Source organism: Scardinius erythrophthalmus (genome assembly GCF_964197995.2).
Source record: "Scardinius erythrophthalmus genome assembly, chromosome: 9".
Taxonomy (NCBI): Eukaryota; Metazoa; Chordata; class Actinopteri; order Cypriniformes; family Leuciscidae; genus Scardinius; species Scardinius erythrophthalmus.
In genome coordinates, this window is record NC_138229.1 from 7423112 (window position 1) to 7677190 (window position 254079).

Genomic DNA, 254079 nt, shown 5'->3' on the forward strand with positions numbered 1-254079 from the left:
TGTACACATCACATGGATGAATGAATAAAGGAATTGTTATTTCTTAAATCAACAATTGTCACAGACACATTTTAGAGGGAGAGGGAGAGAAATTAAATGCAGTGCAATGTATTTGCAGTGGAATATAAGTGTGGAGGGAGTGTGTATCCAGACTCAAGGTAATATCATTACCTGCAGAAAGAAAGAGAGGAGAGAAAGGTGGTGGCCAGACTTGTGAGCCTATCAGTGTTAATCAATACAGGCTCAGCTACGCTAGACAGAATAAGACAAAGACACACACCCATACACACACTCTCTCCCTCTCTGTCTCACATTGCCTGGAGCTACAGACACAAATGGATCTGGATCACAAATCTTCTGGATTGGAATCCGATACTCATAAGCATTAAATATGTTGATATTGAACTGTGAAGAGCTTCAAAATCAGTTCATTTTGCTAATTAAAGAGGTAAAATGAGAGTTGGGACCTAATAAAATAACCACTAACTACTAAGCGCCAATAAAACCGTTGAAGCTACTGGGGCAACAAGTGCACCAAAAATGAACACAATAAAACCACATTGGTTATAGAAATAATAGTATATATATATAATAAAGGTACTGAAAGATTTAACTGTGTTCTCAGGTCTAAGGTGTTTATAAATGTCAGACAAGTATGTCAAATGTGTTTTAAATGTTGCATTTTATACAATGTATATTAATTACGATAGCTATTTCCGTTGGAAAAACGATTTGACATTTTTCTGTTATCTTTAACTGTATATTTTTGCTCTGTCATGAAGCATTATGTGTTTCATAGTTGTTTTAACTCTTTAAATTTAGCATAAAAGCCCATGATATTTAATAGTACCAGTTTACCTCATGAAAACTTGTTTTACACATCCGGTTCCATGACATCAATGGGTTTTTTGGATGGGTTTTAAAGCTCAAGATATTTTCACGTTTTATTCTACTACACAAAATACATCAATATACTCCACTCATGAATTTTTAAGCTTTTACATGTCTTGTAAAAGTTATTGCTAACAAGTGGCTTAACTACAGATGTCATCAAGATAAAGCATCTACTCACTAGTCCTTTATCCTTGTTGTGTTTATAATAGCACCTGCAAACTATAATTGGAACTTATCTTGTAGATTTTAAATAAACATTTAAGATTTTTCAGAAGCTTAGCGGTAGTGACGTTGAAGTTTTGTGACCGTGGTACAGTTTTTTTTTAGCTTTTTACTGATTGTATTTAAACTTTAAAATTCATAAAAGTTTTATTAATTTGTGAAAATTATCTTGATGAATATAATGTGTAGCCTAAGAATCTTTTGTTGGTCACAGAGCTTACTTTCTGCAGTATTTCTCTTTTTTGTAGCCAAAAGTTTTGTGTCTTTGCAAAAACTGACTTTTTCTTTTAATAAATAATTACATTTGTTTTGGACTTGCATCAACTTTTAGCAGACTTGCATGAACGAGGTGTATTTGTATGCGCAGTCTGTCACACGCAGGAAACCAAGGCATCCGAGTATTCATCACCACCCAGCTTGTCCCGGGATGTACAGTAACTGTTCCCCGCTGCGCGCACCCCGCTGAGTCACTAAACGGAACATCAGCAACGCAATTAGGGCGAACAAGAACTCGCAGCGCGCGGGGGGGGGAGGGCTGTCGCGCGCTGCGAGTTCTTGTCAACAGGAGCGCATTCAGCTTCTCTAGCTGGAGGAGTCGCGCGTGTCTGAATGCGTTCGGCGGCCCCAAAAACTGTTTGGACGCTCAAGTCACACTTAAAATCCTTTATTGCAAGTGACATGCAAACAAATGCTGCTACATGTTTTTATTTTAACTACCCATTTTTTTCAATGACGTTTGATTGTGTCAATGTTAGGCTAATGTATGGCTATATGAACTCCTCAGCCTCAGTTAACATAATTTCAACAATTACTTGGACTGATATGTTCAACATGTCCATAAATGTTTGGGTGCAATCTTCTCCGTGCCAAATTTAAGTTTTTCTCACATATAACTCAACATTGGTCATCGTCACTGCATTATAGCCAACATATGAATTCATTGAATTTGTATTTCCATGTAGGCTATAGCCTATAATTCTCAGAAAATCGTTTTCCTCAACAATCGGGTTATTGTTTTCAAACTTTTCCAAAAATACTTTGCTTAAAAAGTGGAAAGGTTGGGGGTTGGTACTTTCAAATTTAAAAAGTGGTTGGTGCCAAAATACATTTTCGGGACATGTAGGCCTATTAAATAGCGAATTAACAGCAATTCTGGCATTGTTATTGCACTAGGACGACAACTAGCCTACATTTTATTGTTCAGTATGTGTCTATTTTTTCTCGTTGGTACAGCTCTTGCTTTTTAGTCTCCTTTTAAATCTTATTAATGTAGACATAATGTGAGCTCATCTATGCAATAATTACATTTTCCAGAGGATACACATTCTGGAGAGATTAGGAACAACCTAAACATGCCGCGAGACTTGTTTACAACTGCAAACCCTGTGTTTAGACATAGGGTGGGATGTAAACACAGGTGAAATAATTTAAGACATACAAACCGTAGGCAGCGCAAACATTTACTCAAAACTCTCAGGGGATGCTTGATTAAATTACAATTAGGCCCCGCCCCTGGTGTCATATGATTGGGCGCTGAGATAAGGGGGCTGTCCTTTGTATAAATAGACACGCGCTCCACTATTTGACAGTCAAAACAAACGTAGTAGCCTACTGAACTGCACTTGATGTCAGCTTGTAGACACAGCATGTTATTCCACAGTGTTAAATATATTTTTTATTATTAGAATTAAGTAACCAGACGACCATTGCGCACATGCAAGCCCATCCTAGAAAGGAAGACATCCTAGAAGTGACCGAGGATGGATTCGCCTATGCAGGGTGCCTTCTGGATTCCCCTCGCGCTCTGCGCCCTGCTATTGTGGGGCTCCGTGTGTGCTCGTGAGCCGGTCTGTCAGGAGATATCTGTGCCATTGTGTAGAGGGATCGGCTATAACTACACCTACATGCCGAACCAATTCAACCACGACACCCAGGATGAAGCCGGACTTGAGGTGCACCAGTTCTGGCCCCTCGTGGAGATCCAGTGTTCCCCCGACCTGCGCTTCTTTCTTTGCAGTCTGTACACGCCCATTTGCCTTGAGGACTATAAGAAGCCTTTGCCGCCGTGCAGGAGTGTGTGCGAACGGGCGAAAGCGGGTTGCGCGCCGCTGATGAGGCAATACGGTTTCCCGTGGCCGGACCGTATGAGGTGCGATCTTCTACCCGTGCAGGGGGATTCAAACACTCTGTGCATGGACTACAACAGAACTGATGCTACAGCATCACCTGCTGCTGCAAAACCAACTAGTCGCCCGGGGAAGCCATACAAGCGGAAAAATAAAAGCAATCCTGGATCTTCTTCATGTGAACCGGAGTGTCACTGTCGCGCGCCTATGGTGACTGTGAGCAATGACCGCCATCCCTTGTATAACTGGGTCAAGACGGGCCAGATCCCCAATTGCGCCATGCCGTGCCACAACCCATATCTTTCTCAGGAGGAAAGGACCTTTGCCACATTTTGGATCGGGATTTGGTCGGTTTTGTGTTTCCTGTCAACGTTCGCCACCGTTGCCACTTTCCTTATTGACATTGAGAGGTTTAAATACCCCGAGCGCCCGATTATTTTCCTGTCCGCCTGCTATATGTTCGTGTCCGTGGGATACATCATCAGACTCATCGCGGGGCACGAAAGGGTCGCGTGCAACCAGGATCATGAGGTGGACCTTATCCACTATGAAACTAGGGGCCCCGCGCTTTGCACGCTTGTGTTTCTACTGATCTATTTTTTTGGGATGGCGAGCGCCATCTGGTGGGTGATTCTGACGTTTACATGGTTCCTCGCGGCAGGGATGAAATGGGGAAATGAAGCAATCGCGCGATTCTCGCCGTATTTTCATTTGGCCGCTTGGCTCATTCCGAGCGTGAAATCTATTGCCGTGCTCGCACTGAGTTCGGTGGACGGAGACTCGGTTGCGGGAATCTGCTACGTGGGCAACCAGAACTTGGATAATCTGCGAGGATTCGTGCTCGCGCCACTGGTGATTTATCTTTTTATCGGAACGATATTTTTATTCGCGGGCTTCGTGTCTATGTTTCGGATACGGAGCGTCATTAAACAAGGAGGAACGAAGACGGACAAACTCGAGAGATTGATGGTCCGTATCGGGGTGTTTACAGTGCTGTATACGGTCGTTGCCATGGTGATTGTGGCTTGTTACGTTTACGAACAGCACAACCGTGAAGCGTGGGAAAGAGCGTACGCGTGTAACTGCTCGTCGGAGAAAAAAGCCCTGAAACCTGACTACGCCGTGTTTATGCTCAAATACTTCATGTGCCTTGTGGTCGGGATCACGTCAGGCGCGTGGACGTGGTCCGGTAAAACTCTGGACTCTTGGCGAGTCCTGTGCACGCGCTGCTGCTGCAGTTGGGGTAGTAAAGGCACGAGCGGGTCAGTTTACAGTGACGCGAGCGCGGGACTGACATGGAGATCCGGCACAGCAAGTTCAGTTTTGTGCCCTCCAAAACAAATGCCACTGTCTCGAGTGTGATGATGACTACGGCATGGGAAATGCAGAACTTATCAAAAAGACTTTGCAAACTGACTGAGTGACTGTTGCTTTCCTGACAGATATGGAAGACGCATAATACCAGCGTTAGGTGAGACCAGGGCTAGTTGTCACTATTTAACACTAGTGTGAAAAGTTTTCACTGGACTGTTCTCTCTTCAATTAAACTAAATAGCCAACCAGTTATTAAAACTGTGTATCAGGTTATTACGAATGTGCCTTTAAAAGTGTTATACGGGTTTTTATATTTGTCTTATGTATTTATATTAAGATGTTATTGTTAAAACTGCACAGAATGTTTAACATTTATTTGAGATTGTGTCTATTTATCATTTACTTTTACAGAAAACTATTTTGACAATAAAACACTGTGTGAAATATTACTAAAGCATTTTTTTTTTATCATTATGTGTAATTCATGTTTACAGAGAGCTCTCTCACACTCACAAACACCTTGTAGGTCATGATGACCAGCACTACCAGTGGGCCATTGTGAGGTGTAGTCTAAACCATAAGGTCTAAACCCCACAGCTAGAAGGACACTGCCATTTATTGGTCATCATAAGAAATAACAGCTGGTGAATATTTGTTCAAAATATATCAAATTGCATTTATTTGAGAAATTATTTCTCAGTACAGGTACATGGCATAGATACAACTAAAATATTAAATAAAAATAAAAAAATATGCATTTTTTCATTATATTTGTATGAAATGGAGAATTTAAGGTACTTTTGATATTTGACGTTATTAATATGATTTATGAAAACATGCATGTGCTGATATAATTAATCTATAGGACTGTAATGAAAAAAAAAAAATCCAAATAGCCTATACAGATTAAAAATGCCACTTTTCAACTAGGTTCAACCCTTGGACTATAGTACAGATTTACTAATTAAAAAAGTAACTTTAACGTTTCTCATGCAGCTTCAAACTATGACAAAGTCCGAATTATTTCTTGAAGCTCTGTAACATTTATTTTGTCACTTATTTTTCAGTTTCACAAATGATCCCTGATTTTACAAAAACTCCTGGATAGAGCGGGTGAGTGAATGTGTTCTTGACCTTGTGGATGAGGGTCATTGTGTCAGAGATGCTGTAAAAGGACAGAATTCCTGCACTGTGATCCACATACACTCCTATTCTAGAAGATTTGGACCTTACATTGAAATTAGTCTTTTTGTAATTACTACAGAATAGATATTTGGAGCAAGAGCAGAACAATCTTCAGGACTGATCATTACATCCAAATTGATCACCCCGTCCCTTCCTGCTGATGCTATCACACTGATATATTCACCGCACCCTCACTCCACTCCACCTCCCAGTAACAGCGTCCACACACACTCTCTCTAAACAACACCTGAGGCCAAACATCAAATCTGTCCGGATAATCGGGATACGGCCGGACTGTGTGCTTCAGTTTCTCCTAGAAAGGCTGAGTTTTTTATTTGCTGTGTTTTGATCCTGAGTGGTCAAAAGATATAGCCTAATTCAAAAACAGCTCAAATTAATATAGGCTAGATTTAATTTTGTTCATATTTATTACAACATGTCACAGTGCAGGTACAGTGCCTGATATTTTGAGACAACTCAAAAATTCATAATAAATTAAATCTAGAGATTTATATTCAAAATTTTCATGTTTTTGATGTTTTTTATTATTATTATGTTTTGTCTAAGTGCAATGTAGGAAAATCATCTATCAATCGAAAAAGTGGCCTATATAATGAGAATGATTTAAAATCTTTCATAAAGCTATAAGGTGAAATGGACAATTTAAGTTACTTGTGATATATAATGTTAAAATAAAACCTCAAAATAATACAGCAGGTACTGATATAATGTTATTGTCATTATTTTTTTGCACTACAAATTAATATGTACACTACAATCAATGAACTGTTTTGATAAGACATAACTGTCATATGATTATGACATTTGTAAAAGCTCTTTATCATCTATACTTCTAGATGACACAGTTTCACTGATGATTCCTGATTTACGCCAAACCCCGGATAGAGCGGCTGAGTGAATGTGGTCTGGACTGTGTGGATGAGGGTCATTGTGTCAGAGACGCTGTAGAAGGACAGGATTCCTGCACTGTGATCCACATACACTCCTATTCTAGAGGAGCTGGAGGTTACAGGGAGTCCAGATTTTTTGTTATTGTGACTAAATATGCATCCAGAGCGAAAGCAAAATAATCTCCAGGACTGATTGTTACTTCCAAATTTACACTCATCACCCCGTCCCTTCCTGCTGATGCTCTTATATGACACTGATATTCCCACCGCACCCCCACTCCACTCCACCTCCCAGTAACAGCGTCCACACACACTCTCTCTACACAACACCTGAGGCCAAACATCAAATCTGTCCGGATGATCGGGATACAGTTGGATTGTGGCAGTGCAAGTAGCCATTCTGTTTTCCTCAGACAGATGGAGGCGTTTATGCACTGATTCAGAATCCAGAGTAAACTGATGCGAATCTGATGGAGATAAAACACAGATTGCATTTGTTGAAATACCTTCAAAGCATTAAGTGAAGCAACAATCAAAGATATAAATGTATGTAGGGACCCCTAAAATAAATATGCCTTTTGTTTGAAGTATTTTAATATATTCAAATTTGTGCTTTTCATTTTTTTGTTTTCAATATTATTTCAGTGTGATATAACTTTGAATGTAATTGAATGTATTGAATGTAAATGTACTGTTGCTGGCCAGTGATTGAGCATGATTACTTTGCGTCATAACGTGAGTTACGTGAAGGGGGAGGAGCATCGCACATGGCATGTGAAGACAGTAATTTGACTGCTGGTGAGAAGTGCGTCATTTTGGAGACTTAATATATTCTGTGTAATATAAGGCCCAAAGTGTAAAGAATCGACGGGTGGTTTATTATTTTTTTGGTTTTGCTAGTTGAAGTGTTTTGGTTTGTTTCTGTTATCTTCTTCGTGATCTTTGAGTTATAGTGCTGAGTCAAGACGTGCGTGACGAGGGCTTAACAGCTAGTGACATTCAAATTCATGGTCAATAACTGTGTCGAAGTTATTGGACGTTCGTGGTGGACTTCAAAACTCTTCCAGGACTGGAAAGATTGTGTAGCTTGTCGTCGTGGGACGTGGATCAACTGCATGAATCGGGTATCGGGACTACTCGTGTGAAACTGTTCGTATCGTGAGTGACTTCCCATTGCTTCTTTCGTCGGATGGACGTAAGTGAACTCTCATTTTCGGATCTGTTGAATGTGCAGGAGTACATTGAATTCTTCATTTGTGAATGTGCACCAACGAACTGGGCCCCAACGATAATGAACAACCGTATTTTTGACTGCGTCACTGACTCGTGTATTTTTTGACTGCGTCATTGACTCATAACTAATTTGCATACTGAAAAACCGTATGTTGTGAATCGTGGGTTTTTGTCAAGTGTTTAATTGTTTTGAAAGAAATTTGTTTTATTTTCCTTATTGCTCTGTTTCATGAGAAAAGTGTTTAGCTTATATCAAACAGGGTTTTGAATTTGTCAACTTTTAGGCTAGGCTGATTGAAGACGGTGTTTTAAACTAAAGTAGAAAAGGAAAAGGGAAAAAATGCAAGTGTAAAAAACAAACAAACATAAGAGAGACAAGGAACAGTTCTGAGACTGAACAGTTGATTTTGTATATTTTATTTACAAAAAGAATAAGTAATTTACATACCATTGGGTATAAGTGTTTATCTGTCTTCATATGAAAACAAAGGTGTTTCCTTGTTTTGTTGTGTTTTCCTTTTAAAGGGGGTTATTAGATTAATGTAAAATAAATAAATATTTGTTAGTTTTTTTCCCCTTAACATTTGCATTCTGGTATTTCTTTGGAGTTTGGAAAGTTAATTCATTTAAAAAGGTACTGATTTCTAGGAAACTATAAATAAGAATTGTTTAATTTATTATTTTAGTAAAAGTATTGTGTAATTGGTATAGGGAAAAATATACTTTACGTTAATTTCTTTTTATTTATTCAAAGGAAAATACCGGCCAAATTCACCATTCAACTGCCGGGAATCCAGGGTTTTCTTGTTTAGGAAATTTTAAATTAAATTGGTTGAAAAAAGGGTTACATGTAGAAACCAGATCACTGATGTATTCCACAAGTTTTCAAGTAAAATTATTTGATTAGAAGTTTAGTTAAAAAGTGTAAAGTGTAATTTTTTGGCCACAAGTGGAACAGAATTACAAAATAATGACTGCTTTCATAAACGCTCCCCTTGTCTGCCGTTGTTTGGAGTAGCTAATCTAAACCCCAAACTCAAGCAGCTATGACGGACCACTGCAATACTGTTTGGTGCTGATAGTGACAGAAATTACACTTCGCCTTTAGGTATATTGGTCTGTGTTTGCTTTATTTGTATTATTATTTATAACACTTACAGTGTAAGAAGTCCTCCCTTGTTCTGGGTTCAGTGATTTTGATGTATTTCGCTGCAGAAACAAACAGACATTTAAAGTGTGCAGATAAAAGTGTCCATAATATGTATTTATTTAATAAAAATAATGTATCAATTATTATTAACAATAATTTATTGTTATTAACAATTATTATTTTTATTGACATCCATGTACATTTTGTTGTACTCTGATTTATAAGGTGAGTCTGTTCTTTACCTCTACCAGATAACGTTTCTATCTCCTCTTTGCAGAAATTCTCAAATTTACTTCTTAACGCAGATACAGATCTTCTCGCATCATCATAAGTCAAGACAGAACGGACAGTGGTGCAGTCTGTAGGTGCAGGAGGGACGGAAACAGACTGGAATCTCTACATATACAAAAAGACAACAGACTTACAGGTAAATATGAATCACACAGTGTAAAGATTAAGTATTTTATTTGCTTACTTGCATGTCATGTGGCCATCAACAGACACAGAGAATCATATACATGTGATTATGCTGTTAAATTATTGAAATATTAGCTTAAATCTTTCAAGTCAATATTTTAGGTTACGGGGTTCAGCTGACAGAAAAATTTGGGAATACCCGATCTAATGCAATCTTGACAACATTCACACTGATCAGAACAACTGGCAGTTGTTCTCAGATTCATTAAATGAATGCAATTATTCATCTCAAATCAAATGTCAATGAAAGAGTCTGCTGTAATGAGCCGTAATAATAAAATCATTCTAAACCTGTAGGAAATGTATGTGATCATCTGTGTGTGAAAGCTGCTTCAGCTCAGCTTCTCTCCTCCTCAGATCATCAATCTCCTGCTCCAGTTGCTTCAAGAGTCCTTCAGCTCGACTCACTGCATCCTTTTCCTGATCTCTGATCATCTGTGTCACCTCAGATCGCATTTTCTTAATAGAGCGGATCAGTTCAGTGAAGATCCTCTTACTGTCCTCCACTGCAGCCTGTGCAGAGCGCTGTAAGGACACATACACACAGAGAACCACTAGAATCAGTCCATTCAATCTGACAGTTATTTTTCTCCTCTTTTCAATACTCACCTTGTGAGTCTGCACAGACTCTCTGAGCTCCTGGAGCTTTGTTTGCCTCTCTTGAATTCTCTTCTGTAATATTATTACTGTCTCTTCAACCCGTTTCTGTGAGGATGAGCAAATCATTGTAAACATTAGAAAACTTCAGTTTTCTCTCAACAGGACTTCAAAGATTTCATGTACTACATCTAGATATTTTTTTTACTGGAATTTATCTATTACATTCAATATTTTATGAAACAATTACATTTGTTCACCTTTCCATTGCTCTGATAAAGAAAAATAAACACACGGCAAATGACCCAGAGCCAGAACTAAAGTGCTAATAAAATACTATACTATGGCTACAGAGATGGAAACTCAAGTCTTTGACCTGATTCCCGATTTCTTTCTCTCTTCTTGACAGCATGAAACACCACACTTTACCATTCATTCATTCATTCCCTATCAATATGAGGTGCAGCAACACAAATTACAACAATTCATCTTTAATCACACCAAGCCAGCATTAGGTGCGTGTGTTAATCACCGTTTGGAAAAATGCTGTTATAAATGAATAATGGCAAGAACAGTATAGTCAAGTCTTAACAGTCTTAACATGTCATTTAATTTGAAAAGCAATCAATTAATCAATACAGAAGCTCTGGTTGCACATCTGTCAGAAACTTGCTGTCAATTTTCAGGAAGTACAAGTTTCAGTGTCCCTTTAATATTTCTTTTTACCTTTTCATGTTTTTTTTTTTCTTTTCTTTAATGTATTTGCTACCATATGCACAGAATATCCAAATTTACTATCTGGTCTATGTAATGGTAGAAGGCCAGAAAGAGCTTCCAGTTAGCGCTCCTGCCTCCCACGCCGGAGACCTCGGTTTGAATCCTGCTTGGAGCGGGGTGAGTAGGAGTGATTACTTTTGGTGCCGTGACCCTTGTGGGAGTGAGGTTTTGTGGGGTGAGTGTAACAGACATAGGCCAGTAAGAGCTGTGTGTGTAAACCTCACTCCCCTGGCCTCAAGAGGTGTGCTAGCGACTGCAGTCTTTAGCGTCCTTGTTAGTGGGAGTGGGTTGAGTAGGACCGGTTACACCTGTAATGGACAGACTCTTCCATACGCATCCCCCTGTCTGACTTATTACCACAGATCGGTTTGTTGGGTCGGGGTGTGTTATTATATTGACTTAACATAACACACAGATAGGAATGTTACTTTTTGTGTTGTTAACTCTGTGACGCTATACGCAGGGGTTTTGTTAGGCTAGTAGGCTACCCGTTGCTTGAGAACAACAGCAAGCGGCAAGGCGTTCCAAATGATGTGATGTCGATTTTAAGTAATAAGCTTCATAAATTTGAATAAATGAACAAGACCTTCTGTAGAAGTAATTAGTTTTAATATTTTGATACTTCAAAATTGATTTAGCCTCATACACTACTAATTATATATTTAGCTGAAAGAACTATTGCCTAAAATAGAACAAAAACTTGAGACTTTACAGGGACTTGTGAACATGTCTGGATACTAATAATAATTTACAATGATACAGTACTATACTGATATATAACGCAATTTAATGTATTAGGTTTAGCATAACAGCAAACAGAAGTTATATGCATTTTAAGTTCATACCTGTTTCTCTGTTCTCTCTGCTTCAGCTGAAACAGTATCGTGATTTTTGTGTTCATCCACCACACACATCAAACAAATAGATCGCTGGTCAGTACGACAGTAAATCTCCATCAGTCTGTCGTGTTTAGAGCAAATCATCTCCTGCAGTCGTACAGTGGCATCAGTCACTTTGTGTCGTTTCCTTGAACGAGATTCTTCATGACACTCAAAGTGACTTTGACAATATGATTCCAGACACATTAAACAGGACTTTACAGCTTTGCGTTTCCTTCCAGTACAGACGTCACACTCCACATCTCCAGGTCCAGGATAACTGAGAGCAGGACGAGCTGTTTGGACTTTTGTCTTCTTCAGTGTCTCCACCATTTCAGCCAGCATCACATTCTTGTTTAAAGCAGGTCTTGGAGTGAAGGTCTGTCTGCACTGAGGGCAGCTGTAAACTCTCTCCCGGTCCTCTTTATTCCAGCAGTCTGTAATGCAGCTCATACAGTAACTGTGTCCACAGGCGATGGTCACTGGATCCTTCAGTGGATCCAGACAGATTGAACAGCTGAACTGATCTTCTTCGGCCACTGAATTACTGGCTTCTGCCATTTCACTGCACGAACACAGGATACAGCCAGACAACGACTGAACAACACCTAAGTTTCAATTTCAATTTCTCTGAACTGAGCAGTGTTTCCTGTCTCGAGGCGTGTGCAAAAGAGGTGTGTTTTAATGGTGTGAATCACCTTTTGATCATGAAACATGGGAGTCTGACTGTTTTTCTCAGATCTTTAACTTGCGTTGCAATTAGCTTACGCCCGTTTCACACATACTCCGTTCGCAGTGCGTATGCGGTGCGTATTTTTTCCGTACCCATGTTAACAGGTTAGAGCTTTCACACTGCACGCGGTTGCAGTCCGTCGATAGTTGCGGTGCGTGTACACAGCACTGCAGAGATCGTTTCTGCACCGAGTCTATTTTTGCTGTGCTGCATGCAGTGAATTAAAGTGACAGCGCATGTTTCGTGGTCAAAATGAACACAGATTGACCTGACAATGTAGTAATTTCACCATAAATGCGATTAATTAAATAAAATGTACACTGTAAAAAGTTTAACTATTATTTACTCAATTTTATTGGTGAAACATTTTTACACTCAAAAAAATTGAGTAAATTTTAAAGCTGTGAAATCAATGAAATATACTGTATGAATTGAGTAAATGCAAGTAAAAAAAATAAGTAAATCTGAGTAACTGCATCTAGTACATTAACAAATAAAATTGAGTAGAAATAATTTAACATTTAAACATTAAAAAAACAATATTTATGAGTAATATTAACTGTTTTTATTAATGAGTAATATTAACTTTTTTATTTTCTCTAAACCTTTGTAAAATAGTACTCCAGACAACCACCATTATACATTACATTGGCCTTTATTTTCAATGAGTACAGCAATACAGCACATTTTAGACTGTTTTTTCATGTATACAATATTGCCTGCATTTAAACTGATTTAACAAGTAAAAATGAAATATTTAAACATTCAGGTAGCCTAATTCAAGTGTAATCAACCACTCTGTTATCCAATATCCACCGAATCTGCGCTGGTCCTCGTGCCGGAGACAGACTCGCGCTCTGCGGGTGAACTTTGAACTTCATACCGCCGTCCTGCGTTTCACTCACAGTCACTGTCTGAGGCACAGCCGAAATATACTGCGAGCGACTGACATAACCTGCCAATAAACAAAAAGTGATAGTTCTGAGGACATTTTATCATCCAAATGATAATAATTATATTCATTATCATTATGAAAGTCATATGTTTATGCAAAGCGTTTCAATCACGCAAAAAGACAAACGCGGCTCTCGTCTCGTTTAGGTGTCGAATTACGCCTCTGTATGTTGTTTTGCATTAAATATGATTTAAAGCACAGTAATGATTTTATAGATAAAATAAAACATACACCAACCTGAATTTCACAGTGAAAATGCACCAAATCTGCGACGCTGAGAAGAGAGCTGTTGTTCTGGAGACTGGAGAGTTCAAACCGCCACGCTCACTCCAACCGTCGAGTTTTCGTCACGTCAGAGGGTGGGGGAGGGGGAGGGGCATTGTTTTAATTGAGTAAACTTACTCAATTTTAAGAGCGTGTTAAATATATTAATAATATTGATTTGAATTAAGCAATTTTTTTGTTTCTTGAAACAGATCAGTTTAATTAAACATTCTCAAATATTTTGATAGAAATTTCACATATATATTAAGTATATTATAAAGAAATAATTGGTTAGTCAAATACTAAATTATTTTATTGAAAAAAACTTAAATATATCTGTAAATTTTAGCTAAAATTAACTGTTGGATTTTTACTCAATTATTTTGGTATGTTTAACTCAAACAATCAAGTAAACGATATACAGAGATTTTATTAAGTTAATAAAGTTAAAAATTTCTGTAATATTTACTAAGCCACAGAATAATTTTTTACAGTGTAGTAATCGCACCATAAATGTATTTAATTACTACTTTTTTCACTTTAAGACCGGGGTAAAGCCAGGAAAGCTACAATTTACCTCAACAAGGCGACATAATGAACAACTCATTCGTGGAGGTGGAAAAACAAGTTCTTTCTTTGTGACATGCAAGATTTATTGTAGCCTATTAAAATTATAAAGAAAAAGAAAATGCATGAGGGTCGGCTGTTTTGTCAATTTTAAGTTTTAATTTAAAATGTTTGCGATTTAATATAACTACATGGTTAAATATTTGACCACTTGCTTGAGCAACTTAATATAAGTAGAAGTAATGCATTGAATAATAGGCTGACGTAGGCTACGTTGTTTAAATTGTGTTTGAACGTGCATACGTCTAAAGAGTGTGTACAAAGAGAATCGCAATGCTGAGACGTTAAGACCGGGGTAAATCAAGGGAAAATACCATTTAGGGGAGACCGGGGACAGTTGTAACACGGGGTTAGTTGTAACACTACCAATTCCACCAATCAGGGATAAGATAGGAGTTATGTGGCAGTTTCAGTTTCCTCAGGCTTCCTTTACGATCGCACACGGAGGTTTTCAAGTCTGTGTTGCAATCTCTCCTGAAGCTACAGCAGAAAATCACATTTTTTGGTAAAAAGGTAAAAAAAAGTAAAAAACATAACAAAATAATATTTAGTTTAGTACTTCTACCGTTGTAGATAATGTTGTATGAGTTATATCAGGTCAAACTGTAGTTTCTATAGTAAAGAATGGTGTATCAACCTGGTCTATCAACATGGTGTAGCACCATGCTAATACAGTTAAACAATAGTGACAGTGGCGGGGTAGGTTGTAACACGTGTTTTGAAAGTGACCTTAATTTTTACTGGACCTTTTATGCAAACTCAATTTAATTTGTAAATGATAAATAACATATTTAAAATCAGGTCAAAGTTAAATAAATACCAACACATACACTGCAAAAAAAAAAATTCTTACTTAGTATTTTTGTCTTGTTTCCAGTCCAAATATAAAAAAATTCTTAAATCAAGATGCAGTTTGCCTATCAACTCGCGGTGGAATACAGCATCCACAAACCTGGGATGAGAAGAACACACACAATATGCACACACATTCCCCATATTCACACATATTTTATTGATTTAAAATAAAAATGTTGTTAATAAAAACCATTAGTTTTTGTGCATTTTGTCTGTTACAACTTACCCCAGTATGTGTTACAACCTACCCCAGTAGGGGTAGGTTGTAACAAAGGACCACCTTGTATTCATGATCATCTCACAAAGTCTGTGATATATTTGAAGAAATGTAAATTGTTGCCATTTGTAGTAGACAAATATGGGTACTTTGCCTAAAAGTTTCAGACGTGTAGCTAAAAAAAAGAGGTCGTTTTAGGTGCTGAAGAAAAAAGTGTTACAACCGTCCCCGGTCTCCCCCTACTTCAACAAGGCAAAATAATGAACAACACTCGTCTCATTTACTCTCACCGCCTTCAAACAACACGAGCGCTGTATTGCTCTCTCTCCCTCGCGCATATAGTAAAAGGTCGGAAGACCGGTTGTGTTTTATAGACAATTTTGCATATAAATGACTATTTATAGGGCTTGAATTACAACCTGAAACTGCATGCGCGGGTAAAACTGCTGGGGTGAAACTGTGGCTCTGCGGCTCTGCAGACAGATATTATTGGGACAGATGGGGAAAAATGGAAGCGTCAACAACGGCAAGTACAAGTAGGCCTACAGTTGTTTGTAGTCATTTGTGCTAGACAGTGCCAGTCTGTTGTTGGCGTAATAAAGACCCTATAAAGAACACTCCTCCTTTGTTCTCCCTCCATCTGATGCATCTCAGGCAATTATAGAGTAATTAAGAAAAAAAAATGTAACTAGTAATATAACTAGTAATATAACTAGTTACTTTCTCCAGGGAGTAATAAAGTAAAGTAAGGCATTACTATTTTTGAGAGTAATATGTAATATATTACTTTTTTGAGTAACTAGCCCCAACACTGGTTATAAACAGTGATGTAATAGTCTTGCATATAAGTTCACCCCAAAATGGGCCAGTATAGTATTTACACATTATCACTTAACTTTTGCTGCTTGACTTCACAGAAAAAAGGATCATTATAAAATTAATATTAGCCACAGAAGAGGTGCAGTTTTTGTAATTAATTCTGGCTTTTAATTATTTATTAATACTAAATAATTATGAATTTTGAGTGACTATTCCTTAGTCCATCCACATATGAAAATTGGACGACTATTCAAGGGATCACTGCAACAATGTCTTTACTGGGCGCAGGGCCATAGGCTACGCAGGGTTTTATAAAAACCGAGGTCCCAAAAATTATTTTGCTAGGGGGGTTCGGGGGCATGCCCCCTTGAGAAAATATAGATTTTCCTGATATCGACATGTGCATTTTAAGGTGTTTTGAAGGCCAAAATAAATGGACAACAGTAGCTTTAAAAGCATGTCAGTGGGCAGTAGCATGAAGTATTTTATCAGATATTTTTAAACATGAGAATCAGTTTAAATGTCGCAATGAATGATCCACACTACAAAATGGAAATGCAGAATGTTTATGCTTATTGTTGACAATACAAAATAACATATTCGAAACGGGAATGGCCTTAAATAAGAAATGGTTCAAGGATTATTTTGCAGATGTTACATTTCAAACAAACGCCAATGCAATGAGCAATTTATATGAGTATTAAAGATCAGTTTAAGCTACTTTTTCTTTCCTAAATTAATCAATGTTTTTGGACTAATATGTTCATTTAATCAATGGTTCAATTGCTCATTCATAAAGACAGTCACTTGTGCCACCTTCTGGCTTGATGCAAGTTGCGCAAACACGGACAAGCGGAGTGATACAAACAGTGAAAAGTCTAAGTGCTGATACTGGGGAAATATTCAAATACATTCGAGGTAACGTTATACATTGTATTTATAATAATAATGGCAATATATTTAATATGGTGCTTGTGTTGTTAAATTGAGCTTATAGTTTCCACTGTCTTTGATCAAACTGTTTATTTCTGTCGATCATTTAAAACTTCGATCGAAAAACAGCTGTTCAGTTTAGCTACTTGTATTATCGTTAACTCAAGCGTGAAGCGTCGCGTTGTGATTCGCGCTCGGCTCGCGCTTCTAACATAAATCCCGCTTTAAGTTTTAATTTAAAATGTAGGCTATGCGAAGTAGCCTACATGGTAAAATATTTTACCACTTGCTTGAGCAACTTAATATATAATAATTATATAGAAGTAGCCTAATGCATTTAATAATATGTTGTTTAAATTGTGTTTAAACGTGAATACGTCTATTAAATGTGTACAATGTGTACAAAGAGAATCACAATGCTGAAAAAAAAACTTTTTTTAAATAAAAGTTGCTGAAAACTTCTGGATTTGAAATACAAATAATGAGTATGTATTTGTGGTACAGCCTACAGCAGCGGATCAGTTACGCACTGCAAACGCAGCATATGTGAAAGCACTATTGCGCGTGCTGCTCCTGCACTGCATACGCACCGCATACGCACTGCACACGGAGTATGTGTGAAACGGGCGTTAGTATAAATATAGGCTACTTATGTAGCAACCTGAATTCAATACGAGAATCAGCAGATCCACAAACAACTTAAAATTTTCAGTGCAAGTATAAAGAATTATATAGCTTACAATAAGTCCTTATAGGTTTCTATCGATCTGATACCAAAGCGTTCTATCTATCTGATACCTTCTGCGTTTGAGAAATTGAAAGTAGCTCACCAGTTTGTGAAAATACACAGCCAAAAAAAGTGTTTTTTTAATGCCTGTACTAGTTGAGCCAGTATTTACATATGGATAAGAAATGTCATTATTTTAGTAATATAATATAAAATCATACAATAAAACAACAAAATTGTTTTAATTGTGATCCATTTAACTACTGTATGGTAAACACACACACACACACACACACACACACACACACACACACACACACACACACACACACACAACACACACACACACACACACACACACACACACACACACACACACACACACACACACACACAAAACATTTAACTAGGACAAAACATTTAACTAGTTTTTTTTTTGGCTACCTCATTTTCTTGAAAAAAACAAAACAAAACAAAAAAAAACAGTACAATAGTGTCATCAAATGTGTTGATATTTTTATTGCGTCATTTTGCAACATTTTGGTGCTAGTTTCTGATTGGCCAACTACAGCAACCCAGTCAATGACATTTATAAAATAACGTTTTAATGAAAAACAACGTCCTTGGTATCAAAGTAATTTTGCAATCTATTTTATCTTGTTGAAGCATTCTGTAAAATACTGTAATATTTTTAAGGTCTGTTGTCAGCAGTAGTTTAACTGTATTTAACAAATTCTAAAGACATCTGTGTAAATTGCAGATATTTAAAAAAAATAAGAGTTCAGTGATTTGAAGTATATACTGTAAGCAACAAAGTAATCCATTTATAATTCATTAATAAAAAAAATAAAAATAAATAAATGAAAAAAAAAACTCTTGGGGTGTCCAGTAGTTTGTAATGCAGCTCATTCAGTTATGGTGTCCACAGGGGACGGTCACTGTATCCCTCAATAGATCCATAGGGCAGTTTTTATTTATTGATTGAGCTTTTATACATTTTGTGGTAAATCAGTGTCTGGATTCAACCATCCCTTTTATCATGATTAAACCAGTAATATGACATAGAATCTCTTAAGATGACAGTTTCATCGTTGATCCTAAACTGATCCCAAACCCCGGATAGAGCGGCTGAGTGAATGTGGTCTGGATTCTGTGGATGAGGGTCATTGTGTCAGAGACGCTGTAGAAGGACAGAATTCCTGCTCTGTGATCCACATACACTCCTATTCTAGAAGAGCTGGAGATTACAGGGAGTTTAATTTCTTTCTGATTGTGTCTGAATGCACACCTGGAGTCAGAGCAAGACAATCTCCAGGACTGATCATTAAATCCAAAGACACAATCATCACCATCTCCCTTTCTACTGATGCTCTTATATGACACTGATATTCCCACCCCAGCCGTCCCACTCCACTCCACCTCCCAGTAACAGCGTCCACACACACTCTCTCTACACAACACCTGAGAAAAATAATGAAATCTGTCTGGATGAACAGGGTACAGCTGGTCAGTCCCAATAAAAGTAGCCACTTTGTTGCCTTCAGAAAGACAGAGGTATTTATGTGCAGTGTTCGAATCCAAGGTGAGTTGACGGCAATCTGAACGGGGCAAAACATTACACTAAAAAGTTGCACAAGTAATCAGACTTATTCAAATTCAGACTAACAACTGATTTATACTTCTTGAGAATTCATAAATGTCTGAAAGCATGTGTATTTTTATTAGTAACACTTACATTGCAAGAAGTCATCTCTGGACGTGGGTTCATTGGTGGTAACAATCTCAATGTATGTCACTAATGAAACCAAAAGACAGTGTAATTCGCACAATATTAATAACACAATATTAACTCAGTCCCATTAATAATGTTCTCTCAGTTTGTTTTTGTAGTTATTATGATACATCAATCATTTAAAGTGAACAAATTCTTAGTACTTTACCTCTACCAGATATATTAATTATGTCCTCATTGCAGAGGTCCTCAAGTCTCTCTTTTAGCATAGACACAGATTTTCCTATATCATCATAAGAGAGGAGAGAACTGACATTGATGCTCTTTGTGGATGCAGGAGGAACAGAGAGAGACTGGAAACTCTACAAAGGGACAAAAACATACCAGAATTGAATAAGTAAAGCTTTCCAGTGTTCAATGACTTTTTAAAAATGGTTTATATGAGAGGCTGACAGCTTCTCTGTTGAGAGAAATCAGTATATATTTAGGCCTGTCACGATAACAAATTTTGCTGGACGATAAATTGTCCAAGAAATTATCGCGATAAACGATAATATTGTCGTTCTGAGACCATTTTCATTTAATATAATTATAATGGCATAATAATGCAGGTACACCTTTTCAACGATCTATAAACTTTTATTTCTAAAGAATATTAAACATTGAAAACGGAAAACATTTTAAATATCCAAAAAAATGAACAAAACAACCAAAAACAATGAAAGCAATGGACTCTTAGTGTCTGTTAACAAAATAAATGTCTGTTAATATATACAGATCTGCTATGGAATCACATTTATACTTGCAAGACAACTAGGTTTTACAATCCAAGATGGCCGCCACCAGTTGAGTTCTTTTGTTTGTGTGCATGTGCTGAGTTACTCTTCATGTGTTTTTATGTTCCTGGCTTTTGTAATATCTAACCAAGGAAAGTAAATTTCTTCCGGGAAACTCAAGTTTATTGAGTGTCTTCTTATGGTATCGCATGGTGCCTTGTTGTACTTGGATCTGTCTTAGAAGGAGAGTGATTACTGCCACCGGCCTGCTGAAAATTTGATCTGCTGAAGATCCAGGGGAATTTGAAATCTACTCTGTCTTCTGGATGGTCTGGGCTCGGTTTGTTCCCCATGCCTGGATGGTAGTGATGTGAAAATAACAATAACTTGGATTTAGCGTGCCCATGCTCTTCCTGCAAGGATCACGGATGCTGTATGCTGGTTAACACATTGCATCTGTGAAGCGTCTCATGATGAATTAAACCATAACAAGTTTCACGGATCACCGAAAAGCTTGCGTGTTGGTCAAAATATTTGGACAAGCGAAAGTGTCTCAAGATTGTTCTACAAGACTTACAAAATTCTGCAGTGAGCCCTTGGAACCTTTTGTCTGCTCAGCCTGTTTTATGAAAGCAAAATGCATCTTTTACTATTTTTACTACTCACAGCATTTAATGATGGATTTAAGTCCCGGCCAACCTCATTTATTGATGAGCAAAATCGGGTGAGTACATTCCAAATATCTCACTCCTCAACTAAGGAGGCATGCCGTTATCACCAGTCTATCCATCCTGCACAACAACAAATACTTTATAATCATCTACTACAAATGAATCCCTCGTTACACTTGCTAATAATGAACTTTTTAAATAACTACTCTACTGTGCAACATGGACCTTCATCACACTTGTCAGCCAGTGATTGTGATGAAAAACATACAGTGAAATCTATTGTCTTACTACTTTTGCTGTTATCTGGGAACGTACAGCCAAATCCTGGGCCTGACTCACTACAAATTATATATTCCCCATGCGACTTCAAAAACAGATCCGGTCTTGGAATTATGCATTTTAATGTTAGAAGTCTTCTTCCAAAAATGGACATATTAAGACTGTGGGTTGATGCAACGGATATGGACATCATGGTCTTATCAGAAACTTGGTTAAAATCTACAGTAACAGATAATATGATTGCTATTGAGGGCTATAATATTTTCAGAGCAGATCGTCCAGGTAAGGGGGGCGGAGTTGCTATATACGTTAAATCAAAATTCTTAAGCTCAGTGACATTGTCAGTAAGTAGAGTCAAACAATTTGATTTACTGGCATTGAAAGTAAATTTATACAAGGATACATACCTCACTGTTGTTGGCTGCTACAGGCCACCCTCCGCCACAAAAGAAACTATTTTCTCTCTTCATGATGTATTACTCAACTTTAATGACTCTGAAGTAATTCTAATGGGTGACCTAAATTGGGATTGGCTTTCCCCTGCCTCTGAGAATATTAAAGACCTATTTGTCTCTTTGAATCTCACACAACTTATTGACACCCCAACTCGTATTAACCCGAGAGATCATAGCAAATCAACGCTGTTGGATGTCATTTTTACAAATATCATGCCATATAAATACACATCGACTGCTGTTTTTTGCAATGATGTCAGTGATCACTGTGCGATTGCTTGTATAAGAGACACAAAATTACCTAAACATAAATCTCGTTATGTTTTTAAAAGGTGTTTTAAACGTTTTAATGAACAGGCTTTTATTCAAGATCTGTACAACTGTAATTTGGAGACTGTCTGTTTGATACCTGATGTGGAACATGCTTGGGAATATTTTCATAATGCCTTTTCAGCTATTTGTAATAAGCATGCTCCTGTAAAGAAATTTAGGATTAGCGGGAGGAATAACCCATGGTTTACTGAAGAGTTAAGCTTTATGATCAGAGAAAGAAATGTTGCATGGGTTAAAGCTCAAGCCACAAATTCTACTGCTGACTGGACTGCTTTTAGAACTTTAAGAAATAAATGCACAAGCATGACCAGAAAAGCAAAATCAGATTACTATCTAAAAAATTTGTCTGAAAATCTTAATAACCCCTCTAAATTCTGGAAGCAAATTAAGTCTCTGTCTGGTTCCAATTCTTTTTCAGGTCTTCCACAACATATTTTTGTAAACTCAGTTGAAATTAAAAACAAAATTGACATAATTCGACATTTTAATAATCACTTTGTATCAGCTGGTTGTACTTCTAATGAGTCTAAATCAAGTTATCATTGCTCTGACTCTAGCACTGAAGCACTACCGGAAACTTTTGTTTTTAGACCTATTTTAAAAGAGGATGTCTGTATTGCTCTTAAAGCTATTGACTCAAAAAAATCAATAGGACCAGACAACCTAGAACCTTTCTTATTGAAGATTGCAGCTGAAATTATAGCTAAGCCTATAGCATACATTTTTAATTGTAGTCTGCAAACAAATTTAATTCCCAAATTATGGAAAGCAGCCTACGTAATTCCCTTGCTAAAGGGTGGCGACCCTTCAGATCTTCATAATTATAGACCAATTTCCAAACTTTCTATTCTTGCAAAAATTTTGGAAGCTCAAGTAAACTGTCAATTAAAAGAATATTTGGCAGAGCATGACATTTTAACTGATGTACAGTCAGGTTTTAGAGCAGGTCACAGCACTGTTACAGCAACTTTGTTGCTATTAAATGACATTATAAATGCCTTGGACAAAAAGCAACATTGCGCTGCCTTATTTGTGGATCTGTCCAAGGCATTTGACTCTGTTGACCATGAGTTATTGCTAAATAGATTACGTAATATTGGAATAGGAAACACAGCTATTAATTGGTTCAAAAATTATCTTATAGAACGAACGCAATGTGTTTCTATAGATGGTCTTAAATCAGACTTTTTAGAGATTTCCAAGGGTGTTCCTCAAGGTTCGATCTTAGCCCCTATTTTATTCTCTATATTTATAAATAATATTGGAAAGGATGTGCAAACTGCTAAACTGCACCTTTACGCAGATGATACTGTGATATATTCAGTCGCCCCTTCATTGAGCCAAGCCATAAATTACCTTCAATTAGCCTTTAAACAGCTCCAAGTCTCACTACATGGCCTTAAGTTAGTGCTAAATACTAAGAAAACCAAATTTATGACGTTTTCAAGGGCACATTCCCAATCCCCAGATAATATAACTATTAACACACTAAATGGGGACTTAATTGAAAATGTTACATCATACAAGTATTTAGGTTTTTGGCTGGACAACAAACTTTCTTTTAAAGTTCATGTTGAAAAGCTTGTAAAAAAACTGAAAGTAAGACTGGGGTTTTTTTTTAGGAATAAGGCTTGCTTTAACCTGTTAGATAGAAAAAAACTTGTGCAGGCTACTTTTTTGAGTGTTTTGGACTATGGTGATGTTGTCTACATGCATGCTGCCTCTAGTACTCTCCACTTTTTAGATTCTGTGTATCACAGTGCTCTGCGCTTTATAACTAACTCTGGTTCCCGTACTCATCATTGTACGTTGTATGAACTGATTGGTTGGCCATCACTAAGTCTACGTAGACAACTTCATTTGCATATTTTTCTATACAAGGCCATGTTAGGTAAATTGCCGACATATTTATGTAATCTTCTTAAGAAGAATTCCAGCAGTTTTCATCTCCGTTCCACCAGGTGGCTCTCTTACCAGGTTCCAAGGGTTTTTACTGAGCTGGGGAGGAAAGCCTTCTCTTACTTTGCGCCATGGTCTTGGAATAATCTGCAAAACTTGCTACATCTAAATGATTTAGTCCCATTAAATGAATTCAAGACCATGTTAAAATGCCATATAACTCAAAAATGTAACTGCCATTTGTGACCTGTTCCTTTTTATGTGATGCTTGTTTGGTTGTTTTGACTATGTTGTATTTGTATTTAAATTGTAACTGGTGTGCCGTCTTGGCCAGGTCTCCCTCGAAAAAGAGATTCTATCTCAAGGGACTTCCTGGTTAAATAAAGGTTAAATAAAAAATAAAATAAATAAAATAAAAAAATAAATATAAAATGAAACAAAATTGCACTTCAAAAAATATTAAACATTAGGCTTTAGACATTATTAAATGGTGATACATTCCATAACAGGCAAAACTGACAGTTAGGACCTTTGTAAACAAATAAAAAAAAGCCTCAACAAGCCATATCGCACAATTTTGCACTGTTACTTTGTCCTCCTGTTACTTTGTCAAGTGATTGTGTACTGTCGGGAAGACGGAGACGCACTTTATTGCGTGTGTATGCTACGCACTGAAAATACTTGGTTAGGATTAGGGGTGAGGAGTGCGTGCGTATTACACGCCATAAAGAGCGTATCATATGCACGCAAAAACTATTTTTGGCGTATAAATGGCACGAGAAATAACATTCGTGGTATAGATATGCATTTTCATGTGATCGGGCTCGCTGTCGCAACTCACAACTAGCGTCTTCTCTCTCTCCCGGCAGTAGCCGCAAACAGTCCCGCCTTTCCCACACAAAGACCATGTGACTGACAAGTGCCGCGCCGCCGCCTCCCCACACAAAGACCATGCAACTGACAACAAGAGGGTTCACTCCTCCTATACGCTAAAGAACCGAGAGTGGTCATCCAGTCTCTTTGGTAGAGAGAGAGAGAGACGAGGAAAACAAACAAGCATGCAAATGGAATTATCGCGGCCGGAAAAATTATCGAGCTCATTTTTTTTATCGTGCGATTAATCGACTTATCGACTATCGCGACAGGCCTATATATATTAAACATACATACACAACACACAACTTACCTCATTCATGACACCATTCCTGTCAAAATAACAACTGCTTACAACCTAATACTTCAGTTTAGGTTTTAAAGGTTATGCCATTTAGGGTCAATTAAAGGTTATGTTTTAATGACCTCCCTGTAGTAATATCATCCTAAAGTTCACATTTTTCATATCTCAGTTACCTGAAGGAAATGTATGTGATCATCTGTGTGTAAAAGTTGCTTCAGCTCAGCTTCTCTCCTCCTCAGATCATCAATCTCCAGCTCCAGTCGCTTCAAGAGTCCTTCAGCTCGACTCACTGCATCCTTTTCCTGATCTCTGATCATCCGTGTCACCTCAGATCGGCTTCTCTCAATGGAGCGGATCAGTTCAGTAAAGATCCTCTCACTGTCCTCCACTGCAGCCTGTGCAGAGCGCTGTTAGGACACACAGACAATCAGACCTTTCACTCATGTGCTTCAGTGGGACTGCAAGTGTCCCAACACTTGGCCTCGCAATGATGTAATGACTGAAATCCTTACTGCAACTGGAAACATTTCACATTAAAAATTAAAACTCACCCGATGTGTCTTCACAGCCTCTTTCAGCTCCTGAAGCTCCTTCTCTCTTTCCTGAATTCTCTGCTGGAACTTTCTTTGAATGTCACCTAAGGCTTTCTGTAACAGATAACAGTAAACATCAGCAATCCTCCTTAGAGGAATAGTTCATCCAAAATGAAAATTCTGCCATCATTTACTTCACAAATTGTTTTGTAAAATATCCTAGACATTATTTTCTGTATAATAAAAGTGAAAAGGACTAAATCCATGCTGATTTTTCTGCATCTTCTAATGTCATCCAATAACTTTGTGATTTTAGGTCATGATTCACTGATACTCTTCCTCTTCTCTAACACTCTGAAATGAACTAAATTGGTACAGGTCAGCATATAAAATTTAATGGCATTTAATAGCAAACAGCAATGGCTCTTGCATATCTGAAATTTTCATCCATTTCAGATTGTTGGAGAAGAGGAAGATTATCAGTGAAACAACTTATATTTTGGTATTTTCTACATACAAGCTATAGCTCAGTAAGATTGTAACATAGCACATATATATTCAAAAAACACAGAAGGTATCACTACGATGAAGTGTCTGGTTCCTCTTTATATGACGTGCATTTTTTGGTAAACTCTTAATGTATTGCATCATGAACATACATTTACACACCACATATACAGTAGCCTATGTGCTTCTCCTACCTGTTTCTCAGCCATCTCTGCTTTAATTGAAATAGTGAGGTGATTTTTGTGTTCATCCATCATACACATCAAACAAATACATCGCTGGTCAGTGCGACAGTAAACCTCCAGAAGTCTGTCATGTTGAGAGCAGATCATCTCCTGCAGTCGTCCAGTGGCATTAATCAAATTGTGTTTTTTATCTTTAAAGAAACTGTCATGTTGTTCAAGGTGACTTTGACAGTAAGAGTTCAAACACATCATACAGGACTTTACAGCTTTGCGTTTCCTTCCAGTACAGACGTCACACTCCACATCTCCAGGTCCAGGATAACTGAGAGCAGGACGAGCTGTTTGGACTTTTGTCTTCTTCAGTGTCTCCACCATTTCAGCAAACACCACATTCTTGTTTAAAACAGGTCTTGGAGTGAAGGTCTGTCTGCACTGAGGACAGCTGTAAACTCTCTTCTGATCATCTTTATTCCAGCAGTCTGTAATGCAGCTCATACAGTAACTGTGTCCACAGGGGATCGTCACTGGATCCTTCAGTAGATCCAGACAGATTGAACAGCTGAACTGATCCCGAGCCACTGAAATACGGGCTTCTGCCATTACACTACACGAACAAAGGATACAGCCAGACAACGACTGAACAACACTTAAGTTTCTTTTTCTCTCCACTGAGAAGTGTTTCCGGTCTTGAGACGTGTGCAAAACAGGTGTGTTTGTAAGGTGTGACTCACCTCTTGATAAGAACCAATCTGTCTTGCAATAAGCATAACAACTAGGCCTATTATGTAGCCTATTAAATAGCCTACAGTAGGCTATTCAGAAGATCCGCACAGACAGCTGCACAGACAACTTTCCACTGCATGTAGCTTACGCAAATGGTAATATACAAGAAGTCCTTAAATTGCTCTTCATCTTATACCGAAGCGTTTCATCGTTCTGCGTTGAGAAAGTGAGAAAGTGAAAGTAGTTTAAACTGTTACCATTTTGTGTAAATACACATCTAGACATCTGCCAATAGATGGCGCTCACAAACTGTTTTCTAATGCTTGTCAGTATTTTAGTAAAAAAAATTGGTAGCGATATAGATATAGGCTATATATATATATTTACGTTCAGATATATATGTTCTTATAAGACCTATCAAATGTGTTGATATTTTATTAAATAACAGTTCATTATTATTTTTTGTTATTGCTATACCAGGCCCTTATTAGGACTATGTTTCCCAGATTATTTTAATGCCGTATGCCCTTCTTTTTATGAACCACAAAAAGATAATTTTCTTTAAAAAAAATGGTAATGAATGAATAGCGACCAGCATCAAGCTTTTTAAAAAATTCGCAAAAGTATCACAGAATGATGCAACACGTGTCGTATATTCCAAGTGTTTTGGGGACAATGCTGGGTAAAGCCTGGAATACACTAGGCTACACGACTTTTGCTCAGGTTTTGAAAGTCGTGCAGTGCATTCCAGCCTTAAGTTAGGCTTAAAAGGTAATTAATTGCTTGCTACTAATTACATCTTCAACAGTGTAATAATTAGATTACTCTAACTACACTTTCTAAAAAGTATTGCATTAGGCTACTTATTAGGCTACTAATTACTTTTTAAATTCAATATCAACCTCGACCAGTGGAACAATATAGACATGAAACTGCTGTTTTAATTCATTCAAATAAACAATATAGCCTACAGTTGCAAAAATTATTCTTGAACTGACCAAAGTGTGTAAAGGGAGATGGTTACATTAAAAACATATATTTTAACATTACGTTTTGATGTTAAATCCATTATTCTGTTATATAGAATTGTTCTGTATTTTTAACAGAAGTAACTAATTCAATTAAGTATGAAGTATGTTTTGTTTTGTTTTGTTTTTTGAGGTCCCCTCGAAAACGAGATGTTACATCTCAAGGGGTTTTCCTCTTCACAATAAAATTTGAAATTACAGAAAAAATAAGAGCAATCTCTTACTTTTTCAAGGAAAAAAGTAATTAAATTAGGCTACAGTATCACTTAGTAATTAATTACACCCAACACTGTCTGATCCGCTCCATTTAGAGAAGGCTATACAGATGATCAGAGATAAGGAAAACTGGGTGAAGTGAGCCAAACTGAAAGATTAAAGATTAGCCAGAGCTGTGGAGGAGAGACTTAATGTGGCTTAAAGTCCTAAAACTACAACCAGGGACAACCAATTTCTCTTATCTATTGCAAAGATAACAACACCATGATACAAGTGGAAAGACAATATTCTTAAATGTTCTCCCCATAGAGAACAGTTTTATAAAAAATTAATTCCTGGCTTCAGCGAGAGACTGACACCTGTTCTTTATTATCTGAACTAAATTACAGGCGAGTCACACCAGATACTCCTACCTGTTTTGCATGTTCTTGCAATTTGGAAACTATTTCAGGGAAAACGAAACCTAGGCTAAGTGTAGAAAAGCTGCTGTATGTATCTGTCTATCAGTTCTACCGTACAGTGAAATGGCAGAAGCCCGTATTTCAGTGGCTCGGGATCAGTTCAGCTGTTCAATCTGTCTGGATCTACTGAAGGATCCAGTGACGATCCCCTGTGGACACAGTTACTGTATGAGCTGCATTACAGACTGCTGGAATAAAGAGGATCATAAGAGAGTTTACAGCTGTCCTCAGTGCAGACAGACCTTCACTCCAAGACCTGTTTTAAACAAGAATGTGGTGTTTGCTGAAGTGGTGGAGAAACTGAAGAAGAAAAGAGTCCAAACAGCTCGTCCTGCTCTCAGTTATCCTGGACCTGGAGATGTGGAGTGTGACGTCTGTACTGGAAGGAAACGCAAAGCTGTAAAGTCCTGTATGATGTGTCTGGAATCATATTGTCAAAGTCACTTTGAGTGTCATGAAGAATCTCGTTCAAGGAAACGACACAAAGTGACAGATGCCACTGGACGACTACAGGAGATGATCTGCCCGCAACACGACAGACTGATGGAGGTTTACTGTCGCACTGACCAGAAATGTATTTGTTTCAGGTGTGTGATGGAAGAACACAAAAATCACGATACTGTTTCAGCTGAAGCAGAGAGGACAGAGAAACAGGTATGAACTGAAAACACATAAACTGTGTTGATTCTTGAAGTTATGCCAATTAGGCAATTAATGATGACATTTTCACACAATAATCAAAATTGTAATATTAATAATTCATTCATTTGCACTGAGTCCATTGAGGAGGATTAGAGTTATTTTTCGTTCCTCAGAAAAAGGTTGGAGAGATACAAGATCATTTCCAGCACAGAATCCAAGAGAGACAGAAGAAGCTTCGGGAGCTCAGAGAGGCTATAAAGACTCACAAGGTGAGACTCAGGCTTAACAAGTACCCTACTTTCACCAGTCAGAGCTCAGTGTTAGACGAGTTTCCAGTTCTACTGTAACCCACTGTGTTTAATAGGCTGATGTTGAGTGAAAGTTCTGATTGTCTGTGTGTCCTAACAGCGCTCTGCACAGGCTGCAGAGGAGGTCAGTGAGAGGATCTTTACTGAACTGATCCGCTCCATTGAGAGAAGCCGATCTGAGGTGACACGGATGATCAGAGATCAGGAAAAGGATGCAGTGAGTCGAGCTGAAGGACTCTTGAAGCGACTGGAGCAGGAGATTGATGATCTGAGGAGGAGAGAAGCTGAGCTGAAGCAGCTTTTACACACTGATGATCACATACATTTCCTACAGGTAACAGAAATCTGATCAATAGAACAGTGCAGTGGTCATGCAGAAGTTTTTTCATTAGATACAGACTTATTTTCTCATTTTACTGTAACATAACTATGATTTGAGCCACTAAAATAACAATTAAAATGTTAGATCCTTTTGCTTTACCAGATCCCATCATGAGATGTTTTTGTGGCACCTAAAATCAAGTTTTGTCTAATACCCCAAAACAGTAAATCCTCAAATCTCTGTAACAATAATAATAAAAAAACAGCAGGCTAATACAAAAACAAGATTATAAACAAGCAAATAAAAAACATTTGAAGAATTGCTGAAGAATACAAATTGGAAAATACAATGGAAAATGACTGCTTAACAACATCATCATGATTCATGTGACACTAAAAACCTTGAGTTATGGACATTCCCTTATCTCTTAACTTATAAAGACATAAAGACAACATAGTACGCAATATTCATAACACCACCGGACAGAATTCCTGGCAATTGCATTCCAACCAACTTCAAAACAACCGTTGGTTGGAATGTTGTCAGGAATTCTGTTAGGTGTGGTTATATTGTGTTCTTACTATAATAATTTCATTAACTCTACCGACAGTTTTTTTGTAGATACACATGAAATTTCCCAATGCTAGATTTCAGTTTCGATACCACACCTAAAACTACTAGCCTAACTAATATAAAGTTCAGACATTATTAAAGATAAAACACTAGTAGTAAAATATGAACAACTGAACATATTATAAGTAATACAAAAATACAAATGAATTAAACAGTGCTTTAAGTTGTATATGCTAAGTATTCAGTTACAGAAATTGGATAGTCTTCAGTGTATAAATGAAATATAGATTAATCCTTTTAAAGTTATTCAGTCAAGAGCAGTGAGTGTTTTTCTGTTTGTCTTTTATTGTTTGATTAACATTAATGAAACAGACAGCAGCAGGAATATTAGGCTGCTGTCACTTTAAGAATTAATTCACTTAAGACAAGAACATAAACAGCATAAAAGGAAAACTCAATTCAGAGTTCTCCTGCTATCTGAGAGGTGGCTTTCTGTGCATGTGCTTCAGATGTGTGTGCACAGCAAGTAGCAAATTGAATGGTTTAAAGTTGCTTGAAAGTTGCTGGATGTACAGAATCACTACAGATTAATTTGGAAAAATAAGTGTGATACAAATCTTGGGGAGGATGCTGGTAAAACGTTTTTGTGTCTTTGTATCTTTAATGTTTCTGTTTATTTATTTTCTCTAGAGTTTCCAGACTCTCTCTGAACCTCTGGAATCTTCCGGCGTACCCAGAGTTACCAGCAGTTCTGTCCACCTTTATAATGATGTGAGAAAATCTGTCTCTGAACTGAAAGACAAACTGGAGAAGTTCTGTAAAGAGGAGATGGAGAAAATATGTGGTCAAGGTAAAGCGGCAGAAACATTTACTTAACAATTTAGAATACTGTTCCATCATTAATGAATAACTACACAGAAACAAATGAGTTACACATTCTAGTAACGACTACTAACTAACAAGAAATGAATAAGTAAGTAATAGCTTGTTGAATGTGGTAGTTCACTATTAGCTAATCAATAACTACTATTTTTTTTTTACCTATACCAGGGGACTACTACTGTATACAGGTTCATAATTAATGTGAATAATGCATAATGTATCATTAATTCTAAAGTAAAGATCATAGTAACCTAATACTTGAGGAAGGACTCAAGTATTACCAAATTCTTCAGAAGGAATCATTTAGATCAGTATTCTAAATTGAAACGCATGATAACTCTAGTAATGACTAAGTCATTGTAAGCTTTTGAGGTTTTTGTAAGGTTTTGGATAGTAATGACTCAGGTGTTACTACATTCTTCTAAATGAATTACTAATTTCTTGGATCAGTATTCTAAAGTGAAGATCATGGTAACCCAGTAGTAATTGCTATCAAAAACCTGAAAAGCTAGCAATTACTTCAGTCATTATTAGAGATTTATCATGCTTTTCACTTTAGAATACTGATACAAATAATTAGTAATTCCTTTAGAAGGATTTAGTAACACTTGAGTAATTACTAGTGGGTTACCATAATCTTCACTTTAGAATTATTTATACATTATGCATTATTCACATTAATTATGAAACTGTATAGTCCTCTGGGAGGTATGAATAAAATAGTAGTTATTCATTAGCAAATATTGAACTTCCGCATTCAACTAAGCTTGTTAATCAGAGTAGTTAAAGGTGGGATCAGTAATTTTGGAAAAACACTTTTGAAAACTGTCTCGGACCGACTACCAAAACACACTTGTAACCAATCAGAAGTAAGGGGCGTGTCTACTAATGATGGGAGGAGAGAGCACTCAGTGCACACAGCACAGACATTAGCCGAACGACTATAGAAAGAGAGAGATGGCAGCAGTGGCGGCTGGTGATAATTATTTTGGGGGGGGGGGGGGGGGGCGCATTTTTAAAATGCAATTGGGGGGGCAAAATACAAAGCAGAAACTAAAAAGCTATTTTGATCTCTTTTTATTTACATTTCAGACCAACAAAGTAGTAACAAAAAGCATGTTTCCTACTTGAACATAATGTTGCTCTCCTTTATACAGACCCTTTCCAAAAATTAGAATATCATGGAAAAGTTAAATTATTTTAGGAATTCTTCAATGTGAAACTAATTTTATAAAAAAAAAGGCTGATTGCTTGCAAAGTGAGATATTATAAGCATTGATTTGTTATAATTTTGATGATTATGGCTTACAGCTTATGGAACCCACGAAATCAAATTTTTGGAAAATTAGAATATTACATGAAATCACACTGTAGTAGTTACACAGTAATCCTATGGTCATTGAACCAGGTTTTGGTTATTTTGGCAGTGTGGGCAGGTGAAAATCCTGCTGAAAAATGAAAATCATCTTCATAAAGCTTTTCTGCTGAAGGAAGCCTGACGTGCTCTAAATGTCCTGGTAGACGGCTGCATTGACTCTGGACTTCCAGGACATTAGAGCACTTCATGCTTCCTTCAGCAGAAAAGCTTTATGAATTGCATGGCATCTACTTTGTATTCTTCATAAAGCAATGTTCTATGCATTTGTCCCTGTCAAATAAATATTAAATAAATAAAACTCATGCTAACTTAGTGTTTAGCTAACTTAGTGAAGATTATTAGTACCAGACAAAAAGACGACGTACGTTATATGTAAAAAAAACTGCACATTGAAACATATGTTTGCGATGTCTGCCATCATATTCCTGTCTCTCTTCAACGTCTCGTAAGTTAGCATGTGTTTGTTGTTGTAACGTGGCTGTTGTACAGTACTGCGAAGCCCACCGTGTCAGAGCTCATCTGCTGTCAGTCAATCCTGCATCACCATGGCGCACACACTTAACGTTACCATGCTTCGTCCTCTGTCACTTGCCTGCTGCTGGATGTGTAAATCTGGTTGTTCCGGTCCGAGATCCTTAATCTTTTTTTTTCTTCAAGCGAAAGTATTGAGAAAGGGTTTTTTTTGTAAATAAATAACAGAATTTGGATTAACTGCTGCCATTGCGTAATAAAAAGTGATCAGCGTAGACATTCTCTGGTAGTAGCAAGCAAGGTTGGTTATTTTCCGCCGGGAACAGTTGAATGACAGGTGACGAGAACCAATCAGATTGGATAAAATAACATGTATCCAATTATGATTGGCCAGGGACGCAACGACTTGCGCCCCGAGGAGGATCTTTAAGAAACCAATCAGAGACCAGCTTCAGGTCACATGCTGCCCGAGAATTTGTGTACTCACATAGACACCCATTTGTCCGGCGTCCCTCGCCCATGAAACGTATTGAAAAACATAGTAAATAGTTAATCGATTAAAGACAGTTTTTATTACATTCTGAGGCTCTTACTACCAGCCGGCACATGAGTAAACTATTATTATTTTTATTTTTTTTCATTTTAATATAATGTTTTTACACATGTTAATTTCTGAAATGTTGATGGGGGCGGCGCCCCAGCGCCCCCTATGGACAAGCCGCCACTGGATGGCAGATAAAAAACAAAAGAGGATAATGTCTGCTGAACTTCAAATTAAAAAGAAGGCTTACGATCAGGCAAGAGGTAGAAGTCGTGTTAATATCTGAGAAGCTTACTAGCGCAGGGGAGAACTTAAGGAGTGGGAAAGGCCTAACATCAGACGCTGAGTTTGCTTGAATTCTTGATAGAAACATTGTTTAGCTTTGTTTCAAATAACTAATACTGTATATGCTGGCCATTGCTTGAATATGCTCGTGTGTCATCTTTGCTTGTTTTTTCATTTGCGATATTATAGTCGTTCGATTCAGCTATGAAAAAGACACATTCATTTCCACACCATAAGCCTGGAGCGTCTGTTTCAAGCATCGGCTCCCAAAGTGTGTCTGAAAAGTAAGATAATATACTCCTAATATATGTTTGTTTCCTTTGGTTCCTCATTTAGTGATCGATATCACCCCCTAATCTTGTTATAGTTGTAAAATATTCGTTACAATGACTGTCGTGCTCATGCTATCGAGTTGATAATGATAACTTTGTGGGTGTTGAGCGTCGTCTTCCACTTGAAACGGAGCTGAACCATTGACGCATTAAAACCTATTTTTTACAGTCTATGGTTAAAACACACATTACTACTAAAACACGTTCGACATGGATTACCATAGTAACACATTGCTTAATAAGTTTCACTTATTGACCCTCGACCGGCAGGTACAGCAGTCGTTGCCTGGGTTAGGGTCGCGTACCCAAGTGTGGGGTGGAGCTATCAAATTAGGGGTGAGATCATTTTGGGGTGGGGCGTGTTTGTTTTGGCGATTTCAAATATCAACATTGGCCAAAAACTGCTGATCCCACCTTTAATAGAAGTTACTAGAATGTTAATATTTTGTTACTAATTTGTTCTGTGTAGTTATTCATTAATGACAGAACATTATTCTAAAATGCTATCTACTTTTTGTATAATTATTAGAATTGTTCTAATTAATTGTGTTATTTTCCTAGTAACATACATCAACATCATTCCCAATAATGAACCCAAGACTAGGGAGGAGTTCTTACAGTGTAAGTCACTAACACACACAGAATGTGATAATTGACATAAAAATTTATGATTTTTCAGAAACAGGTTATGAAACCAAGATATGTATTCACAATACTAACTTTAGAATAGGTTCTATATATAGTTTTATCAAAGTTAAGCATGACTGTTGGTTTTAGAAGGTTTTGTGTTAGGGATGTTGACTTGTTTTTGCACAGCCAAAGCAAAATGCTATAGTCCAGACATATAAGATATACAAGTAGGGCTGCAACAAACGATTATTTTGATAATCGACTAATCTAACGATTATTAGAACGATTAATCGACTATTCATCGATTATTTCGCTGACTAATCAGTACTTTTGGAACGATTATTCAGCCTTTTCAATTAGCTAAAACACTGAGTTATACATATTCTAACTATAATATATATATATAAATAAATCACTTCAGCTTTTGAAATGGTTGTTTTAATGAACTTTGAGCAACTAAACAGGTCATTCTATTTAAGTTTTCAGATTTCTGTCCAACTCAAATCACACACAAATGCTCTCTAAGCAACATTGGTTAAATATTCTGTTCACTTTAAATAGAAAAAAATAAACAAAAAAAATTATCAGCTGCATTACAGACACACTTAAACTGCAAACAATTATTATAAGAATTTTTTTTTTTTTTGATATGACAATTGAGCTGAGCTGACAGAGACATTCTCATTCACCTTTTAATTTACAGTATAAAAAAATAACTGACATGATATTCTTCATAACATCTCCTTTTGTAAGTCTTCATGAATATGTAACAAAATACAGGCAAGGGATAATACTGTAATAACGTTACCTAATAGAGCTACAATAATAAAAACAGCCCTGACTCCTAAGCTCGATCAAGCTTTATTCTATGCAAAAATAAATCATCACATTACTGTAATTATATTATTATTGTTAATATTATTGCTATTAGTAGTATTGCATTCTCTAAAAAGAGATTTACTGCTAGTTATTTAGCTTCAGCTGGAGAACATTCACCTCTCACTGGCTCGTCTTGTGCCGGTGTGTTTCCTCTTTAAGTGCTTTAACATGCATGTTGTGCTCCCGTGAAAAGCAAGTTACGCCTTGCATGTATTGCATACGATAGTTTTGTGAAACTTTACACACCTTGCTAGTTCGGATTCGTTTGCACTCCGTCATAATTCGCGCTGTGTTTTCTTCTACCGCAATAGCATTTGTAACGGCTGCATTACACTCTAGCGCTACAGCGCCGTAGCGGTCAAATCCCGATATTGCAGGCCCTTACATTAGGTCACGTGGGATCAAACGACTACTCGACAACAAAGATATTTGTCGACAATTTTTTATTGTCGACGTTGTCGACAATGTCGACTAATCGTTTCAGCCCTATATACAAGCTATAGAGCTCAACTTTCAGTCTTTTCAAAATTTGAGACTGTTTGTCATGGGGACTCATACATCTTAACAATATTCAAAACGATATGCAATATTTTGAATATTGAAAGTTTAAAACAAAATTCAGTTTTAGTAGACCACATTCTTTTGAGTGTGAAGACAACATACTTTTATGAAAAGGTTACATGACATGGTAATAATGTGGCATTTTATCAACAAATAAAGTAAATAAAAGAGAAAATAAATATAGATTTCATCTTTTTTTACTATACTGAACTGAATCTATTTTTAATGTTATAGCATTTTAATTTCACCACCCCTGGAAATAAACAAACTCAGACTCATACAATGCATGTATGTACAAACTGAGAAACAAATTGAAGTTAAATGATTATGTGTTTTCATCTTCATCAGATTCCCGTCAGCGCACTCTAGATCTAAACACAGTGAATAAACATGTCCATCTGTCTGAGGACAAAACAGTGGCTACTTACACTCAAACAGAGCAGCCGTATCCCGATCATCCGGACAGATTTGATGTTTGGCCTCAGGTGTTGTGTAGAGAGAGTGTGTGTGGACGCTGTTACTGGGAGGTGGAGTGGAGTGGTGAGGTGACTATATCAGTGTCACATAAGATCATCAGAAGGAAGGGAAAGGGTGGAGATTGTTGCTTTGGACTAAATGATCTGTCCTGGACATTGTCCTGCTCTAAATCCCGTTATTCATTCTGTCACAATAAGGTGAAGACTGAACTTCTTATATTCCCCAGCTCCTCTAGAATAGGAGTGTATGTGGATCACAGAGCAGGAATTCTGTCCTTCTACAGCGTCTCTGACACAATGACCCTCATCCACACAGTCCAGACCACATTCACTCAGCCGCTCTATCCGGGGTTCAGGGTAGGTCAGAACACAAAAGTGAAACTGTGTCATCAAGGGTAATAGGGATTTTACAAATAATGTTTTCATATTTGTCAAGAGTGAAATTATTTATTTTCTTACCATTTATTTAATTAAGTTCTTGCTGGTTGAATATTACTAGAAATGATTACAGGCTTCTTAATTACATTTTAATTTACATTGTTTAGCAAACTAATATAAGAATGTATGTAATGTAGCAACAATGACTGGGAGTCAATACTGGGAGTAATAAATATCAGTGCATGGTGTGTTTGTGAATCCTCTTAATATCAAATGTCACAATTTAAACTGCTGTCATATAGATTTTAGATATAGATTTCAAGTGCTTGTTTATGTATTTCCTGAGTTTAGTGGATTAATACTGTTCTTTCTGATTCCTTCATCGTACATATTTAATATACTCTTGCATGACAATGTATAATATCATTTTTACCTTTACCATTTTTATTTGCTCATGTAGACAATTATTTGTTCTGTTTTATTAAATATAACAATCATTTTCATAATATAACAACATGCTTTTTATACCATTTCCAGCTGTGTGAAATATTAATAAATTATTTGTTGGTTTAAATGTCCAATTTAAAACTTTTAAAATGCAGCAACCAAGCAACCAGACATCATTCACTTTAAACAAGATTTTTGTACCAACGTATCGCATGCAGCAGAGACAATTTGCAATCTGACCAAGTTAAGCAGGGCTATGCAAATGATGCAGCCAATGGGATTTTAACCCTATAGGTAAAGTCAAAGAAAAGTCAAATATTTTGGAAAGTGATTAGCGGGTTGCTAATATTTGTCTCTATTGTACTCATATTTACATTCTTACCTCAATTTTCCCCAGTAACACTTATTCACATCTTTTACATTTGCATCTTTCCCCATCAAATACCTTGTTAAAAACTCAAAAGATTCAAACAAACAACCAGTATCAACGACGGCAAACAATGAGATATATACTCTGAAAAGAAATAAAATGTCCACACACAGTGTGTGTATATATAGGCTATATATATATATAACGTTGCAACGTTTCGATCGATCAGGCACCTGGTGCCTAATTAAGATCTGATCTGTCAAAATGTTGCACTGTTCATAAATAAATATAGGTATGCTGTATATGGAGCTGTAACTTCAGTGAGTGGAGTGCAGACATTTTTGTTTTTTCCTGCACCTGAGTCTAATTTGGGTATAGGATGTGCACACCTTTTTGTAATTTTCGACTCTTTATTGTGTAATGGTTTAATATATGTCTGCTGAATGTAGTCCATCATCCAGTCCCGAGAGACTGACACCTAGTGGATGTTCTTTATTATCTGAACTAAACTACAGGTGAGTCACACCAGATACTCATACCTGTTTTGCATGTCTCTTAAACGCCAGGAAACTTTCAGTTCTTATTTTCAAAGATAACGAAACCTTAGTGTTGTTAACCCACTGTAGATTTCTTTCTATCTTTGTGTTCGTGCATTAAAATGGCAGAAGCCAGTATTTTGTGGGATCAGTTCAGCTGTTCAATCTGTTTGGATCTACTGAAGGATCCAGTGACCATCGCCTGAATAAACAGGATCGGAAGAGAGTTTACAGCTGCCCTCAGTGCAGACAGACTGTTGTTGTGCATCCATCGCCAGTAAATACCTCTTTGTTTGTTTACATTTTTGTCTTTTAAGAATACAATTGCATTTGTTCTCCAATTCAACAAATGTTAAAAGGTTGGCTCACCAGCAGGTGGTGCAAGCGCGATTAACGAAGACCAGAGCAACAGTTAGAGCAAGAAGTCATTCATTTTAAAAAAACTTTACCGAGCAAGCGGTAAGTATTTGTGACGATTATCAGGGCCAGTATACGTTCACCAATGAGCCAAAACATTATGACCTAATATGCGGTTGGCCATCCGTGTGCTCCCAAAACAGCTCTGACCTGCCGAAACATGGCCTCTACAAGACCCCTGAATCAGGCAATGGATCTCAAGATCCTGGAAATCCAAAGAATGTGTAGTAGGCCTACCTGGAGGATTACTTTTTCACACAAGTAATGCAAGTTACTTTGTTTTCCCATTTACTGACTGACAGCTCTCCTGTCCCCATGTTGACAGAAATCGGGAGTAAAGTGCAGAAGCATGGTGTGCGCTTGCCGCTTTGTAAACAATTATTGTAGTTCTAGACCTAATGCGAGCATTTACTCATTTCACTTGAACAGAAACAGATTCAGTATTCCTCCAAATGAATAAAAGCAATTAAATGCAAACTCAAAATACTGTATTGCGCAAACCTGCAATAAGTAAATGTTAAATAACACAAAATTTATATAACATATTAACCAATGTCTTTGCTGCTGATCTTCCGTGATACAAATCAACTGTACTAATCAGCAAAAATGACTTCAGATAATCATCACATTTGCTTATTTTATATATTGCTGAAGTAAGTGCTTTGAACTTTCTTATCCTGCTTCCTATCCAGAATGGCAGCACTAGGTTAGTAGGTTTGTTTGAGAGGCGCCCTCTGCTGTAGGCTACAGGTGTGAATTTGCATTTCCTTCAGCCTGAGGCTTATTCATTTCACTTTTGGTGTGAAAGGGCCTTTTTTTGTTTGTTTTGTTTTTTTGGCATAAAAACAAAAAAGCAAATCTAGACCAGGTGAGAAAAAGTAACGCAAAAGCAACGTAACGCATTACTTTCCATAAAAAAGTAACAAAATAACCGAATTAGTTACTTTTTTTAGAGTTTAACGCAATATTGTAATGCATTACGGTCACGTTAACTAAAGAAAACTAAGGGAGAGGACTCAAGTGCAGAAAGAATGATTTATTAAATAAAAGAAACATAAAATGAAACAAAAACCCACAAGGGGGAAAACATGATATCAAACAAAACAACAACTTCAAAACCAACACATACCGGGGTTTCACAGGAAAGCAGGAGACGTGAACAAGACAACGATCCGACAAAGACTGCAAACACAAAGGAGCTTATAAAAGGGACAAATCAGGCAGATAATGAGGGAACAACAGGTGGGACAAATGAAACCAATAATGAGATAACAAGGAGGGTGGGGTCAAAACAGAGACAGGAACACAAACACCAAATGTGCTACACGAGACAGGACAGACATGTGACAATTACTTTTAAAAGTAACTTTCCCCAACACTGCTCATAAGCAACAATCATAAAACAGTCATTGATCATTGAATAACTTTATACTAACATGTAAATTCTGTATCATTTTGTCTTGTGGACTGTATATAAATCAGTTATGTGAAATGTCTAATTCAGGACAGTGCTAAAAATATAAAAGGTAATTTTTATGATCCCTCTTATTTTTTTAATGTTAAACATCTTGGCGACCTAGCAAAATTCTGCTTGGTGGGTACTATCTTATGAGCACAACTATATATATATATAAGTGCACAAAATATATATACACAAATATATATATATTTGTGTGTAAGTTATGTTTGGAATAATAATTATTTAATTTCAATTCTTTTATCAGTTTTGAAAGCAGTGTGTTAGTGTTAGAAAAAATGTGCTGCAAATAGTGTCTTGCAAATGGTGAAGTATGACAAAAGTGTTCTTGGATTTTGGAAAATGTGGTCATTAAATGCATTTTGTGTGAAAGCAATGAACAATTATTCACAGTTTGGTCCTCAAAGACTTCTGTTTCGCTGAATGTGTGAAGAGTTTTGAAAATGTGGCTTCAGTATTGAATGGTGCTTGTTAGCAATTGAAAAAAAAAAAAACAGAGTAATGGGTATTAGCAATTGTAAAAACTGTGATTAATTTAAGCCACAATAAACTCACATTATTAATTTTGCTCAGTTTCATAAAAAGATTCACTGACTCATTTAGGCCATCAATACTGTTCCCATATACTTTCATAGAAAAATCTAACATCATAACAAGGATGTTATACAGCTTATATTACCAGTCTGTAGTAAGACGATGTTTGGTGTTCAATGTTCAAATGATGTTTTGGTGTTCAATGTTCAGAGATGTTTGTCAACTTTATTTGCATAGTGCACTACTCCCACACTGAAGTCTCTATAAACCACAAGCGCTCTATGCCCTGGAGTTAGGAATCATTTTTCTTTACTTTGAAAGCTGAAATTTTACGTTGTTTTTCACTTTTTAATTTCTGTATTTTTTTCCCCAACTATTTGTCTTAACTGACAGACGTGCAAACGTGCAATGGCTCAGTTTTTATCAACATGCTTCTTAATTTTGATATCAGCACAACTGGGGAGTATTTCTCCTTACATTAATGTAATCTCCTTACATTAATGCACTATATATATATATATATATATATATATATATATATATATATATATATGCATATGTGTGTATTTATATAGGCCTATACAAAATGATTATACGCAGAACACACATATATTATGTAAACACAAACTTTTATTTTGGATGTAATTAATCGTTGCTATATATTAATCTTGTAACTATTCTATATGTGCAGTGTTCTCATATTCACATCATATTATCTTTATAGGTCAAATCATCTGGTGTGTTTGAGTTAAAGGTTCACTCTTTCACATCCAACAGCAGCAGTGTGTGTAAACAGTCCAGAGAATGTAAGGGTTTTTGCCGTGTTTGCCTGAACCACACGCAGGGTGTCTTTTCATATAGGCTGGCATGTTCAGATGGCACTGGACTGACAGAACCATTCAGCACAGACCAGAGCTCCATTTCCACTAGTGCACCAATAACTGTGCCCTTTAACTTCAAGTGGCCGGTGAGTAGCTCAAAGTGAATGAACATTGAAAAATATAACAGATTTAATATCATGCTACAGTAGGCCTACATAGCATAGACTTTGCATAGGCATACACAACAAAAGTCATTAACTGACAGATAACACTCAAATAGATCCTGGAATAATCACATCTTTCTCACTAACGCTTAAAAGAAATGTGACTGCGGTCAGAGTCTTTGTTTATCCAATCAGAAGACTAGCCGCTTTCTGCCAGTAAATCATTTCACGGATTCAGCCCATGGGAATCAGGAAGCGGAGAAAGGCAGTTCTCAGATTGTCATGTGAGAACGCTATCGAACTTGCTACCATTGTGTTGATTTTGGATTTGAAAACTAAAATCAAAATTCCAGTATAAAGTAGATAATATATATAAAGCCTTGTGAAGCTCTGAAAAAGCTTTCCTTTAATCATGCAGGGAAGCATCGACAACAGTTCCATCTGCTGATTCGTAACATTTACAGTAGCCGTAAAGCCGATAATTAGGCAGGCGATTTGTTCCAAAACATTTTTTATTATGGAGGATGAAAGTCTCTTCACATCTCGCAATCACTAAGTTAAGCTTTGGAGCCACTCTGAAGAGAGGGTGTGATCTTATGCTTTCAAAGCTAGCTCACTATTGCTAGTCTCTCTGAAAACCGCCTACCCTACCTTTAATATGTAGGCTATGTGATTCTTCTTGTAGATGCCATTTCATATACATCAGAGTTTAGGCTACATCATAAACAAACAATAACATGCATTGGAGCCTTGGTGTCATATGTAACACAACTAATGTAAAGTTAAGTTCACTGTTCGTGTTTGCAGATATATATTTTTTTTATTCTTACCTGTGACACCCAACGCGACAACACGACAGCCTAAACTAACACTCCGTTCTATTTCTTATTAACGGTCTTGCGCTACATTCGACAGTACAAATGGATTTAAGCGCCCAGTGTAGCACAGTGTTACAAAATTACTGTCATTACAGGGAACTGTCTCAGTGATAATTGAAGCCTGGAACACAGAGTCCTCCAATGATCAGTCAACAGGTATGCCCCTTTTTTCTATTTCAAATTTTATTTACAGACCAGTTTTTAATAATGCATTTATTGTTTTTCAGAGAATCTAAATAGTATGATAAGCCACTTTGTCACAAAAAGAAATATAACTATTGGCGAGAAATGGTCCCAGGATGTGCATCTTGGAGAGCAAAATAAACTATGCTTTTCCTACCGCGTAGTGTGTGATAAATTCTATCATGGCAATGAGTGCTCTGATTTCTGCCGCCCACGAGATGACCCGTTCGGTCACTTTAACTGTGACGCCGCTGGAAATAGAATTTGCTTGCCGGAATGGAAAGGCGAATATTGTGCCGAACGTAAGAGTTTTTTTTTTTTTTTTTTTCTCATTAACATCAAAACAACCTATATATATATATATATATTTTTTTATTTTTTTTTATTAAATACATATATTTTATATATTTTCAGCTATCTGCTCATCTGGCTGTAGTGAGGAACACGGTTATTGTGAGGCCCCTGGTCAGTGCAAGTGCCGCCTTGGGTGGCAGGGCCCCCGCTGTGATGAGTGTAAACCATATCCAGCGTGCAAGCATGGCACCTGCCAACAACCCTGGCAGTGCAATTGTGACGAGGGATGGGGTGGGCTGTTCTGTGATGCTCAGATGTCTGAATTCAGAAATTCAGTGTTTTCCTGGTTGTTTTTTCATTTATAATAGGCTGCTATGGGGAAGAAAACATCTGAAATACAAAAATACAATACAATTCCTATTTTCTTTTTCCAGGACATCAAAAATTATGATGTCCTGTTAACAATAAACAGTGTTTATGGCAAAATGTGACATTATTATTAAACTGTTTAAAATTGTGTGACATCAAAGAGACATTTCAACAGCAAATGTGCTCTATAATACAGAGAACAGGTAAATGTGTACCCATCACACCCAAGTTGTATTATGCTATCATGACCCTTGCTGGTAGTGTCTGCCTTCTTGTCTTTGATTTTCTCTTGTCTTGCGGCAGAATCATGACAGGCCCATGTTTCATGTGCAGCACATGGCCATTTGTTTGGCCATGTGCTTGCGTTGTCTCGTCATTTACCCCGCCCCCTTGTTATCCTCGTTTTGTCATTATTGCTTCACCTGTTGTGTATCATTAGTTCCCTATTTAATCCCCTCTCGTCTGCTGTCTTGGGCCGGTTCATTGTTAATCATTGTGATTCCTACCTGAGTGTTCCATGTCATCTGCTATCATTCATTGTGAGACTTTGTTCATTGTGAGTACCCTGTCAAGAGAGAGTTCTGTTTCTGTATTAGCTGTTTATTTGTAGTCAAGTTTTGTCAAGTCATAGTTCAGTTTAGTCACTCGTAGTCCTGTCTTGTTTTGCCCCCTCGTGGGCTTTGTTTTCCCCGTTATTTGTACAAAATAAACCTTGTGTGTCCTGCAATCTGTCTGCGATTGGGTTCATCCTTCAACCACATAACAGGTAGATGTTGGAAGTACATCTTATGGCTGCAAAGAGCATCTTTCTCCATTGACAGTCATTAAAAAATATATGTTCATTCCGACAGAATTTTTGCTGGCAACAAATGGATAGTGAATATTTAATTTAATATATTTATATATAGTATATATTCACTTTAAAATACAAGATGCTTTACCAGGGACCTTTTTTGAAGGCTCTCGAGGGTTAGTTCATACAAAAATTAAAATTCTGTCATCGTTTACTCAACCAGTAAGACTTTCATTGATCTTTAAAAACACAAATGAAGATATCTTAATGAAATTGGAGACCTTTCTGTCCCTTCATTGACAGCCTACGCAACTACCTCTTTGACGTTTCAAAAAGTTCATAAAGAGATCGTAAAACTAATCCATATGAATGGAGTGGTTTAGTCAATTTTCTTTAGACATTGAATTTGGGCTTTTATTCAAATAAACAAACAAATCAACTCACACATGAAATATATGTGACATGTAGGTTATAACTGCAATGCGATATACAGCAGGTTATTTCTTAGTCGCCAATGCTAGCAAAGCAAATCTTTTTAATCCCTGATCAATCACAATCATTTGTTGCACAATATTAGAAAACATCATACAATAAAAAAAAAAAAAAAAAAAAATAATAATAATTAAATAAAAATCCAGCAGGTTTTCCTTGTATTGGCTTTGGACACAGTCACCTACATTTTGTGTTGTAATGAAACATTTAATGAGTCCATGTTTCCAGTTTGGGTTAAACTGTACTTGGGATTGTCACCGGAAAGATGGGAGAGAGGAAGCTGCTATCCACATTTACCACTCATTCATTTTTATCAGCATGCTTAAACCTGTATATAGTACTATTATTCATAGAATCTCTGCAGATGACAGTTTCACTGTTGGTCCTAATTAAATTGACCCCAAATAGAGCGGCTGAGTGAATGTGGTCTGGATACAATCATAAAGTTTCAAAATAATCCGTAGGAAACCAATAGGGCCTTCACCCTTTCAGGGCTTGGGCCCTAATAAATATGTTCTTGGGCTTCAGTTAGAGGCACTTTTGACTTGAAATCTTGAAAAATTAAACTTCTTTAAACTTTGTTGGATCTATGCTAAACATGACATTCTCAGCACTTAAGATTTGCATGACAAAAGTTTGGAATCACTATGATTTAAGAAACGTATACTTTAATAGCAAGAAAGGATGGATTAAATTGATCAAAAATGACAGCAAAGACATTTATAATGTTTACAAATGATATCTATTTCAAATAAACACTTTTGAACTTGCTATTCATAAAGAATCCTCAAAACAGAGCTGTATAATGATTTCCACAATTCATAAAGCAGCACAACCATTTTCAACTGTGAATGTAATCAGAAATGTTTCTTAAGCAGCAAATCAATATTATAATGATTTCTGAAGTGTCGTGACACTAAAATCTGGAGTAATGAGCTCTGCCATCACCAAAAAAAAACAAAAAAAACAAAACATTTTATAATATTCAAATAGAAAACAGTTTTCCAATATTACTGTTTGCTTTTTTAATCAGATAAATGCAATCTTGGTGAACATAAACAAAGAACCACACACCAAACTTTTGACAGTAGTGTATATTATATCAAAACCAGCACAAGCACACTTTTCAATCAAAACATTTAAAAAAATCTAATTGTTACATTATTTTGCTAATATGCATATTTGTAAATATAATTTTTTGTGATCATCAAATTGGTTGCTTATTCTATTCGGTAAAAGAATGTGAAGTGTTTTTCTCATTTACAGCCTACTTGTACCAAATTACACTTTTGTCCATACTATTTTGTTTAATCCAAATTGTAAGCTACTTGTAATGTATTAAAGCAACACATTCATGCTTGTGTGTGTTCTTAAGTTAAGTAGCTTATATTTACAAAATGAACAAGAATTTAAGAAAAATCACATCAGGATATACATATATAAATATAAACTTGTTAGTCCACAGATACATTTATGCAGGTATATTTCAGTTATTGCATTCAACAAATGACAACGAGTAAAAGACCGTTTTAAAGCATCGCGAGGTATAAAGGTGTATACAATGTATACGACTTTTGAAGCTTGCTGTGCTTTAACCTAAACACAAAGTGAATGCCTGCAATCATTCAGTCAGGGACGAATGCACAAAACGTGCAAACTAATAAAAACATCATAAACGGTTACGAAATGATAAACAATTAAAGTGTATGCATAAGTTCGTGCGACACTAAAACTATTTACCTATTTTTGTTAAAAATATATAATCCATTAAACTTACTGAGACAGGCCTACAAGGAAGAGTGTGAACTAAAATTCTCAGTTCCAATCGCATGTCCAGGAAACTCATGAATATTCATATGCTCCGCCCACTGAAACTCTCGTAACAATTGGCCCAGAGGAAGCCCCGGAAGTGACAGTGGAAACGCGGCTAATGATGTAATGACTGAAGTTCTGACAGAACTGGAAACATTTCACATTAAAAATTAAACTCACCTGATGTGTCTACACAGCGTCTTTCAGCACCCGGAGCTCCTTCTCTCTTTCCTGAATTTTCTGCTGGAACTTTGTTACCCAAGGATTTCTGTATAACAGATAACAGCAAACTTCAACAATCCTCCCACAATTTGAACAATCCTCAAAGGGATAGTTCACCCAAAATAAAAAAATATGACAATTTACTTACTCTCATGTTTTTTTCAAACATGTATGACTTTATATCACAAAATATTTATATAAAAATCTCCTTGACATTATTTTCCGTATAATAATAGTGAAAGAACTAAATCCATGCTTATTTTTCTGGCCAAAATGACACAATCTTCTGATATCATATAATAACTTTGTGTGATTTTAAGTCAGTGAGAAGGACCTAGCTAATGCTCACAAATCTGTTTTTATAACAGTAAAAGCTCTTTTCATGTAGTCGCGATGTTATATTGTCATGTTTATAAAACTGATAAAAAGAAACATAGACCCCGCTTCGTTGATAGTATAGCCTATGGGCTTATGTTGAACTTGTACATTCTTGTTCAAACAGACACTGCGTAGGCCTACTCGATACGAGCTTATCACTTCGAGTTCATCATCCAGCCCTGGTTTTATTGTGAGACATAGTAAAATACAGATGAGTCACACCTGACATGTTTTGCATACGTCGCTTAAACACCAGGAAACAGTTTCATTAGAGAGAAAACAAAACCTTTTCCTACGCATAGTGTAGATAAGCGGCTGTATATTTCTTTATATCTGAGTATTCATGCAGTGAAATGGCAGAAGCTAAAATGTCAGTGGTTTGGGATCAGTTCAGCTGTTCAGTCTGTCTGTGTATATTGAATAAGGTTAGCCAAAAAATAACATGTTTTGTCTTAGTTATATTGTTACCATAGCCTACAATAAATAGATGGATCCTTGAAAAAGACTTTGGTCACACCTACAAACACACCTCTTTTGCACACGTCTCGAGACAGTAAACTCTTCTCAGTTGAGAGAAATTGAAACTTAAGTGTTGTTCAGCCGCTGCTGTATCTGTGTATTCGTGCCGTGAAATGGCAGAAACCCGTATTTCAGTGGCAGAAGATCAGTTCAGCTGTTCAATCTGTCTGGATCTACTGAGGGATCCAGTGACGATCCCCTGTGGACACAGTTACTGTATGAGCTACATTACAGACTGCTGGAATAAAGATGATCAGGAGAGAGTTTACAGCTGCCCTCAGTGCAGACAGACCTTCACTCCAAGACCTGCTTTAGGTAAAAATACTATGCTGGCTGAAGTGGTGGAGAAACTGAAGACGACAAAAGTTCAAACAGCTCGTCCTTCTCTCAGTTATGCTGGACCTGGAGATGTGGAGTGTGACTTCTGTACTGGAAGAAAACGCAAAGCTGTAAAGTCCTGTATGATGTGTCTGGAATCATATTGTCAAAGTCACTTTAAGTTTCATGAAGAATCTCCTTTAAGGAAACGACACAAAGTGACAGATGCCACTGTACGACTGCAGGAGATGATCTGCCCGCAACACGACAGACTGATGGAGGTTTACTGTCGCACTGACCAGCAATGTATTTGTTTACTGTGTATGATGGATGAACACAAAAATCACGATACTGTTTCAGCTGAAGCAGAGAGATCTGAAAAACAGGTATGAACTGAAAGCACGTATAAATAAGCTATGCTGATTCTTGCAGTCATCAGAATCAGAATAAGTGTGATTATGCCAGTTATGCAGTTAATGGTGACATTATCATGCAATAATTTGAATGTTGATAAAAATATAAAGATAGTTGTAATAACCTTTCAAACAAAACTATTTTTCCTCCTCTAGAAACAGGTTGAAAATATACAAGGAAAATTCCAGCAGAGAGTCCAAGAGAGACAGAAAGAGCTTCAGGAGATCAGAGAAGCTGTGGAGATTCACAAGGTGAGACATTTAGTCACTGAGGAGTGAGGAGAACAATGTTGGGCCACTTTCCCATCCCACTGAAAGGTCTGATTGTCTGTGTGTCCTAACAGCGCTCTGCACAGGCTGCAGTGCAGGACAGTGAGAAGATCTTTACTAAACTGATCCGCTCCATTAAGAAAAGCCGATCTGAGGTGACACGGATGATCAGAGATCAGGAAAAGGCTGCAGTGAGTCGAGCTGAAGAACGACTGGAGCGACTGGAGCTGGAGATTGATGATCTGAGGAGGAGAGAAGCTGAGCTGGAGCAACTTTCACACACTGACGATCACATATATTACCTGCAGGTAACTGAGATCTTAGGACTGTTGTCATAAGCAACATCTCTCCTAATTTTACTGTAATAATAACAACTATTATAAAAGCCACTAAAATAATGATACATACCTGTTACATCCATTTGCTTTACCAGATCCTGTCAGAAGACACTGTATCTGCTTTGTCTGGTTTTGTCTACATTTTTTGCTATACTGGTTGAAAGTCTCTGTACTATGAAAGCTTGTTTTCGCCACAGAATAGAAAATAAAAAGGTAATTGCAACTTTTTATCTCACAATTAGGACGTTTTTACAGAAGTTTACATCTCCTAATTCTGAATTTCTTTCTTAGAATTGCGTGATATAAAGTCACAATTGCAAGAAAAAAAGTCAGAATTGTGAGATAAAAAGTCACAATTATCTTTTAAATTGTTTTATTCTTTGCCGGAAACAAGCTTGCATACTTTACAGCCTGATAGCCAAGAAGTGGTCTAAATATATATCTTCTGTTAAATTCTCAGGACTATAAAATGTTAGTCCAATCATTGTATTCGGACCGAATGAAGGATACCTGCCTGTCAACCTATGTATTTGCATACCTCTGTGCAGTAATGGTTCTGGCTTATTTGGTAGGCTTCTCTAGGTGAAATAAGACATGTCAAAAGATAGTGGGTCACCACTTTTGAATAAGAAACAATATCAAGTCTAAACTCGTCAAAACTCCGCAAAACACAACAAGCGTATCGGTTAGTACACACTCATAACATAGCCTAAGTTTTTTTAAAGTAGCCTAGTTCTGCTTATCGCAGGCTCTATACACTCACTCATCTCTCTCCTTATCCTCCTCACTATCATCATCAGCCACTGGAGCTGATGAAAGTCCTGCTGCTGCAGAAAACATATCTGTTATTTTGACACATTTTACAGCGTCTGCTTTAAAGGCCTGTTTCTTTTTTCACGCTATTTCGCTGCACATTCCTTGCGTTTCTTCTCCGTCTCTCTGACTATTTTGACAGATACACATAGAGCTGGTAAGTCCCGCCCATCCGTAAAACCCCAAGTTGAAAAATCGTCAATGCAAGTGAATGTGAGAAAATAATTATTTTCAAAGTCTAACCGTATCAAACTTCTACCCGCTAAATTGTAGCATTCTTTACACGAAAAATTATATTAAAAATTCACAGACAACATATGTTCACATTCATGGCAAAATTCAAACGGGACCAGAAAATAATTATTTTCTCCCATTCACTTGCATTGACGATTTTTCAACCTAGAGGTCCAGTGGGGTTAGCGGAAGGGGCGGGACTTACCCGCTCTATTGAACTGCATGCTCGCTCAGAGCCCAAAGGGGGAGGCGTTAAAGATATGATTGGGCCAGCCCAGTGTCAATCAAGAAAATAACCAATGGGCCGCTGATCTACGTGTTTCATGGGCCGGTCTGTCATAAAGAAAAAAAAAAAACCTACGCTGACTTTTTTTGACCAATGCATTACACCGGCACAAACGGCAATTAAGCAAAACAAAACAAAACAAAACGAATGGGCCGTCGATGTATGGGCCGTTCAGACAAAAAACACGTCGGCCCACCGGGAAAGTACCCGGTCTGCCCCCCTGCTGACGTAGGACTTGTGCTCTTGTGCTAATTCTTTCTTCTTGGGGTGGGCGGATCGATCCTGAAGTATCGATACTTTCGATACTGACGTGGTATCGAAACGGATCGATCCTCACATAAAAATATCGATCCTAATGTGTGTGTTTTTTTACCAGTAATTTTTGATTAATTTAGCATGCAATTCAGTGCGTAAAATAAGCTTCTAATTGGAAAAATAAGCGAATGTTAGCGAATAATTGTATTACATCTGGATACAAGACGAAACCAATCAATCACAGAGAGTGTTCGATGCTGGTGCTTCGTTGAGCTCACGGGCCCACAGTGCGTTTGGGAAACAAAGCCTTGCTTGGATGACAGAGAAACAATCGGGAGTTATTTGGCAATAAACAAACTAAAAGTGTACATACGGTTCAAAATGTTGACGTCAGAAAAGATCTTTTTTATGAATTCTTTTTTTTTTATTCAACAAGGATCGATGCATTAAATTGATCAAAAGTGTCAGTCAAGGGTTTTACACTGTTAAAAAAAAAAATCTATTTCATATAAATGCTGTTCTTTCAACTTTGTTCATTAAATAATTCTGTATAAAATGTATCATGGTTTCCACAAAAATATGAAACTGTTTTCAACATTGATAATAATAAGAAATGTTTCTTGAGCAGCAAATCAGCATATTAAAATGAATTCTCATCATGAAGGATCCTGAAGACTGGAGTAGGCTAATGATGCTGAAAATTCAGCTTTAATCACAGGAATAAATTACAGTTTACTATGACATAGAAAACAGATAGCCTGCGTTAAATTGTATTAATATTACAGTTTTTACTGTATTTTTGATCAAATAAATGCAGAAGAGAATTAAAAATCTTACAGACCCCAAACTTTTGAACAGTAGGCTAGTGTACAATAGTGCATTTACTATAATTAGGGTAGTTTGGTAAAAGTCACTGACTAATTACAGGCGAGTTGAGAGCACAAATCACAAAATATTTAGTGGTCATGAAAACGTATTCAGATTTAGCATATTAATGATGCATTCACCTCATAAATCATGAAAGTGCATGTGAGTTCAAGTGCATGCTTTTACAATTAAAAAGTATTGGTATCGGTATCGATATCGGCGATACTGGCCCTGTATCTACTTGGTATCGGATCGATACCGAATTTTGCTGTAGGCTATTGCCCACCCTTTCTATGCACACTGCAACGGTGTAGCACTTAGCATTTTATCATTTTCATTGTCAGTGACCACAACAGATGACAACTCAGATATATTTTGTTATTGAAAAATAATATTTAATCACTGCATTAATTCACATCTTTATACTCTTGAAAATACTTAAGAGCATAGAAAACACACCAGTGTTTCCTCTAAGTAAACTTGGTGCCTGTCAACATGTCTGGTAGGCAAATAATAAAGTTTACCAGACAAAATATCATCTCATTTTGGTGTTTATTAAATATCAAGGGGAGGATGCTGCTAATGAAGTTTTTTCTTTTATAATAATCTTTAATATTTCTGTTTATTTATTCTCTCTAGAGCTTCCAGTCTCTCTCTGAACCTCTGCAATCCACAGATGTATCCAGAGTTACTGTCAGTTCTGTCCTCTCTTATGGAGATGTGAGAAAACCTGTCTCTCAACTGAAAGCACAACTAGAGAAGTTCTGCAAAGAAAAGATGAAAAAAATATCTGGTCAAGGTAAAGTGACAGTAACAGTTACATCAGAAAAGAGTTACATTATGTAACAAGCGAAAAGAAGCTTGAGAGCATGATCAAAATAAATATGAAAGTGATATACACTTTTTGAAAAATTATTACAATCAAGAATTAGAACTATTTGTTTATTTAATCATTTAGCAGACGATTTTATCCAATATGTAAGTGCTGTTACAAGTCCCAGTTAGTCTAGCACAGTAGGCTACACATAGCAAGTTTTATTTTTTAAAAATAAATAAATAGAAAGAAAAATAGATAGATTAGAAATAGAATAGAATAATAAATGTTAGTATTAATGGGTCAAGTTTTGACCAAAAAGATGACTTTATCAAAAAAGACTAGGCAGGTCGTTTTACCAGCAGGGAACAGGTCCATGAAAGTGATTTTGGGATGGCACCACAAGACACCATTCACTTGCAGAACGCAAGCTTCTGGATGACACAAGTCTGAAGTAGTGAGTTTTATAACTATTCTAATTATGTATATGTGTTTATTTTCTTATAGTAACAAACATCAACGTCATTTCCAGTATTGAACCCAAGACTAATGAGCAGTTCCTGAGTAAGTCATTATGAAAACACACACACACAGAGAGAGAGAGAGAGAGAGAGAGAGAGAGAGAGAGAGAGAGAGAGAGACTTGCATATATATTTCATGAAACTCTTAATAAGCATAATTGTGTTGAGCTGTTTCATAACACATTTTTTAAAATCAGGTTGAGGCAGATCATTAGCAGGTTATTAGTTTCTATATAGTGTTTCAGAAAAGTTAAACATACAGTATAATGAACGGGGGTTTCAGAAAATTTTGTGTTAAATATGCCACCTTATTTTAGCCCAGACAAAGAAAATCCTGACAATTGTCAGTTTTTTTCAAAATTCGAGACTCAAGAGACACATATTCAGTGCTGCCTCTCATGGGGTGTCATACATCTTAATATTCAGAACAATGTTCACAAATTTGCTTCTTGAAAGTTCAGAACAAAATTCAGTTAAAACCACGTAAGGTTATATGGCAAGGTAATGAATGAATGAATGAATGAATGAATGAATGAATGAATGTATATATATATATATATATATATATATATATATATATATATATATATATATATATATATTCATTCATTCATTACCTTGCCATATAACCTTACGTGGTTTTAACAGAATTTTGTAAAAAAATGTGAGGACTTTGCCTCCTCCATATATATTCATATATTTATGGGGGAGGCAAAGTCCTCACATTTTTTATATATCAAATGCAAATGTATGTCCCTGTTACACTTAATTTTCCTGGTTAAATAAACATTACATAAAAAAGAGAGACCAAATACAAATCTATTTATTTCTTTTTATTTTGGTATTTTTAGACTATGCAATGTTCTGTTTATTAAAACCAAGTATAAATTTCATCAAGTTGGTGTTTTTACGCATTTTTCCATTTATTCCAAAATATTAACTCAAGGCAGTAACAATTTAAGCAATATATTTTTGTTTGTGAACTAATGTACAGCTTTTCTTTTTAATAGACATTATAGACCTATCTGACAGCGAAGAATCAGACTTCGAGCCGAATTCCAAATCAACACTCAGGACCCTAAATCAGATGGTCTTCCAGTTGGGATGCCATTCACTCTAGAAAACCCCAGCTAAGTACTTTATAGACATGCAAGCTTGAAAGAGATGATAAAGGAAAAACATAGTCAATGATAGGCACTTTAGGCAGTGAACCCAAGACTAATGGTCAAAAAAGGACGAGACATCGTGACTCACACGAAGAAAACCACAAAGATAACGTTGATAAGGTTGTTTGATCCCCGAGATATAGATACAGAAAAGACTTTCTTCTTCTTAAAGACCTTTGAATGACCCACAGACACGGCGTTGAAATCCACAGAAAGAGAAACTGTTTTTACATATAAAAATGCATTAGACCATTCCAAAAAAAATGCTAGACGGACTTATAATAAAACAACTGCATAATTCTATATTATGTCTACAACCTATATGTGTGACAATTATGCTTAGATCACACATCATAATTCATGCAACTGTTATAGCTATTAAATGGTTTAATGGAAGCATGGAGTGTTTGATATCAGTGTGAATGTCGTCTGACCTCTTTAATTATTCTGTCAGTCATATCTGTGTAAAATGCATTGTATTCTTATTATAGAAATCATGTCTAAACTGTACTCTCTAAACATGTCTACTCTCTGCTAAGAGCGGGAAAGCTAGGAGACCATCAGGTAACATGTGGGTTATTCTGCAATTGAGGTGGCAAATGAGAGGCAGAAATTGTAAAAATGCTTGTTTGTTTTCTTTTATAAAATGTATTGCTATGCATTTAAAATTAGTTTAATATTCTATATCCATTAAAATTGAAGCTTAATAATATTTAGATTTTTAAATAATTTGAATCAAACACTGGTGAAACAACCACTTATGTCTATGGTGTTACCAAAAGTAAAATTTTGGTTTGTTCTAAAATGAGCAGGGAACTTTAGGTAATAATTAACAAATACATAAATTACTTTAAGGACTCAGTTTCATTGATCATTTAAATGTAATTTTTCAAAAGAAATGTTTAATTGTTCATCTTGGCCCCTACTTTTGCCAAAGAAGAATCGTTTAAAAAAAAAAAAAAAAAAAAAAAAAAAAAAAAGAGTATAAAAAAGGCAGGACAATGGTCTGTGCTACCTTTATAGTCTTTATTCTAAAATGTTAAAACCACTTTACAGTCTAAAAACATTAAATTATAAGATTAAATGGCCCTGAAGGAAAGAAATTTCAGATATGTTTTGAACTAACACCACAGACGTAATATAGCATAAAAGGTTTAACAATTAAAAGTTTATTGAGCAAACAGACAGATTAGCCTAAATCCAGACTTTTCTAAAATGGATGATCATGATGATTTAAAGGTCCCGTTCTTCGTGATCCCATGTTTCAAACTTTAGTTAGTGTGTAATGTTGCTGTTAGAGCATAAATAATATCTGTAAAATTATAAAGCTCAAAGTTCAATGCCAAGCGAGATATTTTATTTAACAGAAGTTGACTACATCGAACGGCTCGTTTGGACTACATCCCTCTACTTCCTTCTTTACCGCCCACAGGAATAATCCCTCAACTCTACCGAAATTCGTTTATGAACTTGCGCACTTACTGTGTTTACTCAGCTCTAACGGTGATTTTCTGAAGTAAAACTGACGCTTTATCTTTTGTGTAGGCTACAATAAACTTTATTAAACTCATTAGTATATGTTTGATCATCATTCAGACAGCAGACTTGTAGGCTATTAATAAATAATGGATACATACAAGCAGATGACAAATACGTTATAATAACCGTAATTAAACTACTAAACTATACCTGTTTCATTTCATCTCTATACAGCACTCTGACTCTGTAGGCATTATTGTCCGACTTGAACTGAACACCGTTACTGAGAGTTTCTGATATTATCATCATTCCGTGAGATGAATTTGTCCTGACAGACTGTGCGCGAGCTCGTGAAGCTCCGCCCCCTGGGTCGTCCAGCAGCAGCTTATTTGCATTTAAAGGGCACACACTAAAACAGCGCGTTTTTCTGTGACCCAAAAAATGACAATTTAAACATGCTGTAAAAAATGATCTGTTGGGTATTTTTGAAACTTCACATACACACTCTGGGGACATCAGAGACTTATTTTACATCTTGTGAAAAGGGGCATAATACGGGACCTTTAAAGATCAGGGGACATTTTGGAAATATGAATAAGTATTGTTGTATTACAAATTTATTAAATGTTTAATTTAGGTTCCAATACAATAGTAAACTGAGAAAGTTGAGTAGATTGAATTTAGCATTTGAGGTATAGATGATGATTATATCAGCTGTTAAATAGAGTTTCCAGGAAGAGATTCCTGCTCTATTGTAAATGAGTCAGATTACTGAGACTCTCACCCTTTGTCTTTAATGGCTCTTGGAGCCCCAGTCCTTGAATAGTTAGGCTGATTGGGTTAGCATCTATGCATTTGAATAGTTATGCTGATTGGATTAGGATTGGTAACACTCTAGAGTCTAGGCCGGGTTCCTAAACCTGTACACTTCATGCTTTGTTAAGAGTGTCTCCACCTCTATGTAAATCTCTTCCCCTAAATGTATGAAGAGTTCAGATGCAAAAGCCTCTAAGTGCCATCTTAAATTTTCTTCTACAATGATCATTTTTATAATGCTTGTATATTTAAGTTCAGTAATTTCACTTAAATGGCAATGAAAATGACCTATTAATTGTCATTTAAGTGAAATAACTGAACTTAAATATACGAGCTTGATCAAAATGATAATTCTAGAAGAAAATTTCAGATGGCACGTAGAGGCTTTTGCATCTGAACTCTTCGTATATAAATTGCAATGTAAAGTTCCTTTAGTCAGACTTGGATGACTACAGCGACGCACAGCGAGTTCTCAAAAAAGAGTAACTTCTGCTTGAAAGACGTCTCCTGGTCTCTGCTTCGACGAAGGAAAAGTTTCCAACAGTTTTTATCAAAATTTTGATTAAAATATGTAAAATCTGCAAGTTATCAACATAACACCACAGACACTAATAAAGTGTGACACATGAAATTGTCATGAATTTAGCTAACTTTAAGAAAATGAATAAGAAAGAATGTACTAACCATGCACCGCTCAGATCAACCAGCACCTGCAATGACCTTTACACACAGGAAGTAATCCAAATAGATTTCCCCCTTTTCTTAAAGGGATGACATCCATTGATGTAACACCACAGACATGAATTTGGGGGACACTATTTCTTAGATATTACAAAATATGTATTTTTTAAAAACAATTTAATAAAATTGTACATGTTAAATAAAATCTATATTCACAATATATCCACTTTATTTGTGTTACAAATGTTATATTGTTGCAATTACATTCCATGATACCTCTCTGAGGTATGGCGGGAACATGCATATTTTGTTACAAATGCAATCTCTCAAACTCAATTAAATATTCCAAAAGAGAATCGAAAAGACGACAGATCAAGACAGCAGAAAATGGATTAACAGTTTCATTCAAGCCATTTTCTTTCCGTAGAGTCTCGTGTTCAATTAAGTTTTGTTAAACGTTAAGTTTTGCCGTAAAGCCCACGTCAAACTTCAAACCGGAGGCTGCATTTTCAGGACCGCAGTTCTAGGACCCTAGGTTTTTAGTGACAACGCCACCTACCGAATTAGAGGACCAGCGAAGATAGATGACAATCAGAGTGTGAGTATCAAATGCGAATTTATTTGGTTAAACTTTAAAAACAATTGTGATGCATTTCATTGGTAAAATTCATTGGCATTTCATTTCATTTCTTTTCTCAATTGAGAAAAGAAGGGAGAGCATCCAGGTGGTATAGTGCTGCTGCATACATCACAATGTGTGCTTTAAATATTTATTTAAATATATATATATGGTCAGGAAAAGTTGTGTCAATAATATGTTAATTCTATTCAGATTTCTTGCAGCTCTCTCTATTATTTTTTAAATTATTATCCTCTCTTTTATTTTTTCTATTATAGTGTTTCAAGAACCTTTGTTCCCACAACATCAAAATTATTTTTTTCCAAATCTTTGAACAGTATGCAATAATAGTATTATGAAAAACCTACTTTGGTGCACTAGTCCTCGGCTTTTGGCAAGATTCTCTGGAGTCTGATTGTCAATAATTATCAAGAAAATTCGAAATTTCGCGACACGGTCGCTAGGGGGTGCCAAAATGTTCTATATGTCAGTGGCCATATTTACAAAAATGGCTATAACTCATGAACAGAATTAGATATTTTCACCAAACTTGGGACACGTGTATGAGCTCAATCTGAGGTTACTCGTGAGTGACGAATGGCCACTTGGTGGTGCCAAAAAAATATAAAAATGTCTATAACCACCCAACCATTAGCCCAAATGACTTGAAAATTGGCATGGCTGTCTTTGTATGAGGTGCCACGATAGTCTATGAGGACAATGGCGTATCTCAAAAAACATGGCCGCCAATGAAATTTGAGTAGCTATCAGACAAGGTTACCAAAGGCTGATCAGAACAAAACTTGTGAGCTAGCAGTAACTGCAAGCACTCTGAGTTCATTTAAAGTTTGTAATTTCAGTGGTTTTACTCAATATAGTGAAGTTTCAGTTATATAAAGTATTTGAATGCAGTGAAGTTTAATTGTGTATTAAGAAATATCCTTGTTTGAGTGGACTCAATTAAAATAAGTTAAGAGTACTCATAACTATTGTTTTTTTATCAAATTAATTGAATTGAGGTAATCAGTGTCCTCAAATGTTTTGAGTTAGCTGAACTTGTTGGGTTTTACAGTGTGCGGCTAATGTAAACAGTCTTTATTCATATGAAAATACTAAAATATAAAAATCACACACAAACCATCAACCGTCTTATTCATGTGTTTATTAGCTTCTTATTTCAAGTGTAGAAATGTTTCTTTGGTTCGTCTTTCACAGAGCAGGATTATGGTTATGTTGACTCGCGTACAATGATTGACAGCTGTAGAGATCAAATGAACGTGCGACGAGTCATAAACTGATGCAAATTAGGAAGACAGAGACAGAACTTGCTCTGAACGCTCTTTCAGCTCTTCAGATTGAATAATTCAGTGGGAAATAAATAAAAAGGGTATTCTATATGACAAAATATTTTGCAAACGTGGTAATAAATCAATATTTCTCCAAATATGCACACTTTTGAACTAAGTGCCCTAACGGACACTGTCTGCATGTATGTGAACACATAAACCACAGTAGACATGAGTGAATTCATATGAGTGTTGATATTCTATTTCAAATATCATACATTACAGATTGATTATTTTGCAATCCTGACATAAATTAAGAAATGAATGTCACTGCAAACTAGTTTTTATCATAAACAGAGGTCAAATATCAAAGCTGGAGTCTTTAATCTTTCTAATGATACTCAAGTTTGTCCAGATCAGGTAAGTGTGATGTTTTAAAATGCAATGAATGTTTAACAACAAAAATCTGGGGCCATCTGCAATCTTTTTAACCCCTATAAAGGGGTAAGATGGCTTAAGATGGCGCATGCTCTGCTGCGACAGCACGGTCTGTACTTTGTTTGACTCAGTACTGTTCTCTTTGTATTATGTCTATTTGTATTATATTGGTTATGTTGTGTGTGTTAAACAAGTGCAGTGCTGTGGAAAAGAATTTCCCCCTGGGGACAATAAAGATAAAGTAAAAGTAAAGTAAAGTAAATGAGTAAATCAAGATGCATTGATTCACATGATCCTTGAACCAAGATGGCTGCTGGTTAGGAGGGCTTTGCAGTTCGGCTTTGCAATCTACTGAATATCCTAAAGATCACTTGACATCCAAGTGTTTGTTCATGATCTGCGTATTGATGTTCAAGTAATGCTTGAACTTGCAGCATTATTTCTGTGGTTTTTGACCCTCTAAGCACTCTTTTTACAACATGTGCTTGGCTAACCAGTAAAAGGCCTGTTGAATTACCTGAAGCCTCAGCAACTAACAATCAGCAAAAATGGCTCCAAGTTTGGCAAAAGATATGGAAGAAGTTAAGCTGTCACTGAATGTCATGTCAGAGGAGCTTAGTAAAGTGCTAAAGCAACAGACAAGCCTAATGCGTCTGATTGGAGATATACAACAACTGAAAGCGATCATTAAAGAAAAGGATGAGAAGATAGAAGCGTTGGAAAAAAGAGTGGAGGACCTGGAACAGTACACAAGAATGGATGATGTGGTGATATCTGGACTTAAGACTACTCATCGCACTTACGCACGGATAACAGCAGGGGACAATGAAGGAGAGGACGCACCACCAGGTGAACTACTCTCACTTGAGCAGCAAGTCATTGAGTTTTTCAGCAGTAAAGACATTTCATTGGACAGAAAAACTATAGCTGCTTGTCATACAATCCCACAAAAAAAGAATGCAAGTCTACAAAAACAGAATAAGAGACCAAATATCATCATTCGATTTGTGGGTAGAAAATATAAAATTGAATTGTTGAAAGTTGCAAAAAAACTAAAGGGTACAGATGTGTTTGTGAACGAACATCTAACCAAGAAGAATGCAGAGATTGCACATCAAGCAAGGACTCTGAAGAAAGAGAAAAAAATACAGGCTACATGGACCAGGAACTGCAAAACAATGATAAAACTTAATGGTCCACCGGAGCAGGCTAAAGTCTTAGCCATCAATTGTGTCTCTGAGCTGGATAAATACAGATGAAAGATGAAGAAGGGTGACTGATTGCACAGACATGAGTGATAGACACCTAAAGTGTTTTGATTTTGAAGATCACAAATTTTTTGATGTAGAAAATGAAATAGATCCAGAGACCCATTTCTGCCATAATTTTCAACAGGACTGTGAGTATTATTCTGATGAAAGTTTCAATGTGGGGATGTTTTTTTTTTCTCTGATTCACTTCAATAGCAGGAGTATGCAAAGTAATTTTTTTAAAATTAAAAGTTACTTGCAAACTTTTAAGGAGAAATTTAGTGTGATAGCGATTTCTGAAACTTGGATCAGTGAAGAAAAATGCCTGTTGGATGGTTTAGATGGATATCAAATGTTTGTTCAGAATAGGTACAATAAAAGGGGAGGTGGTGTTGCATTATTTGTAAGGTCTAATTTAAAATGTAAAGTTATTGTTAATATGACATTTTCTATTGATAATTTGATGGAATGCTTATCTGTTGAAATTGAGGGTAATAGATCTAAAAATATGTCAATTAGTTGTGTTTATCGGACTCCAGGTTCCTGTATAGATAAGTTCAGTAAGATAATATCAGAGATGCTTGAGAGGCATAATGAAAAGTTTACCTTTGTTTGTGGAGATTTCAATATTGATTTATTAAAATCTAATGAGCATACTAAAACATCAGAATTTGTTAATACTATGTTTAGTTTGGGTTTTTATCCATTAATATTGAAACCAACACGAATAACTAAAGATAGTGCTTCATTGATTGATAATATTTTTATAAACAAATTTAATGTGAAAACTAAAAGTGGACTTCTGGTAACAGATATTACTGATCATTTGCCTGTGTTTACTGTGTTGGATATGTTGAATGAGTTACATTTAAGAAAGGAACAACAAAATTTTAATTTAGTTAGATTAAAATTATCTGGAGCTACAGAAGCTATGAAAATAGAATTATTAAATCAAAATTGGCAAAATGTTTATGTTGGAGATGTTAATGATTCATATAATGCATTTTTGGAAATATTTACCCAAATTTATGATAATCATTGTCCTTTGAAAAAATGTAAACAGAAACAAAAAAATAGGCCGTTACCTTGGATGACAAAGAGTTTAGAAAAGTCATGTAAAAAGAAGAATAAGCTCTATATGGATTTTATTAAGTGTCCAACCAAGGGAAAAGAGGAACAGTATAAAAAATATAAAAACAAATTAATATCAGTACTAAGGAAGCAAAAAAAGGATTACTATGACCAGCTATTGCAAAGATACAGACATGACATAAAGGGTACTTGGAGGATTATTAATAACGTAATGAAAAATCATAAAGATAGAGATTTTCCATTGTGTTTCAAACATAACAACACAACATTAGAAAATAAAGAGGCTATTGCTGATGCCTTCAACCAGTATTTTGTTAATATTGGTCCAAATTTGGCTAATGAGCTACCAAAGTTTAATAAGGAATATATTAGTCCTACATTTGATAATATTAACACAATGTTTCTTGGAGGAGTATGTGATAGTGATGTCTTAGAAGTAGTAAGTAAGTTTAAAAATAAAAAGTCTACTGATTGCAATAATATTGATATGGCTTTTATTAAAGAAGTCATCCATTGTATTATTAAACCTTTCACCTATATTTGTAATAGATCTTTTTTAACTGGAAATTTTCCTATGAAAATAGCAAAGGTGTTTCCAGTTTATAAAGGTGGTGATAAGCAAATACTAACTAACTATAGACCTATATCACTGTTACCTCAGTTTTCAAAAATACTTGAAAAATTGTTTATAAACAGATTGGACTCCTTTCTAAATAAATATGATGTATTAAGTGAGCACCAATATGGATTTAAGAACAACTGCTCAACATCCTTAGCTGTGATGGAGCTTGTTGAACATGTTGCAGCTGCAGTTGATCAAAAACTCAATACAGTTGGTGTGTTTATTGATCTGTGTAAAGCATTTGATACTATTGATCACGCTTTATTGTTGAAAAAATGTGAACAATATGGTTTGCGAGGGGTCACACATCAGTGGTTAAAGAGTTATTTAAGTAATAGATTTCAGTATGTACAAATTAATAATACACAGTCTGATTTAGAAACAGTAATATGCGGCCTTCCTCAAGGTTCAGTTTTGGGACCAAAATTGTTTATTCTTTATTTAAATGACATCTTTACAGTATCTACAATGTTGAAATTTATAATGTTCTCCGATGACACAAATATTATTTGCTCTGGAAAAAATATGGATGAATTATTGCAATTGGTAGAAAAAGAATTAATTGTGTTAAAGAAGTGGTTTGACTATAATAAGTTATCTTTAAATGAAAATAAAACAAAATTTATGATATTTTCTGGTAATAGGACTTATAGCAATGTTAAATTACACCTAAATGGAGTTGAAATTGAAAGAGTCTATGAAACAAAATTTTTAGGTGTGATTTTAGATAATAAACTTAGTTGGAAACCACATATTGAATACATCAGAAGTAAGGTAGCAAAATCTGTAGGAATATTGTATAAAATAAAATATTTAATAAATAAAATAGGTTTGAGAATTATATATTCCTCATTAGTAATGCCTTATATGTCATATTGTTCAGAAATATGGGGAAATGCAAATAAAACTAATATAGCTGTATTAATTAAGTTACAAAAAAGAGCAATTAGAATTATTAATAAGGTAGGATATCGTGAACCAACTAATAAACTATTTATTCAAAGTAATACCTTAAAATTTACAGATATCGTATATATAAAAATAGCGGAAATAATGTATAGAGCACTTAATAAAAGTCTTCCATCTGGTATTCAGAAATTATTTAAGTTAAGAGAGGGTAGATATAACTTAAGAGGCCTGTTTATGTTTGAATGTGGAAAAGAAAGAATTAATGTTAAATCTAGATGTGTATCAGTTATGGGTGTGAAATTATGGAATTTACTAGAAGATGATTTGAAATTATGTACTTCTCTGTTTAGCTTTAAAACAAAATGTAAAAAGAAAATTGTTAATGATTATTCAGTTAGTATGTAAATTTTGTTAATATAAAAAAAAATGTGTATGTGCAGTATTGTATAATTATGTATGCTGTTTTTTTTTTGGTTTGTTTTTTTGTTTATAATTTATAATGCTGATTCTTCAGGTATGTGATTTAATAGGGTAGGCAAATATAAGCCTTGGCTTCAGCCTACTCCTTTTTTTTTTGGTTATATCATTGTCATTTCATTGTTATTTTATTATTTTATTGTTAAATTTACCAGAAAAATAAATCAAATCAAATCAAAATCAAAATAAATAACTATATCTAAAACACAAAACTACCACACAGTAGCAGAGGATAGCACTCATTGACTCATTCTGCTCTGTAAAATAATTATTTTCAAGGGTTTTGCATTTGAAATCATATTTAAACTTTATAAAATCATTAAAATAACATTACAAATGACTTTGTCAAAATTCACCTCTTCAATTGTTCATTTTATGCATCATATTTTGCAATATCACATTAGGATTGCAATGACACCAGAAAATTATATTTTAAATGGGAGGCCTGAAATAAGCATTTATTTCAAATAGGCCTATCTATATTTACAACAAATTGTGCGTGTGTAAGCATGTTTAATGGAGTTAACATGGAAATGTGCCTTGCTTTAGTGGACACAAACTGACACTTTTAAAACAGACAAATTTAAATGAAAGCAAGCTAATTAGTGGTCCTCTGCTGGTTATAATAGTATTTTTTTCTTACTACTTACTAATGTGTTTCTATAATTCATATTTAGAAATTATAAAATCACTATTATAACATTTACAATCATATTTTATCAAAATCCATCACTTCATATCTATTTAAACATTAGTTTTGACAATTGTGCTACATTATGAGTAATGTGAAACCTGAAAATGGTGTTTTGCAGAGGACACTTGCAGTAAACATTTTGTTACCCATCATGGGCCCTATTTTAACGGTCTGAAACGCAAGTATCAAGGGCGAAACGCAAGTAACTTTGTGGGCGGATCTCGGGCGCCGTTGCTATTATACCGGCGGGATAAATGACTCTTGCGCCAACGCAAATCTAAAATGGGTTTGTCTGAAGTAGTTTCATTATTCATAGGTGTGGTTTGGGCGTAACGTGAAATAGACCAATCAGAGCGACATCTCACATTCCCTATAAGAGCAGGCGCGCTTGTGCCATGGCAGATTGCTATTATAACGGCGGATTTGCCAGGCGCGCGCCAGGAGCGTTTCACAGCCGAGGAGACAGACATCCTCCTCTTTGCGCTGCACCGCCCCCGGGAGCACAAATGCATTTCTTAGTTTACCGACATGCGTCTGTGGAGGGAAAAGTCCGCTGTGCGCGGGTGCAAAATAGGAATGATACATGGGTCGGTGTACAAACTCAATTCCGCTGGGTGCAAGATAGGGCCCCATATATTTTGAATATCTGTATCTAAAACAAAATGTGTACATGTGTGTGTGTAAGCATGCTTAGTCTATATTAAGTATTATTGTTTAAGCCTTTCATTCTTTTGTGAATGTGTTTTAGCATAGGCTATTCTCCATCATGGGTATTTTATGGTGTCAGGCTGTCAGCCCTACATTTCGGGTTGGCCTAAACCTTAACAGCATAGTTGACATGAAGGTCTTAAAACGCTTGAACCCCGCTAATTGCTGCTTGCAGCTATATTTATTATTATTATATGTTGTATTTAAGTCACTTAAAAAAATGATGCACATAATTATAATTATGCAATAAGAAGGAAGAACTGGAATGAATATCAAATATATTTATGTTATTCTAATTTCCTCATTCCTCTCCCTCTCGTTTTTAACAGCTATCTGCTCATCCGGCTGTAGCCATAAAACTAATCCATATGAATGAAGTGGTTTGGTCAAAATTTTCTGAAGACAGATTGAATTTAGGCTTTTATTCACATAAACATTCATCAACTCACACATCAGTTATGATAAACGGAAGCTCAAGCATGTTCGCTTGATGTGCGAGAACCACTGAAGTTCTTTCTTGTGTTACGCAGCACGTTTGAGCTTCTTCAAGAATCAAAATCCATTTAGTTTTATTAAGGTTTTTTATTCATAAAAGTCAGAGTCAATTCTAACAATAATAAAAGTGCATAAAACAAGTCTTTTAGAATGCAGCACAATATCTTACAGCAACTATAAGCAAAGGGCAGGTGTAAGATTCCATGGAGGGCGTTAAGCATCCAAGCAAGTGCTTTCAGCAGGCAGGACCACCTGTTGTTTCACCGTTAGGAACGGACGACCAGCTTTTAGGCATTGTGTTTAGTGAAGGAAAGTGATGCTTTGGTTTAATAGCTCTTGTGCAGCAACCTCGAATGAGTAAAACGCTGACCTCAGCGGAGGATTTGACAGTTTTTATTCTTCATGCAGTTATTTATGTCCATCATATGACAAATACTGTGTTTTTGAAGGTGTATCTATTTAAAAAAAAAAAAGGATTTCCCATGACAACTAGCCTAAAAAACAGACTTGCATAAAATATATGTGATGTAGGCTATAACTGCAATGTGATATACAGCAGGTTATTTCTTAGTCGCCAATGCTAGCAAAGCAAATATTTTTAATCCCTAATCAATCACAATCATTTATTGCACAATATTAGAAAACATCATACAATTACACCAAAAAATAATATATATATATTTTTTAACCTGTTAAAGGAGAACTCCGGTCAATTTTAACATTGAGCTCATTTTTTTGTACATTTGGAGTGCTGTCAGTACAGAGAACAACGACAAAAATCGGTGTTGCCTACACCAAGTTATTCTATTTTTAAAATTTGCACCCTGTTGACTTCAATGGGGCAAGTATTAAACCTGCTTTTAGCCTCTTAACATCCTTGATGTGTCATTACAAGTGCACAGAAAATGTGAGTGATTCCTTCTGAGTGAACACGAGTGAATCTGACTGCAGTAGATGTGAAAGATATGTATAAAAATGTTATTTAAGCCAGCGCAAATACCTGTGTTTACATCCTGTTTTCGGTTGAAGTCCAAAGTAGTCGATTGCCGAGTTCACGCGCATAGGTTTAGTTACCTATGATCACGCGCGTGAACATCATTTTTATACATATCTTTCACATCTACTGCAGTCAGATTCACTCATGTTCACTCAGAAGGAATCACTCACATTAGCTGTGCACTTGTAATGACACATCAACGACGTTAAGAGGCTAAAAGCAGGTTTAGTACTTGCCCCATTGAAGTCAACAGGGTGCAAATTTTAAAACTAGAATAACTTGGTGTAGGCAACACCGATTTTTGTTGTTGTTCTCTGTATTGACAGCACTCCAAATGTACAAAAAAATGAGCTCAATGTTAAAATTGACCGGAGTTCTCCTTTAATCTTTGCCAGTGCACCGGCGCACTGAAGTGTTTTTTTTTTTTTTTTTTTTTTTATCCAGCAGGTTTCTATGGAAGCTTGTTTCCGCCACAAAATAATAAAAAAAGATAATTGCGACTTTTTATCTCACAATTGCGAGTTTACATCTCGCAATTCTGACTTTCTTTCTCAGAATTGCGAGATATAAAGTCAGAATTGCGTGAAATAAAGTCGCAATTGCGTGTTTTAAAGTCACAATTGCGTCTTATAAAGTCAGAATTCTGACTTTTTTTCTCGCAATTGCGACTTTATATCACACAATTCTGACTTTATATCTCAGAATTCTGACTTTATATCTCAGAATTCTGACTTTATATCTCAGAATTCTGACTTTATATCTCAGAATTCTGACTTTATATCTCAGAATTCTGACTTTATATCTCAGAATTCTGACTTTATATCTCAGAATTCTGACTTTATATCTCAGAATTCTGACTTTATATCTCAGAATTCTGACTTTATATCTCAGAATTCTGACTTTATATCTCAGAATTCTGACTTTATATCTCAGAATTCTGACTTTATATCACACAATTGGGAGATATAAAGTCAGAATTGCATGATATAAAGTCGCAATTGCGTGTTATAAAGTCAGAATTCTGACTTTTTTTTCTGGCAATTGCGACTTTATATCACGCAATTCTGACTTTATATCTCAGAATTCTGACTTTATATCACACAATTGGGAGATATAAAGTCAGAATTGCATGATATAAAGTCGCAATTGCGTGTTATAAAGTCAGAATTGTGAGATATAAACTATTCTGTAAAAAAAAAAAAAGTCCGTCTTTTTTTTCCCCCCTTAGAATTGGACTTTATATCTCACAATTCCGAGAAAAGATGTCAGAATTGCGAGATATAAACTCGCAATTATGTGTTATAAAGTCAGAATTGCGTGATATAAAGTCAGAATTCTGAGATATAAAGTCAGAATTGCGTGATATAAAGTCGCAATTGCGAGAAAAAAAGTCAGAATTCTGACTTTATAAGACGCAATTGCGACTTTATATCTCAGAATTCTGACTTTATATCACGCAATTCTGACTTTATTTCACGCAATTCTGACTTAATATCTCGCAATTCTGAGAAATAAAGTCAGAATTGCGAGATGTACACTCGCAATTGTGAGATAAAAAGTCGCAATTATCTTTTAAAATGTTTTATTCAGTGGCGGAAACAAGCTTCCATAGGTTTCTCTTGTATTGGCTTTGGACACAGTCACCTACAGTTTGTGTTAATGAAACGTTTAATGAGTCCAGTTTCCAGTTTGGGTTAAACTGCACTTGGGATTGTCACCAGAAAGATGGGAGAGAGGCAGCTGCTATCCACATTTACCACTCATTCATTTTTATCAGCATGCTTAAACCTGTAGTACTATTATTCATAGAATCTCTGCAGATGACAGTTTCACTGTTGATCCCAAATTGACCCCAAACCCCGGATAGAGCGGCTGAGTGAATGTGGTCTGGATTCTGTGGATGAGGGTCTTTGTGTCAGAGACGCTGTAGAAGGACAGAATTCCTGCACTGTGATCCACATACACTCCTATTCTACAGGAGCTGGAGACTACAGGGAGTTTAACCACTTTCTGATTGTGTCTGAATGCACACCTGGAGTCAGAGCAGGACAATCTCCAGGACTGATCATTAAATCCAAAGACACAATCATCACCATCTCCCTTTCTGCTGATGCTCTTATATGACACTGATATTCCCACCCCAGCCGTCCCACTCCACTCCACCTCCCAGTAACAGCGTCCACACACACTCTCTCTACACAACACCTGAGAAAAATCATGAAATCTGTCTGGATGATCAGGGTATGGCTGGTCAGTCCCAATAAAAGTAGCCACTCTGTTGCCTTCAGAAAGACGGAGGTATTTATGTGCAGTGTTCGAATCCAGTGTGGGCTGACAGGAATCTGATTGAAAAAGAAAATTAATGATGTAACATAATTTGTATATTTCTGTCATTTGTGTTATAGTCACCTGCATTGTGAAACAAAACATGTAAGGGTAAACTTGGAACCACAAATTTAAGGGTCCACAAACCAACCACCCCCATCATTCACCCCCATCACCAGCAGACAGATAACTAATAACAAGTTAGAGTTCAGGTGATCACTGATTTATTTTTCGTGAAGATTGCTTTAATAGTCACACTTACATTGCAAGAAGTCATCTCTGGTCCTGAGTTCAGTGGCAGTAACAATTTCAATGTATGTCACTACTGAAACCAACAGACATGTACAGTGTAATTCACAAGCTATTTTCTAAATTGTATATTATATGGTGTATGATTGAAAATGTTTAAATAAATGAATATTTACCTTTACCAAATATATTTTCTGTTGCTTGTTTGCAGACGTATTCAAGTTTCCCTCTTAGCATAGAGACAGATAGAGTCAAATCATCATAAGAGAGGAGAGAACTGACATTGATGCTGTCTGTGGATACAGGAGGAACAGAGAGAGACTGGAAACTCTACAAAGACAAACAAAAGAACAGATTTTAATAATCAATGAGTCTCATTTACTAATGCGTACACATGTATTTGTGCGTAAAATCTGTGTCCACGCATTTTTTTCTGAATTTATGAGAGTGCATGAACAAAGAGCAGTGCCAGCAAAAAGGACGGGGTGAGCTTGAATTTTTCCCCAAACCAGTTATGCGCAGGTTAACCACAAGTTATCCACAGCCGTTTAAGTGCAAGTTAATACTGAAAACATATCAGTCAAGTTAACCGCAGGCATTTCATTGGTTACCTCAATCACACATTTTTGGACTTTATGGATTAAGTTTAGAGTTCAGAAAAAATCATAGATGGATTAGATTGACAAACATTAATGCTGTCTATCAGGTTGTGGTGCATACTCTATTATGGTTAGAGTTAAGGTTAGAGGTTTCATGGCACAATTACTGTCAGAATAACGACTGCTAATTACACGTCTGTTAAAGCACTAAAAAGGGTCCTAATATGCTTTTTCACTTTTTCAACTTTAGTTAGTGTGTAATGTTGCTGTTTGAGCATAAACAAAGATGTGCAAGTTTACAAAGCTCAAAGTCCTCTCCAAAGGAAGATATTTTATTGAACAGAATCCACTTTCCAAGAACTACAATGAACGGCCCGTTTGGACTTCAACACGTTTTTTCCGGGCTTTGTGAAGTCATAATGTTCCTCATTTAAGTAATCCCCGCCCACGAAATATATGGAAAAAAAGGGGACAAGTCCTGGTTGAGCTGCATTAGAGAAGACAGTGTTGTGGCTGTCAAAGTGACACTGTTTTGTCCACTCTGTTTCCAAAACTCATTTGTTTGAAGGCTGACGAATGTTCCTGAACTTTATCTGTGTGCTGCACATTTTATGGAGAACAGCTTCCAGAACCACAATGCAGGCTGTAGCTTTTGCAAGGTTGTTCACCGCCACTTAGGAAAGTTAACATTGGTTTAGTGATTGATTACTGTTTGTATTACCATAGTTTCCGACAAATATGATTAAATGGTGTATAAAATCGTATCTAAACTGTATGAAAAAACAAACATCCTTTGAAATCCGTGCTTGCAAAGTCTGTGTTCTTATTTGTTAACATTCTTTAGTCTGAATCAGGCTTGAATTGATTTGAAATCGACGCCATCCTTAATATTTACATCTGAGTGGAGATTGCGGTTATGGCGGGGTGGGACATTTCCCGAATATGTGCTAGGCGGTGCCAACACTGGGCCAGCTAACCAATCACAGCACATTTCGTATTTCGGAAGGAGGGGCTTCATCGAAACCGGAAATAAACGACGCGTTCGAACCAGACTGGGGAGAGAGACGCAGTAATAATGTAAAATATGTGAAAAATAATGTTTTTTGAACAATCAAGCATGAAAGCATATTCTAGTACACCCCAAAAACAAAATCAAGACTTCACAAAAGGGCATAATAGGATCCCTTTAAAGCTTAATTTAAAATTAATTAAAGTGCTACACATAACATCTTTTTTCCACCCTCAATATCTATTATTTTTTATAGAGGAGCATACAGGTCTTGAAACAAAATTAATTGAGGTTACTTCATATATAACTTTATATAATACTTTATATAATATTTATTACAGCAAAAATACCAGAGGAAATATCTTAAGCAATGTAATAGGGGACTTTAAAATTGTTTTGGACAATGGGACGGACTGTGGTCAAAAAGATTGAAAAGCACTGACTTAGTTTTATTTTTAGAAACTCTTTCACTGTAATAAGAAGATAATCTTAAATGTACTGCTTCTGAGATCAGTTACCTGAAGGAAATGTATGTGATCATCAGTGTGTGAAAGCTGCTTCAGCTCAGCTTCTCTCCTCCTCAGATCATCAATCTCCTGCTCCAGTCGCTTCAAGAGTCCTTCAGCTCGACTCACTGCATCCTTTTCCTGATCTCTGATCATCCGTGTCACCTCAGATCGGCTTCTCTCAATGGATCGGATCAGTTCAGTAAAGATCCTCTCACTGTCCTGCACTGCAGCCTGTGCAGAGCTCTGTTAGGACACACAGACAATCAGACCTTTCACTTATGGGCTTCAGTGGGACTGGGCTCCTCAATGACGAGAGTCCTTAAAGAACCTAAAACATTTCCGACTCCCCTTAAACTTACCTTATGAGTCTTCACAGTCTCTTTCAGCTCCTGAAGCTTTTCCTCTCCCTCCTGGATTCTCTGCTGGATCTTTCCTTGTATGTCCCACATCTGTTTCTGTAAGAGTAACAGATAACAGCTCTTACTGTATTGCATCAAAAACATGTATTTTACTAAGATTTGCTTTTCATACCTGTTTCTCAGATCTCTCTGCTTCAGCCGAAACAGTATCATGATTTGTGTGTTTGTCCATCGTACATAGCAAACAAATACAATGCTGGTCAGTACGACAGTAAACCTCCATCAGTCTGTCGTGTTCAGAGCAGATCATCTCCTGCAGTCGTCCAGAGGCATCAGTCACTCTGTGTCGTCTACTACCTGAGTGAAATTCCTCATGTCGCTCAAAATGAGTTTGACAGTATGATTCAAGACACACCAGACAGGACTTGACAGCTTTATATTTCCTTCCAGTACAGACGTCACACTCCACATCTCCAGGTCCAGCATAACTGAGAGCAGGACGAGCTGTTTGGACTTTTGTCTTCTTCAGTGTCTCCACCATTTCAGCAAACACCACATTCTTGTTTAAAGCAGGTCTTGGAGTGAAGGTCTGTCTGCACTGAGGGCAGCTGTAAACTCTCTCCCGGTCCTCTTTATTCCAGCAGTCTGTAATGCAGCTCATACAGTAACTGTGTCCACAGGCGATGGTCACTGGATCCCTCAGTAGATCCAGACAGATTGAACAGCTGAACTGATCCCACAAAATACTGGCTTCTGCCATTTTACTGCACGAACACACAGGCAGAGAGAAACATAGCCTACAGCTAATCAGTACTTGAGCTTGAGAAAGGTGTAAAAGGTGTGTTTAACTCTCAACTCTAGAATTACAACTACTCCAGTGACAGCTTCTTCACACAGAGAGATAATTTCTTACCTAGGCAAGGCAAGGCAAGGCAAGGCAAGTTTATTTATATAGCACATTTCATACACAATGGTAATTCAAAGTGCTTTACATACTATTAAAAATAAACAGAAGAAATAAGAATATACAAAACAGTTTAGAATAAAGAAACAAGAAAGAACTAAAAATAATTAAAACAGTTTAGAATAAAGAACCGTTTAAAATAAAGAAACGAGAAAGAACTAAAAATAATTAAAACAGTTTAGAATAAAGACTAAAATAAGACACAGTATAAACAGTCGGACAAACAGTGACACAGTGCTCATTCATTAAATGCAAAGTTAAACAGATGTGTTTTGAGTCTGGATTTGAATGTGACTAATGTAGGAGCACATCTGATCTCCTCTGGAAGCTGGTTCCAGCTGCGGCTGGCATAATAGCTAAAAGCAGACTCTCCATGCTTAGAGTGAACTCTTGGAACTTCTAGCTGATATGATCCTAATGATCTGAGTAATCTGTTGGGTTTGTATTCCGTGAGCATATCTGCAATGTATTGAGGTCCTAGGCCATTAAATGATTTATATACTAGTAATAATACTTTAAAATCAATCCTATAAGTAACTGGGAGCCAGTGTAATGACCTGAGTACTGGTGTGATATGTTCATATTTTCTGGTTCTGCTAAGAATCCTGGCTGCAGCGTTCTGTATGAGCTGCAAATGTTTTATGGTCTTTTTGGGAAGGCCAGTGAGGAGTCCATTACAATAATCCACCCTGCTGGTGATGAAAGCATGCACTAGTTTCTCTAAGTCTTGACTGGAAACAAAGCATCTAATTCTTGCAATATTTTTCAGATGATAGTATGCTGATTTAGTTATTGCTTTGACATGACTATTGAAACTAAGGTCTGACTCTAAAGACACACCAAGATTCCTGACTTGATTTTTAGTTGTTTGACCTTTAGAGTGAAGGTATGCGTTCACCTTGAGAACTTCATCTTTGTTTCCAAACACAATGATTTCAGTTTTGTCTTTGTTTAACTGTAGAAAGTTTTGGCACATCCAGCTGTTGACTTCGTCAATGCATTGAAGCAGAGAGTCAATGGGGCTGTAATCATTAGGCGATAGGGCTAAGTAGATCTGTGTGTCGTCTGCATAGCTGTGGTAAGCGATTTGGTTCTTTCTCATTATTTGGCTCATTGGGAGCATGTACAGGTTGAACAGGAGTGGCGCAAGAATTGAGCCTTGAGGGACTCCGCATGTCATGGGCGTCCACTCAGACTTATGATCTCCTATACTCACATAATAACCTCTCCCATCTAAGTATGACCTGAACCATTTTAGGACTATCCCAGAAATCCCCACCCAGTTTTCCAGCCTGTCAAGAAGTATGTTATGATCGACAGTGTCAAATGCAGCACTGAGGTCGAGTAGAACCAGCACTGATAATTTGCCTGAATCCGTATTTAAGCGAATATCGTTTATTATCTTAATGAGCGCCGTCTCTGTGCTGTGGTGCGGTCGGAAACCAGATTGAAAATTATCAAAGTATCCATTTGAGTTTAAGAATTTGTTCAGCTGGTTGAAGACAACTTTTTCAATGATTTTGCCTGTGAAAGGAAGATTTGAGATCGGTCTATAGTTGCTTAATATAGTCTTATCCAGATTGCTCTTTTTCAGGAGGGGTTTGACAACAGCAGTTTTAAGGGAGTTTGGAAAACTTCCATAGAAAAGTGAGGCATTTACCACTTCTAGGAGATCTGCTTCTAAACAGTCTAACACACTTTTAAAAAAAGATGTGGGAAGTGTGTCAAGGGCGCAGGTTGATGTTTTAAGGTGCTGAACGGTTTCTTTCAGAATTTTGCCATCAATTTCTTCAAAATCAGACATAGTAACTACTTTCTCAGGTTGTAGTCTGATCTGTCTGACCTCAGTGCAACTCAAGGATGTGCTGATCACCTTTCTAATATTATTGATTTTCTCAGAGAAAAAGGTAGCAAACTCACTACACTTGCTGTCGGAGAGCATTTCACTGGGAATCTGGCTTGGGGGATTTGTTAGTCTGTCGACAGTAGCGAAGAGATTTCGAGTATTATTTAGGTTTCTGTTTATGATATTGGAGAAGAAAGTCTGTCTAGCTTTGCCTAGTTCCATATTGAAAGCACGAATGGTGTCTCTATAGATGTTATAGTGGATTACAAGTTTTGTCTTTCGCCACATGCGCTCTGATTTTCTGCATTGTCTTTTCATAATTTGCACTGCTGTTGAGTTTCTCCAAGGTGCTTTTTGTTTACCATTCTTCCTGACTTTCACAGGAGCAATATCATCAATTACATTTTTAACCTTCGAGTTAAAAGAAACAAGGAGAGAATCAACCGAGTCAGCAGATATGCTCGGTCTTAGGGATATGGCCTTCATAAATAGTACACTAGTGTTCTCATTTAGGCATCTCTTCTTGACAGACACAGATCTAACTTCAATGGCAGGAGAGATCAATAAATCAAAGAAAATACAGTAATGATCAGAGAGTGCGACATCCTTAATATCATTCAATGAAATGTTTAGACCCTTACTGATAAGTAAATCTAGAGTGTGTCCACGATTGTGTGTGGGCCCATGTACATGTTGAATCAGATCAAAAGTTTTTAAAACAGTATTGATTTCTTTTGCCATATTATTTTCTGAATTATCTATGTGAATGTTAAAATCTCCAGCAATAGTGAAACTGTCAAACTCTGAGGAAATTATTGATAACAGTTCTGTAAAGTCTTCAGCAAAGGCTGAAGAGTATTTTGGAGGCCTGTAAATAGTGATAAGTAAAATCCGTGGAGCACCTTTTAACACAATACCCAGATATTCAAAAGACGGGTAATTACCAAATGATATTTGCTTACATTGATAGACATCTTTAAAAAGAGCAGCTACACCCCCACCTCTCCTTCCAGCTCTGGAGACACTCATAAAGGTAAAGTTCGGAGGAGATGTTTCATTGAGGATTGTTGCACTGCAGCTGGCTTCTAGCCAAGTTTCATTTAGAAATATAAAGTCCAGGTTGTATGTGCTTATAAAGTCATTGACTAGAAGTGATTTATTTTTAAGTGAGCGGATGTTTAAAAGTGCTAACTTAACAGTCTTGCTTTTTGTGTCCACAATCTTAGTTTGTCGTGTGATAGGCACCAGATTAGATGGGTTTGCTGTACGGCTTTTAAAGGCCTTAGACTTTCTAACATGTGAATGAACAGATGATACAGGAACACTGGGTTCCCGCTTGTTCTGTAAACATTTGAGAAAGTTACTGTTATCACAGCGGGGACCCGGCACAAATCACTTGGAGCTGGTATCAGTTGATTTTGTAACACCTCGAGCAGACGGTGGAAGTTGTGGGCCCTGGCGTTGTGGAAGGGGCCTTAATGCTCGGGGAGGAGGGGGAGGGGGGAGAGGGCGAGCTGCGCCCATAGACTTTGGTGGTAGTGATGTTTTTCTGGTTGATATCTGGGGGCTTCCAGCGAATTGGGTTCCAGCATACACTAGTTTTTCCATTTTCTCTGAGAAACACATCAATGGGGATGTAGGAGATAGTGATAGCGGTGAGAGTGGCTGTGGTGTTAATGGAGGCTGTAATATGCTGTCTTGGCTTTCCTGGTCGTGTTTGGGTGCTGAATCTGTTGTTACTGGTGGCTGTAATGTACTGTCCTGGCTTCCCTGGTCATTCTTGGGTGCTGAATCTGTTGTTATTGGAGGCTGTAATATGGTGTCCTGGCTTCCCTGGTCATTCTTGGGTGCTGAATCTGTTGTTATTGGAGGCTGTAATATGGTGTCCTGGCTTCCCTGGTCATTCTTGGGTGCTGAATCTGTTGTTATTGGAGGCTGTAATATGCTGTCCTGGTTTCCCTGGTCATTCTTGGGTGCTGAATCTGTTTTTACCTAAAATAGTTCGCCAGATTATCCTAATTAGAAAATCTAGAATCTGAAATGTTGTAACTACCTACAGACCCTACAGTGAGTAAGACAATAGCCTACCATAGAGAGAGAAATCAGGTTTCATTTTACCTAAACCGAAGAGTTTCCTGGTTCTGCGTTTGAGAAACTGAAAGCAGTTTGTGTAAATACGAGGTTAAAATCGACCGGTAGAGGGCGTTCATACACTGCATTTTCATTGACTGTGTTGTGCCAGACCTGTCTCTCTGTAAAATTAGTCAACCAAGATAAAATACGTCATAGTAAATCTCATACACATTATGTCCATACTCCATAGTGTAAGACTGGAGAAACTGGAATAACTGGAAAAGAGAGGGCTACTCCTTGAGAAAACAAAGGAAATTAGCATTTGAACTCTCTTGCTATATCACCATCCCCATTCTAGACACGATCACAGTTGAGATGAACACCTCCCAATTTACACATCATTCCCTTCACCCATCCTACCTGAATTCACCCAAAAATCTAAATGGTTTACTATTAACAATTATCATACAGTATTATACATGTTTGGTATTATTTGAAATGTCTGCGACTGGTACAAAGGTCTCATTCCCACAAAGGTAATAAGGTGTGGAGAATTTAGAGACATCTTGTTAACTGCTTTGGGTGTGCCCCAATGTGAATCAATTGCTGTCCCCAGTAAGTCTGGGATGGTGATTAATGCAAATTCCCACTGTGAACTCATGTTTACATTTGAAAAGAGGTTTCTGCCTTGGTCTGAGTATTTAGGGAGATGCTGAAGAAGGCTCGTGGTGATTTGTAGCTCAAATTAGCCTGTGATGCAGAGTGTATGCAGGCACTCGCCATCATGTATTTTATAATGTCAGGTTCGCATCTTCTCTCTTTATTCCAGAGTATTTGATGTTTTGTATTTATTATCTTTGAGGGCAATTCCACGCAAAACTGTCACATCCATAACGCCAACTCAATGCCATGGTATTGAGTTGGCGTTATGTATGTGACAGTTTTGCGTGGAATTGCCCTTGAACTGATTATGAAATTGGCATGATACATTTACCTGACATAATAAATTGTTACATTTGATTTTATTCCGACTGACTCTGAAATTGTTTTCCCAAGTAGATTAAACCAATTTGTATGTTACCGCAAGTTTTGCGTCAGATTAGTGACGACTAATGTTTGGCATCAATTCAAGTGTACATGGATTGCAAAGACAAGAAGTGAATTTCCGTTTAGAACAGCAAATGCTTCTTGAAATTTGGGTGTGTCTTACCTCTGTTTTAATTTAATGTTACTTTAGATAAGTGTACGTGGGAAACCACGGCATGGCCAATCCAAAGCTATAAGAGAAGTAATGTTGGTCAGCTGTAATAGTGGCCATTCCTCTACTGAAGTAAACGTTAAGTTAAATTCAAGTGTATGCAATTCCATGGGGGCTATACCAAAGTATCTTTGATTGTGTAAACCGTGAATGTGACCGACCTCAGGTATATAGCAATTAGCCTACCTCTGTTTGGTGACCAAAACTGATGGGCTTGTGAATGGGAGACCTGTGTTAAACAGAAGAGGAAAGGACCTCTGAGTGACATAGTTTCCTAATCTGAACAAGTAAAATAAGAGTTAAAAAGAGTTAAATAGAACAATCAAATATATTGTTAAACTATTATATAATTGACCAATAACTCACTGGCAATCTAACCTAAATTCGAGGTCGTGATAAAATGGAGTCAGATAAAATCTTAAATGGAATTAAATGACTTTGCCACGTGGAAAGACAGCAAGTAACACACCCCATTTGGACCGATAAACGGGCTTACAATAGTAAAATATTGTTCCCAGAAGTGTTATATTTAGGCGGGGTAGCCTATGCATTGACATAATTTTCCCAGAAAATTTTCCAGATTTTAAGTGGCAAAAGAGGCTGCTGTATGACTGGATAGAGGACACTGCGAAAACGCGAGTAAAACAAACGATTATCAGTTGAAACTAAAGGACGGACTCGACATCGTGTTACTTACAACTTACCAAAGATCCAGTGATTCATTCATGGATATTGACATGCAGCCAGGTAACGTGTTTCCTGACAATGTGCTTGATTTCGACGTCGGGGAAATGCAATATTAATATAACAGATGCATGCTACATACATCCCTAATGGTGTAATACCCAGGGGGGCAGGGTTTCCTAAAATATTTAAGCTTCCCCGGCCGCCGCCATTAATTAGCGGACCATCACCTGCTGTTTGCATTCCATTGACTCCCATTCATTTTGGCGTCACTTTGACAGCGAATAACTTTACATATGAGGCGTTTAAAGACTCCATTTGTCCATTATTTATTTCTAAAGAAACACGAAATGTATAAAAGGCTCCATTACCTTGTATCTTACGTTATAGCCCAGTAGATGCAGTTTTTGTAAAAATAGGCTAACGATTGCGTCATAACCACGCGACTCTCTGTCGCACAGTAGAGAAATTACCGTAAGGACAGGAGGAGAAGCTCGTGGGCAATCGGGGGGACGTGGAGGCAAAATGACAAAATAATTATTCAGAATACTTAGCAAAAGTTGCTCCTGCTCCTAGCTCATGGACAGCTCCTACTCACACTCTCCGTCTTGATTGCTCACGTCACATCTACGTCATCAAGCTCAGTTTGAGTCTGCGCAGTACACTCGACCCCCAGGAAGTGAGTGCTTCTAATTGACTTCACTTGTCTCCATTGAATCCAATGGGGTCGCTGTGTCCAGTTTATATGCTGTCTATGATAATACCCAAGGTGTATTATGCTATCATGACCTCTGCTGGCAGATGTCGGGACTACATCTTCAGGCTTCAAAGATCATCTTTCTCCATTGACAGCCATTCTAAAAAATATGTTTATTCTGAAATTTGTAGGCAACATATATGTAGTTATTCATTAATGAAGGAACAGTGTTATAAAGTGCTACCGACTTTTCTACTAAAGGCAATGCATCACACATGCATTTCACACGATGAGGCACTGACACACTCAGACACACACAGAGCAGGGGTGTGTGTGAGCGCAGTGGTGTGTGTGTGAGGGCAGTGGTGTGTGTGAGGGCAGTGGTGTGTGTGTGAGCGCAGTGGTGTGTGTGAGGGCAGTGGTGTGTGTGTGAGGGCAGTGGTGTGTGTGAGCGCAGTGGTGTGTGTGTGAGGGCAGTGGTGTGTGTGAGGGCAGTGGTGTGTGTGTGTGAGCGCAGTGGTGTGTGTATGAGAGCAGTGGATATTTAATAATACGGATTGTGGATATTTCATTTAATATATCATATATACACTTGACAATACAAGTGGTGGTAGTTGAGGAGAGATGTCCTGATATGATTGTAAAGCGCTTTGGGTGTACAGTAGTAGGCCTACATATAAAAGCGCTATAAATGCCTCATTCACAAGATGCTTTGCCAGTGACATTTTTGGAGGTCTCTCAAGGTGACCTATAACCTTTCATACAAAAATGAAAATTCTGACATCATTTAGCCTACTTACCTTCATGCTGTTCCAACCCGTAAGACTTGTTCATCTTCGAAACACAAATGAAGATATTTTAATGAAATCTGAGACCTTTCTGTCCCTGTAAAACTTGATTGTTTTAGTCCAAATTTTCTAAAGGGACTCGATTGCTTTATATGATGAACAGATTGAATTCAGACTTTTATTCACATATAAATATTCATCAACTCACACATCAGTTGTGGTAAACGGAAGCTCATGCATGCTTTTGTATGAGAAACCAAACAAAACAAGAGGACTATATATACACACAAGACAGAACATGATCAATTAACAAGACACACACCTGTGATCAAGCATTGAGGACCACAGAAACTAAACTTCAGATAATAAATGTGATTTTAAACCACAAAAAGACACATGAAGTTCAGTATTCAGAAAACAAAAACAAAAACAACTTTGAGACTAAAAAGCTTTTAACACATACACTATACATAACAATTAACCTATAATATGTAGCATAACATTTTAAAGGTTTAAAAAATATATGTAACAGACAAAAAAAAATCACCAAACCACACACTCTTGAGCAAATCCATTTTGTTTTATTAAGGTTTTTTTTTCAATTCATAACAGTAAGAGTCAATTCTAACAATAATAAATGTGCATAAAACAAGTCTTTTAGAATGCAGCACAATATCTTACAGCAACTATAAGCAAAGGGCAGGTGTAAGATTCCATGGAGGGCGTTAAGCATCCAAGCAAGTGCTTTCAGCAGGCAGGACCACCTGTGGTTTCACCGTTAGGAACGGCCGACCAGCTTTTAGGCATTGTGTTTAGTGAAGGAAAGTGATGCTTTGGTTTAATAGCTCTTGTGCAGCAACCTCGAATGAGTAAAACGCTGACCTCAGCGGAGGATTTGACAGTTACATTCATTTTGTTTTGTTTTTTTCGTTGTGTGGTTGGTGTCCTTTCCCTGCTGAAGGCACGTTACAAATAACAAAGCAACTCTTGTGTTGTCGTGTGTTAAGTGGACGTCTTTTGCTAGCATCTAGAGTCGGTTTGAAGGCCTTTTTTTTTATAATTGTACTGTTCTTACGGTTATACTCGGATGGATTACCGGTGAACGCGCCTCAATTCAGGCTCAGATATCGATCGAGATACTTGATTTACACTATGCTGTGGCGATGATAGTTACGGTACTGTGAGAAATTAACTTATCTACGTACTTATCTATTATGAGAGTTTTACTGTTCATTTTTATTCTTCATGCAGTTATTTATGTCCATCATATGACAAATACTGTGTTTTTGAAGGTGTATCTATTTGTAAAAAACTGAATTTCCCACAGTGGAAATCATGACGAGGCGGAGTGTAGCCTACTGCCAATTCAGACTCTCGGTACGTGTCGGTGCAGGCAACGCGGAGCTTTATTTTTTTTTTTTGACTGAACGTGATGGCCGGAAATTATAATAAAAGAGCTGTGCCATATTTCTGCAAGCATCATTTGTTAGCTGGACTATTATACTAGTTCTTAAATTATCCTAAGAAAATTTCTCATAGTTATAGAATCTTTTATTATTCAAAATAAGATCTCAATATTATACATGTTCCTTTTCTTTTCTTTATATTGACTATGTACAGAAGTGCAAAAAGTCAACCTTCGTCCCTTAAGTTATGGCTCTCTCTCTCGTTTGCAGCTCGAGGCCGACCCCGTGACCTCCCTCCTTTGTTTTTCATCTTTAAATATTCAGAAATCTCTGATGCTGCTCGTTTTGGCCTGGCATTGAGGGATGTTTCTTTTTTTTTTTTGAAATATTACAAGACGATTTTTCAATTCTGAAATGCATACAGTAGAAAAACTTCTTTTACTCTATCACGTACAATTGATACGTCAACCATCTAATTGTAGACGTGGTCTTGATTTGACACAAAATAAAGGGTTAAAATATCAACCTTACCAAAGCTACAAATAAACTCTTTCTTTGTCGTTTTTCACTCTCTTTTAAGACAAGATTAAACATTTTGTTCAACAAATTCAAAACCAAAATCCTTAGAGCTGAAATTTCAAAAATTCTACCATGAAAACTAACATGAAGAATTAAGAATACAACACTACTAGCTAAACATTATGAACTTAAAATGTAATGTAAAAGAAAGTGACAGTAAGAAAAACAATATTTCATTTCCTACTTTCTAAAACAGTTCTATGACAATATTGTCAAATACAAAAAAAACAAACAAAAAAACAAATCTTTATAGTATGCCAACAATAACACAATATATTTCTAACAAAGGCTTTGAAACAGAGTGAACGTTAAGTGTAACATGATTAATAAACACGTAAAATAAGAGTGAAGAATAAAATCTCATCCGCTGTCATTTTACATTTGTGATTGAGAGAATGTTTTTGTGGGTTCAAACACTGAAATATAAGGCTTTAGTGAGGAAACGGAGATGGCGTGCATCCTTTCAAGTCTGTGCACCTAAACCAGGCTGAAATCCAGACTCAAGAAAACGTGAATTTCCAGACAGATGAGCCGAGAATCTCGCGTTCATTAGTTTAATCTTGAGTCTGGTTGTGGCGCAAAAACCCTTGTTTCCTGGTTTACAAGCAGCCTTGTACGTAAAATGAAGCTATACAAATGATTCACCTTCCGTTATCAGTATACCCAGTCAAAACACATTTAAATATTAAAAAAAGAGAGAAAAAAAAAGACTTTGGCACAACTTAATATTAAAAACGTCTCATTATATTCTCCGTCCCTCAAAACGACGTTGTTTAGAAGTCATGAACTATTCGAAAACAAATGGAAATCAACACAAATGAGAACTGAAGACAAACCCTGACCCAACACTAACCTCATCTTTCCGTGTACCTAGTCTCGAACCCACAATCTGTAACGAAATACTCAAGCAGTGCTTTTCCAGCATGAATTTTAGAGTCCTCACAAAGACTGGAACGCAAGCGCTCTTGACGACGACCTCCTAAAGACACGCGGTGACTCTCGATACCTTCTCCGTTCCGTCGCGACATTCTCTCGATCAAGGCAATTTAAAGAAACAGGGCATTAGGAACAAGGCAACCCTGTTCTCATAGGAGTCAAAAAGGCTTCTTAGTTCTACAAGGCCTAATGGATGATCGACAAATAAAAATGGCACGTTTCATAGAAAACCCACACTTGTGAAATTATGTATAAAAACAAGCGCTGTAAAAAACATTAATCTCTGGTAAACATAATAACACTGTTGATATAACACTCTAGATCTGTGTCTGGTATTCAGCCGGTGGTTATGGTACATAAAGCTTGCAAGAATGTGCTTTTGAAAGGTCTCAGGTGATCAGTTTCTACCCAAAACATTCATCTGTCAATCCCGACTCTCGCTTACAATCTAGTTTGACTAGGAGCCAGAACTAAAGATACAGAAAACTACATACATTTAATTATTTCGCTGGAGGTTTTTGTGCCATATCGACTTTTGATTCGCTTTTCAATTCAAGGTGCACCTTTTTTACGACTTTGTAAACTATCAGACAAATTTTGAGGAAAGATGATCAAGGTGTGAATCACAAAAAAATATCTCTTGGTCTACTAACATGCCAAAACGGTGTTAGGTCAGACATGAAAATAACTTTTCCTACTAATCCGGCTTGAGAGTAAAAATGCCTCAACGTCCAGTCTGACATAATGATGTAGTTTCACTCAAATTCTACACATCATGTGGAAGGACACTCAGTTTCACCCCAGTAAAACTCTACCATCATGTATGACCAAATTCTAATCTTCATAGTATATTCTATCCGCCGGTGATCTTGATGTTAAAATTTTGAATTCTGTTTGTTTGCCTTTTTGTCCAGGACAACAGCACATTCCATGATCTGAGGAAAAGTAGAAAATAATAGATTTAGAACACATGAGAATGAGTATTAAAGGACTTGTTTGACAACCATATATGACCATTCTGTCATTATTTACATTATTTAAAATTTTGAAGAAGTTCTTTCCATACAATCACAGTTAAAGAGGCCATATTGCGCCTTTTTACAAAGTCTTGATTTTGTTTTTGGGGTCTACTCACACATTATACTAAAACACATTATTTTTCACGTTTTACATTATTGCAGCACCTCTCTTCCCAGTCTGCCAGTACCGCTCTGTTTAGTCCATATCTCTATGAAGCCCCTCCTTATGAAAAGTGTAATGTGCTCTGATTGGTCATCTGGACCAGTGTGTTGTGATTGGTCCTCTGCTTCATGTGTGTTTCAGAAATGTCACGCCCCTTACCATAACCGCAAGTTTCAACACACTACTAACGCAACTCAACCAGTAATTATTAAATGAGGAATAGTGTGACGTGTTCGGTCCCGAGTTCAGAAACAGTGCTTAGTGATATAGTGATATTTGTAACTTTGAAGACCTTTTTCATGCTCAAACATTTCACACTAAAGAAAGTTGATAATGTAAAAAATAAAAATAAAAATAGGTCCTTTAAAAAAGCAACATAAAAGTAATTCATGTGACTTGATCATTGTATTCCAAGTGTTCTGAAGCCTTGCGTAATGAACAGCCTGAAATGTTTTTCTTTTGATATTTTCCATACATATCCCCCCAGAAAAGCACCATAAAAGTGCTCCATATGGCTGAAATATGCATCACAGGTGCCATGTTTTTTGGTCATATTTGGACATGTGATTACTACGAACTGTAGTTGTACGGAAAATAACTTCTTCAGGATTTTTCTTTTATGTTCTATGGACAAATTACATGAGGGTTAATGAGAGTAAATAATGACCAAAATTGGGGAGCTTTTGCTTTAAATCAAACATTTAAATTTCAATTTTAATGGCAGGTAGCAATCCAGCAGTTTCTGGAAACAATGAAAAATAGAAGAGGAATGTGTGACCACTCACTGTTGCAGGACTGGAACTACATCTGCGTCAGGTACTTGTGACTAGTCAGATGCTCTGCAGATATTATTGGAATCTGAAGATGAACAGAGAGAAATGCATGAAATGATTCAGTGTGACCTTTATTAATTTTTTTTACAAAAAACAAAACAAAAATATTCTCCCTCACCCTCACTCCCTCCCCATGACAGTTAAGAAGAGAATAAGTCAAACAAAACACAAATTAAGAAATGCCATTAAAGAAAACGATGAACCATTGCTTATTAGCATAAATCTTTCTCACGTGAGGCAGGGAGAATTTCCCATGCACATTCCACATTTCCAACTTGTTGACCTTCACTTTTATTTCAATAATTGAAGGTATTTGAAATAGTCTATAATAATGTTTCAAACTAAGAAGAACCTTTGCAAAACGGTCATATTTGTAAATCATATCATTTAGTACAGACTATTATGTCACGGTGGCCTGCATCGCTACTTTGTATTGATCATATGAGCAGGATTTAAGCTAGTGGAAACTCTTTTCTGTATATTGATCAGCAAAACAACAAAATGAAGCAGGAAACAATGAACAAATTTGATCTAATTTATACAGCCGGCAAAGATGCACCCGAAGCAAAACACTAAGAAAAACTACCTCATACATACCAATTGCATGTATTCGTTGGTAGTCAGCTTTGATAGAGAAGAGTCCTCAAAATAAAAAAGGACAAAACAAACAATATTAAAATGCTATTTATAACCATCAAATATAACATGAAATGGTACTGTAATGGTGCATTAATTGAAAATTAAATTCTCATTCGAGCTTCAATTACATTAACACCATTTTCACAGCGCTCAAGCAAATTCAGACTAATCTGACTGTAGTTTGTGTGTAAACCCTGTACAGAAGGTACTTCAAACAACTCAATTTACATGGGCTCAAATGTTTTTTTTTAGCACACTCTCTTGGTTTTTCCTCAGCCAGTGTCTGCAGCGAGAAAATTACAGGTAAAATACATTTTTTTCATTGTGAATCTGTTGTTTGAAGCACCATAAGAAGTTTAAAACCTGTGTAGGCCAACAAGGGGGAGAGATCACTTTGAAAGGATCACTCAGACAGAAAGAGAAAGATAGAGAGTGTGTGTATATGTGTGTGTGTGTGTGTGTGTGTGTGTGTGTGTGTGTGAGAGAGATTGAGAGAGAAAAAAGCCATAAAAGAGCAAACCTGATTGGCTGATGCAGATGCGAAGGGAACACTTGTGGCAGATGTGGTTGCTGCGGACACAGCGGCCGGGGAAGCGCCGTGCATCATGGGAACTTTTCAGAGGGAAAATGATATAAGCACACATACAGGGAGTGTGGCCAACAGGTGCACAAACATGATGAGTGAGTGGACACAGAGGGGTATGGAAAGAAAAGTGAGCATTGAAGGTGATATCAGCAAACGGCAAACCAAAAGTGGTGGCAAGAGAGATTGTTCTAAAGAAGACATAAGGGCAGGTAAAGTGTCATATGAGCCAACACATCAAGAGCTACAAGAACAAGGAAACAAAGGCATGGCATCTCATAAACTTTGCATTTAGGTTTCAGCTTCATCTACTATAGTACGTTAACATTTAACCCTTGTCATGTTTTCTGTTACTTGAACATCATGCTCAACACTGATTATCTGAGCTACAAACAAGTGCAGTGAAAAATACTATCAACTACAAAGTGTTCAATTAAATGTGAGGATAGTTCACCCAAAAATGAGTCTTCTGGCATTATTTATTCACCCCCAATTCATTCCAAACCAATATGCTGTTTTTTTGTTTTTGTTTTTTTAGAATACCTAAAGAGAAATTTTGCCATCCAGTGGAATTATGGGTTGTTATTCTTTAAAGTGCCTGTATTATGCTATTTTAAAGGTTCCTAATTTTGTTTTGGAGGTCTCCTACAATAGGTTAAATGCATTCAAGGTCAAAATACAAATACAATTAAATACAAATATAATTTTCTCATAATAAACATTGCACAAACTCCTCTCCTTTTCCTAACTCTGCTCTGATTGGTCAGATGGCCCAGTTTGTTGTGATTGGTCTACTGCTTACAGTGTGTGTCGTAAGCGAAACATACTATAACCATATCTGAATTTCAACTCCGAAGGCTTCCTCAGCACTTGAATACACAAATAGTAACAGTGGTGTGAGTTTTACTGTATTAATTTGAGCCCGAGTCCTCATCTGTTGAAGTGCAAGTGGATTCGCAGCACAGAAAACAACATATTCTCGACAGCCAATGAAGACCATGGGCTGGCATTATGCAAATTTGTTACAAACCTGAGCCCTATTTGGACGGAATTAGTTTTACAAGCCAGGTGAGATGGAGTAATGTTATTTTACTAAAGGACGTCTGTAATATGAATGGCCAATTCGCACAGGATAAGAAATCTTAGTAAAACTAGCAGAAGTAGGACGGGTAACTTGATTTACACACCGCTGTCACCTCCCTGTCGTCATGTGTGTATTATGTTTCTTCCTGATATCACATGCGCAAACACATATAACCTATATATATATCCTATATATATATAACAGTTAGGCCCAGTCAAACGATTTATCAATTAAATGAATTAAATTCTGATTGGATTATGTTGGTAATAGGCTAAAGCTAAGTTTCGTGCCTCTGACAAGTGCTTTCAACCTTCTTTTTGATATGGAAAACACTTGAGTTTAGACCACCGTCAGAGCCGCCTTAACCTAATGTTAGGCCCCGGGGCTGAGAGGTTTTGTAGGCCCCCCATCCCCTCGATTTATAGAGTCTCATTTTAAAAAAGTGTAATATCTAGGTAATCTACATCACATAATGCATTAGTTTCTTTCGAGACCTACAACAGTGAGTTTTTTTTTTAATATTGTTTTTAATTTTAATATTGTTATTAACATATCACTGAGCACATAAACACAAGACACTTTATTTAACAACCACACACAGCAACTAAATTTCAACTTTATGCAAATGAGAAGCGATTTTCGCGAGCGACAACCAATAGGAAAGAAGCCTTTAAGTGGAGATCAGCTCCCGTCACCGTCTCGAGTGCAGGAGAGACAGAAGAGTTCAAGGGCGATTTCACTGTTTTATATGATTTGACAGTAACTAACCACAAACATGGATATAATAAAATGATGCACGGAAAAGAAACTGTCGACAGTCTCAGTGAGTTTATTCTGGATTTAGTGCGTAAATCATTTTGTTTACAAATGAGATGCTTTGCAGTTGTTATATAGCCTACATGTTAAAGATTTTATTTTGGATGTGTTCATTGTGATTATATTGGCTGGGTTTTTAAAAGTTTATAAAATTGAAAGGATCATTGCTTGGTGCATTTGGAAACAAAGCTTGTCTATTTCTAAATGTAATCGCGTGCATCGCTGATGATTATAGGCTACTGTCCGTGTGTTGAAAAAAACGTCGATTAAACACACTCGCAACAGACACCCCAAAGCGGAGACGTTAGTGGCACTGAGCGGACACGAACCGTAACGCCTCATTCGCGCCGCGGGACCTCTAGACGCGCGTAAACTTGTCTTTGCATAGACTTAACATTGAAATCACTTGCGCCAGACGCTCTTTTTGCGTTTGGTGTGAACGCACCATAACAATAACATTAGAGCGACAGCACTACCAACGTCCACAAGCGACTAGCGACATACAGCAACAAAATCTGACAAGTTAAAACAATATGACCTTTTCAGCTCATCATGAACCTGAACATGGGAGGCCCCTGAACTTGGGAGGCCCCTGGGCTTCAGCCCAGGTAAGCCCGTGCATTAAGGCGGCCTTGACCACCGTCTAGAACGCAAATGAATGCTTTTTCAAGCGCCTCCAAAAACATTACTTGAAAAACATACTTTGATAAATCCATGCTTTGTTGTGCACTTTGATGTTTAAAACTTTGCAGACCTTTTCTATTCACAAACAGCTGTATTACACACTGCATGAAAGGTAATATTCGAAAGAGCATAATAGGGGCACTTTAAAAATCACTCAAATTTCATTCTTCATTCCACACATTTGAACATGCATGGTGAGATTATTCAAAATTTCTCCTTTTGTCCTCCATGAGGGTGAATGAATAATGAAAGAAATTTCAGTTTTAGGTGAATTATCTATTATTAAAGAAGCCACCAAAACCCACAAAACAATACACAAATAGCTAGAATTGAAACTCACAGAATAAGAATAAATATTTGTGTATATTAAAAGTCAACATGGAATCAAAATGCTATTTACTTTCTTAATATGCATGATTATTTTTCAGCCGCCCCCTCCAATTCCCTATTCTAATGTCTAAAAGCCACTTTTCACAATCACATGCAATTCCTGATGGATAAAATCAATTTCTGCCACTATATATCTTCTTGAATATTCCGTTTCACTTGGAAATATGTCATATTATGGAAGTAAAATGTGTTGCAAATGCCGTTTCATGTTGACTTTTACTTCAAATCACAGATATATAAATGCTTCATATGTGAAGCGCTAACAAAGATGCCCAGTTATCAATGCCAGTTTGTCGGCCATGTGGATTTTGAGGGCGTTACAAAAACTAAGAGGACGAAGTCTAGAAACCTACCCACGCTTGCTGCAGGGGTCATGCACAATATTGAGCCTGCCCATCATGCATTGCAACAGGAAGTGGATTGGAAAGGGAGAAGAATCACAACAGCCCATCACAAGGTTGGTTAGAGTGAAGAAATCATAATTAAAGGAAGACAATAATCATTACAGTGATACAGCATGATGTCCATAAGAGACCGATTAGTTGACAAAACCATGAACTCAGGAAGGGAGAATGTGTATTTGTGAGCTCACAGAAACATGTGTATTTGTGGCAGTCATCATAGCAGACATTAGTTTGACTGAGGGGCATTCCAGGTTATTGGCAACTATATTTCGCAGTGAAAGCCATGAGCCCAACTACAAGTATGTACCAGAGTAGTAATGTGATACAATGATGAGGTGATACAGAGAAACTGACAGACAGCCTCATTGCTGAGTTTACTGTGCGCATAATGCAAGGTTCCCACACCTTCCGACCAAATGGTTTTTCCTAACTTTTCCAGGAGTTTGAGATTACTGGATAAGGAAATCATCATTTTTAAGGAGAGACTTGCACCAGATGTAAACAGCACTGCATGCCAGCACTTTGATGGAACCAGACTACATTTTTTAATATTTATAAGTATAGTAATAATACAATATATTATAATAATATAAATAAGATAATATAAATAGTATATTTACTGTATACTTTTTATAAATATTGTATAACATGATAGTATGGTATAATTTATTGAGTAAAGTATGAATATTTTGTATATATTGATATTGTATTCATTATTTTTATTGTATTTTTGTTTAGTTTGATTGTATTTTCTGTTTTAAATAAAACATACAATGTATATAATGCTTATATTATCATAATATATTATATTATTACTTATAAATATTACATATATATATATATATAAATATTTATACTATTTATATTATTATAATTTCTTTATTTAATGAAATTATACTATATTTATACTATATATATGCTTTGTTATTGACTATATTATATTTATATTATTATAATAAATATTATATTACATAAAAATATTGTCATACGTATATATGACATAAATATGACAATACTATTTATTATACATTTATATTATTAATGATCAAATATTGATTATATTTTACTGTAGTATGTTAGTATTTACACCAGAGTGCAAGAAATTTCCCTGATATTCACACATTTTTTATGGCTGTGGGAACCCTGTCTCTGTATATATATAAAAAATAAAAAAATAATCCCATGTCTTTGTGCATCCCTCGTGGTTTAGTAAGGTCAAAGGTGAGGTCAAGGGGTGGTCAGGGGTGACAGGAAGTCCTACCTGACGGAATAAAGGCTTGCTGCTGAAACTGCATGTTGGCCAAAGCCTGCTGGTACTGGAGCATGCCAGTACTGAACATGCCCGCGGCACCGTTGGCTTTCTCAAGCGCAGGCCGCTTTGGTAAAGGTGGCATGACACTGTGAGGAATTCCCTGCTCCGATAAGACCACAGGGAAGGGGGAGTGGAGGAAAAGGGGAACAGGTTGGGACGTGTAGAAGAGAGTAAAAACAGGAAAGGAACAAGAAAAAGACAGAATTATCATCAGAGGGCAAACACATCACAGGGCTTGATTCTGACAAACAAGCAAGCAAGCGGCAGCTAAAACATTTCTACGGCACAAGCAAAAGCCAAAGAGCCATTTTCTCTCGCTATTACTTAAATTAGCACTGAGCATCTGTGATATACATTATTAGTTTTACATCAGGAGAATATTAATTCATTAACACTACAACATCCATATGGCTAACTCAATGCAAATGAAGCAAGCGTAGCACTACTCAAATGTTTTGCAGACAAAAGTGACGAAAAAAAAAAAAAACTCATTAAAAGAAACAGAAAAAAAAGAAGAAAAAAAAGAAAAGAAAAATAAACTGCACTGCTCACTCCATGATAAGTGTGAGAAAGAGACTAGATCTTTTCTGTTGCTTTGGTGGTGGAGCTTTAGTATTCTTCTGATGCTACCCCTCCCAAAGACACATGCAATATACATAGATACTAAACATGCACCCTATCAAGACACTGAGCTTAAATGCTTTATAGACATATAGAAGCCATGTGACTAGAGTTTAGAACATCTGGCCCTGTCCTCACGCCCTGGAATAACACACACGTGTGATGATCTGATTGCGGCAGACTTGCATATCTTGTTTGTGGTTAAGCCGAGCATATGCTCGCCGCAGTCAGTTGATCACACGACATGGTAACATACAACACAACAGAGGCATTAAATAAACACATAACAAAAAGGACTATGCTTGCAAATTATCTTTCCTTTTTCTGGTTAAGACACTACATTAAAGCAACATGCCAAGCAAAAAGGTGAAAGGTCATAGTACCAGGTCAAAGGTGGCTTCGAGGGGTCGCTTCAGTGATTTGACAGCCGACTGAGTCTTAATTAGCAGGCAGCGAGCACATGATGGCAATGGGCCAATGGGGTTCAAGCGCATTAACATAAACAGCAAGCAGAGGTGCATCATGGGGGCAGCAGTGCATTTTGGGTAGGTGAGAAAAAAAACAAATAAAAACAAATCATTGGAATGCAGTATACAGGGGGATATCAGGACTAAGGCATGCAGAAATACAGTCCATTCTGTTTTAGGAAACTCTGTACTGAGATTAAGATTAACAAGTACATCAATTATCGTAACATTTACAGGGTTTCATTGACAATAAACAGTTGTGCAATACGTCAACAGTGGATAACATTGAGCTGGATTGCAAACATACATTTAATGTGCAGAAATGATTACATAAAAATAATTATGACACTGCTCTCTGCTCGACAGGATGTTGAAATTACGTATTTATGCAGTTTAAATGGGAATGGCAATGACTTGAGAGGTATAGAGCTCTGTCAAAAATATAATGCATAAGAAACATTCCTAAAATGCTCATTAATCCTTATTTAAAGACTCCTGATTTTTTTTAAATGCATACTTTACAGAGTGTCAATGTTAACCCGAGATCAAATACATAGCATCTGAGAAAGTGTTGATTGTATATACAGTGTGATGAATGGGATACAGTAAGTGTGCTGTACAGTAGAGAGCGTGCTCACCATGGCAGCGGCGGCCGTGGCCTGATTGACCTGGTGTTGGGCTGCTTTGATCTTGGCCTGCAGATGTGCAGGAGGGTGGAAGTATTTGCACTTGTCTCTGGAGCAGCGGCCCTTTATGTAATCCATACACACCGTCACCGTGTTGTCACTGGGGTCGATCATTGTGCTGTCGGAAGGGTGGGCAAACCTGCAGTCCGTCTCCCCACGAGAGCAGTTGCCACGCTGGTATTCACGACACACCTGAGAATGCATGCAAACATGATGTATTCACCGTTTGCATATTTTGTGTTAGTGTAAAAAAGGTTTGCTAAAATGTGCACTAACAAAGTTTCATTAATGAAGAAACCCTGTAATCTTAAATTTAATGTAATTATGTTCAACATGGAATGCTACTATTGAAACAAAATAGTATGCATAGTGTGTGCATAATATTTGAACTTTCTGTATGTGTGGAATACTTGGATGGCGAAGTACACTGTACAGAATATCGTATCCCACAATGAAATGCTATTTTTTTTAATATCCCTTCCTTTTCTTATTATTTGCCAGAAGTTAAGACATTTTCTATAAAAGTGTATTCAATTGCAATATTGCTAAAATGTGTAGTATACAACCAGAGTACACTGCAAAGAATGCTTATGTCATTTAATATGATATAATAAATTATATGAATAATAATATTAAACACATTTAACCAACCTGAACCTACCTTGTTGATTTATAGGCAAACAACTTTTTATGAATACAATATAATACACATAATTAATTGTAATTTATTTTATATTGAAAAACATTTAATATTTATATTAAAAATATACAACCTTCCATTTCCATAGTTATGGTGGAAGTAATATCAGACTTAATTTGAACTGTAATCCTCTTTTTATTCGATTACTTGATTAATTGCATTAAAATGAAAAATAAACCCTTATTTATTCCCAATAAATGTGGCAGAGTAGCATACTACAGCTTAAAGGCAGGGTAGGTGATTTGCAACAGAAACATTTTTTATTATGCTGGTTGAAAGTCTCTTCACATCCTGATAGCAATCACTAAGTCATATGCATATATATCGTCTGTGGAGGGCATTCTACCTGCCTGTCAACGTATGCAAATTCATACATCGGCGTACGATGCTCACGCAAACATCACACATCATCAGCGCGTTTCATGCTATGCAGAGTTAGACAGACGTCAGTCACTGAGCACCAAAACAGAAACGGCAGCACCTTTAACAGTTCCTCCTGAACCAAAACAACCAGCTTATGCTGCGTTCACTTTCGCAACTTGAATATGTTTAAATGGCAACACGAAATGAATCTGCAGCAGTCAGGTGGGACAGGTCAGCGCTCTTTAATTTGATGTTCATTATCAATGTAATGTTATGTGCTTTGAGACATGAAGTAGTTTAATGCCGTCTCTCCTGAAGCTTTGCTCCCGGCTGTGTGTGTTCATGTGTTTTGAAGGAGGCGTGGCTTTGGAGACGCTCTGAAGAGAGGGTGTGATCTTATGCTTTCAAAGCTAGCTCACTATTTTTAGCCTCTCTAAAAATTGCCTACCCTACCTTTTAAACATTTACCGGTGCATACTACATACTGTTACTGTTGCACATACAGTACATTTTTTATAAAAACAAAACAGTAGGCAGCATATAGTACTGTGTGGTACACTATATAGTGTGTAGTATGTAGTGTGCAGAGTGTATTTATTTGATTAAGAACATAGCCGATATTATGACACTGTCTCAGATGGGGAAATGTGTTTTTTCATCCAGTGGTCAGCAGGGGGCAGCAGCTCCTTTATTTCTTAAAAACTACCCATTGTGGCTGTAACGTCTTAAAGAAAGAAAAAAAAGATGACTAACTTGTAAGAATAGTCTTGGCAGTTTATGCAACCGGCCACTGGTGTATGTGTGAAAGAAAAATATATAGATTTGCTGTTTCGGTATGACAGTGTACCCTAATGTCATCGCTCTCTGATGACCTCATACCTCCAGGCGGTCTGTTCTGAGGAGTTTCTGGGCGGCCACAGCTGAAGCAGCAGCGGCTGCAGCGTTGGCAGCGGACGGCATGGATGCCACTGCAGGGTTGCCCGCCATCAGCACCTGTGTGTTGGGCATGATCTCTGCCGACATCAGCCCAGGTGACACTGGGCCCAGGTACGGATTGAACGCAGCCGCGGCAGCCGCTGCAGCAGCTGCACTGGCGTTGGTTGCAAGGCTTGGCGCGACTGAAAACATAGGCTGAAACAGACAATAAATAACAATAAATAAAACTTTATGTGACTTGTGTAAATAATACAATCAAGAGTAAAAAAATAATGAATAGTTGACTATTATCCATGCTTACAAAAAAGGACTGTGGCAGTACAGGGTTTAATGGTATTATTATATTTTTTTACCATGTCCAAAAAAAGCATATTCTTTCTTTTTTGTTAATCATTTATGACATAAGTACATTTGAATATAATACATCTGATATAATATGACATAAATGATTATAATTTATTACATTAATAAATTATAATACATTATATTAATAATAATAATATCAAAAAAACATATTACCCATATATTATACTACAGTATTGTCAGGAATGGTTGTTGTAGTAACACGCACGACGAAAGGAGTAGAGAACAAAAACAGTCTTTTATAAAGCCTGTTTTTCAGGCAAACTCGGGTAGATGGGAACAGAGAAAAAACAACCAAAACACACTACACATGTGACAAATTTAATAGAAGTCATTATAATTTATTATATTAATATAATAAATTATAAGGAATATTAAAAAAAACACATTTTACGTTATAAATGAACTTAATACAATATAATTCATTGCAATTTATTATATCAATGCATTATATTAACAAAAATATAAAAAAACACATATTACCCATATTTTATACCAACCCACCTTATAGTATTTGATAAATGTGATAAATTAATACAACATAATATAATGAATTATAAAAAAAATATTAAAAATATTATCTTGGCAAGTTACATATATAATGGACCTTTCTTAAAGCTGTTCACACCAAGGACGAAAACTATTATGATAATGATAAAGATATAGTAAAAAAAATCGTTCTAAATATAATAGAATAGCAGAGTCTACACCACAACTTTAACGATAATAGTGCAGAGAAATTATGTCTTTGGAATCACTTTCAAAATAATTTTTTTCCAGCTGAGGAAAGATAAAAACAATGACAGCCAATCAGAATCCATCCTTTAAAATCCTTTCCAGCTTTAGAGAGCTCGAGCATTTAAAGTGGCCGATGACAAAACCACAGCTTGCACTTAGAATAAACAGAATGATATTGTCTGCTGATGTGGACACTAATATAGTTATCGTTTTAGTTATTGCTCTTGGTGTGAATGGGGCCTTTATACTCCTAAAAGCCAAAGGTCTCTACTTTTTGGGGCCATTATATATATATATATATATATATATATATATATATATATATATATATATATATATATATATATATATATATATACAAATCATGCTTATGCTTATTTACAAAAAAATGTTTATGTGTGGGTAATCACTCTTGCTTTTTAAGGGGGTAGGTTAAAAGAATGGAGCCTCACCATTGGCTGAAGCTGACTTCCAGGCATGATGGCATTGGCTAGCTGCATCTGCTGGGCGAGCATCGCCATGTTCTTCTGCTGGATCAGATTGTTACGGCCGTTTATCTCCAGCTGAGTCTTCAGGTGAGGAGGAGGGTGCAGGTACTTACAGTTCTCTCTGGAACAACGACCCTGAGACAGAGAAAGAACGCGAGGAGAAAAAAAGAACATAAACATATTAAATCTCGTGTTTTATTGAGTCTGATTTGAATGTTTTTAAGTTATATTTGTACCTGTAAAAAATAATAGTAATTAATTTGTAATTGTATTAAATAAAAATAATAATAATTCAAAAATAAAAACCAAAATTAAATTAAAAACCAGAGTTAAAAATTAGGCATAATGACATGATGAACAGAAAATGAGAAAATTATGACAGAATATAAATTTTGTGGGTGAACTAACTTTTCAACATCTTATTTTCCCCTATCTTCCTCAAATATGCTCTTCTGACCCACTAAGCAGATATTATTGAAGCTTTATCCCTCTTTACAGCAAAGTAGACAAATGTAAAAAGTCATTTTAAAAGTATCCAGTAACACATACTGCAGAAACGTACAGTAACACAGACCAAAATAAGCAACTAGCAAGAGCAAAAATAAATATTTTATATTAATATATTATTAATAAAAACATATTTTATACGCACACACATATATATATATATATATATATAAATCATGCTTATGCTTAGTTATTAAGGGTTAGTAATTAAGGGTTTATATCAATCGGACAAATTTGCATCTGAAAATTCATTGCACTGACACTTGACAGTAAATGGCATGCAACTGGCATCTCCTGTTCTGGTTCACTCTGTTAGGGTTAGTAGATAAAAGGAACACCCTGTTCCCATTCCAGCTGACAGTATTGAGTGCATGGGAAAGCCCTATGCTCTAATGCATCTGAATGTAACTTCGCAGCAGCTTTCAGCCCATGTGGAATCGGCCCTGACATAATGTCACTCAATTGATCAGCGGAGTATTGATAAACTAGCCACATCAGTGCGAGAGAAATTCATCTGATGAGTTTATGGATCTACAGTAACCCTGTGTGACCCGAGAGGATGAGTGTCTGTCTCTGGGCTGCGTTGGTGAGAGCATGTCCAGTGCAGACGGTAATTAACCTTCTCTTTTCTGACGCTGTCATCATGTCTGTCTGCTGTGACCAAAATAAAGCCTTTTTGCCATTTTCTGTGGTTAAATGTTCAATTATCTCAGCAACCAGCACTTTGACAGAGTGTTATGCAGTTGTGTACTATGCAGACCAGTGGATGGATCCTATCTGGATGACCACACGGGGCTAAAACCTTTCTGGAAATGGAATTTACTTCTCCTCAAAAGTCACAATAAAACAAAAATATGCATTACCATTCAAAAGTTTGGGGTCGATAAGATTTTATCATGTTTTTGAAAGTCTCTGCTCATCAAGGCTGCATTTATTTGATTCAAAATACATTAGAAATAACAAGAGTTATGAAATTATATATATATATATATATAAAAACGGGCATCTTTCATTTAACCCTTCACATTCCAACAAACTAAATAGGCAGATTTGAAGGGTTTATTTCCTCAAAAGGATTTAGATGTTTGTTGTCAAATGATGAATTCCTAAAATAACATTATAACTGATGACTTTTTATTTAAAAAAAGTTTTGACACTATAACTTAAAAGCCACTGTCCAGCAGAACTGAGCTCCAACCCTAATTAAACACACCTGAACCTGCTAATCAAGACCTTCAGTAAGTAGAAACTTCCAGGAAAGTGTGTTGGAACATAACTCTGCAGGACGTTTGCCCGTCAGGAGCAGGACTGGACAGCCCTGAGCTAGATCATGTCCATAGTATGCGGGAGACATGTTAGACAAACATTGTGGACGAGAGGTCAGGTCAGTTAATTCGAGGGAAAAATAGCAGGGAGTCAGATGTCGCCCACAGTATCACACACACAAACACCCCACTAAATGTTAAGCCCTCTCTGGGTTTGCCTTCCTCCACTATCATACGTTGACAGGCATGATCGATTCATCCTGGTCACTGATGACGTCACGAGCGAAGATCTCCACAGGCTGCAAATACTATAAATGAGGGTTTTCCCAACACAAATAAACTAGGAACTTTTCTAAAACAAGTCTTGATGTGATAATCACATTTACACAACAACACGACACATTAGCAGTTTGGTAACGTATACACTCCAAAACAATGTTAGAGGATTAACAATAGCCTATTGGAAATAATTCAGATTGAATTCACTTTCTAGAACCGGTCAGCAACACACTAGAATTAGAGGCTAAAGCAGACAGCAGAACATTCTAGAACTGTGAAGTAAGTTTGATCTCCTATCTATGCAGTATGTAATAAATAAATAAAACACACACGTCCTCGGCTGTGAGCTGGCCAATCAAAGAGTGTCTGGCTGGTATTCTGTGAGCTGAAGTTTCTACCATCTGTTTAAGACATTAGAAAAGCTGGCTTCTGTGAAACGACACTGAGCTTTGAGAGGATGAACACTCAAATATATCTTTCTCAAAACTCTCTGACTTTATTTACTACTGCTTTTCTGCATATTTGATTTATGCAGCTCAAATGAAAGTGACAAAGTATCTCGTACTCAAAAATGAATTGACCTTTGCTTAACCAGACTACAAATTTTACTGACCAACCCTACATTAGCAGCTGTTGCTGTCTGATCATTTAATATAGAATTTTATAGAACATATAAAAAAGGCAAAACAGTGATAAGCCATAGTTTTTAATCAAATGTACTGCATTTTACACTTTTTAAAGGAAAATTGCAGATTAAAATGCTTCACAATGTCACTTCATTTCAGCCTGTTGAGTTTTTTTTTAACTCTAACAATTAAAAAATATTGTTGGTTATTATATTAATTATTACAATTTAATATAATAATTATACAATATTTTATAATATTATTCTACTCAATGAGTAATGTTTTTATTCAATTATTTATTCAATTATTCCAATTTATTTGCCACAAATTCAGACAATGATCCACTAACCAACTTCTCCAGCCTGTTAAAAATGTTATAAATATCTTTTCTTCATGTAAAATAGTAAAAATATCCCTGCATGCATGGACATTATTATTCCCAGACATGGAGTCACTGACACGTAATATTTGTCAGCACAATCAAAAATGGGAGGAAAGTCAGATTCAACTATAAATGTAAGCAATGAAAGTGTTTATTGGATCACAATGTGTGTGTGTGTGTGTGTGTGTTTAAGCGGGTTTGTGCATGTAGAAGGGTGTGCGAGTGGGGTGAGAACATTCTGTGAAAGGTGTGACACAGCCCTACTGAGCATGTGCGAGAAATGTACTGTACTGTACTCTCACTGACCTGCCGAAAGGACGAGAGCAAAAATGAGACCGCATGGTGGAAAGGAAAGAATGAGGTTGAAGAGTAAAAGAAAAAAGTGTTTATGGGAGGTGGGCGAAATGGGACGAGCCGTGCGAGTCGAGTTGCACTGACCCCATCACTCACCCTACCTGAACCCTTCTGCAGTACAGCAGCATAGGGGCTCAGGTCACATGACTGGCACATGCAAGGACATGCTACGCATTCACTGATTTTCTGACATATTGCTGTTTTAAAAATGATTCATATAACTGAAAAGTCATTCAGTGGGAGAAAATTAATTCTGGAGTGAGATCTGGAGTTATGGAGTTATTAACCAAACCTCAAGTCAACCTAGAATTGTAGATTTTTTTGTAGTTGCAAACACTGAATCAGTAAGATTTTTTTTCTTCTGTTTACAATACTTTATGAATGATGTTGAGTAGATTAAAATATTTTGGCATTGTTTGCATATATGCAAATTTAAAAATGTAAAAAAAAAAAACATTTTATAGTTACACTATAAAACTAGGTAACACTTCATAATAAGGTTTGATTTGTTAAAACTATTTAACTATATCAGTTAACATGAACTAATGATAAACAATAATTCTATAGCATTTACTGTTCTAATTAGCATTCACTGTTAACTAATATGAAAAATGAACAACTGTATTTTTATTAAAAAAGGTTTATAATAGCTATTGCTTTTAAAATATATATTGCTCATAATTAGTTCATATTAACTAATGCATTAACTAATGTTAACAGATGAGACCTTATTGTAAAGTGTTACCCATAAATATACTTCCATTTTGAGTGAATATAACTCTGTCTGGCAAGTTCATGAATAGGTGTTAATATAACATTTTGTTTTTCTTTCATGTGTTGTTGGTAGTTTTTTTGTCACAGGAGTGAAAAGCCTTCAGTTGTGCACTGCAGGAAATGCATTTGAAACAGGATCCTCAGACAGAGTGCATTATAGACAGCGCTGTCAGTGAAATCAGAGAGGCTAGAGAGAAAGTCATTCCTGACCGTCACTCGGCCACCCAACAGACAGCTGAGAGAGAGAGAGAGAGAGAGAGAGAGAGAGAGAGAGAGAGAGAGACAGAGAGAGAGAGAGAGAGAGAGAGAGAGAGAGAGAGAGAGAGACAGAGAGAGAGAGAGAGAGAGAGAGAGAGAGAGAGAGAGAGAGAGAGAGAGAGACAGAGAGAGAGAAAGCACTCTTTTCAGCACTGGTATGGCAGGTTGTTTAGGTCACTGCTTGCATATGGCAACATAAGCACTGTTCCAAACAGTAAAGAGTACGTGCATCACCTTAGTTGAGGCTAAAGAGATCGTAACACTAATCCATATTGAGCAGTGTGAGAACCAATGAGGTTCATTCTTGTGTTACGCAGCACGTTTGAGCTTCCGCAAGAACCAATGAGGTTCATTCTTGTGTTACGCAGCACGTTTGAGGTTCCGCAAGAACCAATGAGGTTCATTCTCGTGTTACGCAGCACGTTTGAGCTTCTTCAAGAACCGATGAGGTTCATTCTCGTGTTACGCAGCACGTTTGAGCTTCCGCAAGAACCAATGAGGTTAATTCTTGTGTTACGCAGCACGTTTGAGCTTCTTCAAGAACCAATGAGGTTCATTCATGTGTTACGCAGCACTTTTGAGCTTCAGCAAGAACCAATGAGGTTCATTCTTGTGTTACGCAGCACGTTTGAGCTTCAGCATGAACCAATGAAGTTCATTCTTGTGTTATGCAGCACGTTTGAGCTTCTTCAAGAACCAATGAGGTTAATTCTTGTGTTACGCAGCACTTTTGAGCTTCTTCAAGAACCAATGAGGTTCATTCTTGTGTTACGCAGCACTTTTGAGCTTCCGCAAGAACCAATGAGGTTCATTCTTGTGTTACGAAGCACGTTTGAGCCTCAGCAAGAACCAATGAGGTTCATTCTTGTTACGCAGCACTTTTGAGCTTCTTCAAGAACCAATGAGGTTCATTCTCGTGTTACGCAGCAAGTTTGAGCTTCCGCATGAACCAATGAAGTTCATTCTTGTGTTACGCAGCACTTTTGAGCTTCTTCAAGAACCAATGAGGTTCATTCTCGTGTTACGCAGCACGTTTGAGCCTCAGCAAGAACCAATGAGGTTCATTCTCGTGTTATGCAGCACGTTTGAGCTTCCGCAAGAACCGATGAGGTTTGCTCTTGCATGTCAAGCAGGTACAGATGAGCTTCTATCTATGTTCACTGATCAATGTTTATTTGTGAATAAAAGCCTACATTAAATCTGTAAAACAAGAAAGAAAAAAAACAAATAAGTAATAATTAAGTGATAGTTCAGCCAAAAATGAAACTTCTGTCCACATTTATCCACCCTCAAGTTGTTTTAAATCTGCATGAGTTTCTTTCTTCAGTTGAACACAAAAGATGATATTTTGAAGAATGTCGGTATTTACTTCCACAGAATTTTTTTTTTTTTTTTTTTTACATACTACGGAAGTCAATGGGGTCCATCAACTGTTTGGTTACCCATATTCTTAAAAAAAAGGAAGAAAGAAATGTATACAGGTTTGGAACAACTTCAGGATGAATAAATGAGGACAGAATTTTCATTTTTGGGTGAACTATCCCTTCAAGAAACTAATTCCTTTTTTTTTTAAGTGTCAGTGTTAATAAAGGGTTCTTGCATCAAATATTATATAGTTCTTAGTGATTTAGTTTTACGTGACCATTTCCACCCTCTCTGACCCTTTAAATTAAACAAATAACAAGAAGTGTCCTCTCTTCCTCGTTGATTTGCTGACGTTCTCTTTTACAGCTGGACTGAAATTCCAGAAAAAAATCAACTCAGCCCATCTCAAGTTTCAGAAAGTTTAGCTGACTGGAAAGGATAAGATAGACATCTAGAAGTTTAAAGGCATTTTTTTCTGCCAATAGTCTCTATACCATGATATAAAATTAGTTTAGCTTGAAGTTGACAGAAAAAAAAAATAGTTATATTGCATTGCATTGCTCACTTGCAGGATTAACATGATAAACAGCAAGTTACAGGGAATCCAATAATATTCAAATGTATAAATGCAGTGTCACTGACATGTGGATACAATTATTAGCACAGATTAAATAATGGTGTGTGTGTGATTTTAAGGGGATAGAGGAAGGTTTCATCCTTGTGTATAGTGTCAGCCGCTGCTGTCCCTCAGCAACAGAGTCCCTTTGTGCTTGTGCTGACTTACAGTTTTCTGTCGGACATGTTTTACAATGTGTGCGCGTGTCAGAGCTCAATAGCGATTTATTTTCCCTTCATTCTGTGCGTGTATATTACTGAAATAAGTCCTGCTCTTCCTTCTCACTAATGAAGTGAATTCATTCTTATAGAAACTGTTTTCCAACACATAAGAAAAAAACATGCTTTGGTAAATCATAATTTTTGAGACACTAGGTCATAAGATGTAATGTTGAAATTGACAAGTCAAAATTATGACAAAAAGTCAAAATGATAAGATACAAAGTCATAATTATGACATAATTCATAATGATGTAGTCGAAATTGACAAAAACTATTGAGACAAAAAGTCCAAATACGATATAATGCATAATGTATATAGAGTCATAATTTCAGGTTTTATCTCATAACCGTTTTTGTCATAATTTACCAAAGCACTTTTTTTTTTCTTATGTGGCAGAAATGTGTGCAATTACTATTGCTCATATTTAGGGCTAGTGATTTAAACAGACCTGTTTAATTTAACTCATTTAGTTACACCTTGGTGTGAAACTAAATGAACTAATTTTGTGCCAAGGATACGAATGATACCTCAAATCATGCGGCTTTTGAAGAAAAATGTGCCATCGTTTTTCTAAGCAATCGGCAGGTTCAGATCAGTGGACAGTTTTTACATTGTAACAACTCAAAAGACCTTAGCAACACCATAGCAACCACCAACAACAGTGTTGATTGTTTTACACCATATTGTTTAGAAAATTGTATATATTTTTCTGAGCACTGTCCACCTCTCGCTCCATTTCTGACCACAGTTTTGTGGCTGCGGGGAAAGAGAGAGAGAGAGAGTCAGATCTTGGTCATCTGTGCCAACTCTTTTCTCGTTAACAGTTTCTTTGCCTCTTTATTTTTTCCTCGATGCACAGCCCCTTCTGACACTGCCAAGAGCTCTCACGGAGCGCGTTTGTTGTCATTGTCTCACGCCTGTCAAGATTTACTTACACATATCTCACTCGACCACACGCCTGGCTCATCTGGAGCGAAAGGGTAGGGGGTCAAAGGTCACGGAGCTGTCTGCCGTAGTTAGCGTCATTCAGATACGTTTACTTCCATACATAGATGTTGGGGACTTTTCTATTGAGACGATGATATTTTCTATCCCTTAAACCTAATACCATGCGTTTCAGACTAAAGTACATTTACATTTTCAGTGAGACATGAAGATCATTGGCTGGTCCCTCATGTTGGCAATAACCAGCATGCACATACACATTTAACTCTCTGTATGATTACCTTATCAGCGTGAGATTACGTGGATCTCAGTAACAGGATTAACAGTGTTCACAGTGGCTTTAGGGAGCTACAGCCGATTAGCAGCAATGTGAGCTGTCCAGTGTGACATAGGATTAGGATTATAATCCCGGGATTATCCGTATAGTCTCCACGGGATTATCCGTTCCTCCCACCTTTACCCTCAAAGTCGGAGTGATCTCTTTCAGGTCCTGTGCAGGGCTTCTCAAATGCAGCTTTGGTCTCTTCTAAATACTTTCTATAGTTATTATTATTAGATATGGTGCATAAAATGTGTGTGTGTGTGTGTGTGTGTGTACTCACTACTGGTCAAATCAGCATATTATAATGATTTCTGAATGATCATGTGACACTGAAGACTGGAGTAATGATGCTGAAAATACAGCTTTTGCCAACACAGGAAAAAATTACACTTGTAAAGATATTCAAATAGAAATCAGTTATGTTAAATTGTAGTAATATTTTACAATATTACCATTTTTACTGTATTTTTGATCAAATAAATGCATTTGGTGAGCATAACAGACTTTTTACAGAAACTTAAAAAAATCTTAATTATTAAATACTTATGTGTGTAAATATATGTACTGCATCATTTATATATATATACATACACTACAGGGCTGTAAAATACTTGAATCTGATTGGTTGACGAACGTGCTAAGATGTGCAAAATTATTTTCAGGGAAACGCTCGGCTAAAGTAGTTCCAGGCAGGTCTCGACCGCATCACAGTTCCATATCACTTCCCAAATGATTGCAGTTATTTTAAAGATCCTCACAGCCCACAGCGACACTGACCAAGCAAATAAATATAGTAAACAACAGGATAAAAACGACAAATTATTTCCACTTTTTTCCATGACACAATCACATTTTATTCTCTTTCTCCCGCTCTCTCTCCCACTCAAACACACACACATACAGTAAGGACACACACTCGCACAGAAACGTGTTGTCAGCGCTGCTCTGACAATAATATCAGTAAAATAGTTTAACAATTGAAAAGATACATGACATTTCTCACAAGCGAGGTAATAACGGCGCTATTTTTGAAGCAGATACATTTACAGTTTCGCTATTCGTAGAGACACTGCTGCCAAACAAAATAGGTAATTCACATACGCTTAATCTCTCTCTCTCTCTTATCTGAACAATGTTTTGCGTTGTGGTAACCGTAGTATAAGTGGAATAATTGACTCTGGTCCATTGAATTATTAAAAAATATTGCACACTTGAAGTGTAACTTCGCTTGCTTTTCTAATGATCCATGGCCCGTCATCAATAATTCCTTACATATACAGTATAAATGGAAGTAAATTCAAATTTGACTTATTATTCCATCAGACTGCCAAAAGATAATATATTTTTAAACAAACCTGGATTAAAAATACAAGAAGATAATTTGATGTTATTTGCTGGATAAAATATGTAATGTAGTGAGGTAATGTGAGAATAATTTGAATGCGTGTAATGTTAACTGTTGCATACTGCATTCAATTTCACATGCTATTTAAAGTAGGGAGTATAAATTGCTAAGAATACATAAACACTATACTCATATTGCATTTTAAACATAGCTCATACGAGACAATGTAGCCTACAGACCGCCGGCTATTACCGCAAAATAAACAACCACATGTTGATCAGGGAGCCGAGGGATCTTGTTTCATCCTGAAGGAGTTTATTTTGGGATAATGTCCAGCTGACTGTATATTAACCTGCATCTTCTTAGCAAATAAAGAACTAAATGGATACGAATATGATGATTGCCCAATCAAAATTAGATATGATCAATAACTACATACTCTGTAATATGCATTATCTGAGTTTGTGAATGTAAATAAATTTCATTTACAAAGATAAAAGCATTAAAAAAGGACTCCTTTCCTCTCTCTTTCTTCGTCATTCAAGGGCTTTGATAATTGAATTCAGTGTGTTTTCTATCCTTTTTCATAAATACACATCAGAATGAGCTGGGCTTAGATGGAGGGCTCTGTTGCTAGGAAACCATGACCACGACAGACACGAGGTTTGAGCAAACAGTCTGTGGAGGGCTGGTCACATCTGTACCATCGCTTGTGTGTGTGTGTGCGTGTGTTTTTAAAGAACCCCACATGCACAACCTCAAAAATGTCTGTAATTATATGCATTTCACCTATAATATGATGCTTCACAAACACAAAATGCACATGATTTGCTTGTTATGGCACTACAAAGTTCATTTTGTTTGCTTATGTGATATGAGAAGAATTTTATCCCCTAAAATGGAGTGCTTCACGAGTACTGTTTGTGTGTTATGGTCACTGCGCTAATGAATAATGCAGTTCGGTGACCCCTCCCTCTTAATGATTGATGCATTTCCTGTCAGTCAGAGCTTTGATGACTCAGCCTAAGTTCTACGGGAAGTGCAGGGTCCAATTCCAGAGTTCACTAGAAGCTGAGTCACGCAGCAGTGAAATCTCTCTTTCACAGCAACACACACACAGATCAGGGTCAGGGTGTTCCTGATAAGCTGTCTATCTGACTCTTTCTGGGGCCAATTAAGGTTTAAAGTTTTTAAAACTAATGTCCTCCAGTACCAACATGACACTCAGAGTGTTTTGCACTTGAGCAAACCTTTTTTTTTTTTTTTTTTTTTTTGTGGGACAGCAAATTGTGGTGTGTGATTTCTTTTTAAATCTTCGATAATCAATTGTTTACAGTATACACTCTACAAAAAGTATTATACCATAGTATCAGATGGCAAATTGTAGTTAGGCTAAACATGGCTTCCTCCACTTCGCGCTAGTAATAACTAACGTACTAAAGCCGCGTTGAAAATCTAGAAACACCTTTGGTGTTCCCGGTCAAAAATGACCGACCTTTTAAAAAATGCTTGTAAATCGCTCGCTATGCTTTATTATAACCAAATATTGGATTCAATCTTTTTGTCAACTTGTTTTCTTTGAATTAGGACGGGTTTTGATTGAACTGATTGATCGTAGGCCTCATTGATCTGAGCTTATGCACCTCAGTATAAAAAAAAGGGAAAAAAAGCGGATAATTTGGTTCATATTCAACAAAATATGAAAGAAATTTGCACTGTTTATCACACTAGTGTGCTTTAATGTTTAACCAGGAAGTTCATTTTGAAATGCTTTTATTTTGTACAAAATGGAACAAAGTCACACTTGGTGTTCCCAGTCTAAAATCACCGGCCTACAAAAATAGCTTGTAAATCTGTCATTATGCTAAATACCCAAGTTTGTTTACATATCTTTTTTAGTTTTCTTCTTCTTTTGAGAGGTGATCTAAATATTCCTGGCTTGAAACTTTGAAAATTGACAGGCGTGTGCTGAGGGTCTATGGATGCTCTGCCCTCCAGGACTCCATGACTGTCATGTGACTGGAAACTATAAATACCAAGGACTGCAGTCTTTGATATTAGACAACTTGGCCCACTATATAAGCCCTTGTCTTTTAATACTTGGTAATACAATGCTTCCTTTGATATCTACCATACTGAATGATTAACATGTTCGTGTAGCATGTTATTTACATTAAACTCTGGGTGATTCAAAGAATACTACGGTACTACCATGGTACATGTCCAAAAAAAAAAACCTAAAACGTAATGCACTGGTAGATATCCATAAAAATCATGATAGAGCTATGGTAAAGAGCAAGAGAGAGAGAGAGAAAGAGAGAGGGAGGAGGCAGGATTTAGATGATTGTTATGACACATTAGGACAGTATGTCAGATAAACAGTTTTCTCAGTCTGCTGTTTGTGTTCACACTCTGTGTGTGTGTGTGTGTGTGTGTGTGTGTGTGTTAGATCTCAGTGCTGGCTCGTTACTATGGCCTGGTCCAGGAATGAAAACGTCCTCTGTGGATTTACTGCGCCCATGTTTATGCTTTCAAACAGTCATTTATTCTCTAATGAATGCCCAGTGTGTCTGTGTTTTCTGTGCGTGTACATTCCATGAGTGTGCTGCTAACAGCGGTCCGGCCGCGGCAGGGCATTCGCGGTTCTGTCTCCATACATGGTGAGACGAGTTCAGTCCCCTTCTCCAGTGGCTGTCGAGTGTGTTGAGGTGGATTGCATTTGCTTAATGTTACTGTAATCACACATTACTCACACAAGACCACTGAGCACAAGATACATCTATCTGTATTCAATCAGCATCATCACTGCCTGTTTTTAAATCTAAGTTAAAAACTACATATATATTTTTTTATTTGGCATATAATCAATGAGGAAGTTGTATTGCATTTTATTTTATTATATTGTATTGTATTGTCTTGTTATGTTTTTATTGTGCAGCACACTGGTCAACCTAGGTTGTGATTAATGGTGCTATATAAATCTATCTATCTATCTATCTATCTATCTATCTATCTATCTATCTATCTATCTATCTATCTATCTATCTATCTATCTATCTATCTATCTATCTATCTATCTATCTATCTATCTATCTATCTATCTATCTATCTATCTATCTATCTATCTATCTATCTATCTATCTATCTATCTATCTATCTATCTATCTCTGTCTGTCTATCTATCTTTCTATCTGTTATCTATCTGTCTATTTATCTTAGATAGAGAGACAGAATGATAGACAGACGGACAAATGGATAGATAGACTGACTTTGGTATCTTTACAGCAAAGTTAAAGACAAACACTTTCTCAAACAAAAAAACTGCAAAAAAAAAAAAGTCTGAATTAAATCTGATAGCTGAGAGAAACCATTCAAATATCAAAGAGCTCTCATTAACTTTATGACTGAGTAAACCTAACAGATGGAGTCGTACATTAGTGTCTCAGTGCACTAAACTGACTTCAGTAGCAGAATAATGTTTAGATTTGATTTTAATAGGTGTTCAGTGTAGTAAAAACCCTGTCAAGAGTGTTGTGTGTTTGCCATTACTTAACGAAATGTAAACAGAGCGAGACACACACAACTAAAAAGACCCTCACCCTTCAGTCTCAGACTCTGGAATGTAAGCTTGGTGTCAAAAATAGCCAAATACAGAGAGAGTGAGTGCGTGCGCACACACACACACACACACAAGAGTTGATACGGGGTCAGAGATGACGTGAGCTTTAAAAGCCGTGAGTGTGTGCAACATGAGATTGACCCGACCGCCATGACTTCTGTATTGAGTTTGGCCGAACGCTGGGAGCCGTATTCCGAAGCGCTGAGGTCTTCAGACATACAAGATCAGCTCCTATAAACAGGAGGATGATCCCAGGCTACAAACTCCCTTAAAAAACTTGCGTGCTAACTAAACAGTCCAAAACAAGACAAGAACAACAATCTATTATTCAATATTGTTCTGCAAGAAAAGCCCAGAGGTTCTTAGCTGAAATATGTTCCAGTGTCAAAGCATCAGATATTTTTCCTAAGGTTCCTAAAGTTAACAAATAATTCAGGGGTTTGAAATGAATGTAGAAAATTTTGAAAACATAGCTCAGATACTTTCGTAGTATTAATATTGAATAATATTAACATAGCTCAGATATAATATTGTAGTATTTAAGTATTTAAATGTAATTTTTCAATTTAATTTTAATTTAAGTTTTAGTAATTTTGCATTTATATGTAACTTATTTATTTAAATTTTAGTTTTAGTCATTTTAGTACTTTGTTGACAAAGCATTCTAATTTTTTTTTAATTTTTAGTCTAATATTTATATTTTAGTTTATTTCAGCTTTATTTCATTACAAAACACAATTCTTTATTAGTTCGCTTTTAGTTTTACTAACTGATTACACCTCAAATTAACAGTCTCTTTTAAATAACTATATAGCAACCACTCAAAACACCCAAGTAACTGCCATGCAAAGGTAAGCGCAATTCACATTTTCTCTAGGAAAGGTTCCCTTTGTTCTCTAGAAAAAAAAAAAAAGATATAAAAGGTGTGCTATTTGTGTTTTTTCTTCCCTAAGAGTATCAAGCTTGTGGGAGAGAACATATTGAACCAATACTGAAATAATCATAGGCATTGGGTCGATCTGAAAAGAGGGCAGACAGGGACATTCAGCCATGTGTCGCTGATATATAATCATAGATGCTTTCCTTTAAAGAAAAAAAAAAAACCTCTGAATTAGTTGCCATTTGGCATCTCCAGTCAAGAAAATTCAGATTCAATTATTTGCTGCCAAGACTGAGTGCATTAGCTGTAAGAAGACTTTGCTAATGGCTTTGCAGACGTCAGTTTTAAAGCTGGTAAAGTCATACATAACAATGCAAAGCTCTTAAAAGGCAATTAACATCAGGATCATGTCAAAAAATGTCTATAATGTTATGCAACATCACTAAAGTAGCGCAACATTCGTCTGAGATTCAAGCTTTCACACTTCGCCATTGAAAACAAATCCCATTAACAACATCTTTTCTCAGCATCTAGCCTTTGTAAATGTATTCTTCTGTTGTCCCCATGTAATCTTTGCCTTGTTCCATTTGATTTGTAGAACAAGGGCAGGTTCATGATTGATGGATGAATTCTAAGCTAACCCTGAAAGGTCCTTACAGCTAAATCAGTTCAGGTTTAAAGCTGAAGTGTGTCATTTTTTGCGTCCCCGCACAGCAACATGAGCTCAACCAATGCTGTGAGTTTGGGGTGGGGCAATCTGTTTGTCCAACCAATGGCAGATGGCGGGAGCGTTCAGGAAACCTGTTTGAAAACAATCATTATTTTAACACGTTTTTGTGATGCTAGTGGGACAAAATAACACACTTAACCCTTAAAACTCAGAGTATTTACACAGGAATTCTGGTACACAAAATGACACCTAGAAGTTCTCTAAAAACCATAGACTCACAATTTAAAAAAGCTAATCAATTTACTAGTATTTGCGCCATTATTTAACGCCCCCAAAAAAGCATGTCTTAAACCAGACGCTAATTTGCGCTGCTCTTGTTAGATTGAGTTGGTCATTGTGGAAATGATCTGACTGGGACGGTTCTTTAATGTGCGTGTCGTCAGTGGATCACGCGCAGAACTTTCAACTTCCATTGTTTTTTTATGGGATTGCGCTCTCACGGTAATTTGCCCAAGTTTCTAATTAATAATGATAATCATAACAATAAATAAATATGCCACAAATTCAGTTCATAGACTAAATGTAGTCTAAAATAAACGTACAAAACAGAATTCAACTGATGTGCGGTTGCAGGTGTACAAATATCGGCTATTTTACATCGGCTTTGAACATCCTGTTCAGCATTCAGATTCGTCTTGTCTGACTGAACAAGGTCAAAGGAGTGTTCGTTACCAGCAAACAGCGGCATTAAAATGAGAAGAGCCCTCTGGTACATCACATAATTGCGCAACTCGAGCCAAAATGGAGAGATACGCGTTAAAGGGGAGTGCTGGTCCTCTACTACTGGTTGATCTCAACTTCACCTCTGTCGGATTGAGCTTGTGAGGGCTGCTGGGGAGGCAAAGCATATTTGACTATATTCAGGCAAATGATTTGCATGATATGCAAATACACATCGTTGAGAGCATAGATACTTGAGTTGTGTTGTGTTTCTTGATGACTGTGTGTGTGTGTGTGTGTGTGTGTCACCGCATAAGTGTGTTTTAGATGCCTAGTCATGTGATACCTGTTCTAATTATATCATCTGAAAGAAGGCCATCCACAGTCTGCTCTAATCATTAAGCTGCGAGCTGCCCTCATAATGCAGTGACATACATAAAAACATTATATGAAACATCCTTACAATGACTGAAACAGATTTAACTTGCATTATGTGACGTACACTATCATTGAAAAGTGTGGGGTCTGTAAGATCTTTTTATGTTTTTGAAAGAAGTCTCTTATGCTCATAAAACACAATAAAACAGTAAAATTGTGAAATATTATTACAATTTAAAATATTTTTTTCTTTTTATATATATTTTAAAATGTAATTTATTCAAAAGAGGAAAAAAAATACCTCAAATGGTCTATTTGTGATTAAATCAGAATATTCAGTGGGAAATAATGTAGGGCAACTATATATTTTCCCATATTCCTAAATATGAGGTAATGTGATTTTAGCCAGAGTAAAATGTACATGTTTGGCAGTTTCAGATTTGATTGCTCTCTTCTTTTCAATTTCAAAAACATGATGCTTTTTAGCAGTAGTTCAGCAAAATGCAAAGCAAAAATGCGCATTAGGTGTGTAAAAAGTGTATTTAGCTGAGAATCATGGGAAATGTAGTTTTGTCTGTCACCTCAAAGTGTATAAATTTGTAGCATTTTCTGGCAAACTTTTCTCTTTTCTTCATGAATAGTAGATAAAATGCATACAAATATACTCAACTTTTACAAATAAATCTCTACGACTTGGAAAGTGGGTCTAAAAAAGAGCTCCCAGTTGTAATTTTGACATTAAATATGATCATTCTGACCAGACAAAACCATTTTCCACTTCAAAATTACAAACACTGATAAGCTGTACACAATCCAGGGACATTTACATGGGGATAAATGCTCTTTGGCCTCATGAAGTGGTCTTTTCATGGATGAGGAAGCTCCTACTTGGTCTGTTTTGACCCACACTTAGATCTTCCTGTTTCTCTGTTCCCACCAAAAGTTTTGCAGTGGCCATCTCTGTGGACCATATGGCTGGCCTGTTTCTTGTTAGAGATGAGGAAACTGGCCAGTCGGCTCAAACATCTCTCACCCACGTCAGCTTTACTCAAAGCCACTTTTCCACTCTATGATCTTCCATTTTGCTTGAAGCAAAAGTGTAAAACAACACCGAATTCATAGCTGTTCCTCTCTCTCTTTCTCTCTGAAAATCCCTGTTATTTTAACAGGTTCCTTTATCCTCCATATTAAAGCTCTCCTTTTCTGTCAGTTTTATTTACTTAATTTGTGTCACATTCTCTATCTCTGCCAGTCTGGAGATATTTATACAGGAAGAGATAACAGATCTATCATTCTGTCAGATGGAAGGATGATAGATAAAGCTGAGCAGTGTGTGTGTGTGAGTGTGTGAGTGTGTGTCTGGCAGTCAGCGTCAGCAGCCTCACAGTGTGCTTTTCATCCAGCCAGCATGATCCAACATGGCCAAGAGAGCTGTTACACACACACACACACACACACACACACACACACACACACACACACACACACACACACACACACACACACACACACACACACGACAATGTTCTTCTGTTCACATCTGCACTGAAACAATTTCTTCAGATCTTTACCTCTCTTTCTCTCTCAAACACACACAAACACACGCGGCCAGCGCTAGATTCACGACTCTCACAGGCCTTTATTCACAGTAGATCTTCACACGATTCGTCTGTTTTTACTCAACCTCCTTTAGAAAACAGTTCTGTGTCTCTAGCTGTGAGGTATGACAACATATTTTTAATTGTAACAAATTATCTTGTCCTTCAGTTTGAATTTGCAAAGGTTAATGCAATGAGATTTATGTAATGAATTACTCAAAAGCAACTGGAAATCTATTTAATACCATATACCATATATATTAACATTTTTTACTTTATTTTTATGTACTAAGTACTTTTTTAAGTACTTTTCACTTAATTAATTTTTACTTCTATCTAGAAAAATCATTACGTATACCATGACTGTGCTATAAAATATATAATAGTATTGATAATAATAATAATTAATATATACTTATTTAATAATATAACTATCATATAACAATATAATAACAATATAATAACATTGTACAAAATATATTTAATACGTAAAAAAAGAAAATACACTAACATTTAAAAGTTTGGGATCAGTAAGATCTTTTTTAAAATAAATTTATATTTTTATGCAGCAAGGACTCGTGGATCAAAAATAACAGTAAAGATATTTATAATGTTACAAAATATTTTTCTTTCAAATACACCTATCACATTTATACAAAAATATTAAGCAGCACAACTGTTTTCAACATTGGTAATAATATGAAATGTTTCTTGAGCAGCAAATCAGCATTTAGAATAAGATCATGTGACAATGAAGACTGGAGTATTGATGCTGAAAATTCAGCTTTGCATTCACAAAAATAAGTTATATTTTAAAATGTATTAAAACAGGTATTTTAGAAAAACATAATATAAACATAAATAAATGGTATTGGTACCATAGTACTTTTTTTTGTAAATGCTGTATATTTATTGAAAGTGTCTCTACTACCGGATGTGTCTAACATAAACAAATATATTGGTGTGTGTGTGTGTGTGTGTGTGTGTGTGTGGAGGGGAACACCTGAAACATTGCCACGGTTTCCCTGCAGACCCGAGATTTAGCTTGAACCCCCCTGCCAGTGTGTGTCTGTGCGCGTATTTGCTTTTCTCCTACCGTGTAAAAATAGATGGAAAATTACAAAGTGGCATTCCCTACTGCTCTGGAAGGAAGTGGTCATGCACACACACACACACGCACGCACGCACACACACACACACACACACACACACACACACACACACACACACACACACACACACAGTACGGTGAGTTGTTTGAAAAGTCCAGGTGATACAAATGAACAGCTAATAAACTCATAACTTATGTTTTTAATATTTCAGCGTATTTAGACATTTTAATAATTTATCACATGTGGTCTTTTTAATATTTAAATATATTTAGTTACATCAATAATTTAGTAGCTCCACACTAAGCCAAACACTGGACGATATGAACCAGAGTAATGGATTGGTGGAACTTCACAGAAGCTCATTCTGGACAGATGTAACATAGCTCATAATTCATTTATCAGAGCTTAAGCTCTAAACATTACTGGAAAAACCTTTTAGACATCCTTGCTAAGACAAGTTTACTTTTATTTCCACTCATATGTTGGGAATGATATTAATGAAATTAATTGAATTATGCACTATATATATGTATCTATATACTAAAAATTGAAATTAATTACATAAAATAAAACGAGTAAACTTGAGCACGTTTAGTTTTTTTTGCCAGAACTTAAAAATAACAATCATCCACCGCTTCAAACTCGTCGTAACAGAATGACGTCTTCCTTCTTTAAACACCAAACCGTAGATTCATCTAAATGGCAGAAAGTTGTGAGAACCCGAGTTTCTTCTGCTAGGCATTACAGACTTTTCAGTCTCTGTTGACTCAGACTTTCAGAGAGGGCCAATCTGAGGGGTCCGCACTGATGGATGTGATTTTTTGGTGTTATTAGAGGGAAAAGCGGAGGGCTCATGGACGAGGATCAGATCTCGGTGGAGTTAGCAGTTGGTATCAGCCTGTTCATCATAGAGGATTTTGTTCTGGAGAGAGCAAATACTCCGTTCAGAACATGGGACAGGAAATGGGAATGACGGAAACGCATGCATGAGCGGCCTCTTTATATATATATTTCTCATATTTTTGGGATTTGTACTAATACCAGTGGCTTTTTGCTGAATACTCAAAGGGTTTAAAAATACAATATAGCCATATAATTATCAAAATGAAATGAAAACCATTATCGTGAACACCAGATCTCCAAAACCTTTTGGAGTTTTGAGAGCTTAATGTTGTCTTGCTCGTCCAGGCTCGGGTGCTGGCGGTTTTAGAGTACATAAGCTGTGCTGAGTGTCTCTTTGACTCTGACCAAATGAGGAACTGAACTGAAAAGCTGCAGAAAAGAGCAGCGCTGAGCAGAAACGCTCAAGCATCATCTCACCAGGGTAATTCCACACATAAGACCTCATCCTCAGTCTTGTCCAAACATAAGAGATTCAGTGTGTCATTAAAAGGCAGCAAAGCACAGAATAATCAGTTTGTGTTTAGTCTTCTCCTCTCAGAGACCTGGATTTGGACATTTGTTGAAATGTTTTGCGACTTTGAGAGTTTGCAGGAACTTCTATGCAAAATGCTGAGGATTCCAGTCATATAAAGGTCAAGAAAATGCTCTTTTCCTCTACATAAGACTTGCATTCTTTAAGTGACAATGATCATCACAGTTTCAATCACACCAACAACATCGGTGTGTTGCTCCTCCCATAAGTCTTGTGGTCTAGACCAGTAGTTATCAACTGGTTTGGCAATAGACCTTATTCAGAGCAGCGGCATGACAGGTATGAAAGTGAGGCTGTGAGGGATAGACCATGTTTTCAATGGCACCCGCTGTAAAAAGCTGTATAAAGCTCCTAATCATTTTCCACAGCTCATGTTGTCTGGAGTTTTTTTTGTCTACTGAAACTTCTTGGAAAGATATTTTTGAAGTTTTAAATCCAAAAACACATTAAATAACAGCAAAACCCACTGAAAAGATGTATGTCTATCTCTCACAGCCTCGCTTTCATTGCCGTTAAAAATCAAAGATGGCGCTGCTGTGAATAAGGTCTATGAGGCCCACATTTTCCAATGGTCATTAAGCCGCGACCCAAATTTTTGGGGAAATTGAACCAGGCCAATTTATTTCTCAAAAATGGTTAACACACATGAGTACTGTCCCACTTTACTTAACACATAAATTGTATGAATTTCACTAACACTGATAAATAAAAAGTATTATATGGTAAAGCTATTAAATAGCAGACCCAAACTAGCTAGTAAGTTGGTATGAGCCACCACAGTCATCCAAAATATAGAATTGGTGATATTTTGGGTTAAGGTTACAGAAACATCAACTGTTTATAAAACATATGGACATTGATACTGATGAATATAATGAGCATCATACCAGCATGCAAATCCTTCCCAGCTAACACTGTACTACTAATGTAATTTATTGGTACTTTTTGGTAATTTTGGTATTGGACAACATAACTACATTGCTGTATGCTCTTAATTATGACTGCAAAAATGTGTTCTGTGTGAACTGGTCCTAACAAGTTTTGTGTTAATGACACTAACATATAGCCTGATCATCTCATCTGACAGCAGATACAGAATCACCTTTTTTTTTATTATGTGTAAAATAAAGCTTGTGGTAAACATAACTAGACGATACTTTGACGTTTTGTTCTACAACAATTACCCATAGCGAAAACGTGAATTTTGAAGCCGTTATGTAAATTTTTGAAAACTTACGTTTTTAATAAGTAACTAAATAAGACAGTTTGGAGTGTGAGTGTCTGCAGTTTACGCTGTAGAACAAAATGTCAAACTATGGTCAAGTTGTGATTACCACAGGCTTTATTTTACTTATAAATTGAAAAACTCCATTGGAAAATCTCGAAGGAATTAGACTTCCCGGTTCCTGCACCATTCTATGGAAATGTAGCACAGTGGAATTACAAAAAAAAAAAAAAATGTTTTCTAGCAGAAGAGCAAAGTGTTTACAGAAGAGTCAGAAGAAACCAGCTTTCACATGTCTTTGGCAAAATGAAAGTCTCGCATCAGAAAAAAAAGTTTTTGTTGTTTCTTTGACTTCACACTCCATGAACCACTCAAAACGGTCCTGCAAACCACCAGAGAAACACTAGACTACTACTGTAAAAGAAATTCCTATATAAAAATTCACTGTGCTTTACAGTACAGTTGATTTGCATTTTTATAAACTGTGTGGAATGCTCATGTTAGCATCCAAGTAGGAAGAAGGAATTTATGACTGAAGCCTCAGCCGTGTCATTCTAAGGTAAAACACTGGCCCATTTATACAGCCAGATAATATGGAAACTTATCTTGCTTATTTTCATGCTCATAAAAGTGCTATTTGACTAGTAAAATTAATAAATTAGTAAAACTTGGCAAACATTTATGATCAATGAATGAATAACTTTGAATATTTGAATCTTTAAAAACAAAAACTGCTAAACTAGCGGTTCTAGTCTACTAGCAGTGAGAGTTCTAGTCTAGCTAGCAACACTTTCCAGTCTCACTTCTCTTCCTGTCCTTTCTCTATCATGGTAAAAAGAAAAAAATATAATCATGTAAACAAAAGTGTGAGAGTTCTAGTTTAGCTTGCAACAATTTCTAGTCCTGCCTCTCCTCATCTTTTCCTGTCCTTTCTTTTAAAGTTACAAAATAAAATGTGTCAAAGGTCAAAAAAAAAAGTTAAATAAATAGAATAAAATAGAATAATTAAAAAATTAAAAAGTTAAATAAATATAATAAAACCATACAAATAAAACAAAAATATAATACACAATAAGAAAATAATGAATATAATCATGTGACCAAAAGTGGTCATAGAGTTCTATTCTAGCTTGGTACATTTTTCCAGTATGGCCTCTCTCACTTTTTCTCTCCTTCTCTATAATGATTATTTAAAAAAATCGAAAGGTAATTTTTTTTTTTAATTATTAAAAAAATTATGATAAAAATGATAAATAATAAAAATAAAATAAAAATAATAATAAATATAATCATGTGACCAAATGTGGGCATACTCCGTTAAAAAAAGAACAGAAAGATTTCAACCAGAATTTAAAAAAAATTGTCAGCATATCTATATACCTAAAATACATGTAAACGGCAGAGACGTTCTGACCGTGCACACTAGAGTTGGAAGTCCGAGGCGTTTCTTACCTTCAGTGAATCAAAGCACGCAATGACTCGCCCGTTCTCCACCTGGCAGCTCTTGGCAGGATGCGCAAACTTGCACTCAGCATCGGAGCGTGAGCACGTTCCCCGCTGAAACTCTCGACACACCTCCAGTGTCAGCCATTTCGTGTCCCGCATGTGAGCCATATTCATCGCCATCTCGCTTTAGCGGCAAGCAAACTTCAATTCCTTAAAATCCCAAAGTGCCTTGGGTGTGCTTTGTGTTTTTCTCAAAAGCAGTTTGTCCTTTTTACTAATGTTCTCTTTCTTAGTTCATTAAGCTCCTCTTTCCTCGTGGATACACGCCAGGCCAAAGCAAAAAAATAAAAAAATGTTGCTTCAAGGAAAAACTGAACTGCAGTAATGGATCCCAAAGCAAAAATCCTTGATTCTGATTGGCTGATTCAATAGTGCCCACTTCAGCTCTGTCAGGTAGGGGTCGTTCGGGGTCACAGGGATTGTGGGGTTGTGCGGGCAGTCTTTCACTGATGTGGGCAGCAAGCAGGCAGGAAAGCTGAGGCTGGTACTATAAGCAGCTCCAAGCAGCGGCAGACGCAAGAGAGGGCACGATACTCAGTACCCACCTGCAACAGAGGAAAAGAGGGGGAAAACAGCTTTATACCATCTTCCTGAGGGCTCTGCAGCAAACATTTTCATCATTCGAGTGTGTGATTAGATTATTTCACAGTGGACGAAACTGTGCACTAAACTGAAACGAACCGAATAGGCACTTTCGACTATCTTCATCTTCATAATATTTCTCACAAATTGTTGATAAGTGTTGGACATGCAAAAACAACATGTTAGCTTGCAGTCCATTGTTATCCAGTATGTAGATATGTATGCATTTTTTTTTTACAACTTAAATTCATTTATTAAAGGTTATATATTATCTATATCTATATATCTATCTATTTATCTATATATCTATCTATCTATCTATCTATCTATCTATCTATCTATCTATCTATCTATCTATCTATCTATCTATCTATCTATCTATCTATCTATCTATCTATCTTGCAAATAAAAAAATGAAAGCTAATATAATTTATTTTTTATTTATTTTTAATCATCGTAGGGGACGCAAAAAGTTTACCTAACTGAAGAATCACCCATATAGTGTATAATACGTACTATTTTTTTCAAAATAGCATGTGATATGGAATGCATTATATGCAACAATAACCATTTCAAACTATAGCATGCTACATTCATCACATGAGCTCATCATCACAAGGCCATCATATGATCCCTGTTTATTTCCTCTGTCCAGTTATCATCTCAGAAATAAACATATTGTGCATTTTTCATCCAGTTTCATGTAAAAATAGATCCAGTATTCATGGAATGCCAAGTTGGGTGCATTACATTACTGCATACACTGCATATTTTGGCAGATGCAGTAGAAGTAGATTATCCAGGTATTCCACGCATACGGAAAATGCACATTCTGAAAATTCACTGCAAGGAATTGTACCAATTAGGACAGACAGCATGAGAAGAATTGGGACGCAGCCCATCTTCCACTTCATCTCACTGCCTCTCTGTGTTTCTCACTCGATCTCTATTAGACTCTCACCAGCTGCATAAATCCTTCACACCCCTTAAAATGTCAGAAATGCACTGAAGTCTGCAGAATACTGTTAGTCAGAGCAAATAAAACATTGTCACTCACATTCCTGGACTAACACACACCCCACTGACACACATACACACACTGGTCTCTGTCTTATACAAACACACACACACACGGGACACATACAAAGCAACCCTTCAGAATTTTAAGTTTCAGTCCAGGTTGAGGAAAACTGAACCAAATGGCACATCACAGCTACAGCTAAAGAGCTGTGACGTATCATTTAACAGAGAACGAGAAGTTGGAAAGTGAACGGCGAGGTCATTTCCTGTTTCTCTAAAGTATTGCGCGACTCGCAGTGAGCCAATCACAGGCAGAGATGTAGCAATGGTCCGGACGCATGCCAGTTGAGAACAGCAGCTCAGTCTGAGAGAGGGTGAGAAGCGACACCTTTACAAAAATCTACCATCATTTCAACTTGAATGACATAGTTATTCCATTTATTGTTAATAAAACCATGCAAGATTGGTATTAGTTACCAGTTCCGTAGAAACAAGAAAAGAAAATGACTAAATTTAAAAAATGTATAACTAGAGACCAGAATAACAGAGACTTGAGAGTGGCCTCCTTTAATTTGGGCCAGTAAGTAACCACCTAGCAACCAATCAGAATACTTTAGCAACCATCCACAACAAAGTGCTAAAAAAACACTCTGAACAGGGTCTGCATGTGCAAGCACCACTCACTTCAAAATAATGAAAAAATATATTAATTTATTAGTATTTTCCAGCAGTAAAAAACAAACAGATAAATACATATGGATAATTCTATAATATGATATATTATAAAAAAGGTAAACAAGTAATAAAATAATAATTTAACTTAAATATACATGTTTATAATTCTATAATATATTCTAATAAATAAATCAATATTAAAATAAATGAAATATATTTAAAATTCTATAATATATTAGAAAACAAACAAACATGGTATACTACAAAAGCCATTAACATATTTACTGACATATCGCTTGAGACTTAGTGAAATAAAAAGTTTTTAGTATTTATTGCACAATGCACATTTCTTAATATTAAGCCTGAAATGTGTTTTAATATCACTATTAGTAAGGATAGTATGATCACTGTATAATATCAGTCTTTAAATGCAAGATATTTAAAGTCCATTTTAGCTCAATCAAATATACTTAAGTATATCTTTAGTTGAACCTCAGCACTACATTTCTGGAAAACTAAAGTGTAGTAAATTAGTTTATTTTAGCAGATTTTAAGTTTATCAATTTAATATAACAAAAGTACAATTGCAGAGTATTTATATTAAGCACAGTACATACATATGTAAATGTATTTGTAGTATATTTACTTAGCATAAAATAAATGTATTTCAAATATTATTATTTTATCAGAAATATGGTTACCATGGTACATTTTTGTAAGAGCACTGGTATGCTACCTTGGATCAAGTACATTATAAAAACAAACACACGTACATACACACAAAACACAGCCCTGTTTATGGAACGACATATTGTAATCCGATAAGACTTTCAGTGTGGAAGCAAACTGGATCTTGGGAACATGCTAAATGATTTTGTGAAATGAAAAGTAAGCGATCGCGCTGCTAGATAATGTGAATTCATGAGCCTTGCAGCGTGATTCTGATCTTGCATTAAACAGGCTCATGCCTGCGTTATCTGTGTTTACTGAGAAGAGGAATAATCGCCATGACAATTAAAGAAAATTCATGCTCAGACTTGGATCCCACTTTAAGATCCTAGTCTTCACTTGATCATAACGATGCTGTTTCTTTGGTCCAACTTTTCTTTTTTGGTTAAATTATTTGCCTATTAAGTCACCGTCCATCTCCCACAATCCTTTGCGGTGGAATAACAGAATTCTTAGAAGTTGCTGCAAGGTCAAACAAGGAGAGAAAATAAGAACGAGAGAGAGAGAGAGAGAGAGAGAGAGAGAGAGAGAGAGAGAGAGAGAGAGAGAGAGAGAGAGAGAGAGAGAGAGAGAGAGAGAGAGAGAGAGAGAGAGAGAGAGAGAGAGTGATCTGGAAGTATGCCAATCAAAGCCCATTAAAAAGTCAAACATTTTTGCCACTGGGAGGAGAACTGGATGTTATGTTCTCTTTTAACAAGTGGAAACTATTTCAATGATTCACATGAATGAGATATTAAATGTTTCATTCTTTTTGCACTTTGGCTCATGGCTTTATTTACGTCTGTACTGATGTCTAATATGCTACTGCTGGTGAAAAATGCCTGATTGAACTTTTTTTTTTTTTCAGTGGCTGTTTGTGATTTGGCAGCAGTGCGATATTAAAGGACTGATTTTTAAATGGAAGAATTATAATTAAAGGTTAAAATCAGTCTGAGTTTAGTCTGTTTAGGAAACAAAAACAAACTCTGCCTGCATAGATCTTTGACTCTTCAAATATGCATCATATTAATATTGAAACAGCAGTGTTTTATGAGCCTGGTTCACATTTGTAAATATAACAGGTAATACTTAAGTATATGGGAAACTGTTACCGTTTAAGGATCTAAAAATATGATGACCTGCGCCAACACTTTTATAAACAGAACCATATACTGTAGGAACTAAAAACAAGAAAGATTTTTACATTATGATGTCATAGAACCTGAAAGTTCCAAAAAGAACACAATATATTCTCTAGTTCTTTAGAAAACCATAATATGAACTTGAAGAACACAGAAACCAGAACTTGATGAATGTAACATCAAGAACTTCTACAAATCTCTAAAGAGCCATATACAACCAAAAATGCCAAGAAATAAATCACCTTTATTTTTATGACCAAACCTTAAAACTAAACATTCAAGAACAAACCTGTAAGTTCATTTCAGAAAAATCCCAAAACCACATAACTACAACCTTAAAGTACAGCTCATTTTTCAGAACCTATCAGACAAATCCACCACAATCTGAGATATAGAATGGATCTTTATGATGTTGCTCTGCAATTCAGAACTGAAATGCTTCTGATCTGGAATCAGGCAAGCTGTGAACGCTCTAAAACACTGATTATATTTACTCCAAATTCAGCAGAACCCAAATCAGCATTTTTTCCATGCATGAAGGAACTGGCCTGAATCTGGGTGGAGTAAAGGATCAGAAAGGTGTGCGGGCAGCAGAGATGGTTATCTAAAACCACAGCATTACATCGTTTGACTCAGACGTGTGTAGGTGATGATTGCCATGTTGGAAAGGGTTGAAAATAGTATCATCACCATGGTTACACAGCACAAAGCCCTTCTACCCAGTAACTCAGAAACATGCACGGTTTATAAACCCTCAAACGTTCAGCAAAGCTGTGAGAATCGAAAAGGTCGAAGGTTAATGGTTTTCAATATATTATTTATTAACTATTCAAATGACAATGGTTCAGTATGGTAAGACTTTAGAGCTTTATTAAAACACAAGTATTTTTCTACAACGCCCTCTAGATGTTAAGCGCATAAACATCTTGATACGTTCAACATGCAGTCGTCATCAGACATATTTCATTAGTGGCATTAAAGACAGCAGGCATCATTAGCATGCAAAAACACAAAGCATTCCTTGGCAAATGAAAGTCTAGCATCTGAAAACCACAGAAAAGCAAGAATGTTACTGAGACAAAAAGCAAGAAAACCCTAGGATAAGATGTGAGATGGCGCGAACAACCAGATGTGCTACGATACCTAACGCAGGTGCAATATGTTTATCGTCACAACAGTTGCAATTTATTTTAAGGTGACGTCGTTACACTTTACTACATGTAATTACTATAGTAATAACAGTAAATTATGCATATTTACAAGTAACTAACCCTAAACCAAACCCTAACGGTTAAATTTATAGTAAGTACATGCAGTTAATTAGTTTTACGCAGTACTTATTTGAGTACTATGTAACTATGTCACCTTAAATAAAGTGTAACCTATAATAGCTAGCATTAAACCACTTACAAAAAATATGTTTGCATCCATGATTACTCACTGTTTACATTGCTAACGCAGAATTCTGCTAAAAAAAGATTCAGAGCTAGTCTGAACAGAATTGGAAGTGAATTACAGAGAACTAAAGTGAAGTGTGCTTCCCTATAAAGTCTCCATGTGCTTATTTTCTTGACACTTTCACTTTCTCAACTACAGCGTGCCGTCGACAAAACCCGAAGACTTGGCGCCAGACCACCCCGGACAGATTATTTGTTTATTTTCCTTCCTCCCCCTCCAAAAAAAACCATGATCTTCAAACAACTGAAACAATGGCTTTAATCACACACACCCTTCTCAGCGACGATATTCTTCTCTCATTTTCTGATTTTTAACAGTCTGCAGCACGGTGAAACAATAACCCGCCTATGAAGTGCCCTGAAAGTCAGCATAACCTGTTCTTAAGCAATCTTTTCTTACATGTTTACGTTTCCCTTTAGCGCAGGAAAACCACCGCGAGCAGCCGACGAGCAGACTTGCGAGAGCTCGAATCCATATGTTTCTCTCTGCAGTGAGAGCGTGTTCAGCGTTTACTTACATGACTGCATGGAAGAGTGACGCACTCAGACAGAAGTGAAAACCTGCGTCAACATCTCTCTCCCCTCTCTTTTCCCTCTCGCAGACAGTTACGCTCTCACACACACGCCCCTGTGCAGTCCCAGGGTGCCTGACTGGGTCCTACCGCTCTGAAATCTAGCACGAGCCATATTAGGAAACAGCAGTTAAACATGTCACACGTAATTTACATGTGGGGGGAGTGGAAAGAAGCTCTCGGGCTCTTACGACAGAGCCCAAGAGCGTATGCAAAAAAAAAAAAAAAGAAGAAAAAAACATGCACACGCTGGGTACGCGCATAAAACAAACAGAAGGGAAGTGAGACCCGAGAGGGGGGCTTAAAAAAGGAGAAGTGCTCTCAGGCTCAACAGTTAACCAATCGCACGGTCGCCACTGTCTAAACAAGTAGCCGGTCGCGGAGAGGTGGGGGAGTACCTGCGCGAGGGACGTTTCCTGCCAAACGCACACGCACAGATGCAACCGCAACTTTTAAGTACGCGGAAAAACACTGCTGAGATTTGTTTGCAGTCCCCAAGACATAACAAACTGCAGTTAACCACAAAAGCACCCTATAAAGTCAAAGGCAGCCCACACACACACAGAACAACCCCCCATCCTCACACAGCAAGCGTGCAAAAGTGGTGCAATGCTTCAAGCCTCGGCTGTTAGAACAGCGAAAGAGAGACAGACAGGAACGTGAGCGCGAGATAAAGCAGTTCTTACCTCTCACATCATGATTACTATTGAGTGCGCGTATGTGTGTGAGAGATCAGACACGGGCGGCAGGCCGCGACAGCAGAGCCTCAGGCACCGGGTGGACCATTCTCAGAGAGGAGGAGAAAGAGAGAGAGAGACAGATAGAGAGACAGAGCGCGTGTGGCTGCTGGTTGCGCCACTGTGTGTGTGAGCCTGCGAGAGCGAGAAACATCAGCACTGCGCAGAGCACTGAACTCAAGCGCCAATCACGCTCACTGGAACCGCCCACCCACACAACCAGGAAGCGCTGCTGCTAATGCTTTGAGTTCCTAACCAAAGAGAGAAGAAAATGAGAAGGGGAGGGGACAAAAGGAAGGAAAGGGAGGCAAAGAAAAGAAAACGAGTGTGCTTGTGAGATTACATCGTGCCTTCCCAGGAGCCTGTCTGCGTTCAACTCCAGACTGCAGTGGGACACGCATACACACACAGCTGTACACCTGGTGCATTGTGCGACAAAGTTATCTGCTGCTAGGAAAGAGAGAATTTGGGCTTCATTTGCCTCTGTATATGCGTTACGGTCATTTCAGGAGAGAAACATATCATCGCAGTGACTCTGCGTGAGGCGTTTTCCCTATAATCCGCTTTGAAAAGCATGATATATTTACACCATAAGCTATTTATTAAATGACACAAAGGAGAACTGGGTTGCCTTAATTTATTTCACTGATGTTAATACTAACAAACTCCCACATGGCCGGGAATTTAGAGTCCCTTCAAACTAAACAATATTTTCCTGGAGGGCCATAAAGCGTTGAAACTTGGGCATTAATTCATTATCTTCAAAAAAAAAAAAAAAATGCTTTATAGCATTATTTGCATATTTGAGCCTCGCCCAGCAACGACTGCGGTTATGACTCCATCAGACTGCTGGAAAAATGGTACATAGCTCACAATGGAATAATTATAATAATAAAAGACGATCAGCTTTTTTTTTGTGCAAAAGTCAATAGAAAAGAAAACCTTGCTGTTGTTCACACACACTAAACACAAGGAATTCTTTTTAGAACTGATTAGAGATTCACTTACGCAGACGGTTCGCGGATATGTGAAAAGCTCAGGTGTGTCCTGGGTCTTTTTGGCTTTACAATCAACAGCATGTGCGTGGCAGAAAACTGCTAAAAAAGGGCTATACACCAGTGTTACTTTAGTATTATTTATATACTTAACTTTAAAAACTTATACTTAGTTTTAGTATTTTTTTTTTTTTTTTGCTTTTGTCATTATTTTTTGTGTTTTTAGCTTTGCAGATTTTCAACCTGCTACATTGTTGGTAGTAAATGAACAATGTTTATTCATTCACAATGTTACCCTGACCAAGAAATTTACCTTTATTTATCAGCAAAAATCCTATTGACAGCTCCAGGGCTTTTGTAAAAAAAAAAAAAAGGCAGTTTCTTTGTCCTAAAACACCGTGTTAGTGGTCATCCAGTTCGAAATGTTGACTACAAATTATGATTCTTTGCCGCCTTTAGCCGCTGCCTAAAAGGAAATTTTACTAAAGGTTAACTCTTTGAATTCTTGTACCTGGGAACAATACAAGTCAACACTATTATGAATAAAAGTTTGCTAAGAGGTATTTCCTACTAAAGCAAGGCGGTATTTGACTCTGGAAAGTGTATCCAGAGCAGACTGGTGGCAGTGGCCTTGGACGGCAACAAGCCCAGTGCATAAAACAAAAAAAACAAAAAAAAAACAACTGTCTATAGTATAGGCAGCCGAATTGTATTGAAAGCCCATTTTTCCAGTGGTGGAGTATCCCTTTAAACTTATTTCACTTAAGTTTTTTAAGTTAAGTTTAAGTTTTTCCATCTAATATTTATATTCTATTGTATTTCAGATTTATTTCAATTAACAAAAATATTTTTTTTAGTTTTAGTTAATAATAACAACACTGTTATACATACAGTGCACATACTAGTCTTTTAGACAGATGTTTGTTTTCTATATCTATTATCAACAGCCTCACAATCACTTTTAACCACATTTAGCAACACATTAAAAACTAAACTGAATATTCATATTCATACAGTTGAATAGAAATTAATATTGAATGCAGCTTGAGCTCTATGTGACATACTGTTACAATTAACAGAGAAAATAATTTCAACTTGGCAAGTTGTCCCATTTTGCAGCTCATTCAGGCCAAATCTGTTGTTTTTAAGTAATAAAAAATGATTGCAGAATGCGGAAAGTGAAAACTAAATGTCAATCAAAATTTCTTTATGTCCAAAAGAAATTTATATTGATAATTTGAGTAACTTTTATCTGTTTTTTTTAACAGATAAAAAAAAGTAGAATATATACTAAGTGCTTTAAACAAAACCCTAAGTATCTTTCAAAGATTTGATACTTGAAACTTTGGCAACTAAACGAAGCTAAATGAAAGACTACTGCACCAGTTTAAACTCAAGTTTAGAAATGTTAATTAAATTCAGACTGGAACCTGCATTATAAATGTGGATTCTGTAACATTTGTCATGTACATTTATACCATAAATAACCTATTATGCATATGCCTATTTTAGCATCTACCATAGTTTCAGATTTGTGCTTGTATCTTATGTGTAAATAATAATAATAATAACAATAAAAACATACCCTTACTTGAATATAAATGGAAATAACTTTTGTAAATTCTTGTAAAAAGTATAACTGTAAAGTTGATTTCCCCATGTCTAGACATCAGGGTGGTTCACCTAATAAATGAAATTTTGGTCATACACAATTACCACAGCAATGTTACTAGTTACCTAATAATTTAAAACAGTCATGTGAACTACACTATAGGCCCGATATCAAAATGGTTAGCCTGTTCAGTTACCCTCTGGCTGGCATCAGCAATAAATTTATGATAATTTATGCTGTTGACTCCAAGACCAAGGGAACAGTCCAACTCTGGTTTATATTAACAACCAGACACACACATACACTCTCATTTCACTCTGCCTACCTCTTTCCCCATTTCCCTCAACTGACCGATTCATTCAGATATTACACATAGGGAAAATATGTCTTATCCAGTAATTCCTGTCTTCTTCCTTTCCGTGTGCTTTTGTGTCCTCATACTTTTAAAAGGTTGTTTTAATATTAAGAGTGACGATAGTGGCAAAAATAGTCACACAGTAAGAGAATATGGTCATACTTTCCACTGAAATGACTTTCGCTCGCTCTCAAGTTGTATGACAAATGGAACTCTATTAGCAGACTGTTCAAATGGCCAAACACTCTCAAGTTTTGCATCCGCATAATTGTACATGTGCATTTCTCTAAATGACTGTGTATGGGTGAGCACCAGTGGGAAGATAAAAAATAACTAGCTAAAAGTATCGATGCTGGTAACTTTTTCTAACATCTTAAAACATTTTTTCAGTAACCCAACTTTACTTTACTGTTTTCAAAACAGTCAAGCTTTGAACATTGCAGCGCTGGGAAGTCTGATTCATTTCAGTAATTCAGTTTTTTTCCCAGTGATCCATGTTAATAATCGTTTAAATACTGAAAGCTCCTGTACAACACTAAACTTTCGACTTTAGTTTTATAAGAGTAGGGGGTTGAATAAAAGATTGAATTTCTTTCAAAAACTTGTGAATGGTAGTGTGTATTTATAGAGATATTAAATAACTAAAAGGTAGTTTTTGTATGTTGGAGCGCAGCTAGCTACTTTTTCAAAAGGGCAGCTTTAAATTAATAATATAACTATATTATGATTATCTTGTAGTTTGGCAAGCTACAGTTTCAGAGTAGTTTCCCCAACAACAATAACACACACACACACACACACACACACACACACACACACACACACACACACACACACACACACACACACACACACACACACACACACACACACACACACACACACACACACACACACACACACACACACACACACACACACACACACACACACACACACACACACACTGAATGGGGATATTCCATAGACGTAATGTTTTTTTTATACAGTACAAACTTTATATTCTGTCCTCTTACACTAACACTACCTCTAAACCTACCCATCACACAAAACTTTCTGCATTTTTACATTTTTTTAAAAACATTTAATTACTTTTTATACCAGATTTACAAATGAAGACGTTCCTAAAGGGTGTTTATTTGAGATTTTGTCCATTTCTGGGAACAAATTATTCCCCAAAATATAGTTAAATAGGTAGGTACACACACACGCACACTCGCACAATGAATGCATATTTATGTGGACCATGTTTTTGTGTGGAATCTGTATGTGAACATATTACGGTATCTAACAATTTATATCAATGGACAGAAAAGTGAGTTAAAGCCTGAGCTGACTGGGGTGACCTGATTTATGTTGGTTTGGCTTCATGACATCAGAACATTCACAGTTTTCTTGACCTCTCTTCGCCAAATACACTGACTCACCAAACAGATATCTAGACGAACGCATGATCGTCAAACACGCATTCAGAAGGAATTTTCTTACTGCAATCACACAGATGTCCTCCTCTCTCTCTCTCTCTCCCTCAACCCCTTATACTGTACCATCTCTCACAGGTTTCTCTTCAATGCTTTACCATTTACAGCTTAAACATGTCTGAGCAAACAAGTCAAAGAAAGGAGTGAAAATGTTTGGGCGTGGCTGTTTACACAGTAATTCAAAGTAATTGGGATTGGTAGTTTATAGTTTACTGAAAGAGCGTATGTTGGTGTAAAGTGTAAAGTAGATGTCTGACTATTGATATAAAGTCTGATACTCAAAGCAGCATATTCTGGCAAAGAACACTTAGTTGAGACAAGAAGAGATTGTCTGACCTGCACTAAAGTTCAAAAGTTTGGGAGTGGTAAGAATTTCTAAATGTTTTTGATAGAAGTCACACCAAGACTGCATTTATTTGATCAAAAATACAGTAATAACAATAATATTGTGAAATATTATTACAAATTTAAAATAAATGTTTTCTATTTTAATATTTTTTACATTGTTTTGCTTTGCGAGACACGAGTGCAGTTGTCAAAGATGTCCGTCTAGCGCATGTTTACATAGAAAACAATGGAAAAGGTGTGCAGAAAATGTGTTCTGTATGAACTGCTATGAACGATTCGCGTAGGGTGGTTCTTTACCTCCACGTTGTCCATTAAAATCGTTTAATGCACAGCCGTGAATTATCCCGCTTATACCATGGTCATTTGCCAGCATTGATAACTTAAAGCTGTTATTGATGTTTGCAGTGCAATATTTGCTCGTAAGGGTAAACATTACTGTTATTTTCATCAGATACGGCTTGTTAGATCTAGCATTCTGCCTGCTTTGAATCAGACACAGATTTATTTTAATTAATGAAATATAGCATTTATTTGAATTAATAGAGAGCGCGTGAGAGAGAGATGAGATTTGCATACCTGCGTCTGTTCAGCGTATCTCTCAATTAAAAATGAAGCTGTGAGTTTAATTACTTCAAAATAGCGATGTAATAGCGATGTAGCGATAAAAAAATATATAATTTAGCGATTCAGTAGGAAAGCTATTTTATTACTAAAAGTCACGAGGCAGCGTTAACAAGTTTCTGTGCTCCTGAATGTTTCTGTGTGTGCGCAGCGTGCTCTCCGATCACTGTGTGCGAGTGACGTGTGTGTGCTTCAGTGAAAACAGCGCAGTAATATAGAACGGTGATTAAACTGACTTGGAACTGCCTGTGTATTAAACAGCAGTTAATCAGAGTCGGGTCAGACAGACCATGGTATAAATGTTTATATTTAATTCTTTAACAGCCCAAGCATACATACAGGCCAATAGAATGGTGCATAAACGAATTTACAAGGAAAACAAGTAATACAAACTCAGTGAGTGTTTTAGCGCAATTTTCTGACGTCATGGGATCACAACACTAAGAGATAGTAAATCTTTTCCTGGATTTTTTTTGTGCGTTCCCGAGATTAGACCTTCACATAATGCCGAAAACCCAAAGTCTCTAGATGGTCTGGTTGAGGAGTAGATAGAAGTGCAAGATTGGTGCGCACAGACAGAACAGAAATCATGAGTTAACAATCGCAATTTTGTCCGGTGGAAAATTGCACTAAAAATGATAAATCATAAATCAGCTCCATATCGGATTCCAAGTGATCAAAGGCTCAGTGCATTACAAGGGTCCCGCCAGTAGTGGGCACTCATGCAACATGAGCAATGACGTATATCCGAGTGAACGAGACGGAGGGAAGTTAGAGGGAAGGGCATAAAATAAAATAAATTGACTTAAACGCAGCCACTGACTGTGTTTTTTCATGCTAAAACTGTAAAGCTGCTTGCTTTAAAGCATTATATTGTATAAAGTGTTATATAAATAACCGTGACATGACTTGACTGAAGTGCCGAATTGTAGAGCTGGTGCAAACATATCTGCAGCATCGCTATGATCAGATGCTTTCTTAACTGCTGTTTTCTCACACTGTCATTTGTTTATTTTATTATTGAGTGAAGTATATCGGGGCCTTTACACCACATCCACTGGGTCTGGCTTTGCTCGGCCCGCCACATTAAGCATGGTGGTGTGGAGAAAAAGTCCCTGCAGATGTTAAAAAAAAACATTTGGAGATCACAGAGTTACTCATGCAGTTTGTGTGAAACCGGGGCCATTTTGAATTGTGCAAAATATGAAAGTCACACCTGTACATGGTGCAGAGACAGGAAGTTTGCCTTTTGAACAGGAAATGAAAACCATGAGGTGACAAAGACAACTGCGGCACCATCTTTATCAACCTTCACGGGGCAGATCATTGCACGACGCCGCCGTTTGCCTCATTTTCTACAGTAGCTCCCGAATATGTGCCAACAAAGTACAGACACACACTGAACAAGGCAGAAATTTTCTGTGCACAAAAAAGCTCAGTGTTTTATAGCGATGCCTGTTTCTCTCTCTCTCTTTCTCTCGTCTCAGCACTGGTATGTGTCAGGATACCGTAAATTGTGCTGGCTGGTGGATGTGAACTCTTGCTGGGTTAGAGAATATTCTCGTTACTCAGTAAGTCTGGACACCTCTGTACAGCTCATCTCGCCATCGAGTAACCTCATATAAACCCTGCAAACCACACCCTTTCTCTTTCCGTTCGCTCCCATAATTTATATTTTATCACATTATCTGCACAGAGATACTCGAAGCTAAATGATCTATTAAATTATTCAGTAACATCCCTGCTTTACGGAATATTACGCTGTTTCTCAGCACATTTTGCTGGACGTAAAGATGAAGCTTACAGACATCAGCCATCATCTGGATAGCGTAAATGCGACTCAGGTTTCAGAGTTGGGCATCTCCGTCTAGATGCATTGCTGAAAGTCACCGGTGATGTTTCACATGTCCTTGATAAAAGCAGCATTGTGCTGGCCTACTTTACTGATTTATCGAAGGCATTCAGGCCTTGTGTTACTAAAGCACCCAAACTAAAGCAGTGCCCTACATCACAATGCTAGAAGCACTTTTCTAGCAGAATTATCTTTGATGATACAATAATCGGTTTGCAAACACTGTTAAAGGATTTCTCAAGCTGCCAGTTCATTATTTAGCTCTGAATAATCTAAAGCAGTGGTAAACGGAAATGCTAAGACAGCAAAACGTAAGGTGTTTTCCAGGTTTACTGATCTCAGGGGGCCTATCTACTCATTGGTTGCAACACAGATGCTTTATATACAGTTCTGTTGTGCAGCATCTTATTTGACAAAAAGAAAAGTTGCAATGTTTTTTTGTAAATTAATTGTTATATTTTCAGTTGATTGCATTTTATAATCTTGATTAAATTGTTAAAGTTTATATAAATTTGTATGAATTCATAAAACACAGAATAAAATGTGACCATGGACCACAAAACCAGTCATATGTGTCAATTTTTTGAACTTGAGATTTATACATCATCTGACGTATATGAGTGATGTATGGTTTGTTAGGATAGGACAATATGTGGCCGAGATACAACTATTCGAAAATCTGGAAACTGAGAGTGCAAAAAAATCGAAACATAGAGAAAATTGCCTTTAAAGTTTTCCATTTATGTTCCCGACTGTGCTGCATTCACTCACAAAAATAAATGTTTTATATATTTAGGAATTTTACAAAATATCTCCATAGAACATGATCTTTACTTAATACCCTAATGATTTTTGGCATAAAAGAAAAATCGATCATTTTGACCCATACAATGTATTATTGGCTATTGCCACAAATATATCCGTGCGACTTATGACTGGTTTTGTGATCCAGGGTAACAAATGGAAAATACAGAATTTTGGGGGAAAATAAAATGGATTTCATGGATTTCTAAATTAAAAGGTAGCTACTCTATGGAGTTGAATTGTGAACAAACAAGTTTACATTCATTATCAAGGCCTAACAAATACGTGGAAAACATTTCCCTCCCCATTAATGGTAAATAAATATTGTGATAAATATCGATATCGTATGACATGGGAAAAAAATATTGTGATAATATCTTTGCCCATATCGCCCAGCCCTAGGTAAGGCAATAAGGTTCTTCCACACATAATATATATATATATATATATATATATATATATATATATATATATATATATATATAAAAATAAATAAATGTCATGCCTTCTTCATTAAGTTACAATTAATTTAAATTAATTTAAAATATAATGTTCTTTATGTACTACAACTATTTGACATTAAAAGTTAGACCAAAGACTCCACAGTTGCTAAATTAGGAAACTAAACTAGTTTCACTCGCTCAAACTGTTAAAGCAGCGAGAAAACAGGAAGTTTATGAGTAACTGTGAGTGAGAAGTTCTCAGTTTGCAAACGTCCTCTTTTGGAACACAGTCTTGCAAAACCTAACAAAGCCTAACACTGTTTGACCCAATGTGTGTTGAGAAAGAAGCATTTCATTTACTTTGAGAGATGTGTTAAGACTGAGAGAAACAGGAAAAAATGACAACAGCTCTCAATGACTAAACAGAACGGCTGCTCATCTCCTCCCGCCAAATATTATCAGCAGCTACAGATGTATCGCACTAAACAAAACGCAAAATATCACGTCACACCTTACATAAACACCTCTCAAGAGTGTTCTAAAGAGAAAAACAGCTGAATGCACTTATACACTTTCAAAGCTCTAATACACTGAGGCAAATTCGCCGGTGTGTTTTACACGGCCAATGGCGTTTGGCAGCAGATGCACACCCCTGATTCTCTTGAAACTGACTTTAAATATAATCAGATAAGTTGTGGAGCAACATCAGAGGAGAGTGAGCGATTAGTAGCTATTATGACTCTTCAACAAAGTCCAACAACTTCATAAAATGGAAATTTACAAAGTGCCAAAGACACGTACGTAAAAGTCCATGTAAATAGTTTGCATACTAGAAACTGCACTTTCACGAGACAAAGAGACACAAGAGGAAGCGATCAAGCATGTCAGAATACATGCTGTAAAAATGCTAGTAATTTTAACAAAAAAATAATGTACATTTTAAAGCGTACAATAAGTAACCTTACCATACACAGCGAAAAATACTTATTTTAATATATTTAAAAATATGAATAATTATACTACTTGCATCATATTGTAAATATACTAATTACTAAATGTCTAGTATTTAATATAATATTTATATGCTTATGTGACCTGTAAAATATATAGTGACCAAAATGCCTGAAAAATATATTATTTTACGGTCACAATCTGGCAAACAAATAAACCTGTTTAGTTTTTTTCAGTATATACATTCTGTATACATCAACAAATTGCTGAAACAACATTCAAAATTAAAAGTGTAAATCAGCAAACAACTCACAATTAAAAAAAGGTCAAAAATCTACATCGCCGTGTGTAATTGTCAGCATTTCTTATATATATATATATATAGTATTCATTACGAAAAGCACATTTTTCCAGATATTCTCTCTCAGTCATACAAATTTAGTAACAGACGTAAAAAAACATTTTCAGTAAATGTGTATATTTGATTCCATTTGCATTTCGTTAGTTCTTACCCGTGTGTGGTGCAGTATCTCCACTGAGAGCGAGACAGGAACTCACACATGGGTCACCAGCCAATGTGGCTTACCGCAATGCATTCTGGGCCAGATACTAACGTATGCCCCGGTGTGTCACAGTGCACAATCAAGCAGAGAGTAGCATGCATGCAAAACACTGCATTAAGATGTGTAAGTGTGTGTGTGTGTGTGTGTTTATGGTTTCAATGTGTGATCACATGATAAAGCACGGACTGAAGCAACTGTGTGTATGTGTTTAGCGATCATTCTCTCTATCGCCATGGAAACCTACTTTTATCTTATTTGCATCTGGGTTTACCAGCTGCAGAGAGAGAGAGAGAGAGAGAGAGAGAGAGAGAGAGAGAGAGAGAGAGAGAGAGAGAGAGAGAGAGAGAGAGAGAGAGAGAGAGAGAGAGAGAGAGAGAGAGAGAGAGAGAGAGAGAGAGAGAGAGAGAGCTGTGTCATTTTCACCCAGAAAACCCTACTGCCCTCCTCAGAGACTCAAGAAGTTTGCCACAGAATTCACACTCGTTTCTCACACGTAAACACTTTCCCTGAGCGTAGTGAAAACACGGCTATAATCCTGATACTTATCAAAATCTCATACTAATTTACTCGTCCTAAAAGTCAAACCTTCAAAAAAGAGGAAACAACTCTCATACACTGCTAAAGATAGCCTTGCACAGGAAGAGGCTTGTGTTTGCTTTATACAGAAGCCCTGAAAAACTATTTGAACGTGAGTCACACTTAAAAGTGGAACAAACGATTTGAAAACCTACTGTAACAAACTTCTTTTTGTGAAATGTTTTGCTTGAAAAATGTGTTTGTGCTGTCTTTCTTTAAAATAAATGCCAGCTGGTTTGATATTTTCTTTTATAATGCAAATAAATGCATTCGTTGTTTTAGTATGTAAAACAATGTACGTGTGTGTGAAAGCATGCACTTGTGTTTGCATGTAAATTAGCATGCATGCATGCATTGTGTGTGTGTGTGTGTGTGAGGTTACTTGAGGTCTGCAGTTCACTCATGCCAGGTGTGTTATCTCAGACGTTTCACATGACTAAGTCGATGGTAGAGTTCCTCTTCTAAACTCACTCACCTGATCTAAAAACACTCACACGTCTCACTAACGCAACCCCTCGGGTGTTATTTACACTAAAGACAGTGAGAAAGAGAGAGAAAAACAGATTCAAGGCTAGTATATTCATACAAAAAAGCCTCCATCCTAATGCCATTGAACAAACTTTTTGAGTTCTTATGATGCCATTGAAAAAGGTTTTCAGCATTCCCAACCCAGTTTTCTTCCATAATGTGACGCATTCTGAGTGAAACAGATTATTCAATTAGAAAAAAAATATTGTAGGGCTTTCATGCCAGACATAAATGCAAGTAGATTGCCATAGATCGTGGAAGGCTACTTCACTTCTTCATTTTGAACTGGGGAATGGAAATCCAATGGTAACAGCTATGATAATCAATGATTTTATTTCCTCAGTACAGTGTTATTATTAACTAAAACTAAAACTAATAAAAGCCATTTGGACACACTTTAGATTAGGGTCCAATTCTAACTATTTTCTAATTATTAACTATGACTTTTGCCTCAAACTCCTAAATACTGCTTATTAATAGTTAGTAAGGTAGTTGTTACGTTTAGGTATTGGGTAGGATTAATGAATGTAGAATATGGTCAACTAAAGCTGCGTATGCCGCCAGTGGCTGGCGGGTTGGTCGCTACTGGGCGTTCCCACAACTGGTACCTAGTAATGTTTATGAGTGACATTCACGGATGTTATTCCATATTGTAGACAACAAAACAGTTTTCTTGCAGTTAAAACAAACATTATGGAGGGAAATGACTAATATATATGAAATCATATTAGTCTGACCTAGTCAAGCTCCACATCTGTGGATCTAATGGGTGGAGGGATAGAGATATGGGTAGGGTTAAGGTGTGGTCGGACCTTCTAGCTCCACCCATCATGCCCAGTTTATATCTAGAGAGAGGGAGCAGGACTTCAAGCTCCGCCCATGGCTCTGCGGTGAGCAGCCTGTCGAGCCAAGAGCCATGGGAACAGAGCGAGGCCAGTGGAGCGAGTGTTAATGAGCGTCACCTGCGTGCCACACCGGTCTCCAGTCCCACGGAGCAGATCCGGAACGATAAAAGGAGGAGTGACAACAGTGAAGGACTAGAGAGCACCAGGCCTGGACTTTATGTTGGTGCTATATTTTAGTTTATTTACTTTCGAAATGTATTTTAGAACTTTACTTTTGTTCTTTATGCTTATTTTATTATTAAAGTTGTTTAATATTCACCCGTTCCCGCCTCCTTCTTCCCTTATTAACAAGCCCTGTAAGAACAGGGCTTAACTGAAATAAGTTTATGTTGAAGCACCAACATTTCTAACTGAAATAAAACATTTGTTTTAGAAATATTAAATATAATATAAAATATAAAATAAAAAAAAATATAAAAATATCATCAAAACTTATTTAGTTTAAATAATAATAAAATTCCAATAAGTAAGTTAGCTCTAATTATGCTATTTTGAGGACGTTTTTAAAGATTCTCATGATGCCACAGAACTGTTATTAACATTCCATATACAAAAATTTGTAAGTTCCAATGACAGTGAATTTCAACCTTTTTAACTTCAAGGCCCCCCCACAGTCCACAACAATATTTAAAGCCCCCCCCCCACACACACACACTTCTTTTTTTGTTGTTTTAGCTTATTTCAATAGTTGCTTTGTCTTATTTTAAATAATTTTAAGTCATCTTGAGACCCCCTTGGAAGTTTGTTTAGGTTCCCTAGCTGGCCCCGGCCCATGGTTGCGAACCACTGACATAGGAGAACGTACTGTAGGAGACACTTAAAGTACCTATAGTCTCATAAGAGAATCTTTTTAAGTACTTGTTATGGAATAGAATAACTGTTTATGTTCCAATGATTCCAGTGAACTTCCAAAGAGAAGCATACTGTGGTTCTTGAAGGCAACAAAACAAAGATGGCTTTCCAAAGAACCATTCATCTACTGGTAAAACCGATGGATGGTACTTAAAACCAATACACTGTTCTGAACCAATGTAACAACAAAAATGTATTAATTTTAAAATAACCATTATAAGTATGTACAACAAAAAATTTGTGCAGATAAAATACTTTTCTCTGCTGAACCAAAGGAGCTTATAAGAACCTTTCGAGTGATGCAGAGAAAGACAGAAAAGGAGGAATGAAAAACGAGGTGCATGGAAAGGAAAGGCACACATGAAGAAATGAACCACAGAGAGTAAGAAAGCGTGCTCAACACACAATGCCTCATTTCAAACCTTTCCGTGCTCACTTCTAACCTGGCACGTCGCTGAATATCAGGACGCCAAATATCCTTAGCTTGTGAAATACCCATTCCAATAGCTTTCCCAAGCCACCGGTGGACAGGAAGTCCTCGTCTAGCCCTCTGAGTAATGGCACACGGTCTTACCTGACTCTGAGCCGCTCAGATCCAGTCCCGTATGTCCTCTCTTCTGTCTGCCGACAGGAAGCACACTCAGTCCGTCCCTATTTACAGTCCCCTGGCACTGCAGTACGGCTCACAGCTGGTGCATTCCTGCCTCAGCTGATGGAGAGAGGAGAGATAGAGAGCAGACACGGCAGGCAGCGAAAGAGGGAGAGAAAAGGAGAGAGTCAGAACGCAGTATGAACATGCTGTACAAATCATCTCCTGTGAATGTGAGGTCAGCAGATGCTGATCAGCCAATCAGAGTCCTGATCTATAACAACTTGAGCTAACTGCATTATGTATTTCTTATTATATGTTCATCCGTTTGATTCATGAACAGAAGCACTGATTCGAAGCAGAAACATCAGCAGTTATTGATATCTCGCTGATGATACCTAGAGCACCAACTATTATGTAACAAGGCCATTTTCTAGTCCTAATGTCGGTTAGTCATCGCTCAAATGCAATTAAAATGCAGTTAAAGACCAGATGACTTCATAATTGGAGTTTTATGGTCCATATAGTCCATGTCTGTGAGTTTTGAGGTCATGGATATGCTATAGTGTACTAGTGCAAGTTGACAAAATAGGCTACTCTAGCATTCAAAAGTTTCTCTTTAAAATAAATTAATACTTTTATTCTGCAAAGGTGCATTAAATTGATCAAAAGTGTCAGTAAAGACATTTATAATGTTGCAAAATATTTCCATTTCAATTAAATGCTGTTTTTCTTTTACTTTTATTCATCAAAGTATCCTGAAAACAGCATGGTTGTTTTCAGCATTGAAAATAATAAGAAATGTTTCTTGAGCAGCAAATCACCATATTAGAACATATTTTGAAGCATCATGTGACACTGAAGACTGGAGTAATGATACTGAATATTCAGCTTTGCATAAGAAGAATAAATTGCATTTAAAATATTTTAAAATCAGTTTTAAATTGTAATAATCTTTCACAATATTTCTTTTTTTTTACTGTATTTCTGATCAAATATATGCAGCCTTGGTGAGCATAAGATCATAAGCTTCTTTCAAAAACATACAAAAATATTAATGATCACAAATCTTTGAACAGCATAAACTTTTAGTATATATGCGCATTTAAAAGAATGGCCCAAATTATTGAGGACTCATTTTGTTTTTGGGGAGATGCAAAATTATGCAAAATTTTACCAAATTTGATAATAATTGGATTTCTTGACCAATTATTATAATTATGAGATGAAAACTCAGGGATTATTTTATGAAGTGTCCGAACCAGAAATTATTACTTTCTATGGCAACGCTAAATAGGTACCTATGTGTAGAGATGCTAGTCCAATCATTTATTAGATTTTTTTCTATTTTGCTCATTATTTTTTTTATTTCAATGGAACACACACACATACATATCTCACACAGCATTTACAAAACTTGTGGGTCTTTATTAATAAACATATTGTAATATTCAATACAATGTTGAACAATACTGAATTCATAAAATCCTACCAGTGTCAATAAACAAAACAACTGCCTAAACAGAATTTCCAAATAGTTTCAAGAAATGCACTTATTATCATAGCACACAAAACTTCAAAGCTCCAGATGGCTGTCTGAATCATCTCAGCTGTTAGGATGCGTTTGATTATGAATTAATTCCTTTGTAAATAGAAAAAAAGATTAGACTCTGAGGGAGAGAGACAGAGAACGAGAGGAAGATACCAGACAAGACTAAGCTGTCTCGAGGATACACATTTTTTCATTCTGACATAATCGTATTGTTCACGCTCTCTTGCTCCCAGACGATCACTCCTAGCAAGTTAATGAATGGTACATTCGTATGTGGTACACGTCTGTTAATGCCAAGCTCTCTTCATTCTTAAAACTATGATGGTCTCAGCTCATGATGTCATTTGGGCTTGGCCAATTAGATTAAGGACAAACACACTGAATGATAGGTACACTGATGGGCTGCTGTCAGATCAATCTAGTAGTGCTCATAGACGCTAGACCTTCTGTCCTTCAGAGGTCTTTAAAGGGGTGGTTGATTATGCTTTCACTTTTTTAACTTTAGTTAGTGTGTAATGTTGATGTTTGAGCATGAAAAACAACTTCTGCAAAGTTACGACGCTCAAAGTTCAAAGCAAAGGGAGATATTTTCTTTTACAGAAATCGCTTTTTAAGGACTACAAACAGCTGGTAGAGACTAAAATGAGCTTTTTAATGGGTTAGTGACTGACATCACTAATATCACACAAATTTACATAAACCCCGCCCCCGGGAACGCAATTTATAGATTATCATGACAGAATATGCTAATCAATGACTAGAAGATAGTTAACTCCACATCAGCTACATATATTCATCAACTAACCATTCAGAAATGTCCTGTTGCATTCTACATGTTGTCATTTCTTCTTGAGTCTCTCCATCTTTGTCCGATTCCGGTTTGAACATAAAAGGCAAAAAGTTTTAGAAATGTTCAGAGTGTCTGTGTGAGGTAATCGGAGCTGCTAACACACAAGCTGTTGAAGCTCCGCCCTCTGTGCCGGGAGCTGCAGCTCATTTGCATTTAAAGGGACACACAAAAATGGCAAGTTTTTGCTCACCCTCAAAAAGTTACAATTTTAACATGCTATAAAAAAATTCTGTGGGGTATTTTGAGCTAAAACTTCACATACCTGTACACACTCTGGGAACATCAGAGACTACATCTTGTGAAAAGGGCATTATAGGACCCCTTTAAATACATCAATAATAATTAATTCACTTACAACACACACACACACATTATATTCAATTTTAGACTTTGAAAACACTGAAAAGTTGCACAAGTACATTGTTGACGTAAATGTCAGTAAGAATTGTGCAAAATTCATTGAAGTGTGAATGTGAATTGAATTGGCCACAACCCAAATAAAGTTTAATTGGAATGACAGGAGGAGGAATATACTGAACTCCAATGCAAAGAAACTCAACACAAGTGATGCATTCCAGGAAAATAAGTGTTAATCCACCAAACGTTTATACAGACAGAACGATAGATAGAATGATAGACAGAATGATAGAATAATAGGCAAACTGATAGATAGATAGATAGATAGATAGATAGATAGATAGATAGATAGATAGATAGATAGATAGATAGATAGATAGATAGATAGATAGATAGATAGATAGATAGATAGATAGATAGATAGATAGATAGATAACCGGACTAAAAACAAGAGAGAGAAAGAGTGTGTGTGGGGGGGGGGGATATTGGTGAATTCTCTCAGGCACTGGACATAATTATACCCTCATTGAGCCAATCACAAGACAGCGCCTGAAAATAGCAGAGGGCCACGCCCAGGCCGAGCAACAAACGCCTTCTATTGGGATGTCATTATCTGCTTTTAGGATTCATGCATATGATGAGAGAGAGAGAGAAAAGGGAGGGTTAGGAGAAGAAGAAAAGGGGAAAAACAAACTCCACAGACCTGAGTCATTACCACTGAAGGAAGAGGGAGTAGTAGAAGGAAGGCAGGATGGAGAGACTGAACGAGAGAGAGAAAAAGACTGACACTTAAAAACTAATTACTATACACTTCTGGGCAAAAAAATGGGCCAAGCTCAAAATGGCTGAACACAAAGCTTTTAATTGTCTTAAGCACAAATTATTGGTCAGCAAATTAGCAATGTTTTAAGCAAATGCGCTACTTAAAAAGCCATTGCTGTCTCAGAAAAACATCAAAGACAGAATGAAGTTTTTGGGAAGTTGTGTGTGGAGGGATGTATCACAATGAAACACGCATGGTGAAAATTGTATGGTGATGCTCCAGAGCGGTGTCTCCGAAAATCTGCTCAGAAATATAATAACAAATGCATACCACAGTGAAGCATGGAGGAAGAGTGTCATTGTGTGGGGAGTCTTTTCAGCTGCTGGTATTGGTGAGATGCTTTACTGTGAAAAGTCATTTCATGTTTTGGTGTGCATGAGAATATTGCAGAATCGCTTGCTTCCCACAAATGAAAAGTTGTTATAAAGAGGAATGATTAGATGTTGTTTTTCAGCAAGACAAATGCTTCTGTCCAAATTGCAAAGACAACCAAGAAATGGCATGAGAACAAGTCCATCAGGCTCATGTTCTGACCTGGTCAGAGTCCAGATTTGACCCCTATAGTGAATATTTGGTCTCACATTAAACTCGAACGAACTGGGAGACATTTTTCAACCATGCATAAACTGTTTGAAGCCATTAACATTGAGTGGAACAACTCTTTTCCTGTAAAAAGCTATCCGCACGTTTCGTTCTAAGTTACTTTATCTACAATATTGTGCAATTCTTGCTAATTTCCTGACCAGTGATTTGTGATTAAGACCATTAAAAGACCACTTTTGGCTTGGCCCAATCTTTTTTGCCCAGCCAGGAGTGTATATAAGTTATTTGTCTTGTGTTGTCTTTGCTGCCACATGTTTTCTAGTGATCATCTTTGTTTTTTTTGTTTAATAAAAGTGCTGCAATTAGATCCTTCTCCTTGTTTTGCCTGACCACACCGTGATTGATTAAATATAATATATAATATATTATATATATTATAACTGTTTAGGGGTCCAAGTAAGTAATTACTTAACGTTCAGATTCAGAACATTACTTAATTACTAAAATTATATATGTTATAAAATAACATTTATTTTGAAAGGTATATCACATTACAAATATTAATGAATATAATAATATAATTACATAATATTATTAACATTTTCTTCTGGTTTATATTTTTATTTTAATTCTACGGATTTATTTTATAGGTTAGTATTTTTTATTAAAGTTTGGGGTTTGTCTTATTATAGATTAAACACCTAATTAGTGTGATTTTATTTTCTATAGCAATAAACATCAAATAAATGAAACAGAAATATACAAAAATAGGTAACAGGGTTGTACGTGTTGCTAAATTAAGCTGTCAATCAGTAGTTTAAAACCAAATGTTGGTTTATAGTTATTGATACATTTACATTTCCCATGAATTAAAGAAAAGCATTTGTTTGATTAACTTAAGTTACAGGGTTGAATGGCTGAGCTTTATGAATGCAAATGGAGTGAGATCATTGTCTTTCGCAAAAAGCTGTTGGAAGGGTTCAAATGATGTTACTCACAAAGCATAACCAGCTTTTCTGATTACAGATGGAGTGATCTAGTAGTTTTCTCACATCACTCGCTCTCTTTGTAGAGGGGGTGAGAGACGAAGAGAAGTGAAAACAACAGGAAAACAACAGCCCACAAAATAGCTGAGCTAAAGACAGTTATTTGCGCAACCCACACACTGAGACACCGATGCCTTCATCACACTGTGTCCAAACACACTGTGGGTTTAATAAGGCAGTGACATCACCTGTGTGACCAGATGATACAATGTGTGAAATTTCTACTGTTATCATCAATGCCCGAGGGCAATGTGGTCTACAGATCTTTACAAAAGTCCAGTGTAAAGTTACGTCTAGATTTAACGCTACAGTCCGACATAAAAAGGTTATAGAACCAAAAGGGTGTGAGAGCCTGATGTCATAGTAGAACCTTTTAATGTTCCATTAAGAAATGTTTCTCTAATTCTAGAAAATCTAACATCTAAATATTTGGGTGATATAAAGAACCCAGAAACCAATATGATCTGCAACAAACTATTCAAGTCCAACAAACCATCACTCAACAACATTATAAAACAAACAGTGCAGGATCAGCCTTTTCCTGATCTGATGGGGTGATCTTAAAATGTACTTTTAAAAGAATAAACAGATTAAAATAGATAGGCCTAGCCATTGTGTTCCGTCAGAAAGACAATGTATTTTTACACTGACAAGAGTTGTTTTTGGCAAATGAACGTGTAAACTGAGGGTGACAAATTACAGTTCTTCCTTAAATAATATGCTTACCTCAAGCCATATTTTTATTTAAAATTGCTCATATATAATAGCTTCACAAGAATGCACAGTGGCCCTAAAAAGACTTTGGAAACTTGCTGTAGTGTCATACTTATAATATCAATGAATATCACTTAATTCGAAAAATATAAAACAATAAAAGGGCTTTTCACACACTTAACCCCGGGTCATCGTAGTTCTAAACCCCACATTTAACCCCAGGTAAAGAAAAGTTTCACGTAAATTAGAAGCAGGTTCGCCCCGCTTTTCCTGTGTTGCATTGCAGTGCCAAACATGAACAGTGTGAAACGATGCGCTGCCTCATATTCACAAGCTTTGGGAAGTCACAGAAACACAGCGAGTCATATAGACCAGTGATTCCCAACCGGGGGTGCCACCGTCTTGCAGAGTATTCACATAAGCACAATCGTTCTAAGTAAACATAAACAGTTCAGAAAGAAAACCCATGTGTATACTGGATACGTGCGTCAGGTCTTAAAGTGAAAGCAGTGCTAATAAACGTGCTCTCTATGTTGTTACTGGTAATCACTGATTAACTTTAGCAACTTTAATTGATTAATCTGTATTTCATTTTTACAATGAAGACTATCCAGTGTTATTTTACATTTGATTACTTTATTCAATTTCTGTAGTATTTCTTACCTGAATAGCCCTACTACTCTTAGACCAACCTTTAAGCAGTTTATTTAATTTGTATTTTTGTTCTGTTGTATTTATTTGTGCTATCCTTTGTTTATTTGTTCTCATTTTATTGCTGACTATTTGCTTGTCTTTTTTTTTCTTGTCTTCTTGTGCTATTGCAACAAAATTACAACAATTGTAACATATACATTAAGTGATCAAACATTTATGTGAGATAGTTGTAATGGTAATTGAGCAATGTTTATATATGAATAAAAGCCTATATTAAAATCTGTCATTACATATAAAGTGATCTCTTCAGAAGAAATGATTGATTGCCTAGGCTTTCAATGGATGGACAAAAATTCGATATTAAAAAATATCTATATTAGTAAAGTATATATGGCAGTTCTTCCCCATGGTATCAAAAATGGCATTGAATATCAATACTTTTCAAGGTATTGTCTCGAAGTTAGAAATTCCAGTATCGTGACAACACTAGTGTTGGGTGCCACAAATTACTGAAAATTTTCAAAGGTGTCGTGACTGAAAAAAGGTTGGGAAACACTGGTAAAGACACTAGTTTCAGCGTTTAAGTAGAAAAATGTCAAATGGTGACAAAAAACGCAACAATTGGAGTGAAAAAGAGACCATTTCATTTCATTCAGTCAATTCAGCATAAACTTACAGTCCGCAATATATAATAAAAGGATGCGCAACACTAGAGCCTTTATGTAAACACATCTGCGTTTGTCCAATCAATGACACTGACACTGCAAATAAAGACATTAACCCAGGGTTTAGGAATGTACAGTGTGTAACGTCAGCTTGCAGAATTAATTTTTAACCCTGGGTAAATTATGAGCAATGTGAAACATGAGGCAAAATTACCCAGGATTCTGTTTACCCAGGGTTTAGGACACCCAAGGTAGACTAGGTGTGAAAAGCCATTAAGTGTACAAATTTATTTTATCTTACTTTTCTATGTAGGTTTATAATTTAAAACGTCTTTTTGTGAAATGTTTGGCTTGAAAAATGTTCTGCACTTGATTTGATTTTATCTAATCATTTCAAAGTGTTGCTTTAGTGTCTTGTTAGAGCCTGTATCATATATTATCTGTGATCTCTTATCAAACAGGCTCTGAACTTTTGCTGATCTGGCATATAAAGGAAAATAATTGTTCCTTTTTTTTGTTTGTAATTCTACTTACTGTTTTAGTAGCCCAACAGCTCTAACTCTTTTAGGTTTAGTATGCAAAAATTATGCAAAATATTTCAATTTTATGATTATTATACAAATAAAAGGATCTCTAGCAATTCTGGTACAAATGAAATCCACTCTAAACTAAATGCCAAGTTAGGTTTTAGCTGTGAGTTCTGTCTGATATTATTGCTTACTTGCAGAATCAAGTCGAGTGATGCACCAGGACGGCCCGTCAGTCACATGGACAGCCTCACTATTGATAAAGCTGACAAATGAAAAAGCTTCACAGAAATAAAATCAGGATTCTGTGTTTCTGCAAGGGGAACCATTACACGTGGATCGAAGGCCACGGGCTCAGCAGAAGAGGGATTTGAAAGAGAGAGAGAATGAGGTTTGGGGGAAAGATGCAGTCCTGTGCGTGACTGCACTCTCTTTGATTTTGCCTGATGGATGATTGATTATTTGTGGAAAGTGCTGTGGAAATTCACAGATGTTCTTTGAGTTCAAGCAAACTGGGATAGTCGCCTGGATCCCAAATTGCATTTGTTTCTTATTCCCAGGGTCATGAATTTGACTGCTACTGACAAAATAAAGAGAAATTCAAATAACACGGTCTCTCTCTCCCAACCTATTTATCCTCTATTATTTTATCCATATACCTATTTATCTACCTATTTTATCTCTTTATTTTCAATAGTACTTTTAAACAACAGTAGCCTACATTTTCTTTTTAGGTAATGTGACTACATTTTAAAGTGCCACAATTAAGCTTTTTCGAATACGTTTCATGCATATATAGCTGTTTGTGAATGTAAAAGGTCTACAAAGTTTCAAAGATCAAAGTGCACAACAAATAAAGTTATTGTCTCCAAAAAGAAAGAATCGATTCTGAACTACCAAAACAGGTCGTCAGCAATTTCAGTCTCACTTCCTGTTACATACCTACGTAACAATGTAACAACTTCGCATAATATTGTCTTCATTGGCTGCCCATGAACAACGTCTACTTTGACCAGCCCTAGTTGTAGCTGAGGCCTGAACGAGTTTGGTTTGTGTTGTAAACATGCTGAGAAGAAGCTGTTTTCAGCGCTGTGAATTCACTTTGCATGCACTTCACAAGGAAGAGGACTCGTGCTGGAATTAATGCTGTAAAACCGATGACATTTTACTCTTCGTATCACTGTGTATCAATCGCTGAGGAAGATCCGGAGCTGAAACTTAGATATGGTAATGGTCGTTTAGTTTCTGACACTCGCTGTAAGCGGTAGACCAATCACAAAAGACTACACCATCTGACCAATCAGAGCAGAGTATGTTCTCGAAAAGGAGGGGTTTAGAGGGACTGGATCTTCGAACAAACCATTTTCAGACTCTTTGAGAAATGAATTGATGCTGCAATGTATATTATGAGAAAATTAAAGTGTTTTTTGACCTTGGATGCATGTAAACCTATTGTAGGACCCTTTAAAATAGGGGCACTTTAACCCTATCAGCTATTTTAACCCTTTCATGCATAAATTAAAAATAAGCTGCTATGTTGACAAGATTTTAAGACAATTAAAACAATCTCAATCAATCAAGTTTTTGTCTTTGTAATGTTTTATCAAAGTGTAATATTTTTTATCTGAAAAACTCAACTCATTATATTATGTTTGTTATTTGCATGGGCTTTTTTGGGTTTTTACTTGCACCCAAAAGTTGAGATAATTTCGTTAGTTCAAATACATTGGACAAATCAATTTGATAAACACAGTGAATGAAGCTTAGTTTACTTCAATCAAAAATGTATTTTTTAACAGTGCTTTTTGATGAAACATTCGAGCCCTTGCATTGCATAGACATCTGAGAACTTGCATACTAAAATATTTCTGCCATGCTAGTGCAAATTTGGTGACATTTAAAATGAAAAGCACATTAAAAATCACATTATAGCACTTAGGAGCATTCGTAAGAAAAAAAATAGCCTTCATTCCTTCATTAGCGGCCCATGTTGTTTGCCGCTGACCCCTGCATAGAAATGCTGATGCACTCAAAGTCCTATATTTAGACTTTATTAGCAATATTAAATTCCACCTCAGATGCTTTCACCACAACGTCTGGAAATAGTTCACAGCCACTATTAGCGTCACAGTCATGTGTATAAAACAGATAAATAACCTCAATAACTTATTTCTCCAAAGGCAGGCCATAATTAACGAAGCAATCATTTAAAACGAGACAGAAATCATTATGAAATATGAATTATAAATGAGTTGTAATGAATAAATCAGTGCATTGAATATATGTGCACAGAACTTTTCTACTTTTGTTGATGATTTCTCGCACAAATGCACTTTTAGAGGCACTTTTTTAACTTTACACTGACATCCTAACAATGTAAACTAAGTAATAATTGATGTGATAAATAATGCATTGTGAATTAGATCAGTGAACTAAGCCGGCTTACGTTTTCCCATGAAGTTTAAGTGAAACAATAACAGACTTGTGAACAATGACAGCCTGAAGGGACTGTCAAGTGATACATGATATTTCTTTAAGTTGTAATCTAAAGCCTTTGGACAGGTTTATCTCTTTCCCACAACTATGCCTGTGTTAATCTGGTGTGAGGTGGTAAAACTGTTTTTAAACTGACAAATTGCTCATAACTGTTCATAATCGCCCCCCATGTCAGTTTTGCCCTTCCTTTTGAGCAATTTATGAAGGCAACCGAGCTGATCTTCTATCCAGAAATGTAAGACTCCAGTATCGTGATGAGTTACGCAGCAAGCCAAGTGCCACGACCAACTCCAAAAATACATGTAGCTGACCAATGTGCATTTGAATATCTAGACATGACCGCATAAAAATCCCCTTCTGCTGACACATTTATCAGAGAGTACAGACGCCCATGCAGCCACACCCCGTCACTCTCCTGCCTTGTCTTGTCTCTGTTTCATTTGTGTCTTAACTCTTGAGCAACACAGTTTTTACACCTAGGTGTGAGGTATCCAACATCATCACTCCAAAATGCTGCCTGGAAAAGTTTGTTGGGTTCATTGCACAGTAACACAGCAAGTAGGCCTACAATGATCTACTGAACTTATACAAGATGTTTAATTTGAACTAAATTTAATTCAGTTTTGGGTCATTTTCGAATGCTATAGTAAGAAAAAACTTGTGTCAGAGTGTGCAAGGAAGTGCCAAGAGAGATGCTCAATTTATGTAAATCAACCGTTTGTGCACGTGTTAGTGGAGAAACTCTTTTTGCACCAACACATACCAAAGAACCGATATATATTTAATTATATCAAATAGCCACCTACCTAGTTTTTATGGTATCCAACCATTTGGCAACAACACCGCATAGGCCTACTTGTCAGCATATGATTAAACTACTAGACTGCCACCTGCTGGTTGTGGCTGGCATTCACAAAACAATACCAGTTCTGTCCTGAAAGGAATAGTTCACTTAAAAATGAAAATTCTGTCATAATTTACTCACCTTCAAGTTGTTTCAAACCTGTATGAATTCCTTCTTCTGTTGATCACAAAAGAAGATATTTTTGAAGAATATCGGTAACCAGACAGTTGATGGACCCCATTGACTTCCATGGTATTTTTATTTTCCTTCTATGGAAGTCAATGGGGTCCATCAAATTCATACAGGTTTGAACAAACTTGAGGTTCAGTAAATGATAACAGAATTTTCATTTTTTAAGCGAACTATTCCTTGAAATACACCTTTGTGGAAATCACCAAGTCTTTAGCATAATCATCGGAATTAACGTTCATGTAGTCAGTGCTAAGAGTTTTATTTTACATAAACATCTATGATCTAACACAATGTAGCAATCACAAGATTAGCTATTATAAGTGCACTGCAAATCATTATGAAGGCCCCTGCAAAAATAAATAAATAAATGTAACAATAAATTAAAGAATTAAAAAAAGAAATACAGAAAATTATTAAATAAATTAATATGTTAATTAATAAATTGAGTAGGCCTATTACAAAAATAATTTTAGAACTAAATTTAACGAGTGATTCATGTATTTGTTTATCAAGAAATGTATTCCTTTATTTGTTTTCCTTTTATTAATTTATTTTGCAGGTTTGTGCCTCTATATATCAAAGCATGATCTGTTAAACCCTTAGTTCACCCAAAAATGAATGTGTTGAACACAGAGAAGATATTTTGAAGAACTTTGTTAGCCAAATATTTTTGGCCATCACTGATTTCCATTTATGGACAAAAAAACCCACTGAGATATTTCTCAAAGTATTTTGTTGTATGTTTCACAGAAGAGAGAAAGTCACACAGGTTTGTTAATTCCCCATTTCATTTCAGAAGCATACATTAGACTAACTTTAATCTAGGCTATGTATTTTACCAAGTCTACTTAACCATATGCCTCACCTCAATGACTATTCTCATGTTTTATATTTGCATATTGCATGTTTATAGACTAGCAATCATAGCACAGAAATGCAGGAGTTTTTATAAACTATTAAAGAAATGCATCTAGTATTTGATGCTTATATGAGAAATATATTCTCATAATCAAGGCTCTCTCTTACAAAGATCATTAAACAAGCAAAATAACTCAGTCAAAGGGTGCAAATATGTAAGAAAAGCCAGTCTTCAGATTCAGCACTCAAACTGCCACTGAGGTAAACGTCATCTTCGTTTCCTAAACATCAGTGCAGAACAAGTAATCTGAGACCAGATCCTCTCAATGCACCAGATGCAGCCATAATGCACCGGAACGCCCATCACACTCCAGCTATCAGTGGACAGGAGCCAATGATAGGAAGCTATGACTAAAAGAAGCAGGAGGGCAAATTTGGCTACTCTTATCATGAGAATCCTTCGAATTTTTACTGACCAGAGCAACCTCGGTTTCCCAAAGGATGTCGCCTTCTTACAGAAGTGTCCTCATTACTATACTGGGGCATGAAAACCCATGCAGATCACAGGCTGAACACCCCCTGCTGGCTTCACTAACACCTCACTCAGAAACAACATTAGTAGCTTAATGGGAAACCAGGCAAAAACAGCAGGGTGATCGCTACAATCAATGTAAGTTGACAAGGTTTAAGTAATAGCGTTTAATTACCCACACACAGACTGAACTATCCAATCCAAAGCGCATAAGGACCCAGAGCATATGGATTGTGTCAGGCATTGTTTGGATTCAGTACTCACAATCTAGTGTCCTACGTCTGTGTCCATGTCCAGTCATCAGATGCAGATGGTGTGGCCTGGACCTGCAGGGTGAAGGGTGTTTATTTTACTTTGTACTACACATTAGCAGTTTGTTCTATTATCCACATTTTATATAACATTTCTCAATAATACTGTAACTGTATACAATGTTCCTATTGCCTAAATTGTGTTACATGTGATAAAGTTGTAAAAAGTTAAAAGAGGTGAATCAGCCTGTAGTTACTATGTTCTCAATTTCTGGCACTAGATATAAAAAACCTATGAACATCTGTAAACATGAATACAGGAAACTTTCTCAGAACTAACCTTTTCTAACAAATGTTTTAAAACACTTTTAACAAGAGTCCATATATCTATATCTATCTATCTATCTATCTATCTATCTATCTATATATATATATATATGTGTGTGTGTGTGTGTGTGTGTGTGTGTGTGTGTGTGTGTGTGTGTGTGTGTGTGTGTGTGTGTGTGTGTGTGTTTATGCATGAGTTACCTTTAATTGATTTCCTTTTTTTGTACAATGCTTTGCTTGGAAATTGCGTTTGTGCTATGTAAAATAAAGGCCACTATGTTTGATATTCTGTTAAAATAATGCAACTATATTAATATATTATAACTGTCCAAAAACCTTTTGGTCAACTGCGTTGTCTTCTGTAAGAATAATACAGTGCTACTTAATTATTTACATGTTATTTGTCAACTGTATCTGATTCAAAACAAGGAATCTCCCGTAAATGACCAAATTAACCTACCAGTAAATTGCTCGTAATGTTCCTCATTTGTAAGACGCTATGGATAAAAGCGTCTGATAAAAGACTAAACATACAGGTAAAATGCAAATAATACCAGTTACAGTAATATTAGTAGACACTATTAAAGAAATACTCCCATACAATCCTAATGGGGTTAGATGTCATTATCAAACTTCATGACATGGTTTTAAACTACGATACCGGTGAATCCATGAAGGTTGTTTTTTTCCTCAGCGCCAGACTCACTGCTGTTTACCACATGTCAGCCCAAGCTGGCCCCCGTTCTCGCGATATTGGATGCCTTTCTGTTAGCATAATCATTGTCTCGCGAGATCTCAACCAGTCATCCGCCATCGCTGTAGAGACAGAGGAAAAGAGTAAGCTACAGGGACTGAAACCTGGGGGGGAAAGAGGGCGAGATTTGTCCGTGTTTCCCCTCAAAACACCCACCCTAACATCTGTTGATGGCATCGCTCCCTAACCCAAACATGTCCAACCTCAAACCCGGCACCAAGAAGGACACCAAGATGCGGATCCGCGCCTTTCCCGTGAGTATCAGCCGGGTTGAACGTACCTCAAGCGGCCGCGGGGAGAACTCGAGAGCCGTGGATCGGGCAGAGCAGCAGGCCACAGCGGGTTTAGATCTTTTGAGGCTGCGTTTGAGAGATTTACTGAGACTATGGAATAGAAAATACGTTACCTGTAATCGTGATAATATTAGCTTCAGGGTTCTAAATATGGATATATGGCTCAGTTAATAGAGAGATGAGCGATTTGAATCAATAAAACAGCCAGTGTAGAAAGTGATCAAAACTCAGTGATTTTTTTGTTGTTGTTCAGTCCATATGTTTTGACCATAAAGCTGTAAATATGTTTAGTAGTGTAGAGTCTGCAGAGAACATGGAGTCTTTCCTTCTGATTTGCATGTTTTCTTTCAGTGTTTTGATCTGATTTGGGGTCTTGATGCCAGACTGGCGGTTGATAACGTGTGTTTTGTTGAAACTGGTTGTTGTCTGTGGTGTTGATGGTTGATTTTGTTGTTATTGGTGCTGTGCATATGGCCAAACTGACTGTTATGGCCGTGTTCCCTGGGTAATTTAGTTTCTTGTCATTGTTTGGTTTTGTGTGTTGTTGACATTCTGTTTGTGTATTTCTTTTGGAAATTGTGTATATTATTGTCAGTCGGTGTAGATCAGGGGGTTTCAGGGACTCTCAGAATATGAGGGATCCAATTCTACAATTTCAAATGCTCCTAGGCCTATATATTTAGCCTATATATGTCCATGTATAAAGACACAATTTATTCTGTGAAATTTATTTATATATAATTTATTTTTGAATGTTATTTTTTTAATTATTTATTATTAACTTTTTCCCCCAGTGGTCTTCTCTAGCACTCCCAGTTTGAACCCCTGTATTATAGGTGTTGTCTAGATTGTCACATTGATGATAGATGTCCTTTAGCAGCTCTGCTTTTGTTTCACAGTCACTGCAGCAGCATGACGTGCATCTCTGAAATTTTCAGCAATTTTCTGTTCTTTTATTAGCTCCACTCAGATCACATTCTGTGCATGGCAGGATTGTTGGTGATGCTCTGATGGAATAAATTATGAATAATGTGATTAAATGCAGTTAAGTGAAAATGTTTGCATGCAATTATTGTCCTCTCTTGAAGGTCTTGAATACTCCTTAATCTCAGAGTCTGACACCTTTCAGCAAGTCCACAGGACTAAACCATTGTCGTTTTGGTTCAGATAAGTGGCAGTGAGATAAGAAGACATTGCTCTCGTGCAGAAGCTGCGTTTGCTTGTGGAATCTGACATGTCTCGTCAAAGGAATTCATTAGAAATCTCACAGCTGGCTTTACTTCTTTCGTCATAGAATTACCTTCTCGGTGTGTGGCCCATATTCTCATCACCTGTTACAATCCACATGCTCTCGGCTCTCTTCTGCATTCAAACTGTCAAGTTTCTCTTTAGCTTTTTATAGTGTCAGTTGTGGTTTTGCTATTGTTGAACTGCAATTCAGTCATGCAGTTCATTATTAAAGGTCCCGTATTATGCCCCTTTTCACAAGATGTAAAATAAGTCTCTGATGTCCCCAGAGTGTGTATGTGAAGTTTCAGCTCAAAATACCCAACAGATCATTTTTTACAGCATGTTTAAATTGTCATTTTTTGGGGCTCAGAAAAACACTCTGTTTTAGTGTGTGCCCTTTAAATGCAAATAAGCTGCTGCTGGACGACCCAGGGGGCGGAGCTTCATGAGCTCGCGTTCAGTCTGTCAGGACAAATTCATCTCACGGAATGATGATAATATCAGAAACTCTCAGTAACGGTGTTCAGTTCAAGTCGGACAATAATGCCTACAGAGTCAGAGTGCTGTATAGAGATGGAACAGGTATAGTTTAGTAGTTTAATTACGGTTATTATAACGTATTTGTCATGTGCTTGTATGTATCCATTATTTATTAATAGCCTACAAGTCTGCTGTCTGAATGATGATCAAACATACTGATGAGTTTAATAAAGTTTATTGTACATCACACAAAAGATGAAGCGTCAGTTTTACCTCAGAAAATCACCATAAGAGCTGAGTAAACACAGTAAGTTATTAGAAGTGCGCAAGTTCATAAACGAATTTCGGTAGAGTTGAGGGAGCATTCCTGTGGGCGGAGGTTAGTCAAAAAACTGTTCTACTGATGTCATTAAAGAAGGAAGTAGAGGGATGTAGTCCAAACGGGCCGTTCGATGTAGTCAACTTCTGTTAAATAAAATATCTCGCTTGGCATTGAACTTTGAGCTTTATAATTTTACAGATATTATTTATACTCTAACAACAACATTACACACTAACTAAAGTTTGAAACATGGGATCACGAAGAACGGGACCTTTAAAGATCAGACTGGCACAGACATATTTTGGTCAGAAACAGAAGTGTAGGAAGTTTAGTGCTTGCTGTCATTTTCAAAACCCTTTACTGCACATCCCAATTAATTCAGACCTAAACAGTGCAGTTATGATTCTCGCGATTGTTTTTGCTTTGTTCTTCTTCCAAAACTACTCTTACTGGAGATAGTCGACTGTAATTGAGATGAGTTTCGTCATTTGGCTGTGTTGACCTTCCCCTTACAATCTCAATGGCTCACTTTTCCAGGATTCATCATTTTGTAGAAATGTGAAGAGTTGCTTTATAGTTTTTATACACTACCATTTCAAAGTCTGGGGTCAGAACTATTTGGTATAAAAAAGGTCAATTTATTCAGCAGTGATGCATTCAAAAAGCAGCCTTCTTTCAAAAACATTGTAAAATCTTCTCCCCAAACTTTTGAGCGATAGTGTGAGTTTATAGTATTTGAACCTGCTTTCAGATTAAAAGTGTTTAGGGTTCCTTTAGCTGAAACGGTAGAGAATGACACTAGGAATGCCAAGGTCACAGGGTTTGATTCACATTGAATGCATGAGCTGATAAAATCTATACTTTGAATGCAAACTAAGTTGCTTTGGATACACTCAAGACTAACACATACATTTTTACTGTCAGGAGAAAATTCACTTAAGTGTTCATCTTGTCAGAATCCACTGTCCGTGTCCGTTAAACATATTTTGCTGGACTGAAATACGTCTACCCCTTTGAGGAACTTGTCTTATTTGTTGATACTTTTGAAAAGGCTTTTAACCAAGTAAATTTGAATTTAGTTCAATAATAATAATCTTAAACATCTTATTTAGTTTTATTTTTGAATAACTGAACATAGCCATAGAAGCTGACATGGCGTTAAAAAGGAAAGAAAAAAAGTTGCTTTGGATAAACGCATCTGGCAAATTCATAGATGTTAAATGTGTTGATACTGATATGATTAGGGTTTACTGTTGTGGGTTAAATGTACGTCTCTCTGGTCTCGTCCTTCATCAGTGCTTTTGCATCGACGTGACCTGAGCCTACAGAAACCCAGTTTTGGAAACCTACTTGCTTGACACACATGCACACGTTTTGCTTTAGGGATTCCTGTTCATGGAAAAACTGGTTCCTCTTTGTGTTCGTTTTTTCAAAAGTGAAACGGTCTTCTGAAGTGTCCAATGATTGCCAAAGCAGGTGTGGTTCAAGTAGCCTTTTAGCGAAATGTTGCAAGAAGTCTACGTTCCCACTCACACCTATTCCTACAAGTCAGATTTTAGCCACCTTAAATGGCTTTAATCCACAGACTAGTCTGCACAGGTCCACGAGTATCAAGCCCTGTCTGTCTGTAGGCTTAGTAGACGGAGAGAGACAGACAGGTGCGAGCGAGGCGTTCTCTACGTCTGAATCTACAATGTGTCAATTTATCACATAGCAAGAGCTGTGTTACTAAAATCGTGACAAGCATTATAATTAACGTGAGCTGTGCTGAAGTTTTGACATGCATAATTAGTCACAGTTGTTTAAAAATGTAATTCAATCGTATGATTAGCCATCAGCCTCTGCTGAGTCACTTGGAGCTATCAAAAGCTCTGAAGTTGTTGGACTGTTGGTTTGGTTGTAAAAGGAATTGATCTTCTTGCTCCAGTTTCTGCCAAAGCTTGAGTGTATGTGCAAATGATCTGCAGTCTCATTGGCACATTAAATGCAAATTAAAAAGTTGTAAGTGAGTTGTTTTACTTTTAATGGGCCCGTAGCACATCCTGTGATTTCCCATGCTGAATAAGTTAACATAGTCTCCTCTTATGTAATTCCAACAAGGATGTGATGTGTGCAGGGGGCAAAGTGTGTCACTCTAAAAACTTGTGTCGATACACTACCATTCATAAGTTTGGGGTCGGTACGATTTTGTTTTGTTTAGCAAGGATGCATTCAATTGAAAGTGACAGTAAAGGCTTTTATAATGTTACATAAGATTTTTATTTAAAAAAATGCTGATCTTTTGAACTTTCTATTAGTCAAAAACTCTTGAAATTCCTAAAATAAATTACGCAGCCCGGCTGTTTTCAACATTGATAATAACTAGATTAAAACGTTTTTAGACATGTCAAATGGGCTTGTCTGTGTTGCTGGTGTTCAGCCGCAACACCGGTTACAGCACTTGCCAACCGTGGCAGTTCCCCCCCCACCATTGTTTTGATTTTTATAGTAAAATCATTTAGTTCAGGTAGAGAACAGACACTACAATTAAAAACTGAATCGTCTGCTCTATTCAGCGTGAGCCGAACAAGATCAGCAGCAGGAGTCAGATTTCATTTATCACAAGAGTGAGGAACTGCTTTTACATTTCGCTTTGAAACCAAAACTTCTGCCAACGTCTTGTCAGTACGTTGGCAGAAGTTTTGGTTTCAAAGCGAAATGTAAAGGCGCCTATTTAAGAGTACTTAGTGCTGGGCGGTTTGACCAAAAATCAACATCACGGTTTTTTTCTAAATTATACCGGTTTCACGGTTTTTACCGGTTTTTTTTTTTTGTGTTTTTTTTTTCTCAAGCATGATGGGTGTTTACCACATTTTCTACTGAGTGAGAGAGGAAATAGTGCAGTAGATTTACTTATAATGCCCTATTTTATTGTCATGAGTGAATATTATAGAAAAAATCCACACTAATATTAATAATACAGGTTTGCAAGGCTGTTTACAAAGAGGTGCCAGCAGGACGCGCTTTAGGAGCGGCAGAAACAGTGGTTTCCCCGGTAACGGCTGTACACAAAGCAGCAACGCTCATAAACACTGCTTTATCAGGAAAGATAAAGAAAGATTCAATCGTAATAACAAAGAAACTTTTCTAAAGACCGTCAGTTCACTTCAGATACGTTAATACAGTATAAAAACACGCGCGCCGCAAGAAAAAAGACTCTCACCCCCACACGTCTCGTGCCCATTCTAGTCAATGCTTGTGTTTCAGATCGAAGCTTCCCAGAAGCGGCTCTCCGCGCCGCTTCGCTAAATATAGGCGCCTGGTCTATTTTGACGCACCACGTGGAGGACGGAATAAAACCTTGTCGCAGCTGTAATGCGCCGCAGACGTGTGTTGTAAATGAGGAATGAGACTGTGTCGCGCAGCGCCGCGTTCCGATTAAAGCGACATACACCGGTTTTGCGGTATATTAAAAATTCATATCGTAACAAAAATAAACACCGGTATTCGGTATGAACCGGTAAACCGCCCAGCACTAAGAGTACTGTTTTGTTGTTTTTTTCATTAAGAATAATAATAATGAACTGACCATTCAAGCGATTGGCGCTAATTCGAACGCGAAAGTAAAAAGTTTTTGCTTTGTGTGTTTTGATTCGCGGTAATGGTGCAATCGTCAGCATGCTTATTAGACTGCTTCCCCTTTAAGACCGAGTGCAGATCTAGTTATAGGCTACTGATGTACCATATTTTCTCCCAACTATTTCCATTACTACATCCATTTTAAGATATAAACTGTGTTCAAGTGAATCTCCATTTTGACATTTTTGTGTACATTTGATCGTTTAGATGTGCACATGAAGCAAAGTATAATTGTTTCGGAGCGCGGGCCGCCTTGGGAACAGCATCTCTTGCGCAGATTTTTGTGCTTTTAATAGCTCTTTTTATTATTAAACGCGTCCCGCAATTTAGCAACAGTAGCTAGACTGCATTTTACAACAATCTCTGATCGTGCTGATTCTGCCGTTAAGTTTGAGTTTTAGGGAGAAGTGGTTGCGCTAGACAGAATGCGGCTATAGTTTTTAACGGTTTTACCTCAATATATTATTTTTTATAATCTTTGGAAGCCGAAACTAAAATAAAATCAAACTAATATCACAGATCTGAAGTGTAACAAGGCTACATTTGAATGTTTAGTTCTGTCGTCCGTCGTCACTCATTAAGCAAGGCTGTCCTATTGTGCGCGCTGTGGCACCGCGTTATAGAGATCTCTCCACTGATCTATATAATGACGTCATTCTATATACATCAGTGGATCTCTCTCTCTCTCTTGGACTGCGAATATCAAAAATGCATCACATAAAAATGGTTTAATATTATTATACATAGAAATTGCTGGCGAGATTAAAATAAAATAACGTCTTTATAGCAATAATAAATAGTATGTGTATTTTCTTCATTTCTCCAGTACCGACAGCAGAACCGGTAACGTCCGAGCTTATCGATACAGCTGTCTTTCAAAATTCAGCCCCGGGGCCCGTTTAATACCGGTATTACAGGGTTTCGGTACCCATCCCTATTTAAAAGCGAGGTGCAAAAAGAGGGAAAAACTCCAGCTCACTCTGTGTCCGTCGCTATTTTCCATATGCGTTTTATCCATAGAATTGTGTTATTCACTACTGTAAAGCGGCTTGATTGGCTGATGGTTTCTGAGCGCAAAGACGCGAATAATCAAATTCATTATCGATTGTAATTGATTTGATCGATTAGTTGTTGCAACCCTACTTCAGTGTGTTTGAGTTTTGACATTTGGAGTTTGAACAGTCTTGGCTCATTTGAACAATCCTTCAATGTAAGTCAATTAGAAAGCAATTAGAAAGCAATATTTCTCAATAGTGATAAGGTGCATCCCTCCTAAAACGTTTTGTATCAAATTATCATAAGGGTTAACTTTCTATGCTTATTAATTTGTTGATTTGTTTGTTTTTGCAGATGACCATGGATGAGAAGTATGTGAATAACATCTGGGATCTTCTGAAGAACGCCATCCAGGAGATCCAGCGGAAGAACAACAGTGGGCTGAGCTTCGAGGAGCTCTACAGGAACGCCTACACCATGGTGCTGCACAAACACGGGGAGAAGCTCTACACGGGCCTCAGAGAAGTGGTCACCGAACACCTCATCAACAAAGTATGAGCTCCTCTCTCGCTCCGAGATCTTTCTTGAAATATGTTAGCGAAAACCCATGAGGTCCTAGAGATTAAACTTCTCACAGGCTTTAGCAAGGAGTTGCTGAAGTTAAATGCCGTTTAATAAGCAGTAAGCCTCAAGAGATGGTGTTTTACGATAATATTGATTTAAAAGACCTCCTACACCATCCTATTTTGATGGTGTAAGTGATGTGAATTTAAATTGGAACAGATTGATTTGAATAGATCTGAAGGATGCTATCTCACATCTTCAATATATATATATATTTATATGTAGCTTAATGAAGACTCTGGGGTTTTATCTCTGGTGCTGGCTGGTAATTATGTCAGTTCTGGAGATGAGGCAGATGGTGGAAACCTGCCTGTCCCAGTGGAGTTGTTCACAGGGTGATGTCAATGTAGATACAGGTGGATGAAACCCATGTGCTTGAGCTGCTATCATAACAGCTTTGAATTTGTTTTTCCTGTCTTCAGGTGCGAGAAGACGTGCTTCTCTCGTTAAATAACAATTTCCTGCAGACGTTAAATCAGGCGTGGAATGATCATCAGACTGCCATGGTCATGATTAGAGATATCTTGATGTACATGGTAAGTTGTTTATTCAGATATTCTTAAAGTGGTAATCATGTGTGTATATATATATATTTATAGATATCAAAGACTGAGTTGAAAGTTTACAAAATGTTCTGATGTCTTTCGTTCATGGTTCAGAATTTATGGATAGCACAACCAAACAAAAAACTTTAATAATCTTTATCCTGTTAAGTGACATGACCATAAAGTGCTGCTGTGATGATGTCTTTTTGTAGCCCAATCCTGTAGTTAGCGTAGATTTCTCGACAAAAACAATATGTTTTTTCTGTTTGCTTTTGGATTATTGCAGAAAATAAGTACTTTGACCAGCAAAAGTTTATTTTTTACACGTTTTGTTCATTATGATAATCTTCACAAATTAACACATCACCAGGAATAAAAAGCTCAACATAGGCTATAAATGAACTACACCAAGGTCAAATGCCTTCAGCATAACCACCATTCACACAGAATGCGTTTTTCCATTCCACTGCGCTACTTTTCCACTATTTTTCGATGTCAACGCGCTATACGGACGTGTATGATCGTTGCGCTCGCGTCTTTTGCAGCGTCTCGTGCATGATCGCGGCTCTCAAGCGCACCTCAAATTGTTCAACTTTTACAAAAATGTGTCTCAAGACCTTGTGTTTTTTCCCCATTCCACTGCCCGCGTCTCGCGTTTTTCAAAGCAATAACACGTTCTGTGTGAATGGCCTCTTAAGCTTCCAACTCTTTCAGAGTTTATTTAAAAAAAAAACATTTTCCCTGAAAGTTTGAGCTAGAATAGTTTGCAAGAGCATTATTATAAATACAACAAGGCTGTGAAAGTGGACTAGAGTGTGGATGAGTTCACTTGTTTGGCCTGATGTTTATTGTCCCAGTTAGACAACGTCTAGTCCCATTTAGCCACTTGTTAGCAACTGCCTTTTTGAAGACAAGTAAAAGCTTTAAAAAATCTCAATAGGGGGTATTACTGGTGTGTTTTATGTCGTAGAATAAAAGGCGAAAATATCTTGAGCTTGTGTTCACCACAGACCTTATTTCAGGCATTTAACCAAAATCCCATTGACTTCCGGACAATGAAACCAGACTCGTTTTTGGATTTGGCCCTGCAGAAATTCGTCATCCCTGCAGCACTCTATTTCAAAATGTTGTTATTGTAATAAATGGCATATCATTGTTTATAAAAAGGAGAAAATACATTTGGAAAGCAGAAAGATGGGGGAATGGGATTGGGATCCAACAGAGTCTGGATTTAAACCTTGTGTTTAAACCTGTTGGAACATTTTTCTTTCTCTCTCTGTCTAGGACCGTGTGTATGTTCAACAGAATAATGTGGAGAACGTCTACAATCTCGGCTTGATCATCTTCAGAGATCAGGTTGTGCGGTATGGCTGCATTAGAGACCATCTCAGACAAACTCTGCTGGACATGATCGCTCGAGAACGCAGGGGAGAGGTGGTCGACAGGTTGTTTTTTTTTTTCTCCTTTGGTCTCTCATTACAGTGTTTCAGTTAGGGTGTGTTCACACTTGTAGCTCAGTTCGCTTGGCTCGTTTGGTCCAGACCAAAAAAAAAAATAATGTCCTGGCCCGATTAACGTTCACATTGGCATTTTAACACTGAACCTAAAAAAACTGAAACCTGAAGGCATAGGGGTACGTTCACAACCTGATTGATTGGCTTTTATTACGTAGATTTTGCGACGGTACTTACTGAACTTCCAAAACAATGCTGTGTGCAAAATGCACTTGTATGTGCGTAGCCTACATACATATGATGATATTTTGACCAGAGAACTCGTGAAGAGTTCAGAACAGCGGCAGAATCCCTCTGTCACACACACAAATGAAGATCTGCCGTGTGGAGACGTGGTTGTTATGCCTGTACTGAACTGTGATGGGCAACATCGTGACTATGATAGAAAAAACAGGTATGCTTGAGCATTCTGTCCTTTCTAGGGTCGCATCTTATGACGTCATTTTAATTCGTTTAGATGTTTTTGGTCCGCGTTGCGTTCATATTTCAGTCGAGCCGTACCAGAGTTTGTTTGGAAGTGGACCGAGACCCATCTTTTCAGCGGTCTCAGTCTGCTTGTTTGGTTCGGATGGCAGCGTTCACACTTATTCAACTGAACCGCACTAACAGCAATCGCACCAGGGTTCATTTTTAATTGAACCAAACATGCCAAATGTGAACACCCTTAAAGAATGAAAGCTTTTGGCTGTAATTAGTGGAGGAATACATTTTTATGTGGTTTGTGGTGTCATGTTTTGTGGCAGGGGGGCCATCAGGAATGCCTGTCAGATGCTGATGGTTTTGGGGTTAGAAGGTCGGTCCGTCTACGAGGAGGATTTTGAAATCCCGTTCTTAGACATGTCTGCTGAGTTCTTCCAGGTGGGTGCTGCTGTAATACTGCTTTTACTCTGTTTGTTTGTCATTTTGGATATTACAAAACATTTCCTTGTCACTGCCATGGCCACAGATAAAATAGTAACGAAATCTTTAATTTAGGTCTTCCATCACTATTGGGTTTATAATTTCAATCAGCTCCTTGATTGGTTGACTTGATGTGCAGTTGTTCGGTCATTTCACTAGGTTTAGCCAACATTTTATGACATTATTGTTCAAATAGACACTAACACAAATTGACACATCATTACAACTTCATAATCACACTCACAGTGGCATTTAAGCAACTAAATTGGGTGGGATGTATTAAAGTATACATTACCGCTCAAAAGTTTGGGGTAAGGTTTTTAAAAATGTTTTTGAATAAAGTCTCTTGATCAACAGTAGGATTGCAATTAAAAATGTTTTTTTTTTTCTATTTTGAATATCCAGTCTTCTGGGTCACATGATCCTTCAGAAATCAGTCTAAAATGCTGATTTGGTGCTCAAGAAAGTTCTTATTATTATCAATAATTTAATTTCTTTCAAATAAATTGACCCTAAACTTTTGATCTATAGTGTATTATGTAAATTATTCAAATCAAATGGATATTATTCAAATGGATAAAATGTTATAAATAATATTTTAATAAAATATTTTCATATTCTATTAAAACATTTGCAGCTATTATTACAAATTTAAAGCATAATTATTGTGAAAGTTTTTAATGAAAAACAAATTATTATTTTTTGACACAAAAATATATTGATAGAAAAAAAATTGGCTGGGCAAGAAAAAATCCACTACTAACCTGAAATAAACCCTCATTGTTAATAATTGAATTGATTGATTTGATAATTTATTCTTGACTGGCTGTCTTTGAATGTTGTTAAGTATAATATCTTCATTTGTGTGTGTGTGTCTGTGCAGATGGAAAGTCAGAAGTTCTTAGCGGAGAACAGTGCCAGCGTCTACATCAAGAAAGTGGAGGCTCGGATAAACGAGGAGATTGAGCGTGTGATGCACTGCCTGGATAAAACGACAGAGGAGCCCATCGTGAAGGTGGTGGAGAGAGAGCTCATCTCCAAACACATGAAGACCATCGTAGAGATGGAGAACTCGGGACTGGTCCACATGCTCAAGAACGGAAAGACAGAAGGTGAGCAATGAACTAGGAATAAATTATGCTTTTCATTTTTCCTCTCTTGCTTTGTATTTAACTCAGTTTCTCTTGTCTTTTCTCTCTTTCTCTCTCAGACCTGGCATGCATGTATAAGCTGTTCGGTCGGGTTCCTAATGGACTGAAGACAATGTGTGAGTGCATGAGCTGGTACCTCAGAGAACAGGGTAAAGCGCTGGTGTCAGAAGAAGGAGAGGGCAAGAACCCCGTCGACTACATTCAGGTACACATTCACCAACATGAAGCAGCACAGAGAGAACTGCCGCGACAATAGAGGCTTGTTCAGTTAATACAAATCTGACCGGCTGAGTCAGATCCTGAATAAACAAAGAACAAATCTGCCAAGGTTTAAGAGTTCAGAGTAGTGAGAATGTGTAACACAAGGTTTGTAATAAGTAGTAATAATGTTTTTGTGTGTGAATCATTCAGGGTTTGTTGGACTTGAAGTCGCGCTTTGACCGGTTCCTGCAGGAGTCCTTCAACAACGACAGACTCTTCAAACAGACGATCGCTGGAGACTTTGAGTATTTCCTCAACCTCAACTCCAGATCGCCCGAGTACCTCTCGCTCTTCATCGATGACAAACTCAAGAAAGGAGTGAAGGGGGTAAGAGATTAGTTTAGGCCATCTCAAGTTCTTAAGATGAAAACTTCCTATGAATTGGGTAAATGTAATCTTTTTTTCACTTTTGTCCAGTGAAAGTGAAAATATTATGAATATGAGTTATGTTGTATATTATATATTATAGATAGACTGATGGTTGAATGTACACCTACATACACAAACAAAAGTGTAGTTATTGCTAACTAAAATGAAAACTATTCAAACTAATAATACTGAATAATCTGAAATAAAAAAATAATAATTAAAAACCTGTTCTTAGAAAACTTTTAAATTTTTTGCTTTGACAGCTAACAGAAATAAAATAAGCTGAATTATTAAGAAATTGCTAAAAAAGCAATCTAAATCAAAATATATATAAAAAACTTAAAATAATAATACTAATAACAAAACATAAAAGTGACAATAAAAGCGACAAAAGCACTTAACAAAATTCTTAAAATTAAAACTGAAAATATTAAAACAAGAGCTAATTCACTATATTAATAAATAAATATAATAATAGCATATAAATAATTTAAAAATAACACTGAAGCAAAGTTATTATTGATCTTATAATTGTGTTTGTGTTCAGCTGACGGAACAGGAAGTGGAGTCCATCCTGGATAAAGCCATGGTGTTGTTCAGGTTCATGCAGGAGAAGGACGTGTTTGAGCGTTACTACAAACAGCACCTGGCCAGAAGACTCTTAACCAATAAGAGCGTTTCAGATGACTCCGAGAAAAATATGATCTCCAAACTAAAGGTGCACGTCATATCCTTTTCTTTACTCTCTTTCACTGTATTCCTCTGTTACTAATGTGATACTCGTGCTTTCTCTCTCAGACGGAGTGCGGATGTCAGTTCACCTCTAAACTGGAGGGCATGTTTAGAGACATGAGCATCTCTAATACCACTATGGATGAATTCCGCCACCACCTGCAGACATCACAGGTGCATAGGCACGCACACACACACACAAACACACACACACGTCCCTTTGACTTCTGTTGTTCTTAAAATAAGCTAATTATAATTGCTGTGCCCTGAGGGCCTATACACACAACATCCAACTTTTCTAAAAAAGAACAATTTTAATTGAAGCGATGCAGCCCTTTCACACCAAATGTGAAAATGTGTGTTTTGTCTTCATGTTGCAGGTGTCTCTCTGTGGTGTTGACCTCACAGTGAGAGTACTGACCACAGGTTACTGGCCCACACAGTCAGCCACACCAAAATGCAACATCCCACCCTCCCCACGCCATGCTTTTGAAGTCTTTAGAAGGTATGATACACCCTCATACAACCTTTTCCTTATTTAATTATATGTACATTTCCTTATAAGGTGAACAATTGTCAGGATTTTTTACATATATGTGGAATATAATCGAACAATATTTTTTTTGTTTTGTTGTTGTTGTAAGTATATGACAGAAACTGTCAAGGTAAAGATGAAGTTGATCATCTCTGCTTGTCATGTCTATATCTGAGTTTTCACCACTGGTAGTTTGGTTTCATGTGTTTGTTTTAACTCTGTGCAGGTTTTATTTGGCTAAGCACAGCGGCAGACAACTCACACTCCAGCACCACATGGGTTCTGCAGACCTCAACGCCACCTTCTACGGTGCCATTAAGAAGGTACAGACACCTTTAATACCCAAGTGAAATATATATATTGTGTGTGTGTGTCTATACACACTTTATATAAAATCATAAACAATTAAAAAAATATAATATAATAATTTATAAAAAGTATATTATATATGGCCGAGACAGCTCAACTTGCTCAAGAAAAAAACATTAGCAAATTAAGAAAACATCTTCATCAGTGCAACTGACAAACACACGTGCAAACACTCACAACGCAACCAAATACAGAAACGTGCTGCAAATACAACGAACATACGATCAGGAGGTAAAAAAAAATCTCACCTTTCAGGTCATCGACAACACCACTGACAAGTAGACATTGAACAATAAGCATGTCCCAGCCAGGTTCGTCCCTTTTTGGGGTCCCTTTGAAACATTTCTGTTGTGCTCTGTGCTATTTGCTGCGCGTTTCTGTATTTGGTTGTGTTGCGAGTATTTGCAGCATTGTGAAACTGATGATGTTTTCTTAATTTGCTGATGTTCTTTCTATTTGTATGTGTTTTCTTGAGCTGCAGCACATTGTTCTCTCAGCCACCTTAATATAGTGATTAAACTGTAAACTTGAAGCCTAAAATAAGACTGCGAGAAGCATGACTAAGCATAAATCATTCCATCTAATCTGTATTGTTGTCCTAACCAGCCGTGACCATGACAAGACGGGTGACATGACGTTTTATCAGTCACTTTTACCAGTTTTTTTTCTTTTTCTATTATGTTAACTCCACCCACAGTGGAATCTCATAGGTCCAAAATCCATATTAAACGAAACACCAAGTATATTCCGATTGGCTGTGATTTTGTTGCTATTTTTAATAAATGCTTATAATTATTTCTAAAAATGTTCAAAGGCTGATTTGTATTGACTTTCTCTCTCTTTAGGAGGATGGCTCAGATGTAGGTGTGGGCGGAGCTTTGCTAACAGGCTCAAACACACGGAAGCACATTCTGCAGGTGTCAACCTTCCAGATGACCATCCTCATGCTCTTCAACAACAGAGACAAGTTTACCTTTGAGGTAAAACCCCCCCATCCACATGAACTCCATGAAGCCATGCATATACGATCCGTTTAACCTTCACCCTTGTTGACCTCTAACCCCTCAGGAGATCCAGCAGGAGACAGACATCCCCGAGCGCGAACTGGTCCGGGCCCTGCAGTCTCTAGCCTGCGGGAAACCCACCCAGAGAGTTCTCACGAAAGAGCCCAAGAGTAAAGAGATCGAAAGCGGCCATGTGTTTACAGTCAACGATCAGTTCAGCTCCAAACTGCACAGAGTCAAAATACAAACAGGTATTGTGCTGCCACACGGGGGCGCTGTTGACTCAGAATGCAGGGACAGAGTTATTGTCTATAAGAAATCAGAATTCAAAATTGGACTTTTAGTTTCTTTTGTTCTCCTAAAAGTAGAGAACATAATGTATATTTTTAGCAGGTACATGCGTTTAAAATAGTCTTAATTATCATTTCAAGAGTTCTTAAATTTGGGGACAGAAAAACAGGAATAGTTATATGGCTTAATGTGATTGTTAAACTTCAAAAGGCTATGGTTTTAAATGTGAGCACGGCACCTTTCAAAGTGAAAACGTGAGGCTGTTGCGCATTCTTTTACTTCAGCTTTACTTCAATTAACAAAAATGATTTTTAATACTACAGTTTTGGGTTTTTAGAATGAACTGTTCATTCTATTTCTTGCTCCAGCTTCCTTCTTCAATAGGAATGCTCTTGTCAAAGCAATTAATGAGGCCTTTAAATATTTAAACCTCTAATTTGGAGATATAATCAGATTTTATATAATATTTGGTGTAGATAATGTTTCAATCAGACTTGATATTGAGATCGCCGTCTCAGGCGATCTGAAATTAGATTTCGAAATGTGCTTCACAAACTCTTTGACTCTGTCTTCTGCAGTTGCTGCGAAGCAAGGCGAGTCAGACCCAGAGCGCAAGGAGACGCGGCAGAAAGTAGACGACGACAGAAAACATGAAATCGAGGCTGCCATCGTACGTATCATGAAGTCCAGGAAGAAGATGCAGCACAACGTACTGGTAGCAGAGGTGAGCGTGTGTTCTTGTTCATGATTTTGTTTATCATTTCAAAAAGGATTCAAATCGGATCTGCAAATTTCTAAGTATCTGATTGGTTTGTCTCCTGTCAGGTGACCCAGCAGCTGAGGGCGCGGTTCCTGCCGAGCCCCGTGGTAATTAAAAAGCGCATTGAAGGACTTATAGAAAGAGAATATTTGGCCCGGACGCCGGAGGATCGTAAAGTCTACACGTATGTCGCGTAGTGGATCACATTTGAGCAACACAAAGACAGGAGAAATATAAAGATTTTGGACTGCTCTTCGCATGGACTGGGAAGTTTCTTTTAAGCAAAAGATGACCTCTGGGTAGCGGACTTCATTTAAAAGAAAAGCAAAGCAAGAAATCAGACACCATACAAATTTGGAAAATAATCAGGAAGCAAAATAAGAAATCCATAATTGTGTTGTAGATTATTTTTAATTAGATCAATCCCACTCTTATGAGAATCTCAGCTATGAATGGATCCAGCTTCAGTCTCTTCACCGTTTTACCCTCGTAGAGATCAAAATCAAAAGAATCCCTTGGGAAAATGTGAATGCACTGCACATGTCGTTTTTTTTGTTTTTTTCAATACTGTATAAAAGGCAGAAATATTAAACACCCTTACAAAATAGCCAAAACGTGGCTACGGAAATAAGACAAAAAGTTCAATAAAAATGTGGATATTGAACCGCTTGCTGCTTTCTTGCAGATGCCGTTTTGGTTTCCATGGTAACATCAAGGTGCGGAGACAACATGTCAATGTAATTTCATTTTTGGTTTATTAAACAAATACAAACGTTCCACACTGTCCCAGGTGGCATCGCCTCCCGAGACGCATCAAATAAAAAGCAGCCAAAGGACTCTGAGAATTAGACGGTACATCACTATCTCCAATTTCCTGCTATTAAACCTCTAAAATGCCATTACTGCCAAGCTTGAATTATGTGTGTCCCTGGTCCAAACAGAATCAGATTGTTTTCAGAAATGGGCAAAGCAGATGTGAGTGCTGCACATGTGCACAGCGGGTAACAGGTTTGAAAAAAGAGTAACAGCATCACTGAGACTCCCTGATGAAATAAATGTTTGCTAAAAAAAAAAAAAAAAAGCAGCAGGGAGCAAAATTCACGGCTTTGATTTCCTTCTGTATCGACAGTGTATGTAGTGATAGACCAACTAATCAGAGCCCAGTTGCATAAGTTATACCAACTAGCAGTCAGTCAGGGGTAATCGGTCTTCCTTTTCGTTATCAAATAAGACCAATCTATGTTTTTATGTAACTGACTTAAAGTAATGAACAGTCTTAAAGAAAAAAATGTGATGACTAACTTGCAAGATAAGTCTTTTTGGGACTATCAGGGTAAAGATTATTATGTTCATAATTATTTTAAGTAGCTATTTTACAAAAATGGTTAGTTTCAAAAAATCTTAGTCTCTCAACTGAGTATCACCCAGGCTGACTTAACTATTATATAAATATTGAGTGAGTGAATGTGTGTGTGTATATATACACTCACCTAAAGGATTATTAGGAACACCATACTAATACTGTGTTTGACCCCCTTTCGCCTTCAGAACTGCCTTAATTCTACGTGGCATTGATTCAACAAGGTGCTGAAAGCATTCTTTAGAAATGTTGGCCCATATTAATAGGATAGCATCTTGCAGTTGATGGAGATTTGTGGGATGCACATCCAGGGCACGAAGCTCCCGTTCCACCACATCCCAAAGATGCTCTATTGGGTTGAGATCTGGTGACTGTGGGGGCCATTTTAGTACAGTGAACTCATTGTCATGTTCAAGAAACCAATTTGAAATGATTCGAGCTTTGTGACATGGTGCATTATCCTGCTGGAAGTAGCCATCAGAGGATGGGTACATGGTGGTCATAAAGTGATGGACATGGTCAGAAACAATGCTCAGGTAGGCCGTGGCATTTAAAAGATGCCCAATTGGCACTAAGGGGCCTGAAGTGTGCCAAGAAAACATCCCCCACACCATTACACCACCACCACCAGCCTGCACAGTGGTAACAAGGCATGATGGATCCATGTTCTCATTCTGTTTACGCCAAATTCTGACTCTACCATCTGAATGTCTCAACAGAAATCGAGACTCATCAGACCAGGCAACATTTTTCCAGTCTTCAACTGTCCAATTTTGGTGAGCTCGTGCAAATTGTAGCCTCTTTTTCCTATTTGTATTGGAAATGAGTGGTACCCGGTGGGGCCTTCTGCTGTTGTAGCCCATCCGCCTCAAGGTTGTGCGTGTTGTGGCTTCACAAATGCTTTGCTGCATACCTCGGTTGTAACGAGTGGTTATTTCAGTCAAAGTTGCTCTTCTATCAGCTTGAATCAGTCGGCCCATTCTCCTCCGACCTCTAGCATCAACAAGGCATTTTCGCCCACAGGACTGCTGCATACTGGATGTTTTTCCCTTTTCACACCATTCTTTGTAAACCCTAGAAATGGTTGTGCGTGAAAATCCCAGTAACTGAGCAGATTGTGAAATACTCAGACCAGCCCTTCTGGCACCAACAACCATGCCACGCTCAAAATTGCTTAAATCACCTTTCTTTCCCATTCTGACATTCAGTTTGGAGTTCAGGAGATTGTCTTGACCAGGACCACACCCCTAAATGCATTGAATCAACTGCCATGTGATTGGTTGATTAGATAATTGCATTAATGAGAAATTGAACAGGTGTTCCTAATAATCCTTTAGGTGAGTGTATATACCGGTATTGTCCAAAAGTCTTTGATTTTAAGCCAGTTATTTATATCTTTTGCTGTAGTGTGTCAGTAGGAAATATCAGTTCCCCAATCATTAATTGTGCCATTTATGATAATAATCCAGAGATTTTTGTATGTGCAAGGAGTCTGACAACAGCCGGTGCTCCACACTGAGATCTGATCTCACCATCACTGAGTCTGTCTGGGATTACATGAAGAAACAGAAAAAACTGAGACAGACTAAATCCAGAAGAACTGTGGCCATGTTTCCAAGACGCTTGAAGAAACCTTCCTGCAAATCTACCTGAAAAACTATGTGTGAGCATACCTGGACAAAAGCTGGTTTAAATGCAAAGGGTGGTCACACCAAATTTTGATTTGATTTAGTTAATAGAAGTTAAATGATAAAAAGCATCCTCACTACTGCATATAGCTGGCTTAAAACCATTTTTTGGGGTGAAAATACTAACGTGCCTAAGACTTTTGCACGGTAATATATATATATATATGCAGCACCGCTGTTTTCATCATTGATAACAAGAAATGTTTCTTTATTAGCATATTATAATGATTTCTGAAGAATCATGTGACACTGAAGTGTGGAGTAATGATGTTGAAAATTCAGCTTTGCATCACAGGACCACATTACATTTTAAAACACATTCAATTGGAGAACAGTTCATTGAAAAAATGGCTAATCACTCGTAAGCCTGGTTTCACAGACAAGGCTTAGACTAAGCCAGGATTAGGCCTAAATTCAATTGTGACATTTAAGCAGATTTTATAAACTTGCCTTAGAAAAAATCTTGAGACAAAACAATGGCACTGATATATTTTAAGATATGTCAGTGTAAGTTACTTTCAGGTAAAACAGCTCAAACATGCATTTTAGTCTGAGACTAGCTCAAACCTCGTCTGTGAAACCGGCCATTTGACACACATCCCCTTCTGACAACACAATCCAGCAAACGTCTGTTGTTAATTACTAAAACACTCTTACTGCAGCAGTCAGATGATCTGAGAGAAGACAATGCTGCGTGTCTCTTTCAGTGCTCGTTTGGCCCAGTAGTAAGATGATCATGTGTTTTGATGTTTGGTGATGTGAGAGCATCATATGCGTCATACAGTGAGTGTGATGAATCATTTACCAGCTCAGGAAATTAAGGATTTACATTCGTTTCATCCTGTCACAGCGACCGCTGGGAGAAACATACTCATGGAGATATGATGATGCAGATGGATGCTGTTTATTATCAATTTAACACAGTTTTTTATGAGCAGCTTGTTAGTTGTGCTAATTTCATTTTTACATAACTGAAGTGTAGCTGGAGGTTATGTCACATCACATATCGCATCAGGATGTTTTCAGCATGACAATGACTGACAAGGCCAAGAGCCCACTTGTTTTCGTTTTATTATTTATGAGCTTTTTGCCTTTATGGGATAGTGCAGTGGAACGTATTGGAGGAGACAAAGGAAAGGGACGGGAAATGACGCAGGCTGCATACTTTCTAAGCACCATTTAAGTTTTCTCATCCAGATGGGGTTTAAATCAGCGTGTCGTGGCCAAACTTAAGACTAAATATAAAATTTGCTTTGAAATGTTCCTGACTTTATTGTGCATAATTCATTGACGCATGTTATTCTCAAGACAAATGTTTGTTTTCAGAATCTTTGATAAAAAAATGTTATTACTTCAGAAATGATTTTCCTTTGACGCCAACAAAACCACTTTGATTCAGACAGAGACAATGGAGGCCTTAAAGGGATAGTTTACCCAAAAAAGAAGATTTGCAGTCAATTTACTCAACCTCAGGCCATCCGAGATGTAGGTGTTTTTTTTCTTCAGTTGAACAGTGCAGAAGATTTTTTACTGAAACTGTTGCCCTTGCTGATTTATATAATGCAAGTCAATGGTTTCCGTCACTTTAAGAGTCAAACAAACATATACAGACATAACAAAATGAATACCTGTGGCTCGTGACGATTCAGTGAAACGATCGGTCTGTGCAAACTGAAACTGAACATTATTTACAACAGTATTACCTGTAATCCACAGCCTCGGCGAGCGGTTCACGGCAATCTGGAGCGCAAGCTTCCTGTCACATGATGACGTATGTGCTGGATCAAACTCGCACGTGAGCTGACGCGGTGTTTGTTTACAACAGAGAGGGAAGACGTGTGTGTGGTATTGTTCATCACAGTAGTCAAACACAGTTGTGTTCATCACAAAAGTCAACTACTCTCGGATGGCCTGAGGGTAAATTAACAGCAAATTTTCATTTTTGGGTGAACTATCCCTTTAATGGAGGCCGCTTTTTACAGTCCAGTCAGTTGTGGATGGATAAAATCATATCCCAAACTCCTTTAGTTTCATGTTAACCCTATAAAGCCTTCTGTATCACATTTCTAAAGCCTCTAAATTATTAGCATGGTCAAAAACCTTGCTGATAAACCTGTTGAACACAATCTACAACATGCCTTCTGTCGTCTGATTGATAGTTTATACTTTTTTAGCAAGTTAATTCTATTCCGTCCCCCTTCAGATCATTGTAGGCTACATGTGTCTTATTGCTGTGAAATCGTTTTTTAGAAAAATCATGTTGAAATGTATCAAATATGACCAGGCTTTTGAGGTATGTTTTTTGTTCATCTCTCAATCAACATTATACTGCATTGCATTATATGTTTTGCCTCCTGACAATAAAAACAACAGAGCTTTGATCATAAAACTAAGAATTTAAATATTATTGCGAGATTTTAAGATTTTATGCAAGTAGTCTGCTATAATGTACTGTAAAGATCTCAATGATTTACATTACAAGCTATCAGTATTTCATATTTCTGGCCATATAAATTAAAACATCTGCATCAAACTGCATATTTTTTTCTCAGTTTGAGCCTCTGAATTAAATTTGAGTTTTTTTGTTTCCTCCCCTTGTATGAGCTCCATATTGTCATATATCACACTACATGAGCCATAAAAGACTGATGTATCAAATATGGTAGTCAACAAAAACAATTTTTGTCTAAAGGTTCAATAAACTGTTCCATTTCAACAAATTAGATTTTTCTATTATTTCATTTTACAGCATTAAATACCCTATATTACGCAGAAATATATCACGTGTCGATAGGCTTACTTTAGTGTCTGTATGATCATTCTAGAGTTAGTTTTACAGAGAAAAAGCTTCAGATTTCATATCATGGTTATAAGTTCCACATAGCATTAGTGTTGTTTGAGAACATCTCAGTTATCTGACGCGTATAATCTCCAACGCATTGTTTAAATTCTCACTCTGAGGGTTTTACAGCCATCGCCAAAGTCTCCAACCGGCCCATGAACACTTTGACTTCCAGTCGAGAGCTGTGCGTCCACGCGAGGGGCAAGTGGGCCGAAACCGACTGTCGATCTGAAACAAACAACCTGTTATGAGGTTTTCTGAGTGCTATTGGACAAATCTAGACACATGAAAGCAAATGTGATCATTTTTAACCAACATGCACACCTTGGAAGAAAAGGCCGCTGGGAAATGCAGTGGTGGCGCGGGACACCGCGAGCCAGATGACCGTGTCGGCTCCCTGTTCCGCTGAACGCAGACGATCACGCATCATCTGATGGAACTGAGGCATCGCCGTGGCAACCGCTGAGCACAACCAGAGCCAGAGGTTACAAGTGATGAGCTGGACAGACAAGCTTGTAAAAAAAAGTATTAGTTAACTAAAACGGTTATGCAGCGTATTTAGCCTATGAATTATGTTTGCATAATTAACAGCCAATGTTACTGAATAGGGGATTATGCAATTTAATTTATACTTTTAGAAATGATGTAAGCTATTATCTAACATTACATTTAATTTTTTTTTTTTTTTTACAGTATTCATTCCTCTTTTTTTAATGTTAGTTTATGTTAATGTTTAAATAAAAAGAGAGAGCGCGGGAGAAAGAGATGTGCTTTCCGTATCTAATAAAACATAATTTTGTGGGGGAAAAACATGGAAATAATTTGTCCTTTTTATCCTATTGTTTACTATATGCTTGGTCAGTGTCGTTGTGGGTTTTGGTTATTTTGCTGGTCTAGGCTGTTAAGACCTTTGAAATAACCGAAATCATTAGGCAAGGTCTGAAATCAAAATTGACCCTATTTACTTTGTTAGCGCAAATTGTTTGCCGTCGTAATCTTTAATCAAAGTCTAAAAAGTTACTTCCGGTCTGGAATGGCTGATGACGTAGGTTTGACGGCTTGGTTTGGGAAACGCTTAACCACTCCTCTCAAACCGAAAAAAGAGGGCAACAAAATCATCCTCACTGCTTGACGAATCCATTTAGTATTTTTTAGCGTTTTTTTCCGCAAAGGTTTAAAAAATACGCATCGGACTCAGTGTGCAAGGTTTCTGTGCGTGACGAATTTTAAGGCTGACGAACACGAAAAAACGCATACGAAAATTTCGGACTCAGTGTGCAATGTTCCGTTTCACTGGGAAATACGTCACAGCACTGGAGAAAAGTCGTTTGCAACTTCTGGTTCACGCGGACTTTAATAATTGCACACCTTAGAACGTTATCCAAACAATCAGATGAAAGCATTCAACAGCTATATATTATAAATATAATATAATACAATACACTAAAAACATGTGAAGTTGCTCTTTTACAGCTGAGAGGCTACAAATCAATACTGGGGACGAACAATTGAACTTAAAATTGCAAGTAAACAAAATCATCATGCCAAATTAGCATAACAATGGTGCTAAATGAAATTAGCAAATTGAAACAAGCATATTTTGCTTGTTGACTTGAACAATACCTGGTGTGTCGGCCCACCCAGGGTGCATCACAGAGAAATTAATTTTTGGATTTGCTTTTGCCCAGACCTCTGTCATCACTACTTGCTGCCTCTGTGGACACACACATGTACACACACACACAGAGAGAGAGAGAGAGAGACAGTCTGAGGTGCACATAACGAGTGTTTAGTAAAAGGTCATCATCATTACTGCATCAGATATTGTTTAATGGAGACGCCACTGCTGGCACTTTGTGTCACCTGTTGCTTGGCAACAGCTGAGAGAAAGGTAACCCCGCTCGTCTCAGTTTAATAGAAACTGTTCATGACTTTGAGTTCCTTTTCATGAATAAAATTATTTAATCACTAATCTTTTTTTACATGTTATCCTTGTAAATTAATATCATAAGAAAATGTCTGCCAACACTTGGCTGAAAAAACTCCCATGGTTCAGTCTCAGATGGTAATACTTCGATGTATTAGCCTACATTGTACTGTCTGATTACCATATTTATACACCACATTACTTAAAAAGCATAGTATTACCACCCTGCTAGTGGCCAAAAAACAGAATTAGCTTTGTTTTGAATGTTGTATTTTTGAGGTACTACCATGGCCCTTTTCTGTAAGGAAATAACTTCAACTAAATTTTTCATTATTTTTGATTATCTTTTTTTATTTTATTTTACATTTAAAATTTAAAATTAAAGTTGACATTTTTAAACACTAGGTTTTACAGTTTTGAAAAAGAAAATCTTTGTGCAAAACATTTATTGGTCGTTGCCAGTGTGTTGCTAACCCTAAAATATGCTAAATGAATAAATGCAAATATAAAGTATGAGTAATAAAAATAACAATGATTCGCTAGTAAAACAAACCAAAAAAATGAAGAGGCAAAATTCTCTAAATACCTTGTTCTGTGCGTATACCATGGTAGCATCAAACTGAGCTCTCTCTGTCTGCAGATCGTCTGCGTTTAGTTTCTGTACCAGCATCCCTCCCGATGACACTGTGATCTACAGACATTTTCAATATCATGACACATTCATACCAATCATGGCACATCAAGAGAGAGAAACAGGAACCTCTGTGGATCTGCACATTCCTGTTATGAAAATATAAACACATCTATCATAGGTTGTGACTGAGAGCAACAGTCTGGTTCCAGAAGTTTCTCCATAGAGAAATAGATTTTTAACGATAACTTATGAAGCTTTAAAAGACAGCCCTACTGTGAGCTAGGTTGTTAATCGATAGATAATATTAAAATAATTGCGTTTAACAGCAGAATTTGTGGTGAAAACCTACATTACCCATGATGCTATACAGAAAATTAAAGCAATCAGAGTCAAAACAAGCAAAATGTGTCAAATAATCTCTTTAGCCCCGCCCACTTCCATAAAGCACTGCGAGTGACAAAATCAAGTCAGTTTCCATACACTCAAAATATTTTAGGGATGCACGATATATCGGCCACCATATCGGTATCGGCCGATATATGCTCATTTTTAACGTTATCATTATCGGCCTGATAAGAAAATTTGTCCGATATATTAAAGCCGATAAATATTGTATTATTTCCTTCAGCTGAGACTCTTCAGATTCGCACTGCCCACCATGATGGCTTTAAATTGCTTGAAATATGATTGGAATCACTTCAAATAAGGAAAATACAGTTATGTGCTGTTATATCGGCTACATAAAATTATAATGAGAACATTATAATTGTGTTTTGGGACATGACTTTTAATGGTGAAACTATTGTTTTTGTAATCAGGCTCTCAAAAAGTATATACAAATTTGGATTTAGATTTATCGGCCAATATATCGGTAATCGGCTTTCAAATATAAAGAATTATCGGTTATCGGTATCGGTCAAAATGTTCATATCGGTGCATCCCTAAAATATTTAAATATTTCAATATATATGCATATTTTGCAATAAACTTAACACATATTGTTTATATATATAGGTAATGGTCAAGTCAGGGTGATTGGGACACTTTTTTGCCATTGAGAAGACTTGGAAAAAGTGTCCCAATCAACCTGAATTCACCCCTATATACACATTATATCAGTCCATGAGCACATGATTTTATAAGGATATACATAAAATCAACATTTTTCAATGTTTAGTTTTATATTTCTCCCTATCCTGTTTGCAATGCTTCATGGGATTTTCCCATTTTATTTGTCTTGTCTTGTAGTTTTGTATTTTTGTCTGATTTTCAAATACTTTTTTGCTTTCAAATGCTGAAAAAGTGGGCAGGCGTTAATGCACGTTAATGCACTCATTTTTAAGATCAATGTTGTTTTTCACTCACAACTCGGGGGTCCCTGCTCTTCTCCAGCAATGGGATCAGACATTTAGTGAGAATATAAACACCTGCAGAGCACACACACAAAAAGTTTTTATGAAATACTACATGCAACATATATTTTAATCTAAACCAGAATATATTTTCCACAAAATACTATTATATACTACCATTCAAAATTTTGGGGTCAGATTTTATTCAGGAATAAATTGATAAAAAGTGACAGTAAAGATTTTTTTAATGTTACATGCTGTTCTTTTCAACTTTCCATTCATCAAATAATCCTGGAAAAAAAAAACGTATCATAGCTTCCACAAAAATATTAAGCAGCACAATGTTTTCAACATTAATAATAAGAAGAATGTTTCCTGAGAAGCAAATTAGAATGATTTCTGAAAGATCGTGTGACACTGAAGACTGGAGTAAATATGCTGAAAATTCAGGAACAAATTGCACAGTTATTTTAAATTGTAATAATGTTTCACAATATTACTGTTGACATGACATGCAGGAAAAAAAAATATATGTACAGTATCGTGACCACAAATTACTAATTTACTTATACTTCTTCAGCATGTAGTGTGTTTTCAAGTAAATAGTGAGCAGGATATAATAATTATTTCCCTCAATTTACTAAAGCGTGACCACGTTGTACTAATTTGTTACTTTGTTTTAGTTAAATCAAAATGATTAGTTCAACGTGGCCGCGATTTACTAAAACAAGGGAATTCTTAATTTTTGTGGCCGCGATATATATTTTTGTCCACATTTTTGGTCAGCCTTGGTCAGCATAAGAGACTTTAAAATACATTTTTAAAAAATTGATACGCAATGCAACAGAGCATCGTGTCTTACCAAGAGTATTGGTCGCAAAGTTTTTCTCCAGTCCGTCAGAGTTCATTTCCCTCTGGTTCACCATACATCCGGCATTATTGATCTGATGGGGGTTAGTGTGGGAGACAGAGGAGAGGATGTTTCTTCATCTGTCCTGCACCTGTAACCTTCAGCGGAATGCTGTATTTTCTTTAATATACTGAGGTATGATGGGAATCTCTCTAACACTCATACCAAAACATTGAGAGACGAGTGCTCCTTCTTAAAGACCTCTGCGAACTCCCACACCTTTCTCGTCTCAGAGAGATCCAACACGTGGACGTAGACCTCCTACGGTAGATGCACAAGAAACAATTCAAATCATTCAAGATCAATACATTATTATAAATAGTTTCTTATAATAAAACACTGATCATTTTTTATTTTGTTTCTTTTCATTCAAAGTTAAACACTGATGCATCATCAGCTGTTATTAAAGGGATAGTTCACCCAAAAATGGACTGTTGTCATCATTTACTCACCCTCAAAGAAGATATTTTGAAGAATGTTGGTAACCAGACAATAGACAGTAGCCATTGAGTCAATGGCTACCGTCAACTGTCTGGTTACCGACATTCTTCAAAATATCTTCTTTTGTGTTCAACAGAAGAAAGAAACTCATACAGGTTTAGAGCAACTTGAGGGTGAGTAAATGATGACGACATTTTCATTTTTGGGTGAACTATCCCTTTAATGACACTCACAGTATTTCCACTTGCTGAGATGATTTCTTCTCTGGCTTTCTCAGCTCGCTCTTTGTTTCTGCAGACAATATGGACAGTGCCACCTTGGATAGGAGAAAAACAATACGAATTACAAAATGAATGAATGAAGGTACCATATTTTTCAATGTTAAATGGCTTGTTGAGGAGAGGTCTGATTTTATAGTATTTTTCTATGCATTTATAGCAATTCCATCTAGCAAGTTCTGAACAACACCCTTGCAAACGCATTGCAACACGTTAAAATGCACTCAGAACAATTGCAAATGCATAAATGTAGAACACTTTAGCAGCCATTCAACACCCTAGTACTATAACAATGAGTTTTGCATGGGCAGCACCACTCACATATCCTTCAGAAAATGTAAAAATGCAGTTGTTATTATTTTTCTTTCTCACACATGACAGAAAGCCACAGGAATGCAAATGGCTCAACTTGGCAATGGGTAAACTATGCAAAGAAGATTACTTAACAATGTACTGTACACAATTAATTTCTCCAACTGGGTTAAAATGCTTAAACACAGACCTCATGAAGTCTAAAAAATAAATATATTTATAATTTTTATTATTTTGTTATATATTTATTGATTTTATGAAAAGTTAAAAAGTTTTGGGTCAGTAAGATTTTTTTAAACTTTTATTTGGCAAAGATGACAATAAAGATATATATATATATATATATATATATATATATATATATATATATATATATATATATATATATATATATATATATATAACATTTCTTATTATCAACATTGAAAACAGTTGTGCTGCTTCATTATATTTTTATAATATATATTTTATTTGATGAACAGAAAGTTTAAAAGAACAGCATTTCTTTGAAATATTGGTCTTAACTGGTATATATATATATACATATAGCCCCAAAATGTAGGCTATATGTAACATGGTAGGCTATGACAACGCTAATCACTCAATATGATATTTACAGTATCAAAGCATCATGGTACCATCTGCTGCCATCTTTGTACTATAGTACCACCACGATAGATTAGTGGTGTTAATATAACTGTAAAATGAACCTTTTTTTGCTATGGCCATGGCTGTCGCCTTCCCTATTCCACTGTTGGCTCCAGTGATCATGAAGGAACGCCCCACCATAGACACATCCAGGTCCTTTTCTACAAAGCCCTTAGAAGCATTCTCAAACCCAGACCTGCTGACGACATCAAACAAGTGAAGCAAATCAGAAACATGACCAAAATGAAACCTCAAGCGCTGTGCTATTATCTCTAAAAGTGTCAACACAATTCTTGAATTGTTATGTGACCTCTGGTCATCTGAGACAGTGCTCCTAAGATCAGGGGCCAAAGGAGCTTCTGTGTGGGATGACAGGGCATTAGAGAGAGAACGGCAGGGGGCTCAATAGGGCCCATTGTGATGCAATGATGACTGACCTTAAACTGAGGGCTTGGATGAATGCATGTCAGAGGAGATGACTTAGGAAACTACAAAAACAACATTTGTGCAAAGAAACCACGCCATCTAACAACATTTGGCTTGTCAGGACACCGTTTAAAGCTGTGTTTTGTAGCAGTAACTAAATGTATACACAGGCCAGAATAATTTTGTGTAAAATTATGAAATGTTCATATTCATAAAACCATCTTATTCCGATTAAAAACAATAACACACTAATTAAAAACAGTGCAACAACATTTCAGAGACTCAAAAGTTATCAGCAAGAAAGCAACCCAGGGACCACAACAATACAATAAACTGAATAATTCAGCAATGAATAAAATAAAATAAATAAAAAAATAAACTTTACCTTGTATACTCCCTCATTCCTTTGATAAACCACACTATATTCCTGTAGAGAGACATTGCACTGTTGTTTCCTCTAAACTGGACTGGACTGAAGTGATATGACAGCTGACAGTTTCATGTGACTACTGTAGTTCCAGACGGCTCCCTCTAGTGTCAGGTTATAGATAATCAATTACACACCAATAGGGTCATGCAAATCAGTTTTGGTAGGCCTATAGTATGGGGTTTCCATTATTTAGCCTTTTATGCACACAAATTACCTTCAAAATGACCCCAAAACCCCCTCCAAGACCCACCGTAGCTTGCAAAAACTTTTGAACAAATGTAAGTTTGTAACTGTAAGTTTGTTTTTAATTCCCAACATCTTTAGTGATTTTCAAAATAATTATTTCCCCCCCAAAAAATGTAATTTGTCAATCTACATAAAAAAAGTTCAAAGTGATATTTTAAGTCTGACCTTCTTACAACACTTCATGGAAAAATAAAGTATAATCTTACGGTAATTCTTGAGTCTCTAAGGGATGAAAATATAATAGTATTGATGAAAATAACAAACAATACTTTATTATTTAAAATATTTTATACATTTATTTATATTACTATAGTTCAATTCTTTAATCCTTGTTTGCGAACATAGTAATTCATTTATTATCTTTATTCATAAATGTCAAGGCTGCATTTACACAAGGCGTAGAGAAAAATATATGAGTAGGGTGTTTCCCCGCCCCTTTTCAAGCCAGGTGCAGTGCTTCGACCAATCAGAGCTCAGATAGTGGAGGCGAAAACAGAGCCGTAAGCTCAGCTACGCATCTGCGCATGCGCAGCTTCACTCTCCTAACAGTTGGGAAGGGCAGAGATGATTCCGGCCCTGACCAGCCGGGAAGTGAGTAGGAATTTAGTGGATTTCGACACGCCTTCCTTATTTCTTACTTCAAGATGGTAAGTTAGACAATACTTTTTTCACTCGCCTAAAAGCTCAATTTTAGATCCCATATGTTGGGTGACGGGTCATTTCTTCCACAGGTTGTGCTCGTGCACCTGTCCGGACGTATACGCGAGTGCACCTGCGGACTTTAATACTTCCGTTCTTCGTGCTGCTTTTTTATTACTGACTTAATAAAACAGAGTCATTTAGAGCTGCTGTAATTCAACTATAGAAGTTTTATTTAAAGTCTAAACAAATGAATCGGATGTCACTTAAATGCCGTAGGATTTAATAGTGTTGTTTCTGTGATGTCACCTCATCTGTCTGGATAAACCGGTTGGTTGGCTGGTTTGTTTCCCTTGATATTGAACTTTTGGATCTTGACACTCTTAGGAGCATTTTGTATCTAGACACCTTGCATGCAAAGTCCTGGTTTAAGTGACTTGATTTGGCAGCCAGGTAAACCCTATTATCTGTTGTTCAAATAGGGCCACTGTGTGTTTGACTTCTGCTGAGGGACTTTCTGTTCCTCTGTAAAGTCAATTTTCTGGTTAATGTTTGCAAGAATGGAGAAGAATGAGTGAAGAGTACTTTACAAACCAATTATATTACAAATTTAATAGTATTTGTTATTATTAAAGCATTTAAGTTTTTAATATTGAGTAATAATAATTTAAAAATCTAAATGTATACCCCCAGCTTCACAGGCAAGGCTGAAGCCTAGTCCCAGACTAAAATGCATGTTTGAGCTGTTTTAACTCAAAGCAACTTGTACTGGCATATCTTAATATGTCAGTGGCATTTTTGTCTCTCAAGATGCACACCAGTAATGTTTTTTTTTTTTTTTCTAAAGGCACGTTTATAAAAGCTACTTAATTGTCTTAATTCGACTAAGGCCTAATCCTGGCTTAGTCAAAGCCCTGTCTGTGAAAACAGGCCATTATTTATTAATATTATTAATTTTTTTATAGCTGTTTTAATATCAATACATTTTTTTAAAGTATCCTTGCTTTCTCTTTCTCTCTCTTACATATATTTATAATATCAAAAAATGTTAAACATACAAATAAATTATTAAAATATATAATTTAAGTTGCAACGCCTTTTTTAGCTTGTAGTTTATTTTTGTTTAATTCTGGTAAGTGTTTGCAAAAGCTCTCCAGATTAATACAACACAGCTCTGACAACACATCATCTTATACTGCCTGTATGCTTCAGAGTAATTACAAGTGGTGCAGAAGTGGCCCTTTTAATTTCAAAGAGATAACAACACACTGCAGAATCTCATTTAAACCGCAGCAGTAAAGCCAGCGAGTGTGTTTGTAAGCACGTTCTCCTGTGTGCTGTAGCCGCTCGCAGCTGCGTTGACTCCAACAATAGAAGGAAAATGAAATCAGAGCATCAGAGAACTGAAATCAAAGCAGGAACTCAAGAGGAAGCTCAGAGCTTCATTCAAACCTTCCCCCAGCGAAACTTTGTGTGTGGGAGAGTGAGAGTGAGGAATGTAGTAATAAAGATGTGTGTAACTTAATAGCTGTAGCACGCTATTTCCTATCTCATTTCTTTTCCTGTTGTCGTGTGATGGGTGTGCCATGATAAAGAAAGGCTTCAGAGAATCCTTTTCCTCTGGAGCACAATAGTAGACCAGACGCAGTGCATATACTTCTGTTTCCTTGTTTTTTCCTTGTGTTTTCATCTTTCGTCCCTCTCAGGATTTTCTTAGGAAGCAAATATACTCTTTGCCAGCATGCTTCTGTTGTAACAATGAAGCAGCTGACGGTTCAGTTTGCCCACCTGGTGTTTCTGCATCTGTTTGCATATGTGTTTGAGAGCAAAATGAGTTGCTTGCAGCATCAGATTCATTAATTTGTTGCTTCTTGATGGTCCGAGCCCCAAGAGGCATGAGCATTGAGTCACCACCATTGTGCTTTTACACTTACGTCATGTCACCTTTATTTATATAGGCCTAGCGCTTTATACAATACAGATTGTTTCAAAGTGACTTTAGAGGGATAAACAGGAAAATAATAATTCAGTGATGCAAACACAATTCACTTTGGCTGTAAAGCAGGTCTAGAAAAGACAGTGCCATTATTCAGCTGAAGTCAGTTCAATGTTGGTTCAATTCAGATCAATAACTGTGTTCATCAATTTTAACTTTAATTTAAAATTTTAAGCAGCTCCACAGAAGACAATAATAGTACCGTTATTCACTTTGAGTCAGTTCATCGTTGATTTAATTCAATTCTGTAACAGTTTTGTTCTCATCCAATAGTTTCAGATAGATAACCCTAGCTTGCTCCAGGAGAATTGTACCTGTAATTCAAGTGTAATGGGATAGTTATACTGTGCAGCTGTGTAGCTGCTTTTGTAACAGTTATGCAATGCAACAATCAATAAATATTTAGAACAGTATATTGTTTTCATATGACCTGACCTCATAATGTTATGTTTAGGCCTAATTGAGCAATTGGCATCCAATCAACATCTTGGAAATAAAAACAATAATTTGCAATTTTAATCTAATTTTGAGGTGACATTTTTTTACTTTTCTGTGTAATTAATTGCGTCATGAAAACAATTTAAAGTCACCATGAAATCAAAATGGAAAATTCCTATTTTTTTATGGAATATTGCAGTATTATAAATGATTTATCCTTGCACATGATTATTTTTTTAATTTGTGTGCCCTCGTAATCTTTAATCAAAGTAACTTCTCCTCCCCCTTGCAGCGACACATCTTCTTTTCTCTGATGATGCGCTTTTCTCTGATGAATAGCTAACCACATTGATCCTATCAATTCCCAATGGACAATATCTAGTCCCACCCAAGGTTTTTTTCTTGTTAAAATTTTTTCACTCAGATCTACTTGTTTCAGTTAACTTTTAAAGTGCTTTTAGTTCATTAGTCACACTGCAAATCAAAGGTTCAATGACAGTGTTTTATATTGTGCATCTTTTGTTGTGTATATATATATATATATTTAATGGCTGTTGCACAGCTCTCATCTAAAGAACTATTTATTATTTGCCCAATTGTTATGAAGGTCTTTGTATTGCATGCTGCTTTATTGCACGTCATTACTCATTTCTGTGAAGGTTTTGTTTTATAATCTTGTTTCAGAAGTGTGACTCAGGTTTCTGTGTAATAGTTTCTGTTAATAGTTGTCGGTGTGGCTAATGTGACCTGAGAAGTCAGTGAAAATAGCAGCTTATTGCAGGTTTGTGTGAATCACAATGAGAGACTCACATATTCTCTGCCCAGTCGTGACGTTTGTCTATGTGAGTAGACAAGGCTTTTTCAAGCGTTGCCAGATTTCTGTGCAAAAGTGAGAGGAGGGGGAGGTGAAATTAGGATGCGTTCCCTGAGATTTTGTTCTCAGTATCGTTGCATTGAGCTGATTAGTTCTTGTGTGGAAAAGATTCACATAGAAGTCAATCCTGTGGTTGACAGTGGCTCTTTGTTTTATGGATATTGAGTCTTGCATCGATTTGGTTTGTGTGACGGGGAAAGGTTAGCCATAGTTCTCTGTCTGAGATGCTTTCTGAAATCGGATCTGTGGGCTTTTTCAACTGTTGTTACAAACACAGAAAGACAGGAGACAGGAAATTATGAAAATGCAATCAGAACAAAATGCAGGCCAGATGTGAACCCGCTTCTCTCGCATGAGCACCACAACTCAACATGCATGTGTGCGCTAGGCTAGCTAAAATAAAGATTATTTTTGCACTTTTGAGAGAAAAATATTTGGAAATTACAAATGCGTTTCATCAGCCCTATTTTTCAACTCGACTCAAAGTGGTAACACTGCCAACAAGGTTTTATTTCACCGATTGAGCATGTAAAAGTTTAGTAAGCTTTGAAGCATGAAGTTTGCTGCCAAGTACTTTAAGCCAATCTGAAGAAACTGGTGCAGAAACTCAATACAGTTTATTTGTAACACTGAGATGTCAGTCGAAAACTGTGAGTGTTTTTGAAAGAAGTGGTCACATTGGACAGATGCTGAAATTAAAAATCTTCTCTCAATGAAATTAGTTGACAGATTGCTGTAAAAGATTTCTTTAAGGTCCTGCTGTATTTCCAGCACAGCTGTTCAAATGTAATTGTCAGCAGAGTTTTGGTGCATACATGAATAGTTGATCTTGGACAATTTTGTGGCGTTGTTCCTGTGAGATAGTGGCTGATGGCATAGAAAGACTAAGGAAACACGTATAATATTCACTATGATTTTACAAAGTAGGCACAGAATAAAGTCCTCCCACTTGAATATTTTTGACTTTGGTGTGAAAGCCCTTTGTTCACCTGCAGTGTTGCAGAATTTTTCTCTCGCCATCTGCTTCCCAGCAGTATCTGCAGTAAACCCCTGCATAAAGATTTTTTTATTTAAAATGCACTTTTGAATGCATTAAAACAGTTGCAGGTGTCTGTGATGTATTAATTGTATGTTTAATACAGACCAATACAAAAAACATTAATTTAAATATGAAAAGTAAAGGATTGTTCATGCATAATTTAGCAATGGCACTTATCCAGAGTGACTTTGTATTTTTACTGCAGGCTTTCTCATGGGTGTGCTCAAAGGCTCAGTGTTAGTAACTCATTACCTCTGGGGTTTAAACCTCCAACCTTTGTGTAACCAACCTGGATCATTAACCACTAAGCAAGACCCTTTCTAAATGAAGTAAGAATGAAATCATCATTAGCAGAATATGCATTTTAATTGGATGGTTTCCCAACAGATGCATTTCCTGTTGCTGTTCAGTCGTCAGGGGAAGTTACGTCTGCAGAAATGGTTCCTGCCCCTGCCGGAGAGAGAGAGGAAGAAGATTGTGAAGGACATGACCACTATGGTGTTGGCACGGAAGCCACGCACATGCAACTTCATGCACTGGAAAGACCTGAAGATTGTCTATAAGAGGTGAGCATTTAACCCAGGCCAAAGGCGAATGTCTCGTTGGAATACGTTTCGGAACAAACACGTGTTCCTCGCATGTGTACTGTAAAAGAACATGCTGGCTTCAAACAAACTGACGGTGGCTTTAGATTCAGCATTAATTAAACCCCCAGCTGCTAGGCTCTCATGTTTGGTCATTAGTCATAAATAGGTGTGAGCAGAAAACTAAATTCTTGCAAAGCAGACACCTAGTCAGCAGTCAGGATCTTATGTGGTCTAATTAAAATACCACATGCAACGTTTTCTACGCTTTCAACATTTTCTAATAGGGTTTGTTACCCCATCCTGTGTTGTTGTTTTAAACCAGTTCAGTCCGGTTCTCCTGCTATTACTGATGTCATTAACTGATGACATGCCACTATCTAAGTCCTCCTTGTTTTCCAGTGAAAACTAGTGTCTGCTTCCTACACAATGGCCCCCTATTACCCCACAACCAGGGCTTCACATTAACTGTTTTGCTCACCAGCCACTGTGGCTAGTGGTTTTCCAAAGTTATATCCACTTAGCATTTTTACTGGCCACAATTTTGACATCGACACCATGGGGAAATCTACCTTATATATATTTTTTAATATTATCTCATAATTAATCTGCTGTCACTTTAAGACCTGACACACGGATCCATCATTCTGTTACATATGTGTTTTCTTTCTCAACTGTTTACGCTCTCTGAAAACATAACTGTGTTAACATGAATACTCACCAAGACTGGTATTTTGTATTTGACTGTTTAAGCGCAATAAGCAGCGAAAAAGAGCATTTCAGCATTGATAATAATAAGAAATGTTACCCAAGCAGCAAATGAGCATATTAGAATGATTTCTTAAGGATCTTGTGCCACTAAAAACTTTTAAATCAGTATTGGAAGTATTTCAGATATTTTAGTATCGATATGTTTCGAAAAATATATATTTTTGACAACACTACATTGCACTTAGTTTAATATTGCTGATGCTTTTTTTAAGACTGCAATTGAAAAAAATGATATATTATATTATATTATATTATATATTATAAAATGTATTTCGCCAAACTGGATAGTAGGAGTAACTGCATCACACGTCACTGCTGAAATCCAACCGCATTTGGCAGGTTGGAGGTCGTTAATGTCAAGCCCTGATTCATAATCAGGGCTTGACATAATCATAATTCAGCCAGCAGCCATATCACCCTGTAGCCCAAGACTGGTTGCCCACTGAAGCTAAGCAGGGCTGAGCCTGGTTAGTACCTGGATGGGAGACCTCCTGAGAAAACCAGGTTGCTGCTGGAAGAGGTGTTAGTGAGGCCAGCAGGGGGTGCTCACCCTGTGGTCTGTGTGGGTCCTAATGCCCCAGTATAGTGACGGGGAAACTATACTGCCAAAAGAGCACCGTCCTTCGGATGAGACGTTAAACCGAGGTCCTGACTCTCTGTGGTCATTAAAAATCCCAGGATGTCTTTCGAAAGAGTAGGGGTGTAACCCCGGCATCCTGGCCAAATTTGCCCAGTGGCCTCTGTCCATCATGGCCTCCTAATCCTCCCCATATACTGATTGGCTTCATCACTGTCTCCTCTCCACCAGTAAGCTGGTGTGTGGTGGGCGTTCTGGCTCAATATGGCTGCCGTCGCATCATCCAGGTGGATGCTGCACATTGGTGGTGGTTGAGGAGATTCCCCCCTTCTATGTAAAGCGCTTTGAGTGTCGAGAAAAGCGCTATATAAATGTAATGAATTATTATTATTATTATTATAATGAAAAGTGTCTGAAAGTGGACATATATACATAAACTTGGAAATTGTAGTGTTTTGCTTGAATTTATAATCACAATTCAGTTATATAATATAATAAAAATATTTCCTTTTAGAACTTATTTTCCTGTTATGATTGTAAAGCTGCTTTGAAACAATCTGTATTGAATAAAGCGCCCTTAAAATTAAACAGCTGTACAAGAAAATGTTTAATGCCACCTCTGAACATTATAGTCACCATACAATTTAATTTACAATCCATTTCACTAATGTGACATTCAAAGTAAAACAGGACAGGGAATTGGTTTGATCATAAAAAGTGAGTGTTGCATTCCTGAATGTATGTTTAACTTATAAAGAACCATAGTCAACCCTATATAGTAGAAAATGTCTTAAAAACAGTATTTGCTGAATATAAGATGTGAAGAAAAAAGTATTTTTGAGAAAAGATCTTTAAGTTTGCTTCTAGACTTGAATGCTTCAGAACCTGGTTATATTCTTGGTCACAGCCCAGATTTTTATGCTGCATCAAATCCTTCTGTCAGGCACTGAAACTGTCGTGTTTCTGAGAGCGAGTCTTCACACTCGTTCCTGAGAGCCTGTTACTCACACTCGTCTGGTTCAGATCTGTATTTCACACCTTTTTTAACCTGTTTCCTTGTTCATTCCTGTTGTTTTCCCAGATTGACCTTTATAAATATGGAGGTTTGCTATGCCAGCAATTGTAGGTGGCAATTGTGAGGATAGTGTGCACTATTTTCAAAAACTCTAAAAGCAACTGCTGCTGTTCATGTTATGTCAAATCATGGTTGGGTGTAACCTTTGTATAAATATAAATAAATGTTCGTCTATATGTGTTTTTCCACTCGTTTCTAGGTATGCCAGTCTGTATTTCTGCTGTGGTTTGGAGAATCAGGATAATGAGCTTCTGGCTTTAGAGATCCTGCATCGTTATGTGGAGCTACTCGACAAATACTTTGGCAATGTAAATATATCCGGTTTCTTTATTTCTCATCTCTAGAGCAAATATTTGATATATTTGATAAATGACACGGTACAATATACAGTACATAGTACTAGTACCTGTCAAAAGTTTGGAAACATTAAGTTTTTTTTTATGTTTTTGAAAGAAGCCTCTCATGCTCACCAAGGCTGCATTTATTTGATAAAAAAAAAACAGTAATATTGTGAAATATTATTACAATTTAAAATTCTTGTTTTCTATTTTAATACATTTAAAAATTCCTGTGATGGCAAAGCTAAACTTTCAGCATCATTACTCCTGTGTTTAGTGCCACATGATCCTTCAGAAATCATTCTAATATACTGATTTTCTGTTCAAGAAACATTTCTCATTTTTATCAATGTTAAAAACAGTTTACAGTTTTTGTGGAAACAATGATACCATTCAAATATTTGTTGTAAGAAAGAAATTACTTTTATTTATCAAGGATGCATTAAATTGATCAAAAGTGACAGTGAATACATATATAATGTTACAAAAGATTTCTATTTAAAACACGATTTAGCTAATAAATGCTGTTCATTGAACTTTCTATTCATCAAAAAATCCTGAAAAAGTATTTCCATTTCCAACTGGTTTCAGCATTGATCAGCATTGAAGCAGCAAATCAGCATATTAGAAATTAGAAAAGTTTTTTTATTTGTAATATTTCGCAATATTCCTTTTTTTACTGTATTTTTGATCAAATAAATGTATCTTTGGTGAGCATTTATTTTTGCATAGACCTCACTGAACCCAGAATTTTATTCTTTACTCTCTTATTTTATTTTTTGTTTTACCAATTTCTGTCTGTGTAATATTATCTTGCAGGTGTGTGAGCTGGACATTATCTTTAACTTTGAGAAGGCTTATTTCATCCTGGATGAGTTTCTGATGGGCGGAGAGATCCAGGAGACGTCTAAACAGTCGATTGCGAAGTCCGTAGAGGCATCAGATATGCTGCAAGAGGTGAGATGCTAAATGTTATCTGCATTCAGTTTAATTCATTTGAAAAATGAAGCTAAAAATGAAGATTCATTTGTTCAGTGGTATTGAAAACGGATAAAATTGTGCAAACTTCCTTAAAATAATTAGCTGAATTAATTAATGTTAGGACATAGGGCAATACAATCTCAATCATTGTTTCTGAGCCGAACATTTCAGATTGGAGAACCTACGGCTGTTTTAAAGGTGCTGCACACTAATAGAGCTCTACTTTAGCCATCACCTTCATAAAACATTATTGATTTGACAACAAGAGAGAGAGTGAGAAATAAACGGATGTCAGTGCGATAGTGGGGTTTTACAGAGCAGCTCTCAGCAGCGCTACTAAACTCCAGCTTTCCCAGCATGCCTCAAATAAACCAGACCACATTAAAAGAATAGTTCACCCGAAAATGAAAATGTAATTATTTACTCTTATAGGAATATGGCATAGGGGGTATAAATGAAATGAGGGTGAATAAATGAAGACAGAATTTTTACGTGTGAGTGAACTGTTCCTTTAAAACCCATATAGCATCTAATCATTTGTTGTCCATATATCATTCTAATAAGCAGGGTCCACACTTCTGAAGGAGAGTTAACCTCTGTGCGGCAAGGGAAGCTGAAAATGTCACTTCACATTATGGTAATCAGTTATGTGCCTGTTTTCTTCTCTTCAGACGATGGAAGAATACATGAGCAAACCAGCCTTCTGACAGCAGCAGACGTGATGCGAGGTGACAAAAGGGAAAGAGAAATGCCTCCGCAGTGTTGGTTGTGTCCTTCACTCAGGGCACAATTTTTCATTGCAAGTTACAGACTTTATTCATGAGGGCTGCATAAGAATGGTTTTATTTATTGTTTTTTTTTCTTTCTTTTTTTCTTCAGTGCTGGTATAAACATCCCTCTCTATTCCACTCATGTTTAATATAACTGAATCAGGGTTCATGTGGTATTTTTGAATTGAATCATTTCTAGATAAACGTAATACAGAATTTCAAAGATGATGCACTAAATTTCAACTTTTATACCAAAATGATTTTTTATTTAATAATCAAATATTTGCAATAACCTTAAAGCTTAGTTAAGTGCCTTTTCATGTTATTTAACATGTTGCATGTCTCAGGAGACATTTAGCAGAAGAAAAAACAACAACACACTTTTGAGGAATATTAACGCTGCTTTGTGAGCACACTTTGTTGATATTGTCTTATTAAAATTGTCTTTGTGATATGATTCAGTCTCAGTCAAGTGTTTGCCTCAATTTTCTTTAATGAAATGCATCAGGTGCTTTCTAAAATCCTTCCAGCAATGTTTGTGCACTGCAGTGGATTGGTGTCTCTTATTATGAGACTAAACTTGCCACTATTTTAGGTCCTGGCTTTTTCGTGATATCAAATGTAAATATTAATATGCGCTTCATATTTATTTTTCTTCTTTTTCATAATCCAGCTCGGCACAGACAGGCATCATGTTTCTTAAGTTTGAAGTGTTTTTGTGTTGAATCATGCATAACTGTAATAAGGCATCACAATACAGCGAGAAGAAAAATAATACGGTAATGCTTTATTCATGTTTCTCTTCTCACACTTTGGAACACGTACAAAATGATTTATAAATGGGAATCACATCCATCTTTATTGGTTTGATAATGAAATGGCATGTAAAGATTGCAGCAAGCGGAGTCCTACGACTACAGGAACATTCTCTTGATACCAACAAAAGGAACAAGAAAACATTTCGAGGACCACCAATTCATAAACGACAAAAAACACTTGAACTCCCGCATATTGATATACCATATCTGTATTTACATCATATAGAATTCCATGAAAACTAAAGCACTTTAAACTGTTTACCTTTTTTTTTTTTTTTTGAGGAGAAATAGGCATGTCGTCCCACAGGTAACCGTCCCCCCCCCCCCGTTCATACTTGTACAAGTCCCTTCAGTGGCAGGATTGGCTAGTAGGTGCTTCTTACAAGCAGTTTGCAATTTGGACAGTTCAGAAGTCGTTCAGGTAGCCATGGCAACCATATCAAAGAGTTAAAAGGTCAAGGGGCGGGACTTGTCAGAATAGGAGCGGGGGGGGGAATAATGCACGCTCAGGCTTTTCACATTCCTGCAACCATTTTCCCATGATACTCTTTACCCTCTTCTGTTCCAGACACTGGTGGGGTTTGGTCTACGGTCTCCTGTACTGAATCTTGAGTGGGTGGCTTTTGGGGCACCTCGGCCTCCTCTTTCCCTTGGGTGTCTCTTTTGGTGAGCGGGCTTTTCCCATTATCAACCTGATCAAAGAAATCTTTCATGGCCTCCTCATACATGTCATAAGGCAACTGTCCATTCACGGTGGAATCAATAGCTCTCTTGCGATCGCTCGAGCTGGTATCGGGGTACTCGGTCAAGAGTTTGGCTGCGAGGAAGGTTGACTCTTCATCCTCATCCACTGCATCATCATCGTAATCATCTTTTCTTTTGCTTGGGGCTTTGTTTAACTCGGACAGGAACAAGCCTCCCCGTCTTCCGCTTGGGTTGAAGTACTTTGCCATGGCTGTTTTGTAGGGCCTTTGCTTCAGCAAAGAATATTTAGCATTCTTGTTGGCTAGATTCCCTAACCCGAGCACTTTCAGGATATCCTCAGTTTTGACATCATGAGGGATATCGCTCACTGTGACTTCAGGCTGCCGACCGTTGTAATACTTGATGACCCGGCTCTTGTACCGAGGTTGGCTGGGCTTCCTAGCCAGCTGGTTCTCAGGAAGGCGTTGTTGTTGTTTTCTGGTTTCCTCCATGAAGAGCATTCCAACCAGGTCCTCTGGAGGCACCTGGAGCTTCATTGAAATGGCAGACAGAAGTTGTTTAATTGCCCTAGGGTCCATTAGAGAGGGCCGGGATTGTAGCCGCCTCCGTCCTTCCATCAGGTCCCGTTTTTGTGCTTGGTCAGTCATCTCCAAGACCTTCAACAGGTAGTAATCCACGAGTTTTGTGTCATCGTCCGGGTTCTCGTCGTCCTCTTCTGTGGGACCAGCTCGTCTTTCCATGACCTCGCCCTGCTCGCCGTTGTCTCCTAGCCCTCGTTCATATTCTTCATGGCTTCCTTTTACTACCTCCTCCGTCTCGAGCTGCTCCTCTAACGGCACCCATTCCTCCCCTCCGGTCACGTCCTCGTACGCCAGGCTCCTAACCCTGTAGAGGTCATCGTCGTCTTCGCCGTCTTCGTCATCCTGGTTCTCTCGCTTCTGGTTCTGCGCGGCGGTCAGTTTACCAAGCTCCTCGAATATAGAGCGCATGTTGGCGAGGCTCTGAGGAGTGTACTGCTCATCCAAATCCTCAGTAGCCCGCTTGTTATCCCTGTGGTTCTCCTCATCCTCAAACATCAACGGGTACTTCTTGTGTGGCTTCACAAAGCCCGCGTAGTCTCCAACAGGGCTCTCTGTGTCTGGCAATGGGCGCCTGCTCTTGTGAAGACGCCGCTCACTTCCAGGCGCTGGCTGACTTTCCGGGCTCTCTCCGGTCTGTTCCAGCATCCGCAGCAAGGATCGAACCCACTGTGGCACCTTGTTTTCAGGCCAATGGGTGGCATCCTCACGCGTGGGCGCGTTCTCGTCCTGCAGGGAGGCGAGCTGCACTAGAAATCGGAATTTGTCCACCTCGTCATAGTCTCCGGTTGGGCTCTCTGGTCCATCGGCTCTCTGCTTCAAGCTTTCGATGTACTCCAGGGCTTTGATCATATCAGAGCTGGGTGCGAGGAAGCCACCCTGGTCTCCGCCTCGCAGGCGATGGTGGCGCACTGAGGCGCCCTGCACGGTTAGTGTTTGGAGGAGGGTAGCGAGCAGGACCACCACCCCTCTGACGGACAGTTTCGGTAGTGACATCATCATACCACCTAGGGATAAACAAGCATAAAACTAGTTACCCCATGCAACCTTTTTATTTATGTTGCAATCTTGGTTTAAAAACAATGCATGCAATGTAACTAAAATCTTGAAATGTAAAATTCTGCTCAAGTTTAACTACCTATGCGCAGAGACTACTTTGAGTTTTTTTTACGACCCAAAATTGTTTCCAAGACCGAGCAGAAGAGACGCTACAAGCGCCAGAGCAGCAATGAGCTCTGTCAGAACACAACATGTTTTTAAAAGACAACAGCACTGGATGAGTCACCGCCTGTTGTCAAGGTAACCTTTCACTTGTGGCTATACGATTCTTTAAGAACAGCAGATCTATTGATATTTTTCAAGAACACATTCTAAGAGCAAATCTCGATTTAAAAAAAAAAAGAGAGATGGAATATATTTCACTGATCTCTGCGAGACGAAATCTAGCCGATAAGCTCGAGATGAGAGATGCTGATGATGAGTGATAGTATCTAATCAAGCAAAGCCGTAAAGAAAAGAAAAGAAAAAAAGGCAATACTTCTTATTAACCCTCTCAAAGCAGCTTAATCATACGTTAACTATCTTCACACAGCATCATTTCGTGATTGCAAAAATGAAAATGAGCCGTCGTACCTTTTGTGTAGAGCTCAGAGAATGTGAATGAGCGTGAACAGCATGTCCTCCGTGTTCTCAATGCGCTTCGGTTGTGTTTCAGCACCGGACAGCTCCTCGCGCTATATGAGGCGTCACCTGATCAATGCGTCACCGATGCTCACGCAATACCTAGGCTGTGCATGCATCCGTACCGACGGTAACCATTCACACAAAACTGCAGAAAAAAAATCCGAAGCCCATTAACAGTTTTAAGGCATATTATTATTTCAATTTTAGTTTATTATTTTTTACAATGCACAAAAAAAAAGCACAAACTATGGTAAATGAAATTGCAAAATGAAACATTTCTGTTGTAGATATACATCAGTGACTATTTATTTTCATCTTATTAGTTGAATTGAGTAGGAATGAGATTAGGCATAGGCGTGCAATGTAAAAAAATGGTTTCTTCATTGTCTTTCTGTACACACAGGCGTCACAGAGTTAAATCGTCAGGCGATGAGTCACACACATACGCACACCGTGGGACTCATTGGGGAGAGGAAGGCCTCTGATAAACATACAGCTGTCGGTTGTGGATCTCTCTCACTGTCCCTAGACACATACAGTCCCGAGCATCCGTCAGATGGGGGCCCGTCAGCAGCTGAATTAGGTGCCCTAGTGACATTAGTGCCAAGATGACACTCATCTGTACTTGATCACTTTTCATGGAACACAGACAGAAGTCTCTGCGGAGAAAGCTTTGTCGCCCCCCAAGGCACATTATTTGAAGTATTTTTAGCTGCAGTTTCCAAGTACAAAAAGTAAAGAAAAGAGTTTGTTATTTTTGGCATGCTTACCCAGACAGCCGTGCATTGTTCTGTAATCTTAAAAATAAACACCCTATTTAGAACCAAAAAGGATTATGCTGCATGAGAATGTTTAAATAGCTTCACTAGAACTTTTATTCTTTTTGAAAACCATCCATGTTATGGTGCTTTAAAGAACCTAGAAACCAATATGCATAAAAGTTATTTATTGGCATCTACTGTATGGTTCCATGAAGAACCAGATCTTATGCATAAGCATTCTTTTCCCAGTTACAATGAGAATTTTTATTTAATTTTTTTTTACGTCACTCCATGCTAAAACTCGAAGTCAATTGCTTAATAAATTAATAACAAATATTTAAAGTCCGCGTGAACCGGAAGTTGCAAACGACTTTTCTCCAGTGTTGTGACGTATTTCCCAGTGAAACAGAATATTGAACAGAGGGCAGGGTTTTACTCTAGCGCTCCTCCTCTCCATCTCTGCTCATAACAGACTAACGGTTTGAGGGGAGTGGTTAAGCGTTTCCCAAACCAAGCCGTCAAGTCTACGTCATCAGGGAAGGTCCTCCAATGCAGAGGGGAGGGGCATTTTCAGATTTTGATTAAAGATTACGAAGCCAACATTTTTTTTGTGTGTGGATTGACTTGCATGGATGAATTGTTCACCACAAAACGATCAATTTAGGCAAACAAAGTAAGTATGGTCAATTTTTATTCCATGTGGACTTTAATTTTACGCTGTCCTCGCCATCCCCACATTTTTCTTCATTTAAAAAAAAATAAATAAATAAATAAATCATGAATCATTATGTCTGGTCACCCTTTAGGTCTGTCTGTGGGTTTTGCAAATATGTAACCAATAAAAAAATGTTTAAAAGAGCTTGTGACTATACCTCATAATTCAATTGGTTCCTCAAACTGTCAGTCAAACTTCATAACTCCGCCCCGCCTCTATCGTGACGTGATCGAAGAAGGGCCGCACGCAGTTTGGATCGTCTCTGCCTGTTTGCAATGCAAAAAGGTAAATAAAAAACGGTTTGTTTGAATAAGTACAGCGTTTTCTTTACTCAAAACAATATATAGGACCATATAAAGGATTAAAGGCTAATGTATGTATTTGAGGAGCGGAGAAGAGTGTCTTAAGCCGGGTGGACACTGTGCGTCTTAAACACCCTATCACTTCATAAATAACATGAGCTTTTGGGCAAATGACAGAAAACACTGAGCGTCCACACATAGCTACAATACACTTAATAACTTGTTATGTTGATGAAAACGTAATTCAATGCCCGTTCTAATGACGGACAAAACACTATCAGCTTTCGCCTTTCAAAAACCTCCTAACTCCATTCGCGCTTGATTGTGGTAAATGTGAATAATATAATGAGCATTACATATATATACACACACATATATGGCTGGTTTAAGCTGGAAGAAGCTGGTCTTCAGTTGGTCTTTTAGCTGGTCTTTCAGCCCAAGACCAGCCTGGTCAGCTAAAAAAAACTTTACCCCTCTAAAACCAGACTGGGAGATTATCTTAAGTCAGACAACCATTTTAGGCTGGTTTTAGATGTTTTTTCAGCAGGGATTGCATTATTTATTCAATGGCATCAAACCCCCCCTTTTGGAACCATAATTTTTAAGAGTGTGCTGACCTGAAGAACCTGTAATTTAACACCAAGATCTTTATTAATCTCCAGAGAACCATATACAGCAAAAATTCATATTAGTCCCTGACAGCACAGAATCAGAACGGTGCATATATTTCTTCATTAAATGCGCCCCACAGTTTGTTTTTAGCACGTACTGATTCTGGACTGGTAACCCACAGTCAGCTGACTGCTCTCTGGGGAAAGAGGGGTGATGAGACAGGCCCTCCTGACGTTAGTGGAGCAGTCACATGATCAGATGAGTCATAAGCCTGTGTGTGTGCATTTGGGGATGTTTCCATGGCCGTAAAACCAAACAATCCGTTCTATTTCTGCTTGTTGATTCATAAAAAATACATATCTACTGACTTCCATTAGCAATTAGAAGGAGTGCTGGGTTTCAGCAGAGCTGTTCTCCTGAAAAGCTGTCTAAAAACTCCTCCCTGCTTTCTAAATAAGATTACAAGGAAATCAATCCATAACTCATTGAATTTCTCCATTTTCTCCCCTTAATGATGTTAGTGTTTTCGTCTGTTGATGTGATGATCATTCTAACTGAACCTAGAGAGCGTGAATGGGGAAAATCACGCTGAAGAGATGACTCTGAAACACGTCTTGCTGGAATTGTCTATAAATAGGCGTTGTGGAGGTGTGAGCAGGAGGTTACAGTCATGTGTGCGTGGACTGTGACGGATGATCTGATAGGCTGAAAGATGTGTAGGCGAGTTGACGAGGGATTCTCTGGGTATAAGCAGGATTCTGCACATTAATCACTTCGAATGAGATGCATGAATGAATGCTTTTATGTTTTCAGATGAAACTGATTTTTTTTTAGTCTAGTTCTTTACCTGTTACCAGCTGAGTGGCTAAAATAAGATCTGTTAAACAACATGCATTTCAAAGGCATCAGAATGAAACTTAGATTTACATTTAGTCATTTAGCAGACACTTTTGTCCAAAGCGACTTACAATTTAGGACTAAATTAAGCGAGTCATCGTGAAGACGCAAAAACTGCTAGAAGTGCTCAAGAAGTGCTCAAAATACAAAGTTCAGGCATTGTTCAGAGAAGCATAAGCCCGATAAGGGAGTATTAAAGGAAAAGGAAAAGGATTTAGATGTGAACATAGTGTCATAATTTAGATGTGAACTTAGAATGAAACTTAGACTTGTAGTGAGCCAGGGTCCTGTATCTTCATTTATACCATGGTCTGGGTGAATACTCGATTCTGATTGGCTGCAGGGTGTCCATTAAAAAGTGATAGAGGACACCTAGTAAAGGAGTTCTGGTGAAACTGACTGTTTACCTTTCGAAATTAATAAATAAATGCGCTGGCTACATCAGCTGTGAGTAACCATAGCAACAGGCAGTCAAAGTATCAGTTTACAATTTATTGTATCAAAACAAACATCTAGTTAGCCGTTATACATAGCCTACTAATACAACAATGAGCGACTATAAATATGTTTCTGGCTCGTAAGTGAGCTAAACTGAAGGGTTCTACGAGCTGAGCGGACTATAAATATCTCCGGTTGCTAAATAAACCGTCAGGCGTAACCAGGGAAACCAAGTTATTGTTTGTAAAAACTTTAGATTTCGATTGTAAAACTAATTAAAATATAAACTAATGTTTTACAAATGTGTTATTTGGCAAGTGACCATGGTATAAGCGGGTTAATGCCCGACGAGGTGTCCATTGTCAGGTATTAATGGACGACGACGAGGCGTGAACTGTCTGACGCACAGCGGAGGCCGAAGAGAAACATTAGTTTATATTTTAATTAGTTTTACAATCGAAATCTAAAGTTTTTACAAACAATAACTTGGTTTCCCTGGTTATGCCTGACGGTTTATTTACTAGGTGTCCTCTATCACTTTTTAATGGACACCCTGCAGCCAATCAGAATCGAGTATTCACACAGACCATGGTATAAACACAGATTCACAACCTAGGAAGCTAGGGAGTTTTTTGAAACGCACCCAAAGTCAAGAAGTCATCATTTTGGGCCTATTTCATTCCAAGCATTATTTCATTCACTTACAGAATTAATATCGCATCTCTCTTCAACATGTCTCATGATTTGAGTTCAATCATGATCATGTTTGTAACACAAACAATGCAGGATATTTGTTACTTGCCATTTGTTAAAATCAGTGCTATCTTTAATCTTTTGCCTGCTAAAACAATTACCCTTAAACAATTTCTGGGTTGTTTCAACCCAACTTTGGGTCAGATTAGGACAAACCCAGCCGCTGGGTTACATTTTTCAATGACATTTTTAACCACACGTCCATATTTGACCCAAAATTGGGCTAAAACAACCCAGCGTTTTGTAGAGTAATTCTATTAATGTAGCTGAACTGAAGCAGCAGAGCTTTGAGAATACAGCAGATTTGTTCTTTTCTGTAAACTGACAGTTTGAGTTGAGATTATATGCTTGGCCTGTTCTGTTGATTTGATTCGGCTCAATGAAAGCATCAGTTATCCAGAGCCGTGTTCAGTATGCTGGGATGGGCTGACAGCACGGCGGAGGGAGGGAGAAGGGGATGAATGTCAATGAGAATAGAAAGGGAGGGCTGCATCGTCTCACTGCTGTCATTCTCATAAATACAAGCAATGAAATCGATCACTCAATTAATTCTTTTACTTTCTGTGTCCCCTATGGTGCTCTTTGCTCTCTTTCAATTTTTCCTCTGTCTTCCCCCCCCCCCCCCCCCATCTCTAATATCTCTGGTTGCTGGGGAGATTGACAGCGGCGTTGTGTGGTTCCTGGAATCTCAATCAAGGCTTGTAATTCCAGAGTCAACAGAAACCGACAGGCACTTCAGTGGCCCTCGATACCCAGCGGTCTCTGTGTGTCATGGAGTGAATATAACAGGTACTAAAGTGTGTGGGAATGACTCATAGATGTTTGTTTTTCTGCATTAGTGTACCCACACTTTGCAGCAGAATGGCCATTTTATATTACTAAATAATATAAAGGATATTGGTGACTTCAGCCGGAACAAAGACCTTGAGCATATAGGCTTTTAAAAAGTAAATAGGGTCCGTGGGTTTCATGTTGACTTTAAGGAGATCTCATTTGTGAAATGTCTTTAGGAGACACTATAATGTCTCTATGGTTGTCTAAAGGCCAGTTCTGCCCTTTAATCTCTCTCCTCCTCCCTCTTTTTTTCCATCTCGCTTGACTCCTTGTCTCCATGGTGATCTTCTGCTTTACGTCTTTCACTCATCTCTCTTGTTCACTTGTTCTGTAAGTGTAGAGTGTGTGTGGCAGGTGGGTTGTAATAAGGATGGGAAAACTACTGTTTATGTCATTTGTTTCTCTTCTTTCTATCTCGCTCGCCTAATTGTGTGCGCTAAAACAACTTTTTTTTTTTTTTACTGAGGAGAACAGGAGGGCGCGGGAAGATCGAACCCGTCACCTTGGCGTTGTTAGTGCTATGCTTTAATTGCTACTAGTTTACCAAACGTTCATTTTGATAAGAAACCATGGAATAAAAATTAATAAAGATATTTTGAAAAAATAATAAAGATTTTTTTTTATATTATTTTTTTGTCACACCACAACACAATACATAGTGACTAGGTGGTTTAAATTTCCAAGAAGGCGCCATAACAGTGTTAGTTATTCATAAAATAATAATAAAAAATAATGTCCCTTTTATTTATAATTGTATTATTTGTACTTATTTTTAATAAATTGTATTATATTTTACTTTTATTATTCTGTATTATATAAATTATATTATTATTTTTTATATTTTATAATATTTTTTTAATAATTTAATTTAAATGAAAAATAAAAACCATTAATAATATTTATCATTTTATTTTATTTTGTATTTTATTTATAATTGTATTATTTGCTCATACAAAATAGTTTTCATGGATTATTTTATTCATAACTATTATTTGCATTTATACAAAATTATGAAAACATATCAATAATGGTTTTATTATTATTTATTTAATTTAAAAAAAGAAATTTTTTATCATTTTATTTGATTATTTACTGCTTGAGTCCTGCCCCACTAAAAACAGACCTGAAACCCATTTTTGGTTTTAATTCTGTTTTAATATACATAAGCGTGAAGATCCAAAACCATCTTTCATTGATGTTTTCTTATTTATTTTGCTCTAACTCATCTTTAGACTTATTAGCCATCTCTCCATTGATTCATTCAGTCTCTCTCTCCCCACCCTCCATACTCCTTCACCTTTCTCTGACTCATTTCTCTGACGTATTCTCTTACGTGTGGAGCGGGGGCTCTTTTCATTTTTCTATCTCTTAACAATACATCAGTATTCCTAATGAGAAGAAATGAACATTGACGTCAGCCGGTTTCTCCTAGTCTTTCTTTTCGTCTCTTTTGCAGTCTCCTGTGCTATCAGTTCTGTTCTGTCCCTTTCAGAACTCTTTGGAGCATTGAAATGTCCAAGCGCCTGCATCTGATGGTGACCTTGTGTTTTTGTGGAACTATCCGCATGTTCTGTGGTCAGATGTGTTGGGTGAGCTGCCACATTCACCAGCTGTGATAAGCCCGACACCATCTGCTTCATTCTGGAACAGTTTATCACCCTTTCTGAGCAGCGTTCTGGAAGATTTTAAAGCATTTAGGAACCTTCAGAGCATTCTAGCAGATGGTACAGTCTTTAAGATAATATCTTCAGCTGGTACAGTCTTTAAGAGTCACTGATATTGAGAATAAGTAGCGTTGCTGGTCAGGGTTAGGGTTATGTTGTGTTTTAGAAGCTGATGTTTCCACCAAGCTTTTTAATCGACTTTGAGTCCAGTTAAAGGTGCAGTAAACGATTTCGGAGAAACACTGTCGATATTTGAAATCAACCCAAACAAACACACTTCTCTCTTCATTGCTCCGCCCCCAAAATGCACAAACACGCAATGCAAGAGCGGATGTCTCTTTATCTTTGCTGAAGCGAAGTAGAGCCCGGCCGATATTATCGGCCGATATTAGGCATTTTCCAAACTATCGGTATCGGCATTTATAATGGCCGATAAATTAATATTTAAAAAATAAAATAAAAGCGGACGAAATACCCTTCAACCATGTTATGAGTGTTGGCGCTGCATAGTTTGTCCACCAGAGGGCACTATACAAGGAAGATCGCTAACATCAATGAGCTTGGAAATCACAACAAACTTACTCTGCCTAAATAAAGTAATGATTACTGTATTTATAACTTGCATATCTGTAGTTCCAGTCTCTCCATTGTAAAATGTAAGTTAGGCACGCGAGGAGTGAACATTTAGACATAGAGAAAAAGTATCAAACATAGCCTGTGCATAAAAGTTAGGCTAGCTTTTCTTTCACACGTGTGTGAAATCCAAGTGTGCGTTGCTGACTTCGTTTAGCCGCAGCATTAACGAGTCACATAATGTATTTAGTGCATCACTAAGTAGTAGATTTTAGAAGGCAGGCAGCAAATGATGATTGGAAATGGTTTGTTGTAGCTTGATGGAAGAGATGGATAGAATTAAAAGAGTGCAGGTAAAGGGATAAGCAAGTTGACATTGTAATTATAAGGTAGCTTATAACATTGACATTTGGCAGACGCTTTTATCAAAAGCGACATACATTGCATTTCAAGGTACACATTTACAATCTTATCAGTTCTTCACACACACACACACACACACACACACACACACGCACACACACACACACACATTATTACATAATTGAATTATTACTCTCAATATTAATAATAATAGTTGACTTTTTTGTTCAAAGGACTTTAAGTTTCATATCTTAAGTTTGTATTTTTATACATTATATTTATCAGAACTTTAATATATTCTGTTCTGTTGTGACAATAAAACAAACAAGTTTATTTTTAAACTGCATTATCATATTATTTTAGTAAGGCTGAGGACTCTTGAATAACGACAAATAACTAATGTTAGGGAAATCTGTTCATGTTTTGTTATGCGTTTCTGGATTTTTTTTAAATATACATCGGCCGATATATCGGAATATCGGATTTTTAAATCACCAAATATTTGTATCGGTATCGGCCTTAAAAATCCTTTATCGGTCGGGCTCTAAAGCGAAGCAAAATAAAGCGAAGGTAACTAACGAACGAACGACGAGGAAGAACAAAAAATGAACATCCAGTACACAAGAGTATATACAAGCAAGAGTTGGTTGACACTCAGATGAAAAATGACTCTCAAAACTGTCCTGTTACAACAACAGCATATCTTGGTTCTGTGAAACATAGCAAAACCAATGTTCTCACATATGGAGCAGAAACTATGCAAATTCAGTGTTTATTTTCACTTGTCACAATAAAACAAGTAATAAAAACTCAGTGAGTGTTTTAGCGCAATTTTCTCACCTCATGGGATCACAACACTAAGAGATAGTAAATCTTTTCCTGGATTTTTTTTGTGCGTTCCCGAGATTAGACCTTCCTTAACATAATGCCGAAAACCCGAAGTCTCTAGGTGGTCTGGTTGAGGAGTAGATAGAAGTGCAAGATTGGTGCTCACAGACAGAACAGAAATCACGAGTTAACAATCGCAATTTTGTCCGGTGGAAAATTGCGCTAAAAAGTCCATATCACAACAGTGCAGGTGAGCTAGCGAGCAGTTTTCTATGTCAAAAGAGCTATATGTTGCAAACATCAAAATGTGTTCGTTTACAAATCATACACTATGGTAAAAGTATTTTGAGGTCAAAACAAGTGAACCAAGTGAAAAATATATATCGATAATCTTAATTTGTGTGAAAATGAATAAATGTTGTTGGTGTTTTACTGCCATTAATGTTCGTTTCAGTTGGAAACTGCAGCGAATTGTGTGAATTGGTATGTTTTTGGAGTTTAGCAAAAAAAATGAGGTAGACGCACTTTTTTCCCAATGAGCCCATGTTGGCTTTTTGTAAATAAAACCAGCATGGAATTTCATTATTGGCTAGTAATTTCAGCAGGTTAGAGACTGGTAAATTGGACGTATTATATATTTGTTGTATTGAGATTCTTGTGAATCTCTGGCTTCGAAATTCCCTCTAGCCCACGCGAAACCAGCGTGAACACACTGTTGTTATTATGGCAGATTGTGCGAATTAGATTCCTCATACAGTGCATCGCAGAGACGGTTATAATTATAAACAGTCAAGAAATGAGCCAAGCAACTGCTTAAGTGTGTGTGTGTATGTATATGCAGGGTTTCATGAAAAGGAGCACAGAAAGTTTTCACACCTTTAATGAATCATAGTTATGAGAAAAACACTGAGCAGTGAGGAGAAAACACAGTAAAAGTGCCCTTTGCTTTCATAGCCGAGCGCAGTTGGAGTCTCTGTTCATTAAAATCATCCAGCTCTACATCTGCTCAGATGGAGAGAGAGAGAGCCAGAGGAGGCCTGTGCGTAAGGGAAAGAGGTGACAGCCCTGTCACAGTGCTAAAAGTGCCAGAGTTTGACCGCATAGTGAGTTTCTCATTAGATCTTGCCTTCCCACATGTACATAGAGCTGCCCGCTTGCACCCTCCCTTCCTCTCTCTACCTCTCTCTCTCTCTCTCTCTCTCTCTACCCTCTCTCTCTCTCTCTCTCTCTCTCTCTCTCTCTCTCTCTCTCTCTCTCTCCCTCTCTCTCTCTCGGTGGAGGGGCTATAAATATATCCCAGTGATGACTCATCTACCAGACATATCAATATCTCTAACTACACACACACGTTGGGTTTCAATGTTTTATGGGGACTTTCCATAGACATAATGATTTGTGTACTGTACAAGCTGTATATTCAGTCCCTTACCCCTAAACCTACCCGTCACAGAAATCATTCTGCATTTTTACATTTTCAAAAAACCACTTAGAAAGATTTATAAGCTGTTTTCCTCATGGGGACCAAAACATGTCCCCACAAGGACAAGGATTTCAGATATTGCCATCTTTGTGTTGATTTTTGTCCCCATAACGTAGTGTAGACCTGATACACACACACTTATTCACTCCAACAGAACACACATCGTTAAATATCGTAGCCACAATTATCAACTGCTGCTGTAGTTTGAAATTGTGAAGTACTAAAGATAATATTTATAATCTTTGTCATGCTTAGTCTTGTATTGCATCTTTATCCTTCTTCATTATTTGTTTCATTATTATTAGTAGTGTTTGCTTATGCTTAGGGACTTGATGAAACCTTTAACCATGGATGAACAAATATCCGTCCATCCATCCAATCTATCCTGTCAATCTAGTTTATGTATATGGATACATTTGCCTGTTTTTCAATCTAAGGTCTCCCTCATCTTCCCCTGATGATTATTTTGTTGATTGCTTTTCTTCTGATTTGTCATTCTCCATCTTTCACTGCTAGTGTCACAGATGGAGAAGAGCAAACACATCCTGACAGTCAGTCTGCTGTCTCTCACTCTCTCTCTCACTCTCTCTCTCTCTCTCTCTCTCTCTCTCTCTCTCTCTCTCTCTCTCTCTCTCTCTCTCTCTCTCTCTCTCTCTCTCTCTCTCTCTCTCTCTCTCTCACTCTCTCTCTCACTCTCTCTCTCACTCTCTCTCTCTCACTCTCACTCTCTCACACACACACACACACACACACACACACACACACACACACACACACACACACACACACACACACTCTCTCTTGTATAAACTGGCGATGTGTAACTTCTAGTGTCGTACAACATCTGGAATTCAAAATCTAATTCAAACCAGTAAGTTCATTTCTCGAAACAATTCGTACAAACAGCTCCACACAATGGACTACTTGCAAAAACCTTGTAATGAACACTGTTTACATACAAGATAGTCAAAATGCTGTCATGTTTCCATATAACAATGTACTCTGTTCATTATTTTCAGATGTAAATTATGGCTACGATTTTGATGACAATGATTGAAAATTCAACTGTACAAATTTACACGATGTGGGATATTGATTGCAAGATACTGGACAGGATTCACAGTTACACTTTTACTATTGATCTATCAGCAAATTACAGTACAATGTCATTGCAATATAAAGAAAAATACAAGACTCTCTCTCTCTCTCTCTCTCTCTCTCTCTCTATATATATATATATATATATATATAAATAATATGCATTGTATATATGTATGCGTGTGTGTATTATGCCTCTATAAAATATATTTATAATGTAAAATGCAAGTGGACTACTGTAATATAGTATTACAGTAAATATTCAGTATAGTGAACATTGTCTGATTACTTAACTGTTCTGTCTACAAACGTTTGAATGAGGATATTCGGCTGTACCTTTCGACCCGCCTCGGCCATAAGGTCATAATTGAGAACGTGGTCCACAATAGTAATATATAATATATATATATATATATATATATATAACCTTGTCTATATATCAACCAGAGAACTGGTTGATCATTGGTTGATCTAATGCTTTGAATTCCCCTATATTAGTGAAATTGAAGATTCATCTGCGCAATTCATCAATTCAGGACGCATTTACAAAAAAGTTAAATAGAAATGTATAGAAAATATACTTTATGCATTATGACAACTAGTTCAACTATTTTGCACTTAATGCAATGAACTAATGCCTAGATGTTTTTAGGGGTAAGACTATTCAACAGAGAATGAGTATAATAATATATATAACATAATATAATATAATATATTTTGAGCAACATGACATTAGCGATTGATAATGGAGGAAACCGCAGACAAATATACGTAATCAATTGCATGAATGTACCAACTACCAAAGCATTTGCAACTTGTTCAAAGGAATTACTTTTATGATGTGGACAAATGACTATGATGTGGAGGTTGAACACGTATAGTTTTGAGAATTTCTGCTGTGATCTGAGAAATGTGCCAAAGCGAAAAACTGTAAAAAAAAGAAATGATGTAAAAGAAATGAGAAATAGAAAATAATATTTCTGTTATTAAAATAAGAGGACAAACCTACTGAGACGTTCTCATTTTCATTCTACTGTAAATCAACTTGTCACTCAAATTATGTTGATTATACAATTTTTAAATAACAGTTATTAAATAACATTTCATTTAAAAAGAAAGTATGTTCATAAATGTTCTCAGACTTTTGGACCCCATTGTGAGAGGAGGACTGAGACACTGACAGTAATCCATACTATTGACTTGCTGTGTTTGATGTTTGCTGGGTTTTTAATAATGGGGTTTTATTGAACAGTAAATGTTTTGTGGATACCGCAATATTCATTAAGGCCTGATTGGAACAGAAGGTGCACGTCATAAATACAAAATAATACATGCTGTTAGAGAGGGTGAGGGAGAGAGGCTTCGTAGGATTAGTCATAAATTGAAACTGGGAGAATCATGATGTGTTTGGCAGTGATGCATGTTTACCACAAGCTCCAGTGGATCCTCTGATAGAATCCCTTCTCTTGCTTGTCTGCTGATTTGCAGCCAGTGATTCGAGTCAAAGAGCCTGAAATGTACCTAAATATATCCATGCAAAAGTTGACACGTGATTTTCCTATTTTGCACTACAATAATTGAGTAATAATAATAATTATCTATCTATCTATCTATCTATCTATCTATCTATCTATCTATCTATCTATCTATCTATCTATCTATCTATCTATCTATCTATCTATCTATCTATCTATCTATCTATCTATCTATCTATCTATCTATATGTCTATCTGTCTATCTATCTGTCTGTCTATCTATCTATCTATCTGTCTGTCTGTCTCATCCATCCATCCATCCATCCATCCATCGGTCTGTCTGTCTCATCCATTCATCCACCCACCCATCCATCTACCATCCATCCATCCATCCATCCATCCATCCATCCATCCATCTATCCATCCGTCTTGTCTGTCCCATCCATCCATCCATCCACCCACCCATCCACCCACCCACCCATCCATCCATCCACCCACCCACCCATCCATCCATCCATCCATCCATCCATCCATCCATCTATCCATCCGTCTTGTCTGTCCCATCCATCCATCCATCCACCCACCCATCCATTTACCATCCATCCATCCACCCACCCATCCATCTACCATCCATCCATCCATCCATCCGTCTTGTCTCTCATCCATCCATCCACCCACCCATACATCCATCCATCCATCCATCCGTCTTGTCTGTCCCATCCATCCATCCATCCATCCATCTACCATCCATCCATCCATCCGTCTTGTCTGTCCCATCCATCCATCCATCCATCCATCCATCCATCCATCCCTGTGTTTCTAAGATTTTTTGCAGTGTTTATAGGTGATAGTAGTATGAAATGTGAGATTTGGCGATTTCGTATGAATTTGTATGATGTGAAAAAAGTAAGCATGAAGGTCCTCCCCTAAACCTAGCCACCCCTGGGGCGTAAGCAGATTGTATGAACTCATATGAATTAGCCACCAATTCACCAAACCAAAAAAAAGTTTCCATGAGATTGTATTGGGTTTAGTGTAGCATGACCGATGCGCGGTCGAGTTATTTATCTGTTCCTCATCCACAGCTGTGTGCAGCGCTTGACTCATTCTATTTAATTAAAATCACTATGCTTGATTTGATGTTTTCAACACCTCTTAAACAATGCCATTCACTGACTTTATTTTTTCTTGCACAAAGCTATGCTGACTTCACACCAAGTTTCTAAGAATTTCTTTGTCTGCTTCCCTTCTCCACCTCCTGATGATCTCTAAAGACAGTCGCTGTCAGCTTGTGGCCTTGGTTTCCATGGACACCGATACTCTTCTAAGCACTGACTTGTTTAGTTGACTCTAGAGTTATATAGGTGCGCTTTGAAGCAGCAATCCGCCGAGCATTGAGTGGCGCACATCATATGAGGATTCAAGCCCCGGATGTTTAAAGAGTAATGATTAAATAGACTGACGTTTAACGAGCAAGGTCACAGATACGTGCTTTAATTATGCGTACTTATTCAAAATATCTTGTCCCACTCTTGAGTTTGCACAATTCTGATAGACCATTGAGATTTGTTTTAAAAAAAGGAAGCTTACTTTTAGTTGTATCGGGAAATGTATTTTTAAATTCTTTAAAATTTGGACATGCATCAAAGTAAATCTAAATTGCCTTTTCCAAACCATTTTCCTGCTGTAGTGGAACAGATTTTTTATTTAATGTTGACTTGCTTTGGAATATGGCATATCTTAAGTAAATACTGCATTTTTTTCATAAAATGTATACATGAACAAGATTTTTGCTTCATCAAGGACTAGTCTATTCTGAGCAATAATGAGGAACATTCAAGCATATTATTATCATTACTAGGCAAAAGGTACAGTAGACATGGATTTCAGAGTGATTCTCTCTAGGGTAAATTATATGATGCTGACATCTACTGGTGAATCACAAGAGATCCACCCAAATGTACTATTAAATGAAATTACACGTTCTCTTATAATTATATATATATATATATATATATATATATATATATATATATATATATATATACAAATGTATAGACAAATCTATTTAAAATCATAAATATGAATCATTCTGATGATAATTTCTTAAAACTAAAAACATTTTCAGGAAATAATGGCACATGAATAATACTCAAAAGATCCCCTCATAATTCACAAAACTTTATTCCGTATAACATAGTTTCAAGGCCAAATCACGAATAAATAATGGAGTTGTTTGCTATGACCTGCTTGTCATAAGACACTAACCACCCACACAGAGGAGAAAAGACCCCAAACCCAGTCAGTAACAAAGACTAAACATATTTAAAGGAGTTATTACATCTGCTAAATGCAATTGACCTAAAAGTTATATTTAGGGAGCGGGCAACAGAAGGAGAGAGAATGAATCCACCAAACATCCTCTTTGTGTGTCTGAAATGCTCAATAGATCTGTGCGCAGACATTAAACGTCATTCTGAATCAAGGACTTCAAGAACGGAAACTAGAATGCGGTTAGAGAGACATGTTGATGGCATCAGAGTCTAACAGGCTGAACTCTGGGTTTTCATTTGGGTTAGTTGTTGCCAAGGACATGATTGACAGGTGAATGCACCAATCAGATTACGGTTCCCCTCATAAAATCAGAAATAAGGAGGATCTCTCTCTGGACTAACAGCTGATTGGCCAGCTGCTTGTGGCTGGAACCAATGATCTTGCAGGATGTAAATGAAGCACAATCAAGGTGAGCAGAATAGCAGCTCTAAGAGGGGATGAGTCACTCCCTGAATTCGAAGAGAAAAATAAATTAATCCAAGGTATAAATTCCTATAAACCACTTTTAATTTCCACTGTGTAAAAAAAGGCAATCAACATCCTCCATCGAGCTTAGGAAAGGCAGACTTGTCTAGCTTAGGAACACCATTTGCTTTCAGTTCCTTTTAGGACAAAGAAAAATAGTAACAATAATAAAGTACTTTCATTAAAGAGCATCATGTTGTGATGGTAAAGCTGGAGTGTTTCTACAACAAAAGATTAACCAAAGCTGTGCCTAAAGGAATCCAGAAATATAAAAAAACAAAGGTTAAACTATTTGTCTTGAAAATATTAAGTGCAAAAAAAAAAAAAAATCAACAAATATGGTACATTTTCACATAAATAATGAATAAATGTACAGATTTAGAAACATTTGTCCCATATTTGCAAATGCCACATTTGTCAGTGTCCAAGATAATCGAAGCTTGTTTGGTTTACATCTCCTGAATCATGCAAAGTCAAATGTGAATCATAATGCATCAGTTGTCAATTCATGTTCTAGATCTGCACAGTCCGAATCAGAATAAATGCGTCTCTTCCGTTACATCGCAGAGGCTGGAGACGCTCTTGGGGCCGGACTGTGCGTATCATTTAATGCATCTCCGAATGCATAACTCTATTGCACATTCAAATTCACACATCCCCTCTTTGTTGAAGTCACTAATCATTTCATACAATGACAATATCACAATATAATAAAAAATGTCCATTTAAGACAACAAAAAGGGTACCCAAACTACTCCACTTTGCATTCCCCTTGCAAAACATCCATGCGACACAATGGCTGACATCAAACTGTACATGACATTTTAAAAAGGAATAAAGGCTTTACAAATTCAGACAAAAAAAAACAATGAGTTCAAAGTAATATACGCTGTAAGTATGGAGTCATACATTTTGTGTGATCCTTAGGCAAACCCTGTAGACATGAGTAAAGGAACATGGGGGAGCAGAGGTTCACAAGGAGTGAATTTTTCAGATGAAGAGCAGATATTAAATGCAAAGCATACACATGAAATTTGGATGATGTATGGGAGTGAAATTGGAGTTTCCCTGACAAAAAAACAACAACTCAGTTTAGCTTTCTGTATTAGAGCACATCTCTGGCTTAAGACTGCTCTCCATAACAGCTCTTTGCAGTGTTTAAACTGCTTTGGTGTTGAATTAGAGAATTTTTTCTCGCATTAGAAAAGCTCTATCCGGTTTAATACTGGTCTCTCCTGGTCAGGATTGATATGAGTTTCTGCAGCTCTTTCTAGGTACACAGTCCTCAATGTGCTCTAGCACTTGAACTACATTAATAATTTCACACAGGGCAATCGTAACAGACTTTGGATACAGGTAAACAACAGAAGCCGAGGTTCAAAGTGACAAAATGTCAAGTACACACTCCAGAATTCCATTTTGAGAAAAAAAAAGTTACATTGTAACAGATACATTTAGAGAAACATTCCATACACATCCAAATCTTGCACGGCTCACAAAGCTGTTTCAGACCAAAACATCAGTCCTTGAGAAAAAAAAAATTCTAAACTAACAAAGAAATAAGCAACAAAAATTGTAAAACGCTTCCCTGCATAGACTCGAGATGACAATTCAGTGTGACCGGTTTGCAGTAGGGTGGAATCATCAAGCGCATCCTACAGAATAACGTGAGGGCGGGGTGTCAACCAAAGACAGCCAATGAGAGAAAAGGAAGAGAGAAGTGGGTGGGGTCCAAAGTCTCACAGTCTGTAGGTTGTATTGTGTCTTTTCCAGGAGTCACTCTCGTGAATCATCTGAGAAAAGTGCGCTATTTAGTACCTGCTTCAGCAGGTGACGTTTGCTTTCGCTCGGTTCCCTCTCATCAAACCATAACCAAAATTCAAGTGTCACTGTTTTGATCGCAGAACATCACAGGAAGCAGGAAGGCAGAGGATTGTGGGTTGTTTTTTTGTCGTATATAGGCATTGTGGTATGGTGTGTCCTAAACCCCTTACCCCCACATCACACCACCGGCTGACCCCTGGTTTCATTCACTTGCCGCCGTACATCCTCTCGATATCGTCCTGATAGTGCGTTTTTAGTTCCTTGCGTTTGAGTTTGAAGGCGTCGGTAACCAGGCCTGTCTCGGGCGTCCAGGGTTCGGGGCTCAGGCGGATTTTCTTTGGGATCTCAAAGCGCTCCAGCTTACCTGTGAATCAGAACAAAGAGATTATATTTCAAATTTACTACTAAAACAAAAATGTGACATTTTAAGTGAATTGTTTTTTTTACTGGAACTGGGCCAGTGAAATCATATGAACCTTCAGAAATCATTCTAATATGCTGATTTGTTGCTCAAAAAACAATTTGTTGAAAACAATTGTGCTGCTTATTTTTGAGGAAAACGTGAAACATTTTTTTCAGGATTCTTTGATGATGGAAAGTTCAAATGGACTGTATTTATTCGAAATAGACGTTCTGTGGCATTATAAATGTCTTTACTGTCACTTTAGATCAATTGAATGCATCCTTGCTGAATAAAAGTATTGTTTTTTCACTTTATTTTGATGGTCCCTTTAACACATTCTGTTGACTATAAGTAACGTTGCACCTGCATGTCTACTAACTCTCATTAGAGTGTTAGTAGAGTATTAGTAAACTGGGAGGATTAGGGTTAGAATAGGCTGACATGTAGTTGCAAAGTTACTTATAGTCAGTAGAATGTTCAAAAGGGACCATCAAAATAAAGAGTTACCAAAGTATTAATTTCTTTCAAACTAAATCTATATATTCTATTTACACAATTGTTATTTTGCCCTGTTGTTGACAGACCTGTTATAGCCGCTTCTGTGATGATACGTAGAACCTCTTTCTCCATCTCTGCATGGTTGCAGATCTCTTCCCATGATCCTCTGATGCCCCTCTGCGCAGCAAGGGTGGTTAACTGCTTCTGATTGGGCACCACAAACCCAATCACATAAGACTCGTCACTGTGCAGAGAGAGAAAGATTTATGCATCTCATCTATGAAGCATGTGTGAGTGCTGAATTGTCTCCGTATGTATGGGCACATTTGCACTCACCTGTTGGCATAAGCACAGATGTTGTCGATGAATGAGCAGTTTTTGAGCACAGCCTCCACTTTGCCCAAAGACACGTATTCACCAGCTTGCAACTTCACCAGGTCCTTCTTACGATCTACACACACAGGCCAAGACCATTAAAAGAAACGTACATAAAAACTACTATTTTATTGATTTTATTGGCCGGTTTCACAGACAAGGCTCAAGCCTAGCCCCAGACTAAAATGCATGTTTGAGCTGTTTTAACTCAAAGCAACTTGCACCGAGATATCTTACAGTATGTCAGTGCAGTTCTTTTGTCTCAAAATGCACACCAGTAGTGTTCTTTTCTAAGGCTAAAAGCTACTTAAGGCCATTTTCAGACCTACAGATGGTTTGCTTTGTTCTGAAACAGTGAATTAATGTTGCATTTTCTTCTTTGTTCGGTTCGCTTTCACAAGGCAACATTTCATAGCCTACCAAATGTGTTTATGCAAGTCATATGTGAGTAAAGCTGTCCTCTTCTTGATCAGTTTCCTCTGCGTCATTCAAGATGGATTGACAAGTTCACTCCGCGAGCTTATTGTGGCTTTATCTGTAGCTGTCCTGATACACGCAAACACTTACGAATATAGCAGTCATTCCCGCTGATTATTAACTGATTATGTATATTTAATTATATAATACAATATTTTCCCGTGGTGAAAATCCAGCTTTTAAATGTTGTTTATAAGTGTCTATGTGGTGTTTTTAATAAGCTTTAAGACAAACCATGTGCAAATTCATAAGTCAATACCATTGCTGAGTATTTAAAACTGCAGTGAACCAAAGACAGTCTCAAAAACGCGGTTCGAAATCGCTGGTGTTTCTGACGTCACAAATTACCTTGAAACCAATTACGTCAACGTGTGGATCTCTGAGCTGGTGTGAGTGGAGGCGGGGCTAATTTGCATATTCACAGAACCACGTATATTAAATGAGGCAAGTGTGTAGAGTTACATTAAAGCTATTTTAAGGCATGACGATTTTTTTTTATCAAGGAAACAAATGCTTAAATATGTCATTTGGATGATCAAAGATGAGTTTTTAAGGGATGAAATTATTGACTACGGGGGACGTTAAGATGAAGAGACGCTCTTTGGATTTCAGCAGTGATAACTAATGTGCTCACTCACAGAATCAGACACTGCTTCTTTTTATAGAACACATTTCCGGTTATGAATTATGAGACCGCTTGATTTGTCGGTCCGTTGGGTCGGATTGCTTTCTTACCACCCCAGAGCTCGTTTTCAATCGGGCTGACACCACCTTGTTCAGGCGATCTCGGAGTGTCTGTTTTGGTGCAGATCTGAGTGTGATTGCCCTGTTCATATATGCTTAAACCAACCGAACTAAGGGAGGAAAGGCACCAGATTTCAACACAAAAGCTCCAAATGAGCCAGATGTGGCAATACCCTAGATGTCCTAACTGAACAAAGGCCTACTCCTGGCTTAATCTAACCAGGCCTATGTCTTGAAAGAAGGTTTGTGTGTATGTGTGTCTCTCCACACCGATAATCTTGAGGCAGCCATCAGTGTGAAACTCTCCGATGTCTCCGGTGCAGAACCAACGCTGGCCGTTCGCATCCACAAAGAAGTCCTCTCGGTTCTTCTGCTCGTTTTTATAGTAACCCATTGTGACGTTGGGGCCGCCAATCACAATCTCTCCTCGTGGGTTTGGTTTATCGGTGCTGAAATAACCACCTATGGACAGAAAGAAAAAGACATTAAAATGGGCAATATTTAATAAGATTTAAACTCAGTATCTTAATATTTAATAAGATGAACTGGCCTTCCTCCCAGTCCTTCAGCATGATCTCGGAGCACACCAGTGGAGCTCCAACACGTCCAGTGCTGTAATCAGAAACTAAACAAACACACACACAGTATGAACACACTTTTATACATTTACATCATATTTTTATATGAGCTAGAATTTCCCCTCTCTTTACTATTAACACTGCCATTGCAGGTTCCTGTAATCGAATGAATAATTCCATTAACCCAATGGATTAACCCAGGTTTTTATTCAAGACCCCATGCCATTGATTTAAATGTATTAATCCCAAGGCTCCCATACTTTTTGACCCATGAATTCCTATGACCTTTTTCTTAGTCGTTTGTGATTGCTGGATAATGATTTTTAATTACAAAGAGACTGCAGTCAAAGAGCAATTATTTCTGGCCAATTAAACATTTCAGAGCTGAACATAACACAAAACACAGGGTTTTCCTTAAAGAAAATTAAGGAATAAATTGAAGGGAATACATAAGTCAATATGTTCTCTAAATGTAAGTGCATAAAAGCATAAACACTTACTTTTGTTAAAATATAAATTTTGCATTTGCCTATCAAGTAAATGTATCAAAGATGTTTAGATATTTGTATTGGAAAACAGGACAAAAATACTGAGGAAGATATACATTTTTTGCAATGCATGCAACATTTAATGCCAATACTTTATGAATGAAAGACTTTCTGCTCTGATTTTTAGACCTTAATTTGTTAGGGACTTTTTAAGACCTGCAGAAATAATTTTCCAAGCCTTTATTATGACTTCTCCCAATATTTCTAGGTTTTCCATGAGCGTGGGAATCCTGCAACTAGGGGGCAGGTTCACAAATAACTGCCTAAAGAAGTAAAGTAGTTCGATTTAAAGATACATTTTAAGTACATAATAAATGTTTTTTAAGTGCAGTTCCTGAAGTTCACATTTTTTATGCTGCCTGCATATTACAGTAATAATCATAAAACGCATGTGCTATATTTTCATCTCAACTAGCTCCAGCACTCAATGTAGCATTTTTTAATGCACCGTTTATTTTAAATAGTTATTTTACGACAAGAGGGTGAGTAAATGATGACAGCATTTTAATTGTTGGGTGAACTATCACGCTGAGAGGTTATTTACAATGATTTTTAAGAACATTCTCTTCAGGAATTCGAATTCTTCTTAAGTTTTGCCTTTGGAACAATCTTAAGACAAATAATAAGAACATTCTTAAGAAATGTTTTTAGGAATACAAAATATTCTTAAAGTCACCATGAAAACAAAATTGACAATTCTTGTTTGCTATGATATATTGTAGAATTTATTATAAATGATTTATCCACACATAGTTTTTTTTTTTTTTTTTTTATTCATGTGCCCTTGTAATCTTTAATTAAACTAACTTTCCCTTCCTCTTGCAACATCATCTTTTCTCTTTTCTGATGACTTGTTTACCGGCGCGAAGACGGGACAACCTGTCACTCACAACAGAAAACCACAACGATCCAACGAACCAATCAATTCCCGAAGGACAAAATCAAGTCCCACCCTACATTTTTCTTGTTCAAGAAGCCATTTCTCTCAGATATACGTCACAATAAGGGTGAAAAAACTAATCGCAACTTCTGTTTGATGCTGACTTTAAGTTCAAAAATAAGAAAACATCAGTTAAGAATCATTTTATTCTTAAGAATCTTTAGTGAATCCGATCAAGCTTTTAATTCTATATAATTATTTTAATCCTAGAACCTACACCCCTTGATTTGAAGTAATGATACACCTTTTAATTCTAGAGCTCACACTACGTTCGCCTTCCCTTATAAGTGAACTTTGCTACAGCTGCGTTTAGTCCCAATACTCCAGTCCGGAGTCCTAGCTTCACTTCTAAGTGAATCCCATGCTTACACTCGCTGATGGTCCCAGCTCCGCAGGTCTCGGTGAGACCATAGCCTTGTCCCACAGGACAGCAGAAACAGATGTTCATGAAACGCTGAGTAGCTGCGGATAAAGGAGCTCCGCCAGACAACAGCACACGCATGTGACCGCCCAGCAACGAGCGAACCTTCTTGAACACAAGCCTGCAGAACACAAAAACAAGATGACATTGGACATTAAAAAAATATATAACAGAGAAAAACATTCCTCCATCTAAACAAACCCAGCGAGTTTTGGAAGAAATCACGTTAATGTTATTGTATTATACCTGTCACAGAGAGGCGTGCTGTATCCTTTAGAGATCTGCTCCATCTTGTAGTTGTACGCCAGAACAAAGAGAGTTTTCTGCACACTGCTCATCTCATCAACTTTAGTCATCACATTCTTATAGATCCGGTCCATAATCTCCTACACAGACATAATAGCTGTGAGTGAAGTGTTTCTCTCTCATTAAGACCAGGGCTGGGTATTTGACACAAATTTCGATTCGATAAAATATCCGATCTCAATTCAATGTGATTTGAACATTGAATTGGCACAGTACGTCAGTTTTTTCTCATGGAGAAAACAAAAAGTCTCAACTAAAGCTGCATTACCTGAAAACAGCACAGACTAAAAGATTGATTCCTGGGATTTAAAGTCCCCTTGTGGTGAAAATCAAGTTTTTAATATTGTTTATATGTCTATGTGGTGTTTTTAATATGCTTTAAAACAAAAGATTTTAATATTGTTTATATGTCAACACTATTAATGAGTATTTTCTCCTTAAAACCGCAGTGAACCAAAGACAGTCTCAAAAATGTGGTTTGAAATCTCTGGTGTTTCTGACGTCACAAACTAGTACCTTGTAACCAATTACGTCAACGTGTGATCATCAAAGAGTGGATCGCTGAGCTGGTGCGAGTGAGTGGAGGCGGAGCTGATTTGCATATTCATAGAACCGTGTATACTAAATGAGGCAATGGTGTAGAGTTACATTCAAGAATTTTTTTCAATGAAAAAAACGTTTAAATGTGTCATTTTGGTGATCAAAGATGAGTTTTAAGGGGTAAAATGAATACTACAGAGGGACTTATAGATATAGGTTCATCAAAATAAGAATCGGATTAAATCGAGAAATCAACCCAGCCCTAATCATGACCACTGTGTGCGTTTATTGTGAGTTCTTACAGGAACAGCTGCCATCAGTGTTGGTCTGAGCATACTGGTGTCTCCTTTACTGCCCTTTTTAATTTTAGATGACTGTGGGAGAAGGGACAAAACAAGACAAGATATTGCACATTAGATGCTACTATTGCAATTTTATTTCAATTGCAATTCATTGTTTGCAGTTATGATGCAAATGCTTTGGCAATCAAAAGTATTCTGAGATTGTAAAAGAGCTTGACATGGTGATGATGTCACAATAGCATGACTAAAGTGTATGTGTGTGTGTGTTTGTACCTGGTCAGCAAGAGTCTGAGGTGACGAATATCCAATCCGGCAGCCATGTGACACGCATACTAGTTCAGCGCTGAGCTCCAGGACATGAGCAAGTGGCAGGTAGCCAATATAGGTGTCATTCTCACTGTCACAATAAAAAAGAAACATTGTTAACAGAAAATCCTATGCCAATAACTAAAGCTACTGCAGACACAGAAAGCATCAAAATGGCTAGAATAGTTTAAGTACAGTTTTTTCTATACTGCACCTTCTTCAAACTGTGAGCATTTGCACATCCTGCACTGATGTACAGTTAATGCATCTATTTTTTATAGGTTTCTCTTTCACTTTCCCATCTTACCTTATAGATGTCTATCTTATTATTAATATCATTTTCCTTGTTAATTTTCCAAATTCCTTGTACATGTAAAAGCCACTGTACTTGTGATTCTGATTCTAAATGCGAAAACAACTTAATTTCACAAAATATTCACACACTGTCAAGCGTCACATTTTGGAACAGTAAACAAAGTCACATGAACCGTCCAGTAACACATTAAAGTATAAATACATTGGAACCAAACTTTCATTAGATTTTATACATTTAAATATACAATATTGTTCAAAAGTTTGGGATCGGTAAGATTAGTTAATGTTTCTGGAAGTACTCTCTTATGCTCAATCAAAGCTGTATTTATTTGATCAAAAATACAGTAAAAACAATAATATTGTTAAACAATTATATAAATAGAAAATACTTTATTTTTATTTTTAACATATATTAAAAAGTATTTTTTTTCCTGTGATGACAAAGCTGAATTTTCAGCATCATTACTCCATTCTTCCATGTCACATGATCCTTCAGAAATCGTTCTAATACACTGATTTTATTATTATTATGCCAAAAACTCTTTGAAGAATACTCTATTCTTTGAAGAATAGAAAAACAGTGTTATTTTAAATAGAAATATTTTGTAACATTATACATGCATTTACTGTCACTTTCGATCAATTTAATGCGTCCTTGCTGAATAAAAGTATTCATTTCTTTCAAAAATATATATTTTTTACTGACCCCAAACTATACATTAGTGAATGGCAGTGTACATTAACCATAAGGTCAGGATCATGGGTAAATTAACTAGTACCGCCAACATCATGGATTTGCTTCCCAGGTAACCATTTTAGAACATCGGTGTCTTTAATCATATCGCTGTGATCAGCATTTTTCTTTAACACCTTAATTAATGAGACATTAAAATGCTAATTTATTATACAGACATAAAATGAAGCACCTCAGCAATGGAGAACAGCTTTTTACCAGCTAAAAATCAATGGACAGACAGAACCACGCTAGATAGAGGCGTCGGAGAAACATACTTCAGGTTAGGAATGCGTTCAGCCATGCCGGTGATGCCAGCGATGATGTTGCTATGGGAGATCATGACTCCTTTAGGAATGCCTGTGGAGCCGCTGGTGTACATGATCACTGCGATATCAGACGGGACAGGCTGCCTGCGGGACACCATTACTGCACACAGAGAAAGACACATTCACATTCCTTCATTAGTGGCAGCCATGTTGTAGTGCCATTTAAGACAGAAGAGCTCTAAAATAACTACTTTGAAGGAGTAAAAAACTCATTTTTTAAATGGGAAACTGGTGGCTGCCAAGATTTCTTGCACATCATCAGAATTTCTCCGTCCAAAACAGATGTCATAAATATGCAATGCATAAATATGCAAATTATATGTAAATTAAAGCATGGGCACCAGGAAATGTGCTCTAGTTTAATAAACAAAAAGCTGTTAAACCCTTCACCTCTGTCGAGTTACCACAATTTGTATTTATTTTGTATATACATTGAAATAAATGGAAATTAATATTTCACATAATATTAATATTTGTCAAATATATATAAATATGCTTGCATTTATCTGATCAAAAATATTACATTAATATTGTGAGTATACTTACAATGTAAAATAACATTTTAAAATGTAATTGATTCCTGTGATGGGAAAGTGTGTCTTCAGTGTTCAGTGTCACATGATCCTTCAGAAATCATTCTAATATGCTGATTCGCAGCTCAAGAAACATTTTATGTGTGTGTGTGTAAATGGTAATGTAAAATAAAGTATTATATTTATTAAAAAAATAATAATAATTATATATATTTTATATATTTTTATTTATTATTATTATTATTTTTAATATGAAGCAATTTTAAAATTTAAAAAAGTTTTTTGAGAGGCAGAATGTAGGCACAACTGATGTTCATCGGCATCAACGGCCATAACTGACACCTGTTAAGACTAGCAAGACAGGCTCTCAGAAAAAACACAGGTCTAATACTGCAGTGATATGTCTAAACCTTTTATCTCAGTCTTTCTGAACAGAAGAAACCCTGCTCTAATAAAGATAACATCTCCCTCTCTTATCTCCTGAGGGGTTTTCTGAACAGTTGCTCTTATCTGACACAAAGGCTGAGTGTGTGGGCTCTCAACACCGGTTCGCTTGCCCTCAAGTCTTCTTTTCATCTGACAGGAAGATCCTGCTCTCTTTCTTCCCTGAACAAAATCTATGTTTACAGCTCTTTTGGTCCTTAGTCTGTTTACTGTGTCAGTACAGTTCAAAACATGACAAAGGGTGGTGTTTCTATCATCAGCAAGAAAGGGCTACTGTGAATTTCTCTCATGCTTATTCTGTATTAGGAATCCCTTGGCTATATTTAGTATACTATATACTACAAGTAGTATATGAACCCATACGTGGCATGCAAATATAACAATATGCGGTATGCATATAAACTAGTGTTCGACTGATATGGATTTTGTGTTGGCCGATGCTGATATCTTGAGCAGGGTGGCAGATATAAAGCCACAATAGACCTTATGTAGCCCCGCCCCTTTTCAGCGCTGCGCTCGTTGTCTTTTGACTTCCGGTTTCCACAGCGATCTTGCGTATTTATGAATGAACGGCTCGCTTTAAAATCTTCCCGGACATTTGTTAAAGGGCACCTATTATGCAAAATTCACTTTAACATGGTGTTTGAACATAAATGTGTGTTGGCAGTGTGTGTACACAACCACCCTATAATGATAAAATCCGCCCAGTGCTTTTTTTATAATCCCCATAAATCATAAGCACTGTCTCAGAGCAAGCCGTTCTCAGATTTGGGGCAATGTGACGTCACTTTGCACAGGCCCCTCCCACGACTGTTGATTGACACCGCAGTTTGAGCATGGACCCGCCCTGAGTGAGCTGGACACAGAGTCCGCCATTGTTTTGACGCTTGAGCAGCTGTAGACAAGAATGTCTCCTAAGCGATTGAGGTGTTTTGTTGATGGATGTAAGAATGAACAAAGCAGTCTTCATTTACTCGAGGATGGATCTGTACTGTTTGTGATCCAGCTTACACTCTCCGGAGTGACAGGCCTAACGTTACTGATCACGGCAGAAATGAAAGTAAGAGCGCACACTTTATGACAGCTCATCGAGTAATTTTATGGATAAGGTTTACCAGTTTATTAAGCACCCACTGAAAAGGTGTGTTTATATTTGTTTACTGTTAGTTGTAACGAGTGTTTTGTATTTCACTGTGTATGTTGATGATAATGAAAGGGAGAGAGAGAGAGAGAGAGAGCGTTTATGGATAAGACTTTAATGCGCACTTCTTATACTGTGTTTATTCAGCTCTTACAGTGATTCTCTGGAGTAAAACTAACGCTTCATCTTTTGTGTGATGTACAATAAACTTCAATGAACTCATCAGTATATTTTGGTCATCATTCGGACGGGGTTTGCTACAGCAGGCTTGTATTAATAGTGGATAAAAGCAGATGACATAAGTTATAACCATAATTAAACTAAACTATACCTGTTCTATCTCCATAAAGCATATATTCTCTGGCTCTGTGGGCATTATTGTCCGACTCCGAGTCGATATGAACACCGCCACTGAGAGTTTCTGTTCTGATATTATCAGATGAGATTGTCCTGGCTCTGAGCGCGAGCTCGTGATGCTCCGCCCCCTGGGCCGGCAGCAGCAGTTCATTTGCATTTAAAGGGATACACACTAAAACAGCGTGTTTTTCTGAGTTTTTCTGAACTATTTAAACATGCTGTAAAAAAATTTTGAGCTAAAACTTCACATACACACTCTGGGGACATCAGAGACTTATTTTACATCTTGTGATAAGAGTCATAATAGGTGCCCTTTAAGACATCTGCTTTAAACATTACAATCCTCATGATAACTTCCGTTAACTTTACATTAAGTAAATCCACTTTAAAATCTAATTACTCCTGGACAGCAATGCCATAGAAATATACAGAGCGACTGCAAAAACGGAAGTTCAAAGACAATATTCTAAAGATGGCGGCACCCTCGTTTCTCTGGGCAACAAGGTCTATAGGTCTATATAATATTAAAGATGGTAAATAACACCTGTATAATTTTAAACAACGTATTATGCTACTTGAGAGTTTAGGCACTTACCATTTTCAGTTTTGCCCCCCAGTTCTTGCACTGCACCCATGTTGTGGACCATGATGCCTCTGGGGAGATCAGGCCAACTGGTGGTCTTTATATCAACCAATATAATGTGCTTCAGTCTGGGGACTTCCAGCAGAATGGCCTGAGAGAGAGAGAATCATTCAGAGCAATAATCGACAGCAGCTTTGACACTTCATGAGCTTACTGGTGTGACATCGGTCTGGGTCTCACCTTGAGGCGGCTCTGCAGCAGGTCTTTGCTTGTGATGATGTGTGTGACCTCAGTCTCGTTTAGACCATGAGCAATAGCTGCTCCTCCCAATGTGGAGTACAGGGTCACCACTGACACGGAGAGAAAGAACATCATTTAGAGAATGATGTCAGTAGAGAAATCAGTTTTTTTTTTTTTTATTCATTTATATCGTTTTAAATCGATTAAATCCATTTATATTGTAAAGTTATGTTTACCACAGGCTTTATTTTACTCAAAAAAAAAAAAAAACACATTATAAAACCCCATAGGAAAATCTTGAAGGAATCAGTGGTAAATTAGTCTTCCGGGTTTTGACGTCATCCCTGCACCACTCTATTGAGCTTTTCTATTTCTGCAATGTTTTGAATGAAACTTGAAACATCCAAGGGACGAGGGTTGTGGGTAATATTAATCTTAAAAAAAAAAAAAAAAAGCATGCACAGATGGACATTGAGAATCCATCCAGACACCTTTGGCATACTATCTTCAACATCATTGTGCATCTAAAATTTGAGATGCACTAATTCACATCTTGCATACTTTACGTATGTATAGTATGGTTTAGCATGTGAATTGGAATGAAACTTGATTAATGAGAATCAGATTTGCTGCAGAATGCATGCGTGTGTGTGCTTGAAAAGTGAATAACAGTTCTGTTTTCAGTGTGATCTTGGATCTAGTACCACAGCAGTGCTGCCATTTTTGACCTGATATTTTGTCCTAGTCAGCACAATACAGCCGATATTGGAGACAACACCGTGTGTTCATGATTTGCATACTCACAGGGGAAGTTGTACATGAAGCATGCCTGCGCTGCTACGATCCATTCAGCACGAGTCTCGCAGAAAATGGCAATGTTACAAAGAGGCTTCTGACCCAGAGCGGCCAGCCCGCTACCAAACCTCTGAGACAGATGGAACGTTTCTTCATACGACAACCAGTTATAATCACCCAAAATCACCTAGAGAAGCAGAGAGGAGTCAGGGTTGCATTGTATTGAAATTCTCAGTGGCTTTCACAGCAGCATGAGACTTCTTTTCAATTTCGTGTAAACAGTTCTGGACAACAACAGGCCAGAGATCAACTCTGTTTACAGAGAGAAACGGCCACTGAACTTCTTCCTGTGGAGCTCGAGAGAGTTCTCTCGGGATCTGTCCACTTAACCTTAGACACACTCTATATCTACTTGAATATTGTGTAAGTATATGTTCAGAAGAGTGTTTAAAGCATTTCTCATGGAAAGTGCTATGTTCACACTGACAGCCTAAATCTGATTTTAGTCACACATTATCTTTCAAAAGTTTGGGGTCAGTATAATTTTATTCTTTATAATAGTCATTTATAAAAAAAATTTTTTTTTAATTTTACGGATTCCACAAATATTTAGCAGCACAACTTTTTAGCATTGATAATAATAGACTGTAGTCATATTTATTTTTTGACAGGAATGAAAACAAGGCTGTAAGGGATAGAATTAGTGTGTTTAATGGTTTGTACTGTTGTTTAACAAAATACAGACTGTTTAGCTGATGAAACATCTTTCCAAAAAAAAAGAAAATGATAAATTCAGTAGACAGAAACTCCATAATGCGTTTAGTGTGTTTAGTGGTCTAGCTATTTTTGAAAAACAAAAATGTATTTTCTCTTATGCTTATACAACTGAAACGTTTGGCCCGATGGTGGAAAAGCGGCTAAAGTTCCACAGCCATTGAGAGTGTGTGGCCGTACAGTTTGAGTCAACATGAGTGTGTGTGTGTGTGTGTCTTACCTTCTTAAAGATCTTGCCGTTAGGCTGTATCTCATCCTCCTCGCTCAGCAGCTCTCTTGTGCCGAGGCAGTCTCTTTCAGGAAAGTGTACTACAGCATATTCAAAAACTTTATCCAAAGTATCCACACCCTCGTGCAGCAGGGACGCCAACCTCTGCTGGCTGTTCACGGCCCGGTACGGCCCTGCCGGGGTCCCGCTTACCTGATGGGATAGGAAATTAGAATGAGGTCATGGGGGAAATGTAGGTCAAGCACAGGCAGTCAAACCACTTGTCGCCTAATTCATCATATTTTAGTTTCTCTAAAATATTACTATTTTTTTAAACCAGCAATTTAATTATGTGATGTTATTCAGTAATGAAAGTGACTCAAATCCCTCTGCTAATCTAAGATAAATTGCGATAATCTCTATTTATAATAGGTACACTACCGTTTAGAAGTTTGGGGACAGTACGATTTTTTAAATGAAATTATATTTTATTCAGCAAGGATGCATTAAATTGATCAAAAGTGCCAATAAAGACATTTTACAATGTTATATTTAAAATAAATGCTGTTCTTTTGAACTTTCTATTCATCAAAAAAATCTTGAAAAGAAATGTATGATGTTATGATGCTGAAAATACAGATTTCTACGACAGGAATTATTTCCCAAACTTTTGAACAGGACCCAGGGTTTGAATGAATCTGTGCTGATGTTTTGGGCCTATTCATCCTATGCTGTACTTACTGTGCGCGCTTTGATCCTTTTAGCACGGGCCTGGTTCCCGCTGGCTCCGGAGAGCAGGTACCAGGGCAGAAATGTGATGACGGAATAAACCCAGGCGACCGATCGAAAGACCTGCAGCAGGAGAGGAGACATGTCCTCCTTCAACTTCATCCTGAGCAACAAAAAAAAATCAGAGGACAAGAATGAGACAGAAAAAAAGATGAAGTTAGTGATTAATGCCCTCAAACCACACCAAGCTTTACCTTTGATTTCTGTCCTCCACTTACTTTGTGTTGTTCTTTACTTTCCTCCAAGTACGTGATAGTATTCCTCTTTTTCTGAAGGTCTTGCTGGCTTCCTCTGGGTCTTGAAGTTCTTTATGGTATAGATGCTACTTCTTGACGTTTCTACTGCCTTTTGTCAAACCTGCTGGCTAAGAGGGCAATTTCCTGTTCCATTTCCTTTTCCCACTCCAGCTTCCTGCTCTGACGGCGTGCAAAGCCTCCTGGGTTTAAAGATGAGCTCTCCCTGTGGGGAAATACAACAAGCAAAGTGTGTTTTGTCAATGTGCTTTTAAAAAAAACACAATTTAGAATTTAAAAAGTCTTTGTTAAAGAGTTATAAGCCATGAAACAAATCAACCAGCTACAAGGTGAATCACAACATTATAAACTTTATAAATGATGCTAGCTGTACTTAAACTTAGGCTGTGTCCTAAATAGCCCCCTATACCCTTAAATAAGCCACTATTTGAGGGGACAGGCATTTGTAGTGGTCCATAGTGGACGTTATCGAGTGTACTTATTCAATTTCACAATGTACCGCAATAACGAGTGTACAACTGTTGTACACTCAATGGCTAGAGAATACCCATAATGCACTGTGAGAGTCTCATGCTGAATTAATTCTTGCATCTGACCAGAATATGGCGCCCACAGCTGAATCATCCATCCATTCACTTTCCAAACCGCTGGTCCAATGTGGCTCCAGCATAATATCATATAGGTACAAATTCAATTGTTTAATTAAGGTTTATACACAGTTTCCATGACCAAGTTGGAGATAAATCTTTTCATTACTACTGGAGCTGACGAGTTTGCTAAGTTTCAAATAATTATTAAACGGCAAACACAAACTATGCAAAAGCGGCAGCCCTTTCGGGGAACTCAGTGTCTGAATTTGCTTACTCGTTTTCGTTCACTCCTTCAAGTGAACTACATTAGTGGACTAATGTAGGGAATAGTGAAAGAGGGTCTACGGTTTGATTTCGGACACAGCCTTACTCTACCGTATGAGCATGTGTGTTAACCACTACGCCAAGACTGTGACAGGACCACTGTGATTTAACTAGGGACGGCTGGTAAACAGTGTACGCTCTGAGCTCAGAGGACAAACAAGACAGGCTTTGTCGCTCTGGAAGGATGAAGCTCACACTAAAACAAGTGTTCTGTTCGAGAGGAGGATGTGTTCATGAATGCATGTGTGTGTTGAGGGGAAGAGATGGGGGGGTGGACGAGCATATCCAGAACATGAAATACAAATTTGGCCGAATTCTGAAATGCCAAATAAAGATTGACCTGATAATCCAGCAGCTCAGTGCTGAACTTAAAAATCATTGACCTAATTTAACCCTGATTTTTAAGTGAAAACAGCCTTCCCCAAAAACACTCTGGGAAGATGCATGTATTTCAGCCAAAGATAAACACAACACTTGTGCACAATAGCAAAACAAAGAAGGAAACCGCCTCTTTCCCATTTTCTCTCTGGGAAAAACAAACGGCTGACTTCTTTCTTTGGTTTTGATACTTTTAGAGGAAGGTCAAAAATACAATCCAGGATAGAGACGCTCTCAAGTATCAGCTATACAGCAGAAATGCATTCTCTCCTTGTGGCTTCAATCGTGGACTCACCAGAGAGGTTTGGAGGTGGTCAGGATTTGTGGTCAGCCAATGTTACTATCTATATCTATCAGTCAGGTGACCTATAAAATGCCAATATACAATATAAAAATTGATGCACCTCTTGATGGAAATAAATGTTGTGATGTTATGTCCCTTTGTGAAGTCTCCTCCAGCACATCCCAAAGGTGCCAATTCATGCATGTAAATGATTCTTCATTCTCCCTCCCAACCATTCTTTCACAATTTGAGCCTGATGAATCTTGGCTATGTTATCCTGGAATATGGTCATGATGTTTCTTCCTACATGGTTGTTTAAGAAATGAAAAGCAACACACTCCATCAATTAGGGTTAGAAGAAGTGTTGCCAAAAATATAACATGCTAGAAACATAATAATCACTGCAATAATGATCCAGTCATCATAGACTTAACACTTAAAGAGACCCTAAAATTATTAAATGCACACTTTACAGAACATTTACTCAAGGTTAACCTATAATTTTTTGGGGGGAGAAGTTGCAGTAAAGTAGGTATTTTGAAGAACTTTGGGAACCAAACAACATTGGAGACCATTGACTTTCATTGTTTGGACAAAAAAAAAAGCAAAGAGACATTTGTTAAAATATCTTCTTTTGTGTTCTACAGAAGAAAGATCATAGGTTTGGAACAACTCTTATTGAATTTCCAATATTGCGACATGAACTCTACTGCCTTAGGGGCCGAACTAAAAACGGAAAAAAATTATGCGTTTTGACCGTCATTTACACAATAACAGCGTTTTGGGGGCATGGAAACGTGGGTTGCCAGATTGAGGACACGCAACAAGAATGAGCGCAATTGACAATGGAAGACGAGGAGACTTGCACACTGTAAGTTGATGAGTTTATTGATTTACAATGAGCTGATATCACATTTTATGCTCCCATTCATAGAGATTTTTAGATGAGTGCGAAGGCTTTTTAGGTCAGGTAGAATCTGCTATCTCTGACCCAGTTTGTTCGCTGGCTTCCATGGCTGCAATATGCTGTGTATTCCATCAACTGGCAACCTGTGGTGGCGAAATACTATTGGGTAAATTGGCAACGTGCGGTATCACACAGACCAAAACAAAAACGGACATTCCGAGTTCAGCTCTAACCCTTATCAAACCCACCTGAAGCAGATAATCAAGGTATTCAAGGTTAGCTGAAAAAAAGGTGTGTTGGAGCAGGGTTGAAACTGAAGTCTGCAGGATGGTAGCCCTCCAGGAGCAGGGTTGGAGACACCTGCTCTTATCATGTGAGGAAAAATAGACTTCTCAAACTACTTGTGGATAGTGGATTGTAATGTTGCTGTGATAAACATCATGTGGTAAAGTCGTTGCCCTCAAGCACTGTGAGAGGGTTGAGTATCGTGCAGCAATAACGGACAGAACATTCCACGACTCCTGTGAAATCCCAGACGTGATCACCTAGAGACCGGTAGCACATGGGCGTGAAAACCTTTCCTTCAAGAGGAATGTCACAGACTAGGGAGACGTGTTATGTTCAAATCTCCCTCTCTAGTCCACACAGACCATTTATAGAAACTAAGCTGCAAAAACTAGGTCGTCCAGAAATCAGTAATGTCATCACCAAGAGCACATTAACATGACAAGTTTGACTACTTTATTAAGGCCTTTTCACTATTCAGCAAACTGATATATTCTGATATATACAACAGTGTGGAATATGAAGAATGAGGTTAGCCAATCATAACAGAGGTCATTTACATACCCAAAGAACTGCAAAAACACCCCGTTTCAAACTAATAGGAAGGGTGGGGAACCCAATGGCGCTGCAAAAAAAGGTGAAAAAATATGGATCCAATTTTAAATATTGTGAAATATAATTAGGCTACAAATTAAAATAAATGTTTTCCATTTTTCCATATTTTAAAATGTAGGCCTAATTTATTACAGTGATGCAAAGCTGTATTTTTGGCATCATTACTCCAGTCTTCAGTGTCACATGATCCTTCAGAAAGCATTCTAATTTGATGATTTGCTGCTTAAGCAACATTTCTTACATGTAACATTATAAAATGTCTTTACTGATTAATTTAATGTGTACTTGTTAAATAAAAGTATTGATTTCTTTAACTTCTTACTGACCTCAAACTTTAAAACAGTAATTTTAACAACATTGTTTCAATTGGTAGGTCAGAATATCAACAAAATCAATATTTCTTAATAAAATCCTTTACAGGTGAATGAGGGAAAAGGGAAGGATGGTGTCTTGAACTTTAAAATGGGTGTCTATTAACTTAAGGCCTCTAGCTGTCTAGTTAGTTATTATTATAATTGCTTACTATAATGGGACTGGGAGGGACCAGTACAGCTTTTAAAATATACTTATATAATTCTTGAAAGATACAGAGTCCCAAAAATCATTTGGACAGTTAACACTAAAGCCAAGAAAAGATAAACATTCTCTTTCTTTATCAGTAAACATTTAACAACCAATCACCCCTTCATAAATGTCAAATATTTAGGTTAACTCCAAATTTACAATTCAAAAATGCTAGATGGGGCATAACCAGGTGATGCCAAACCACTTCTACCATTGAAATATGATTAATAAATGTGCGATTGATCATCCTCTGTCTCTCGAACTTCCATTTATACACGCTTTCAATCACAATTTCAATATCATTTCATAACCAAGTCCAGTACTGGTAACAAGCGCATCAAACTGTGATAGACTAGTGCATCTGAGGCACAATAGTTAGTTACTAGATGGTCATCTGAGAAGTGGTCAGTGTAGTGAAGATCTTCAGCAAAACTAAGGTATCAAATATCATCTCCTCTTAGCAACCAGATCCAAACTCACCTGCACTGCCACAACACATTAGAAAGAGAGAGTACTCACTTGTTTTCACACCGGTTACATTAACTCTGTAATATAATTTCTAATTAATGATGCTTGCTCTAGGCCCTGTTTACACGAGTGCGTTTTGATTTTAAAATGCATAACTTTTGCCACTGCTGTCTACACTACTCCGGGGTTTTCGACTGTGGAGACATTTGGAAATGCTGCAGACTCCGTTTTAGTTTGAAAACTTTCAGTGTAGAAGATTGAGACTTTTAAAAAAGGAAGGCCTACATTCGCTCCCTGATTTGGTCTTCTGGACCATTGTGTATCCTCCCCTGATTCGCTAAGCCCCTGTCATATGACCATTACGCTACAGACCTTGTAAACAATAACAGATGGAACTGCATGCTTTGTTGTCCTTTTTAGCCATTGTGCAGTTAAACTGCATTTTATAACACTGCAGCTGCCTACATGCCCAAGAGGCAAACTATTATTAGAGCAATCGGCAACTGTTTACAGTTGTACATGCATGCCCAGTGTCGATCATGAATGGTCATGTGACATGCGTTTTTGGTCAAATCCCATTGACTTAAGCCAGGTGCACACTATACGATTTAAAAAATAGTCCTTTACGATTGTTGCTTGTCAGACTATACGAACATGATCCCAGCTGTAAGCCATACTGTAGGATCTCAGTTGTCATTAATGTCAGACTGTACGGAAGTCAAGGCGCGTTAAAAACAGACGCACGCAAGAAGATTCATCCGGAGTTTTACATCATCAATCCGTGACACGTTCAGTGATGTGAGCTGCATTTATATGAGGGATAGAAATGGTGGCTTGAAAACAAAAATAATCTCTACTGTTGATTTTGATTACAGCTTTTCTTGAAATGAAAAATGGACAAAAACTAAGACAATGTGTGTGGAGCAAGTGGTGGTTTGTTGTTGTCTCACTATTTGCATCATCAGGTTCGGTGCTCCTATTGGTTTTTCCTGTGATGGTCGTCGTAGGCGAAGTCACACTACAGGACTGTGCCTCAACTCTTCTGACACGGTCAGAATTTCATCGGAGGTAAAATTTTATCGCAACGGTCATTAATGGGCTGTTGGCGAACATGTCAAACTAGCCATCAAAGACTTCAGATTTTAGGATTAGAGGAATCTTTTAGGATTCTCAACATTTGTCTCAGGCCAAAATCGTACAATGTGAACCTGGCTTTACATTGAAGGATGAAACTGGGAAATATCAACCAGCCGGAACACGCTACATGGCAACAACGTTCAGGTAACCTCTCTCAACACACTAGCATTGTGTTGAGATTTGCACGGGCAAGCACCAACATGGCTTGTGTGTGAAAATCTGTGAAAACACTAAAGGCAAGTGACAAAGCTTTAACATGGAAAGGAGGAACCAGTAATTAACTACTAACATCAGACACTTAAACCAAAAACAAAACAAGTTTGGAAAGTGTTCTCTTCCCTTTTCCACTTGTGATCAAACTCTTCCGCACAAAAATGCAGACGGCGCTTGCAGAAGTGTAGGAACAGGCACATTTTAGACACACCTACCAAGATTACTGAACGGAGCACCATCATTTACCACCCATAATCCCCATTATACATCACTTGAAGAGCTTGGATGTGATCAGACTTGTTTGGCTGGTCCATCACCTCGTGCTCAAGGTGTGGGAATAGAGACATGAGTCATACACTCCTGTAGTGGGACAATCGTGAAGAATCAAGCCCACAGGGAAGTTGGAAATCAATTCACACACTGACTGAACTGCTAAACATCCAATACTATGATATTTTGTCACAATCTATATGGTGCATGTTATGTGTCCAATGGCGGTACAGTACAAACCATCATTGCATAATCAAAATCACATTGTATTGGTGTTTTAATCTTGCTTGGTGCAAGCCCCTTTCACACAGCACGTTGATCCCAGGAAATTGCAGTAAAATTGCTAGAGTGCCTTCTGTGTGAACGCAAACACGTCCCGGGATTGATGCCGGGATGGGGACCCAGTAACATTGCCCGGATCAGTCCTGTATGAACAAAAGCCAGGACCGATGCCGTAAGGGGTGTGTCGTAGTAATGACGCACGTGCCATCGCACGGGCCTTTCTACAACCTATGCCATAGCATATGGGGAACAAGCCACTCGGCAAACCCAGTGGCGCTACTGGGGAGCATGGACTCATCTTCGTGTAGAAATGACGATGAGTTATCAGCAGAACTGACATCTGACAGGAGTTATAACATCCTGACGTCACGTGCCTTTACGGGATGTGTGTGAACGCACTCACAGATTCCAGAAAATCACTGGCAGTGTGAATGAACCAAAATCAAACAACACATTATCCGTGTATTTTCTGGAATCTCTGTGTGAAAGGGGCTCAAATTAGTTTTTGAAATAAATGTCATTGAATATGCCCCACAGCACTGATCGCTCTGTAGATGCTCTGCAGCATCTTGCTTAGGACTATTTATAGTGTTAAAGGGATAGTTCACCCAAAAATGAAAATTCTGTCATGATTTACTCACCTTTGACTTTGAAGCACGAATTAAAGGGATAGTTCACTTTGAAATAAAATTTTGGTATGTTTTAGCTTACCTCAAGGGCATCCAAGATGTAGGTGTCTTTTTTTCCGCAGTAGTTTCAATTTTGATATTTTTAGGTCAAACCGTTCTTGTCTGTCAGTCATATAATGCAGGTATACGGTCACTGTCTCAAAACACAAGCACAGAGTCCAAATTAAAACAATTCCCCATCGTCCAAATTAAACAATTCCCCATCGTAAGTACACATTGATGGCCTAAGACACGAAACGAGCGGTTTGTGTGAGAAAACGAACAGTATTTATATCGTTATTATCTCTTGAACACAGCACACGTCCAAATGATCTGACGGCGCGGGCGGGTATAGATATATACATAGATGTCGCCTTGGCTACTGCAGTTCATTGGAACGAAACCGTAGCCAAGCGACATCTAGTGTATTGCCTTCGCTACTGCAGTTCATTGGAACGAAACCGTAGCCAAGGCGACATCTATGTATATATCTATACCCGCCCGCGCCGTCAGATCATTTGGACGTGTGCTGTGTTCAAGAGATAACAACGATATAAATACTGTTCGTTTTCTCACACAAACCGCTCGTTTCGTGTCTTAGGCCATCAATGTGTACTTACGATGGGGAATTGTTTAATTTGGACGATGGGGAATTGTTTTAATTTGGACTCTGTGCATGCTCTTTGAGACAGTGACCATCGACCTGCATTATATGACTGACAGACAAGAACGGTTTGACCTAAAAATATCAAAATTGAAACTACTGCGGAAATAAAGACACCTACATCTTGGATGCCCTTGAGGTAAGATAAAACATATCAAAAATTTATTTCAAAGTGAACTATCCCTTTAAGATCTGTTAAATTAAATGAATTTTAGTGAAACTTAAGAGAGCCTAAATGAAATATGTTGATATGGATTCATTTTGCAGTGCCTGTTTTTGGTCTTTTAAGTTTTGGTTACCTGGACTTTTAATGGAGGAACAGAAACCTCTCTGGTTTCATTAAAAAAAATCTTAATTTGTGTTATAAAGATTAACAGAAGACTTACGAGTTTGGAATGACATGACAAAAATTATCTTGAATACTTGAATTTACATTTTTGGGTTCAGCATTCATTTAAATACCATGGATTGTGAGCTGTTTGTGACCCTGTTATTAAGCACAAGTGTGTTTTGGACTTACCCCTAAACACAACCCTCACAGAAAATGTTATGCATTTTTTACATTTTCAAAAAAACATCACCTAGTATGATTTATAAGTTTTCCTCATGGGAGCCCATTCCTCATCTCCACAAGGACAAGGATTTTGGATATTGCCATCCTTGTGGGGACATTTTTTCTATAATGTAAGCTGTTCGTAAACCACAAATTAACACACACACAGCCTAGTGCCCTAAAGCTATACAAAATATCCTTATTACCAAACAATTTCTACAACCAACTTCAAGTCAAGTCATCTAGTAAACTAACCTGCATGGTCACCATTCAAACGCGTTGCTTATTCTTAGTGCTGGCCTTCAACTGATAGCACATAATCCACAGGATTATCTCAAAGCATGTCAACCCACTATCTTCCAAATTACCCATAACAAACTGCAGTCCCATGTCACCAGCACACTTACCTGTGCCCTAATTTAGGCAAAACATCTTATTCTTCACAAAATCTGCTCGTCTGCATTGCCATCACACAGAGAATCTGATGGCGTGTGAATGTGTTGTCATGTTGGCTAATGTAAGATCGTGTTGGTTTGTTTGTGTGTGAGAGAGATTAGTGTGTGGTCATCACCTGAGCACTAATGTGTTTAGTGTGCATGCAAGTGTATAACGAATGAGAGATGTACGTGATCACGGCTATAAAGCACAGACATGTTTGTATATGTATGTAGATGGATGTATGTGTGTGTCATTGCATCCAGAGGCCTGAGATGATCATCAGTATCAAGAGTGGAATGCGATACCATCAATATCCTACATTCTTCAGCTGTCAGAGCATGCAAACCCTCTTCATACCAAACACCGCGCATCTGATGCTTTACTATATGCATGCGAGTCTCCAATATGTAAATCAACCTTCTCCGCGCGCATCTTCACCATACGTAGACACAATAAACACTCACCGTATGCTTCCACGCTGACGCAGCTGCTTCAGTCAGACTCACAACATCCCATTTAAAATGGCGAAACCAATTTTTTTATAGAAGAGCTAGACGCGGCAAATATAGTGCGATGATTGTTTATTCTTCTATGTCGTTGTATATTGCGGTCGCTGTCTCGCGCCGCCGTAGCTCTCAGCCCGGAAGTGATGGAAGCGTTGTCATGGCAGGGGCCGGCTTCTTGCCGCTCTGATTGGCTGAAGGCGGGTGGCGCGTGTTGGAGGCTAATGTGACATCACTCTCGGGTTACCAGCGGTCATTATCGATTTGATTGATTTATTTGTCAATTTGCATTGCTATTTTTTATATGTTTGTATTTTGTAGGCAATGTCTTCTTTTTTAAGTGGATAGTGGATAGTGTTGTTGATTATTTTGTCAGCTCGACGATAGTGCAGTGTTGCAGCGCCCCGAACAGCTGGCAGGCGGCTAGCTATGAGAAGTTCGACTCATTTCTGAGAATCGATTCTTTCGAGCAGTTCAAAAAACTGGTTCAAAAAGTGATTCAGTTACTCGTTACGTCTCTACGTCATCTGACATCCCAGCGTGGCGTGCTCTAAAAAGCTCAATTAAAGGGATAGTTCACCCAAAAATGAAAATGTTGTCATTTACTCACCCTCAAGTTTTTCCAAATATGAGTTTTTTTTATTCTGTTGAACACAAAAGAAGATGTTTTGAAGAATGTCAGTAAACAAACAGCTGATGGGCCCCATTTACTTCCACATTTCATAGTATGGGGGGAAATACAATGAAAGTCAACTGTCTGGTTACCAATTTTCTTTTTCAAAATATCTTTGTTTGTGTGTTCAACAGAATTAAAAAAAACATACAGGTTTGGAACGAGTCAGTGATCCCATATTTTTCATTTTTGGGTGAGCTATAAGTCATAATAAAATCATTGCTGAAAAAGATTAAGCATGTTTTAACAAACGCTGTTTATTAAAATCAACTCTGTTTCGCTTTCATCTGACATGCTTGAGATAGACGGATCTCGGTTTAATGGATCAGCGAGAACCGCACGGACCGATTCAGTCCGACACGTGAATGAATTGTTCAGACTGGTTTTCATTGAAAAGTTCCGACTCAAAAGAACGAGTCGTTCACAAGTGATATCGCTACAGCCGATGCCCATTTACCTATTCTGGGAATGTAAATTTCAAATATTCCCTCATGCAAATTAAAAGATATCCTATGTTACAAAGGCGAAAGATTGTGAAACTATATTTTCACATCAGGAGGAAATTGGGATGGGTTGGGATTTCACTTCCTTCACATAGGCGCCGCTGGTGTAGTGGTATCATGCAAGATTCCCATTCTTGCGACCCGGGTTCGATTCCCGGGCGGCGCACTGCTTTTTGAAGAAAGGGTGACTCGTATTGTATCCACAGTCACACACACAACACATTCACTCATTAGCTCACCTGTGTGTCTTCATTTGGTTATAGCTATAAATTATTAGCTATATTCATTAGCTATACATATGCCATGGAGTCTCTTGATTAACTTCAGTTCAGGCCATAAAATCTGCATGCATTAACTAGTTAAATGTTTTAGATGGGTTCACTCAAAAAAATGATTTTAGCTCTTTGTTCAATTTCATTAATTAAAATGAGCATATACAACACAACCCTTCATAGAAATGATTCCAGCTTAATTTCATTAAATGTAATCAATGTAATTTTTTTAAAATTTGGTTTACCAAATTTTTTTTAATTGAGTCAACATGAATATTTTTCGTTCGTCTTAACCGGATGTTACTCAAAAAAATAATTTTGGCCTCTTGTTAAAATAATTAATTACAATAAGCCAAAGTAACACGATTGTTTAATATTGTCACAACTTAATTTAATTGTGTTCAATCAACCTAATTCATTTGTGTGAAAACTACATGAATCATTGTTGTTGAAATCTAACCGGGCAGTGGATCTGTAGTTCCCAGCATGCTTTGCAAGGGACTGCATTAAGAGGGTCAATTTAGGGAAAAAGTGTTATTTTATGTGTTTTTCAGTAAATGGAAAGATGTTGTTAGTTAATGTTAGTGTTTAATGTTCAGTTATGTTATAAACTTAGAGGACTTTCTGTAATGTTTTTGAATTTTGTGGTTACCATTTTGCAGAAGAGTGGCGACTGTGTTTAGGCTGTGGGCTCAGTATTATGCTATATGTGCATTACACCTCATGTTCAGACTGTGGGCACTCAGTATACACTGTGTAAACCTTGCTCACAGACCTGCACAAGTAATAATTCAATTGAACACTAGTGTCTATCATTAGAAGTGACCATAGAGTCAAATTAACTAAAATTATAATGTTGGTTATTTAAGGCAGGTCAAAAACTAAATGTAGTCAACCCGACAAAACTTTATCTAGCAGGAATGACTAAATTAATTTAAATTCATGCAACAAGATTACAACACATTGTTTCAAACTATTTAGATTTTGTTGGACAAATGTAATTCAATTTCGTGGAAAACCTTTCCTTAATTTAATTAAGTTCGTTCAACAGATTATTTTTTTGAGTGTTCAGATAGTTTAGTAGACTACTATACTATAGCTGCACATCTAGAACCCATCTAGTAGAGTATGGTACATCACATCACAACACAACACAACACAACACAACACAAGAAATGTCAACAAAAAATGATTTAATATCAACTACTGTATTTTCTTGCAGAATCCAAAGTCAAGTTAAGGTTTTTTTAGTTTTCAAATATGCAAAAACAGAACAGCAATACTGATGATGACAGTGAAATATGCATGTAGTTTTTATGTGTGGGATTTCGGTGGTTTGGCTGTCAGACATAATCAACCCAGAACAGTGTAACATTGCATTATATATAAAATCCCAGTATATTCATGTGGCCTATATACAAAAATACAGAAAATCGATTTATTAAACTGTTTGTTTTGCAAGTATATTTTAAATTGTACACCATGGGGTCCAAATCTCTGATGCCACCAGTAAAAATTATTCTGTATCGCATTTTTTAAAAAATATATTTAATTTTACATCATAATATTTATTTGTTGTAACTTTCATTTTTAAAAGTTCACATCTTAAAATTCTAGGTTATAGGTTTAAATCACAGCTTTTCTATGTGGTCTCAAGATTTTGGCTCCCATTTATATAACAGGTTGTGCAGATTCAGGTCTAGTTTGCAAAAAGCAGTTGATGTCCTCTCTCCATCAGATATCATCATTATCAAATCTTAAACATTCCTGATGTGAAAAATCACAAAGGATTTTGCAAGCACAGTTGCTTACTTGTTTGTATTTGTATAAATTAGAGTTCACCCACACTATACGGTATAGCTAAGGATCACCACTGATTGTGAAATGTGAAATAGTTTTAGACAAATCACAATGTTGACAAAGCTTGTTCAGAACTTCGATGGTCCACCCCATATTCAAAACAAACAGGGCCAAAAATGTCCTAAGTTGTGAGTTTGTAAAGGAACAGTAAAGCATTGTCTCCTTATTAGATCCTCTGTGGCACACAGCACCATCATCTGGACAAGTCTTTTAGGCCATGGGGTTTTCGGGGTCCGGGGACCCGCAGGGGGACTAAGATTAAACTAACTAAATAAGATGATTCAAATAAAATATTGATTAAATAAAATAAAACGGATTAAAATAAATAAATAATACATCTACAGTAGGCCTACAGCACAGTATAGGCTGTAGTGAGTAGGGGAAAAAAATCTAAATAGATATATATTTATAATAATATTTATATATTTATATTTATAATATGAAAATATATAGCTGCCTTTTTTAAAATGTAGGATAGGGGACCCTTGCACCGAGATGATCGTATTTGATGGTTCATGCATCTAAACATTGCAAACCCCTGTTTTAATTCCTGCTGTATATGTATGACTGATTTGAGGCCAGTAGAGGTCGCTCTCGCTCACTTTCTGGTCATGGTTTGGAAATGCACCTGTTGGCGCGCATGATCCACAAACTTCAGGTGTGTTCGTTTACATTTAGCCTACTGTATTGTAAAATAGTTGTGAATATATATGAGTTTGCGTAACACTGTTTACCTCAACGATGGTTCTACGCCACTTATGAGGAAAGGCCAAAGACATATAGTCTAGCCTATATTTCACTAGTTGTGGAAGTGAGTTTGCAGTCTGATTTGATTATGATGAGATAAAAATACTATGTATGGCTAAATAACGACAAGAAACGTCTTTCTATTGAGTTGTTCTCGTGAGTTCCGCGGAAAAAACAAACAGCCATACCGCGAGACACGTGTGTCGGATTATAAACGAGTCATTTAAATGAATCATTTAAAGACTTTTGAGCAAGTTACCATCTGAAATAGGTCTGAGGAAAATGAACTCCGGGATTCTGTCAGAGCGGTTAAACTTCAAGTTATCAGTGAAGTAGCCTAATTTAGTGTATGCCTGCCTGCTTCAGGTTCTTGACAAAGTGTTGTTGCATAGAATTGTAATGATATGATATGATATAAACACCTCGAGCTGTTTTGACCAGTGGATAAGAGATTATATGATGACATGCGGATATTTGTCCTGTATATTTATATGTGTCACGTGGAAAGAGAACCAGAAATATATTGACCAAAAAAATATTTTTGAGCAATGACACACGAGGCCAATACAATTGGTAGGCCTATTTGTTTTTTCTGTTCTTCAATTATATTTAAGATGAATGCTAAAGCAGGTGTAGCCCTATTGCATAAAAGCTTAAAATATGCCTTTTTTTATCAGAATGCACATAATCATAATAAGCATTTGCTTTTTATTCATAACTAAAAATATATAGTTTTAATGTTATGTGGCATAAAATGAGTAGTGGGAGCGCAAACTCAGAGCTTTTGTGGCATGTTGGCATGTGTGTGTCTGTGTATATACTGTACACACACACACACACACACACACACACACACACACACACACACACACACACACAGACAGACAGACATATATTTGATACATATCAATTTAATAATATATACACACACATATATTATGTAAACACAAACTTTTATGTTAGATGTGATTAATCGATTTGACTGCACTAATACATTATAGTGGAAATGTTAATAGGCTATAAAAAGAACATAGCGGGGCTATATAATGGATGTGTGGTAATTTGTTTAATTTAAGAACAACTGAAGTCCATGGGAGGACTCACTAGTATGTGTACATGTCTGTGTGTATTCTGAGCCACTTCACCTCTCATGGCCACTTAACCTTGAGTGGTCTCACCGTATGTTCAGTGGTGTCTGATTACACACACTTGAGCCTGAACACATGTAAGTGGACCTTTCCGCTTTGCACATGCCATTTCTTGTGTCTTCCTGTGGCTCAATGTTTGTCAGTTCATTATGTTTGGCTGTCCACTAGGCTGCTGCAGTAGAGGCTGCACATTTATTTATTTTTTAATTAAGTTACTTTTACAGTTACATTACATTTAAATAATTTTACAATTAAAATGCTAAATTTGTTGGGTTTTTTTCGTACAAAAGTTTGGGGTCAGTCAGAAATTAATATTTTTTTTAATCAAGGGTGCATTAAATGGATTAAAAGTGACAATAAAGTCATTTATAATATTACAAAAAGCTTTTCTTTTGAACTTTCTATTCATCAAAGAATACAAAAAAAGCTGTATTGTACAACATGTATTGTACATTTCTCTTACCGGTCTCTTTAAGGTCATCAGTTTGAGACGATCAGTGTGTGTGTGATGCTAGAGGGCAGATTAAATCATTTAAAAACTCTTTCATCTTTTCTTTTCATCTTGTCACGTCATGTGTGTGTCAAATGTGCCGATTACTGGCTGGACGACACACGGGAACAAACCTTCTGTTCTCCGTCTGTGGCCTGAAGCTGTATTTGTTTTGGTGTGTGTCTATCAATTTGTACCACAGTCATGTGCGTGTTCTTCTATGGGGTCACCACGATTTTGCAGAGTTACATATGTTCCTGGGTCAACATGTTTTGTTGATCCTGGAACAACATTCTTGTCCAAAAATTTAGTCCTATCCCTACCCCTATACCTAACCCTACTTATCCCTAAAATCACTGATGTAGAAACACTGATATATAAGCACCTATGGTTGTAAGACTAAACTTGACATAAACTGTAAACTTGTCCCACAAAGATGTTGATCCAGGAATATGTTGTACCTGGTGAAATCATGTTTACATTTCTGGTCCCATAATTTGGCATCCTTTTTGCAATTTGCAAAGGTGTTTGTGCGTGTATGTTTTTATATTAGTCAGATATGTGCACTGTACCAGTCAAAAGTTGACATGCTTGGCTGAGTTTATGCTCTACATATTCGTAAAAACCTTGTGTTCTATAAACGTCTGATTGAAATTAATTTGTGTATAAATAACTTGGATATTTTTTTTTACAAAACTATAATTTTATTTTTTCAATGGACAGTAAAGGAAAAGTAATGTACAGTTGTGGTCAGAATTAATCATACCCCTGGTAAATATGATAAAAAAATGGCTGTAAAAAATAAATCTGCATTGTTTATCCTTTTGAAAATCTAACCTTTCATTGAAGTAAAATAATTGAAATCACATTATGAAATAAATGTTTTTCTCCGAAACACGTTGGCCACAAATATTGGCACCCTTTTATTAAATGCTTTTTGCAAATGCAGTCCTGATGAGTTTGGAGAACACCTGACAAGAGATCAGAGACCATTCCTACATACAGAACCTCTCCAGATCCTTCAGATTCCCAGATCCATGTTGGTGCTTCTTCTCTTCAGTTCACTCCACTCATCAGGTCAGGGAACTGGGACGGTCATGGCAGAAGCTTCAATTTACACATTACACGTAACACATTTTGTGTTGATTTTGATGTTTGTTTTGGATCGTTGTCCTGTTGGTAGATCCAAACATGGTCCGTTATAAGATTTCTAGCAGAAGGCGTCAGGTTTTGATTTTTTATCTGTTGATATTTGATAGAATCCACAATACCATGTATCTGAACAAGATGTCCAGGACCTCCAGCAGAAAAATATGGCCACAACATTAAAGATCCAACGGTATATTAAATTGTACACATGGGGTACTTTTTATCCTTGTATGCACAACCCATCTAGCGTGTTCTTTTAGTCTCATCTGACCACAGAACCCTGTGCCGTTTGAAGATCCAGTCGTGTCTGAAAATTGAATTTGCTGCAGTTTGTTGTTGGATGAGCGAGGAGGATTTTTCTTGAAACCCTCCCAAACAACATGTGGGGATGTAGGGCTTGTTTGATTTTTTTTTTTTTTTTTTTTGGTAGGCTTCTGACCCCAAGCCTCAACTAATCTCTGCAATTCTCCATCTGTGATCCTTGAAGAGTCTTTGGCCACTCAAACTCTCCTTCTCACCGTGCATTAAGACAATATAGACACACGTCGTCTTCCTGGCAGATTCATAACATCTTTAGTTGATTGGAACTTCTTAATTATTGCCCTGATGGTCAAAATGGGGATTTTCAATTCTTTAGCTATTTTCTTACAGCCACTTTCTATTTTGTGAAGCTCAACAATCTTTTGCTGCACATCAGAACTATATTATTTGGATTTACTCATTATGATGGATGATTAAGGGAATTTGGTCTTTGTGTTTCCTCATATTTAAACTCCTGTGAAACAAGAAGTCATAGCTAGACAATTTCATGTTCCTTGTCACCCTGGTGTGCTAAAAAGAGTAAATATTAATGGGAATATACTTCAGAGATATTTTACCTGTAAAAAATTCCAGGGGTGCCAATAATTGTGGCCAACGTGTTTTGGAGAAAAACATTTATTTCAAAATGAGATGGGAGGAAAAATTATTTGGCAATGCTTTAGCGTTCTATCACAAATGTTTTGCTTTCCACCAAGAAACTTTGTGTTTGCTCACAAAACTTTTCTTTGCGAGCGAACGCAAAGTTTCTCGGGGGAACGCAAGACATTTGGGAGAGAACGCAAAAGCATTGCCAAATAATTTTTCCTCCCATCTCATTTTTTTTTCTACACCACGTCCTTTTAGGGGTTCCTCACTTAAGGGACATTGTGGTGGAAAAAACATGTGAGTTGGGATGAAAAATAATAAGTCAATGATTTTGCATTCTCTTGTAAATGTTTTGCGTTCCCCTAAGAAATTTTGCATTCGCCCTTAAAAGTCTTTGCGTTCCCTCGCGAAAAACTTTTGCATTTGCTCGCAAAACTTTTGGGTTCTTTGGGAGTGAATGTAAAGTTTCTCAGGGGAAAGCAAACATTTTGCGAGGGAACGAAAAGTTTCTCAGTGGAACGCAAAAGATTTGCGAGAGAACGCAAGAGCATTGACAAATAAGTTGCGCTCCTTTGAGAAAATTTGCATTTGCATTCGAGTGAACGCAAAGTTTCGCTGGGGAACGCAAACTTTAGGGGCTCCTTACTAAAGGGACATGGTGGTGATAAAAAAAATGAGATGGGAGGAAAAATAATAAGTCAATGCTTTTGCGTAATCTCACAAATGTTTTGCGTTTCCCCGATAATCTTCTGCGTATATAATTTTTTGGGAGCGAACGCAAAGATTCTCGGGGGAACGCAAAAGATTTGTCTGAGAACACAAAAGTATTGCCAAATAATTTGCGCTGAGAAACTTTTCATTTCACCTTTGTGTTCCCTCTCAAAAACGTTTCCGTTTGCTCTCAAAACTTTTGTGTTCTTTTTCTCGGGGGAACGCAAACTTTAGGGGCTTCGTAGAATGGATTGGCAATGCTTTTGCATTCTCCTGCAAATGTTTTGCGTTCCCCCGAGAAACTTTGCGTCAGCTCCCGAAGAACACAAAAGTTTTGCGAGTGAATGCAAAGGTTTTTGCAAAGGAACACAAAGTTTCTGAGGGGACACAAACATTTTGCGAGCGAACGCAAAGATTCTTGGGGAAAGGTAAAACATTGCTTTTTTTTTAAAGCATTGACTTTTTATTTTTCCTCACATCTCAGATTTTTTTCCTTCACCAAGTCCCTTTACGGGCTCTGTACATTTTCATCTTTAAACATACATAGAGAAAACGTGTAAAACAAAACAATTGTCTTAAAGGGTTAGTTCACCCAAAAATGAAAATTCTGTCAGTAATTACTCACCCTCATGTTGTTCCAACCCCGTAAGACTTTCGTTCATCTTCGGAACACAAATTAAGATATTTTTGATTAAATCTGAGAGCTGGATCACTACTCCATAGGCTTCTAAGACATTATAACTTGCTGGCCCAGAAAAGTTATTAAAGACATCGTTAATATAGTCCAAGTGACTACAGTGGCTCAATCTTAAGTTTATAAAGCGACGAGAATACTTTTTGTGCGCAAAAAAACCCCAAAATAAACGACTTTACATGCATCACAGACATGACCAGCGTCGGCCAATAGTGAGCCTACGTGTGACGTACAACACAGATGCGCTGCGCAGTTATACTACGTGAAAAAACTCGAGGCCCAGAGAGAAGGAAATGAATAGTGGAATAAAGTCGTTATTTTGGGGGGGGGGGTTTTGCGCACAAAAAGTATTCTCGTCGAGTAATTACTGACAGAATTTTCATTTTTGGGTGAACTAACCCTTTAATGTACAGCGTTTGATCAGCAGAGAAAGTACGGTGATATCTACTAGTTAAAAATGTGACACGATTCACCTGTGGTGTCTTGCCTTAACTTGTTTCTTATTGTTGGAGGTAACCTGCAGTGAAAGTCAAGCGTGTTGACGTCCAGCTTGTGAGGAACTCTGAACTTTGCAACCGAACAAGCGGTTTGAAACGCGCAAGGGCAGATTCCTCAGCGTTCGGGACGAGTGCGGGTGGGGAAGAATGCCTCCATTGAGACCCCGAGCTTCAGCACGGCCTCTCTTTGAGGTCCAGTTGGGCTTAAAATGTTTAAGACCAGCGAAGGATTAGAGAACAAAAAGATCCTTCTCTGTCATCAAAGAGGATCTTCTCCAGGACTCATCTAACTGCTCTCCATGCCTACCCCACAGGTTTGAGCGATGGCGAGAGGGAAGGAGTGGAAGAGGGAGAGGAGGGGTGCACATTTCAAAGGTAATCTTTAACTCTAAGCCTGGCAGACTGGCTGAAACACTCCCTCCTCCCAGTCTGAGCCAGCATGTTGTCCATCCCTCCCATTGGGCTCGCCGCTCCACTAGTCGCCTGCATTCTTCCTGCCCTTTTGTTTCGAGGGCACTGAAGTGGCTGTATTCATGACCGGGCCGAGCCGAGGAGAGAGGAGGATTTTGCATGACCTCGAAAGGGGGCGACTTTAACTCGAGACCGCTAAGTCTCTTCCTAAAACAACACTCCCTTGAAACAAATACCTGCTTTGTTCCGGCGGCTCTTTCAGGGCCGCGGCGTGCAGGCTATTAACACAAAAAGAGGGCAGTCCAGGAGAGAGCGGCCGCTGTGGTCAACCGACATGATCCCAGAACAGATATGGCTTGTGTTGGCGTATGTAGATGACCTTCTCTGAAAGTCCACACATGAGGAGCACACTTTGTTTGATTAAGCTCCCTCAGACGACATGGGACAATGTCTTTTGAAGCCTGGATTGTTGATCGTTAGCTTTTGCAAAAGATTCAGAAGCATTACCAAGGGCTTTATAGTTTAGTTTAGTTTAGTTTAGTTTAGCACATGCATGAAGAGTAGCCTGTTATGTTTGCTTGATTCAGTGATCTCTGCTGGCCTATAAACAGCTTTTCTTTTATGAATTGTTTTGTCTCTGTATACGCATGTATAGACAGGACATTTATTTATGCGTTTGACAGACACTTACCATGAAACTTTTGCATTTATTTGTTCAACTGGTATCAACGCCAAGGTCATGGCTTTGATTGTAGATTTTGATCAAATGGATAATTACATTATATCAGTATGTGCCTTCCCTTGGAATAAAACAAATGACCTTGGTGTTACTAGCACCATGGTCTACCAGTCGAATTATTAAATCAACAAATATGATTTAGAATATTTTTTGGCCATGGTAAATCATTAAGGTAATCATGCAGTGATATGGTGTCTGATACCATCACTGCATATATAGCCACTGTACATGTTTTGATTTTTTGTATACATATACCATATTTCTAAATATTTAAAAATGTTTTTGAAAGTATCTTATACTCACCGAGGCTGCATTTATTTGATCAAAATACAGTCAAAAATAGTAGCCGAATATTGTGTAATATTATTACAATTTTAAATGAGTTTTCTATTTTAAAATGTTTTAAAATGTATTCCTGTGATGCAAAGCATCATTACTCCAGTCCTCAGTGTCACATGATCCTTCATCAATAATTCTATGCTGATTTGCTGCTCAATAAACATGTCTTGGTAACACTTTAAAATGACGAACAATGAGCAAAACATTTGTTACAGTTTTTATTCATCTTTGTTAATGTTAATAAAAATCCATCTGTTCATTGTTTGTTCATGTTACTTCACAGTGCATTAACTAATGTTAACAAATACAACTTTTGATTATCATAATGTATAAGTAAATGTTGAAATGAATATTGACTAAGATTAATAAATGCTGTAGAAGTATTGTTCATTCTTAGTTCATGTTAACTAAGGTAGTTAACTAATAAACCTTATTGTAAAGTGTTACCCATTTCTTATCAATGCTGAAAACAGTTGTGCTGATTAATATTTTTGTGGATTCAATTTTCAGAGTTCAAGATTTCAAGATTGATTTATTTTAGCATTCAAGAACAACATTTATATGAAATTAAAATCTTTTGTAACATTATAAATGTCTTTACTCTCACTTTTGATCAATTTAATGCATCCTTGCTGAATAAAACGTACTTTTTTTCAAAAAGAAGAAAAAAACGTACTGTCCTCAAACTTTTAAATGACAATTTATTTTCTCATTTTCTTACTTCGTTACTATTTTACATTTTGGCGAGTTTGTGGCTAATTTGTGTTAATTGGTACGATCTTATTTGTGCGTTTTTGTATAGGTTTAGGTTTAGAGGTGGGGTTAGGGGAGGACCTGCTTCATGCTTAAAGTGTGTTTTCAAAAAATCTCACATTTTCATATGATTTACATCATACCAATTTATGTGAAATTGCCACCTCGTAAAATGTACGCTTTCCTGTGAGTTGGGATACACCATTAGGAAACAGTTGTTGTGGCATTCAGCCAACACTCGGCTTGTAGTGGGATGGTTGCTGGTCACGGCCCATCAGCACTGCGCCCTTGAGCAAGACACTTAACCCCAGGTTGCTCCATGGGGATTGTGTCTATATAGTACTGATCTCCTTGGAAGAAAAGCTTCTGCTAAGTGGCTACTTTCTTTAAACATTTTCTGTACCTTTTGAGGTGTACAGTACAAAGACAACTTATTTTTTGTTGTTGTCATTTTGTGTATTTTCACTATCAAGTACATGCTAATGGCTGATGGGGAAATGACTTGCGTGCATCATCAGTGAAAACGGATTTCACGTTAAAGTGCTGTAGATCCCCATGCAAAATGTAAGCTTAAATCAATATAATCCATTAGACATTTGAAAAGCACACAGCAACTTGTGATATTGACAGGAACGGCCCCCTACCATTGACCTTGCAGGAACCTCAGAGCAAGAGCTGCTTAATGGACTGTGTGTGAGTGTGTAGAAAACAGGCTGACAGAAGATTGCAGAGATCAACTTTTCTTTTCGCGTGTCAAATTTTATGATTACTGGTAGAACGGCAAAAAATGGACATGCATATTTTGTTCTGTATCAGATGTTAACCTCTGGCACATGAAGTTGTATGGCACACTGTTTACAATTAACTGTGATATGTTCTAGAAGATGTTTAAAGACAAGCATTGTTTAGCTGGGGGTGTGTGAGACGTTTGCAGTGAGAGATCATCCCAGCCTGAGGCTCTCTAAAACACAGATCGTCCCAAACAACGCCATTCTCTGCCCTTGTGAAGGAGCTCTGCTGGGGTAAAACACAGGACACAGCGATTGAGGATCTAATATGATCCAGACATTTAGACACAAAACTGATGCATTTGCATTTACTGAGGGGAATGTTGACTGGAATGTTTTGGTCTGGAAAAGACAAATGTATTTAGACAGATGAGTCTTCACTACCCCTAAACCTACCCATCACAGAAAACTTTCTGCATTTTTACATTTACAAAAAACATCACTTAGGATGATTTATTAGCTGTTTTCCTCATAGGGACCAAAAAATGTCCCCACGAGGACAAGAATTTCAGATATTACCAACTTTGTGGAGACATTTTGTTCCCATAATGTAGAGTTTACTAGGCCATAACTATTATTATGCAGGAGCAAGTTCAGCTAGGGTGAGACCTACAGTGTCGTTGTGCAGTCTTTGTTACCCATATCTTGAAAGACAAAAAAATGCAGGTGCAGCTTCATGGCTAGTGCAGCAAAAGGGTGTAAAACAGTGTAAATCACAGAGGCCTGAAATCACAGAGACCGTTCATATATTCTGCAAATATATCCAAAATGTCTAATAAAAATATACTATAACACACATTTTATTTTATTCGTATTAAGATCTATGGCCCATTTGGGAAACGGTAACATAGCCTACTCGTTGTTACTTTATTATACCTCAAGGTGGCGATGTTGACTTTTTACTGTTAACTAAAATAGTTCTAGAAAACGGCTTTCGTGTTGACAGCGTTAGACATAATACGTGTGTTAAATTATGCATATTATAATTTCTTTGCCTGTACTCTGTTTTCTTTAACTTTAAATACAATAAAGTGTTACTGAATGGAATACGCCCCTTCACTCGCTTGGTCTCAGACAATATTGTGATGAAATGAACGGACGGAGCGAGCTCCTCTTCGGTCACGTGACTGCAGGGTGGCAGTCAGGAGGTGTGAATCTCCCGTGTCGAGAGCGCTGGAGCTGTCCGGCAACAGAGGTGCTGAAATCACACACAGGTCGCTAAGACATATAGACCCCAACACACCAACGCTTACTTTAACATAGTTTGCAATTAGTTTAAACCAACTGGTCTCAATTGACTTAGTTTTAGATCCGTCAAGTCAGTCAAGAAATTAGCAGCAAATCGGCATATTAGAATGATTTCTGAAGGATCATGTTACACTGAAGACTGGAGTAATGATGCTGAAAATTCAGCTTTGCATCACAGGAAAAAAAAAATAGTTTAAAAGAAAGTTGAAATTTAAATGACTGTTTTACTGTATTTTTGAATAAACAAAGTCGGTCTTGGTGAGTATAATGCCACTAGATTTATTTATTTATTTATTTTTCTAGCTTGCTTACTACATTTATAGCTATAGAGCGTCAAATCCTTTGCCACTGTATAGAGCGTTTCTTATTTGTGCCATGCGCCCTCCGGTGGACGCAAGTATTTTACACGCAAAGAGGCTTCCAGAGCGCTTGTATCTTCATATCTCTCAGGCTTACCACCTGTTGAGAGGAGCGCTACTGGTTGCCCTGATCACCTGAGAGCGATAATGCCGAAGCACTGGCCCCGGGGCCAAGGTTCACCGCGGGGGCAATAAACTCCCTGTCCCCCTGCCATCATGTAAAGACATTACTGTGCCCCGCGGCCCTCACAACAAACGCTTCATTTCCAAAGGCTCTCTGGCTCTTACTGGGCCACTTTATTTACCCTGTGTCATGCAAAATTCTTAATTTCCTTTGAATCCCAGTGCTACTGTATTGCCTTGAGTTACTTACATTCATTACCACCGTTTAATTAGTGCCATCAAACACTTCGTGGTTTACAGTGGCTGAATGTGACATTAGTCGAGACTGTTAAACTCATTAGCAAACTCTGATAAGGGGTAAAGGTGAGATAGTTGGCATTTTCAACTGCGAGAAATCGATAGCCCTACAACCAAGCCAATACGTTGTCATTTTTAAATAGCCTATATATTTAAGCAAATGTTTTTCATTTTAACTTGAAATAATGACGTAAATAATAGCCTACTATTAATAATAATAATAATAACGCTTATTATTATTATTTTTATGAATTCGTCCGTACTTTGAAAACAGTGTTATCCTCATAATTTAGTGACAAAGGCCTCGGCTAAATGAGTGAATAAATAACTAATCAAAAATCTCATCTCGAAATCGTTGGCAATTTTTGTTAGTGTTGAACCCTGCCAGAGCAAAAGCATTTAACATGAGAAGGAAACCGCTAACAACTCATCCCTTTATAGTTATTCTAATGAGCAGGGTAAATAAAGTCATCACAACAGCAAGAGTCCATTGTGAAGAGAAGTATTATTGAGTAGTTTGTCACTTTACTGTAAGAGCGATGTGTTTCCCACAGCAGCTCTAGCCGTAAATATTTACTTAAGCATTCGACAGTGGGAGTTAAGTACGTTCGAGCTGTTTCCATAAGCTGTGTTTGTTATTTCATAATTATATAAGGCACACAAAAAAATATTAGATTTGTTCTGAAGCCTGTAATCTGAAATTTAATGGAAAGGTTTGAGCTGTTACAGTATACAAACAATACACAAACTCTGATGGTAAAGCAGCAGCAGCTCCGTGTCCTGCTGTGTGATATTAATATTCATATCTCCCCTCATCTGGCGGTGAGGTACTACACAAGCCTATGGATTTTGAAGACGCAATGGGTATAGTTGAAGAATTCAATAAACATGATTTTAAATCCAAATAGCTATGAAAAATATAAAGTCTAGGTGGACTATAAGATGCACTATTTTGATCACTTTTAAGTTGTTTTTTATTTTATTTTATTTTTTAAGCATTTAATAGTCTTGTGGTGACAAATCAAATAAAAAAAAAAATACAAATTTCCATTTAGCCAGCCTTGCGATTTTTTTAGGTCATACAAACTGCACGTATAATCATTATGGTAACACTTTACAATAAGGTTCATTAGTTAACTACTTAGATGAACAATACTTCTATAGCATTAATTCATCTTAGTTCATATTAATTTCAACATTTACTAATACATTATCAAAATAAAAGTTTGTTAACATTAGTTAATGCATCGTGAACTAACATGAACAAACAATGAACAGCTGGATTTTTATTAACCTACATTAACAAAGATTAATAAATACTGTAACAAAAGTATTGCTCATTGTTCATGTTAGTATACATTAACTAATGTTAACTAATGAACCTTATTGTAAAGTGTTACCATAATTATATAGCATTTTAAAAAGTTTTCGCATGCTGTACCTGTGGATTTTATGTAACCCTGTGGCTGTGTTTAATCGTTATGCGATTACACCTCTTTTCTTTCTTCCAGCCTGTAGCCTATCTATAATATTGTTTTTAATTACTTGATTTTAAAAAGCGGACATGAAAAACGTACAATGAACTTACTTTGTAACTTTAATTTGCACCACTTTTGTTTTACATTTAAAACGTCAATAATTAAACTTCAGTTTTAGTTGGTTGATATAATACGGAAACCTGTAACCCCTCTTAAGATCGGAGCGAGGGGCCCTATTACATCTGAAGCCTGAAAATGAGAAAGAGAGTTATAAATTATGAAAATTATACATTATGAACAGAAATGACCTACTGCTGAGCGTGTACATCAAACCATATCTTCAGTCACTTCGCTTCTGTTTCAGTCCATCACTCCCTTTTGCAGTCTCTCCTCAGAGCTGAAACATTGTTCTTGAGTTTAATCATAATGGCATTTTTTTTTTCTCCATAGTTCTATGAAACACATCCCGGGGTTATTTGGTTTTAGAGTCTAAACTAAACCAGGGGCGCTTACATTTCTCCAGTGTGGCGTTTGCCTCTTTATTTATGATGTCTTTTCTTCCACCGATGTAGAAAATTTCTGACTTGGATTTTTCACTCCAAAATTGATTTGACACGGATATCCAGTATCCC

The 254079-nt window shown here is 37.1% G+C and overlaps 11 protein-coding genes and 1 long non-coding RNA gene across 60 annotated transcripts; 6 read left to right on the top strand and 6 right to left on the bottom strand.

Moving 5' to 3' along the window:
- Window positions 1-2876: 2876 nt before the first annotated feature.
- fzd8b (frizzled class receptor 8b) lies at window positions 2877-4604 on the top strand (the record flags this gene model as incomplete). The annotated part of the gene is made up of 1 exon (XM_081375228.1): window positions 2877-4604. The coding sequence occupies one exon, from the start codon at window positions 2877-2879 to the stop codon at window positions 4602-4604; it is 1728 nt and encodes a 575-aa protein (XP_081231354.1).
- Window positions 4605-5219: 615 nt separating this feature from the next.
- Window positions 5220-27287, bottom strand: LOC308696702 (uncharacterized protein). The gene is made up of 14 exons (XM_081375596.1): window positions 27173-27287; window positions 26451-27045; window positions 25768-25863; window positions 25390-25623; window positions 19835-19988; window positions 19630-19689; window positions 18976-19492; window positions 15283-15295; window positions 11732-12361; window positions 10122-10217; window positions 9804-10037; window positions 9278-9431; window positions 9044-9094; window positions 5220-7119 (listed from the first exon to the last, which is right to left on the bottom strand). Exons 2-14 carry the CDS (start codon window positions 27039-27041, stop codon window positions 6587-6589), a joined length of 3363 nt encoding a protein of 1120 aa, XP_081231722.1. The 5' UTR covers window positions 27042-27045; window positions 27173-27287; the 3' UTR covers window positions 5220-6586.
- A 109-nt stretch (window positions 27288-27396) lies between these two features.
- LOC308696481 (tripartite motif-containing protein 16-like) lies at window positions 27397-38105 on the top strand. Its single transcript, XM_081375230.1, has 6 exons — window positions 27397-29523; window positions 29685-29780; window positions 29920-30153; window positions 31405-31564; window positions 35165-35224; window positions 37022-38105. The coding sequence occupies exons 1-6, from the start codon at window positions 28933-28935 to the stop codon at window positions 37546-37548; spliced, it is 1668 nt and encodes a 555-aa protein (XP_081231356.1). The 5' UTR covers window positions 27397-28932; the 3' UTR covers window positions 37549-38105.
- A 3492-nt stretch (window positions 38106-41597) lies between these two features.
- LOC308696483 lies at window positions 41598-44742 on the top strand. The gene is made up of 5 exons (XR_014030825.1): window positions 41598-41771; window positions 42033-42275; window positions 43267-43327; window positions 43399-43656; window positions 43769-44742. It is a non-coding gene; the product is annotated as an uncharacterized lncRNA (long non-coding RNA).
- Window positions 44743-48346: 3604 nt separating this feature from the next.
- On the top strand, window positions 48347-53564 carry LOC308696703 (E3 ubiquitin-protein ligase TRIM47-like; the record flags this gene model as incomplete). The annotated part of the gene is made up of 6 exons (XM_081375597.1): window positions 48347-48937; window positions 49121-49216; window positions 49309-49542; window positions 52667-52826; window positions 53349-53405; window positions 53560-53564. The coding sequence occupies 6 exons, from the start codon at window positions 48347-48349 to the stop codon at window positions 53562-53564; spliced, it is 1143 nt and encodes a 380-aa protein (XP_081231723.1).
- Window positions 53565-68894: 15330 nt separating this feature from the next.
- Window positions 68895-72913, bottom strand: LOC308696482 (tripartite motif-containing protein 16-like; the record flags this gene model as incomplete). Its single annotated transcript, XM_081375231.1, has 6 exons — window positions 72314-72913; window positions 72142-72237; window positions 71792-72025; window positions 69842-69995; window positions 69679-69738; window positions 68895-69433 (listed from the first exon to the last, which is right to left on the bottom strand). Exons 1-6 carry the CDS (start codon window positions 72899-72901, stop codon window positions 68895-68897), a joined length of 1671 nt encoding a protein of 556 aa, XP_081231357.1. The 5' UTR covers window positions 72902-72913.
- Window positions 72914-81012: 8099 nt separating this feature from the next.
- On the bottom strand, window positions 81013-153403 carry mbnl1 (muscleblind-like splicing regulator 1). 43 transcript variants are annotated; one of them, XM_081374977.1, is made up of 15 exons: window positions 153124-153392; window positions 152865-152951; window positions 152350-152411; window positions 139418-139552; window positions 119011-119609; window positions 96626-96796; window positions 95016-95267; window positions 93026-93265; window positions 92304-92357; window positions 91249-91399; window positions 89937-89972; window positions 86547-86638; window positions 85985-86011; window positions 85340-85412; window positions 81013-84307 (listed from the first exon to the last, which is right to left on the bottom strand). In XM_081374977.1, exons 5-14 carry the CDS (start codon window positions 119182-119184, stop codon window positions 85356-85358), a joined length of 1254 nt encoding a protein of 417 aa, XP_081231103.1. In that variant the 5' UTR covers window positions 119185-119609; window positions 139418-139552; window positions 152350-152411; window positions 152865-152951; window positions 153124-153392; the 3' UTR covers window positions 81013-84307; window positions 85340-85355. The 43 variants fall into 43 exon arrangements, with proteins under 43 accessions (XP_081231103.1, XP_081231135.1, XP_081231117.1 ...); XM_081375009.1 differs by having other exon boundaries at window positions 85985-86029; XM_081374991.1 differs by lacking the exon at window positions 92304-92357 and having other exon boundaries at window positions 85985-86029; window positions 153124-153403.
- A 42-nt stretch (window positions 153404-153445) lies between these two features.
- Window positions 153446-170075, top strand: cul3a (cullin 3a). Its single transcript, XM_081374004.1, has 16 exons — window positions 153446-153671; window positions 160711-160908; window positions 161403-161516; window positions 162810-162970; window positions 163783-163897; window positions 164823-165051; window positions 165150-165295; window positions 165502-165678; window positions 166268-166438; window positions 166519-166626; window positions 166833-166957; window positions 167214-167310; window positions 168202-168336; window positions 168425-168611; window positions 169230-169375; window positions 169477-170075. Exons 1-16 carry the CDS (start codon window positions 153588-153590, stop codon window positions 169606-169608), a joined length of 2325 nt encoding a protein of 774 aa, XP_081230130.1. The 5' UTR covers window positions 153446-153587; the 3' UTR covers window positions 169609-170075.
- A 2221-nt stretch (window positions 170076-172296) lies between these two features.
- dhrs12lb (dehydrogenase/reductase (SDR family) member 12-like b) lies at window positions 172297-182716 on the bottom strand. Of its 2 annotated transcripts, none has more exons than XM_081375541.1 (10): window positions 182615-182716; window positions 181866-181999; window positions 180799-180881; window positions 180290-180385; window positions 180077-180158; window positions 179228-179289; window positions 177815-177919; window positions 176925-177015; window positions 175626-175763; window positions 172297-175529 (listed from the first exon to the last, which is right to left on the bottom strand). In XM_081375541.1, the coding sequence occupies exons 1-10, from the start codon at window positions 182668-182670 to the stop codon at window positions 175411-175413; spliced, it is 966 nt and encodes a 321-aa protein (XP_081231667.1). In that variant the 5' UTR covers window positions 182671-182716; the 3' UTR covers window positions 172297-175410. The 2 variants fall into 2 exon arrangements, 1 of the variants encoding a protein (XP_081231667.1); XR_014030858.1 differs by having other exon boundaries at window positions 175399-175529; window positions 175626-175813; window positions 182615-182691.
- Window positions 182717-183421: 705 nt separating this feature from the next.
- ap1s3b (adaptor related protein complex 1 subunit sigma 3b) lies at window positions 183422-193455 on the top strand. 6 transcript variants are annotated; one of them, XM_081374612.1, is made up of 7 exons: window positions 183662-183874; window positions 188097-188220; window positions 188302-188457; window positions 191098-191206; window positions 192056-192193; window positions 192889-192945; window positions 193097-193442. In XM_081374612.1, the coding sequence occupies exons 2-6, from the start codon at window positions 188216-188218 to the stop codon at window positions 192922-192924; spliced, it is 444 nt and encodes a 147-aa protein (XP_081230738.1). In that variant the 5' UTR covers window positions 183662-183874; window positions 188097-188215; the 3' UTR covers window positions 192925-192945; window positions 193097-193442. The 6 variants fall into 6 exon arrangements, with proteins under 6 accessions (XP_081230734.1, XP_081230733.1, XP_081230735.1 ...); XM_081374608.1 differs by lacking the exons at window positions 183662-183874; window positions 188097-188220 and adding an exon at window positions 183422-183552 and having other exon boundaries at window positions 188279-188457; window positions 193097-193453; XM_081374610.1 differs by lacking the exon at window positions 188097-188220 and having other exon boundaries at window positions 183654-183874; window positions 188279-188457; window positions 193097-193453.
- Window positions 193456-193758: 303 nt separating this feature from the next.
- scg2b (secretogranin II b) lies at window positions 193759-196837 on the bottom strand. The gene is made up of 2 exons (XM_081374199.1): window positions 196721-196837; window positions 193759-196095 (listed from the first exon to the last, which is right to left on the bottom strand). The coding sequence occupies exon 2, from the start codon at window positions 196088-196090 to the stop codon at window positions 194321-194323; it is 1770 nt and encodes a 589-aa protein (XP_081230325.1). The 5' UTR covers window positions 196091-196095; window positions 196721-196837; the 3' UTR covers window positions 193759-194320.
- Window positions 196838-211726: 14889 nt separating this feature from the next.
- acsl3b (acyl-CoA synthetase long chain family member 3b) lies at window positions 211727-237458 on the bottom strand. Its single transcript, XM_081374003.1, has 17 exons — window positions 237224-237458; window positions 228085-228325; window positions 227819-227969; window positions 227090-227290; window positions 226105-226282; window positions 225301-225410; window positions 225073-225211; window positions 221952-222102; window positions 220593-220716; window positions 220320-220391; window positions 219418-219557; window positions 219120-219292; window positions 217235-217309; window positions 216955-217146; window positions 215425-215539; window positions 215175-215332; window positions 211727-214551 (listed from the first exon to the last, which is right to left on the bottom strand). The coding sequence occupies exons 3-17, from the start codon at window positions 227966-227968 to the stop codon at window positions 214394-214396; spliced, it is 2136 nt and encodes a 711-aa protein (XP_081230129.1). The 5' UTR covers window position 227969; window positions 228085-228325; window positions 237224-237458; the 3' UTR covers window positions 211727-214393.
- Between the last annotated feature and the right edge of the window lie 16621 nt (window positions 237459-254079).

What these genes read in the sequence shown, in the direction of transcription:
- LOC308696702 (XM_081375596.1), bottom strand. Translation starts at nt 27,041, where the DNA reads ATGGCAGAAGCCCGTATTTCAGTGGCTCGGGATCAGTTCAGCTGTTCA. An exon ending in CAGAGATGGCTGAGAAACAG is followed by an intron (nt 25,864 to 26,450) that starts GTAGGAGAAGCA and finishes TATCTGTTACAG; the next exon opens with AAAGCCTTAGGTGACATTCA. An exon ending in AAGGGAGGACTTCTTACACT is followed by an intron (nt 7,120 to 9,043) that starts GTAAGTGTTATA and finishes TATCTCCATCAG; the next exon opens with ATTCGCATCAGTTTACTCTG.
- mbnl1 (XM_081375009.1), bottom strand. Translation starts at nt 119,184, where the DNA reads ATGGCGATGAATATGGCTCACATGCGGGACACGAAATGGCTGACACTG. An exon ending in CGTGCTTTGATTCACTGAAG is followed by an intron (nt 96,797 to 119,010) that starts GTAAGAAACGCC and finishes TCTCTGTCTCAG; the next exon opens with GGTCGTTGTTCCAGAGAGAA. An exon ending in CCACGGCCGCCGCTGCCATG is followed by an intron (nt 92,358 to 93,025) that starts GTGAGCACGCTC and finishes CTGCTAATTAAG; the next exon opens with ACTCAGTCGGCTGTCAAATC.
- ap1s3b (XM_081374607.1), top strand. An exon ending in CTGAAGATTGTCTATAAGAG is followed by an intron (nt 188,458 to 191,097) that starts GTGAGCATTTAA and finishes ACTCGTTTCTAG; the next exon opens with GTATGCCAGTCTGTATTTCT. An exon ending in TCGACAAATACTTTGGCAAT is followed by an intron (nt 191,207 to 192,055) that starts GTAAATATATCC and finishes ATTATCTTGCAG; the next exon opens with GTGTGTGAGCTGGACATTAT.
- cul3a (XM_081374004.1), top strand. Translation starts at nt 153,588, where the DNA reads ATGGCATCGCTCCCTAACCCAAACATGTCCAACCTCAAACCCGGCACC. An exon ending in TCAAGAAAGGAGTGAAGGGG is followed by an intron (nt 165,679 to 166,267) that starts GTAAGAGATTAG and finishes GTTTGTGTTCAG; the next exon opens with CTGACGGAACAGGAAGTGGA. An exon ending in ACCACCTGCAGACATCACAG is followed by an intron (nt 166,627 to 166,832) that starts GTGCATAGGCAC and finishes TTCATGTTGCAG; the next exon opens with GTGTCTCTCTGTGGTGTTGA.
- scg2b (XM_081374199.1), bottom strand. Translation starts at nt 196,090, where the DNA reads ATGATGATGTCACTACCGAAACTGTCCGTCAGAGGGGTGGTGGTCCTG.
- dhrs12lb (XM_081375541.1), bottom strand. Translation starts at nt 182,670, where the DNA reads ATGTCTCTCTACAGGAATATAGTGTGGTTTATCAAAGGAATGAGGGAG. An exon ending in TCTCAGCAAGTGGAAATACT is followed by an intron (nt 180,386 to 180,798) that starts GTGAGTGTCATT and finishes CATCTACCGTAG; the next exon opens with GAGGTCTACGTCCACGTGTT. An exon ending in AGAGCAGGGACCCCCGAGTT is followed by an intron (nt 177,920 to 179,227) that starts GTGAGTGAAAAA and finishes AAATGTCTGTAG; the next exon opens with ATCACAGTGTCATCGGGAGG.
- LOC308696481 (XM_081375230.1), top strand. Translation starts at nt 28,933, where the DNA reads ATGGCAGAAGCCCGTATTTCAGTGGCTCGGGATCAGTTCAGCTGTTCA. An exon ending in ATCACATACATTTCCTACAG is followed by an intron (nt 30,154 to 31,404) that starts GTAACAGAAATC and finishes TATTTTCTCTAG; the next exon opens with AGTTTCCAGACTCTCTCTGA. An exon ending in TAGGGAGGAGTTCTTACAGT is followed by an intron (nt 35,225 to 37,021) that starts GTAAGTCACTAA and finishes CATCTTCATCAG; the next exon opens with ATTCCCGTCAGCGCACTCTA.
- acsl3b (XM_081374003.1), bottom strand. Translation starts at nt 227,968, where the DNA reads ATGAAGTTGAAGGAGGACATGTCTCCTCTCCTGCTGCAGGTCTTTCGA. An exon ending in AAAGGATCAAAGCGCGCACA is followed by an intron (nt 227,291 to 227,818) that starts GTAAGTACAGCA and finishes CTATCCCATCAG; the next exon opens with GTAAGCGGGACCCCGGCAGG. An exon ending in CACAGAAGCGGCTATAACAG is followed by an intron (nt 214,552 to 215,174) that starts GTCTGTCAACAA and finishes TCTGATTCACAG; the next exon opens with GTAAGCTGGAGCGCTTTGAG.